This window comes from Giraffa tippelskirchi, chromosome X, assembly GCF_054371585.1.
Source record: "Giraffa tippelskirchi isolate mGirTip1 chromosome X, T2T-mGirTip1v1.2.pri, whole genome shotgun sequence".
In the NCBI taxonomy this organism is placed as follows: Eukaryota; Metazoa; Chordata; class Mammalia; order Artiodactyla; family Giraffidae; genus Giraffa; species Giraffa tippelskirchi.
In genome coordinates, this window is record NC_137289.1 from 79,984,574 (window position 1) to 80,272,931 (window position 288,358).

The window sequence follows — 288,358 nt, forward strand, 5'->3', positions numbered from 1 at the left end:
CTTGCTAAAGAATGAAAAAGAAATTCCCGAGCTTTCAATGTCTCTATGTTCTGCTCTTGAGAGATTTGGAGGCTAATCTGATTTACATTATTCATTAACAAATTGGAAGCCATAAGATTGGTTACGGAACAGCACTGAGTGAGATTGTCTTCCAAAAACTGTTTGTAGAGTTCATCCACTTTTTTTTCCATATAAATATTAAGCATAGAGTTAGAGAGGGGCTGTTTATGAAACAACATACTTCTTTCTCGAATTTCATCCCCATTCAAAAGCTTTGAGGTAGGTAGTTTGTCTAGAGGTTCAGTGATGGGAGAATGACCCAATGGTATATCTACTGAAAGCAAAAGAGGACCACTAAAAGCATCATCACGTATGTGTTCCACAAAGCAGCTGGAATCATACATGTTACCTACATGGTCTCCTCCAATCTGTAGGTCAGGATAATTCTGGCAAATACTTGTATATGAATAAGATCGGTATAAATCTAGTTGTTTTTCATCATGTTGTTCTCTCTTTGGAATGGGCAGTGCAGCAGACACATTTCCTGGAAAGGATGCACTCTTGCATTTTGCTACAGTTATCTCATCCACAGATTTTATTTTACTTGTATCATTAATTTTCTCTGTTAAACTTTCTTTCATGACCTTATTTTCATTTTCCATTTTATCAGGGGAAAGTGAATTATCTTCTATACCTAAAAGTTGTTTTTTCCAAGTTTCCTTTTCATCATTTGAGGTTTTCTTACATGTAAGTTGTTCTTTGTATAAGAGTTCAATTAGGAAGGATTCTCCAAGCATTTTATTAGACAAGGTTTCTAATCAGAAGAATGCAATATATCCTGAAAATTGAAAAAAAAAAAACTCATTAAGGCAACATACATTAAAATATTTAATGAGGATTTAACTGCTACATGAAAACACAAATAATTAAGGGAGACACTATTGCTCAAAGGATAGACAATAGGAACAGGGACAAGGAGACTTGGTTTCCAATTCTGTCATTACCTATTTACTATCAGGTAATTTATTTCCCATTCCTGGATATTGATTTTCCTGTTAAATGGTGATAATAATGCTCCCTAGAGTTTTTCACTGGATTATTTTCAGGATGTTATATTGTATACATGCAAATGTTTTAAAAGTACAATTTTCTACAAATGCATACTTATTTTAATATATACTTAACTGTCATGAATGATTTATTTTAAATTTATTAAAGTGCCCTACCCTTTATTTTCAAACAGTCTGCTTAAAACCAAGACTGCTTTCAAAGAATTTGTCTTAACAGTGGTTTAGTTCATATTACTTGAGTCACATTGAAAACAATTACTGTACTTTAGAATGTATTTGAGAGATAGATATTTACATACAGTTTGGATTTATGCAAACTGTTTGCTATAAGCTATAAATATATCCATTTACTTTTTCAGTAATCTAAATACAAATAGGTTTGTCAAATTCACTACCACTATTTTTTGTTTTTATTTTCTTTTCCTTTTTCCCTTCTTCCCTTTTGTTCTTTTCTTTTGGACTTAAATCTTATTTTCCAGAGCACTTATGCCAGTCTTTCGTATGATTCTTTAGTGCAATTTTAAGTCCTTCAATTTCCCCTAAAAACGCTACAAGAGTTCAAAAGGGAAAAGCAGATTTGATTCAAGAAACAATTTTCCTTTAATAGATCTGTAGTGTCTACTATAAATGTCTCCAGGAAACCTACTTATTCATATGTAAAGCCTTTTATTGTAGAAAATAAAACAACACAAACTAAAATACATGAGAATTTAAACTTACCTTTTCTGAATGTCAGGATACCTAAAGAAAGACTCAGTCTTCTGAGATTGCAGCAGTCCAAACACAGGAATAGTCCCTTTTGGCTTGTTCTTTCTCAGCTCTTGCTATACCTCAGAATTATAACTGTAACCACACAAAATGAAATGGTTCTCCTTTCCATTCATACCCTAGGACTGAACCAACTAATAGGAAAATAATGTGGGTTGATCACATATATGGTATGGTAATGATCACATACTAAAAGAGGATCTTGAAAGTATTGAATACAAGATGCAAATGACAGTGGGAAATGTTAACAACAATAGCTCTCTTCTTTAAAGTGAAGATATAGACAAGGATATTTCAATGTTTTAAGTAGCAAAAAAGCAGTATGGTAACCAGCATATTTTGCAATAATGTATAATTAAAACAATAAAAGACAATGATTCACTTATTATATCTTTATTATATGAAATACTAAACTGAGGACTTTTAATGATGGAATGATAATAAAAATAAGTAATTACTACATAACAGCCATTCTAATGCCTTTCTAAATCACATGTGACTAAATGTCGTTCTAAATCACACAAGGCTTAATTTAAGATAGAAACTATTGTCTCTTTTTTAGAGAGGAAACAAAGACAAAGCTAGTAAATGGTGAACTAGGATTTGCACCACGCAATTGGATTCAGAATCCATACTCTTAAATCACTAAACTGTATTGCCTTTATGTTTATTGATGGGATGCATGTTGCAGAACCATATATACAGTGCACACACATAGTATATGCCAAACACTTTTCTAAATTAGTTACAATACTAATTTAATCCTCAAGACATCTCTGTTAAGCAGATATGTTAACTGTCACTGTACTTAAGAAGAGACTGAAGGACAGAAAAGTTAGATAAGATGTCCAATATCACACAGTTTTAAGTGGTAGAATCTGAGTTAGAACCCAGGCAGACTGACTTCAAAGCCCGTGTGCTTAATTTTCCTGCTATAAAAGATTTGTCTCCACTTTAATTGGCAATATGTATAATCATGGTTGTGGAAAAGAATAAAAGCCAAACTGTTAATAGTCGTTTCCTGTGGGAGAGGGTTGGCAAGGAGAAGGTGAAGTGGTAACTTTATCTTTTACTCCCTATACTTCTATATGGTTTTAATCATTATATTGATACAATGCCTATGTATTCATGTGTTATTTGCTTGATTAAAAATAATCCAAATACATAAAAGTACCAAAAAAAAAAACTATGCTACTTTCTTTGAGTCTATTTTCTCAATCTCACAAGTGTCTAGCCCATTCTTTAGAATGGTTTTAAACCCAATACAAGCTGCCAAAGTAGACTGTAAAACATGAATAATATTTCTACATAGTTGATACTTTCAGCTATGATTATCAATACACCTTTTGTTTTACAAATAATTATTTCAAAATAAGTATCACAAATAGCCTACAGCGTAGGTTAATTCTAATTCTATGAATCACACCAATCTCTTTTTTAGGTTGTCAAAGAAATCTTCTTTTAAGAAATAGTGCTTTAACTTAGCTTGGAAGGGCAGGGATAGCAAATGAGAGAATGTTCCATGAATTCCACACCAGAAAAAAATGAAAACAATTATTGAAAAAATAGATTTTCTACCACTGCTATCACAAAAAGATATTATAAGAAAATGGAGATTTCAAATTGTTTCTAATATAAACTATACTGATTATACTCCATTTCCTTTGCCTTCAGTTCATTTCAGTGGCTCAGTCGTGTTCGACTTTTTGTGACCCCATGGACTGCAGCATGGCAGGCCTCCCTGTCCATCTCCAACTCCCGGAGCTTACTCAAACTCATGTCCATCGAGTAGGTGATGTCATCCAACAATCTCATCCTCTGTCGTTCCCTTCTCCTCCTGCCTTCAAACTTTCCCAGCATCAGGGTCTTTTCCAATGAGTCAATTCTTCACATCAGTTGGCCAAAGTACTGGAGTTTCAGCTTCAACATCAGTCCATCCAATGAATATTCAGGACTGATCTCCTTTAGGATGGACTGGTTGGATCTCCTTGCAGTCCAAGGGACTCTCAAAGGTCTTCTCCAACACCATAGTTCAGCTTTCTTTGTAGTCCAACTCTCACATCCATACATGACTACTGGAAAAACCATAGCCTTGATTAGATGGACCTTTGTTGACAAAGTAATATCTCTGCTTTTTAATATGCTGTCTAGGTTGGTCATAACTCTCCTTCCAAGGAGTAAGCCTCTTTTAATTTCATGGCTGCAATTGCCATTTGCAGTGATTTTGGAGCCTCCCCCAAAATAAAGTCTCTCACTGTTTCCATTGTTTCTCCCTCAATTTGCCATGAAGTGATTGGACCAGATGCCATGATCTTAGTTTTCTGAATGTTGAGTTTTAAGCCAACTTTTTCACTCTCCTCTTTCACTTTCATCAAGAGGCTATTTAGTTCATCTTCGGTTTCTGCCACGAGGGTGGTGTCATCTGCATATCTGAGGTTATTGATATTTCTCCGGGAAATCTTGATTCCAGCTTGTGCTTCATCCAGCCCAAAGTTTCTCATGATGCACTCTGCATATAAGTTAAAGAAGCAGGGTGACAATATACAGCCTTGACATACTCCTTTCCCAATTTGGAACCAGTCTGTTGTTCCATGTGCAGTTCTCACTGTTGCTTCTTGGCCTGCATACAGATTTCTCAGGAGGCAGGTAAGGTGGTCTGGTATTCCCATCACTTTAAGAATTTTCCACAGTTTATTGTGATCTACACAGTCAAACGCTTTGGCATAGTCAATAAAGCAGAAGAAGATGTTTTTCTGGGATTCTCTTGCTTTTTTGATGATCCGGAGGATGCTGGCAATTTGATCTCTGGTTCCTCTGCCTTTTCACATCCAGCTTGAACATCTGGAAGTTCAGACTTCACATACTGTTGAAGCCTGGCTTGGAGAATTTTGAGCATTACTTTGCTAGCATGTGAGATGAGTGCAATTGTGCGGTAATTTGAGGATTCTTTGGCATTGCTTTTCTTTGAGATTTGAATGAAAACAGACTTTCCAGTCCTGTGGCCACTGCTGAGTTTTCCAAATTTGCTGACACATTGAATGCAACACTTTCACAGCATCATCTTTTAGGATTTGAAATAGCTCAATTGGAATTCCATCACCTCCACTAGCTTTGTTCGTAGTGATGCTTCCTAAGGCCCACTTGATTTCACATTCTGGGATGTCTGGCTCTAGGTGAGTCATCACACTATTGTGGTTATATAGGTCATGAAGATCTTTTTTGTATAGTTCTCTGTGTACTCTTCCTACCTCTTCTTAATATCTTCTGCTTCTGTTAGGTCCATACCATTTCTCTCCTTTATTGTGCCCATCTTTGCATGAAATGTTCTCTTGGTATCTCCAATTTTCTTCAAGAGATCTCTAGTTTTTCCTATTCTATTATTGTTCTCTATTTCTTTGCACTGATCATGGAGGAAGGCTTTCTTATCTCTCCTTGCTATTCTTTGGAACTCTGCATTCAAATAGGTATATCTTTCCTTTTCTCCTTTGCCTTTCACTTCTCTTCTTTTCTCAGCTGTTTGTAAGGCCTCCTCAGACAACCATTTTGCTTTTTTGTATTTCTTTTTCTTGGGAATTGTCCTGATCACTGTTTCATGTACAATGTCATGAACCTCTGTCCATAGTTCTTCTGGTGCTCTGTCTATGAGATCTAATCCCTTGAATCTATTTGTAACTTCCACTGTATAATTCCTTTGCCTTACTCATTTATATATCTGGCTGATCCAAATTTTAGCAGTCTTCTTTTCTAAATATATCTGCCTTTCACTACTGTCAATTCATTCTTGGAATATGCAGTTGTTTCCAATCTTGTCCCCTTTCAAATCCAGTTGACATGTTAGACTTATCCACCTTTCACACAAACCTGCTTAATCCCTCAGTGGATTCTAATGGGTTAATAACAGGAATAGATATAATTTATTGAGTGTCTCATACCTGAAAGATGCTTTTAAGCAACATATGCACTTATTTAATCTCAGTAAATCTGTAAATTATGATTTTATACACTTTAACAGAACAGTAAATAGCCTGGGAAATGCTAAAAATAAAAATCTAACGTGAAACCTGAAGGTCTATGTCCTTTTCCCTGTTCATTTTTTTAGCCTTTATTCCTCCAGTTGCTCTCTGAAGTTGCAATAACCATGTTGCTTCCTGACTTTCATCTTACTTAAAATTCCTTCATTCTTGTAATTTCCTGGCAAATATATATCCTTTAGATCAGTTTAGCACTCATTTCTTCAAATCCTTGAAGTGTCCTGTCCCACCTAGCCTGGTTTAGACTTTTCTACATTGCATTTACCTCATCTCATCAGTCACCACTCTCTTAGCTCCTTGAAGGTAGATTTTATTATTATTATTATTCATATTAATGTGCCTGTTTCCAAGCAGCATGCAAATAATCTGGCACTTATTATCCTTGATAATAATTATTGTCTTGTCAGACCATTTGCCAAACACTTTTACATACTCAATTCATTTACTCCTCACAGATGATGCTGTTAGGTAGACATCACCTTTCTCACTTCAACAATAGAAAAAAATAGACTTTGAGGTGAAATAATTTATCTTATACATAATAAGATCCATAGTTATTAAGTGGAATCCAGATTTGCCTAACACAGCTGGTGCTGAGGTTCTTTGCTACTCTTCTCTCAATTTTCATTACCCATTTTTGGTAAACCCCCAAATCTTGTAAATGTTATTCTGATCTTCAGCTACTGGAAAAGATCAAAACTCAAGAATAAAAGCTGGGACAATGAGCTATGAAGTTATCGAAGTGAAAACAGACATTAAAGTGTGGGGTCATCTTTTTCCAGGGAGAGAGGAAGTGCTAGGAATGTCAGAGACTACAAACCAAACACACTCAACTCCAGGAAAGAAGGTGTGCCATACAAAGCATATCCTCAAGTAGGGGGAAGGACTGGAGAGGGAAAGAAGGTACCTCCCTGGCGTAAGAGAAAAGATAAAAAATAGATTGCTGTGGTGGTCCAGTCCCATCCAGGTAAGCATTGGCACCATTTGCTTTGTTCCTACAAACCTAAGCAGCATGAGTTCTCATATGACTGTTTTGTTCACACATCACTTTATGTTTTGCCCATTTTCTCCCTCAGGTGTCTCGACACTTCATTCATGGCCACTTTTGTCAAGTATGAAAGCTAACTCTCACCACCATTCCCAAGCAGGGAAGTGGGAGAAGAGGCAGCAAGAATGCAGAGTCCTTCAGCTCTTCCCACCGCTCTTTCCCTGGGCTGCAGAGATAAGGAGAGAAAAGAACCCTTAACTGGAGTTTATTCTCCCAGAGAGTTAGGCCTCTCCCACCAGACCGATAAGGACTATAACCTCTTAGTCACCAAACACCCAGAGTTCCCAGAGTGGGTGAGCTCTTGCACCACAAGGGCACTTGTTTCCCAGCTAATCTGAGAGCAGGATCCCTGGCTCTTAGCAACGGCCCTGAGAAGGGCTGGGCCTTTGGACACAGCATTTAGCGTTGCTGAGCCAGAAGCATCTGTGGAGGGACTGCCTGTGTTACTTCTGCAAAACAGCGTCAGAGTAGAGACAATGAGCTCCAGTAAAATCTATTATATCAGTGTGTCAGGCTCTAGGGAGATGAGTGGAAAGAAAAGGGCCCCCAGCGAGCAAAAAAGACTGAAGACATTCCAGTTGGGAACTTCACGATTGTGCTAAGACATTACTATCTCCTCCCTGCTTTTCATTCTTCAGCTCCTCCTCACTAATTTTTAGGGTGCTAGGTGCAGGTTAGAACAGGGAATGTGGTTAATACCCTCACCCAGGTTGTGCTCTAAAAACTGATTGATCTGGGAGGTTTCTGTGTCCTGAGCTCACCTTAAGGGTTTCCAATAATGTTATGGATGTTTCAAATGGAAAAAATAAAGAACCTTGTTTAGGATGAGAGGGGGAAAATGCCATTGAGTGAATGGCCAGAATCTTTAGAGAAGTCTGGGCAACCCCCAAAAAGACAAACTGATTAATTTCAAAGAAGAACGTGTATTTGCATAAATCAGACATTTCTTAGCTTCATTGGAGTTTAGATGAATTGTTTTTAACCAAGATGTAGGAATCACTATAGAACAGTGCTTTCCAACAGCAATATATTGTGAGCCACATACACAATTTTAAGTGGCTACTTTTTTAAAAAAGAGATGAGATTGATTATATATGGTTGACAAACATTCATCAAATTCCTGCTGTGTGTCAGCTACTATGATACATGCTAGGAAAGAAATTTGATCTCAGCCTAGAAAGAGTGCATTGCTTTTCATAAAACCTCATCAGGTAGATTAGGGATTTATTTCACCTGGATACTAAGAAACAATGGTTTTCCCTGGTGGCTCAGTTGGTAAAGAATCTTCCTGCAATGCAGGAGACTGAGGTTCAATCCCTGGGTCAGGAAGATCCCCTGGAGAAGAGAATGGAAATCCACTCCAGTATTCTTGCCCGGAGAATTCCCTGGACAGAGGAGCCTGGTGGGCTACTGTTCATGGGATCGCAAAGAGTCAGACACAACTGAGCGACTAACACTTAACTAAGAAACAATAACAAAAAGTAGTTTAAAAAAGAAAATTATGGGCCATTTGATTAGTTTTTTATTTATTTTTTTAACATTGTGAATCATGTTATTGGATATGGTACTGAGTAAGAGGGAGTGATTTGAAATCAGTAAGGACTACAGTTGATGCAGTAGATGTCTCACACAAGTGTTGATCTGTGTAGCTCAAATTGTAACATAAAAATCTGGAAGATGTTTTAAAATATTCCTGAGACCCACTCCCAGAAATTCTGACTGTAGTTTTCAGATGGGGTAAGCAGATGCTGCTAGTCTTATGAACCACCCTCAGACTAGCACTGGTCTAAGCAACTGTTCTCTTAATGGTTTCCTCTGAAAAGGTATTGAAAAACCACTGTAGAAATGTGACTTAGTCACATGCACCATACTTTTGCAATTTTGAAAATGAATGAGCCTCAGGAAGTGGAAATGTTGCATTCGGGAATTTCAGAAATTTCTCAGTGGTTGGAAATAAGCAGCGTTTTCTAAGCATGACTGGATAACATTTTCAAGTCATCAAACAAAAAATCCTATTTGAATAACCTGGAGTTTGTGCATGTCAAAATGCTTTCACATAAGTTTTATAATTCTAATCATCACAGGTCTTATTCCAAGACTATCATATAAAAATGTAGAAACCTCAAAGTTTAAAATTTATGTTACAGCTATTAACAAAAAGTTGTAGTTATAAAATATTTTTAAAAGATAACCAACTCTTGCAGTTTTATTTAGAGGTAATCTGTATTTCAGGGGAAAAGACAATGGGGGAAATACAGTATAGTAACAGATGACATAAACCTAACTGTTCATATGAGAGGGCATAGCAAGAACTGGGCACTTTAATCCACTGACACATTTGTTATCTTAATCCCCTAGTATATTTTATTTTTTTATCCATGGATTATCTGTATTTAGGCATAGACTGTGATTATGCTTTTATTTTATTTTTATGTAAGTATAACTGATTTATAATATTATATTAGTTTCAGGTGTACAGCATAGTGGTTCAGTATTTTTCTACAATGTACTCCATTAAAGTCACGGCAAGATAATGGCTATAATTACTTGTGTTATAATTTCTTGTTGCTTATCTCTTTTATACAGAGTGGTATGTATCTCTTAATCACATATCTTGAATTTACTTCTCCTCCATATTAACCACAAGTTTGTATTCTCTGTCTGTGAGTCTGTTTCTGTTTTGCATATATATTTATTTATTATTTTTTAAATTACATGTATGATTGATACCATACAATATTTGTCTTTCCTATCTGACTTTTTTCAGTAACATAATATTCTCTAGGTCCATCCTTGTTACTGAAAATGATAGAATTTCCTTCTTTTTATGGCTAATGGGACATATATAGATATACACATATCCCATTGTATATATCTGCATATCTATATAGATAGATATGCCACATCTTTACACATTTATCTGATTATGGACACAGATTGCTTCTATAAGTTGTCTATTGTAAATAGTGTTGCTATGAACATTGGCGTGCATGTATTGATGTCTTTTTGTATTAGTATTATTGTTTCTTTCTGGCTATATACCTAGAAGTGGAATTACTGAATCATGTGTTAGTTACATTTCTGGTTTTTTGAGGAAATGCCATACTGTTTTACATAGAGGTCACACCAATTGGTACAAAGCTTCCCTTTTTCCACCAACAATGTACAAAGTTTCCTTTTCTCCATATCGTCTCCAACATTGGTTATTTGTAGACTTTTTGATGATTGCCATTCTGACAAGTGTGAAGTATATCTCATTGTTTTGCATTTCTCTAATAATTAGCAATGTTGAGTGTCATTTTATGTGGCTGTTAGCCATTTTTTTCTTATGAAAAATGTGTATTCAGGTCTTCTGTCCATATTTTGATATGATTGTTTGGGATTTTTTAATACTGAGTTGTGTGAGCTGCTTATATAGAATTAACCACTTGTCAGTGATATAATTTGCAAATATTTTCTCAAATTCTGTAGGTTGTCTTTTAATTTTGTTCATGATTTCATTTTGTGTAAAATATTTAAATTTAATTAGGTCCCACTTGTTTATTTTTGTTTTTATTTATTTTGCTTTAGGAGACAGATCCAGAAGAATATTGCTATGATTTGTGTCAAAGTGTTCCAACTATGTTCTCTTCTAGAAGTTTTATAGTTTCTTTCTGGTTATATACCTAAGAGTGGAGTTACTTTTGTCTTGATCTTTAATGTATTTTAATTTTATTTTTGTATTTGGTGTTTGAGAATGTTCTAATCTCATTGTTTTTACATTAGCTGTCTAGTTTTTCTGGCACTACCTCTCTAAGAGACTGTCTTTTTTCCATTGTGTATTCTTGTCTCCTTTGTCATAGATTAATTGGCCATAGCTGTGTATGTTTATTTCTGGGCTCTGTCTTCTGTTCCATTGATCTAGGTGTCTGTTTTTTGTGTCAGTACCATGCTGTTTTGATTATTATAGCCTTGTGGTATACTCTGAAGTCTCAGAGAATGACACCTGCAGCTTTGTTCTTTTTCTCAAGAATGCTTTGGCAATTCAGGATCTTTTGAGGCTCCATATAGATTTTAGGATTATTTTTTCTATTTCTGTGAAAAATGTCATGGGTATTTTGATAGTGATTTCCTTAAATCTTTAGATTGTTTGGGTGTAATATGTCAAATTTAACAATATTAATTCTTCCAATCTATGATCACAAGATAGATTTTCATTTATTTGTCTCACCTTTAGTTTCCTTCATCAATTTTTCTACTTTTCAGAGTACAGGTCTATCACCTCCTTGCTAAACTTAAACCCAAACATTTTGCCTTTTTGATATTTTATTTTATAGTTTTTTAAAATAATAATTTATTTATTTTTAATTGTAAGATAATTGCTTTAAAATATTATGTTGGTTTCCGCCATACGTCAGCATGAACCAGCAATAAGTATACATATGTGAACTTCCTCTTTAACCTCCCTCCCACCTCCTCCCAACCCATCTTTTCCCGGTAGGTTGTTACAGAGCACCAGGCTGAGATTCCTGCACTATACAGCAATGCCCCATTAGCTGTCCATTTTACACATGGTAATGTACATATTTCAATGCTACTCTCAGTTCATCCCACCTTCTCCTTCATGTACTGTGCCCATAAGACTGTTCCCTATGTCTAAGTCTCTACTTCCCTGCAAATATGTTTACAGTATCACTTTTCTAAATTCCATATATATGTACTAATATATGATACGTGTTTTTCTTTTTTTTAACTAGTTTATTTTCTATTTTTTAACTTTACAATATTGTATGTGTTTTGCCATACATTGCCATGAATCCACCATGGGTGTACATGTTTTCCCCTTCCAGAACCCCCCTTCCACCTCCCGCCCCATCCCAACCCTCCGGGTCATCCCACTGCACCAGCCCCGAGCACCCTGTATCATGTATTGAACCTGGACTGGTGATTCGTTTCACATATAATAATTTACATCAAAAGAGACACAGATAAATAGAACAGTATTATGGATATGTGTTTTTCTATTTCTGACTGACTTCATTCTGTTTAATAGGCTCTAGGTTTATCCATCTCAGTTAAACTGACTAAAATCCATTACTTTATATGGCTAACTAATATTCCATTGTATATATGTATATCACAGCTTCTTTATCCATTAATCTGTTTAGAGACATCCAAATTACTTCCAGGTCCTGGCTATTGTAAATAGTGCTACAATGAACATTGGGGTATATGTGGTTTTTTGAATTACAGTTTTCTCAGGGTACATGCACATTAGTGAGATCGCATGGTCATATGGTAGCTTTATCCCTAGTATTTTCAAGAAATCTACATCCTGGCAGAGCTAAGATGGTGGAGGAATAGGACGGGGAGACCACACTCTCCGCCACGAATTTATCAAAAGAACATCTGAACGCTGAGCAAACTTCACAAAACGACTTCTGAACGCTGGCAGAGGACATCAGGCATCCAGAAAAACAGCCCATTATTTTCGAAAGGAGGTAGGACAAAATATAAAAGATAAAAAGAGAGACAAAAGAGTTAGGGACAGAGACCCGTCCTGGGGAGGGAGTCGTAAAAGAGAAGTTTCCAAACACCAGGAAACCCTCTCACTGGCGGGTTTGGGGGAAGATTTCGAATCTCGGAGGGCAACATAACCGGGAGGAAAAACAAATAAATCCCACAGATTACGTGCCTAAAGGCAACTCCCAGCAAAGAACCCCAGACGCTCGCATCCGCCACCAGCAAGGGGGGGCTGAACGGAGAGGAGCGGGCAGCACTGCTTAGGGTAAGGACCGGGCCGAATGCCCTGAGGGCAATCTGAGGGAGCTAACGTGAGATAGCATCCTAAACTGTGGGACAGCCAGAGAGAGAGAACTATTCTACGAAAAGCCAAAATTTAAGGCACTGCCAGCCCGCTCACAGAACAAAGGACTGAGCAATACCAGAGGAGAGCTAGCTGGCTGCGGACCACCCCATCCCACGCCAGACGCAGCAGGCAGGCGGGGACAGCCAGAGCTGGAAAGGGGCAAACTCGGCCCCAGAGAGGGCACCCCCTACCAAACTGCAAACAGGCTTGCAGTTTCTAAGCAAAGACTGCCTGAGATCCTGGAGTGTCGACAGCCTCCAGGAGAGTCTCAGCCAGAAACCAGCTGCCCAGAACTGACACAAAGCACACTGGAGCTGGGCGCACCCGTAAACCAAGGTGGGGACCAGGGAGGTAATAAGTTGCACCGCCCCAACAGGGAAGAGTGTGCTCGCCAAACTCCTGGCTGCCTGAGCTGCTCCGACTGGGAATCGGCACAAACCGTGGGCCCAACCGAGTCTGCGCCTTTGTGGAGTACCTGGGAACCTGAACATGAGCGGCTTAGACCTGGGAAGTGCACGCATCTCAGGGTCCACTCCCCGGCAGAGTAACCTGAAGCCTGAGCAGGGTAGACTGGGAAAGCACACACACTGTAAGCGGGGGCAAACCCAGTGCTGTGGAGACACTGCGAGCTCTCCACACACATGCCAGTGATACTGGTTTGCAGTGTTCCTCCCTCCCCACAGCACGACTGAACAAGCGAACCTAAAGAGACCACCTCCGCCCCTTTGTGGCAGGGCAGAAATTAGACACTGAAGAGACCTGTAAATAGAAGCCAAATAAATAGAGGGAAGCGCTTTGGAAGTGACAGGCCAACAGATTAAAATCCCTGTAGTTAACACTGACTACATTGAAAGGGGCCTATAGATCTTGAAAAGTATAAGCAGGAACAAGGATCTATCTGAAACTGAACAGAACCCACACTGCTCACAACAGCTCCAGAGAAAGTCCTGGATATATTTTTACTATTATCATTTTTTTTTTAATTTTTGTTATTTTTTCTTTGAGTCCTCTATTACACCTTTAATTTTCATTTTTATAACCCACTATTACCTTACCAAAAAAAAAACCCTATTTTTGAAGCAAACTGCATACATATATCTTATACTTTTTGTGATTTTGTTTTCTTTTTTCTTTTTTTTATATTGTATATTTTAAGAGTCTAATCTCTACTCTAGATTTTTAATCTTTTTTTACATATTTGATATCAATTTTGTACATTTAAGAACCCAATCTTTAGTACCCATTTTTACTCAGGAGTGTGATTACTTGATTACTCTCTCCCCCTACTGACTCTCTTTCTTCTCCCCCAGGGAACCTCTATCTCCCACCCTCCTCCTTCTCTTCTCAACCCAATTCTGTGAGTCTCTGGGGGTGTTCTGGGCACCGGAGAACACTTCGGGAACAGAATATTGCCCAGATCTCTCTCTCCCCTTTGATTCCTCCCTTTCTACCCATGCTCACCTCTATTACCTTCCTCCCCCATCTCTATGCATCTCTGTGAAGCTCTCTGAGGATTCCAACTGTGGAGAACACAGAGGGAAGTGCTTACTGGCTAGACTGCTCTCTCCACGTTTGAGTCCCCCTCTTCTCCTCCTGGTCACCTCAACCCCCCACTTCACCTCTTCACGTAACTCAGTGAACCTCACTGGGTATCCCTCACTGTGGAAAATCTTTTCACCATTAACCTAAAAGTTCCATTATCAATGCTGTATGGATGGAGAAGTCTTGAGGCTACTGCAAGAATAAGACTGAAAGCCAGAGGAAACATTAATTAATAAGAGATCATCCAAAACCCTCCACATATACACTGAAACCAAGCTCCACTCAAGAGCCAATAAGTTCCAGAGCAAGACATACCACACAAATTCTCCAGCAATGCAGGAACATAGACCTGAGCATCAATATACCGGATGCCCAGAGATACACCAAATCCATAGACATCTCAAAACTCAATACTGGACATTCCATTGCACTCTAGAGAGAAGAAATCCAGCTCCACCCACCAGAACACCGACACAAGCTCCCTCAACCAGGAAACCTTGACAAGCCACCCATCCAACCCCACCCACACTGAGGAACCTCCACAATAAAGAGGAACTTCAAACTACCAGAATACAGAAAGGCCACACCAAACACAGCAATCTAAACAAGATGAAAAGTTAGAGAAATACTCAGGAAGTAAAGGAAAATGATAAATGCCCACCAAACCAAACAAAAAAGGAGAAGATAGGGAATCGATCTGAAAAAGAATTTAGAATAATGATAATAAAAATGATCCAAAATCTTGAAAACAAAATGGAGTTACAGAAAAATAGCCTGGGGACAAGGATTGAGAAGATGCAAGAAATGTTTATCAAGGACCTAGAAGAAATAAAAAGGAGTCAATATATAATGAATAATGAAATAAAGGAGATAAAAGACACTCTGGAGGGAACCAACAGTAGAATAATGGAGGCAGAAGATAGGATAAGTGAGGTAGAAGATAGAATGGTGGAAATAAACGAAGCAGAGAGGAAGAAAGAAAAAAGAATCAAAAGAAATGAGGAAAACCTCAGGGACCTCTGGGACAATATGAAACGCCCCAACATTTGAATCATAGGAGTCCCAGAAGAAGAAGATAAAAGGAAAGGCCATGAAAAAATATTCGAGGAGATAATTGTGAAAATTTCCCTAAAATGGGGAAGGAAATAGTCACAGAAGTCCAAGAAACCAAGAGAGTCCCAAACAGGATAAACCCAAGGCGAAACACCCCAAGACACATATTAATCAAATTAACAAAGATCAAACACAAAGAACAAATTTTAAAAGCAGCAAGGGAAAAACAACAAATAACACACAAGGGGATCCCCATACGGATAACAGCTGATCTTTCAATAGAAACTCTTCAGGCTCGAAGGGAATGGCAGGACATACTTAAAGTAATGAAAGAGAATAATCTACAACCCAGATTACTGTACCCAGCAAGGATCTCATTGAGATATGAAGGAGAATTCAACAGCTTTACAGACAAGCAAAAGCTGAGGGAATTCAGCACCACCAAACCAGCTCTCCAACAAATGCTAAAGGATCTTCTCTATACAGGAAACACAGAAAGGATGTTTAAACACAAAATCAAAACAATAAAGTAAATGGCAACAGGAACATACTTATCAATAATTACCTTAAATGTAAATGGGTTGCATGCCCCAACCAAAAGACAAAGACTGGCTGAATGGATACAAAAACAAGACCCCTATATGTGCTGTCTACAAGAGACCCACCTCAAAACCAGGGACACATACAGACTGAAAGTGAAGGGATGGAAAAACATATTTGATGCAAACGGAGACCAAAAGAAAGCAGGAGTCGCAATATGCATTTCAGATAAAATAGACTTTAAAATAAAGGCTGTGAAAAAAGACAAAGAAGGACACTACATAAAGATCAAAGGATCAATCCAAGAAGAAGAAGATACAACAATTATAAATATATATGCACCCAACATAGGAGCACCACAATATGTAAGGCAAATACTAACAAGTATGAAAGGGGAAATTAACAATAACACAATAATAGTGGGAGACTTTAATACTCCACTCACACATATGGATAGATCAACTGAACAGTAAATTAACAAGGAAACACAAACTTTAAAGGATACAATAGACAAGTTAGATTTAATTGATATTTACAGGACTTTCCACCCCAAAACAATCAATTTCACCTTTTTCTTAAGTGCACACGGAACTTTCTCCAGGATAGATCACATCCTGGTCCATAAATCTAGCCTTGGTAAATTCAAAAACATTAAAATCATCCCAGTCATCTTCTCTGACAACAATGCAGTAAGTTCAGACCTCAATTACAGGAGAAAAAACAATGAAAAATGCCAACAGATGGAGGCTAAAAAACACGCTTCTGAATAACCAACAAATCACAGAAGAAATCAAAAAAGAAACCAAAATATGCATAGAAACGAACGAAAATGAAAACAAAACAACTCCAAAACTATGGAACACTGTAAAAGCAATGCTAAGGGGAAGGTTCATAGAAATACAGGTGTACCTCAAGAAACAAGAAAAAAATCAAATAAATAACCTAACTCTACACCTAAAGCAACTAGAGAAGGAAGAAATGAAGAACTCCAGGGTTAGTAGAAGGAAAGAAAACTTAAAAATTAGGGCAGAAATAAATGCAAAAGAAACAAAAGAGACCATAGCAAAAATCAACAAAACTAAAAGCTGGTTTTTCGAGAAGATAAACAAAATTGACAAACCATTAGCCAGACTCATCAAGACACAAAGGGAGAAGAATCAGATCAACAAAATTAGAAATGAAAATGGAGAGATCACAACAGACTCCACAGAAATACAAAGGATCATAAGAGACTACTACCAACAGCTATATGCCAATAAAATGGACACCTTGGAAGAAATGGACAAATTCTTAGAAAAGTATAACTTTCCAAAACTGAACCAGGAAGAAATAGAAGATCTTAACAGAACAATCACAAGCACGGAAATCAAAACTGTAATCAGAAATTTTCCAGCAAACAAAAGCCCAGGACCAGACGGCTTCACAGCTGAATTCTACCAAAAATTTAGAGAAGAGCTAACACCTATCCTACTCAAGCTCTTCCAGAAAATTGCAGAAGATGGTAAACTTCCAAACTCATTCTATGATGCCACCATCACCCTAATTCCACAACCAGACAAAGATGCCACAAGAAAAGAAAACTACAGGCCAATATCACTGATGAACATAGATGCAAAAATCCTTAATAAAATTCTAGCAAACAAAATCCAACATCATATTAAAAAGATCATACATCATGACCAAGTGGGCTTTATCCCAGGAATGCAAGGCTTCTTTAACATCTGCAAATCAATCAATGTAATACGCCACATTAACAAACTGAAAGATAAAAACCTTATGATTCTTCTGGGTCATCCCATTAGGGAGGGAGGTGGGTGGGGGGCCCAGGAAGGGGAACACATGTAAACCCATGGCTGATTCATGTCAATGTATGGCAAAAGCTATTACAATATTGTAAAGTAATTAGCCCCCAACTAAAATAAATAAATTTATTAAAAAAAAAACCTTATGATTATCTCAATAGATGCAGAAAAAGCCTTTGACAAAATTCAACATCCATTTATGATAAAAACCCTCCAGAATGCAGGAATAGAAGGAACATACCACAACATAATAAAAGCTATATGTGACAAACCCACAGCAAACATTATCCTCAATAGTGAAAAATTTAAACCATTTCCCCTAAAGTCAGGAACAAGGCAAGGGTGCCCACTTTCACCACTACTATTCAACATAGTTTTGGAAGTTTTGGCCACAGCAATCAGAGCTGAAAAAGAAATAAAAGGAATCCAATTAGGAAAAGAAGAAGTAAAACTCTCACTGTTTGCAGATGATCCTCTACATAGAAAACCCTAAACATTCTGCCAGAAAATTACTAGAGTTAATCTATGAATATAGTAAAGTTTCAGGTTATAAAATTAACACACAGAAATCCCTTGCATTCCTATACACCAATAATGAGAAAACAGAAAGAGAAATTAAGGAAATAATACCATTCACCACTGCAGCAAAAAGAATAAAATACTTAGGAATATATCTACCTAAAGAAACAAAAGAATTATATACAGAAAACTATAAAACACTGATGAAAGAAATCAAAGAGGACACAAACAGATGGAGAAATATACTGTGTTCATGGATTGGAAGAATTACTATAGTGAAAATGAGTATACTACCCAAAGCAATCTATAGATTCAATGCAATCCCTATCAAGCTATCAACGGTATTTTTCACAGAACTAGAACAAATCATTTCACAATTTGCATGGAAATATAAGAAACCTCGAATAGCCAAAGCAATCTTGAGAAAGAAGAATGGAACTGGAGGAATCAACCTGCCTGACTTCAGGCTCTACTACAAAGCCATAGTCATCAAGACAGCATGGTACTGGCACAAAGATAAAAATACAGTTCAATGGAACAAAACACAAAGCCCAGAGATAAATCCATGCACCTATGGACACCTTATCTTTGACAAAGGAGGCAAGAATATACAATGGAGAAAAGACAATCGCTTTAACAAGTGGTGCTGGGAAACTGGTCAACCACTTGTAAAAAAATGAAACTAGAACACTTTCTAACACCATACACAAAAATAAACTCAAAATGGATTAAAGATCTAAACATAAGACCAGAAACTATAAAACTCCTAGAGGAAAACAGGCAAAACACTCTCCGACTTAAATCACAGCAGGATCCTCCATGATCCACCTCCCAGAATATTGGAAATAAAAGCAAAAATAAAGAAAGGGGACCTAGTTAAACTTAAAAACTTTTGCACAACAAAGGAAACTATAAGCAAGGTGAAAAGACAGCCTTCAGAATGGGAGAAAATAAGAGCAAACGAAGCAACAGACAAACAATTAATCTCAAAAATATACAAGCATCTCCTGCAGCTGAATTCCAGAAAAATAAATGACCCAATCAAAAAATGGGCCAAAGAACTAACAGAAATTTCTCCAAAGAAGACATACAGATGGCTAACAGACACATGAAAAGATGCCCAACATCACTCATTATTAGAGAATGCAAATCAAAACCACAATGAGGTGCCATTTCACACCAGTCAGAATGGCTGCTATCCAAAAGTCTACAAGCAATAAATGCTGGAGAGGGTGTGGAGAAAAGGGAACCTTCTTACACTGTTGGTGGGAACGCAAACTAGTACAGCCACTATGGAGAACAGTGTGGAGATTCCTCAAAAAACTGGGAATAGAACTGCAATATGACCCCGCAATCCCACTGCTGGGCATAGACACTGAGGAAACCAGAATCGACAGAAACGCGTGTACCCCAATGTTCATCGCAGCCCTGTTTACAATAGCCAGGACATGGAAGCAGCCTAGATGCCCCTCAGCAGACGAATGGATAAGGAAGCTGTGGTACATATACACAATGGAATATTACTCAGCCATTAAAAAGAATACATTTGAATCAGTTCTATTGAGATGGATGAAACTGGAGCCCATTATACAGAGTGAAGTAAGCCAGAAAGAAAAACAACAATACAGTATACTAATGCACATATATGGAATGTGAAAGACGGTAACGATAGCCCTATATGCAAGACAGAATAAGAGACACAGATGGATAGAACAGTTTTATGGACTCTGAGGGAGAAGGTGAGGGTGGGACGTTTTGGGAGAATAGCATTGAAACATGTATATTATCATATGTGAAACAGAACACCATTCCAGGTTCGATGCATGAGACAAATGCTCAGGGCTGGGGCAATGGGATGACCCAGAGAGATGGGATGGGGAGGGAGGTGGGTGGGGGGTCCAGGAAGGGGAACACATGTAAACCCATGGCTGATTCATGTCAATGTATGGCAAAACCCACTACAATATTGTAAAGTAATTAGCCCCCAACTAAAATAAATAAATTTATTTAAAAAAAATAAAAGAAATCTACATCCTGTTCATGATAGTGACTGTTTCAATTAATATTCCCAGTAACAGTGGAAGAGGGTTCCCCTTTCTCCACATGCTCTCTGGCATTTATTGGTTGTAGATTTTTTTTAATTATTTTATTTATCTGTTTTTTTAACTTTGCAATATTGTATTTTTTTAGCCATACATTGACATGAATCCACCATGGGTGTACATGTGCTCCCCTCCCAGAACCCCCCTCCTACTTCCCTCCCCATCCCATCCCTCCGCGTCACCCCAGTGCACCAGCCCCGAGCACCCTGTATCATGCATCAAACCTGGACTGGCGATTCGTTTCACATATGATAATTTACATGTTTCAATGCCATTCTCCCATATCATCCTGCCCTCGCCCTCCCCCATAGAGTCCATAATACTGTTCTATTTATCTGTGTCTCTTTTGATGTCTTGCATTTTTGATGATGGCCATTCTGACTTCCCTCCATTGGGCTTCCATCATAGCTCACATGGTAAAGAATCTGCCTGCAATGGGGGAGACCTGGGTTCGATTCCTGGGTCAGGAAGATTCCCTGGAGAAGGAAATGGCAATCCACTCCAATATTCTTGCCTCGAAAATCCCATTGACAGAGGAGCCTGGTGGGCAACAATCCATGGGGTTGCAAAAGTCGGACACAACTTAGTGACTAATCCACCACCACCATTCTGACCGGGGTGAAGTGATACCTCATAGTAGTTTGATTTGCATGTCTCTAAAAATTAGTTATGTTGAGTACCTTTTCATGTGACTCTTGGCAATCTGAATGTCTTCTCTGGAGAAATATCTGTTTAGCAGCCCACTTTTTGATTGGGTTGTTTGCTTTTTTGGTATTGAGCTGCATGAGCTGCTTATATATTTTGGAGATCAATCCTTTGTCAGTTGTTTCACTTGCTATTATTTTTCCCATTCTGTGTGTTGTCTTTTCATCTTGTTTACAGTTTCCTTTGCTATGCAAAAGCTTTTAAGTTTAATTAGGTCCCAATTGTTTATTTTGCTTTTATTTTCATTACTCTAGAAAGTGGGTCATAGAGGATCTTCCTGTGATTTATGTCTAAAAGTATTCTGCCTATGTTTTCCTTTAAGAGTTTTATAGTTTCAGGTCTTACGTTTATATCTTTAATCCACTTTGAGTTTATCTTTGTGCATGATGGTAGGAAGTATTCAAATTTCATTCTTTTATGCATAGCTGTCCAGTTTTCCCAGCACCACTTGTTGTAGAGACTGTGTTTTCTCCAGACAATACTATAAGATTAGATATCAACTACAAGAAAAGAAAAAATAAAATAACACAAACACATGGATGCTAAACAATATGATTTTGTACAACCAAAAATTCACTGAAGAAATCAAAAGAGGAAATTAGAAAAATACCTTGAAGCAAATGACAATGAAAACAGGACAATTCAAAACCCATGGAATGCAGTAAAAGCAGTGCTGAGAAGGAAGTTTACAGCAATATCGCCCTATCTCAAAAAATAAGAGAACTATCAAACAAACAACCTAACTTTATACCTAAAACAACCAGAAAAAGAAGAACAAAAGAAAAAAATAAGCTTTAATCAAAGGCTACAATTAAAGATAAAGAAGGACATTATAAAATGCTCAGAAACATGCTTGAAATGTTTCATTTTTTGTTTTAATTTACCAAGGCTTGATTTGTGACACAAGATGTGATCTATCCTGAAAAATGTTCCGTGTGCACTTGAGAAAAAAGTGAAATCTACTGTTTTTGAATGAAATGCCTTGTAGATATCAAGTAGGTCCAACTGGTCCAATGTATCATTTAAAGATTGTGTTTCCTTATTAATTGCCTGTCTGAATGATCTGACCATTGGTATGGGTAAGGCATTAAAGCCCCCTTATTATTGTGTTACAGTTGATTTCCCCTTTAATGGTTGTTAGCATTTGTAGTATGTATTGAGGTGCTCCTATGTTGAATGCACTTATAATTGTGATATCTTCTTATTGGATTGATCCCTTGCTCATTATGCTGCATGCTTCCTTATCTCATGTGCATATGTGCCTGTGTGCTCAATTGCTTCAGTTATGTCCGACTGCAACTGCCTGTCCTGTAGCCTGCCAGGCTCCTCTTTCCATGGGATTCTCCAGGCAAGAATGCTGTAGATGGTTGCCATGCCCTCCTCCAGGGAATCATCCCAACCTAGAGATCAAACCTGCATCTCCTGTGTCTCCTTCATGTTATTGGATACTTTACCCACTGAGCCACCTGGGAAGCCCTATCTCTTGTGAAGTGAAGTGAAGTGAAAGTCTCTCAGTCGTGTCCGACTCTTTGTGACCCCATGGACTATACAGCCCATGGAAATCTCCAGGCCAGAATAATGGAGTGGGTAGACTTTCCCTTCTCCAGGGCATCTTCCTAACCCAGGGATCAAACCCAGGTCTCCCTCATTGCAGGCAGATTCTTTACCAGCTGAACCACAAGTCTTGTAATGGTCATTATTTTAAAGTCTATTTTATCTAATATGAGTATTGCTACTCCCTCTTCTATTGATTTATATTTGCATGGAATATCTCTTTCTAGCCCCTCAGTTTCAGTCTGTATGTGTCCTTAGGTCTGAGGTGGATCTTTTATAGACAGCATATGTAAGGGTCTTATTTATGTATCCATTCAGCCAATCTGTGTCTTTTGGTGGAAACATTTAGTCCATTTACATCTAAAGTAATTCTTGAGACCTTTGATCCTATTACCATTTACTTTATTGTTTTGGGTTTGTTCATATAGGCCTTTTCATTTTCTTCTGTTTCTCATCTAGATAAGTTCCTTTAGCATTTGTTGTCAAGCTGGTTTGGTAGTGATGTATTCTGTTAGCTTTTTCTTGTCTGTAGAGCTTTTGATATCTCCTTCAAATCTGAATGAGATCCTTGCTAAATACAGTAATCTTTTTTTTTAAATAAATTTATTTATTTTAGTTGGGGGCTAATTACTTTACAATATTGTAATAGTTTTTGCCATACATTGACATGAATCAGCCATGGGTTTACATGTGTTCCCCTTCCTGGACCCCCCACCCACCTCCCTCCCCATCCCATCCTTCTGGATCATCCCATTGCCCCGGCCCTGAGCCCTTGTCACATGCATCGAACATGGAATGGTGTTCTGTTTCACATATGATAATATACATGTTTCAATGCTATTCTCCCAGAACGTCCCACCCTCACCTTCTTCCTCAGAGTCCATAAAATTGTTCCATGCATCTGTGTCTCTTATTCTGTCTTGCATATAGGGTTATCGTTACCATCTTTCAAATTCCATATATATGCATTAGTATACTGTATTGTTGTTTTTCTTTCTGGCTTACTTCACTCTGTATAATGGGCTCCAGTTTCATCCATCTCAGTAGAACCGATTCAAATGTATTAAAAAAAATACATTTAAATACAGTAATCTTGATGGTAGGTTTTTTCCTTTCATCACTTGAGTTTATTCTGCCAATCCCTTTTGGCTTGCAGAGTTTCTGTTAAGAAATCAGCTATTTGCCTCATGGGGATCCCCTTTTATGTTATTTGTTACTTTTCCCTTGCTGCTTTTAATATTTGTTCTTTGTGTTTAATTTTTGTTCAATTGATTAATATGTATCTTGGCTATTTATCCTTGGGTTTATTCTGTATGGGACTATCTGGGCTTCCTGGGCTTGAGTGGCTATTTCTTTTCCCATGTTAAGGAAATTTTCAGATTTTAATAATCTCTTCAAATATTTTCTAATAACCTTTCTTTTGGCTTCTTCTTCTGGTACCCACATAATTCGGATGTTGGTGTTTTTAATGTTTTCCCAGAGGCCTGTGAGACTGTCCTCATTTCTTTTTATTCTTTTTTCTTTATGTTGTTATACTTCAGTTACTTCCAACATTCTATGTTCCAGTTAACTTATCCATTCTTCTACCTCAATTGTTTTGCTATTGGTTTCTTCTCATGTATTTGTAATCTCAGTTATTGTGTTGTTCATGCTGATGTCAGTTCTTTAATTCTTCTAGGTCCTTGTAAAACATTTCTTGCATCTTCTTGATCCGTGCCTCCAACCTATTTATCTGTGCCTCCATTTTATTTTCAAGATTCTAGATCATCATTACTATCACTACTCAGACTTCTTTTTCATGTAGACTGCTTATTTCCTCTTCATTTGTTTGATCTTTTGGGGTTTCACCACGTTCCTTCATCGTCTGCATATTTCTCTGTCTTTTCACTTTTTAAAAATTTACTGTGTTTAGGATCTCCTTTCTGCACACTTGAATGTCATAGTTTCTCTTAATTGTAGAGTCTAACTCCCGTGGTTGGGGTTGGACAGGTGTCTTATGAAGGTTTCTTGGTTTGGGAGACTTGTGACTATTCTTGTGGATGGAGCAGGATCTTGTCTCTCTGAAGGGCTATGCCATGTCTAATACTGTATTTTGTGTTGTCTTTGGGCTTGGTATGACTTTGGGCAGCCTTCTTCTAATGGACAATTTTGTGTTCCTATTTTGCTGAAGCTTTGGTGTGAGGCATCTGGCACTGAAACTTACTGGCCTTTTGGTGGGGCTTGTTCTTAGTGTTGATATGGATGCCTTTGGGAGGGCTCTCACTGATTAATTTTCCATGGGGTCAGGAGTCCTCTGGTGGTCCAAAGTCCTAGACATGGGTCTTCCACCTTGGGAGTTCAGGCCTGACCCCTTACTAACTGTAGCATCAAGACTTCACAGGCCACACAGAACAGAAGACAAAACCCCAAGAGTAATGGTGAAATAACATTCCACAGCCAAGAACACACGAAGAGACTTGCATACTTACAAAAAGAAGAGAAAGGGGAGGGGGAGAATAAAAACAGGAGTCGAAACAGAAGAGATCAAGCCAAGGTGTCAAAACAGAAGAGATCAAGCCAACAATGAAATCCCTGAGTGAAAATGAATACTGAAAACCAGAATAGCAGAAATATAAAATTAAAAACATGGAAAAATGCAATATATATAAACAATACTGTAAAAATAGGGGAAAATACAATGAATTTATTTTAAAATAAGATGTTTTAAGAAATGGAAAAAATAGATCACACACAAAAAATTAAAATAATAATGACTATTAGAACAATATGACAAATAAAAGAAAAGGGAAAAAATATAGAGAGAGTGGTAGTAAGAAGAATGTACTTGTGATTTCTCTGTTTCCTTGTCTACACAGGGTGTTCCAGTTCATCTACCTATTCAGAAAGTCCTCCAATATTTCTAGGAAGGTCTCTAGACCTGCTGTGGTCAGTTTGCAGTCAGCTCAGACTCATATCTTTCCTTACTTCAGCTTGTACTTGCTGCCGAAATCCACAGTCTCAGGATAATTGTGGGAATTTAATCCACTGCACCCGTGTCTGGGAGTGTGATTTCCCCTTTCCTATACTCACACAGCCCCTAGTGCTCTGCTTTGGTTTTATGCCCACTTCTCCTTATAGGCCACTCTTCAGTGTCTGTTCTCCACCCAGACACCAGGGGATGAAAGTAGCAGCTTATTAGGGCTGGCTTGCTAAGTTGGGCTAGAGAGAGAGAGGAATACGACACACACAGTTGAGGTGTGTGGGGAGTGCCCACTGTGACCAGCTGAGGCCTGTGGGAGCTTGCCACAGTCTGAGGCAGATCATGCACATCCCCAGGGTTGTTGACCCTGGGTTGTGGGTCCCTTGGTAGAACCAAGCTGCTCAGGCTCCCAGGAAGATGTGGGCAGCGACCCGTGTCCACTCACAGCTTGGTAGCAGCTGGTACACCTGGGATCGAGGCCATAGTGGCCTCCTGTCTTCCACCTCTGGCACTTGCACTGGCTTTTCTACTTCTGGAATTGCAGACTGCAGCCATCTCCTCTCCCTAAGTATTCGTGGAGGTGGGGTCCTTTGTTCTATGAGAATTAGAACATTCCCACAGCAACAATCTTTTGGCTTTCTGGTGGGCCCATGCTTTTCCATGGACTCCCTCAGCTCTGTTGTACTAGCCCCCTCAGAGTATCTTCACAGCAACCAAGCCTGGTCCTGTCTCTGGGGTCTGATCCCAGGGCCTGAGCCTTAGCACCGTGCTGCCACTCTATGCTCTAGGTGCAGGCGTGTAAGCCACTTATTGGCTGGGAATTGCTTTTCAGCAATGATCTCTATGGTGAATTGCCCCCATTTTGGCTTCCAAGCACCTGCTGCTTCATTCCCTCTGAGTTTACAAAACTCCTTCCTGACCTCACCCCTGAGGGGGTTTCTGACTGTGTGGAAAATGTTTGTCCTTCATGACTCCCTCCATGGAGTGCAGGTCTCTGTCTTGAAAACTTTTATCTCTTTATTTTTTTTAATCTTTATCTTTTGACCTACTTTATTCTTGCCTTTTTGGAAGTCTGGAAGCTTCTTCCAGCTTTCAGAAAGTGTTCTGTAGGAGTTGTTCCACATGCAGATGATTTTTTTTATGTTTTTGTGGGATTAAAGGTGATCTCCATGTCTTATTCCTCTGTCATCTTGAAAAGCTCCTATTTTTTTCTGAAATGAGTATAGTTACCTTGCTTTCTTGTCATTTCCATTTGTGTGAAGTATCTTTTTTCATCCTCTCACTTTGTCAGTGTTTGCATTTATCCCTAAAATGAGCCTCTTATAGGTAGAATATTGAAGGGTCTTGTTCTTTAATCCAATCAACCATCCTTTGTCTTTAGATGTGAGCACTTATTCTATTGAAATTTAGAATAATTATTGACAGGTATGTACTTACTTCCATTTCATTATTTGTTTCCTGATTGTTTTTGTATTACTTCTCTGTTGTTTCTTCCTCTGTGGTTTGATGATTTCCCTTAGTGGTATTCCTGTGTTTTTCTTTAAAAAAAAAAACTTTTATTTTATATTGGAGTACAGCCAGTTGAAAATGTAATAGTTTCAGGTGAACAGAACAGGGTCTCATCCTTACATGTATTCATTTCCCCCCACCCAAACTTCCTTCCCATCTAGGCTGCCAAATAACATTGAGCAGAGTTCTCTTTGCTCTACAGTAGGACCTTATTAGTTATCCATTTTAAATGAATAATAGCAGTGTACACATGTTGATCCCAAATTCCTTAACTATCTCTCCCCTAATTATTTCCCCCTTGCAACCATTAGTTCATTCTCTAAGTCTATGAGTCTGTTTCTGTTTTGTGAATAAGTTTATTTGTATCACTCCTTTTTTAGATTCTGCATATAAAGGATATCATATGATATTTCTCTTTCACTGTCTGACTTACTTCATCCAGCATGACAATCTCTAGGTCCATCCATGTTGGTGCAAATTGCATTATTCCATTTTTAATAGCTAAATAATATTCCATTATATATATGTACCACATATTATTTATCCATTCTTCTGTTGATGGACATTTAGATTGCTTACATGCTTGGCTATTGTAAACAGTGCAACATTGAACACTGATAGTACATGTATCCTTTCAGATCATGTTTTCTCCAGATATAGGCCCAGCAGTGGGATTACAGGGTCATATAGTAGCTCTATTTTAAGTTTCTAAAGGAACCTTCATACTGTTTTCCATAGTGGTTGTACTAATTTGAATTCCCAACAACAGTATAGGAGGGTTCCCTTCTCTCCACACCCTCTCCACCATTTATTGTTTGTGGATTTTTGATAATAGCCATGTTGAGTGGTATGAGGTGATACCTCATTGTAATTTTGATTTGCATTTGTTTCATATTTAGCAATGTTGAGAATCTTTTCATGTGCCTTTTGGCCATTTGTATGTTTTCTTTGAAGTTTCTTCTGGTCATTTTTTGATTGGGATGTTTTTTGGATGATGTTAAGCCTCATGTGCTGTTTGTAAATTTTGGAAACTAATCCCTTGTTGGTCACATCATTTGCAAATATTTTCTCCCAATCTGTCAGTTGATTTTCGTTTTGTTTACTGTTTCCATTGCTGTGCAGAAGCTTTTGTTTAATTAGGTTCCATTTATTTACTTTTGTTTTTATTTCCATTATTGTGGGTGACAGATTGAAAAAGATATTGCTGTGATTTGTGTCAGAGTATTCTGACTATGCTTTCCTCTAGGGGTTTTATAGTGTCTGGTCTCACATGTTGATCTTTAATCAATTTTGAGCTTATTTTAGTGTATGGTGTTGAAGAATGAACTATTTTTTTTTAATTGTAACTATCCAGCTTTCCCAGCACTATTTGGTGAACTGACTGTCTTTCCAACATTGTGAACATTATGTATTCTTTCGTCCTTTGTCACAGATTAATTGACCATTGGCACATGGGTTTCTTTCTGTGATTTCTGTCTTGTTCCATTGATCTACATTTCTATTTTGGGGCAAGTGCCTAACTGTTTTGATGACTGTAGCATAGTAGTATAGTGTGAAGTCAGGGAACTTGATTCTTCCAGCTCCGTTTTTCTTTCTCAAGATTGTTTTGGCTCTTCAGGGTATTTGTGTCTCCATATGGATTTTAAGACTTCTTGTTCTAGTTCTGTGAAAAATGCTATCAGTAATTTGATAGGGATTGCATTGTATCTGTAGGTTTTTTTAGGTAGTACAGTCATTTTGACAATATTGATTCTTCCAATCCATGAACATGGTATATCTTTCCATCTGTTTGTCTTCTTCAGTTTCTCTCATCAATATCTTATAGTTTTCAGAGAACAGGCCCTTACTCTCCTTAGGTGGATTTTTCCTACATATATTATTCATTTTGATGTGATGGCAAATAAGATTGTTTCTTAAAATTTTCTTTCTGATCTTTCATTGTTAGTGTATAAGAATGTGATAGATTACTGCGTATTAATTTTATATCCTACAATTTTACAAAATTCATTGACAAACTAGAATATAGTGTCTTTAGAATATTCTATATATAGTATCAGGCTTCCCTGGTGGCTCAGATGGTAAAAAATCTGCCTGTAATGTGGAAGATCCAGGTTCTATCCCTGGGTCAAGAAGATCCCCTGGAGAAGGGAATGGCTACCCACTCCAGTATTCTTGCATGGAAAATTCCATGGACAGAGGCGCCTGGCAGGCTACAGTCCATGGAGTCACAAAGAGTTGGACATGACTGAGCAATAATGCACACATGTATATATCATGTCATCTCCAAACACTGACAGTTTAACTTCTTCTTGTCCAATTTGGATTCCCTTTGCTTCTTTTTCTTCCTTGATTGACATAGCTAGGACTTCCAAAATTACGTGAATAAAAGTGGCAGGAGTGAACGTCCTTGTTTTGTTCCTGATCGTAGAGGAAATGCTTCTCGTTTTCCAACACTGAGTATGATGGTAACTGTAAGTTTGTTGTATATGGCTTTTATAAAGTTGATATATGTTCCCAATATGCCCACTTTCTGGGGAAGTTTTTTTTTTATCATAAATATGTGTTTAATTTTCTCATAACCTTTTCCTGCATCTACTGAAATGATCATATGGTTTTAATTCTTCAGTTACTTGATGTGGTGTATCACATTGATTGATTTGCAGACATTGAAAAATCCTTGCATCTCTGGGATGAATCCCACTTGATCATGGTATATGATCTTTTTTAATGTATTGTTGGATTCAGATTGATAGTATTTGTTGAGGATTTTCACATCTATATTCATCAGTGATATTGGCCTTTAATTTTGATTGTGAGATCTGCGTCTGGTTTTGGGATCATGGTGATAGTGTCCTGATAGAATGAGTTTGGAAGTTTTCCTTACAATGCAATTTTTGGAACAGTTTCAGAAGGATAGGTGTCAAGTCTTCTCTAAATTTTTGATAAAATTTGGCTGTGAAGTGATCAGGTTTCATGTTTGTGTTCAGTCTGTTCATATTTTATATTTCTTCCTGGTTCAGTCTTGGAAGATTTTACCTTTATAAGAATTTGTCCAGGGAATGCAAACTAGTACAGCCACTATGGAGAACAGTGTGGAGATTCCTTAAAAAACCGGGAATAGAACTGCCATATGACCCAGCAATCCCACTGCTGGGCATATACACCGAGGAAACCAGAATTGAAAGAGACGCGTGTACCCCAATGTTCATCGCAGCACTGTTTACAATAGCCAGGACATGGAAGCAACCTAGATGTCCATCAGCAGACGAATCGATAAGGAAGCTGTGGTACATATACACAATGGAATATTACTCAGCCATTAAAAAAAATACATTTGAATCGGTTCTACTGAGATGGATGAAACTGGAGCCCATTATACAGAGTGAAGTAAGCCAGAAAGAAAAACAACAATACAGTATACTAATGCATATATATGGAATTTGAAAGATGGTAACGATAACCCTATATGCGAGACAGAATAAGAGACACAGATGCATGGAACAATTTTATGGACTCTGAGGGAGAAGGTGAGGGTGGGACGTTCTGGGAGAATAGCATTGAAACATGTATATTATCATATGTGAAACAGAACACCATTCCATGTTCGATGCATGTGACAAGGGCTCAGGGCCGGGGCAATGGGATGATCCAGAAGGATGGGATGGGGAGGGAGGTGGGTGGGGGGTCCAGGAAGGGGAACACATGTAAACCCATGGCTGATTCATGTCAATGTATGGCAAAAACTATTACAATATTGTAAAGTAATTAGCCCCCAACTAAAATAAATAAATTTATAAAAAAAATAAAATAAAATAAAATAGAAATAAAAACATTTTGGAAAAGAAACAAAAAAAAAAAAAAAGAATTTGTCCATTTCTGCCAGGTTGTCCATTGGCATACAGTTGCTCCTAGTAGTCTCTTATGATGCTTTACATTTCTGTTGTGTCACTTGTAACTTCTTCCTTTTCATTTCTAACTTTATAGATTTGAGTCCTCTCCCTTTTTTTCATAATGAGTCTGGCTAGGAGTTTATCAATTTTGTTTATCTTTTAAAGAACCAGGTTTTAGTTTCATTGATCTTTGATATTGTTTTCTTTGTCTCATTTATTTCTGTTCTTACCTTTATGATTTCTTTCCTTCTACTAACTTTAGATTTTCTTTGTGCTTCTTTCTCTAGTTGTTTTAGCAGTGAGGTTAGGTGGGTGATTATAGATTCTTCTTTGTTGAGGTAAGATTATTTGCTGTAAACATCCCTCTTAAAACTACTTTTTCTGCATCCCATATGTTTTGAAAAATTGTGCTTTCCTTTTCATTTTTCTCTAGGTACTTCATTTCCTCTTTGATTTCTTCAGTAGCATATTGTTTAGCCTCCACATGTTTTGTGTTTTTTTTGTAGTTTTCTCTCATAGTTTATTTCTAATCTCATAGCATTATGATCGGAAAAGATGCTTTTTATGATTTCAATTTTCTGAAATTTACCAGTACTTGCCTTGTGTGCCAGCATGTGGTCAATCCTGGAGAATGTTCCATGTTCATGGGAAAAAAATGTGTATTCTGCTGTTTTTGGATAGAATACTGTACAAATATCTATTAAATCTATCTGGTATAATATGTAATTAAGGTCTGTGTTTCCTTATTAATTCTCTGCATGGATAATCGGTCCACTGATGAAAGTGGATTACTGTTGATTTCTCCCTTTATGGCTGTTAATATTTGCCTTACATATTGAGGTACTTCTATGTTGGGTGCATATATATTTATAATTGTTATATATTCTTCTTAGAGTGATCCCTTGATCATTATGTAGTGTTCTCATTTGTCTTTTACAGTAATCTTTGTTTTAAATATCATACAAGGGAACTCCCATAAGGTTATCAGTTGATGTCTCAAAAGAAACACTGCAAGCCAGAAAGGAATGGCATTATATATTTAAAGTGATGATAGGGAAGAACCTACTACCAAGAATACTCTACCCAGCAGGATTCTCATTCAGATTTGATAGAGAAATCAAAATCTTTCCTGACAAGCAAAAGTTAAGAGAATTCAGCATCACAAAACAAGCTTTACAACAAATGCTAAAGAAACTTCTCTAGGCAGGAAACACAAGACAAGGAAAAGACCTACACAAAATAAACCCCAAACAATTAAGCAAATGGTAATAGGATCATGTGAATGCATGCTAAGTCACTTTAGTCACATCCAACTATTTGTGACCCACTGGGTTGTAGCCACCAGGCTCCTCTGTCTGAAAACTGAAGTGGATTGCCATGCCCTCTTACAGGGGATCTTCTTGACCTAGTGTTCGAACCTGCGACTCTATGTCCCCTGCATTGACAGGCAGGTTCTTTACCACTAGTGCTACCTGGAAAGCCCCAATAGGATCATACATATCACTAATTACCTTAAATGTAAATGGATTAAATGCACCACTCAAAAGACATGGACTGAGTGGGCAGATAGAAACATGAATATGTATGCACTTCCACTTACCACATCCCTCTACTTAAATCCCTAAGTTGTATGTAATTATTTTAAATTGTTAGGTTAATCATGTTTCCATTATGACTTGCAACTGTAATTATCTTTTATTTTTGTGGCTATTGATATTGAAAACTGATAAACATCTTTTACTATTCCGATTATGTAATTATTATTCAATTAATACCATTGAATTTTGACTCATTAACTAAAACAGTCATTTAATAGAAAACCTGTAATCCCATTCTGTTGTTTTCCTCTATTTCTTTGCATTGATCACTGAGGAAGGCTTTCTTATCTCTCCTTGCTATTCTTTGAAACTCTGCATTCAAATGGGAATATCTTTCCTTTCCTCATTTGCTTTTCACTTCTCTTCTTTTCACATTTATTTGTAAGGCCTTTTCAGAGAGCCATTTTTCTTTTTTGCATTTCTTTTCCATGGAGATGGTCTTGATCCCTGTCTCCTGTACAATGTCATGAACCTCCATCCATAATTCATCAGGCACTCTGTCTATCAGATATAGTCCCTTAAATCTATTTCTCACTTCCACTGTATAATCATAAAGGATTTGATTTAGGTCATACCTGAATTGCCTAATGGTTTTCCCTACTTTCTTCAATTTAAGTCTGAATTTGGCAATAAGGAGTTCATGATCTGAGCCAAAGTCAGCTCCCAGTATTCTTTTTGCTGACTGTAGAGAGCTTCTCCATCTTTGGCTGCAAAGAATATAATCAATCTGATTTCGGTGTTGACCATCTGGTGATGTCCATGTGTAGAGTCTTCTCTTGTGTTGTTGGAAGAGGGTGTTTGCTATGACCAGTGCGTTCTCTTGGCAAAACTATATTAGCCTTTGCCCTGCTTCATTCCGTACTCCAAGGCCAAATTTGCCTGTTACCCCAGGTGTTTCTTGACTCCCTACTTTTGCATTCCAGTCCCCTATAATGAAAAGGACATCTTTTTTGGGTGTTAGTTCTAAAAGGTCTTGTAGGTCTTCATAGAACAGTTCAACTTCAGCTTTTTCAGAGTTACTGGTTGGGGCATAGGCTTGGATTACTGTGATATTGAATGGTCTGCCCTGGAAACGAACAGAGATCATTCTGTCGTTTTTGAGATTGCATCCAAGTACTGCATTTTGGACTCTTTTGTTGACCATGATGTATGGTATTGATAATGGTGAATTCCAGGAGAGCTCTCACCAATGAACACTTCCCAGAACTGTTGCTGCCAGTACCATTGTCCCCATGGTGAGCTACTACCAACCCATGCCTCTCCAGGAGACCCTCCAACACTAACAAGTAGGCCTGGTTCAGTCTCCTGCGGGGTCAATGTTCCTTTCCCTTGAGTGTTTGTGTGTGCATGATTTTATGTGTACCTTCCAAAGAGACTCCAGTCTTTGTTTACCCCAAGTCATGTGGAAGTCCTGCAATCAAATCTTGCTGGCCTTCAAAGTCAGATTCCCTGGAATTCCTAGTCTTTTTGCCAGACCTCCATTTGCATTTATTTAATAATGAACAATGTTGAGCATCTTTTCATGTGTTTATCGACCATCTGTACATCTTTGGAGAAATGTCTTTTTAGGTCTTCTGCCTTTTTTTTTTATTAGATTGGTTGTTTTTCTGATGTTGAGCTGTATGAGTTGCTTATATATTTTGGAGATTAGTCTTTTGTCAGTTGTTTCATTTGCAACTATTTTCTTCCATTCTGAAGGTTATCTTTTCATCTTGTTTTTGATTTCCTTTGCTGTGCAAAAGTTTTTAGGTTTAATTAGGTCCCATTTGTTTATTTTTGTTATTATTTCCATTACTCTAGGAGGTAGGTTAAAGAAGATCTTGTTGTGATTTATATCAAAGAGTCTACAGCCTATGCTTTCTCCTAAGAGCTTTATAATTTCTGGCCTTACATTTAAGTCTTTAATTCATTTCGAGTTTATCTTTGTTTATGGTGTTATGGAGTATTCTAATTTCATTCTTTTACACAGAGCTGTCCCGTTTTCCCAGCATAACTTATTGAAGAGTCTGTCTTTTCTCCATTGTATATTCATGACTCTTTTGTCAAAGATAACATGTCAATAGGTGTGTGGGCTTATCTCTGGGGCTTCTATCTTGTTCAATTGGTCTGTGTTTCTATTATTGTGCCAGTGCCATGCTGTCTTGATGACTGCAGCTTTGTAGTATAGTCTTAAATCAGGAAGGTTGATTCCTCCAACTCCATTCTTCTTTCTCAAGATTGCTATTTGGGGCTTTGTGTCTCCGTACAAATTGAAAAAATTTTGTTCTAGTTCTTTGGAAAATGCCATTGGTTATTTGATAGGGATTCCACTGGGTCTGTAGATTGCTTTGGATAGTACAGTCATTTTCACAATATTGATTCTTCCATCCAAGAACATGGTGTATCTCTCCATCTGTTCGTGTCATCTTTGATTTCTTTCACCAGTATCTTTCAGTTTTCTGCATACAGGTCTTTTGTCTCTTTGGGTAGGTTTATTCCTAGGCATCATACATTTTGTTGTGATGATAAATGGGATTATTGCCTTAATTTATTTTTCTGATTTTCCATTGTTAATGTATAGGAATGCAAGGGATTTCTGTGTATTAATTTTGTATTTGTGATCTTACTAAATTCACTGATTAGCTCTAGTAATTTTCTGATATTATCTTTAGGGTTTTCTATGTATATTATCATGTCATCAACAAACAGTGAGAGTTTTACTTCTTCTTTTACAATATGGATTACTTTTATTTCTTTTCCTTCTCTCACTGCCTTGGTTAGGGCTTCCAGAACTATATTGAATAATAGTGGTGACAGTGGGCACCCTTGTCTTGTTCCTAATCTTAGAGGAAATGCTTTCAATTTTTCACCATTGAAAGTAATGTTTGCTGTGAGTTTGTTGTACCTTTATTATGTACCTTTACTATAGAAGGTAAACTCCTTCTATGCTGATTATCTGAGAGTTTTTATTGCATATGGGTATTGAAAAATTAGTTAATATGATTATCATATTGATTGATTTGCATATAGGGAAGAATCCTTACATCCTTGGAATAAACCCCACTTGATCATGGTGTTTGATCCTTTTAATGTGCTGTTGATTCCGTTTGCTAGATTTTGTTGAGAATTTTTACATCAATGTTCATCAGTGATTTGGCTTGTAATTTTCTTTTTCTGTAATATCTTTGTCTGGTTTTGGTATCAGGGTGATGGTGGCCTCATAGAAAGAGTTTAGGGGTTTTCCTCCACTTACAACTTTTTGGAAGAGTTTAAGCAGGATAGGTGTTAGCTCTTCTCTATATGTTTGGTACAATTTGCCTGTGAAGCCAACTGTTGGAAGACTTTTTATCACAGTTTTGATTTCAGTGCTTGTGATTAGTCTGTTCATATTTTCTATTTCTTCCTGGTTGAATCTTGGAAGTTTGTACCTTTCTCAGAATTTGTCCATTTCTTCCAGGCTGTCCATTTTATTGGCATATAGTTGCTAATAGTAGCCTCTCATGACAAATACATTCTAAAGGATCTATATTTTTTACTCCCTTCCTTCATATTTTTTTTTTCTTTTTGATGTATTATTTTACATCATCATTTTTAATCCTTTAATAGTTCATTGTAGTTGTAGTTTCTTTTACAATTTCTTTGTATTTTAATCTATATATTGGCTAGTTTAAGTGCTCTTCATTTTTTACTACATTTTTCTTTCCTAGTGGGATTTTCCCTTTCCTATGAGTTCTTAATTCTTTTCATTTAGAGAGACCCTTCAATATTTCTTTAAGGATAGGTTTAGTATTGATTAATTATTTTAATCTTTGATTGTCTGGGAAGTTCTTTATCTCTTTTTCTATTTTTCTTCTTTATAATTTTATTTATTTATTTATTTTTGGCTGTGCTAGGTCTTCATTGCTGCTCTGGCTTTCTCTAGTGGTGGAGAGCAGGGCCTATCCACCAGTTGCAGTGCTCAGGCTTCTCCTGTTGTGGAACATGGGCTCCAGGGTGTGAGGACTTCAGTAGTTGTGACTCCCAGGCTCCAGAGCACAGGGCCAGTAGTTGTGACACATGGGCTTAGTTACTCCAAGGCATGTGGGATCTTCCTCAATCAGGGATTGAACCTGTATCTCCTCCATTGGCAGGCAGATTTTTTACCACTGAGCCACTAGGGAAGCCCTCTTTTTCTATTCTAAATGATAATCTTTCTGGGTAGAACATCCTAGGTTGCAGGTTTTTCCCTTCCAACACTTTGAATATATTAAATAACATGCCACTCCCTCTGGTCTGCAAAGTTTCTGCTGAAAAATTAGCTGATAGCTTTATGGGATTCCCTTGTAACTGACTGTTTTTCTCTTGCTTCTTTTAGAATTATCTTTTTTATCTTTGTCATTTTAACTGTGACATATCTTGGTATGGGATTCTTTGGTTTCATCATATTTGGGAACTTTTGTGCTTCCTGTATCTGAATATCTGTTCCTTTCTTCAGATTTGGGAAGTGTTCAGCCATATTACTCCAAATAAGTTTTTGACACCCTTCTCTCTCTCTTCTACTTCTGGTACCCCTATACTGTGAATATTAGAGTGCTTAATGTTATATCAGAAGTTTCTTTGATTGCTTTCATTTTTAAAAAATTAGTTTTTCTTTCTGCTGCTCTGAGTGTGTGATTTCCATTATTCTATCTTCCAGATTACTTTTGCATTTTTCTGTATCTCTTTATCTAGTATTCATTCATTATAGGGTAATTTTTATATCAGGTATTGAACTATTTATTTTTTATTTTTTTTTTTTGCTTTTTATTTTTATTTTATTTTATTTTATTTTTTGGAATTTTTTTTTAATAAATTTATTTATTTTAGTTAGGGGCTAATTACTTTACAATATTGTAACAGTTTTTGCCATACATTGACATGAATCAGCCATGGGTCTACATGTGTTCCCCTTCCTCGACCCCCCACCCACCTCGCTCCCCATCCCATCCCTCTGGGCCATCCCACTGCCCCGGCCCTGAGCCCTTGTCTCATGCATCGAACATAGAATGGTGTTCTGTTTCACATATGATAATATACATGTTTCAATGCTACTCTCCCAGAACGTCCCACCCTCACCTTCTCCCTCAGAGTCCATAAAATTGTTCTATGCATCTGTGTCTCTTATTCTGTCTCGCATATAGGGTTATCATTACTATCTTTCAAATTCCATATGTATGCATTAGTATACTGTATTGGTGTTTTTCTTTCTGGCTTACTTCACTCTGTATAATGGGCTCCAGTTTCATCCATCTCAGTAGAACCGATTCAAATGTATTTTTTTTAATGGCTGAGTAATATTCCATTGTGTATATGTACCACAGCTTCTTTATCCATTCGTCTGCTGATGGACATCTAGGTTGCTTCCATGTCCTGGCTATTGTAAACAGTGCTGCGATGAACATTGGGGTACACGTGTCTCTTTCAATTCTGGTTTCTTCGGTGTGTATGCCCAGCAGTGGGATTGCTGGGTTATATGGCAGTTCTATTCCCAGTTTTTTAAGGAATCTCCACACTGTTCTCCATAGTGGCTGTTCTCCAAAGAAGACATACAGATGGCTAACAAACACATGAAAAGATGCTCAACATCACTCATTATTAGAGAAATGCAAATCAAAACCACAATGAGGTATCATTTCACACCAGTCAGAATGGCTGCTATCCAAAAGTCTACAAGCAATAAATGCTGGAGAGGGTGTGGAGAAAAGGGAACCCTCTTACACTGTTGGTGGGAATGCAAACTAGTACAGCCACTATGGAGAACTATTTATTTTTGATTGGGTATTTTTTAGTTTTTAGTTCCTTGTTTAAATATTCAGTGTTTGGATCAATTGTTTTTCCAAATTGATTTAACACTTTTTATTATCAATATTTTGAATGTTCTATCTGGTAAGTTCTTTATTTTGGTGTCATTATTTATTTTTTCAGTGTTTTATCTTGCTTTCAATTGAGAGTAGTTCCTCTGTCTTTTCATTTTGCTTAACTTCTCTTTCTCTGTGAATTTAGGTCAAATGGTCACATACTGTATTCTTTAAGTCTGTTTTTATGTTGGAGTGCCTCAAAAATATCATACCATTAAAAGCTGTTTCTCTTCTATAGCATAATGGACAGGGAAAATAAAACATAAAACATTGAGATCAGTTGATTAATCTCTTTCTTTCTATATCTTTGTCTATCTAGGTGAAGCAGAGACAGGAAGAAGTGACCAGAATTTTAGATACTTACAAAATAAAGTATGTATTAATAGACATTTCTGTCAATTTGAAAGTATTTCAAGAATTGAGGATGAAGATTTCCACCCTTAAGGCTCTACCACATCAGATATTCAGCGACTGAGAATATTGTGGAGTAAGAATAAATGTCCATGTTTGTTTTATTTTGACTTCATATTTTAAGGTCATTTACATGAGGAAATAAAATATTCATGAGGTAAGAAGTGCAGGTATATTCATTTTTGGAATGACTTAATTATGTCCTTGAAGATAAGGAAACCTGTATTTTATTATGAAAACATAATAAAAGGAAATTTTGTCATGCAGCATGTTTTGGGATACTTATCTTGTATTTTTCATCATACATTACAGTATGAAATGACTGATACTTGGAGGCAATTTTTTTCTCTAACTTAGCTGGCAGAAGTTTGTAAAGGCCCAGGCAAGATAATTAGCAAACTTACCTAGATACTTGAGTTTAACAACTTCATAATGGAAATTATCAGTATTGATATTATAAGTTAATTTAATTTAATTTTTTTTTTTAGGATTTTGAAATGCTTCACAAGGCAAAGAAGAGCAAAGAGATTCTGAAATTTCTGAGGATAGAATGAATGGTCAGCAATAACACAAAATAGATTTAGCAAGGTGGATCTACAGATACATCAGTTGCTTTTAATTATAATAGAGTTAAACTTTCAATAAGTTAATTGCTACCTAGACTAAGCTGTAATCACTAACATATGAGACTTTCTATCTCCATTATGCATTAAAATATCTCTATTACAGTGCAAACATTTTATTAATACCGAACTGTATAAAAAGAAAAAAAAATTGTTTAATATCAACAACACCAGACTCTTCTTTTAAATCATTAGTAGCTGTCAATTCATAGTCATTAAATAGACTTTTAGTGCAATTTTTAATTTACTTTTAGTAAACATTTCTCAATACATTTAGCAAAGGCTTACATACTGTCCTGGGGCTGCTCAAAAGAATAAAAGTAAAAAAGATCACTGGGCTCCATTTCAAATTCTCCCAGACGGAAATAGGGAGGAAATAAGAATTTGTATTGTTAACAAACCCCCCAGGTGACTTTTTTTTTTTTTTTGGTATACTAAACTCTGGGAACCAACACTAAAGAATAACAAAAATGTTAGATCATCCCTCCACCTCTGCTATAAAATGGTAGTCTTCCTCCAAATCTGTTCCTCCTCCTGTGGTTTCTATCTTGTTGAATGGCACCTCCCTTCACTCAAACTCTAACTCTAAATCCTGAGAGTCACCATTAATATCGCCCACTCCCTCACTTCTGTATGCAATCAATTACCAAACTTTAGATGTGCTAGTCTTAATATCTCAGCTACTCCTCCAGTTCTCCAGCTATTGCCCTTGTTCCTGTTCTCATCATTCTTGCAAATATATTAACTGCTTGCTTCCAGTTTTACTATTCTAATATCTGCCCTTTGCATTGCTGCTAAGTCAAGACTTTTCAACCTTGACTGAACCTTGGAATCACCTGAGGAATTTTAAAAACTGTCTGGATCCCATTTTTAATGATTTTAATGTGCACCTCGAGTTGTGAACAATAGAATTAGATCTTTCGAAACATAAGTTTAATCAAGTATATGTAGCTGTGGCAAAGAGTCTCTCACAGTGTGGTATAAGAAAACCATGGTCCTCAGAATCATCTGCATAACTTAATAAATATGTGGATTCCTGGACCTTTCCCCAGACCTCTAAAACTGAGCAAAGATATTTGAATTTTACATGAGCAACTTCAGATTATGTACTAATTTTTGAGACATGTTTATCTATAGGTTAAAATCTAAACTCTATATTCATTCTGTGAAAAAACTTCTGTAGATCATTCTTTTCACACTTTTTAGTTACATCCAACTATCTTCCCCATTAACCCTCCCTACCTATTTGTAGTTTCCTAGATGTATCAGTTTTGCATTATCTTGCCTTTTTTTTTTACACACTTGCAACCCCATATTGTCCCACCACCTGCTTGACAAGTAATTACCGAAATTTGAAGTAAAATTTCTCTAAAATGCCTTTTGTGACCTCTTTCGTCCTAACTGAATGAAACACCATTTTTCCTTAAACCTAGATGGTACCTAATACCTATTTTTATCGCAGCACTAGTAACAGTTTAGAACTATTGTCTCCTTTGAAAGTCATAATTGTAAATACTTCTTCAGTGTTCACTATGTTCCAGACACTGTTCTACAGTGCTCTATATGAGTTTACCTACATAAAAGTGTTTACAACCCTGTGAGATAGGTGCTGTAATCATACATATTTTATGAATGAGGAAAATGAATTGCCAAGTAGAAATTTTCAAAAAGCTACAGAGTTAATAAGTGATAAATCTAGATTTTTGACCCATTACATAGGTGAGGTAAAAGGCCCTATTTTAATGGAGAACAAGAGGATCTAAAAGGAGAGAAAGCAGCAAAAAGTGAGTCAGTGCTGTATGTCCCTATAAAAGAAGTCTCACATATTGGCCCTCCTTATGGTCAAAATGCCCAGAGAGATAGGAAATAGAGTCCTTAAAAACCCCACCTAGGTTTAGGGGAACCAGAAAACAGAAAAGAGTGGTACCTCTTCTTTCTAAAGTCAAGCCAGAGCCTCTCATTGCATCACAACTGAGAAGCTGAAATTCTTAAGCAAGGGTCTAGGATAATGGGGCTGAGGGCACCCTGGTAAATAAAGCCTTACTCCTCCATTACAGTGAATGAAAGAACATCCAAAACTTTCCCATGCCTCTTATGGGAATAATCAAAGACCAACCAAGTGAAAACAATTAAAGTTTATTTAATCAGATATTGCTATAGTAAGTAGTCACCATCACTTACATTTTTCAAAAGCTCAAAGGCAGGCAAAGGAGTAAGGAATCTTTATAATGGAAAAAAATGAAGGTTTCAGATATGCCCTGATTGGAAACTGTTGGCAAGGGGAAGCTGAAAGCAGACTAACTAGAAGCAGGGCATATTAGGTTTAATCTGTTAAGGAAGCATATTTTGTTTCCTTCACTTAGTCCTAATTTGTAAGCAGAACCAAAAATTAGGGAAGCTGGCAGTTGTTGATTGTGTTCTGGCTGTTTTGAACTTATTGCTATGGGAAGTTGTTTGACTTCCTGCACAGTTTACTGCAAATGTTGTGGTTTGGCTTCCTGAGTTAGCTGTTTCAGGTTATGGGTTTGAGTTCTGTTTTCATATAAGAACTGGCCTTTGTCTATTTGTGTATTCAGTTTCACATTCCACTCTATGAGAGGATCAAAGGTGGTTGAGGGTGAGCCAGCAGATATAGAAACCTTCAAGTTCACGAAATGGATGATAGGAGACTTCTATGAACCTGGTGATCAGACAATATAGGGAGATAGATATATCATCGACAATTTAAAATCAGTTTTTCCTTTAAAATAGAGAAAATGCCTATCATATGCAAACATTTTGCCCCCTTTAACCCCTTATTCCCCCATCTTTCAGGAAGAGAATAAGAAAACTCAGGAGGATTGACATCCAGCATAACAACATTAACTTGAGCTGCCCAAAGGACTATTAATCTGGGGAGTATAAAAAGTTTACTGACTTTGCAGATACAACACCCTGACAGTCATCTCATCTCCCCTTCAAAATTCCCTGTAATGGATTGAATGGTAGCCTCTGAAAAGATATGTCCACATCCTAATCCTTAGAACCTATTAATAATAGCTTATTTGGAAAAGGGGTCTTTGCAAATGTAGGAATCTTAAGATGAGGAAATCACCCCAAATTATCCATGTGGGTCCTAAATGTAATGACAATAATCCTTATTAGAGTGATATTATAGAAAGAAGAGAAGGCACCATGACCTTCGAGATAGAGATTGGAGTGATATGACCTCTTGCCAAAGAATCTCTGGAAACAATTGAAGCTGAAAGAGGCAAAGAATGGTTTCTCCCCAAGAGACTCCAGAGGGAATGCAGACCTACCAACACATTTATTTCAAACTTCTGACCTCAGGGTTGTGAGAAATTAAATATCTATTATTTTAAGCCTCTCATTTTGTGGTAATTTGTTATGGAAGTCAAAGGAAACTTATATTTTGCCCCATGTGCAATTTCCCAAAATTAAGACAATAGAGTATAAAAACTGTTAGGGACGTGAGTAAAGTCAAAAGAGGAAGAGGTTTCCCATTATACCATTAGAGGATGAACACAGGGATGCCCCTAAATTCACAGTATAAATGAGAAAGCTAGTAGAATAAAGCAAGAGTCACTCCCAAGTCCCAAGTAACTTTTATAAATTCTGCAATGCAGATAGTTTGAAAAGGCAAGTGGCTACACAATGAAATTAACATAGTTGTATGCTACCAGCATTTCTGAAAAATGAAATAAAACACAAGAAAATACTACAGCATATGGTATACATTTTTTAAAAGTTTTAAACTCAAAACTCATTCAGTATAGAAAAGCAGTGAGCACTGCATCAAAATATTGCAAGGTGAATTAACCCACAGTCACCTGGGGCAAAAATTATAATGAAGACATAGAATTCACCACCTAAAGCTTGGGAGGAATACCTGAAGAATGAGTTTCTTTGGGGAATTAGGGCATTCAAGTGTACCCATGTATACTAGTGTATTTAGAAAGTCAAACAATGTCAAGGACAAACATGAAAAATTATACTGTCCATTGATTGGAAGAATTATTATTGTTGAAATGATCATACTACTAAAGGCAATCTACAGATTCAATGCAATCCCTATCAAAATATTATAGGCAATTATCACAGAACTAGAACAAATAATTCTAAAATATTTATGGAAATGAAAAGGCCCCAAATAGCTGAAACAGTTTTGAGAAAGAGAAACAGAACTGGAGGAATTATACTCTCTGACTTCAGACTAAAAATACAAAGCTTTAATAATCAAAACATTATGGTACCGGCACAAAAACAGACACATGGATCAACAGAACAGAACAGAGAGCCCAAAATAAACCCATACACTTATAGTCAATTGATCTACAAGAAAGGAAGCAGATTATATAATGGAGAAAAGACAGACTCTTCAATAAGTGGTACTGTGAAAGCTGGACAGCTACATGTAAAAGAATGAAATTAGAACATTTCTCACACTATATACAAAAATAAACTCAAATGCATTAAAAACATAAACATTATTTCAGAAACCATAAAACTCCTAGAAGTAAACATATGCAGAACACTCTTTGACATAAAACATAGTAATTTTTTTGGATCTATCTATCTAAAGCTAAGGAAATGAAACCAGAAATAAACAAAGGGGACTTAATTAAACTTTAAATCTTTTGCCCAGCAAAGGAAGTCATTGATAAGATGAAAAGAAAATTTACTGAATAGGAGAAAATATTTATTAATGATATGACCAATAATGGATTAATGTTCAAAATATATAAACCATTCATACAAGTCAACTTCAAAAAAATAACAATAACAAACAACCCAATCAAAAACCGGGAAGAAGACCTAAATAGACATTTTCCAAAGAAGACATACAGATGGACAACAAGCACATGAAAAGAGGCTCAACATTATGAATTATAAGAGAAATGGAAATAAAACCAAAATGAGATACTACCTCACACTGTCAGACTGGCTGTCATAAAAAAGACCACAAAATTTTCGGTGAGGATGTGGGGACAGGGAACTCTTGTACACTGTTAATTGTTAACTTGTGATGCCGCTATGGAAAATAGTATGGAGATTACTACAGAAACTAAAAAGAGAACTAACATATGACCCTTTGACTGTGTAGATCGTGATGAACTACACATTACCTGTCTCCTGAGAAACCTATATAAGGGTCAAGAAACAACAGCTAGAATTGGACATGGAAAAACTGAGTGGCTCAAAATTAGGAAAAAGTACAAGGCTGTATATTGTCACCCTGCTTATTTAACTTATAAGCAGAGTGTGTGTGTGTGCTCGGTCACTCAATCATGTCCTACTTTTTGTGACTCCCTGGACTGTAGCCCACCAGGCTCCCCTCTCCATGGGATTTTCCAGGGAAGAATACTAGAGTGGGCTGCCATTGCCTACTCCAGGGAATCTTTCAGACCCAGGGACTGAATCCACGTCTCTTGCATCTCTTGCATTGACAGGTGGATTCTTTACCACTGTGCCACCTAGGAAGCCCTATATGCAGAATACATTGTGCAAAATGCTAGGCTGGATGAATTGCAAGCTGGAATCAAAATTGCCGGAAGAAATACCAACAACCTTAGATACACAGATGATACCACTCTAATGGCAGAAAGTGAAAAGGAACTAAAGAGCCTCTTGATGAGGGTGAAAGTGGAGATTGAAAAAATTGGCTTGAAACTCCACATTAAAAATTAAGATTATGGCATCTGGTCCCATCACTTCATGGCAAACAGAAGAGGAAAAAGTGGAAGCAGGGACAGATTTTATTTTCTTGGGCTCCAAAATCACTGTGGATGGTGACTCCAGCCATGCAATTAAAAGGCACTTGCTCTTTGGAAGGAAAACTATTACAAACCTAGACAGTATATTAAAAAGCAGGGACATCACTTTGCCAAAAAACGTCCATATAGTCAAAGCTATGGTTTTGCCAGTATTCATGTATGGATGTGAGAGCTGAACCACAAAGAAGTCTGAGTGCTGGAGAACTGACACTTTCAAATCATGGTGCCAGAGAAGACTCTTGAGAGTCCCTTGGGCTGCAAGGAGATCAAACCAGTCAATCTTAAAGCAAATTAGTCCTGAATATTCATTGGAAGGACTATTTGCTGAAGCCAAAGCCTCAATACATTGGCTACCTGATGTGAAGAGCCAGCTCATTGGAAAAGACCCTGATGCTGGGAAAGACTGAAGGCAAAAGGAGAAGGGGGTGGCAGAGGATGAGATGGTTAGATAGCATCACGGACTCAATGGACATGGATTCTGGGAAACTCCAGGAGATAGTGGAGGATATAGGAGCCTGGTGTGCTACAGTCCATGGGGTTGTGAAGAGTCAAACACGACTTAGTGACTGAACACATGACACAGCAATTTCACTTCTGAGCATACATCTAAAAGAAAAAAAAAAAAACCCTCACTCATTCGAAAAGATACATGCACTCCAATGTTCATAGCAGCATTATTTATGATTGCTGAGATAAGAAAGCAAGTTGTATCCATCAACAGAGAAATATATATGTGTATGTGTGTGTGTGTGTATATATATATATATATACATATATATATATATATATACACACATACAATTACTCAGCCATGTACTTCCTTGGTAGCTCAGCTGGTAAAGAATCCACCTGCAATGCAGGAATGCAGGAGACCCCAGTTTGATTCTAGGGTCAAGATTCCTGGGTCGGGAAGGTCCACTGGAGAAGGGATAGGCTACCCACTCCAGTATTCTTGGGCTTCCATTGGTGGCTCATATGATAAAGAATCCTCGTGCAATGTGGGAGACCTGGGTTCGATCCCTGGGTTGGGAATATCCCCTGGAGAAGGGAAAGGCTACCCACTCCAGTATTCTGGCCTGGAGAATTCCATGGACTGTAAAGTCCATGGGGTCGCAAAGAGTTGGACATGGCTGAGCAACTTTCACTTTCACTTTTCACTACTCAGCCATAAAAAGAGTGAAATTTTTCCATTTGCAACAAACACCATGGATGGATTTAGAGCACATTATGCTAAATGAAATGTCAGACAAAGAAAGACAGATACTGTATGACATCACTTATATGTGGAGTATTAAAAAAATGAAACAAACCAATAAATATAACAAAACAGAAACAGAGTTATAGATAGAGAATAAATTAGTGGTTACCAGTCGGGAGAGGGGAAATGAGAGGGGAAATTTTGGAGTAGGGGATTAAAAGGTACAGACTGTTATGTATAAAATAAATAAAGTACCAGGATAAATTGTATAACAAGAAATATAAACAATATTTCATAATACCTATAAATGCAGTATAACCTTTAAAATTGTGAATCACTATATTCTATACCTGTAACTTACATAGTTTTTGTTCATTGACTATATCTCAATTAAAAGAAAATTAAAAGAAGCCAGAAAATTGTAAAAATAAAAACACGTTTGCCGGATAAACAAATGCTGAGAACATTTGTTACCAGTACACCCACTAGAGCTATCACACAAGAAATGTTAAAGAGGTTCATTTAGGATAAAATGAAAGGACACTAGACAATAATTCAAAGAGATAAAAAGATGTATAGAATTACACCATTGATAACTGCACAAATAAATATCAATGCCAGTTTTACTTTATTTTTGTTTGTAATTTTTTTTACTTCCTAAATGAATTAAAAGATAATGCATAACAATAATAAATCTGCATTATTGGTTACTTAATGTATAAAGATGGATTTGTGATAAAAACAAAAGTTTTTGGAAAGATCTGTATGAGTAAAATTTTTATATATTGTTTTAGATAAGGTTGTATCAATTAGAAATACAACATTATAAATTTAGAATGTTAATTGCAATTTCTGTGATAACAACAAAGAAAATATCTTTAAAATATACACAAAGAGAAATGAGAAGGGAGTCAAAACTTCCTACGATAAGCTACAGAAAAAACTAAATACAAATGATGGCAGTAATGGGAGAGATGAAGGACAGAAATGGTATGTCATATCAAAAAAATACCAAATAACAGACGCTCATACTTATTAGTAGTTGCCTCAAATGTAAATTCAACTAAAAGGCATATATTGACAGATGGGTCTAATAACATGGTCTAACTATATGCTGTCTATAAGAAACTCATTTTATATTCCAAAACTCAAACAGGTTAAAACTGAAACGATGCGGGCAGGTCCTAGGGTGGTGGAGGAATAGGACAGGGAGACCAATTTCTCCCTCAGAAATTCATCGAAAGAACATTTGAACGCTGAGCAAATTCCACAAAACAACTTCTGAATGCTGTCAGAGGACATCAGGCACCCAGAAGAGCAGCCCATTGTCTTCGAAAGGAGGTAGGACAAAATATAAAAGATAAAAAGAGAGACAAAAGAGATGGGGATGGAGATCTGTCCCGGGAAGGGAGTCTTAAAAGAGGAGAAGCTTCCAAACACCAGAAAACACTCTCACCAGCAGGTCTGTGGGGAGTTTTGGAATCTCAGAGGGCAACATAACCAGGAGGAAAAATAAATAAATAAACAAACAAACAAACAAATAAATAAATAAATCCCACAGATTATGTGCCTAACAGCAACTCCTAGCTCTCACATCCGCCACCAGCAAGCGGGGGCCGAACAGAAAAGCGCAGGCTGCATTGCTTAAGGTAAGGACCAGGACTGAATGCCCTGAGGGCAATCTGAGGGAACTAATGTGAGATAGCAACCCAAACTGTGGGATAGCCAGAGAGAGAGAGAGAGAGAGAGAGAGAAGAGAGAGAGAGGGAGAGAACTACCCCGTGAAAAGTTCTAACTTAAGGCACTGCCAGGCATGCTCACGGAACAAAGGACTGAGCAAATACCAGAGGACAGCTAGCCGGCTGCAGACTGGCCCATCCCCTGCCAGAGACAGGAAGGCAGGCGGGGGGCAACTAGAGCTGGAAAGGGACAATCTTCGCCCCAGAGAGGCATCCTCTACCAAACTGCAAGCAGGCTCCCAGTTGCTAACCAAGACTTCTTGGGATTCTGGACGGTTGACATCCACCAGGAGGGTTGCAGCCAGAGATCAGTTCCCCAGAAGAGACACATGGCACACCTGAGATGGGCGAGCCTGCTGCCACCCAGGAAACTGAGCAGCTGGGACCTAGGAGATGATAAGACGCACGGCCAACCTGGGAAGAGAGTGCTTGCCAAGCACCTGGTCACCTGAGCTGCTCGGACATGGAAAGGACACAAAACGCAGGCCCAACTGAGTCTGCGCCTTTGTGGAGTACCCGAGAACCTGAACCTGAGCAGCTTAGACCGTGGAAGTGCACACAACCCAGGGTCCACCTCAGACAGTTCCCCGGCAGAGCAACCTAGAGCCTGAGAAGTATAGACTGGGAAAGCGCAAGCACCGTGAACGGGGGCAAACCCAGTGTGGCCGAGGCACTTTGAGCACTCCACACACACACCAGTGATATTTGTTTGACGTGTTCCTCCCTCCCCAAAGCAAAACTGAATAAGTGAGCCTAAATAAGTGACCACTTCGCCCCCTGGTGTCAGGGCAGAAATTAGACACTGAAGAGAACAGCAAACAGAAGAAGCTAAAAAAAAACAGAGGGAACCACTTTGGAAGTGACAGGTGCAACAAACTAAAACCCTGTAGTTAGCACCGACTACACCTGAAGTGGCCTATAGATCTTGAGAAGTATAAGCCAGATCAAGAAACTATTTGAAACTGAATTGACCCCACACTTCCTGTAACAGCTCCAGAGAAATTACTAGATATATATTTACTAATATCAGCTTTTAAATCTTTTGAAAAGTCTTTTTTTTTAATTTTTAATCCTCTATTACTCCCTTAGTTTTCATTTTTAAAAACTACTATTAGCTTGCAAAAAAAATACCCTATTTTTAAAGCAAACTTCATATAAATATTTTATAATTTTTGTTGGTTTGTTTTGTTTTTTTAATATTGTATTTTTGAGAGTCTAAACTCTAGATTTTTGGTATTTGTTATCAATTTTCTACCTTTATGAATACAATCTTCAGTACCCATTTTTACTTGGGAGTGTGACTACTGGCTTGATTGCTCTCTTCCTCTTTTGACTCTCGTTTTTCTCCACCAGGTCGCCTCTATCTCCTCCCTCTCCCTTCTCTTCTCTACCCAACTCTTTGAATCTCTTTGTGTGTTCCGGGCTGTGGAGATCACTTAGGGATATGATTACTGGCTGGATCTGTCTCTCTCCTTTTGATTCCCACTTTTCTCCTCCTGGTCACTTCTGTCTCATTCCTCCCTCTTCTCTTCTCTGTGTAACTCTGTGAACCTCTCTGAGGGGTCCAGACTGTGGAGAGCACATAGGGAATTGATTACTGGCTGGCTTGTTCTCGCCCCTTTTGATCCCCGTCTTCTCCTCCTGGCCACCTCTATCTCCCTCCTCCCTCTTCTTTTCTATGTAACTCTGTGAATCCCTCCAGGTGTCCCTCACGTTGGAGAAGATTTCATCATTAACCTATATGTTTTATCATTGGTGCTGTATGGATGGAGAAGTCTTGAGGCTACTGTAAGAATAAGAATGAAAACCAGAGACAGCAAGCTTAAGTCCAAAACCTGAGAACAGCAGAGGACTCTTGACTCCAGGGAACATTAATTGATAAGAGCTCATCCAAAAGCCTCCATACCTACACTGAAATCAAGCACCACCCAAGGCCAAAGAGTTCCAGAGCAAGACACACCATGCAAATTCTTCAGCAATGCAGGAACATAGTCCTGAGCTTCAACATACAGGCTCCCCAAAGTCACAACAAACCCACAGACATCTCAAAACACTATTGGACTCTTCATTGCACTCCAGAGAGAAAAAATCAGCTCCACCCACCAGAACACCAATGCAAGCTTCCCTAACTAGGAAGCTTTTACAAGTCAGCATCCAACCCCACCCACAGCGAGGAACATCCACAATAAAGAGGAATCACAAACTGCCAGAATACAGAAAGGCCACCCCAAACACAGAAATCTAAACAAAATGAAAAGGCAGAGAAATACTCAGCACGTAAAGGAACATGATAAATGCCCACCAAACCAAACAAAAGAGGAGGTGATAGGGAGTCTACCTGAAAAAGAATTCAGAATGATGATAGTAAAAATGATCCAAAATCTTGAAAACAAAATGGAGTTACAGATAAATAGCCTGGAAACAAGGATCGAGAAGATGCAAGAAAGGTTTAAAAAGGACCTAGAAGAAATAAAATGTCAATCAATAATGAATAATGCAATAAATGAGATCAAAAAGACTCCAGAGGGAACCAACAGTAGAATAACGGAGGCAGAAGATCGGATAAGTGAGGTAGAAGATAGAATGGTAGAAATAAATGAAGCAGAGAGGAAAAAAGAATTAAAAGAAATGAGCACAACCTCAGAGAACTCTAGGACAATGTTAAATGCCCCAACATTCAAATCATAGGAGTCCCAGAAGAAGACAAAAAAGAAAGGTCATGAGAAAACACATGAAGGGATAATAGTTGAAAACTTCCCTAAAATGGAGAAGGAAATAGTCACCCAAGTCCAAGAAACCCAGAGAGTCCAAACAGGATAAACCCAAGGCGAAACACCCCAAGACACATAGTAATCAAATTAACAAAGATCAAACACAAATGACAAATATTAAAAGCAGTAAGGGAAAAACAACAAATAACACAAAAGGGGATTCCATAAGGATAAGAGCTGATCTTTCAATAGAAACTCTCCAGGCCAGAAGAGAATGGCAAGACATAATTAAAGTGATGAAAGAGAAAGACCTACAACCTACAACCCAGATTACTGTACCCAGCAAAGATCTCCTTCAGAAATGAAGAAGAAATCAAAAGCTTTACAGACAAGCAAAAGCTGAGAGAATTAAGCACCACCAAACAAGTTCTTCAACAAATGCTAAAGGACCTTCTCTAGATAGGAAGCACAGAAAGAGTGTATAAACTCGAACCCAAAACAACAAAGTAAATGGCAATGGGATCATACTTATCAATAATTACCTCAAATGTAAGTGGGTTGAATGCCCCAACCAAAAGACAAAGACTGGCTGAATGGATACAAAAACAAGATCCTTACATATGCTATCTACAAGAGACCCACCTCAAAACAAAGGACAGATACAGACTGAAAGTGAAGGGCTGGAAAAAGATATTTCATGCAAATAGAGACCAAAAGAAAGCAGGAGTAGAAATACTCATATCAGATAAAATAGACATTAAAATAAAGGCTGTGAAAAGAGACAAAGAAGGACACTCCATAATGATCAAAGGATCAATCCAAGAAGAAGATACAACAATTATAAATATATATGAACCCAACATAGGAGCACCGCAATATGAAAATTAACAAGGAAACAAACTTTAAATGGCACAATGGACCAGTTATACCTAATTGATATCTATATGACATTTCACTCTAAAACAATGAATTTCACCTTTTTCTCATGGGCACACGGAACCTTCTCCAGGATAGATCACATCCTAGGCCATAAATCTAGCCTTGGTAAATTCAAAACGATTGAAATAATTCCAAGCATCTTTTCTGACCACAATGCAGTAAGATTAGATGTCAATTACAGGAAAAAGAAAAGTATTAAAAATTCCAACATATGGAGGCTAAACAACACGCTTCTGAATAACCAACAAATCACAGAAGAAATCAAAAAAGAAATCAAAATATGCATAGAAGTGAATGAAAATGAAAACAAAACAACCCAAAACCTATGGGACACTGTAAAAGCAGTGCTAAGGAGAAGGTTCATAGCAATACAGGCTTACCTTAAGAAACAAGAAAAAAGTCAAATAAATAACCTAACCCTGCAACAAAAGCAACTAGAAAAGGAAGAAATGAAGAGTCCCAGGGTTAGTAGAAGGAAAAAAAATCTTAAAAATTAGGGCAGAAATAAATACAAAAGAAATAAAAGAGACCATAGCAAAAATCAACAAAGCTAAAAGCTGGTTCTTTGAGAAGATAAATAAAATTGACAAGCCATTAGGCAGACTCATCAAGAAACAAAGGGAGAAGAATCAAATTAACAAAATTAGAAATGAAAATGGAGAAATCACAACAGACAACACAGAAACACTAAGGATCATAAGAGACCACTATCCGCAACTATATGCCAATAAAATGGACAACTTGGAAGAAATGGACAAATTCTTAAAAAAGTATAACTTTCCAAAACTGAACCGAGAAGAAATAGAAAATCTTAACAGATCCATCACAACCACAGAAATCCAACCTGTAATCAGAAATCTTCCAGTCAACAAAAGCCCAGGACCAGACGGCTTCACAGCTGAATTCTACCAAAAATTTAGAGAAGAGCTAACACCTAGCCTACTCAAACTCTTCCAGAAAACTGCAGAGGAAGGTAAACTTCCAAACTCATTCTATGAGGCCACCATCACCCTAATACCAAAACCAGACAAAGATGCCACAAAAAAAAAAAAAAAGAAATCTACAGGCCAATATCACTAATGAACATAGATGCAAAAATCCTTAATAAAATGCTAGCAAACAGAATCCAACAGCATATTAAAAAGATCATACATCATGACCAAGTGGGATTTATCCCAGGGATGCAAGGATTCTTTAATATCCGCAAATCAATCAATGTAATAACACCACATTAACAAATTGAAAGATAAAAACCATATGATTATCTTAATAGATGCAGAGGTAGCCTTTGACAAAATTCAACATTCGTTTCTGATAAAAACCCTCCAGAAATCAGGCATAGAAGGAACTTATCTCAACATAATGAAAGCTATATTGACAAACCCACAGCAAACATTATCCTCAATGGTGAAAAACTGAAAGCACTTACCCTAAAATCAGGAACAAACAAGGGTGCCCACCCTAACTACTACTATAGTTTTGGAAGTTTTAGCCACAGCTATGAGAAAAGAAAAAGAAATAAAAGGAATCCAGATTGGAAAATAAGAAGTAAAACTCTCACTGTTTGCAGATGACATGATTAACTACACAGAAAACCCTGAAGACTGCACCAGAAAATTACTAGAGCTAAACAATGAATATAGCAAAGGTGCAGGATATAAAATTACCACGCAGAAATCCCTTGCAATCCTATACACTAACAGTGAGAAAACAGAAATAGAAATTAGGGAAACAATTCCAATCACCATTGCAAAGAAAAGAATAAAATACTTACGAATATATCTACCTAAAGCAACAAAAGACCTATATATAAAAAACTATGAAACACTGGTGAAAGAAATCAAAGATGACACAAATACACGGAGAAATATACCGTATTCATGGATCAGAAGAATCAATTTAGTGAAAATGAGTATACCACCCAAAGCTATCTATAGATTTAATACAATCCCTATCAAGCTACCAACAGTATTTTTCAGAGAACTAGAACAAATAATTTCACAATTTGTATGGAAATAAAAAAAAACTCGAATAGCCAAAGCAATCTTGAGAAAGAAGAATGGAACAGGAGGAATCAACCTGCCTGACTTCAGGCTATACTACAAAGTCACAGTCATCAAGAAAGTACGGTACTGACAACAAGGACAGAAACATAGACAAATGGAAAAAAATAGAAAGCCCAGAGATAAATCCACGCACCTATGGACACCTTATCTTTGACAAAGGAGGCAAGAATATACAATGGAGAAAATACAATCTCTTTAACAAGTGGTGCTGGGAAAACTGGTGCATCACTTGTAAAAGAATGAAACTAGAACATTTTCTAACACCATACACAAAAATAAACTCAAAATGGATTAAAGATCTAAATCTAAGACCAGAAACCATAAAACTCCTAGAGGAAAACAGGCAAAACACTCTCTGACATAAATCACAGCAGGATCCTCTATGACCCACCACTCAGAATATTGGAAATAAAAGCAAAAATAAACAAATGGGACCTAATTAAAATTAAAAGCTTTTGCACAATGAAGGAAAGTATAAGCAAGGTGAAAAGACAGCCTTCAGAATGGGAGAAAATAATAGCAAACGAAGCAACGGACAAAGAATTAATCTCAAAAATATACAAGCAACTCCGGCAGCTCAATTCCAGAAAAATAAATGACCAAATAAAAAAGTGGGCCAAAGAACTAAACAGACACTTCTCCAAAGAAGACATACAGATGGCTAACAAACACATGAAAAGATGCTCAACATCACTCATTATCAGAGAAATGCAAATCAAAACCACAATGAGGTACCATTTCACGCCCGTTAGAATGGCTGCTATCCAAAAGTCTACAAGCAATAAATGCTAGAGAGGGTGTGGAGAAAAGGGACCCCTCTTACACTGTTGGTGGGAATGCAAACTAGTACAGCCACTCTGGAGAACAGTGTGGAGATTTCTCAAGAAACTGGAAATAGAACTGCCATATGACCCAGGAATCCCACTGCTAGGCATACACACTGAGGAAACCAGAATTGAAAGAGACACGTGTACCCCAATGTTCATCGCAGTACTGTTTATAATAGCCAGGACATGGAAGCAGCCTAGATGTCCATCAGCAGATGAATGGATAAGGAAGCTGTGGTACATATACACAATGGAATATTACTCAGCCATTAAAAAGAATACATTCGAATCAGTTCTAATGAGGTGGATGAAACTGGAGCCTATTATACAGAGTGAAGTAAGCCAGAAAGAAAAACACCAATACTGTATACTAACACATATATATGGTATTTAGTTAATCGGTAAAGATAACCGTGTATGAGCAACATCAAAAGAGACACAGATAAATAGAACAGTATTATGGACTCTATGTGAGAGGGCGAGGGTGGGATGATATGGGAGAATGGCATTGAAACATGTAAATAATCATATGTGAAATGAATCGCCAGTCCAGGTTCGATGCATGATACAGGGTGCTTGGGGCTGTTGCACCAGGATGACCGGGAGGGATGGGATGGGGAGGGAGGTGGAAGGGGGGTCCTGGAAGGGGAAAACATGTACACCCATGGTGGATTCATGTCAATGTATGGCAAAACAAATACAATATTGTAAAGTTAAAAAATAGATAAATAATTTTAAAAAAAACCTCGAACAGCCAAGGCAATCTTGAGAAAGAAGAGGGGAACTGGAGGAATCACCCTGCCTGACTTCAGGCTATATTACAAAGCTACAGTCATCAAGCCAGTATGGTACTAGCACAAAGACAGAAATATAGATCAATGGAAGAAAATAGAAAGCCCAGAGAGTAATCCATGCACCTATGGACACCTTATCTTCGACAAAGGAGGCAAGAATATATAATGGATAAAAGACAATCTCTTTAACAAGTGGTGCTGGGAAAACTGGTCAACCACTTGTAAAAGAATGAAACTCGAACACTTTCTAACACCATACACAAAAATAAATTCAAAATGGATTAAAGATCTAAACGTAAGACCAGAAAGTATAAAACTCCTTGAGGGAAACATAGGGAAAACACTCTCTGACATAAATCACAGCAGGATCCTCTATGACCCACCTCCCAGAGTAATGGAAATAAAAGCAAAAATAAACAAATGGGACCTAATTAAAATTAAAAGCTTTTGCACAACGAAGGAAGCTATAAGCAAGGTGAAAAGACAGCCTTCAGAATGGGAGAAAATAGTAACAAATGAAGCAACTGACAAATAATCTTAAAAATATACAAGCAACTCCTGAAGCTGAATTCCAGAAAAATAAACAACCCAATCAAAAAGTGGGCCAAGGAACTAAACAGACATTTCCCCAAAGAAGACATACAGATGTCTAACAAACACATGAAAAGATGCTCGACATCACTCATTATCAGAGAAATGCAAATCAAAACCAAAATGTGAGGTACCATCTCACACTGGTCAGAATGGCTGCTATCCAAAAATCTACAAACAATAAACGCTAGAGAGGGTGTGGAGAAAGGGGAACCCTCTTACACTGTTGGTGGGAATGGAAGCTAGTACAGCCACTATGGAGGACAGTGTAGAGATTCCTTTAAAAACTGGAAATAGAACTGCCATATGACCCAGCAATCCCACTGCTTGGCATACACACCGAGGAAACCAGAACTGAGAGAGACACATGTACCCCAGTGTTCATTGCAGCACTGTTTATAGCCAGGACATGGAAGCAACCTAGATGTCCATCAACAGACGAATGGAGAAGAAAGCTGTGGTTACATATACCCAATGGAATATTACTCAGCCATTAAAAAGAATATGTCTGAATCAGTTCTAATGAGGTGGATCAAACTGGAGCCTATTATACAGAGTGATGTAAGCTAGAAAGAGAAACACCAATACAGTATACTAATGCATGTGTATGGAATTTAGAAAGATAGTAATGGTAACCCTATATGCAAGACAGCAAAAGAGACACAGATGTATAAACAGTCTTTTAAACTCTGTGGGAGAAGGCGAGGGTGGGATGATTTGAGAGAACAGCATTGAAACATGTATATTGCCATATATGAAACAGATCGCCAGCCCAGGTTCAATGCATGAAACAGGGTGCTCAAGGCTGGTGCACTGGGATGACCCAGAAGGATGGGATGGGAGGGAGTTTGGAGAGGGGTTCAGGATGGGGAACACATGTACACCCATGGCTGATTCATGTAAATGTGTGGCAAAACCACTTCAATATTGTAATTAGCCTCCAATTAAAATAAATAATTTTTTAAAAATGTTAATGCATACAATGGAATATCATTCAACCTTAAAGAGGAAGGAAGGACATTCTGACACATGCTGCAAAAAAAAAAAGAAAAGAAAAAAGAAAAGAAACTGAAACAATGTAAATAGTATCCCATGCAATTCATAATAAAAATAGAGGTGGGATATCTATAATAATATGAAAAAAATTAAACTTTAAGTCAAAAACTGTTATAAGATGCAAAGAAAGACATTAAACACAGGCAAAGGGGTGAATGTATCAAAAAGATATGACCATATACATACAAAAGAAACAATGGACCCTTAAAATATATAAAACAAATGTTCACACTGTAGGGAGATAGTTCTATGATAAGAGCTGGAGATATCAATGCTCCACTTTCAAAACAGATATAACATCTATTCAGAAAATCAATAAGGAAATAGGGAACTTGAAAAACAATATAACCTAAGCATATAAATTATAGGAGTCTACCCAACAGCAGCAGAATACACCTTCTTCTTGAGAGTGCATGGACTATTCTCTTGGTCAGATCAGATAAGAAAAATGTAAAAGCAATAGAGGGCACCAATGGAACGAAAGGATGGTTCTTTGAAAAAAAATTAACAAAATTTATAAAACTGTAGCTATGCTGACAAAAAAGAAAAAAGGAGAAGGCTCAAAATATTAAAATAAGGAATGCAGACATTACTATTAATCTCAGAGAAGTTGAAAAAATGAGAATACTATCAATGATTTTAGACCAACAAATTAGATAATCTAAATGAAACAAACAAAAAAAAATCTGAGAAACATACAAACAACCAAAACTGACTCAAGAAGAAACTGAAAATCTTGAAAGAACTAAGAGATTAAATCTCTAATCAAAATCCTCCAAAGGAAGGTGAGAGCAGAAGATGGCGGAGGAATAGGACGGGGAGACCACTCTCTCCTCCACAAATTTATCGAAAGAACATCTGAACGCTGACCAAACTTCACAAAACTACTTCTGAAGGCTGGCTGAGGACGTCAGGCTTTCACAAAAACTGCGCATTATCTTCAAAAGAGGTAGGAGAAATTATAAAAGATAAAAAGAGAGACAAAAGAGTTAGGGACGGAGACCCGTCCCGGGGAGGGAGTCGTAAAAGAGGAGGAATTTCCAAGCACCAGGAAACCCTCTCACCGGCGGGTGTGGGGGAGGATTTTTTATCTCGGAGGGCAACGTAACTGGGAGGAAAAAATAAATAAAATCGACAGATTACGTGCCTAAAGCAACTCCCAGCAAAGAACCCCAGACGCTCGCATCATCCGCCACCAGCAAGTGGGGGCTGAACGGAGAGGAGCGGGCGGCATTGCCTAGGGTAAGGACCGGGCCCGAGTGCCCCGAGGGCAATCTGAGGGAGCTAACGTGAGATAGTAACCTAAACTGTGGGACAGCGAGAGAGAGAGAGAACTATCCCGCGAAAAGCCCAACTCTAAGGCACTGCCGGCCCGCTCACAGAACAAAGGACTGAGCGATACCAGAGGAGAGCTAGCCGGCTGCGGACTGCGCCATCCCCCGCCGGACACAGCGGGCAGGCGGGGCCCGCCAGAGCCGGAAAGGGGCAAACTCGGCTCCAGAGAGGGCACCCCCTACCAAACTGCAAACAGGCTCCCAGTTTTTAAGCAAAGACTGCCTGAGATCCCGGAGGGTCGACAGCAGCCGGGAGGGTCGCAGCCAGAGACCAGCTCCCCAGAACCGACACAAAGCACACCGGAGCCGGGCGCGCCCGTAAACCGAGGCGGGGACCAGGGAGGTGATAAGCCGCACCGCCCCAACAGGGGACAGCGCCCTCGCCAAACTCCTGGCCGCCTGGGCAGCTCCGACCGGGAACGGCACAAGCCGCGGGCAAAATCGAGTCTGCGCCTTTGTGGAGTAACCGGGAGCCTGAACCTGAGCGGCTTAGTCCTGGGAAGTGCACGCAGCTCAGGGCCCGCTCCCCGGCCGAGTAACCTGAAGCCTGAGCAGGGTAGACGGGGAAAGCACACACGCCGTGAGCGGGGGCGAACCCAGTGCGGCCGAGACACTGCGAGCTTACCACACACACGCCAGAATTGCAGTGTTCCTTCCTCCCCACAGCACGATTGAACAAGCGAACCTAAAGAGATCACCTCCACCGCTTTGTTGCAGGGCGGAAATTAGATACTGAAGAGATCTCCAAACAGAAGCCAAATAAACAGAGGGAAGTGCTTTGGAAGGGACAGGCCAACAGATTAAGATCCCTGTAGCTAATACCGACTGCATTAAAAAGGACCTACAGATCTTGAAAAGTATAAGCAGGAATAAGGATCTATCTAAAACTGAGCAGATCCCACACTGCTCACAACAGCTCCAGAGAAAGTCCGGGATATATATATTTTTTACTATTATTATTTTTTTTAATTTTTTTTTTAATTTTTTTTAATTAAAAATTTTTTTTTCTCTTCTTTCCTTTTTCTTCAAGTCCTCTATTACACCTTTAACTTTCATTTTCATAACCCACTATTAACTTGCAAAAAAAAAAAAAAAAACCCTATTTTTGAAGCAAACTACATACATATATCTTATACCTTTTGTGTTTTTTTTTTTTAATGTTTTTTTCCTGTTCTACATTTTTTTACTGTTTCTTTTTTTACTGTTTTACTGTTTTTTTTTTCTTTTTACACTGTTCCCTTTTTTCTTTTTTTTTTTTTTAGATTGTAAGTTTTATAAGAGTCTAACCTCTACTCTAGATTTTTAATCTGTGTTTTACATATTTGATATCAACTTTGTACATTTAAGAACCCAATCTTTAGGACCCATTTTTACTCAGGAGTGTGATCACTGGCCTGATCACTCTCTCCCCCTATTGATGCTCTTTCTTCTCCCCCAGGGAACCTCTATCTCCCACCCTCATCCTTCTCTTCTCAACCCAATTCTGTGAATCTCTGAGGGTGTTCTGGGTACCGGAGAACACTTCAGGAACAGGATACTGCCCAGATCTCTCTCTTCCCTCTTAATTCCTCCCTTTCTACTCATGCTCACCTCTGTTACCTTCCTCCCCCCTCTCTATGTATCTCTGTGAATCACTCTGAGGGTTCCAAACTGTGGAAAGCACAGAGGGAAGTGCTTACTGGCTAGATTGCTCTCTCCACATTTGAATTCCCCTCTTCCCCTCCTGGTCACTTCAACCCACCCCCCCCACCTCATCTCTCCATGTAACTCAGTGAACCTTTCTGGGTATCCCTCACTGTGGAGAATCTTTTCACCATTAACCTAAAAGTTTTATTATTGAGGCTGTATGGAAGGAGAAGTCTTGAGGCTACTGCAAGAATAAGACTGAAAGCCAGGGGAAACATTAATTAATAAGAGACCATCCAATAGCCTCCATAAATTCACTGAAACCAAGCTCCACCCAAGAGATAATAAGTTCCAGAGCAAGACATACCACGCAAATTCTCCAGCAACGCAGGAACATAGACCTGAGCATCAATATACAGGCTGCCCAGAGGCACACCAAATCCATAGACATCTCAAAAATTAATACTGGTCACTCCATTACACTCTAGAGAGCAGAAATCCAGCTCCACCCACCAGAACACCGACACAAGCTCCCCCAACCAGGAAACCTTGACAAGCCACCTGTCCAACCCCAACCGCAGTGAGGAACCTCCACAACAAAGAGGAACTTCATACTACCAGAATACAGAAGGGCCACGCCTAACACAGCAATCTAAACAAGATGAAAAGGCAGAGAAATACTCAGCAAGTAAAGGAAAATGAGAAATGCCCACAAAGCCAAACAAAAGAGGAGGAGATAGGGAATCTATCCGAAAAAGAATTTAGAATAAGGATAATAAAAATGATCCAAAATCTTGAAAGCAAAATGGAGTTACAGATAAATAGCCTGGAGACAAAGATTGAGAAGATGCAAGAAATGTTTATCAAGGACTTAGAAGAAATAAAAAGGAATCAATATAGAATGAATAATGAAATAAAGGAGATAAAAGACACTCTGGAGGGAACCAACAGTAGAATAACGGAGGCAGAAGATAGGATAAGTGAGGTAGAAGATAGAATGATGGAAATAAACGAAGCAGAGAGGAAAAAAGAAAAAAGAATCAAAAGAAATGAGGAAAACCTCCGGGACCTCTGGGACAATATGAAACGCCCCAACATTCGAATCATAGGAGTCCCAGAAGAAGAAGATAAAAGGAAAGGCCATGAAAAAATACTCGAGGAGATAATAGTTGAGAATTTCCCTAAATTGAGGAAAGAAATAGTCACAGAAGTCCAAGAAACCCAGAGAGTTCCAAACAGGATAAACCCAAGGCAAAACACCCCAAGACACATATTAATCAAATTAACAAAGATCAAACACAAAGAACAAATATTAAAAGCAGCAAGGGAAAAACAACAAATAACACACAAGGGGATCCCCATAAGGATAACAGCTGATCTTTCAATAGAAACCCTTCAGGCTAGAAGGGAATGGCAGGACATACTTAAAGTAATGAAAGAGAATAATCTACAACCCAGATTACTGTACCCAGCAAGGATCTCATTCAGATATGAAGGAGAATTCAAAAGCTTTACAGACAAGCAAGAGCTGAGGGAATTCAGCACCACCAAACCAGCTCTCCAGCAAATGCTAAAGGATCTTCTCTAAACAGGAAACACAGAAAGGATGTTTCAACACGAACTCAAAACAACAAAGTAAATGGCAACGGGATCATACTTATCAATAATTACCTTAAATGTAAATGGGTTGAATGCCCCAACCAAAAGGCAAAGGGTTGCTGAATGGATACAAAAACAAGACCCCTATATATGCTGTCTACAAGAGACCCACCTCAAAACTAGGGACACACACAGGCTGAAAGTGAAAGGATGGAAAAACATATTCCATGCAAACGGAGACCAAAAGAAAGCAGGAGTCGCAATACTCATTTCAGATAAAATAGACTTTAAAATAAAGGATGTGAAAAGGGACAAAGAAGGACACTACATAAAGATCAAAGGATCAATTCAAGAAGAAGACGTAACAATCATAAATATATATGCACCCAACATAGGAGCACCACAATATATAAGGCAAATACTAACAAGTATGAAAGGGGAAATTAACAATAACACAATAATAGTGGGAGACTTTAATACTCCACTCACGCATATGGATAGATCAACTAAACAGAAAATTAACAAGGAAACACAAACTTTAAATGATACAGTAGACAAATTAGATTTAATTGATATTTACAGGAGTTTCCACCCCAAAACAATCAATTTTACCTTTTTCTCAAGTGCACATGGAACTTTCTCCAGGATAGATCACATCCTGGGCCATAAATCTAGCCTTGGTAAATTCAAAAAAATTGAAATCATCCCAGCCATCTTCTCTGACCACAATGCAGTAAGATTAGACCTCAATTACAGGAAAAAAACTATTAAAAGTTCCAACATATGGAGGCTAAACAACACGCTTCTGAATAACCAACAAATCACAGAAGAAATCAAAAAAGAAATAAAAGTATGCACAGAAACGAAAGAAAATGAAAACACAACAACCCAAAACCTATGGGACACTGTAAAAGCAATACTAAGGGGAAGGTTCATAGCAATACAGGCGTACCTCAAGAAACAAGAAAAAAATCAAATAAATCAACTAACTCTACACCTAAAGCAACTAGAGAAGGAAGAAATGAAAAACCCCAGGGTCAGTAGAAGGAAAGAAATCTTAAAAATTAGGGCAGAAATAAATGCAAAAGAAACAAAAGAGACCATAGCAAAAATCAACAAAACTAAAAGCTGGTTTTTCGAGAAGATAAACAAAATTGATAAGCCATTAGCCAGACTCATCAAGAAACAAAGGGAGAAGAATCAGATCAACAAAATTAGAAATGAAAATGGAGAGATCACAACAGATTCCACAGAAATACAAAGGATCATAAGAGACTACTACCAACAGCTATATGCCAATAAAATGGACACCTTGGAAGAAATGGACAAATTCTTAGAAAAGTATAACTTTCCAAAACTGAACCAGGAAGAAATAGAAGATCTTAACAGACCCATCACAAGCACGGAAATCGAAAGTGTAATCAGAAATCTTCCAGCAAACAAAAGCACAGGACCAGACGGCTTCACAGCGGAATTCTACCAAAAATTTAGAGAAGAGCTAACACCTATCCTGCTCAAACTCTTCCAGAAAATTGCAGAAGATGGTAAACTTCCAAACTCATTCTATGAGGCCACCATCACCCTAATTCCAAAACTAGACAAAGATGTCACAAAAAAGGAAAACTACAGGCCAATATCACTGATGAACATAGATGCAAAAATCCTTAATAAAATTCTAGCAAACAGAATCCAACATCATATTAAAAAGATCATACATCATGACCAAGTGGGCTTTATCCCAGGAATGCAAGGTTGTTTTAACATCCGCAAATCAATCAATGTAATACACCACATTAACAAATTGAAAGAAAAAAACCATATGGTTATCTCAATAGATGCAGAAAAAGCCTTTGACAAAATTCAGCATCCATTTATGATTAAAACCCTCCAGAAAGCAGGAATAGAAGGAACATATCTCAACATAATAAAAGCTATATATGACAAACCCACAGCAAACATTATCCTCAATGGTGAAAAATTGAAAGCATTTCCCCTAAAGTCAGGAACAAGGCAAGGATGCCCACTTTCTCCACTACTATTCAACATAGTTTTGGAAGTTTTGGCCACAGCAATCAGAGCTGAAAAAGAAATAAAAGGAATACAGATAGGAAAAGAAGAAGTAAAACTCTCACTGTTTGCAGATGACATGATCCTCTACATAGAAAACCCTAAAGACTCCACTAGAAAATTACTAGAGTTGATCAATGAATATAGTAAAGTTGCAGGATATAAAATTAACACACAGAAATCCCTTGCATTCCTATACTCCAATAATGAGAAAACAGAAAGAGAAATTAAGGAAACAATACCATTCACCATTGCATCAAAAAGAATAAAATACTTAGGAATATATCTACCTAAAGAAACAAAAGACTTATATATAGAAAACTATAAAACACTGATGAAAGGAATCAAAGAGGACACAAAGAGATGGAGAAATATACCGTGTTCATGGATTGGAAGAATTAATATAGTGAAAATGAGTATTCTACCCAAAGCAATCTACAGATTCAATGCAATCCCTATCAAGCTACCAATGGTATTTTTCACAGAACTAGAACAAATCATCTCACAATTTGTATGGAAATATAAGAAACCTCGAATAGCCAAAGCAATCTTGAGGAAGAAGAATGGAACTGGAGGAATCAACCTGCCTGACTTCAGACTCTACTACAAAGCCACAGTCATCAAGACAGTATGGTACTGGCACAAAGATAGAAATATAGATCAATGGAACAAAATAGAAAGCCCAGAGATAAACCCACGCACATATGGACACCTTATCTTCGACAAAGGAGGCAAGAATATACAATGGAGAAAAGACAACCTCTTTAACAAGTGGTGCTGGGAAAACTGGTCAACCACTTGTAAAAGAATGAAACTAGAACACTTCCTAACACCGAACACAAAAGTAAACTCAAAATGGATTAAAGATCTAAACGTAAGACCAGAAACAATAAAACTCCTAGAGGAAAACATAGGCAAAACACTCTCCGACATAAATCACAGCAGGATCCTCCATGACCCACCTCCCAGAATATTGGAAATAAAAGCAAAAATAAACAAATGGGACCTAATTAAAATTAAAAGCTTTTGCACAACAAAGGAAACTATAAACAAGGTGAAAAGACAGCCTTCAGAATGGGAGAAAATAATAGCAAATGAAGCAACAGACAAACAATTAATCTCAAAAATATACAAGCAACTTCTGCAGCTGAATTCCCGAAAAATAAATGACCCAATCAAAAAATGGGCCAAAGAACTAAACAGACATTTCTCCAAAGAAGACATACAGATGGCTAACAAACACATGAAAAGATGCTCAACATCACTCATTATTAGAGAAATGCAAATCAAAACCACAATGAGGTATCATTTCACACCAGTCAGAATGGCTGCTATCCAAAAGTCTACAAGCAATAAATGCTGGAGAGGGTGTGGAGAAAAGGGAACCCTCTTACACTGTTGGTGGGAATGCAAACTAGTACAGCCACTATGGAGAACAGTGTGGAGATTCCTTAAAAAACTGGGAATAGAACTGCCATATGACCCAGCAATCCCACTGCTGGGCATATACACCGAGGAAACCAGAATTGAAAGAGACGCGTGTACCCCAATGTTCATCGCAGCACTGTTTACAATAGCCAGGACATGGAAGCAACCTAGATGTCCATCAGCAGATGAATGGATAAGGAAGCTGTGGTACATATACACAATGGAATATTACTCAGCCATTAAAAAAATACATTTGAACCGGTTCTACTGAGATGGATGAAACTGGAGCCCATTATACAGAGTGAAGTAAGCCAGAAAGAAAAACAACAATACAGTATACTAATGCATATATATGGAATCTGAAAGATGGTAACGATAACCCTATATGCGGGACAGAATGAGAGACACAGATGCATGGAACAATTTTATGGACTCTGAGGGAGAAGGTGAGGGTGGGACGTTCTGGGAGAATGGCATTGAGACATGTGTATTGTCATATGTGAAACAGAGCACCATTCCATGTTCGATGCATGTGACAAGGGCTCGGGGCCGGGGCAGTGGGATGATCCAGAGGGATGGGAGGGGGAGGGAGGTGGGTGGGGGGTTCGGGAAGGGGAACACATGTAAACCCATGGCTGATTCTTGTCAATGTATGGCAAAAACTATTACAATATTGTAAAGTAATTAGCCCCCAAGTAAAATAAATAAATTTATAAAAAAAAAAAAAAAAATCCTCCAAAGAAAAGTCCAAGACCTGACAATTTTAATGGTAAATTTTGACAAACATTTGAAAAAAAATAAAAATAAATAACACCAATCTTTCTCAAACTGCTCTGAAAAACAGAGAATGATGAAATGTTTTCTAACTCATTCTATAAAGCCAGCATACCCTCATACCAAAGCCAGATTATGATATTGCAAGAAAGGACAATTACTGACTAATATCTTTTATGAACATCCGTGTAAAAATATTCACCAAATTACTTGTAAACTGAACACAACAGCATATTAAAATGATTATATACTACAAAAAAGGAAGACTTATCCTACAAATATGAGTGGTTCAACATAAGAAAATCAATTATTTCAATATACTACATTAATAGATGGAAGTAAAAACACATAATCATCTCAATTAAGTTTTAAAAAAAGCATTTGACAAAGTCAGATACGGTTTCATGATAAAAAAAATTCAGAAAACTAGGATTAGAAGAAAACTTATCCAACATGAAAAAGGGAATTTATATAAACAAGGACACAGCTAACATCAGTATAAATTGGTAGAGGACTGAAACCTTTCCCCCTAAGATCAGGAACAAGACAAAGATGGCTGCTTTCTCCACTGCTATTCAACACTTTTACTGGAAGTTCCAGCCATAAAAATTAGATAAGTTAAAAAAATAAAAAACATCCAATGTAGAAGGATGAAGCTAAACTATCACTATTCGCAGATAATGTGATTTCATATATAGAAAATCTCAAAGAATCCACAAAGAAGCAACTAGAGCTTCAGTTAATTCAGCAAAGCTTCAGGGTAAAAGATTAACACACAAAAAAAGCAGTTTGTCTCTCTACAAGAGTGATGAAAAATCTGAAAATAAAAATTAAGAAAACAATTTCATTTGAATTGAACCGGGGTCTCCTGCATTGCAGGAAGATTCCTTACCAGCTGAGCTCCAGGGAAGCCAACCCAGGGATCAAACCCATGTCTCCACATTGAAGGTGGATTTTTTACCAGCTGAGCCACCAGGGAAGCCAAAGAATACTGAAGTGGGTAGCCTATCCCTTAATGAGAGGATCTTCTTGAACCAGGAATCCAGACCCTAGAATTGAACCAGGGTCTCCTGCATTGCAGGTGGATTCTTTACCTAGCATTCAAAAGACTACAATAACTAAGCATAAATGTTACCAAGGAGGTGAAATATGTACACACTGAAAACTGCCAATTATCCATGAAGGAAATTAAAGACCTAAATAAATGGAAAGACATCCTGTGTTCATGAGATGGAAGGCTTGATAATGTTAAAATGATAATACTGTACTCAGATAAATCTACAGATTCAATGTAATCTATATCACTATTCCAACCGCCTTTTCTTGGAGAAATGGGCAAATCGATCCTCAAATTCATATGGAACTGCAAGGAGTCCCAAATAGCCAAAACAATCTTGAAAAAGAACAAAATTGGAAACTAAAGTTTCTCAATTTCAAAACTTACTACAAAGTTTTGTTAATCAAAACAGTGTGATACTGGCTGAAGGGTAGACATATAGACCAACGTAATTAAGTTGAAAGCCAAGAAATAAACATATACATCTATGATCAATTAATTTTTGATGATGGCACCATGACTATTCAATGGCGAAAGAATAGTCTCTCCAAGAAATTGTGAAGATAAACCTGGCTATCTATATGGAAAATGATAAATATTGACCCCTACTTAAAACCATACACAGAAATTAACTGAAAATGAATTAAATACATAAATGTAAGAGTAGACATTATGAACCTCTCAGAAATAAGCATAGAGATAAATCTTTGTATCTTTTGGATTAGGTAGTGGTTTCTTGCACTTAAAGTGCAAGCAACCAAAGATAAAAAGAGATAACTGGATCTCATCAAAATTAAAATAATTGTGCCTCAAATGCAACTAGAAAGAAAGTGAAGAAACAGCATACAGAATGGGAGAAAATATCTATAAATCATGTATCTGACAAGGGTGGGGTACCCAGAATATATAAAGAACTCACAACTCAAAAACAAAGAGACAAACAATCCTTTTAAAATGAACAAGGACTTGAATAGACATTTCTCCAAAGAAAAGATACAAATGGCCAACACACACACAGAGATATTCAACATCATTAGTCATTTGGGAAATGGAAATCAAAACCATAATGTGATACCACCCCACACTTCTTGGGATGGCTATTTTCAAAACAACAAAAAAGTCAAACAGATATTAACAATTGTTGAAGAGGATGTAGAAAAATTGGAACCCTGTGCACCACTGGTGGAAATGCAAAATTGTGTAGCCATGTTGGAAAACAGTTGAATAGTTCCTCAAAAAGTTAAACACAAAATTACCATATGACCCTACACATATACTCCTAGATATATATATATATATATACACACACGTGTTCATTGCAGCACTAATCATAATAGCCTAAGGTAACCACAGGCCAAATGTCCATTAACAGATCAGTAGTTGAATTGATATATAATACATAATCATATTCAGCATAAATGATTAAAGTACTGATATCTGCTACATAATGAATAAATCTCCAAAACATTATGCTAAATGAAAGAAGCCAGACACAAAAAGTCATGAATAGAATGATTCCATTTATATGAAATATCAAGAATAGATAAATCCATAAAGACAGAATGCAGATTGTTGGTTGCCTAGAGCTTGAGGGAGTGGGAATGGGGAGAAATTGCCTAATGGACAAGGGGATTTCATTCAGCCAAACAAACAAATGAACAAAAAACTGCAGTGTTAACTCCTGTCTGAGTTTCTAGACACCAATCTGCTCTACAAATTCCAGACTTTCCAGTCATCATTATTGTGTGGATCAATTCTTTAGAATGATTAGTGTACATTTATAATTCATATATAAAATATTTCCTATACATATATAGGAATTTCTAAAATTTATCTTCCAGTTATAAACATTTATGGAAAAATTGATTATATGTATACAAATTTGTATACAGACACATAGGTGTAGACAGAGATACATACACATACAGATGTGTATTCATTTATTTACTATAATAATTAATGATGCATCTGTCACTGGAGATCATAACCAATAAAATTGGAATGACATTTTTATAATGGATTGAAATAGATGACTCAAACCTAAATTAGGGCTTTTTTATATTCTTTTTTAAAAAATACATTCATTCAGACTCCATGTGTGAGAGAGACTGTATTGTGCTGGGTCTCTTCCTTCTATGACAGAGTTGTAATATCGAGATTAGAATGTATTTCAAGTTAGTTTTTAAAAAATTGAAGTACTGTGCACAATGTAATATAAGTAACCAAGATATATTTCAATAACTTTACCATACTTTTATGGAGATAGTCTTCTATAGAAGCACTGATCTGATTTAATCATCTAATATGGAGTCTATTTATTAAATCAAGTACATTATAAAGGTTAGTCATTAATAATCTGTTCTATACGTTTAGTTCATATGCATAATTTGGGAGATACTTGATGCATCAGTCTATGAGCCTTTGTGTTAAGAAAAGATATATGATATCTGTGATGTGGAAATATGTTTAAAGTATGAATACATAAAATTTATAATTCCTTAGGCAGAAATACTTGTTCCTCTAGTGCAATGGTTTTCAAACTATTCTTGGTAGAGCCTGAGGAATTCCCTAGAATTTTTTGATGTTTAGCAGAGTGCGGGGGTAGAAAATAAAGCCAGCCAGACTCATGTTCCCCCAAATACACATAAAAAAAACACACACCCATTTTAATCAGAAAAACTCCATTTGCATGTCTTCATATGGGTTATCTAATCATGTTTTCCTTGAAGAAAAAGTTGTACAGATCAGGTTTAAAAAGCCTTAAATAGTGACTGCTTTGTAACAAGCAGAACTGATCAGCATTGGAAACTGAAATGCATGTTTTTTGAAAAAATCTTGAAGTATGCACTTTATAACGATTTTTTTTTTGTCATGTCACCTTTTTTAAGATGACTCTAAGAGATGCATAATAGAAACATCACTGGGTTGAGTAAGAAGTCCCAGACTCAACTTATTTGTGATTTGCAAGTTACCAGCTTTGCGTACTAGGGTAAATCAACTGATTTTTCTGGATTTCAGTTTCCTTTTTGGTAAAATGAGGTTGACTTAGATTAAAGTATCAAACAGGTTTTAAATCTTGTGCAAAATCTGGTGACTGTTGTTGCCTTTCTAAAGTGATGTGTTTAGAAGGATTCTGAGGCTCAATAGGAAAGATCTCTGTAATCCTTTAACAGTATCTTTCATGGACAAGCAAATGGGTCAGAAAAGCTTTTGGGCAATTGAACATCCCTTGGCTAGATGATCACTTAAAATCCTTTCTAATCTTAAGGAATGCAACATCTAAAAAAAAAACAAGTAAGAAGCACATCAAGTAAAATGCAAAGCACATGAATAAATGACAAAATGCAAAAATTTTTCTATATATATAACTGCTATACACATAAGACTAATGCAACATTGTAAACCAATTATAGTCCAATATTTAAAAAAACTAAATTTAAAATGGAATAAATTTCTGAGCAGATTGACAAACAAATGACATGAATGGGACAAGGAGAGAGGGATGAATATGTGGAACACAGGACTTTTAAGGCAGTGAAACTATTATGTTACTGTAATGTTCAGTTCAGTTCAGTCACTCAGTCTTGTCCAACTCTTGGCGACCCCATGAATCACAGCACGCCAGGCCCCCCTGTCCATCACCAACTCCTGGAGCTTACACAAACCCATGTCCATCGAGTCAGCGATGCCATCCAACCATCTCATCCTCTGTCATCCCTTTCTCCTCCTGCCCCCAATCCTTCCCAGCATTAGGGTCTTTTCCAGTGAGTCAACTCTTCGCATGAGGTGGCCAAAGTATTGGAGTTTCAGCTTCAACATCAGTCCTTCCAATGAACACCCAGGACTGATCTCCATTAGGATGGACTGGTTGGATCTCCTTGCAGTCCAAGGGACTCTCAAGAGTCTTCTCCAACACCACAGTTCAAAAGCATCAATTCTTCGGCGCTCAGCTTTCTTCACCATCCAACTCTCACATCCATACATGACCACTGGAAAAACCATAGCCTTGACTAGACGGACCATTGTTGGCAAAGTAATGTCTCTGCCTTTCAATATGCTATCTAGGTTGGTCATAAACTTCCTTGCAAGGAGTAAGCGTCTTTTAATTTCATGGCTGCAATCACCATCTGCAGTGATTTTGGAGCCCCCCCAAAATAAAATCTGACACTGTTTGCACTGTTTCCCCATCTAATTCCCATGAAGTGATGGGACCAGATGCCATGATCTTAGTTTTCTGACCGTTGAGCTTTAAGCCAACTTTTTCACTCTCCTCTTTCACTTTCATCAAGAGGCTCTTTAGTTCTTCACTTTCTGCCATAAGGGTGGTGTCAACTGCATATCTGAGGTTATTGATATTTCTCCCGGCAATCTTGATTCCAGCTTGTGTTTTTCCAGCCCAGTGTCTCTCAAGATGTACTCTGCATATAAGTTAAACAAGCAGGGTGACAATATACAGCCTTGATGTACTCCTTTTCCTATTTGGAACCAGTCTGTTGTTCTATGTCCAGTTCTAACTGTTGCTTCCTGACTTGCATAATGTTATATTATAATGCTATAATGGATATATCATGCATTTGTTAAAATCCATTGAACTCTAACACACAAAGAATGAAGCCTAATGTAAACTATGAACTTTACTAAATAATAATTTATCAATATTGGTTCATCAATTATAACAAAATATATTCCATTAATGCACGATGTTAATAATACTAGAAATTAGGGGATGAGGAAAAGTATATGAGAACTCTCTGTGTTTTTTGTTCAATTTTTCTTTAAACTTCCTAAATAAAACTGCTTTAAAAAGTAATCTAACTAGTTAAATTTTAAAGTGAGAAGGATTACACTGACCACTTATTACAAAAGCAGACTGCCAAATAATGACAATAGAGGAAGTTTCAAAGAAGAATAAAAATAAAGTCTTGCCTACGTCCCCAGCTGCTTCTTCCCTAGCTTCTTTCTAAATCCTAGCTGTATTTAGGAAAGACAGAGGAACCAGAGATCAAATTGCCAGAATCCGTTGGATCATCAAAAAAGCAAGAGAGTTCCAGAAAAATATCTATGCTTTATTGACTACATCAAAGCCTTTGACTGTGTGGATTACAACAGGCTGTGGAAAATTCTTAAAGAGATGGGAATACCAGACCACCTTACCTGCCTCCTTAGAAATCTGTTTGCAGGTCAAGAAGGAACAGTTAGAACTGGACATGGAACAACAGACTGGGTCAAAATCAGGAAAGGAGTATGTCAAGGCTGTATATTGTCACCTTACTTATTTAACTTATATGCAGAGTACATCATGAAAAATGTTGGGCTGGATGAAGCACAAGCTGGAATCAAGATTACTGGGAGAAATATCAATAACCTCAGATACACAGATGATACCACACTTATAGCAGAAAGTGAAGAACTAGAGTCTCTTGATGAAAGTGAAAGAAGAGAGTGGAAAAGTTGGCTTAAAACTCAACAGTCAAAAAACTAAGATCATGGTATCCAATCCCATCACTTCATGGCAAATAGATGGAGAAACAGTGGAAACAGTGAAAGACTATTTTGGGGGGCTCCAAAATCACTGCAGATGGTTACTGCAACCATGACATTAAAAGACACTTACTCCTTGGAAGAAAAGGTATGGCCAACTTAGACAGCATATTAAAAAGCAGAGACATTACTTGGCCAACAAAGGTCCATCTAGCCAAAGCTATGGTTTTTCCAATAGTCATGTATGGATGTGAAAGTTGGACCATAAAGAAAGCTGAGTGCAGAAGAACTGATGCTTTTGAACTGTGGTTTTGGAGAAGACTCTTGAGAGTTCCTTGGACTGCAAAGAGATCCAACCAGTCCATCCTAAAGGAAATCAGTCTGAATATTCATTGGAAGGACTGGTGTTGAAGCTTGAAACTCCAGTAATTTGGCCACCTGTTATGAAGAACTGACTTACGGAAAAGACTCTGAAGCTGGCAAAGATTGAAGGCAGGAGGAGAAGGGGACAACAGAGGATGAGATGGTTAGATGGCATCACCTACTCAATGGACATGAGTTTGAGGATGGACAGGGAAGCCTGGCATGCTGCAGTCCATAGAGTTGCAAAGAGTTGGACACGACTGAGTGACTAAACTGAACTGAACTGAACTAGCTTCTTATCTTATCTCAAGAACTCTCACATAAGTAAAATGTGTGCTGACCACAGACAATCTCTACTCTAGCCATGCTCAGGTATTTGTAGTTTCTTTTGTGTGTGTGTGTGTCTTTTTTTTTTTTAAATTAGTTTATTTTCTATTTTTTAACTTTACAATATTGTATTTATTTTGCCATACATTGACATGAATCCACCATGGGTGTACATGTTTTCCCCTTCCAGAACCCCCCTTCCACCTCCCTCCCCATCCCATCCCTCCAGGTCATCCCAGTGCACCAGCCCCGAGCACCCTGTATCATGCATTCAACCTGGACTGGCGATTCGTTTCACATATGATAATTTACATGAATGTTCCATGATGGCAAGAGCCTCTAAGTCAGGGAACATGCTGCTGCCCTCCTCTTGCTTCTTCACTTGGCTAACTCTTTCTTAGCCTTTATGCCATAGTTTATATACCACTTCCTATAGGAAAATATGGGCTTCTCTGGTGGCTCAGTGATAGAGAATCCATCTGCCAATGCAGGAGGCATGGGTTTGATTCCTGGGTTGGGAAGATTCCTTGGAGAAGGAAAGGGCAACCCACTCCAGTATTCTTGTCTGGGAAATCCCATGGACAGAAGAATCCAGGGGGTCACAAAAGAGTTGGACAGGACTTAGCGACTAAACAACAAATAGGATAGTATGCCTGATCACCTCTTATATTCACCAACACATAATAAGATATCTCTCCCAAATTCTCTCTTAGCACCACTTACTTATCTTTCTATATTAGAAATGCCTAGTAATTTGTACATCATTCCACAGTAAATAATTAGTTTCTTAAAAGTAGAGATAATATCGTATCCACGTTAGTATTTTTAACCCTAAAAAAAGTGTCTGAAAGTGAAAGACTCTTTGTAACCCCATGGACTATACAGGCCATGGGATTCTCTAGGCCAGAATACTGGAGTGGGTAGCTTATCCCTTCTCCAGCGGATTTTCTCGACCCAGGTATCAAACCGGGGTCTCCTGCATTGTAGGTGGATTCTTTACCAACTGAGCTGTCAGGGAAGCCCCCCCCCCAAAAAAAACACAAGTGCCTACTGTACATTAATTGCAAGATTCGAACACAACTTAGCAGCTAAACAACAAAATATAGATTGTGATTAAAAATATGGGTTAAATGATTAATCATAACTACCACTCATAGCAGCACTTTAAAAGTTAGATATTCTAAAATATAGCAAGAGAGACTTTTAAAGAGTTTTTTTTTGATGACCAAGAATGTTTTTTTCCCTTTTTTATTTTCTCAGAGCATATAAAATCCATTGTGGGAAGCAAAAAAATGTAGAATGGAGTTGGAAAAGCTATGTACCACTTGCTGAAGGGTCAGTCACTACAACAGATGCTTAATTTGTTGTTTTTCCCCACCTTTACTTCAAGCTAGTTATTATAAATTTAATATACAGTCTTCTCCAATGCCTTCATTTAATATTTTACTAATGCTTAGGAATAGTTAAAAACCATATGTGACTTGCATATATTTCCTCTATTTATTATGAGAGAAAGTGAAAAGAAATGGAATTATCCATAATTTCTCCCAAGCTCCATCTATATGAACAAACCTGTTTGTTCTGACTGACTTAACCTGCATCGTCTGCATTTAATAAAGCTCAGGAGAAAATATTGATGAAAAAATGTTTTAGCATTTTCCAGAATTTATTACAAAATACTCTGTTTACTCTAGAGCTCTCCATGGCATATTTTTGTACACAAAAGAATTCTTTGTTTGACTCCAGTGTATACTACAAAATTCAGAGCCCTAAATAAGAAACTTAGAAAGTTTATTCAAAGTGTTTTCTTTCTGTTATTTTCTCTTTTCTCCTTTCCCGCCATCTAAAATGTGTATTACCCATCTAAAATTATTATTACACTATTTAGAAACTCTATGAACACAAAAATTATGTTTTTGAAAGTACTGAGTTTATTTTAAAACATTGCATCAAGTTTGAATTTCAGTAAACAAAGCCATGTCTTCATTATATGCTGATTTTGGCAAAGAGCACAGACTTGCATACATCAAATGATATGATAAAGTAATTTAAAGTAAAATGTGCTTGCTTTTAGTAATGTGGAACCAAAGTACAATAGTAGTGTGGAACTAAAGTACAATATACATGTCTTCTGGTTGATTTAGGTCATAATGTTTCTTGTCTTCTAAGCAGTTTTCAAAATTAATATTTAAAAAATTGATCCTTTTGTCTAATACTTATGGTATTCACTGGAATAGAGGCATAGAAAAGATTCTCTTTGCTTAGATTGATGCACTCATACAATAAGCTGAAACAAAAATGTCAAATATGTCAGAGACAGTGGCATTCATGATCATAAGTTGTTTTAAAAGGGGAAAATTATTTCCAATCTATTTTAAAAGTTAATTAAAAGTCTGCTTTGCAAATGGATGCCATTTTAAACTTATTTGTCATCCCACTTCCATAACATGCATATGCATATTTCTCCAGGGCAAGCAGCTTAGCAACATGATTGCATGAAAGGTGTGTAGTTAAGCAAGAAACTTTTCAACTGAATACATCTTTTTTTGTGGGAAGTCATCTGTTCTGATTCACTGAAATATGCAATGAAAGGCTACATTTAGAAGCCTAGAAAACCTATGATTCAGTACATAGAACTCTTTTTTAAACTTTTAACTACAAAAGAATGGGAATGTTATAAATACCATAGGAAATTACAATGTATGACATATCATAAACATTATCTGCAACTACTTTTTAGTCACAATAATTTCACATTAAAAAGGTACAGACTTTTGTTCACTAAAATTAATGAGGCAATTTGGGAACAAGAGACAAATTCTCACTCACCTTTTAAAATTACTCAATGTAGAGATACAGATATAATTAAACTGCAATAATAATACCAAAAAAGGGAAGAGGTGCTTGCTTTTTAAAATCACTGAAGTACATAAAATGCCTTAGCAGACAACAATAGTATTCCATGACACTTAAAATTTTATGTTCATTTCCTATTTTCCTCATTACAATGTTAACATTTTAATTATGTGTTCATTTTGACTGTTTGCATGTGAAAGTAGCAACTAATCTATTATTTCAACATTAAGCTTATTTCTTTTAAAGCCAAGATAATTTTGCTATTTTATAAAAAGCAATGGAGACTCCTTTTTCAGGATGCTTAAGGCAGAATATTTAAGATTCATGCTTGCTGCTTTGCCTGAGCTTCTGCTTCCTGAAATGAAAAAAAAAAAAAAACAAACAACAGATTTAAATATTATAAAACATACATCCATGTGTATTTTGGGTAAGCTATATTATCTCAAATTACTAAGAATATTCAAAATCAGAAAAATAGCCCCCAGAAAAAGATGGGTTAAAAATTCTTAATAGAAAAACTATAATATAGAAACTTCTGCCTAGAAACAGATGTAATAGAGAACTGTCTACAATTCCATAAAAGCAAGTGATTTACACTTGTGTCAATTATAGTTGACATTTTATTTAAAAGTAGCTAATTTCCTTTTTGAGTGATTTTTCACAAAAATTGAGTATTCAAAAACATTGTCATCTACAGTTTCCAGTCTGCTGAGTTTTGTTTAATTAAGGCTTAAGTTACTTAGAAAATGTGTTATTTGCTAAAATGTTGTTTTTAAATTTCATAGCAGTTCCTGTGGACAGTGAGTACTTCTACCATAGGAACTCTGACCTATAGGTGTGCTCTGGTACTTAAGATAGTACTCGATACAAAATACAATTCAAGGAAAAATATATGGAAATGAAGATGGGTGGCATGAATGAATTTGGTGAAAGAAACCTCAGATTTGAGTTGTAGAAATCATATATACTAGAAAATCAGCACCTATGAACACCTGTCTCTAACTGAATACTTGAAAATATCAGGAGGAGTGAAAGCAATTGAATATTCCAAAATAAGCCTCTGATGCTAACACCAGAAGAAAGGAAAAATAAAAGGTGCTACATTTTTACCCCCCCAAAAAAGAAGTAAAAACGATAGAAGGAAACCAGAAGACAGTGTAATTCATTCTTAATACATCCTTAACAAAACAGATGTAATAAACTATTGACTCACCTTCCAAAACCCTTAGTAAAAATATATATATAATATATATTAATAACATATAATATATATAAATATAATAATATATATATAGTCCCTAAGCTCTTTTGCAATTTCTAAGGCAGTGTTTGGCTGTCAAAATGAGTATGTCTTAGACCCATGTTATGTATTTTGTTTCATTCTATTGAACAAGCTTCTAAAATATTTCCTCACACAGCACAATGAATTTTATACCAAAACCCTTCAATGGCCTAGCATATATAGGCAGGGAAGCAGTGGTATAAAAATGTGAATATGTGGCTAATGTAATGTCCTTCTTCTTATGAGCACCTAATACCTGAGTAACTAGTATTTTGGAGACAGCCTAGTTCCCTAAAGTCACACTTATCAATCTTTAATCTGTCACAAACTGTGTAGCTTTCAGTTATCCTTTTTAATGGAATAAATTACTAGCACAAAAATCCAAAACAAAAGATAATTTAAAATTCTTTGTAATTTATCTTTAAGAACACATACTATTTAAATATACTATATTTAAATATAGTATACTTATATTTACTTATAAGTATATTATATTAGATATACTTAAATATACATAGTATATTATATATACTTAAATATATACCTGTAAGTATAGTATATTAAATATACTATGCTTATATTTAAATATAAAATATACTATATATTTAAATTGTTTACTTTTTAAAATATATTTTATTCATAAAATATGTAAATTGTGCTAAAAGCTTTATTATTATGTGAAAGTAAGTGGCTAGTATTTATAGAATCATGAGTTATTTAATCAACCAGAGAGCTTTAGAAATAGGAATATGATGTGTTCTCTACCTCTACTCCCACTATAAACATCATTCTATAAATGCATTGGTTTTGAGTCATATAATCCTGGGCTCAAATTCCATATCTGCTACTCAATTATTATGTACCCTTGGTCAAATTACTTAAATTATCTGAGTATCAGTTTCCTCTTCTGTAAAATGGCATGAGGATACCTAGCTCTTAACGGTGGAATAAAGATAAAATGAGATGAATGTGAAACGTTTAGCTCAATGCTTGGTTCATTGAAGGTATCTATATTTTTTTCCTACCTTTCTTCTTTCCACTTTCTGGATTAAGTGGAAAGTAACTAAGACCAACACCACAGCTAAGTGTTATTAACATACAGTTTCCCTTGGAGATGTAGTAAAATGGAATGGATTTAGTAGAAATGGAAATGTTTCAAAACTCACAATAGAGGCATATTTTCATGGCCTCTCCCTAGAGCCAGGTGGTTCAAAGTCAATGAGAATACTTCTTTAACCAGCATGTTTTTTTCTTCAGCATGTTAGTGAACACGGCTTTTCCACATCACTGGATTTTTATATTTTAGTAAAAATATATTAGTTATTTTATTCCATATTGAAACTAACAACTCTACTGAAATGTAAGAAATGCTAGTGCTAAGAAGTTATCTTTTGTATTAATAAAATAGTAAATAGGAAAAAAAAGTAAATAGTAAATATCTTTATATACTATGTTTAAATGCATCCAATATTCAAAAGAATAAAAAAATTATTTTCTTAAATAGGATTCCTTGCTTTATGGAACTATTTGCTATTGGGTACTTTTAAATAACAAGTTTTCCAGTGCACTGGCTTTCAAAAATTTTTAAATATAAAGAGAATGCATTTTAATTATTTGGAGAAGAAAGGGAAAATAGGCATATTATTAGTTATGCCCTATAAATAGTTTTTTTTTTTTAAATAAATTTATTTATTTTAGTTGGGGGCTAAATAGTTTTTAAATGTAAATAGAATGTTAATTATACAATAAAAGCAATTCTGTAGTTCATTATAATGTATCTTTTCACAAACTATCATTTTTTAATGAGAACATGAGTTCATTAAGTGGATAAATCATTTTTGTTGATCCTATTTTTTGACACTTAACTTGTTTCCAAATTTCTTAAGATATAAATAACATTATTTTTTTTATTCATAAAGCCTTTTCCATGTATAAAATTATTTCAATAGGCTTTAATAACCAGTAAAATTACTGGATGAAAAATTGTAAACACTTTTTAGGTCCCTAATATACATTTGCCATTTTGGTTTTCAAACAATAGTACCAATTTATACCATCATCAGTAATATATGAGAGCATATGTTTCAATGCACCCTTCTCATCATTGAGCATTATCACTGTTTTATATTTGTTAACTTCAAAGATGAATACTGTATCTACTTTTATCACATTTCTTTTATTATGACTGCACTTTTCCAATATGAGTTACTTAGCTGTATTCCTTACTTTGTATACTTTCTTTTCAGCCAGTTCTTCCTGGAAAATTTATTGTCTTGTTAAATTAAAGGAGAAAACTCTTCTGATATAAAGTTTATCACTTTTAATCTTGAGAAAAACCTATTAAATCCTAACATTCAAAATCTCCCTATTACCAATTTACCCTCAACTCCACTGTCAATTCTGGACATCTTTTTGTTATCCCAATCTATCAGCTCCCTCTAGTTCAATCCTTGATAGTATCCGCTGTTCATTTACTCTATTCCAACTTCTAGGGTTAAACAAGGATGAAAAAACACTATAAATAAGTTGACTGGCTTCATAATAGGCTCATCAACTCTAACTTCAACCGGGCCTTTCATCTTGCTAAGCCATCATTCCATCAATGATCTTAGCCTACTCTTTAGCTTATTATTATTATTATTATTATTATTATTATTTCCAGCAAGTGAATACTTTCAATTCTCATTGAATTTCCCATCCCTCCTAGTAGATGATTTTCCTTCCTACCTCATACTAAAGATAAAACATTTTCAAATATGAACTTCCCTAAACTCCCATGCACATTAAAATTTCTATTTTCATCTTCTCTCCTCCTTCTTTCCAGTCTCAGAAGAAAACTACATACCCTCTCCTTTCCAAGACTAACCCCTCCCTTGGATCACTCACTTTTCTGTTTCCTCCATGACTTTTGCTTTATTTTCAAATCACCCAGGTTAGAAGCCTTAGAGATTGCTTCAATCTTTTCCAATTACCTTCATACACAAAAATCTAATAAACTGCAAAATTCTACCACAAGTGATTTTTCTGTGCCTCTTAAATCCATCTTTTCCTTTCTATAGCTGCTGTCCCACTTTAGGTCTTCTCTTCTGGACTCTTAAGGTACCCTAAAATGGGTCAGCCCAACTATAATATCTCATTTATTCAATATTTCACAATCCACAGAGTTTCCAAATTTATTTTCTTAATAAAAAGATCAAATCACATCTTAAAATACAGGTATAAACACTTCATTGCCTTCCCTCATTCCATACCACGGATTTTACATTCCTAGACGATGAAGTTGAAAGTATTTAGCACAGCATTCATAATCTGGCCCAAACCTACCTAGACAATCTCACCTCCTAATGCATCTTTTTTTTTTGTTTGTTTAATATGTCCTCTACTAGGTTCATGCTACACTGCACTTCAGTTCTTTTTGGTTCAGTCGGTCAGTCGTGTCCGACTCTTTGCGACCCCATGAACCGCTTTACGCCAGGCCTCTCTGTCCATCACCAACTTCTGGAGTCCACCCAAACTGATGTCCATCGAGTAGATGATGCCATCCAGCCAGCTCATCCTCTGTAGTCCCCTTCTCCTCCTGCCTTCAATCATTCCTAGAATCAGGGTCTTTTCCAATGAGTCAGCTCTTAATATCAGGCAGCCAAAGTATTGGAGTTTCAGCTTCAACATCACTCCCTCCAATGAACACCCAGGACTGATCTCCTTTAGGATGGACTGGTTGGATCTCCTTGCAGTCCAAGGCACTCTCAAGAGTCTTCTCCAAAACCACAGTTCAAAAGCATCAATTCTTTGGTGCTCAGCTTTCTTTAGAGTCCAGCTCTCACATCCATACATGATCACTGGAAAAACCATAACCTTGACTAGATGGACCTTTGTTGGCAAAGTAATGTCTCTGCTTTTTAATATGCTGTCTAGGTTGATCATAACTTTCTTCCCAAGGAGTAAGTGTCTTTTAATTTCATAGCTTCAATCACCATCTGCAGTGATTTGGGAGCCCAGAAAAATAAAGTCAGCCACTGTTTCCACTGTTTTCCCATCTATTTGCCATGAAGTGATGGGATTGGATGCCATGATCTTAGTTTTCTGAATGTTGAGCTTGAACCTAACTTTTTCATTCTCTTCTTTCATCAAGAGGCTCTTTAGTTCTTCTTCACTTTCTTCCATAAGGGTGGTGTCATCTGCATATCTGAGGTTATTGATATTTCTCCCAGCAATCTTGATTCCAGCTTGTGCTTCCTCCAGCCCAGCATTTCTCATGATGTACTCTGCATATAAGTTCAATAAGCAGGGTGACAATATACAGCCTTGACATACTCCTTTTCCTATTTGGAACCAGTCTGTTGTTCCATGTCCAGTTCTAACTGTTGCTTCCTGACCTGCATACAGGTTTCTCAAGAGACAGGTCAGATGGTCTGGTAATCCCATCTCTTTAAGAATTTTCCACAGTTAATAGCGATCCACACAGTCAAAGGCTTTGGCATAGTCAATAAAGCAGAAATGGATGTTTTTCTGGAACTCTCTTGCTTTTTCAATGATCCATCAGATGTTGGCAATTTGATCTCTGGTTCCTCTACCTTTTCTAAAGCCAGCTTGAACATCTGGAAGTTCACGGTTCACGTATTGCTGAAGCCTGGCTTGGAGAATTTTGAGCATTACTTTACTAGCATGTGAGATGAGTGCAATTGTGTGGTAGTTTGAGCATTCTTTGGCATTGCCTTTCTTTGGGATTGGAATGAAAACCGACCTTTTCCAGTCCTGTGGCCACCACTGAGTTTTCCATATTTGCTGGCATATTGAGTGCAACACTTTCACAGCGTCATCTTTCAGGATTTGAAATAGCTCAACTGGAATTCCATCACCTCCACTAGCTTTGTTCGTAGTGATGCTTCCTAAGGCCCACTTGACTTCACATTCCAGGATGTCTGGCTCTAGGTGAGTGATCACACCACTGTGATTATCTGGGTCGTGAAGATCTTTTGTGTACAGTTCTTCTGTGTATTCTTGCCACCTCTTCTTAATATCTTCTGCTTCTGTTAGGCCCATACCATTTCTGTCCTTTATCAAGCCCATCTTTGCATGAGATGTTCCCTTGGTATCTCTAATTTTCTTGAAGAGATCTCTAGTCTTTCCCATTCTGTCGTTTTCCTCTATTTCTTTGCATTGATCTCTGAGGAAGGCTTTCTTATCTCTCCTTGCTATTCTTTGGAACTCTGCATTCAGATGGGAATATCTTTCCTTTTCTCCTTTGCTTTTTGCTTCCCATCTTTTCATAGCTATTTGTAAGGCCTCCTCAGACAGCCATTTTGCTTTTTTGCATTTCTTTTTCTTGGGGATGGTCTTGATTTCTGTCTCCTGTAAAATGTCATGAACCTCCATTCATAGTTCATCAGGCATTCTGTCTATCAGATCTAGTCCTTTAAATCTATCTCTCACTTCCACTGTATAGTCATAAGGGATTTGATTTAGGTCATACCTGAATGATCTAGTGGTTTTCTCCACTTTCTTCAATTTCAGTCTGAATTTGGCAATAAGGAGTTCATGATCTGAGCCACAGCCCACTCCCAGTCTTGTTTTTGCTGACTGTATAGGGCTTCTCCTTTTTTGGCTGCAAATAATATAATCGATTTGATTTGGTGTCGACCATCTGGTGATGTCCATGTGTAGAGTCTTCTCTTGTGTTGTTGGAAGAGGGTGTTTGCTATGACCAGTGCATTCTCTTGGCAGAACTCTATTAGCCTTTGCCCTGCTTCATTCTGTACTCCAAGGCCAAATTTGCCTGTTACTCGAGATGTTTCTTGATTTCCTACTTTTGCATTCCACTCCCCTATAATAAAAAGGACATCTTTTTTCGGTGTTAGTTCTGGAAGGTCTTGTAGGTCTTCATAGAACTGTTCAACTTCAGCTTCTTTGGCGTTACTGGTCGGGGCATAGATTTGAATTACCATGATATTGAATGGTTTGCCTTGGAAACGAACAGAGATCATTCTGTCGTTTTTGAGACTGCATCCAAGTACTGCATTTTACATATTCATTGTATAATTATTTGCATACATGTCCCTCACTAGGTTATAAACACTTTGAAGATAGAGATTATGTTGCATTGTCTGTATTTGCCCTACCATCAATATCAAGTCAATATTTGACATTCAGTAAATATTTACTGAATGAATAAGTGAATGAATGGCTGCTACTTTTCACTGAAAGTCATCAGTCATAGAAAATAGACTTTCGTACTTTCTCTAATATATTCACTGAAATCAGTGACAATTTGGGTTTTACTAACTTGTTTAAGGGCTTCCCAAGGTGGTGCTAATGGTACAGAACACTCCTGCCAGGGCAGGAGATGTAAGAGATGCAGGTTCGATCCCTGGGTTGGGAAGATCCCTTGGAGGACAGCATGGAAACCCACTCCAGTATTCCTGCCTGGAGAATCCCATGAAAAAAGGAATCTGGCAGGCTACAATCCATAGGGTCACAAAGAGTTGGACATGACTGAAGCGACTTTGCATGCACACAATTTGTTTAAAGAAAAATGCCTTACCTAAGATTTCTTATAATTTGAATTATATAAAGCCTAAAATAATACATTTTATCCATGGTAAAAGAAAGTTTGGCAAGGAAACAGAATTTCATCGTGACTCAAAAATGCCTGTAAATGGTCGTCTCTGGTGGAAACATAGACAATAATACAGACTCAAAATTGGAGAAGGAGCTGGAGTTTGAAGAATCTGTTTAGCATAAAATTAACTTCTAAAAGCAAAGTGTAAAATGCCAGCAGAGGACAAACATTTTGATTAAACTAGCCTTTGTGTAGAAGAAATATGGTACAATGCAAAGGCATATTTAAAGTCCATGGCTTTAAGACTTTTCTACAAATTGGCAGTTTAATTATTGATTTTTTTCTTTATATGGTCTCCCCTGGGAACTCTGACACTCAAAAAATTTTTTCATTGGCAGGGGAAAATTTCCAAATTCAGCCGGCAATTTAGTGGCCAGTTTTGAGACTCAGATGCTCTTAGTTAATTTGAATAGGTGACTATAGCATTTGCTTTCATACAAAAACAATAGATACTGCCAAGAAGATTTCTATGAACTAAGATGATTTCTGTCCATGTAGACCCATACATGATAACTGGAATAATGGAGTCTTTAAAATTGCTAACCACTTATTTGTGAATGGGTCAGTGATAAATTTGCTGTCTTGGGCAGCTTGACAGGGAAGTCACTCTGCCTACCTCTTATCCACATACATAATGTATTTGATTATGCACATCCGTTTACCATACTAGGGATTAAGTGCATGCAGAGCAGGGGCATTTCCTTTTAGCTATGCTGTACTGCCTCTGGCTTAATCTGAGTGCTTAATAAAGGAAATTTTACTGATTAAAAAAAACAGCAATAAAGTGGCCTACAAAGAGGAAAAATGAATCATACCTTTGAACCAGGTGGGGCTGTCAAGCCTAAAAAGGCATACACTGCATTGTTTTCTCTGGCTTCAAAGAAGGCATCATAATCCTTGATAAAAAGAAGACAAGAAGAATTAGCAATATGCAACATTTGTTGGTTGGAAAGAAAATGGGAAATTAATTCAAAATGATCTGACTGCTCAACATCTTTGGGGGCAGACAGGTTAGTTAACTTCCATAATGCTAGAATTCTGTAAAGAGCAGTAAAGAGGCAAGGCTTATTGGACCCCAGTTAATGTAAGTTAAAAGATATGCTGTTCTGTGAGACCAGAAATCGGTCTCTTACTTCATACTGCATAGAACTTAAATCTGCCTCAGGGGAAGTAGCTTTCTGCACAGCCCAAAGTAGCCAACTATATGCCAGTAAGAGGTTGCTTATTTTTTGTAGGAAACTGTTGTTCCAGTTCACCATTATTTCTCCTGCATTATTTATGCAGATAAAAATACAGCCATGGTGGATTCATGTCAATGTATGGCAAAACAAATACAACATTGTAAAGTTAAAAAATAGAAGATACAATAATTTAAATTTTTTTAAAAAAAAAAGAAATAAATAATAAAATAAATAAAATAATAAAAAATAAAAATAATTTAAACAAGTAGAGATGTCTTCAGAACCAATAGAAGACCAGATATTAGCTAGGCATGTCCATGGCCATAAGAATAGTAAGTCTGTGTTGTGTTTAGAAGAAGGGTATGATATTTCATGAAATAGGACTGAAAGGGCAAATAATCTACTAAAATGTTTCGATCCAGGGATTCAATAAAAGCCTCACATGAGTAAATTCTGTTGGGCTTCTCACAGTCATCCTCTAAATCACCATGCATGCTCCAAAAGTAACAAACCAATTGCCTAAATTTGACTATGACATATAATCAACAGCAAATATACTTAGAAAATACTGCCATTGTCTACATCTGGCCTTAGTTTGTTTGATTTAAAACACACCGAGATAAGCCTGGCATTTTGATTGATTTATTAGAGGTAAAAGGCACTCATAATTTGCTGGCTTTTCAAGAGACTGCTTTTGACAGATCACCAATTACACGGTGCTTTCCTAGCATTTATAATTCCTGATACTTGGAAGATCTGGAAGTATAAAGTTTACGGCCTCTCAAGCCACTGATGATCCTACATTTGAACACCACCCCAACAAAAAGAATTTCTCTCTTATTTAGGGACTCTTTTAACACAGTCAGTATTGTTTAGAGCCACTGAGATTTCCTCAAGGATTGACTCAGAGCATCTATTTATGTACCCTAAGTGTTGACAAAGGAATAAATCATAAACAAAAGGCATTTACGAGCAGTCCCTCCTATCCTCTTTGAACTCACTCTTCAAAAGTGGAACTAATAGGATCTTGATACAAGGTCCATACTGAGATACATAACCTATGAGCTACCCAAGGTAAACAATGTACATTATATCTATACTCAATCACTTGGAAATAACCTCAAAATGCTAGTTAGAAGAACCCAACAGTTACACAAGAGACATCTCTTATTATCATCAAATCAATAAAAACAGCCTGTGTCAGTCTTTAAACTCATGTGAAAGGTAGCAGGTCTTCAAATATTTTGAAATCTGATGATAAACTGCTATTTAATCTAGTTACATCTGTTTCAAGTGTTGGGGATCAAAGTACATTATTTGTTGGCCTTGAACTTAGCAAACACAAAATATATTTGTACAATAAATTAATTACCAGTCACTGTTACGGAGAAGGCAATGGCACCCCACTCCAGTACTCTTGCCTGGAAAATCCCATGGATGGAGGAGCCTGGTAGGCTACAGTCCATGAGGTCGCTAAGAGTCGGACATGACTGAGGGACTTCACTTTCACTTTTCACTTTCATGCATTGGAGAAGGAAATGGCAACCCACTCCAGTGTCCTTGCCTGGAGAATCTCAGGGACGGGTGAGCCTGGTGGGCCGCTGTCTATGGCACTGCACAGAGTCGGACACGACTGAAGTAACTTAGCAGCAGCAGTCACTGCTACTGGTATTAAGAATAGAAGAGTAAACAAAACAGACTCTGATATAGTAAACAGACTGTGATATAGTAAACAAAATGGACTGCTTCTTCTATAAGAATTTTCTTGAAGAATAATAAAGATGCTTTGCTTATGTCTTTGGCATTCCAATGACATCAATACAGAGTGTATTCTACCATATATTTGTATCATACTAATTAATTAATGGAAACTGCCTTTAGTTCTTCATATACATAGCATAAGCTCTTTCAGAACAAAAATTACCCCTAGAATTGTATATCTTCTATACCAGAGCTTCATTTTTCTGGCAGGATAATTGTTTCAGTTACATCCTAATATGAAAATAAGAACCTATGTTATAGCACAATGATTCTCAAAGGGAGGTGATTTTTTCCCCAAGGACATCTGGCAAAATCTGGAAACATTTTTGTGTTTTTCACAACTGAGAGGGTGCTACTAGCATTCATGGAAAGAAGCCAGGGATGCTGCTAAACATCCTACAATGCACAGGCCAGCCCCTTGGGGAAAAAACATATATATATATATATACCAGTAGTGCCAAGGTTGAGAAACCTTGAGATAATTTAACCAAGGAATTTAATATGAAGAACCACTTACAAAAGATTAAAGAACTGAAAGCCAAACAGGAGATGGTGAGGCAATACAGACTAGAAAAAGCAGGAAGTTGTTACCACAGCTAGTGTTGAAGGAAAAAATGGAGACGGTAGTATTACAGAGCTGGTACCATGAAGGAGATGTAGCCACTGTCATGGACACCTCCAGAAACAAGAAAAAGAGAGATACCTTGGCTTTTCCTCTCCTCCTACCCTCCATTCATTCAATCAGTGCCTCCTATTATTGGCCAAATCTAATAGGCAGCCAGTTAGCAATGGATACAGGGAAATATAATTTGCTGAGGTCAACTTCCCATAATACAGAATGAAGCAAGAAAAGAATGAAGATAGGATCTTTGTGTAAACAGGAAAACAACTCAGTGGTTTAACTAACAGCTTCAGAATAAGACAGATCTAGGTTTAAATTCTAGCTGCATCACTTATTAGTTGTATGACTTAGGAATTCAGTTAACCTCTTCTAGGCCTCAATTTCTTCATGTATGAAATAGGAATAACAATATCTATGCCTTATGAGATTAGCATGAGAACTGACTAATACAATATACAATAAAGTATGTAGCACAATAGCTGACATATAATATGCTTTTATGAATGGTTGCTATACTGTATACTTTTCTGAATAGGAGTCTGTATAGGGACAAATCTTAATTTTTATTGTCATTAAACTCCTAACTCAGTGCCTGGCAGACAGAAGGTATTCAATAGAAATTGGATTCCTTTTCCATTAACAAATATTTGTTTTGTTTGAATCTCACTTCCTGTACCTTCCTTCACATCTCCGTATTTCTCAGTGATACTTGTCTTTTTTTCTAGAACATTCTCCATTCCCTTGTCGTGTGGCTTCCAAGGGAGAAATAAAGCAGGTAAATATGGCTTCTCAAGCACTATCTTTATAACCCAAAATGCATGTCTTCTTAAAAGTCAAACAAATTGAAATTTCTGCTTCAAAAAGGAGAGGTTAGGACAATATATGCTGGTTTAGATTGGACTGGATGACCTCTAAGGCCTCTTTCAGTCCCTGAGAGTCAACAGTTTGCAGAAATTTCAAATATAGAGGCACTGAGGTTTCACTATCTAAATGAATAGTTTAATTTTCTTTCCCTTATCCACAGAGTATGTCTTTACACATTGGCTTTGTTTGCAGCAACGCAAGAAATCTGGTCCTTCCTTTGAAATGACAAACAAAATATTTTATGCTAATGGACTTCTTGGGGGTTTCCCAGGTGGTGCTAGCAGTAAAGAAGCTGCCTGCCAATGCAGGAGACATAGAGACACAAGTTCAATCCCTCAGTTGGGAAGATCTCCTGGAGGAAGGCATGGCAATCCACTCCAGCATTCTTGCCTGGAGAATCCCATAGACAGAGGAGCCTGGTGGGCTACAGTCCATTGGGTCATAAAGAGTTGGACATGACTGAAGCGACTTAGCAAACTGTACTTTTCAGCTTTACCATACCCTCCACTAGATGCTCTCCTTCTCACTCCCAAATAAGCAGATGAGTTAGAAGAGCTGGATTGCTGGCTCTAAAAACATGTATTCCTCAATTATGCTAATTCAGAGGACAGAACAAAGCAAACAGTTCTTTACTAAAAATTTCTATAGCTCTTACATATACTCTCTGGACTATGTCATCACATGGATGTGGCTTCAAAACCACTCTTTCAAATTTGATTCTACCCACACACCACCCCTGCCATGCCCCCACAATCAACTCATTAAGAGAACAGACTTTGTTTTATTCATACGTGTAATTGCCATGGTACCTAGAATTGCCACAGGCTACAAATGTTACTTAAATACACAGTGAGTGAACAATGAAGGGAACTATTTTATGGTTTAAATGAAGGCTAACTAAGATGGCTTCCCTCATAGCTCAGTCGGTAAAGAATCAGCCTGCAATCTAGCAGACCTGGGTTCATTTCCCGAGTTGGGAAGATCACTTGGAGAAGGAAATGACAACCCACTCCAGTATTCTTTTTTTTTTTTTTTTTGAATTTTCTTCTTTTTTTTTTTAAATAAATTTATTTATTTTAGTTGGGGGCTAATTACTTTACAATATTGTAATAGTTTTTGTCATACATTGACATGAATCAGCTATGGGTTTACATGTGTTCCCCTTCCTGGACCCCCCACCCACCTCGCTCCCCATCCCATCCATCTGGGTGATCCCATTGCCCTGGCCCTGAGCATTTGTCTCATGCATCGAACATGGAATGGTGTTCTGTTTCACATATGACAATATACATGTTTCAATGCTACTCTCCCAGAACGTCCCACCCTCACCTTCTCCCTCAGAGTCCATAAGATTGTTCTATGCATCTGTGTCTCTAATTCTGTCTCGCATATAGGGTTATCGTTACCATCTTTCAAATTCCATATATATGCATTAGTATACTGTATTGGTGTTTTTCTTTCTGGCTTACTTCACTCTGTATAATGGGCTCCAGTTTCATCCATCTCAATAGAACCGATTCAAATGTATTCTTTTTAATGGCTGAGTAATATTCCATTGTGTATATGTACCACAGCTTCCTTATCCATTCGTCTGCTGATGGACATCTAGGTTGCTTCCATGCCCTAGCTATTGTAAACAGTGCTGCGATGAACATTGGGGTACACGTGTCTCTTTCAATTCTGGTTTCCTCGATGTGTATGCCCAGCAGTGGGATTGCTGGGTCATATGGCAGTTCTATTCCCAGTTTTTAAAGGAATCTCCACACTGTTCTCCATAGTGGCTGTACTAGTTTGCATTCCCACCAGCAGTGTAACAGAGCTCCTTTTCTCCACACCCTCTCCAGCATTTATTGCTTGTAGACTTTTGGATAGCAGCCATTCTGACTGGTGTGAAATGATACCTCATTGTGGTTTTGATTTGCATTTCTCTAATAATGAGTGATGTTGAGCATCTTTTCATGTGTTTGTTAGCCATCTGTATGTCTTCTTTGGAGAAATGTCTGTTTAGTTCTTTGGCCCATTTTTTGATTGGGTCGTTTATTTTTCTGGAATTCAGCTGCAGGAGTTGCCTGTATATTTTTGAGATTAATTGTTTGTCTGTTGCTTCGTTTGCTATTATTTTTCCCATTCTGAAGGCTGTCTTTTCACCTTGCTTATACTTTCCTTTGTTGCGCAAAAGCTTTTAATTTTAATTAGGTCCCATTTGTTTATTTTTGCTTTTATTTCCAATATTCCGGGAGGGGGGTCATGGAGGATCCTGCTGTGATTTATGTCAGAGAGTGTTTTGCCTATGTTTTCCTCTAGAAGTTTTATAGTTTCTGGTCTTACGTTTAGATCTTTAATCCATTTTGAGTTTATTTTTGTGTATGGTGTTAGGAAGTGTTCTAGTTTCATTCTTTTACAAGTGGTTGACCAGTTTTCCCAGCACCACTTGTTAAAGAGATTGTCTTTTCTCCATTGTATATTCTTGCCTCCTTTGTTGAAGATAAGGTGTCCATAGGTGCGTGGGTTTATCTCTGGGCTTTCTATTTTGTTCCATTGATCTATATTTCTATCTTTGTGCAAGTACCATACTGACTAGATGACTGTGGCTTTGTAGTAGAGCCTGAAGTCAGGCAGATTGATTCCTCCAGTTCCATACTTCTTCCTCAAGATTGCTTTGGCTATTCGAGGTTTCTTATATTTCCATACAAATTGTGAGATGATTTGTTCAAGTTCTGTGAAAAATACCATTGGTAGCTTGATAGGGATTGCATTGAATCTATAGATTGCTTTGGGTAGTATACTCATTTTCACTATATTAATTCTTCCAATCCATGAACACCGTATATTTCTCCATCTGTTTGTGTCCTCTTTGATTTCTTTCATCAGTGTTTTATAGTTTTCTATATATAAGTCTTTTGTTTCTTTAGGTAGATATATTCCTAAGTATTTTATTCTTTTTGTTGCAATGGTGAATGGTATTGTTTCCTTAATTTCTCTTTCTGTTTTCTCATTATTGGAGTATAGGAATGCAAGGGATTTCTGTGTGTTAATTTCATATCCTGCAACTTGACTATATTCATTGATTAGCTCTAGTAATTTTCTACTACAATCTTTAGGGTTTTCTATGTAGAGGATCATGTCATCTGCAAACAGTGAGAGTTTTACTTCTTCTTTTCCTATCTGTATTCCTTTTATTTCTTTTTCTGCTCTGATTGCTGTGGCCAAAACTCCCAAAACTATGTTGAATAGTAGTGGTGAAAGTGGGCATCCTTGCCTTGTTCCTGACTTTAGGGAAATGCTTTCAACTTTTCACCATTGAGGATAATGTTTGCTGTGGGTTTGTCATATATAGCTTTTATTATGTTGAGGTATGTTCCTTCTATTCCTGCTTTCTGGAGGGTTTTTATCATAAATGGATGCTGAATTTTGTCAAAGGCTTTTTCTGCATCTATTGAGATAACCATATGGTTTTTATCTTTGAATTTGTTAATGTGGTGTATTACATTGATTGATTTGCGGATGTTAAAAAACCCTTGCATTCCTGGGATAAAGCCCACTTGGTCATGATGTATGATCTTTTTAATATCATGTTGGATTCTGTTTGCTAGAATTTTATTAAGGATTTTTGCATCTATGTTCATCAGTGATATTGGCCTGTAGTTTTCTTTTTTTGTGACATCTTTGTCTGGTTTTGGAATTAGGGTGACGGTGGCCTCATAGAATCAGTTTGGAAGTTCACCAACTTCTGCAATTTTCTGGAAGAGTTTGAGTAGGATAGGTGTTAGCTCTTCTCTAAGTTTTTGGTAGAATTCCACTGTGAAGCCGTCTGGTCCTGGGCTTTTTTGTTTGCTGGAAGATTTCTGATTACAGTTTCGATTTCCGTGCTTGTGATGGGTCTGTTAAGATCTTCTATTTCTTCCTGGTTCAGTTTTGGAAAGTTATACTTTTCTAAGAATTTGTCCATTTCTTCCAAGGTGTCCATTTTATTGGCATATAGCTGTTGGTAGTAGTCTCTTATGATCCTTTGTATTTCTGTGGAGTCTGTTGTGATCTCTCCATTTTCATTTCTAATTTTGTTGATCTGATTCTTCTCCCTTTGTTTCTTGATGAGTCTGGCTAATGGCTTATCAATTTTGTTTATCTTCTCGAAAAACCAGCTTTTAGTTTTGTTGATTTTTGCTATGGTCTCTTTTGTTTCTTTTGCATTTATTTCTGCCCTAATTTTTAAGATTTCTTTCCTTCTACTGACACTGGGGTTCTTCATTTCTTCCTTCTCTAGTTGCTTTAGGTGTAGAGTTAGTTGATTTATTTGATTTTTTTCTTGTTTCTTGAGGTACACCTGTATTGCTATGAACCTTCCCCTTAGCATTGCTTTTACATTGTCCCATAGGTTTTGGGTTGTCGTATTTTCATTTTGATTCATTTCTATGCATATTTTGATTTCTTTTTTGATTTCTTCTGTGATTTGTTGGTTATTCAGAAGCGTGTTGTTTAGCCTCCATATGTTGGAATTTTTAATAGTTTTTTCCCGGTAATTGAGGTCTAATCTTACTGCATTGTGGTCAGAGAAGATGGCTGGGATGAGTTCAATTTTTTTGAATTTACCAAGGCTAGATTTATGGCCCAGGATGTGATCTATCCTGGAGAAAGTTCCGTGTGCACTTAAGAAAAAGGTGAAATTGATTGTTTTGGGGTGGAAAGTCCTGTAAATATCAATTAAATCTAATTTGTCTATTGTATCATTTAAAGTTTGTGTTTCCTTGTTAATTTTCTGTTTAGTTGATCTATCCATATGTGTGAGTGGAGTATTAAAGTCTCCCACAATTATTGTGTTATTTTTAAATTCCCCTTTCATACTTTTTAGTATTTGCCTTATATATTGTGGTGCTCCTATGTTGGGTGCATATATATTTATGATTGTTCCATCTTCTTTTGGATTGATCCTTTGATCTTTATGTAGTGTCCTTCTTTGTCCCTTTTCACAGCCTTTATTTTAAAGTCTATTTTATCTGAAATGAGTATTGCGACTCCTGCTTTCTTTTGGTCTCCGTTTGCATGAAATAGGTTTTTCCATCCCTTCACTTTCAGCCTGTGTGTGTCCCTAGTTTTGAGGTGGGTCTCTTGTAGGCAGCATATATAGGGGTCTTGTTTTTGTATCCATTCAGCCAGCCTATGTCTTTTGGTTGGGGCATTCAACCCATTTACATTTAAGGTAATTATTGATAAGTATGATCCCGTTGCCATTTACTTTGTTGTTTTGAGTTCGTGTTGAAACATCCTTTCTGTGTTTCCTGTTTAGAGAAGATCCTTTAGCATTTGTTGGAGAGCTGGTTTGGTGGTGCTGAATTCCCTCAGCTCTTGCTTGTCTGTAAAGGTTTTGAATTCTCCTTCATATCTGAATGAGATCCTTGCTGGGTACAGTAATCTGGGTTGTAGGTTATTCTCTTTCATTACTTTAAGTATGTCCTGCCATTCCCTTCTAGCCTGAAGGGTTTCTATTGAAAGATCAGCTGTTATCCTTATGGGGATTCCCTTGTGTGTTATTTGTTGTTTTTCCCTTGCTGCTTTTAAAATTTGTTCTTTGTGTTTGATCTTTGTTAATTTGATTAATATGTGTCTTGGGGTGTTTCACCTTGGGTTTATCCTGTTTGGGACTCTCTGGGTTTCTTGGACTTCTGTGACTGTTTCCTTCCCCATTTTAGGGAAATTTTCAACTATTATCTCCTCGAGTATTTTTTCATGGCCTTTCCTTTTATCTTCTTCTTCTGGGACTCCTATGATTCGAATGTTGGGGCGTTTCATATTGTCCCAGAGGTCCCTGAGGTTTTCCTCATTTCTTTTGATTCTTTTTTCTTCTTTCCTCTCTGCTTCGTTGATTTCCATCATTCTATCTTCTGCCTCACTAATCCTATCTTCTGCCTCCGTTATTCTACTGTTGGTTCCTTCCAGAGTGTCTTTTATTTCATTATTCATTCTATATTGACTCCTTTTTATTTCTTCTAGGTCCTTGATAAACATTCCTTGCATCTTCTCAATCCTTGTCTCCAGGCTATTTATCTGTAACTTTATTTTGCTGTCAAGATTTTGGATCATTTTTATTATCATTATTCTAAATTCTTTTTCAGATAGATTCCCTATCTCCTCCTCTTTTGTTTGGTTTGATGGGCATTTCTCATTTTCTTTTACTTGCTGAGTATTTCTCTGCCTTTTCATCTTTTTTAGATTGCTGTGTTAGGCGTGGCCTTTCTGCATTCTGGTAGTTTGAAGTTCCTCTTAATTGTGGAGGTTCCTCACTGTGGTTGGGGTTGGACAGGTGGCTTGTCAAGTCTTCATGGTTGGGGGAGCTTGTTTCGGTGTTCTGGTGGGTGGAGCTCGATTTCTGCTCTCTAGAGTGCAATGGAGTGACCAGTATTGAGTTTTGAGATGTCTATGGATTTGGTGTGCCTCTGGGCAGCCTGTATATTGATGCTCAGGGCTATGTTCCTGCGTTGCTGGAGAATTTGCATGGTATGTCTTGCTCTGGAACTTATTGGCTCTTGGGTGGAGCTTGGTTTCAGTGTATATGTGGAGGCTATTGGATGGTCTCTTATTAATTAATGTTTCCACTGGCTTTCAGACTTATTCTTGCAGTAGCCTCAAGACTTCTCCATCCATACAGCATCAATAATAAAACTTTCAGGTTAATGGTGAAAAGATTCTCCACAGTGAAGGATACCCAGAGAGGTTCACTGAGTTACATGGAGAGATGAGGTGGGGTGGGGGGTTGAGGTGACCAGGAGGGGAAGAGGGGAATTCAAATGTGGAGAGAGCAATCTAGCCAGTAAGCACTTCCCTCTGTGCTTTCCACAGTCTGGAACCCTCAGAGTGGTTCACAGAGATACATAGAAAGGGGGGAGGAAGGTAATAGAGGTGAGCATGAGTAGAAAGGGAGGAAGCAAGAGGGGAGAGAGAGATCAGGGCAGTATTCTGTTCCTGAAGTGTTCTCCAGTACCCAGAACACCCTTAGAGATTCACAGAATTGGGTTGAGAAGAGAAGGATGAGGGTGGGAGATAGAGGTTCCCTGGGGGAGAAGAAAGAGCATCAATAGGGGGAGAGAGTGATCAGGCCAGTGATCACACTCCTGAGTAAAAATGGGTCCTAAAGATTGGGTTCTTAAATGTACAAAATTGATATCAAATATGTAAAACAAAGATTAAAAATCTAGAGTAGAGGTTAGACTCTTATAAAACTTACAATATAAAAAAAGAAAAAAAGGAAACAGTGTAAAAAGAAAAAAAAACAGTAAAACAGTAAAAAAAGAAACAGTAAGAAAAGTAAAACAGGCTAAAAAGAGTAACAAAAGAAAACAAAAGATATAAAATATATGTATGCAGTTTGCTTTAAAAATAGGGTTTTTTTTTGCAAGTTAATAGTGGGTTTTGAAAATGAAAGTTAAAGGTGTAACAGAGGACTTGAAGAAAAAGGAAAGAAGAGAAAAAAAAATTTAAAAAAAAATTAAAAAAAAATAAAAGTAAAAATATATATATATCCCGGACTTTCTCTGGAGCTGTTGTGAGCAGTGTGGGGTCTGCTCAGTTTCAGATAGATCCTTGTTCCTGCTTATATTTTTCAAGATCTATAGGCCCCTTTCAATGCAGTCGGTATTAACAACAGGGATTTTAATCTGTTGGCCTGTCACTTCAAAGGCACTTCCCTCTGTTTATTTGGCTTCTGTTTGGAGGTCTCTTCAGTATCTAATTTCCGCCCTGCAACAAAGGAGTGGAGGTGGTCTCTTTAGGTTCGCTTGTTCAGTCGTGCTGTGGGGAGGGAGGAACACTGCAAACCTGGCGTGTGTGTGGTGATCTCGCAGTGTCTCAGCTGCACTGGCTTCGCCCCCCGCTCAAGGCGTGTGTGTTTTCCCCGTCTACCCTGCTCAGGCTTCAGGTTACTCGGCCGGGGAGTGGGCCGGGAAGTGGGCCCTGAGATGCGTGCACTTCCAGGTCTAAGCCGCTCAGGTTCAGGCTCCCGGTTACTCCACAAAGGTGCAGACTCGGTTTCTCCCGCGGCTTGTGCCGTTCCTGGTCGGAGCTGCTCAGGCGGACAGGAGTTTGGCGAGCGCACTCTCCCGTGTTGGGGCTGTGCGGCTTATCACCTCCCTGGTCCCCGCCTCGGTTGACAGGCGCGCCCGGCTACAGTGTGCTTTGTGTCGGTTCTGGGGAACTGATCTCTGGCTGCGACCCTCCCGGCGGCTGTCGACCCTCTGGGATCTCAGGCAGTCTGTGCTTATAAACTGGGAGCCTGTTTGCAGTTTGGTAGGGGGTGCCCTCTCTGGGGCCGAGTTTGCCCCTTTCTGGCTCTGGCTGGCCCCGCCTGCCTGCTGTGTCTGGCGGGGGATGGGGTGGTCCGCAGCCGGCTAGCTCTCCTCTGGTATCGCTCAGTCCTTTGTTCTGTGAGCGGGCCGGTAGTGCCTTAGAGTTGGGCTTTTCGCGGGATAGTTCTCTCTCTCTGGCTGTCCCACAGTTTAGGTTGCTATCTCACATTAGCTCCCTCAGATTGCCCTCAGGGCACTCGGGCCTGGTCCTTACCCTAAGCAGTGCCGCCCGCTCCTCTCCGTTCAGCCCCCATTTGCTGGTGGCGGATGCGAGCGTCTGGGGTTCTTTGCTGGGAGTTGCTTTAGGCACATAATCTGTGGGTTTTATTTATTTTTTCTCCCAGTTATGCTGCCCTCCAAGACAAGAAATCTTCCCCCAAACCCGCCGGTGAGAGGGTTTCCTGGTGCTTGGAAATTTCTCTCCTTTTACGACTCCCTGCCTGGGACGGGACTCCATCCCTAACTCTTTTGTCTCTCTTTTTATCTTTTATAATTTCTCCTACCTCTTTTGAAGATAATGCTCTGTCTTTGTGGATGCCTGATGTCCTCTGCCAGCGTTCAGAAGTAGTTTTGTGAAGTTTGCTCAGCGTTCAGATGTTCTTTTGATAAATTTGTGGAGAAGAGAGTGGTCTCCCCGTCCTATTCCTCCACCATCTTAGCCCCCCCCCCCCAACTCCAGTATTCTTGCCTGGAGAATCTCTTGGGCAGAGGGGCCTGGCAGGCTACAGTCCATGGAATCGCAAGAGTCAGACAGGACTTAGTGACGAAACCACCACCAACCAAGATGGCAGGGCTTCCCAAGTGACTCAGTGGTAAAGAATAGACCTGCAATTCAGGGTACATGGATTCCATCCCTGGGTCGGGAATATCCCCTGGAGAAGGAAATGGCAACTCACTCCAGTATTTTTGCCTGGGAAATCCCATGGACAGAGGAGCCCGGCAGGCTATAGTCCGTGGGGTTGCAAAAGAGTTGGACATGACTTAGCAACTAAATAACAACCAAGATGGCATACTTGAAAACACCAATCACAAAGGAAAAATTACTTTTGTTTCCCTAATCCATACATAAGTTAAAAATTTAAAGAAAATTCATTAATGATACCAAAATAAAATCTTTACTACTTTTAAGCAGAAAATAAGGTATTTCTCTTTTTAAACTAATTTCAAACTAAATAAGTAAAACAGCTCACTTCTTTTCAGCAGCTTCTTCATGACCATACCAAAACAATAAAATGCTCTGGTCTGTACTTACATAATCAACAATAACTTTTTGGTGAACGACTCATCCATTTGCCTCCGAGTAGAAGGCAAAATAGGGAAAGGAGTATGTCAAGGCTGTATATTGTTACCTTACTTATTTAACTTACATGCAGAGTACCTCATGAGAAAATATGAGCTGGATGAAGCACAAGCTGGAATCAAGATTTCCGGGAGAAATATCAGTAATCTCAGATATGCAGATGACCCCACACCTATGGCAGAAAGTGAAGAAGAACTAAAGAGCTTCTTGATGAAAGTGAAAGAGGAGAGTGAAAAGGTTGGCTTAAAACTCAACATTCACAAAACTAAGATCATGGCATCCAATCCCATCAATTCATGGGAAATAGATGGGGAAATAGTGGAAACAGTGACAGACTTTGTTTTTCTTTTGGGGGGATGGGCCTCCAAAATCACTGCAGATGGTGACTGCAGCTATGAAATTAAAAGACGCTTGCTCCTTGGAAGAAAAGCTATCACCAACCTATACAGCATAGTAAAAAGCAAAGACATTACTTTGCCAACAACGGTCCATCTAGTCAAAGCTATGGTTTTTCCAGTAGTCATGTATGGATGTGAAAGGTGGACTATAATGAAAGATCAGCGCCAAAGAATTGATGCTTCTGAACTGTGGTATTGGAGAAGACTCTTGAGAGCCCCTTGGACAGCAAGGACATCCAACCAGTCCATCCTAAAGGAAATCAGTCTTGAATATTCATTGGAAGGACTGATGCTGAAGCTGAAACTCCAATACTTTTACCACCTGATGCGAAGAACTGACTCATTTGAAAAGACCCTGATGCTGGGAAAGATTGAAGACAGGAAGAGAGGGGGCCGACAAAGGATGAGATGGCTGGATGGCATCACTGACTCAAGGGACATGAGTTTGAGTAAACTCCAGGAGTTGGTGATGGACAGGGAGGCCTTGCATGCTGCAGGTTTTGGGGTCACAAAGAGTCGGACATGACTAAGTGACTGAACTGAACTGAACTGAGAAGGCAAAACATCTCAGATGTCTAGGTTGGATGCAAACGATAAGCAGGAGAAATGACTGTATGGAGATCTGGGGTGGGAGTGAAAAAAAGAGAATGGGTTTGAGGCTATCCATTTCAGCAGTGGCCACAGGACTGGAAAAGGTCAGTTTTCATTCCAATCCCAAAGAAAGACAATGCCAAAGAATGCTCAAACTACCGCACAATTGCACTCATCTCACATGCTAGTAAAGTAATGCTCAAAATTCTCCAAGCCAAGCTTCAGCAATACATCAACCGTGAACTTCCAGATGTTCAAGCTGGTTTTAGAAAAGGCAGAGGAACCAGAGATCAAATTGCCAATATCCGCTGGATCATCGAAAGAGCAAGAGAGTTCCAGAAAAACATCTATTCTGCTTTATTGACTATGCCAAAGCCTTTGACTGTGTGGATCACAATAAACTGTGGAAAATTCTGAAAGAGATGGGAATACCAGACCATCTGACCTGTCTCTTGAGAAACCTGTATGCAGGTCAGGAAGCAACAGTTAGAACTGGACATGGAACAACAGACTGGTTCCACATAGGAAAAGGAGTATGTCAAGGCTGTATATTGTCACCCTGCTTATTTAACTTATATGCAGAGTACATCATGAGAAGTGCAGGGCTGGAGGAAACACAAGCTGGAATCAAGATTTCTGGGAGAAATATCAATAACCTCAGATATGTGGATGATACAACCCTTATGGCAGAAAGTGAAGAAGAACTAAAGAGCCTCTTGATGAAGGTAAAAGAGGAGAGTGAAAAAGTTGGCTTAAAGCTCAACATTCAGAAAACTAAGATCATGGCATCTGGTCCCATCACTTCATGGGAAATAGATGGGGAAACAGTGGAAACAGTGTCAGACTTTATTTTTTGGGGCTCCAGAATCACTGCTGATGGTGACTGCAGCCATGAAATTAAAAGACGCTTACTCCTTGGAAGGAAGGTTATGGCCAACCTAGATAGCATATTTAAAAGCAGAGACATTACTTTGCCCATAAAAGTCCGTCTAGTCAAGGCTATGGTTTTTCCAGTGGTCATGTATGGATGTGAGAATTGGACGGTGAAGAAAGCTGAGCGCCGCAGAATTGGTGCTTTTGAACTGTGGTGTTGGAGAAGACTGTTGAGAGTCCCTTGGACTGCAAGGAGATCCAATCAATCCATCCTAAAAGAGATCAATCCTGGGTGTTCATTGGAAGGTCTGATGTTGAGGCTGAAACTCCAGTACTTTGGCCACCTCATGCAAAGGGTTAACTCATTGGAAAAGACCCTAATGCTGGGTAGGATTGGGGGCGGGAGGAGAAGGGGATGACAGAGGATGAGATGGTTGGATGGCATAACTGACTCGATGGACATGGGTTTGGGTAGACTCCGGGAGTTGGTGATGGACAGGGAGGCCTGGTTTGCTGCAGTTCATTGGGTCGCAAAGAGTCGGACACGACTGAGCGACTGAACTGAACTGATTTGAAAAAAACAAAAATTTTAATTGGTTCCTTACCCCACGGTACTGGCTTTCATTGAAAATCTGAGGTGGCAGGGGGTATCCTGTGGCTGGTCGACTGTTTTCAGGTACATTTTCTCTCATCCACTTCCGATTCTCTTCATTGGCTGCAATATCTTTTTCTTCAAATCCTATTTTGTTAGCTTCTAAGAAACCAAGCACATCTTGCTGTTTTTTCTTAATCTAGGACCCAAAAGACAAAAAATTATATTATTGAACAAACAGATTTTATTGTTTTTATTTTTCACATTCAATAAAAGTGTGTTAATGAACTAGTAGAAATGAATTCATACATGGATTAAGATTTGTGGCTTTCCAGAACATATGTGGTTTTCCCTCTTTGCTAATGTGTTCTCAATGATGTCTCAAAAGAGGATTGAAGAGCTTTCAGTTCCCAGGTCCTTTTATCAACCTGATTTTTCTTTTTCCTCTGAAATTATCACATCTAATCATGTAGAAGAAGAGCTAGCTCATGTATATCAATAATATAAAGGGCAATTAACTAAAAAGTATCTACAAACCTCTCTTAATTTAAGCCCTTGTTGAAAGTCATCCCAAATGACCTGAGTCTAATTCCTGTCTTAATAAGCATCACATAGCTAACAGAAATGAATCTTACCTTGAGAATGTTTCAAGCCTCTATGCCTCAATTTTGATCATTTATAATAGAAACTGAAGAAGATGTAAGAAGAGCTAAGCCTGCTTTTATAATAAGTTTGAAACATACCTGTAACATTCATTAGCCCTTAACATGTAATACTAAGGTATCTCAGAGATAATACACTTATTTTGTATCCTAATTGTTCCTAGGAGAAGGCTAATAAAATTAATATTTTTAGGTTTCTTCCCTGATATGCATTTCTCTTAGAACCTTGGTTCACACATCTATAATAATTTACCTAAATTTAAAACTTAGTAAACATTTCTGTGCTGCAGAGCACAACCAATAAATATTTCTTCATGGAAGTATACTAAAAAGACTCATGGAGAAGAAGCATCAAAAATACAAAATCAAAAGAAAAAGTCTTTTTAATGAAAATCAAAATGCAAAATAAAAAAAAAAAGTTTCATATAGTCAAATCTTTTTTAGATTTATATCCATACACACACATACATATATGTGTAACAAGAGGTCATATTTTTGTTCTTCTAACTTGTTTGTGACTACAGGTAATTTTATCTCTCATCATACAACTCCAGGAAAACAAATTCTCATCTTCTCCCAATAGGAACTGAAATCTTTACAAGATATTTAGATCAGAGCACAGAATGTCCTCCTTTAAAGATCACTTACAATTCAGCAAAATCTGTAGCTAATTTTTCTAATAGGAATCATATTTCCTTATTAACTTATAAACCAAACTTTCATTATAAATGTAACAATACCACACCCTGGATCAGGAAGATACCTTGGAGAAGGGAATGGCTACCCACTCCAGTAATCCTGCCTGGACAATCCCATGGACAGAGGAGCCTAGTGGACTAAAATCCATGGGATTGAAAAGAGTCGGACATGACTGAGCAACTAAGCACACCACCTTTTGAATTTTGCGGATTCTTCTTGTTTAGTCACTCAGTCGTGTCTGACTCTTTGCGACCCCATGGACTTCAGCACGCCAGGCTTCCCCATCCCTCACCATCTCCTGGAACCTGCTCAAACTCATGTCCATTGAGTTGTTTATGCCATCCAATCATCTTGTTTTCTGTCGTCCCCTTCTCCTCCTGCCTTCAGTCTTTCCCAACATCAGGGTCTTTTCCAATGAGTCAGCTCTTCACAACAGGTGACCAAAGTATTGGAGCTTCAGCTTCAGCATCAGTCCTTCCAATGAATATTCAGAACTGATATCCTTTAGGATTGACTGGTTTGGTCTCCTTGCAGTCCAAAGGACTCTCAAGAGTCTTCTCCAACACCACAGTTCAAAAGCATCAGTTCTTCGGCACTCAGCCTTCTTTATGGTCCATTTCTCACATCCATACATGACTAATGGGAAAACCATAACTTTGACTGTATGGACCTTTGTCGGCAGTGATGTCTGCTTTTTAATACACTGTCTAGGTTTGTCATAGCTTTCCTTTCAAGGAGCAAACATATTTTAATTTCATGGCTGCAGTCACCGTCTGCAGTGATTTTGGAGCCCAGGGAAATAAAGTCTGTCACTGTTTCCATTGAATTTTGAGGATAATCCATGTAAAAGTCAGTAACAGGAGTGATGGAAGGCTCAATTAAATTAGTGGGTTTGAATCTCCATTATGCTAAAGGGGATGGTCAGTTTGCATGGAGTGTGTCAAGTAATTTGTTCATCATTTGCATGTTTAAAAATTTAAGTAGATATACAGATATCCCATAAATATGGTACTTTGAGGCATTTGGCATTCTAACAGATATTTTTAGTGAATTAAGAGTTACTGTTATAGCTAACATGCTAAGAATTATACATGGCCCTCGATGACTGTCATCTGGCATGCTTATGTGAGACAAAAAGCAGACAACCCTTAAGATAAATGACTCTTTGAGGCCTTTCTCACATTATTAATACGTAATATGTTGGGAACACTGTTCTCTGTGTCCTGAGTTAAGGCGGTAGCCAGGCCTGGTATCAGTGGTCATTATAGTATATCTTCAGTGATGTCTTTACCCTCTAACCATTAGCTCTGGACCACAAGTATTTCTTCCATCTTCTGGAACTGCCTGACGAGTAAGTACACATGCCTCCTAGAGTATGCTACATCTTCACAGGGCTGAACAGAATGGGCTATAATACTTTTTAAAGTAGATTCTGCCCTAGCAAATATGAACATTTGTCCAGCTTTGAATCTTCAGGAAATGTAAAAAATTGTTTCTTAACTTGATATATCTGTAAGTCTATTTTCAAATATCAATTTTACTTCCTACAAGGGATGATTTATATCTAAAGAGTTAGTGCCCATAGGTACATGCTCACTACAATACATCCCGACAAAATGGCTTTGGACAGATGTGACTGAAAACTATACATTGCTAGAACAATTAGGAACAATTGTTCAGAACAATTAGGAATGGGTATCACAAAGATTCCCTAAGGAATAAAATTTAAATTTCCTACAGGAAAAAATACTTTGGAGTTAAAAGGTTACTGATATCCTTTCCAACACACAAATGTATTTGCAAGTAGACAATGGCACTGTTCAGGAATTTAAATCAATCTTTTTCAAAGAGCAAACCACACTCCACACTTCCACCCTAAGAATGCCCACTTGTCAGGGTTTGAGACTCAGGGTATCTATCCCACAAAAGACACAGAGCAGGGCTGCTGAAAAACTGCTGCCTACGTGAAAAAACATGTCTCCAGCTAGCTTCAGTAAGTTTCCTATCTGTCAGCCAAAGGTCAAGTGTTTTTTTTTTTTTAAGAGGGAAACTGATAAGGTTTCTGCTTTAGAAGGTGTCAGAGGGAATGTTCAAATTCCAAAGGAAGAACAAAGCTTCAATAATCATGCTTCTAATGGGAAAATGAGTGTTTTTCATGACAGTGCTGACCTACAACAAAACATTTAATCAAGATGAGATTTTGTTTTGTTTTATAAATAGTCTGACATATTTTCTCAGCTGACACTTTAAAGTGAAGATCGACAAAGGTTCCAACAGTGATGCACTAAAATTTAAAATGATTGTCTGACACTGTATCTCATAGCTAGTCAACAATATTTCTTGGGTGCCTTTTAAGGGTGTAAGAAATTTATGAGGTTCTCTCAAGTGTCTAAAGAAAAATAGCACATTCCCTCCTAAAATTACAATCTAGTGGGAAGGATTAGACATAAATATATTAACATTTTTAATTACAACAGTGGTATTTAAATACGAAACTAAAACAACTATACAAGGTGTTTAGGTGAGAGATGTCAAGTGAATGACAAAGCAAATGAGTGGAAGGAACTTAGAAGAGAAAGCAAGTGTTTATTGCTATGAGTTATGCCACTTACACTAAGCTTAATAATGACTTCACAGATGCTGCATACATACCCATCTATACTGAATGCAGTCTAATGCTTACTGAAAGCATGATGTATCTAGTAAAGCTTAATATAAATAACCAGCTGTGAAAAATGAGCTCACAACTATTATAGCATATTGCACTAGAACAATGAATGTACAGTATTATAAAATAAACCTGTAAATTTTCTAAATGTATGTTCACAATTTCTATGACTAAAATCTTAATGAATAAACACTTGTGTAAGTATGCATTTTGTCTTTTTATACAAGTTACAATTTGTGACCCAGTCAACTTATGCAAAGATAAATTCAGATATATAGACTCCCTTCAATTGGTTCTATTTGTTTCGAATCTGCCATAAGAGAAGCTGCTCTAATTTGTAGATAAATAATAAGCCTATCTTCGCTTAGCCAGTGCCTAATAGGCATTTAAGAGTGGGGTGAAGGAAGCATGAACAAATAGAATTTAAAGCTGTTTTTTTTTCAGTCTTTTACTAATCTACTTACCAAATATACCCAAAAAGAAAATCAAATCTGAATCCCCAGTCTGTTTGGCTATAGACCACAGCAGCATTGCCACTGTGTAGTCATTTGGTAACCAAAGAGATCTGCATGCATTTTTAAGAGAATACTGTAATGAGTCCTTAAGCCACTGGCTTCTTACTGCTTAATCTAATGGTACAACCACAGCAAGAGACATTTGTTTTCAGCTTACCTGTTTTGCAATATTTTAAAAAATGCTTTGGTCACAATCAGCCATGTAAAACTTGTAATTCATATCTCTTTACCAACAAGTCTACAACAAACCTAGGTTAAGATTATTAAGAAGTTTCTTGTTGATCTCCCACATTTACCCCTAGCTCCCTGGCGTTCTCCTGACAGATATTCCACGATGTGGCAGCATAAGACCACAATGCAAGGTTTGCTATTTTACTGTTGCCTGCCATCCCAAAATACTGTTACTATTTTCTCTTTTAGTTGCACTTCTACCACATTATGTCTAAAGAGATGTTAAGGCCCAAGTAATTTCAGAATTAGAGCCTTGTGTGAAAAGAGGAAAAGGTAGATATTTAAAGGTACTTTCTCAAAAATAGCTATTACTATGTCTTAAGTTGGTCACAGTAAAGAAAGTACAGTCATGCCTAATTTTCTGGGTTAAGAAGAATTTTCCTGATCAGTTCTGAATAATCTCACCTATCCAGCCCTTTCTTATCTGAAGTTTTTTTTCCAGAGTCAGAAGGAACTGTGGTCTCTCTCCAATTCCTTTGGACACTGCTCTATGTGTAGACCCAGGAAGTTGTGAAACAAGGAGCACAAATTTGATTCAATTTGATTCAATTCAATCTTCTGATGCCTGAAACTCTATCATTACTGATTTAGAATGGGCAGGAAGTGTGCATGTTTGGAGTGGAAGGAGGGAATGCCTGGAGAGAAATAGGTAAGGAAACAGTGAAGTTTTTTTTTGTGTGCCTTAGAATTTTGCCCAGAGTCGTCTCTACTTAAACTCTAACAGAAGGTTACACAAAAATGCATCGGGAATGCCCTCCCAAGATAATCTCAAAACAAAATTTCCAAGCCTTACTGTATATTATTATTGAGTTAAGCTTTGTACCAGATAAAGACCTTTAAGGAGAAAGGAAGACTAAGGCTTGTTGAGTGTTTGCTGAGTATCAAATTCTTTGTGAGGCTATGTATACATAGCTCCTGAAATCCTCACAATTCTGAAAGGTTAGTATAATTATCCTCATTTTACAACAATGGAAACTGAGATTTAGAAAGTTTAACAGACCTGTCCAAGAAGAATGATCCATTAATTGCCGTACTAAATTACAAATCTAAAGCTATCCGGCTGGAAAGCCATGTCCTTTTTCACTATATGCAGTACATATTAGAATTCACAATCTTGCTGGGGAAATAAGACTGACACATATGGGAGAGTTCCTTCTAAACTATGTGATACAGAATAGAAAGACAACAAACCTGAGATATCTTATGTCCTCTTCCAAATAGCCTCATTTAGTGTATTTGATTTTCCAGGTATTAGGGTCTCTTTTCCCTTGACCAGTCTAAATTGACCCCACCGAATTCCCAAGTCCACCAATTTGTGGCTTGCTTGTACATAGGCAGCATACACAGAGGAGAACTGAATGGAATGTCATGAGGCCTCTGATTTCTTGTTGACTGCACTGAGAACAATGTAGTCCATGTCTCCCCTTTGCCAAGTGTTTCATCACTTAATAGTTCTGAGTGGGCCAAGTTGGTATGCAGGGCATATTTCTGTACTTTAAATTTACAAAGAAACAGATAAGAAAGTGCAAGGGCATCAGATGCTTCCCTTTCTTTATTATTTTTTTTAAATAAGCAATGTACCCATCACTTTAAAACAGCCCAACAATCATTTCACACAGCAAAATGATCTGAATACAATAAACTACTCACTTGAAAGTAAAAAAAAAAAAAAAAAAAGCTTTAACTGAGTCAGTAAGAGACAGAGGGACTAAAGGAAAGAGTATCTACAGAGAAAAGTTCCAGATAAGAAAGGGCTTATAAAGGTGAGATTATTCAGAACTGAAATTTAATTTAGTCAAGAAAAGCTCTTTTAATCCAGGAAATGTGCGTGACTATGGTTTCACCTCTTGCAGGTAACTTCAAACCCACATAGTCTTATCAAATGTACATGCCAAGAGAAGTAAGTGTCTGTTGTTGTTGTTTGGTTGCCAAGTCGTGTCCAACACTTTGTGACCCCCATGGACTATAGCTCACCAGGCTTCTCTGTCTAGAGAAGTATTAGCAGGTTAATAAATAACAAACTAATTTGACCAAAGGCTGAAAGCCACAGAATCAAAATATATAATCCTAATAATATGTAATCTTACTGCTGCTACACTGGTTCCCTGTGGCCAATTTCAACCTTATCCCCTACTGCTTAACTTTAACGTTTCTGCATAATGTTTTATTTACCACTCTAAAAATATGCATTCCTCAGCCACCCTACAGCAGATCAAGCTGCCTTTATTCTTGCCTGAGTTTATTGTGCCAAAGATCTGGAAAAGGCCAGTTTTCATTCCAATCCTAAAGAAAGGCAATGCCAAAGAATGTACAAACTACACTTCAACTGTGTTCATTATGCATGCTAGCAAGGTAATGCTCAAAATCCTTCTAGCTAAGCTTCAGAAGTACACAAACCAAGAACTTCCAGATGTACAAGTTGGATTTAGAAAAGGCAGAGAAACCAGAGATCAAATTGTCAACATTTGTTGGATCATGGAAAAAGCAAGGGAATTCCAGAAAAAAAAACCCATCTATATCTGCTTCAGGGACTACACTTAAGCCCTTGACTGTGTGGATCACAACAAACTGTGGAAAATTCTTAACGAGCTACCAGACCACCTTTACCTGTCTCCTGAGATCCTGTATGTAGTTCAATAAGCAACAGTTAGAACGAGCCATGGAACAACAGATTAGTTCAAAATTGGAAAAGGAATATGTCAAGGCTGTATATTGTCACTCTGCTTATGTAACTTATATGCAGAGTACATCATGTGAAATGCTGGGCTGGATGAATCACAAGTTGGAATCAAGACTGCTGGGAGGAAGAATATCAACCTCAGATATGCAGATTATACCACATTAATGGCAGAGAGCAAAGAGCAACTAAAGAGCCTCTTGATGAGGGTGAAAGACAAGAGTGAAAAAGCTGACTTAAAACTCAACATTCAAAAAACTAAGATTATGGCATCCAGTCCAATCACTTCATGGCAAATAGGTGGCAAAAAAGTGAAAACAGAGGCAGATTTTATTTTCTTGGGCTCCAAAATCATTGTGGATGGTGACTTCAGCCATGAAATTAAAAGATACTTCTTCCTAGGAAGGAAAGCTATGAGAAACCTAGACAGTGTATTAAAAAGCAGAGACATTATTTTGCCAACAAAGGTCTGTTTAGTCAAAGCTATTGTTTTTCCAGTAGTCATGTATGAATGTGAGAGTTGGACCATAAAAGAAGGCTGAGCACCAAAGAACTGATGCTTTCAAGCTGAGGTGCTAGAGAAGACTTTTGAGAGTGACTTGGACAGCAAGGAGATCAAACCAGTCAAGTCCATTCATGTTGCTGAAAATGGTAAAATTTCATTATTTTTTTATGGTTGAATGGGATTCTATTGTGCATATATAACACATATGCTTTATCCATTAATCTGTTGATGAACACTGAGATTGTTTCCATATCATGTAAATACTGCTGCTATGAACACTGGGGTGTGGTATTTTTTTGAATTAGTGTTTTGGCTGTTTTGGATATATACCCAGGACTGGAATTGCTGGTCATGTAGTAGTTTTATTTTTAGTTTTTTAAGACATCTCCAAACTGTTTTCCATAGTGACTTTACCAACTTTCATTTTCACCAACAGTGTACATGGGTTCCCTTTTACAGAGAAAAAACAGACTTTAAAGCACAGACTGCAAGAAAAGAGAAAGAAAAACACTGCATAATCATAAATGGATTAATATAAGAAGATATAATGATTGTAAATATATATGCACACAACAAAGAAGCACCTCAATGTCTAAGGCAAATATGAACAGCAAATAAAGGGAGAAATTGACTGTAACACAATAATAGTACACTCCATTTATATCAGTGGACAGATAATCCAGACTGAACATCAATAAGAAAACACTGGCCTTAAAGGACACAATAGAGCAGATGGGATTAATAGACATATATAAAAAACAGTCCATCCAAAAGCAACAGAAAACACATTCTTTTAAAGTGAACATATAACAGTCCCCAGGATAGATCACATGCCAGGCCACAGAACAACTTGGTAAATTTAAGAAGACTGAAATCATACCAATCATTTTTCTAATCAGAGTACTATGTGACAAGAAACAAAAAAACAAGGGGAAAAAAGCTGCAAAAAAGACAAACACATGGAGGCTACTAAACAATGGATCACAGAACAAATCAAAATAGCAGTGAAAAAATATATAGAGACAAATGAAAATGAAACCACAATGATCTTAAACCTATGGGATGCGGTGAAAATGGTTCAAAGAGACGTCTACAGCAATCTAGAAAAAGAGAAAAAATTCAGATAACAGTCTAAACTTACACCTAAAGGAACTAGAAAAAGAAGAACAAAGGCGAAAGATAGTATAAAAAGAGAAATAATGAAGAGCAGAGCAGAAATAAATCAAATGCTGGGGGGTGAGGGGAAACAACAAAGAAACTAACAGCTGATTCTCTAAAAACAAACAAAATAATAAACTTTAAGCCAGACTCAGGAAAGTTTTGCCTTGAAGTACAAAAGGAAGTAGAGCAAAGGCTAACAGAGTTTTGCCAAGAGAATGCATTGGTCATAGCAAACACCCTTTTACAGCAATGAAAGAGATAACTCTACACATGGACATCAACAGATGGTCAATACAGAAATCAGATTGATTATATTATTTGCAGCTGGAGCAGTCCTGTACAATCAGCAAAAACAAGACTGGGAGCTGACTGTGACTCAGATAATGAAATCCTTATTGCAAAATTCAGAACCACTATGCCATTCAGTTATGACCTAAAACAAATCCCTTAGGATTACACAGTGGAAGTGAAAAATATATTCAAGGGATTACATCTGATAGACAGAGTGCCTGAACAACTACAGAAGGACGTTTGTAACATTGTACAGAAGGTGAGATCAAAACCACCCCCAAGAAAAAGAAATGCAAGAAAGTAAAACAGTCATACGATAAGGCCTTACAAACAGCTGAGAAAAGAAGAGAAGCAAAGGAAAAAAGGAAAGATATACCCATCTAACTGCAGAGTTCCAAAGAATAGCAAGGAGAGATAAGAAAGCCTTCCTCAGTGATCAATACAAAGAAATAGAGGAAAACAACACAATGGGAAAAACTAGAGATCACTTCAAGAAAATAAGAGATACCAAGGGAATATTTCATGCAACGATGGGCACAATAAAGGACAGAAACAGTATAGATGTAACAGAAGCAGACAATATTAAGAAGAGGTGGCAAGAATACACAGAACTACACAAAGAAGATTTTAGTGACCCAGATGATCACGATGGGGTAATCACTCACCTAGAGCCAGACATTTTTGAGTGCTAAGTCAAGGGAGCCTTAGGAAGCATTACTACGAACAAAGTTACTGGAGGTGATGGAATCCGAGCTGAATTATTTCAATTCCTGAAAGATGATGCTATTAAAGTGCTGCACTCAATATGCCAGCAAATTTGGAAAACTCAGCAGTGGCCACAAGCCTGGAAAAGGTCAGTTTTCATTCCAATCCCAAAGGAATGCAATGCCAAAGAATGTTCAATCTACCACACAATTGCACTCATTTCACACGCTAGCAAAGAAATGCTCAAAATTCCCCAAGCTAGGCTTCAATACTACGTGAACCAAGAACTTCTAGATGTTCAAGCTGGATTTAGAAAAAGCAGAGGAAGCATAGATCAAATTGCCAACATCCATTGGATCAGAGGAAAACCAAGAGAATTCCATAAAAATATCTATTTCTGCTACATTGATTAGGCTAAAGCCTTTGACTGTGTGGATCAAAACAAATAGTGGGAAATTCTTCAAAAGATGAGAATACGAGAAAGGGAAAACCACCAAAAGAAAGGGAAGACCACCTTTCCTGCCTCCTAGAAACTTTTATGCAGGTCAAGAAGCAACAGTTAGAACCAGACATGGAACAATGGACTGATTCAAAATTGAGAATGGAGTATGTCAAGGCTGTAAACTATCACATTGCTTATTTAACTTATATGCAGAGTCCATCATATGGAATGCTGGACTCAATGAAGCTCAAGCAGGGATCAAGACAGCTGGGAAAAATATCAATAACCCAAGATATGCAGATGACATCTCCCTTATGGCAGAAAGTGAAGAGGAACTAAATCTTGATGAAGGTGAAAGAAGAGAGTGGAAAAGCTAGTTTAAAACTCAATGTTTGGAGAACAAGATGGTGGAGGAGTAGGTGGACGTGGATGTATCTCTCCACGGATACATCAGGAATACACCTTCAGATACAGAAGTGCATCCAGAACACCACCTGAGAATGGACAAAAGTACCTGAGCAGCAGAAAAGAATATACAGAACCACGCTAAACTTGGTAGAATGAAGGAACTAGGGGGGAAAGCAAGAGTGTTAGTAGGACTGAACCTACCCTCGGCAGGTGGGAGAACTGAAGCAGGGATCCGATCCCCACATCGGGGCAATTGTCTGTGTCAGAGGAGAAACATTTAAGGCTGAGAGTAAAACAGCTGATCTGTGGCAGCTTAAATGGAATGAAAATCAGACACTCCTTGCCACAGCCATACATACCCCAGACAGGGACACGAGTCCCATGGAAGGTGCAGGAACTAGGAGATGGAGGTTAGGGATTGTGGACCAATCCCAGGGTGAAGGCTGCTGTTGACTGTGGAGAGACGGATCGAGGGGCTGTGAGGGAGGAGACTGTGGTGGAAAATGCCTGTGGAGGAGAGCCAGGCAGCCATGGAAGCAAGGTGATACTGCTGAGTCACGTGTGGGGGGTGGAGCCATCACCATAGCCTCTCTCTCCCCACACTCCAGCATTGGCAGCTGAACAATAGAGAGGCTGGCCCATCAAATGCCTGAGACACTGAACTACAGAGTAGGACTCCACCCAGGATGCCCCTTTAATCTCATTCAAAATTGATGGAGAAATAAGCTTTTCAGACAAGCAAAAGTTAAGTGAATTCAAGATGACCAACAAATATTAAAGGGATTACAACAAATGCTTTAAAAGAAATGTTAAAGGGATTATATAGTCAAGAAATACAAGAGTAGAAAAAAGATCTACAAAATCAATCCCAAACAATTAAGAAAATGGCAATAGGAATATATATCAATAATTACTTTAAATGTAAATGGATTACATGCTCCAACCGAAAGACACAGACTGGCTGAATGGATACAAAAACAAGACCCATATAGTTGCTGCCTACAAGAAACCCACTTCAGACCTAAAGACACATAGAGACTGAGAGTGAGAGGATAGAAAAATATATTCTATGCCAATGGAAAGCAAAAGAAAGCAGGAGTAGCAATCCTCATATCAGACAAAAGAGACCTTAAAATAAAGAAGTTTACAAGAGATAAGGAAGGATACTACATAATGATCAAGGGATTTATCCAAGAGGAAGACATAACAATTTTAAATATCTATGCACCAAACACAGGAGCACCTCAGTACATAAGACAATCACTAACAGATATAAAAGGAGAAATTGACAGTAACATAATAATAGTAGGAGACTTTAAAACCCCATTCAAACCAATGGACAGATCATCAAAACAGAAAATTAATAAGGAACCACAAGTCTTAAATGATGCATAAGCTGAGATGGATCTCATTGATATCTTCAGGACATTTCATCCAAATGCAGAAGAATACACCTTCTTCTCAAGTGCACATGGAACACACTTCAGGACAGACCACATCGTGGGTAACAAATCAAATCTCAGTAAATTTAAGAAAGTTGAAATCATATCAAGCATCTTCTCTAACCACAATGCTATGAGACTAGATTCAATTACAAGAAAAAAAAACTAAGTAACTCAAACACATGGAGATTAAACAACACATTTCTAAATAACCAACACACGGAGATTAAACAACACATTTCTAAATAACCAACAGGTTAGTGAAGAAATCAAAAGGGAAATTACAAAATTTCTAGGAACAAATGACAATGAAAACATGACAGCTCAAAATCTATGGGATGAAGCAAAGCAATTCTAAGAGGAAAGTTTATAGCAATACATTCCTACCTCAAGAAACAAGAAAAACATCGAATAGATAACCTAACTTTACACCTAACTGGAAAAAGAAGAACAAAAAAAAAAATTAGTAGAAAGAAAGAAATCATAAAGATCTGAGCAGAAATAAGTGAAAAAGAAATGAAAGAAACAATAGTAAAGATTAATAAAACTAAAAGCTGGTACTTTGAGAAAATAATATTGACAAACCTTTAGCCAGACTCATCAAGAAAAAAAGAGAAGCATTAAATCAACAAAATTAGAAACGAAAAAGGAGAGTTTACAACAGACAATGCAGTAATACAAAAGATTATAAGAGACTATTATGAACAACTATATGGCAATAAAATGGATAACCTGGAAGAAATGGACAAATTCTTAGAAAAGCTCAATCTTACATGACTGAACCAGGAAGAAATAGAAATTATGAACAACCAAATTACAAGCACTGAAATTGAAGCTGTGATCAAAAATTTCACACACAGAAGAAGTCTAGGACCAGATGGCTTCACAGGAGAATTCTATCAAACACTTAGAGAAGAGCTGATGCCTATCCTTCTAAAATGCTTTCAAAAAATTGCAGAGGAAGGAACACTTCCAAACTAATTATATGAGGCCACCATCACCCTGCTACCAAAACCAGACAAAGACAACACACACAAATAAAGAAAACTACAGGCCAATTTCACTGATGAACATAGCTGCCAAAATCCTCAACAAAACTTTAGCAAACATAATTCAGGAACATATCATAAAGCTCATACACCATGATCAAATTGGGTTTTCTCCAGGGATGCAAGGATTCTTCAATATACACAAATCAATCAATGTGATATACCATTTAAACAAACTGAAAGATAAAAACCATATGATAATCTCAATAGATGCAGAAAAAGGCTTTGATAAAATTCAGCACCCATTTATGATTAAAATTCTCGAGAAAATGGGCATAGAGGGAACCTATGTCAACATAGTAACGGCTATATATGATAAGCCTACAGGAAACATTATTCTCAGTGTTGAAAAACTGAAAGCATTCCCCCTAAGAAGAGAAAAAAGAAAAGGGTTCCCACTTTCAGCACTATTATTCAACATAGTTCTAGAAATCCTAGCTATAGCAATTGGAGAAGAAAAGAAATAAAAGGAATCCAGAATGGAAAAGAAGTAAAGCTCTGACTGTTTGCAGATGACATGATACTGTACATAGAAAACCTTAAAGATAGTATCAGAAAATTACTAGAGATAATCAGTGAATTTAGCAAAGCTGCAGGATACAAAATCAATACACAGAAGTCACTTGTATGTCTATATACTAACAATGAAAATTCAGAAAGAAAAATTAAGGAATCAATCCCATTCATCATTGCAACAAAAAGAATTAAATATCTAGGAATAAACTTACCTAAGGAGACGAACTGTACACAGAAAATTATAAGACACTAATGAAAGAAATCAAAGACGACATAAACAGATGGAGAGATATTCCATGTTCCTTGGTAGGAAGAATCAATCTTGTCAAAATGACCATACTGTCAGGATACATTGAACAGGAGGCTTCCTGTGTGCTGTTTTCAGTCTTGCATGAATTCTATGTTCCTTAACAGCACCTGAATACAGGTGCCAGAGAGCTGGCAAGCCAGCTTTCAGGGATAATAGAAATTCATGTATCTCATTCATATGGAAATTCCATACGGTGAACAGCAGCCATTTACAAGTCTCCTCCTTTCTGATATGTAAAGTTACTTATACAACCCCTTCTCTTGAGAATAATTCTAGCCTCTGGCTTTCTAGATGACTTGTTAGATTTTTGATCCCTGTCTCTTCTAAAAAGGGCTATCTGGTAAGAGAGTATATATACGTCCACAATATGTTAAATAAATGCCTTTGTTCCACCAGAGCACTGGTCACCATGTCTTTCTTCATTTTCTCTCTCTTTCTCTCTCTCTCTCGCTCTCTCCTTCTCTCCGTTTCAGGCTGCTTCCACGGAGCACAGGTGTCCACCGTGTCTACTTATTTGCCCGGGCTTTCAAGACCTCTTCAAGAGGGCGCCCTGAGCCTACGTAGACAGCGCTAACTCTTTGTCCTAGAGTTATATTGGCATACTGTGTAAACCAGGGAATATCAGCCTCCTTTCTTCCTTCTTTTCTTATCGGTCGACTCTGTACCCCCAAGTTCTGGTCCATTAAAGGACCACAACACATACTACCAAATGCAATCTACACATTCAGTGTGATCCCTATCAAATTACCAATGACATTTTTCACAGAACTAGGACAAAAAAATTCACAATTCATATGGAAACACAAAAGACCCCGAATAGCCAAAGCAGTCCTGAGAAAGAAGAATGGAGCTGGAGGAATCAACCTTCCTGACTTCAGATTATACTACAAAGCTACAGTCATCAAGACAGTATGGTACTGGAACAAAAACATAAATATAGACCAATGGAACAAGATAGAAAGCCCAGAAATAAACCCATGCACCTATGGGTACCTTATTTTTGACAGAGAAGACAAGAGTATACAAAGGGGAAAGACAGCCTCTTCAATAAATGGTGCTGGGAAAACTGGACAGCTACATGTAAAAGAATGAAATTAGAGCACTTCCTAACACAATACAAAAAGATAAACTCAAAATGGATTAAAAACACAAATGTAAGATCAGAAACTATAAAATTCTTAGAGGAAAACATAGGCAGAACACTTAGTGAAATAAATCAAAGCAAGAGCCTCTATGACCCACCTCCTAGAGTAATGGAAACATAAACAAAAGTAAACAAGTGAAACTTGATGAAACTTAAAAGCTTTTGCACAGCAAAAGAAACTATAATAAACAAGGTGAAAAGACAACCTTCAGAATGGGAGAAATTAATAGCAAATTAAACAACTGAAAAGGATTAATTTCCAAAATATACAAGCAGCTCATACAACGCTATGTCAGAAAAACAAACAATGTAATCAAAAAGTGGGAAAAAGACCTAAACAGACATTTCTCCAAAGAAGACATACAGATGGCTAACAAACACATGAAAAGATGCTCAACATCACTCATTATTAGAGAAATGCAAATCAAACCTACAAATATCACCTCAATCTGGTCCGAATGGCCATCATCAAAAAGTCTACAAACAATAAATGCTGCAGAGGGTGCAGAGAAAAGGGAACGTTCTTGCACTGTTAGTGGGAATGTAAATTGATACAGCCTCTATGGAAGACGGTATGGAGATTTCTTAACAACTAGGAATAAAACCACCATAAATAAATAAAACCAGCAATCCCACTCCTAGGCATATACCCTGAAGAAACCAAAATTGAAAGACACATGTATCCCATTGTTCATCGCAGTACTATTTACAATAGCTAGAACATGGAAGCAACCTAGATGCCCATTGACAGATGAGTGGATGAAGTTGTAGCACATATACACGATGGAATATTACTCAGCCATAAAAGGAACACATTTGAGTCAGTTATAATAAGGTGGATGAAGCAAGAACCTATTATACAGAGTGAAGTAAGTCAGAAAGAGAAAGATAAATATTGTATTCTAACGCATATATACAGAATCTAGAAAAATGGTACTGAAGAACTCACTTACAGAACAGCAATGGAGAAACAGATGTAGAGAATAGACTTATGTACATGGGGAGAGGGGAGGAGAGGTTGAGATGTATGGAAAGCAACCCAGAAACTTACATTACCATATTAAAATAGATAGCCAACAGGAATTTGCTGTATGGCTCAGAAAATTCAAACAGGAGCTCTGTATCAACCTAGAGGGGTGGGATAGGGAGGGAGATAGGCGGGAGGTTCAAAAGGGAGGGCATATATGTACACCTATGACTGATTCATGTTGAGGTCTGACAAGAAACAACAAAATTCTGTAAAGCAACTATCCTTCAATAAAAAAGTAAATAAATTAAAACAAAAACTCAATATTCAAAAAACTAAGGAAAATGGCATCTGGACCCATCACTTCACGGCAAATAGATGGGGAAACAATGGAAACGGTGACAGACTTTATTTGCTTGGGCAGCAAAATCACTGCAGATAGTGAGTGCAGCCATGAAATTAAAAGACACTTGCTCCTTTGAAGAAAAGCTATGACCAACCTAGACTGTGCATTAAAAAGCAGAGACATTACTTTGTCGACAAAGGTCCATATTGTCAAAGGTATCGTTTTTCCAGTAGTCATGTATGGATGTGAGATTTGGACCATAAAGAAGGCTGAGCACCGAAGAATTGATCCTTTTGAACTGTGGTGTTGGAGAAGACTCTTGAGACTCCCTTGGACAGAATGGATACCAAACCAGTCAATCCTAAAGGAAATCAATCCTGAATACTCATTGGAGGGACTGATGCTGAAACTGAAGCTCCAATACTTTGGCTATCTGATGTGAAGAGCCAAATCTTTGGAAAGGACCCTGATGCTGGGAAAGATTGAGTGCAGAGGGGAAAGGGACGACAGAGGATGGGATGGTTAGATGGCATCCCCGACTCAATGGACAGGAGTTTGAGCAAGCTCTTTGAAATGGTAAAGGACAGAGAAACTTGGTGTGCTCACGTTCATGCTGCTGCTGCTGCTGCTAAGTCGCTTCAGTCGTGTCCGACTCTGTGCGACCCCATAGACGGCAGTCCACCAGGCTCCGCCGTCCCTGGGATTCTCCAGGCAAGAATACTGGAGTAGGTTGCCATTTCCTTCTCCAGTGCATGAAAGGGAAAAGTGAAAGTGAATTCGCTCAGTCGTGTCTGACTCTTAGCGACCCCATAGACTGTAGCCTACCAGGCTCCTCCGTCCATGGGATTTTCCAGGCAAGAGTACTGGAGTGGGGTGCCATTGCCTTCTCCAGCTGACGTCCATAGGGTTGCAAAATAGTGGGACATGACTGAGTGACTGAAAAACAAGATATCAAGAGAAAGGAGAAAGCCCAAATCAAAGTCAGAAATAACTGAGGAAAAGTTACCAACAATACCACAGAAATGTAAGGATCATAAGAGGTTCCTATGAACAATTATAAGCTAATAAAATGGACACCTTAGAGTAAATGGACATGTTCTAAAAATGTAGAATCTCCCAAGACTGAATCAGGAAATATGAACACAGAGAAAAGCAGTAATGAAATTTAATCAATGATTTAAAATACTATCAACAACAACAACAAAAAATCCAGGACTAGATGACTTTATATGTGAATTCTACCAAACCTATGTACAAGAGCTAAAATCTATCCTTTTCAAATTATTCCAAAAACCTGCATAGGAGGGAACTTCCAAACTCATTCTATGAGGCCAGTCTCACACGGTTACCAAAACCAAACAAATGTATCACACAGAAAAAAAGAAAATTACAGGCCCAAATCACTGGTGAACACAGACACAGAAATCCTCATCATATTAGTAAACAGAACCCAATAACACATTAAAAGGATCATATACAATGATCAAGTAGGATTTATCCCAGTGATGCAAGTGTTCTTCAACACATGAAATCAATGTGATACATCATGTTAACAAATTGAAGAATAAAAACAATATGATCGTCTCAATAGATGCAAAAAAACTTGTGATAAAATTCAACATCCATTTATAATAAAAACTCTTCAGCAAGTAGGCATCGAGGGAACTTGTCATGGCCTGTGTGCTCAGTCATGTCAAACCCTTTATGCCTCCATGGACTATAGCCTGCCAGGCTCCTTTGACCATGGAATCTTCCAGGCAAGAATACTTGAGTGGGTTTCATCAAGGTAATTTCCTACTTCAAGGCATCTTCTCAACCCAGGGATTGAACTCACGTCTGTTACATTTCCTGAAATGAGGTGGCTTCATTAACACTGTGCCACCTGTGAAGACCCCAGAGGGAAACTAGTTCAATATAATAAAGACCATATATAACATGCCTACATATAACACTATATTCAATGGTGAAAAGTTGAGAGCACTTCCTCCCAGATCAGGAACAAGACAGATATGCCCATTCTCACCACTATTATTCAACATACAATTAGCAACCCTAATGACAACAGTAAGACAAAAAAAAAAAAAAACAAGAAGTAAAAAGAATCCCCACTGGAGGTGGGAGGGGGGGGTCCCAAGATGGTGGCACAACAGGACAAGGAGACCACTTTTTCCCAAAGAAAATCATCAAGATCATTTGAATGCTGTATAACTTCCACAAAACAACTTCTGAATGCTGGAGAAGGACACCAGACACCCAGAAAGGCAGCCCAATCTCTTTGAAAGGACGTATGGCAAAATACAAAATATGAAAAGAGAGACAAACGATTTAGGGACAAGAGACCCATCCCGGGGAGGGAGTCGTGAAGGAGGAGAAGTTTCCACACAGTAGGAAACTCTCTCCAGCGTGTCTGTGGGGAGTTTTGGAATCTCAGAGGGCAACAAGACTGGGGGGCAGGGGGAGAAAAAAACAGAATTTGCGCCTAACCACAAATGCCAGCAGAGAAGCAACCCAGAGGCTCATGTCCACCACCAGCAAGTGGGGGCTGGGAGGTGTGCATTGCATCATCAGTCCTTAGGGGAAGGACTGGGTTTAAATGTCCTGAGGACAATCTGAGGGACCTAATGTGACATAGCAACCCAAACTATGGGATCGACAGAGAGACAAAAAAAAGAAAGGACCTTTCCCATGAACGTTTCCAAAGCTGCATGGTGACCCCAGCACACTCAGAGAACAAAGGATTGTGCCCTAGCGAATTCCAAAGGAGAGCAAGCCCGATGCTGTCTAGGGCCCTTCTTCCCTGGAAGCAGAGAGGCAGGTGTGCCACAGCCAGAGATGAAAGGTGAGGGGCTGCTGCAATCTCAGCCCCAGAGACCGAATCTCCCACGAAACTGTGAGCAGGCTGCCAGTTGCTAACCATGTCTTCCTGGAATCCTGGACAGTTCACATCCACAAGGAGTGTCACGACCTGAGATCACCTCCCTAGAGGAGATACATGGCATATGTGGGACTGTGTGCTCATGGTGCCCCCAGGAAACCGAGCTGCTGAGATCAGGGAGGCGCATAAGATGCATGGCCCACCTGGGACAGTGAGCTCACTAAGCACCCGGTCGCCTGAGCAGTTTGGACCTGGAAAGGGCACAAAATGCACAGCCCATCTGGGTCTGTGCCCCTGGGGAGCACCCAAGAACCTGAGCAGCTTGGACTTGGGAAGTGCACAAAACACAGGGCCCACTTGGGACAGTGCCCTTGAAGAGCACCCTGGAGCCTGAGCAGTGTGGACCCAGGAAATACACGCTGCCTCAGGCTGTGGCAAACCAAGTGTAGTCCACCACTGCAAGCACTCCCCACACATGCCAGCGGTATTTGCAGCATTCCTCCATCTCTGCAGAACAACTGAACAACTGAGCCTAAATAAGTGGCACCTAGGCCCCATTGCACCAGGGTGGGGAAAAAAAAAAAAAAACAACACTGAAGAGACTTACAAAAAGAGGAAGCCGAAATAAACAAAGAAGGGTACACTGCCCTGGAGGTGACAGGTGCAACATATTAAAACCCTGAAGTTAATGCTGAGACTGTGCATTTAAGGGGGCAATTCAAGACCTTGAGAACAAGTACAAGCAGGATGAAGGGAATATCTGAAACTGAATTGACACCAAACTGCCCACAACTGCTCTAGAGAAATTCCTAGGTATATTTGGACTATTATCACTTTTTAAATTCTTAAAAATTTTAGTTCTGTATCACTCCTTTAACTTTCACTTTTATAGCCTACTATTACCTTTCTAAAAAAAGCCCTATTTTTTAGAACAAATTTGATATGTATATTTTTTTAATTTTAATGATCGATTTTGTTTTGAATTTTTTATATTTTATTTTTGAGAGTCTGACATCTATTCTAGGTTTTAAATCTTTAATTTTGATACTTGTTATCAATTTTGTACCTTTAATAAATCTTCAATATCCATTTTCACTTAGTGATTTGATTACTGAGTTCATTCCTCTCTTCCCTTTTCACTCTTCACTTCCTCCTCCTGGTCGCCTCTATCTCCCTCCACCCTCTTCTCTTCTTTATATAACCCTGTGAATCTCTCTGGGTGTTCCTGGCAGTGGAGAGTTGGTTCACCATTGACCTAGGAGGTTTATCTTTTGTGCTGTATGGATGGAGAAGTCTTGAGGCTACTGTAAGAGGAGGACCAAAACCCAGAGGCATGAGGCTCAATTCCAGAACTTAAGAACTTTGGAGAAATCCTGATGCCAGGGAACATAAACAGACAAGAGCTTGCCCAAAAGACTTTACAACTACACTGAAACCAAGCTCCAAGCATGAACCAACAAGTCCCAGTGCAAGACACAGCATGCTAATTCTCTAGCAAAACAGGAACGCAACCTTGAACATTAAAAGATAGCCTGCGCAAAGCCATACCAAACCTACAGACACTCCAATACTCACTACTGAATATTTCATTGCACTCCAGAAAGAAGAGATCCACTCCACCCCACCAGAATATAGACACAAGGTCCCCCAACGAGGAAACCTTTACAAGTCACTTGTCCAACTCTACCCACAGGAAGCAGACTCCACAATTCAGAGGAATCACGACCTTAGAGCCTGCAGAAAGGGCACCCCAAACACAGTAATACAAGATGAAAAGGCAGAGAGATATTCAGTAAGTGAAGGAACATTATAAAAACCCACCAAACCAAACAAAAGAGCAGCAGAAAAGAAGTTTACCTGAAAAAGAATTCAGAATAATGATAGTAAAGATGATACAAAATCTTGAAAACAAAATGGAGTTACAGATAAATAGACTAGAGACAAGGATTGAGAAGATGCAAGAAATATTTAACAAAGATTTAGAAGAAATAAAGAAGAGTCAATCAATAATGAACAATGTGATAACTGAGATTAAAAGCACTCTGGATGGAAAAAACAGTAGAATAACTGAAGCAGAAGAGAGGGTAAGTGAGGTGGAAGATAGAATGGTGGAAATAAATGAAGCACAGAGGATAAAAATAAAAAAGAATTAAAAGAAATGAGGACAATGTCAGAGACCTCTGGGACAATGTTAAGTTCCCCAACATTCAAATCATGGTGGTGGTGGTTCAGTCACTAAGTCATGTCTGACTCTTGTGAACACATGGACTGTAGCCCACAAGGCTCCTCTGGCCATAGGATTTTCCAGGCAAGAATACTGGAGTGGATTGCCATTTCCTTCTCCAGGGTACCTTCCCGACCCAGGAAACAAACCCAAGTCTCCCACATTGCAGGCAGATTCTTTACTGACTGGAGCTATGAAGGAAGCCTAGTTCAAATCATAGGTGTCCCAAAAGTAGAACACAAAAAGAAAGGGCACGAGAAAACTCTTGAGGAGATAATAGTTGAAAACTTCCCTAAAATGGGGAAGGAAATAGCCACTCAAGTCCAAGAAACTCAAAGAGTCTCAAATAGGATAAATCTAAGGCAAAACACCCCAAGATACATATTAATCAAACTAACAACAATTAAACACAAAGAGCAAATATTAAAAGCAGCAAGGGAAAGCAACAAATAACACACAAGGGGATCCCCCTAAGGAAAGCAGTTGATCTTACAATAAAAACACTTCAGGGCAGAAGGCAATGGCAGGACATACTTAAAGTAATGAATGAGAAAAACTTAGAACTATGATTATTCTACCCAGCAAGGATCGCACTCAGATATGAAGGAGAAATCAAAAGCTTTACAGACAACAAAATCTGAGAGAATTCGGCACCACCACACCAGGTCTTCAACAAAGGCTAAAGGATCTTCACTAGACAGGAAAAACAGAAAACGTTTATAAAAACAAACACAAAACAACAAAGTAAATGTTAGTGGGATCATACTTATCAATAATTACCTTAAATGAAAATGGGTTAAATAGCCCAAGCAAAAGACAAAACTGGCCAAATGGATCCAAAAACAAGATCCCTATATATGCTGTTTACAAGAGTCTCATCTCAAACCTAGGGCCACATAGAGGCTGAAAGTGAGGGATTTATAAACATATTTTATGCAAATGGAGACCAAAAGAAAGCAGGAGTAGCAATAATCATATCAGATAAAATACACCTTGAAATAAAGACCATGATAAGAGACAAAGAAGGACAGTACATAATGAATAAAGAATCAATCCAAGAAGATATAACAACCATAAATATATATGCACCCAACATAGGAGCACCTCAAAATGTAAGGTAAATGCTAACAAGTATGAAAGAGGAAATCAACAGCAACACAGTAGTTGGGGATTTTAATAGCCCATTCACACCTATGGATATATCAACCAAACAGAAAATTAGCAAGGAAACACAAGTTTTAAATGATACAATGGACCAGGTAGACCAAATTGATATCTACAGGACATATCACGCCAAAACAATGAATTTGATCTTCTTCTCAAGTGCACATGGAGCATTCTCTAGAACAGATAACATCCTGAGCCATAAACCTAGCCTTGGTAAATTTAAAAAACTGATGCCATTGCAAGCATTTTTTTTTTTTAATCACAAAATGGTAAGACTAGATGTCAACTACAGGAAGAAAACTATCAATGTATTCAGGCTAAACAAAACGCTTCTGAATAATCAATAGATCAGAGAAGAAATCAAAAAGGAAATGAAAATATGCATAGAAACAAATGAAAATGAAAACACGACAACCCCAAACCTATGCGACTCAGTTAAAGCAGTGCTAAGAGGGAGGTTCAATATAATACAAGCCTACCTCAAGATACAAGAGAAACATCAAATAAACAACCTAACTTGACACTTAAAGTAACTAGAAAAAGAAGAAATAAAGGATCCCAAAGTTAGTAGAAGGAAAGAAATCATAAAAATCAGAGCAGAAATAAATGAAAAAGAACCGAAAGAGACTACAACAAAGATCAACAAAACTAAAAGCTGGTTCTTTGAGAAGATAAATAAAAGAGACAAACCATTACCTAGACTCATCAAGAAAAAAAGGGAGAAGAATCAAATCAACAAAATTAGAAATGAAAATGGAGAAATCACAACAAACAACACAGAAATACAAAGGATCATAAGAGACTACTATCAGCAACTATATGCCAAAAAAAAAAAAAAATAGACAACTTGGAATAAATAGACAAATTCTTAGAAAAGCATAAACTTCCAAAACTGAACAAGGAAGAAATAGAAAATCCGAACAGACAGATCACAAGCATGGAAATCCAAACTGCACTCAAAAACCTTTCAAGAAAAAACAAAACAAAACAAAACAGGACCAGATGGCTTCACAGGCAAATTCTACCAAAAATTTAGAGATCTAACACCTATCCTATTCAAACTCTTCCAGTAAATTGCAGAGGAAGGTAAACTTCCAAACTCACAATATGAGGCCACCATCACCCTGATACCCAAACCAGACAAAGATGCCACAAAGTAAGAAAACCACAGGCCAATAGCACTTATGAACACAGATGCAAAAATCCTCAACAAAATTCTAGCAAACAGAATCCAACAACATGTTAAAAAGATCATACATCATGACCAGGTGGACTTTATCCCAGGGATGCAAGGATTCTTCAATATTCACAAATCAATCAATGTGATGCATCATATTAACAAATTGAAAGATAAAAACCATATGATTATCTCAATAGAGGTAGAGAAAGCCTTTGACAAAATTCAACATCTGTTTATGATAAAAATTCTCCAGAAAGCGGGCATGGAAGGAACAACCTTAACATAATAAAAGTTATATACAATGAAGGAAACAGCAAACATTATCCTGAATGGTAAAAAAAAAAAAAAAATGAAAGCATGTCCTGTAAAAGGAAGAAGACAAGGGTGCGCACTCTAAGCACTACTATTCAACACAGTATAGGAAGTCCTAGTCACAACAATCATGGAAGAAAACAGAAATAAAAGAATCCAGATTGGAAAAGAAAAACTCTCACTGCTTGCAGATAACATGATCCTCTACATAAAATACCTTAAAGATACCACCAGAAAATTATGAAATCTAATTAAAGAATATAGTAAATTTGCAGGATATAAAATTAATACACAGAAATCCCTCCCATTCCTATACACTAATAATGAAAAAACAGAAAGAGAAATAAAGCAAACAATGTCATTCTCCATTGCCACAAAAAGAATAAAATACTTAGGAACAAATTTACCTAAAGGGGAAGAAAAAAGAACCATATATAGAAAACTATAAAACACTGATGAAAGAATCAAAGATGACACAACTAGATGGAGAAAAATATATCATGTTCATGGATTGGAAGAATCAATATAGTGAAAATGAGTATACTACCCAAAGCAATCTATAGATTCAATGAAATCCCTATTAAGCTAACAACAATTTTACAGAGAACTAGAACAAGAAATTTCACAATTTGTTTGGAAACACACAAAAAAACTCAAATAGCCAAACCAGTCTTGAGAAAGAAGAATGGAACTGGAGAAATCCACCTGTCTGACTTCAGACTATATGACAAGGCTACAGTCATCAACACAGTATGGTACTGGAAGAAAGACAGAAATATAGATCAATGAAACAAAATGGAAAGCCCAGAGATAAACCCACACACCTATGAATACCTTATTTTCAACAAAGGAGGCAAAAATATACAATGGAGAAAAGACAATCTCTTTAACAAGTGGTGCTGGGAAAACTGGTCAACCATCTGTAGAAGAATGAAATTAGAACACTTTCTAACACCAAACACAAAAATAAATTCAAAATGGATTAAAGATTTAAATGTAAGACCAGAAACAATTAAACTCTTAGAGGAAAACATAGGCATAACACTCTGACATAAATCACAGCAAGATCCTCTAATACCCACCTCCCAGAGTAATGGAAATGAAAATAAACAAATGGGACTTAATTAAACTTAAAAGCTTTTGCACAATGAAGGAAACTGTAAGCAAGGTGAAAAGACAGCCTTCAGAATGGGAAAAAATAATAGCAAATGAAACAACAAAGAATTAATCTCCAATATATACAAGAAGCTCATGCAGCTCAATACCAGAAAAGCAAACAACCCAATCAAAAAATGGGCCAAAGAACTAAACGGACATTTCTCCAAAGAAGACATACAGATGGCTAACAAACACATGAAAAGATGCTCATCATCACTCATTATTAGAGAAATGCAAATCAAAACCACAATGAGGTATCATCTCACACCAGTCAGAATGGCTGCAGTCAACATACAATAAATGCTGGAGATGGTGCAGAGAAAAGGGAACCCTCTTACACTGTTAGTGGGAGTGCAAAATTGTACAGCCACTATGGAGAACAGTGTGGAGATTCCTTAAAAAAACTGGAAATAGAACTGCCATACGACCTAGCAATCCCACTGCTGGACATACAGACCAAGGAAAGCAGAACTGAAAGAGACACATGTACCCCAAGGTTCATTGCAGCACTGTTTACAATAGCCAGGACATGGAAGCAACCTAGATGTCCATTGGCAGACAAATGGATAAGGAAGTGTGGTACATGTACAGAATGGAATATTACTCAGCTATAAAAAAAGAATTCATTTGAGTCAGTTCTAATGAGGTGGATCAAACTAGAGCCAATTATACAGAGTGAGGTAAGTCAGAAAGAGAAACACCAATACAGTATATCAACACATATATATGGAATTTAGAAAGACAGTTATGACGATCCTATATGCAAGGCAGCAAAAGAGATACATGTGAAAAGAACCTGACTTTTGGACTATGTGGGAGAAGACGAGGGTGGCATGATTTGAGAGAATAGCATTGAATCATGTATATTATCATATGTAAAATAGATGACCAGTGGAAGTTCAATGCATGAAGCAGGGTACTCAAAGCCCTGCTCTGAGACAACCCGGAGTGATGGGGTAAGAAGGGAGGTGGGAGGGGTTTCAGGATGGGGGTACACATCTGCATCCATTGCTGACTCATTTCAATGTATGGCAAAACCCACCACAATATTATAAAATAAGTATCCTTCAATTAAAGTGAATTAATTTTAAAAAATGAGAATCCACATTGGTAAGAAACAAAACTGTCACTGTTTACAGATGACAAGATACTACATATAGAAAATTCTACAGATGTCACCATAAAACTACTAGAACTCATCAATGAAGATGGTAAAGTTGCAGGACACGATATTAATATATAGAAATCTATTATATTTTTATACACTAAAAACAAAGTATCAGAAACATTAAGAAAGCAATACCATTTACCATCATATCAAAAAAATAAAATACCTAATAAACCTAAGTAAGAAGATAAAAGACCTGTGCTCAGAAAACTATGACACTGATAAAAGAAACTGAAGATGACAAAAACAAATAGAAAGATACACTGTGTCCACAGATTGGAAGAATTAATATTGTTAAAATGAACATACTATCTGAGGTGATCTACATACTCACGACAGTCCCTACCAAAATACTAATGGTATTTTTCACAGAACTAAAACAAGTAATTCTATAATTTCTATGGAAACAAAAGAACCAAAATAGCCAAAACAATATTGAGAAAGAAGAACAAAGCTGGAGGTACCAAAGCCTCTGGTTTCAAACTATACTATAAAGCTACAGTAATCAAAACAGTATGGTATCAGGAAAAAAGCGGACAGGTTTTTGGAACCAAATTGAGATATCACAAAGGAACACATTAAATGGCCTATTAACCTATGATAAAAAAGCAACAATATACAACAGGGGAAAAGAAAGCCTCTTCAATAAATGGTGCTGGTAAAACTGTACAGCTACAGGCAAAAGAAGGAAACCAAACTACTTTCTCACATCATATACAAAAATAAACTCAAAATGGATTAAAGGCTTAAATGTAAGACTTGAAACCATAAAACTATGAGAAAGTATAGGCAATATGCTCTTTGACATCAGTATTAGAATTTTTTGGATATGCCTCTTCAGGCATGGGAAAGAAAGGCAAAAATGAACAAATGGGACTAAGTTAAACTAACAAGCTTCTTTCACAGTGAAGGAAACTAAATAAAATGAAAATCTGCCTACTTAATGGGAGATTACAAACAGTATAGCCAGTAAAGTGTTAATATATAAAATATATAATAAACTGAAACACTTCAACATCAAAAAAAGAAAAGCTGATTAAAAATCAGCAGATGACCTGAGTAGACAATTTTTCCCAAGAAGAAACATACACATAGACAGGCACATGAAAAGATGCTCAACATCACTAATCAACAGGGAAATCAAAACCAAAATGAGATATCACCTTACACTTGTCAGAATGGCTATTATCAAAAAGACCACAAACAACCAGTGTTGGCAAGGATGTGCAGAAAGGGAAACCTCATGCAAATAACTTTGGGAATATAAATTGGTGCTGTCACTACTCAAAATAATAGTTCAGTTCAGTTCAGTTCAGTCGGTCAGTCGTGTCCGACTCTTTGCGACCCCATGAATTGCAGCACGCCAGGCCTCTCTGTCCATCACCAACTCCCAGAGTCTACCCAAACCCATGTCCATCGAGTCAGTGATGCCATCCAACCATCTCATCCTCTGTCGTCCCCTTCTCCTCCTGCCCCCAATCTTTCCCAGTATTAGGGTCTTTTCCAATGATTCAACACTTCGCATGAGGTAGCCAAAGTATTGGAGTTTCAGCTTCAACATCAGTCCTTCCAATGAATACCCAGAATTGATCTCCGTTAGGATGGATTGATTGGATGTTCTTGCAGTCCAAGGGACTCTCAAGAGTCTTTTCCAACACCACAGTTGAAAAGCATCAATTCTGCAGCACTCAGCTTTCTTCACCGTCCAACTCTCACATCCATACATGACCACTGGAAAAACCATAGCCTTGACTAGACAGACTTTTGTTGGCAAAGTAATGTCTCTGCTTTTAAATATGCTATCTAGGTTGGCCATAACCTTCCTTCCAAGAAGTAAGTGTCTTTTAATTTCATGGCTGCAATCACCATCAGCAGTGATATTGGAGCCCAGAAAAATAAAGTCTGACACTGTTTCCACTGTTTCCCCATCTATTTCCCATGAAGTGATGGGACCAGATGCCATGATCTTAGTTTTCTGAACATTGAGCTTGAAGACAACTTTTTCACTCTCCTCTTTCACTTTCATCAAGAGGCTCTTTAGTTCTTCTTCACTTTCTGCCATAAGGGTGGTGTCATCTGCATATCTGAGGTTATTGAAATTTCTCCCGGCAATCTTGATTCCAGCTTGTGTTTCTTTCAGCCCAGCGCTTCTCATGATGTACTCTGCATATAAGTTAAATAAGCAGGGTGACAATATACAGCCTTGACATACTCCTTTTCCTATGTGGAACCAGTCTGTTGTTCCATGTCCAGTTCTAACTGTTGCTTCCTGACCTGCATACAGGTTTCTCAAGAGACAGGTCAGATGGTCTGGTATTCCCATCTCTTGAAGAATTTTCCACAGTTTATTGTGATCCACACAGTCAAAGGCTTTGGCATAGTCAATAAAGCAGAAATAGATGTTTTTCTGGAACTCTCTTGCTTTTTCAATGATCCAGCGGATATTGGCAATTTGATCTCTGGTTCCTCTGCCTTTTCTAAAACCAGCTTGAACATCTGGAAGTTCACGGTTCATGTATTGCTGAAGCCTGGCTTGGAGAATTTTGAGCATTACTTTACTAGCATGTGAGATGAGTGCAATTGTGAGGTAGTTGGAGCATTCTTTGGCAAAATAATAGTGAGTTTTCTTAAAATATTAAAAATAGAACTACCATGGCTTCTCTCGTAACTCAGACAGTAAAGAATCCGCCTGCAATTCAGGAGACCTGGGTTTGATCCCTGAGTTGAGAAGATCCTCCACAGGAGGGCATGGCAATCCACTCCAGTATTCTTGCCTGGAGAATTCCATGGACAGAGGAGCCTGGCAGGACTCCATGGAATCACAAAGAGTCAGACACGACTAAGAGACTAAGCATAGCACAGCACATACAATCCAGCAATTTCATTCCTGGATGCTTAGCCAAAGAAAATGAAGACACTAATTTGAAAAGATAAACAGCTCCCATACTCACTGAATTATTATTTATAATAGGCAGGAGATGGAAGCAACCTAAGTGCCCATCAATAAATGAATGGATAAAAATGATGTGGCATATATACACACTGGAATAGTACTCAGCCATAAGAAAGAATGCTATCTTGCCATATGTAACATCATGAAGAAACCTAGAAGGTATTATGCTAAATGAAAAAGTCAGACAGAAAAACTCAAATACTATATGATTTTATCAAAATATCAAATCTAAAAAACAAATGAACAAACATAATGAAAGATAAATAAAGTCACAGATAAGGAGAACAAACAGGCAGAGAGGAGGGAAAACTGGGGGAGGAGAGAAATAGGTCTGAGATATTAAGAGGTAGGAAAATTCAGTTACAAAATAAATGAATTAAGGGTATGAAAAGTACAGTGTGGGGAATATAGTCAATTATTATGTAATATCTTCATATGGTGACAGAGGGTATCTAGACTTACCATCACGGTGATCATTTTGAAACGTATAGAAATACTGAATTGCTGTGTTGCATACTAGGAACTAACATAGTGTCATAGGCAAATTATACTTCAAAACTAAACAAACAGAAAATGAGATCAGATCTGTGTTTACCAGAGGCGGTGGTTGGAAGGAGGAAGAAATGAATAAAGGCAGTCAAAAAGTAGAAACTTCCAGTTGTAAGATAAATGAGTAGTAGGAACATAATGTAATACAACTAAGAAATATGAATAACAGCTATATATTATATATGAAAGTTGTTAAGAGATTAAATCCTAAGAGTTCTATTCTCAGAGAAACCATTTTTTTCATATTTCATTAATTTTGATTCCATATGAGATTACGGATATTCACTAAACTTATTGTAGTAATCAGTTCAATTAAGTCACTCAGTCCTGTCCGACTCTTTGCGACCCCATGGACTTCAGCATGCCAGGCTTCCCTGTCCATCACCAACCCCTGGAGCTTGCTCAAACTCCTGTCCATCGAGTCAATGACCCTCTATTTCATCTTTCCAATAAATATTCAGGACTGATTTCCTCTAGAATGGAATGGTTGGATCTCCTTGCTGTCCAAGGGACTCTCAAGAGACTTCTCTAACACCACAGTTCAAAGGCATCAATTCTTCAGTGTTCAGCTTTCTTTACAGTTCAACTCTCACATCCATACATGACTACTGGAAAAACCATAGATTTGACTAGATGGAACTTTTTTGACAAAGTAATGTCTCTGCTTTTTAATATGCTGTCTAGTTTTGTCATAGCTTTTCTTCCAAGGAGCAAGTGTCCTTTACTTTCATGACTGCAGTCACCATCTGCAGTAATTTTGGAGCGCCCCCCCCTTCAAAAACTAAAGTCTGTCACTGTTTCCATTGTTTCCCCATCTGTTTGCCATGAAGTGATGGGATCAGTTGCCATGATCTTACTTTTCTTAATGTTGAGTTTTAAGCCAACTTTTTCACTCTCCTCTTTCACTTTCATCAAGAAGCTCTTTAGTTCTTCGTTTTCTGCCATAGGTGTGGTGTCATCTGCATATCTGAGGTTATTGATATTTCTCCTGGAAATCTTGATTCCAGCTTGTGCTTCATCCAGCCTGGCATTTCACGTGATGTACTCTGCATGTAAGTTAAATAAGCAGGGTGACAATATACAGCCTTGACGTACGCCTTTCCCGATTTGGAATCAGTCTGTTATTCCATGCCCAGTTCTAACTGTTGCTTCTTGACCTGCATACAGATTTTTCAGGAGGTAGGTAAGGTGACCCAGTATTCTCATCTCTTTAAGAATTTTCCAGTTTGTTGTGATTCACACAGTCAAAGGCTTTGGCCTAGTTAATAAAGCAGAAGTACATGTTTTTTTGAACTCTCTTCCTTTTTCAATGATCCAATGGATATTGGCAATTTGATCTCTGGTTCCTCTGAATTTTCTAAATCTGGCTTGAACATCTGGATGTTCATGGTTCACCTACTATTGAAGCCTGGCTTGGAGAATTTTGAGCATTACTTTGCTAGTGTTTGAGATGCGTGCAATTGTGCAGTAGTTTGAACATTCTTTGATATTGCCTTTCTTTGAGGTCGGAATGAAAACTGACATTTTCCAGTGGCCACTGCTGAGATTTCCATTTGCTGGCATATTGAGTGCAGCGCTTTAACAGCATCATCTTTTAGGATTTGAAATAGCTCAACTGGAATTCTATCACCGCCACTAGCTTTGTTCATACTGATGCTTCCTAAGACCCACTTGACTTCACATTCCAGGATGGCTGGCTTTAGGTGAGTGATCACACCATCATGGTTATCTGGGGTTATGAAGATCTTTTTTGTATATTGTAATAATAACTTCATGATTATGTAAGTTAAACATTATGCTGTATACCTTAAACTTATACAGTGTTGTATGTGAATTATTTTTCAGTAGTACTGGATAAATAAAGAAAGTTGTATCTTTCTGTGCAAATATATATATATAGTTTCTAAGTACCCACTGGACCTTAAGGCCATTGTTCTTACCTTAATACCAGTAAAAATAAAATAAAATACAGATATTATTTATGGTCTCAAGGAACTTATAAACTATAATTACAAGATTGTAAATTTCATACTAGCAGACAATTTAAGCAATGGAATCTAGCCAACCCTTAATCAAAATCTGGTCTCCTTTCTGCTGCAGGGAAATGGGTGAATTAGGAGTGTGCTTATAAAGGGAAATAAAGGGACACAGATCCCACTTTAGGGTGTGCTAGCAATGGACTGTAAAATTTTATATATAGAAAGTCCCTTTCTGCTTTTTACCAAATTTAATCTTACTCTCAATGATAATACAATAATTATTATTGACTAAGTGTTTTTTATCAACCAGGCACTATACATGCTTACATTATTTATCACAAAAAGTTATGAGCTGCTATTATTTTCATTCCAGAATAACAAATGAAGAAACTAATATCCAATGAATTAGAAACTTTTTTCCTAAACAGACACTTGCCCAAGATCTGTCAAAGTAAAAGGCACAGGTTAAACACTAAGCATAATGAATAACAAAATAATGCTTTACCACACTTGTTATCTCATGCTAATTAAGTTGTCTATCTACTTACTGACATCCCCATGAGTACAGAAATGGCTCATAATTCTTTTCTATCCTTCTTAATTTCAAAGTAAGAGCAAGAAAACCTGTTGATTATTTTAAGGGTATGTACACAGGGTAGATTTTTCTAGATGACACCTTCAGTCCTTCCCCATTCTGAAGTTCTGTGATAGTGAAACAAAGAAACATGCCACAAGCAATAAAAGCCTCCTGGAGCTTTAAGACTTGGTAAGAAAAAGTTACGGCGAAGAATCAATGATTCATATACATTCCATAGCCTATACCAAAAGAAAAACGATTATTTTCATTTAAAAATGTCCATATAAATAAAATATGAAGTTGAGAACAGTACAAAGTGTTTCCACAAAAATATCAGCCAGTGTCTTGTGACCAAATGTGCCTATAGGAAATGAGTGCTGAAGGGAAAATAGGGTAACAGATACTTTAGGTTGTTCTGGCAGCTTTCAGTTCAGTTCAGTCGCTCAGTCGTGTCTGACTCTTTGTGACCCCATGAATCGCAACACGCCAGGCCTCCCTGTTAATCACCAACTCCCGGAGTTTACCCAAACTCATAGCAGCTTTAGGCGGGCCTTAAAGCAAAAGCCATCCTTGAAACAAATCACATTGTCACAACACAATCAAATATCAAAGCTAAATATTTGTGACAAGTACTAGTCTAATATAGGTGGGTTTTATGTTCCATAAAATTTCAGATTACATTTGTACTAAGAATTTAAAAGTACACAGACCAATTTATTACAGTTTACACTCCCCTTCCTTAATCACTATCATTATTAACTCAGTACAGTGAGTTACTATACAGATTTCATTCCTTTTTAGGAGAACTCTGTCATAACAGAAGGAAAGGAATTTGGTATATGAAGAGATATACAATGAAGAGATATAAAATGCTGGTGATTTTATAGCCAACAAAGATTGCTCTCCAAATCACCACCTTTCTATGAAACAAATTCTGACAGCGAGAAAACCTAATTACACAAACCACAGCTTTCTACTAAAGCCACACTTCCTGCAAATGCTACAGGGCTTCTAATTCCAGCCAGGGAGATTTTCCAGGGAGCCATATAAGGATAAGCAAAAATACACAAATCCTCCAACAGGCTGACGTAAGGTCATAGGGCAGGCATATGAGAACCAAACATGGTAGTTAAATTCTCCAGCTCAAAATAGATACTTAAAAAAAAAAAAAAAAAAACCTGCAACCACCAACTCCAAACCATCAGCTCTTGAATCACAAGAAAAGTAATAAGCAATTAATCTATTTGTATTAGCATTGACTGGATGACAAATATGAAGCAGCCAGCCATGTATTACACCATTTCTGCCTTTTTCTTTTTTCCTTTTCTACTGCAGGAAAAGGTTACTGTGAAATGTACAGCTGAATTAGACAACAGGGTATTGCACCTAAATAAATAAATTAGTCCAACTGCCTACAGAAAGAAATACCCAAGAGTTCCATGAGAATGCTGCCTGCCCTATTGTAGGAAAGGCACTGTTCCACACTATGACTAAGAAAACTACCCATATATAAGATCATTTGATAGTATGAGTCCTGAGGGAATCCTTATCCTTATTTAATCACAGAATAGAACATAAAGAGAAGACAATTTCACCTACTTCTCACTACCAAAACCCCATGATGGGTAGTAATAAGCATAGAATTATAACTAGCATTATTAATATACCTTCTTAATTTTGAAAGCTGTTAATTCAGTCAAGGTCAAATAAAACCAAAAACATTTTGAGAGTGTGTGTCAACAGATATAAGCATTCATGTTCTTCGATTCAGAAATTTCACTTCTGGATTCCCAGTTTAAGTAAATAATCCAAAAGACAGTAGAATTGTGTGCCTGAAGAGATTATGCATTGTTTTGATGTGTTTTTGTTGTTATCATTTATTTGTTTGTTTTTAATGATGGAGAATTAAAAGTTGCCTGCATATCCAATCATTCATACCTGGTTAAGCAATCAGCGGTGTAATCACTTGAAAGACTGCTATGAACACATTAAAACTGACCACCAGCAATTATGTAGCAGCAAAGAAAAATAGTTATGATGTAAACAGTAAAAGAAGTCTAGAGAATTATGTTTTTACTATGATTTCAACTGTGAAAAGGATAACTATATATGTATTTTAAAAACTAGACAGTAATCCAAACACAATTGTTATGACCACTTAGAGCAGGAGTGAGTGTGTATCTCCCTGCTCATGTGATTAATTAAACTGTGCTGGAATTATGAGATTATGGGAATTCCCCCTGCTAAACTTTTCCAGTGGTGTTACATAGCTTTACAATAATTTTTAACAATATTTCAAAAAAATCAATTCATGTATACTGAACTCATAGTAGAATCAACATAACATAGTGGAAAGACCATTGACTTTGGAACTTATGGCCGCAATGATCCTCACCTCCTGGCATTTACTTCTTTACAGAATTCCTTCCTCTATAGTGTGGGCAAGGGCACCCCACTCCAGTACTCTTGCCTGGAAAATCCCATGGGTGGAGGAGCCTGGTAGGCTGCAGACCCATGGGGTCGCTAGGAGTCGGACATAACTGAGCGACTTCACTTTCACTTTTCCCTTTCATGCACTGGAGAAGGAAATGGCAACCCACTCCAGTATTCTTGCCTGGAGAATCCCAGGGACGGCGGAGCCTGGTGGGCTGCCATCTATGGGGTCGCACAGAGTCGGACACGACTGAAGCGACTTAGCAGCAGCAGCAGCATAGTGTGGGCAGGGACTGTTACTTGCTACAGTCAATAGAATATGCCAAAGGTGATGGGACATCACTCTAGTGATGATGTTATAACATTACTACACAAGACTTTATTTTTCTAGCTGACTCACAAGAGTTTCTCTCTCCTTTGATGGCTATGAAGAAGCTGTCATGAGTACTACAGCTTCAAAGAAATAAATTTTGCCAACTAAAACAGACTTAAATTGAAGAACATAGGGAAAACCACTAGGCCATTCAGGCATGATTCAAATCAAATCCTTTATGATTACACAGTGGAAGGGACAAGTAGATTCAAGGGATTAGATCTGATTAACAAAGTGCCTGAAGAACTATGGATGGAGGTTAGGAAAACTGTACAGGAGGTGGTGATCAAAACCATCCCAAAGAAAAAGAAATGAAAAAAGGCAAAGTGGCTGTCTGAGGAGGCTTTACAAATTGCTAAGGAAAGAAGAGCACCAAAAGGCAAAGGAGAAAAGGAAAGATATATCCATCTGACTGAAGACTTCCAGATAGTAGCAAGGAGAGATAAGACAGCCTTTATGAGTAAGCAATGCAAAGAAATAGAGTAAAACAATAGAAGAGGAAAGACTAGAGATCTCTTCAAGAAAATTAGAGATACCAAGGGAATAATTCATGCAAACATGGGCACAATAAAGGACAGAAATGGTATGCATCTAACAGAAGCAGAAGATATTAGGAAGAGGTGGCAAGAATACACAGAAGAACTGTACAAAAAAGATCTTCATGACCCAGATAACCATTATGGTGGGATCACTCACCTAGAGTCAGACATCCCAGAACGCGAAGTCAAGGGGGCCTTAGGAAGCATCATTATGAAAAAAGTTAGTGGAGGTGATGGAATTCCAGTTGAGCTATTTCAAATCCTAAAAAATGATGCTGTGAAAGTGCTACACTCAATATGCCAGCAAATTTGGAAAACTCAGCAGTGGCCACAGGACAGAAAAAGGTCAGTTTTCATTTCAATCCCAAAGAAATGAAATGCCAAAGAATGTTCAAACTACTGCACAATAGCACTCATTTCACATGCTAGCAAAGGAATGCTCAAAATTCTCCAAGCTAGGCTTCAACAGTATGTGCACCGAGAACTTCCAGATGTACAAGTTGGATTTAGGAAAGGCAGAGGAACCAGGGATCAAATTGTACATCCAATTGATCATAGAAAAAGCTAAAGAATTCCAGAAAAACATCTACTTCTGCTTCATTAACGACACTAAAGCCTTTGACTGTGTAGATCACAACAAACTGCGGAAAATTTTTAAAGAGATGGGAATAACAGACCACCTTACCTGCCTCCTTTGAAACCTGTATGAAGTGCAAGAAGCAACAGTTAGAACTAGACATGGAACAACAGACTGGTTGCAAATAGGGAAAGAAGTAGGTCAAGGCTGTATATTGTCACCCTGCTTATTTAACTTACATGCAGAGTACACCATGTGGAATGCCAGGTTGGATGAAGCACAAGCTACAATTAAAATTGCTGGGAGAAATATCAATAACCTCAGATATGCAGATGACATCACCCTTATGGCAGAAAGCAAAGAGCAACTAAAGAGGCTCTTGACGAAGGTGAAATAAGGAGAGTGAAAAAGCTGGCATAAAATTAAACATTCAAAAAACTAAGATAATGGCATATGGTCCCATCACTTCATGGCAGATAGATGGGGAAACAATGGAAACAGTGAAAGACTTTATTTTGGGGGGCTCCAAAATCACTGTGGACAGTGACTGCAGCCATGAAAATAAAAGACGCTTGCTCCTTGGAAGAAAAGCTATGACAAACCTAGACAGCATATTAAAAAGCAGAGACATTACTTTGCCTACAATGGTTTGTATAGTCAAAACTATGGTTTTTCCAGTAGTTGTGTATAGATGTGAGAGCTGGACAACAAAAAAGATTCAGCATGAAAGAACTGATGCCTTCGAACTATGGTGCTGGACAAGTCTCTTGAGAGTCCCTTGAACAGCAAGGAGATCGAACCTGTCAATCCTAAAGGAAATCAGTCCTGAATATTCACTGAAGGGACTGATGCTGAAGCTGAAGCTCCAATACTTTGGCCACCTGATGCAACGAGCTGACTCATTGAAAAAGACCCTGATGCTGGGAAAGATTGAAGGCAGGAGAAAGGGACAATAGAGGATAAGATGGTTGGAAGGCATCACCAACTCAATGGACATGAGTTTGAGCAAACTCCAGAAGATGGTTAAGGACAGGGAAGCCTGACGAGCTGTATTCCATGGAATTGCAAAGAGCCAGACAGAATGAGCGACTGAACAACAACAACCAAATGAGTTTGAAGATGGATTCTTTTACAGTGGAGTGTTGAGATGAGAAACCTTTCCTGGTTGATACCTTGATGTAGCCTTTTAGGACCTAGCTAAGGTATACCAGGACTCCTGACCTTTAGGCACTGTGATATAATAAAGGTGTATTAAGCCACTATATTCACAGTAATTTGTTAAACAACATAGAAAATTGATACATAACCCAAGTGACTTGGATTTGAATCTCAGATCCTCCACTTATTATCTGTGTGATGGAGCAAGTTGATTAATCTCTGACTCTTAAATTCCTCATTTATTAGTTGAGAGTAATAATACTCACCTCCCAGAACTATTGCACAGAAAATTACACACAATAGAAGCAATGTGCACCTAACACTGACTGCCATATTGTAAATTATAACATCTCTCAAGGTTGAAATTTTATATATCTTGTCCATCATTCTATCTACTTCCTTTAATTATATCTGACTCATACCAGGTATTCTATAAATATATGTCAAATGAATAAATGTAAAGAAGCTCTCAAAGAAATGTAGCCACTTTAAATATATATGAGGAACTTTAGCTATATATAATTGAGATAGAACTCCTGTATTCAAGGTATTAAAAACAATGAATTATACCACAGTACATCAATCACAATATACAACAGTCTTTCTGGAGTAGTATGATAGTGAGGGCATGCAGATAAGGAGCCAGACTCTGGGATCAAACATAAGAAAATTGTATCTGCACAATTCAGTGTAACCTTTTGATAAACTGCTATCAGTAGAAAATATACATATAATAAGGGAAAGGGAAGGGAAGTCGCTCAGTCGTGTCCGACTCTTTGCGACCCCGTGGACTATAGCCTACCAGGCTCCTCCGTCCACGGGATTCTCCAGGCAAGAATACTGGAGTGGTTTGCCATTTCCTTCTCCAGGGGATCTTCCCGACCCAGGGATCGAACCCAGGTCTCCCGCATTGGAGGCAGACGCTTTAACCTCTGAGCCACAAGGGAAGTCCACATATAATAAAGATGTATTTAAATCAAGCAGTGTAGTCACTAGGTAGCCATGATAAGGTTAGTGGTTTGTAAAGTGTTAGACCAATGCTTGAACATTCATAAAGTCTAGTGATTTTTTTCACTCACTTTATGGGGCTCTAAAAAGCAAGATGGGCTATTTAGCTCATCCAAGAAAGGTTTTAGGGACTACTCAGAAACTGTGAAAATCACTCAGTCATGTCCGACTCTTTGCAACCCCATGGACTATACAGGCCTTGGAATTCTTCAGGTCAGAATACTGGAGTGGGTGGCCTATCCTTTCTCCAGTGGATCTTCCTGAGCCCAGGAATCAAACCGGGGTCTCCTGCACTGGAGGCGGGTTCTTTACCAAGTGAGCTATGAGGGAAACCCAATTTCAAATCCTAAAAGATGATCCTGTTAAAGTGCTGCACTCAATATGCCAGCAAAATTGAAAAACTCAGCAGTGGCCTCAGGACAGGAAAAGATCAGTTTTCATTCCAATCGCAAAGAAAGGCAATGTCAAGGAATGTTGAAACTACCGCACAATTACACTCATCTCACATGCTAGCAAAGTAAGGCTCACAATTCTCCAAGCCAAGCTTCAACAGTGTGTAAACCGTGACTTCCACATATTAAAACCTGATTTACAAAAGGCAGAAAAACCATATATCAAATTGTCAACATCCACTGGATCGTCAAAAAGAAAGAGAATTCCAGAAAAATATCTACTTCTGCTTCATTGACTAGGCCAAAGTCTTTGACTGTATGGATCAAACAAACTGTGGAAAATTCTTAAAGAGATGGGAATACCAGATGACCTGACCTGCCTCCTAAGAAATCTGTATGCAGGTCAAGAAGCAACAGTTAGAACTGGGCATGGAATAACAGACTCATTCCAAATCAGGAAAAGATTAAGTCAAGGCTGTACATTGTCACATTGCTTATTTAACTTATATGCAGAGTACATCATGAGAAATGTTGGGCTGGATGAAGCACAAGCAGGAATCAAGATTGCTGGAAGAAATATCAATAACCTCAGATATGCAAATGACACCACACTTATGGCAGAAAGTGAAGAAGAACTAAAGAGCTTCTTGATGAAAGTGAAAGAGGAGAGTGAAAAAGTTGGTTTAAAACTCAACATTCAGAAAACTAAGACCATGGCATCTGGTCCCATCACTTCATGGCAAATAGATGGGGAAATAGTGAAAACAGTAACAGACTTTACATTGCTGGGCTCCAAAATCACTGTAGATGGTGAGTGCAGCCATGAAATTAAAAGATGCTTGCTCCATGGAAGAAAAGTTATGGCCAACCTTGACAGCATAATAAAAAGCAGAGACATTAATTTGCCAACAAAGGCCCATCTAGTCAAAGCTATCTTTGCATGAAATGTTCCCTTGGTATCTCTAATTTTCTTGAAGAGATCTCTAGTCTTTCCCATTCTGTCGTTTTCCTCTATTTCTTTGCATTGATCTCTGAGGAAGGCTTTCCTATCTCTCCTTGGTATTCTTTGGAACTCTGCATTCAAATGGGTATATCTTTCCTTTTCTCTTTTGCTTTTCACTTCCTGTCTTTTCACAGCTATTTGTAAGGCCTCCTCAGACAGCCATTTTCCTTGTTCACATTTCTTTTTCTTGGGGATGGTCTTGATTCCTGTCTCCTTTAAAATGTCACGAACCTCCATGCATAGTTCATCAGGCATTCTGTCTATCAGACCTAGTCCTTTAAAGCTATTTCTCACTTCTACTGTATAGTCATAAGGGATTTGATTTAGGTCATACCTGAATGGTCTAGTGGTTTTCTTCACTTTCTTCAATTTCAGTCTGAATTTGGCAACAAGGAGTTCATGATCTGAGCCACAGTCAGCTCCCGGTCTTGTTTTCACTGACTGTATAGAGCTTCTCCATCTTTGCCTGCAAAGAACATAATCAATCTGATTTCAGTGCCAACCATCTGGTGATGTCCATGTATAGAGTCTTCTCTTGCATTGTTGAAAGAGGGTGTTTGCTATGACCAGTGTGTTCTCTTGGCAGAACTCTATTAGCCTTTGCCCTGCTTCATTCTGTACTCCAGGGCCAAATTTGCCTGTTACTCCAGGTGTTTCTTGACTTCCCACTTTTGCATTCCAGTCCCCTATAATGAAAAGGACATCTTTTTGGGGTGTTAGTTCTAGAAGGTTTTGTAGGTCTTCATAGAACTGTTCAACTTCAGCTTCTTCAGTGTTACTGGCCAGGGCATAGACTTGAATTACCGTCATATTGAATGGTTTGCCTTGTAAATGAACACAGATCATTCTGTCGTTTTTGAGATTGCATCCAAGTACTGCATTTCCAACTCTTTTTTTTTTTACTACGATGGCTACTCCATTTCTTCTAAGGGATTCTTGCCCACAGTGTAGATATAATGGACATCTGAGTTAAATTTACCCATTCCAGTCCATCTTAGTTCACTGATTCTGAGAATGTCGATGTTCACTCTTGTAATTTCCTGTTTGACCACTTCCAATTTCCCCTGATTCATGGACCTAACATTCCAGGTTCCCATGCAATATTGCTCTTTACAGCATCGAATCTTGCTCATATGCAGAGTATATCATGAGAAACGCTGGGCTGGAGGAAGCACAAGGTGGAATCAAGGTTGCCGGGAGAAATATCAACAACCTCAGATATGCAGATGACACCACCCTTACGGCAGAAAGTGAAGAAGAACTAAAGAGCCTCTTAATGAAAGTGAAAGAGGAGAGTGAAAAAGTTGGCTTAAAGTTCAACATTCAGAAAACTAAGACCATGGCATCCGGTCCCATCACTTCATGGCAGATAGATGGAGAAACAGTGGAAACAGTGGCTGACTTTATTTTTCTGGGCTCCAAAATCACTGCAGATGGTGACTGCAGCCATGAAATTAAAAGACGCTTACTCCTTGGAAGGAAAGTTATGACCAACCTTGACAGCATATTAAAAAGTGGAGACATTACTTTGCCAACAAAGGTCCGTCTAGTCAAGGCTATGGTTTTTCCAGTAGTCATGTATGGATGTGAGAGTTGGACTATAAAGAAAGCTGAGCACTGAAGAACTGATGCTTTTGAACTGTGGTGTTGGAGAAGACTCTTGAAAGTCCCTTGGACTGCAAGGAGATCCAATCAGCCCATCCTAAAGGAGATCAGTCCTGGGTGTTCCTTTGAAAGACTGCTGTTGAAGCTGAAACTCCAGTACTTTGTCCACCTGATGCAAAGATCTGACTCATTGGAAAAGACCCTGTTGTTGGGAAAGATTGAGGGCAGGAGGAGAAGGGGACGACAGAGGATGAGATGGCTAGATGGCATCACAGACTCGATGGACATGGGTGTGGGTGGACTCTGGGAGTTGGTGATGGACAGGGAGTCCTGGCATGCTGCAGTACATGGGGTCGCAAAGAGTCAGACATGACTGAGTGACTGAACTCAGCTGAGCCAAAGCTATGTTTTTTCCAGTAGTCATGTATGGATGTGAGAGTTGGACTATAATGAAAGGTAAGTGCTGAAGAATTAATGCTTTTGAACTGTGGTGTTATAGAAGACTCTTGAGAGTTATCTTGCATCGCAAGGAGATTCAACCAGTCAATCCTAAAGGAAATCAGTCCTGCATATTCACTGCAGGGACTGTGCTGAAACTGGAACTCCAATACTTTGGCCACCTGATCTAAAGAACTGACTCTCTGGAAAAGACCCTGATGTTGGGAAAGATTGAAAGCGGGAGGAGAAGGGGATGACAGAGGATGAGACGGTCGGATGGCATTACCAACTTGACAGAAATGAGTTTGAGCAAGCTCCTGTAGTTGGTGATGGACAGGGAAGCCTGGCGTGCTGCAGTCCTTGAGTTCACAAAGAGTTGGACATGACTGAGCAACTGAACTGAACTGAACTGAACAGAGACTGTAAATTTCTGAGAAACCTCAGAAAGATGCAACTGTTTATTCAGTTCAGTCGCTCAATCCTGTTCGACTCTTTGTGATCCCATGGAGTACACCATGCCAGGCTTCCCTGTCCATCACCAACTCCCGGAGCTTGCTCAAACTCATGTCCATCAAGTCAGTGATGCCATACAACCATCTCATCCTCTGTCATCCCCTTCTCCTGCCTTCAGTCTTTCCCAGCATCAGGATCTTTTCCAATGAGTCAGTTCTTCGCATCAGGTGGCCAAAGTGTTGGAGTTTCACCTTCAACCTCAGTTCTTCCAATGAATATTGAGGACTGATTTTCTTTAGCATGGACTGGTTTGATCTCCATGCAGTCCAAGGGACTCTCAAGAGTCTTCTCCAACACCACAGTTCAAAAGCATCAATTCTTCATTGCTCAGCTTTCTTTATCATCCAACTCTCACATCCATACATGACTACTGGAAAAACCATAGTTTGACTAGAAGGCCTCTGTCAGCAAAGTAACGTCCCTGCTTTTTAATATGTTGTCTAGGTTTGTCACAGCTTTTCTTTCAAGGAGCAAGTGCCTTTTATTTTCATGGCTGTAGCCACCATCTGCAGTGCTTTTGCAGCCCAAGAAAGTAAAGTCTGTCACTGTTTTCATTGTTTCCCTATCTATTTGCCATGAAGGAACTCTTTATTGCATTACAGTGAAATTCCAGTATTGGGCTCAGAGAAAGTGTCTACCAAAGTAAGAAATTTTACCCTGATAATGGTTTCCTAAAAATATACTTCTTACATAAAAGAATCTAATATAATAGAAAGTTGATTGGCAGTTAAATATTGTCAAACAATACATTTCTTGAACCTTAGTCAGTTTCCATTAAAAACATTGTGCCTTATTTTACGAGGAGCTATTTATTTCTCTCCCTATTTCCACATCATCCTTTCAGAGATACCCAACTACTGTGTAAGCCAAAGAATTAAAAAGATGAATTCTCACTGGGATGACCCAGAGGGATTGGATAGGGAGGGAGGTGGGAAGGGGGTTCTGGAAGGGGAACACCTGTACACCCATGGTGGATTCATGTCAGTGTATGGCAAAACCAATACAATATTGTAAAGTAAAAAAAAATTTTTAAAAATTGATAAATTCTCTAACCTCTTTCCCTCTGTCCCCTTTGCCATATTTTTCCAAAGGCAGGGTTTTCATACTAGATCCCAAAACCTTAAGCTCATAAATATATGTTTACTTGGCTAAAGTTAAACATCTTCATCTTCATCGTCATCACCTCTTACGTTTTATCAAGTGTTCACTGCATAATAGGCAGAGTATGAAGCATATCACATTTGCCCTTACTCTTCAAAAGAAATCTGTAAGATTGATATCATTATATTTATTTGAGAGGAAAAGAACAGAGTCTCTGAAAGGGAAAAGTTGAGTAGCCTACTCAAGACAACCTCCAAGGTTTAAACCTTGGTGATTTAAACCACTACATGGGATCTGAATCTTGTACCCATGGAAACCCAGATGTTTCATGACTACTTGTCAGCTCAAAAACATCTGCAGTAACTACTGGCATGAATCAGACACTGACACAAAAATTTTAAAGGCAAGGGGAAAGGACACAGTTCAAAGTCCAGAATTAAAATCCTTCCTGATATTAAAACATGCTTGGTACCAACCTTTGCAGTTATGACCAAGTATTTATGTGCCTCAAGATCCAGAAAGTTTTAATAATTTTAGGGACAGACAGGTTTGAGGGAGTAAAAACATGAATAATTCCAGTTAAGTCTCATCTAAAAAATTTGAAATTTCCATAAGATCTATTCCTACATTAAATATCATGCATACTCTCACAAAAGAAGAAATTTCTTCCATGTCACAAGCGGGAAAAAAACCTCGATGGAGAACATTTTGCCCTAACATAAATCTTAATATAATCAGCAATCACATCTACTGGCTATCTTTGGATATAAAATATTCAGAACAAAATTGAAAGAAAAGAATCATTGAAATCTTTTTTTCTATTTATTTAATTGGAGGCTAATTACTTTAAAACATTGTAGTGTTTTTTTGTCATACATTGACATGAATCAGACATGGGTGTACATGTGTTCCCCATTCTGAACCTCACTCCCACCTCCCTCCCCATCCCATCCCTCTGGGTCATCCCAGAGCACCAGGCCTGAGCACCCTGTCTCATGCATCAAACCTGGACTGGCAATCTGTTTCACATATGATAATATACATGTTGCAATGCTATTCTCTCAAATCATCCTACCCTCACCTTCTCCCACAGAATCCAAAGAACTGTTCTATACATCTGTCTCTCTCTTGCTGTCTTGCATATAAGGTTATCATTACCATCTTTCTAAATTCCATCTATATGCATTAGTATACTATATTGGTGTTTTTCTTTCTGACTTACTTCACTCTGGATAATAGGCTCCAGTTTCATCCAACTCATTGGAACAGATTCAAATGCATTCTTTTTAATGGCTGAGTAATATTCCATTGTGTATATGTACCAAGACTTATCCATTCATCTGCTGATCGACATCTAGGTTGTTTCCATGTCCTGGCTATTATAAACAGTGCTGAAATGAACTTCAGGTACACATGTCTCTTTCAATTCTGGTTTCCTTGGTGTGTAGGTCCAGTTTTCTATTTTCAGTTTTTTAAGGAATCTCCATGCTGTTTTCCATAGTGGCTGTACTAGTTTGCATTTCCACCAACAGTGTAAGAGGGTTCCCTTTTCTGCACACCCTCTCCAGCATTTACTGTTTGTAGACTTTTGGATAGCAACCATTCTGACCAGCATGACATGGTACCTCATTGTGGTTTTGATTTGCATTTCTCTGATAATGAGTGATGTTGAGCATCTTTTCATGTGTTTGTTAGCCATCTGTATGTCTTCTTTGGAGAAATGTCTGCTTAGTTCTTTGGCCCATTTTTTTTTTTTATTGAGTCACTTATTTTTCAGGAATTGAGCTGCAGGAATTGCTTGTATATTTTTGAGATTAATTCTTTGTCAGTTCCTTTGTTTGCTATTATGTTCTCCCATTCTGAAGGCTGTCTTTTCACCTTGCTTATGGTTGCCTTCATTCTGCAAAAGCTTTTAAGTTTAATTATGTCTCATTTGTTTATTTTTGCTTTTATTTCCATTACTCTGGGAGGTGGGTGATAGAGAATCCTGCTGTGATTTATGTAGGAGAGTGTTTTGCCTATGTTTTCCTCTAGAAGTTTTACAGTTACTGGTCTTACGTTTAGATCTTTAATCCATTCTGAGTTTCTTTTTGTGCATGGTGTTAGAAAATATTCTAGTTTCATTCTTTTACAAGTGGTTGACCAGTTTCCCCAGCACCACTTGTTAAAGAGATTGTCTTTTCTCCATTGTATATCCTTGCCTTCCTTGTCAAAGATAAGGTGTCCATTGGTGTGTGGATTTATCTCTGGGCTTTTTGTTTTTTCCATTGATCTATATTTCTGTCTTTGTGCCAGTGCCATACTGTATTGATGACTGCAGCTTTGTAGTATATCCTGAAGTCAGGCAGGGTGATTCCTCCAATTCCACTCTTCATTCTCAAGATTGCTTTGGCTGCTAGAGGTTTTTTGTATTTCCATACAAATTGTGACATTATTTGTTCTAGTTCTGTGAAAGATACTGTTGGTAGCTTGATAGGGATTGCATTGAATCTATAGATTGCTTTGGGTAGTATACTCATTGTCACTATATTGATTCTTCCAATCCATGGACATGGAGTATTTCTCCATCTACTTAAGTTCACTTTGATTTCTTTCATCAGTGTTTATAGTTTTCTATATATAGGTCTTTTGTTTCTTTAGGTAGATATATTCCTAAGTATTTTATTTTTTTCATTGCAATGGTGAATGGAATTGTCTCCTTAATTTCTCCTTCTGTTTTCTCATTATTGGAGTATAGGAATGCAAGGGATTTCTGTGTGATAATTTTATATCCTGAAACTTTACAATATTCACTGATTAGCTCTAGTAATTTTCTGGTGGAGTCTTTAGGGTTTTCTATGCAGAGGATCATGTCATCTGCAAACAGGGAGAGTTTTACTTCTTCTTTTCCAATCTGGATTCCTTTTATTTCTTTTTCTGCTGTGATTGCTGCTGTCAAAACATCCAAAACTATGTTGAATAGTAGTGGTGAGAGTGGGCACCCTTGTCTTGTTCCTGACTTTAGGGGAAATGCTTTCAATTTTCACGATTGAGCATAATGTTTGCTGTGGGTCTGACATATATAGCTTTTATTATGTTGAAGTATGTTCCTTCTATTCCTGCTTTCTGGATGTTTTTTTATCGTAAATGGATGTTGAATTTTGTCAAAGGCTTTCTCTGCATCTATTGAGATAATCATATGTTTTTTTATCTTTCAATTTGTTAATGTGGTGTATCACATTGATCGACTTTCGGATATTAAAGAATCCTTGAATCCCTGAGATAAAGCCCACTTGGTCATGATATATGATCTTTTTAATATGTTGTTGGATTCTGTTTGCTAGAATTTTGTTAAGATTTTTGCATCTATGTTCATCAGTGATATTGGCCTGTAGTTTTCTTTTTTTGTGGCATCTTTGTCTGGTTTTGGTATTAGGGTGATGGTGGCCTCATAGAATGAGTTTGGAAGTTTATGTTCCTCTGCAATTTTCTGGAAGAGTTTGAGTAGGATGGGTGTTAGCTCTTCTCTAAATTTTTGGTAGAATTCAGCTGTGTTGGAGTATAGGAATGCAAGGGATTGTGTTCTGGACTTGTGTTCGTTGGAAGGTTTCAGATTACAGTTTAGATTTCTGTTGTTGTGATGGGTCTGTTAACATTTTCTATTTCTTCCTGGTTCAGTTTTGGAAAGTTATACTTTTCTAAGAATTTTTCCATTTCTTCCAAGTTGTCCATTTTATTGGCATATAGTTGCTCATAATAGTCTCTTATGATCCTTTGTATTTCTATGTTGTCTGTTGTGATTTCTCCATTTTCATTTCCAATTTTGTTGATTTGATTCTTCTCCCTTTGTTTCTTGATGAGTCCAGCTAATGGCTTGTCAATTTTATTTATCTTCTCACAAAACCAGCTTTTGGCTTTGTAGTTTTTTGCTATGGTCTCTTTTGTTTCTTTTGCATTTATTTCTGCCCTAATTTTTTCTAAGATTTCTTTCCTTCTACTAACCCTGGGGCTCTTCAGTTCTTCCTTTTCTAGTTGCTTTATGTGTAGAATTAGGTTATTTATTTGACTATTTCCTTGTTTCTTGAGGTAAGCCTGTATTGCTATGAACCTTCCCTTTAGCACTGCTTTTACAGTGTCCCATAGGTTTTGGGTTGTTGTGTTTTCATTTTCAGTCATTTCTATGCATATTTTGATTTCTTTTTTGATTTCTTCTGTGATTTGTTGGTTATTCAGAAGTGTGTTGTTTAGCCTCCATATGTTGGAATTTTTAATAGTCTTTTTTTCCCCTTGTAACTGACATCTAACCTTACTGCATTGTGGCCAGAAAAGATCCTTGGAATGATTTCAATCTTTTTGAATTTACCAAGGCTAGATTTATGACCCAGGATGTGATCTATCCTGGAGAAGGTTGCATGTACAGTTGAGAAAAAGGTGAAATTCATTGTTTTGGGGTGAAATGTCCTATAGATTATCAATTAGGTCTAACTGGTCTGTTGTATCATTTAAAGTTTGTGTTTCCTTGTTAATTTTCTGTTCAGTGGATCTATCCATAGTTGTGAGTGGGGTATTAAAGTGTCCCACTATTATTGTGTTATTGTTAATTTCCCCTTTCATACTTGTTAACATTTGCCTTACGTATTGTGGTGCTTCTATGTAGGTTGCATATATATAATTGTTATATCTTCTTCTTGGATTGATCCTTTGATCATTATGTAGTGTCCTTCTTTGTCACTTTTCACAGCCTTTATTTTAAAGTCTATTTTATCTGATATGAGTACTGCTACTCCTGCTTTCTTTTGGTCTCTATTTGCATGAAATATCTTTTTCCAGCCCTTCACTTCCAGTGTGTATGTGTCCCTTGTTTTGAGGTGGGTCTCTTGTAGACAGCATATATAGGGGTCTTGTTTTTGTATCCATTAAGCCAGTCTTTGTCTTTTGGTTGGGGTATTCAACCCATTTATATTTAAGGTAATTATTGATAAGTATGATCCCATTGCCATTTACTTTGTTGTTTTGGGTTCGAGTTTATACACCCTTTCTGTGTTTCCTGTCTAGAGAAGGTCCTTTAGCATTTTTTGAAGAGCTGGTTTGGTGGTGCTGAATTTTCTCAGCTTTTGCTTGTCTGTAAAGCTTTTGATTTCTCCTTCATATTTGAACAAGATCTTTGCTGGGTACAATAATCTGGGTTGTACGTTTTTCTCTTTCATCACTTAGTATGTCCTCCCATTCCCTTCTGGCTTGAAGAGTTTCTATTGAAAAATCAGCTGTTATCCTTATGGGAATTCCCTTGTGTGTTATTTGTTGTTTTTCCCTTCCTGCTTTCAACATTTCTTCTTTGTTAATTTGATTAATATGTGTCTTGAGGTGTTTCACATTGGATTTATCTTGTTTGGGAATCTTTGGGTTTCTTGGACTTGTGTGACTATTTCCTTCCCCATTTTAGAGAAGTTTTCAATTATTATCCTCTCAAGTATTTTCTCGTGGCCTTTCCTTTTGTCTTCTTCTTCTTGGACTCCTATGATTCGAATGTTGGGGTGTTTTACATTGTCCCAGGAGTCTCGGAGGTTGTCCTCATTTCTTTTCATTCTTTTTTCTTTTTCCCTCTCTAGAGTAGAGGTTAGACTCTCAAAAATACAGTATTAAACAAAACAAAACAAAATCACAAAAATTATTAAAAATATATATGAAGTTTGCTTTAAAAATAGAGTCTTCCCCTCCCCCCCCACCCACGGTAATAGTAGGTTATAAAAAAAAATTGAAGGAGTAATAGAGGACTTAAAGTAAAATACATAAATAAATAATTTTAAGAATGATAATAGTAAAAATATATCTAGGAATTTCTCTGGAGCTGTTGAGGGCAGTGTGGGATCAGTTCAGTTTCAGATAGTTCCTTGTTTTAGCTTGTACTTCTCAAGATCTATAGGCCCCTTCCAATGTAGTCAGTGCTAACCACAGGGTTTTAATCTGTTGCACCTGTCACTTCCAAAGCAGTTCCCTCTATTTACTTTGGCTTCTTCTGTTTGCAGGTCTCTTGAGTGTCTAATTTCCACCCTGACACAAAGGGGTGAAGGTAGTCACTTATTTAGGCTCACTTCTTCAGTTGTGCTGTGGGGAGGGAGGAACACTGCAAACAAATATCACTGGCATGTGTGGGGAGTGCTTGCAGTGTCTCGACCACACTGGGTTTGCCCCCGCTCATGGCGTGTGTGCTTTCCTAGTCTACACTGCTCAGGCTCCAGGTTGCTCTGCAGGGGAACTGTCTAAAGTGGGCCCTTGGTTGCGTGCACTTCCCAGGTCTTAGCTGCTCAGGTTCAGGTTCTCAGGTACTCCACAAAGGTGCACACTTGGTTGGGCCTGCATTTTGAGCCCTTCCCAGGTCCGAGCAGCTCAGGCGACCAGGTGCTTGGCAAGCGCACTTTCCCCAGGTGGAGGGTGCGTCTTATTGCCTCCCCCATCCCAGCCACTCAGTTTCCTGGGTGTGCAACAGGCGCACCACCTCAGGTGTGCTGTGTGTCTCTTCTGGGGAGCTGATCTTTGGCTGTGACCCTCCCGGCGGATGTCATCTGTCCAGAATCCCAGGGAGTCTTGGTTAGCAACTGGGAGCCCACTCGCAGTTTGGTAGAGGATGCCATCTATGGGGTCAAGATTGCCCCTTTCTGGCTCTGGCTGCTGCCCACTTGCCTCCCTGCCTCTGGTGGGGATGGGCCGGCCCACAGCCAGCTAGCTCTCCTCTGGTATTCACTCAGTCTTTTGTTCTGTGAGTGGGCCCGGCAGTGCTTTAGATTAGGGCTTTTTGCAGGATAGTTCTCTCTCTCTCTCTCTCTCTCTCTCTTTTTTTCTCTCTCTCTGGCTATCCTGCAGCTTAGGTTGCTATCTCACATTAGCTCCCTCAGATTGCCCTCAGGGCATTCATGCCCAGTCCCTACCTTAAGCAATGAAGCCCACACCTCCCAGTTCAACCCCCTCTTGCTAGTGGCGGATGTGAGTGTCTGGGCTACTTCTTTGCTGGGAGTTGCTGTTAGGCACGTAATCTGTGGGTTTTATTTATTTATTTATTTATTTATTTATTGCAGGATAGTTCTCTCTCTCTCTCTCTCTCTCTCTTTTTTTCTCTCTCTCTGGCTATCCTGCAGCTTAGGTTGCTATCTCACATTAGCTCCCTCAGATTGCCCTCAGGGCATTCATGCCCAGTCCCTACCTTAAGCAATGAAGCCCACACCTCCCAGTTCAACCCCCTGTTGCTAGTGGCGGATGTGAGTGTCTGGGCTACTTCTTTGCTGGGAGTTGCTGTTAGGCACGTAATCTGTGGGTTTTATTTATTTATTTATTTATTTATTTATTTTTCCTCCCAGTTATGTTGCCCTCTAAGATTCCAAACACTCCCCACAGACCCGCCGGTGAGAGGGTTTCCTGGTGTTTGGAACGTCTCCTCTTTTAAGACTCCCTTCCCAGGACAGGTCTCCATCCTTAACTCTTTTGTCTCTCTTTTCATCTTTTATATTTTGTCCTACCTCCTTTTGAAGACAATGAGCTGCCTTTCTGGGTGCCTGGTGTCCTCTGCCAGCGTTCAGAGGTTATTTTGAGGAATTTGCTCAGCGCTCAAATGATCTTTTGATCAATTTGTTGGGGAGAAAGTGGTCTCCCCGCCCTATTCCTCTGCCATCTTAGGACTGCCCCCATTGAAATCTTAGAAAGAAAAGTTGCACTGAACTACTCATAAATGCACCTTGTAAAATTAATCAAAGACAACTAAAGAGAAACTGAGGAAAACTATTTCCTCATCCATAATGCAGAATTGATTTTATAATGCTTGCTTTATTATTTTTACCTAGTTAGCAAGTTAAGTTATTTCTACTTTGGTGAAACCTATTTGTTCAAGCTGGTTTTAGAAATGGCAGAGGAACCAGAGATCAAATTGCCAACATCCGCTGGACCATCAAAAAAGCAAGAGAGTTCCAGAAAAACATCTATTTCTGCTTCATTGATTATGCCAAAGCCTTTGTGTGGATCAAAATAAACTGTGGAAAATTCTTCAAGAGATGGGAATACCAGCCAACCTGATCTGCCTCTTGAGAAACCTGTAGGCAGATCAGGAAGCAACAGTTAGAACTGGACATGGAACAACAGACTGGTTCCAAATAGGAAAAGGAGTATGTCCAGGCTGTATATTGTCACCCTGCTTATTTAACTTATATGCAGAGTACATCATGAGAAACTCTGGGCTGGAATAAGCACAAGCTGAATCATGATTACCGGGAGAAATATCAATAACCTCAGATATACAGATGACACCACCCCCATGGCAGAAAGTGAAGAAGAACTAAAGAGCCTCTTGATGAAAGTGAAAGAGGAGAGTGAAAAAGTTGGCTTGAAGCTCAACATTCAGAAAACTAAGATCATGGCATCTGGTCCCGTCACTTCATGGCAAATAGATGGGGAAACAGTGGAAGCAGTGGCTGACTTTGTCTTTTTGGGCTCCAAAATCACTGCAGATGGTGATTGCAGCCATGAAATTAAAGGATGCTTACTCCTTGGAAGGAAAGGTATGACCAACCTAGACAGCATATTAAAAAGCAAAGACATTACTTTGCCAACAAAAGTCTCTCTAGTTAAGGCTATGGTTTTTCCCGTTGTCATGTATGGATGTGAGAGTTGGATGGTGAAGAAAGCTGAGTGTTGAAGAATTGATGCTTCTGAACTGTGGTGTTGGAGAAGACTCTTGAGAGTCCCTTGGACCAAAAGGACATCTAACCAGTCCATCCTAAAGGAGATCACCCTGAGTGTTCATTGGAAGGACTGATGTTGAAGCTGAAACTCCAATACTTTGGCCACCTGATGCGAAGTGCTGACTCATTGGAAAAGACCCTGATGCTGGGAAAGATTGAGGGCAGGAGAAGGGGACGACAGAGGATGAGATGGTTGGATGGCATCACCAACTCAATGGACGTGAGTTTGGGTAGGCTCTGGGAGTTGGTGATGGTCAGGGAGGCCTGGCGTGCTGCACCTCATGGAGTTGCAAAGAGTAGGACACGACTGAGGGACTGAACTGAACTGAACTGATTTGTGATGAGAAGCTACTTCATCACATGCATTTGCGGAATTTAGAAAGAGTCAATCACATGACCACTGTTGTTTTTGTATCCTGCTGCAGCTCACCTGTGGAAAACAGACTATTCTGGACCACAGAATAATCCCCAGCAGCAGTTAAACATTAATAGTAAAGTCAATAAAAGATGAAATAATCTGTTGAATGACAAACTAGAACAATGCAAGCTTTCTCAACAGGATGTTCAAAAACACTGAGGTAATTATGATGGGCTTGCCAAATGAGAAAGTACAAAAGCAAACAATTGCTATAATTTCTATGGACTTCAGGTTTACCAGTTTAAATTCACCCTTTCTTTACCAGTAATAACAGTCGCTGATATCTGCCCTTCTTTTTAGATTAATGATAATGTAAAATCTTGTATACAGAAACTAGCTCGGCAAATTTACTGACCATAAGACCTAGACCTAGTTATTCAAGCACTTTGAGACTAAGTTTTCCTCTATGTGAAATGGGCATAACACACCTATTTCATAGAGAGGTAGGGCTAAAGGAGAAGATGAATGTAAAGTTCTTGGATTTGATCTTGAATCCCCAAAGGCACTCAATAAATAGGAAGCCTTTCCATACTCATGTCTTTTTTTTTTTCTCTTACTCGTTCTTCACACTCAAGCTTTACCTTCCCTAGAATATATTTTAGACACATTGATTTCTCTTAGATCTGAATTCTTGCAGCAGTAGTTTCTGATCTGTAATACAGAGATCACTATGGGGAGGGAGAGTGAAAGGGAAGAATAGTTATTGCAAAGAGCCTACAAATCTCTAAGTATACAAGCCATTTTCTAGAGACCAAGAAAATGCTTTGCAGTGAAGTGTACAAATTTTTCTAGTATGTATAGATACTGTTTTATAAATCAAAATACAAATTCATTTCACAGTGTTACCAAATTCATGGTATTTTTTTATTATTTATTTTTTAAATCAATGGATAGTAAATATTCAACTAATATTGTGGTGGATTTCCATAGTTGTACTCTGAAAACGCTGAATCTCATGAGTCTCCATTGTTTATTTATTTATTTTTATTTTTGGTTGTGCTGGGTCTTCCTTGCTGTGCAGGCATTTTCTCTAGTTGCAGTGCGAGGGCTTCTCACTGCAGAGGGTTCTCTTGTTGTGGACCATGGGCTCTAAGGCATGTGGGTTCAGTAGTTGTGGCTCTTGGACTCTAGAGCACAGACTCAACAGTTGTGGCCTACAGAATAGTTGTCCCGTAGCATGTGTGATCTTCCTGGACCAGGAATAGAACCAGTGTCCCCTGCACTGGCAGGTGGATTCTTTACCACTGAGCCACCAGGGAGGCTCCTCACATGTCTCTATTGTTATATGATATTCTCCAGTTATTTCAAGTAAGACTGGACAGGCTTGAAGGAAGTGAGACACTCATCTCAAGTGAAAATTTAAGGGGCCCCAAAAAAGCTCAGTAATCAAGATAAATAACATTTTAAATAAATTTTTAAAATAAAAATCAATGCAAAAATATATAATTAACAAAATACCAAAATTTTAAATAAAGACATGATCTGCCAGGGCCAGAATTGTGAGAAAGTAAATGAGATGAGTCAGACAAATATATACTCAGATTCTTGTTCACAGGCTTATTGAAGATTTGACTCTGAATGTCTAAAGAAGAATGAAATATTGGGTCACTATTTTACAAGCAGGAGTCATGTGTTCAATCCCTGGGTTGAGAAGATCATATGGAGAAGGAAATGGCAATCCACTCCAGTATTCTTGCCTGGGAAATCCCAAGGACAGAGGAGCCTGGTGGGCTACAGTCCATGGGGTTGCAAAAGAGTCAGACACAACTTAGCAACTAAACAAAAATAACCATTTTTAACCACATAGATATATATGATCTTACACATATATTTAGCACCTACTAATTTGCCAAAAAAGGTCTGTCTAGTCAAAGCTATGGTTTCTCCAGTAGTCATGTATGGATGTGAAAGTTGGATCATAAAGAAAGCTGAGCATTGAAGAACTGGTGCTTTTGAACTGTGGTCTTGGAGAAGACTCTTGAGAGTCCCTTGGACAGCAAGGAGATTAAACCAGTCAATCCTAAAGGAAATCAGTCCTGAGTATTCATTGGAAGGAGAGATGCTGAAGCTGAAACTCCAATACTTTGGCTACCTGATGTGAAGAACTGACTCACTTTCCTGATACTGGGAAAGATTTAAGGCAGAAGGAGAAGGGGATGACAAAGGGTGAAATGGTTGGATGGCATCATTGACTCAATGGACATGAGTTTGAGCAATTCTGAGAGTTGGTGATGGACAGGAAAGTGGACAGGGAAGCAGATGGACAGAGAAGCAGTCCATGGAGTCACAAAGAGTTGGACAGGACTGAGTGACTGAACTGAACTGAACTTGTGCCAGGTATTATGCTAAGTACCGCATGCATTCTCTCATTTAATTTCATTTGCTCATGCCCAGAGAATATTGCTACTGCAATCTTGCACTCAAAGCTGTCATTTTTACAACTGGCGTCCTTCTAACAGCTTGGCATTTGTCTTTATCTAACTGAGTTCCATATAGCATAATGCTCTCAGAATTTCTCATAGAGATATTACTGCTATAACCTATGGAAGCTAATAAGGTTGTGAAACCTTGTCATTTAGGAGTTTTTATGGAGATTTTATGTATGCATGATTGATTAAATCATTGGCCATTGGTGACTGAATTAAATCTCTAGACCTTCTCCCCTCCCAAGAATATATATATAATACCACAATGCTATTCTAAAATTTAAATGAAAAGTCATTTCAAAAACTGCTAACACTTTAACTTTGCACAACTGGATACTCTCTTTTGAACTTAACTATACTTAACTTTGGAGAAGGAAATGGCAACCCACTGCAGTATTCTTGCCTGGGAAACCCCATGAACAGAGGAGCCTGGTAGGCTACAGTCCATGGGGTTGCAGAGAGTTGGACACAACTTAGCAACTAAACACAAACAACATTTAACTTTTCAGCAAAAATTTGACTAGTTCATCACAAAAACCAACAACACAACACCATTTTACACACAGCAATTCAGTTAAATTGATAACTGCTAGCACTTGGTAAGAGTTATTAATAGGAATTCCCTTTAGAATCTGCTATAGGAACAAGTTGACTGCTCTCTAATAGAGGACAAAATCCTTTAGTACAATTTACTACTTTTTTTAGATCCTTAGGTTCAGATATAAAAGATTAAGAAAAGGAAATGTCCAAAACTATAACCTAATTTTCCTGTTCTAAAAATGACAAATGATGGATACTGATACCTTCAAAGGCTAACAATATATACAAAATAAAATTCAGCTCTCCTCATTAAAAAGAAAAGGCTAATGACACTATGCTTCATAGATGTTTCAAAATGATAAAAGGAGTTAGTGATAAGTATTAGCTTGACTCCAAATTTACAAATAGAGCCTCATCTGCAAGTCTATCTTTTTAGATATATGTCTGATGAAATGTATCATTCTTGTTGGCAGAAAACTGCTTTCCTAAAAGATCAAAAGTGAATAATACTTGTGTTCACAGGCTTCTACTAAAATAATATTTAAACCTATTTCTACATGAAAAATTTCCAAGGGCAATTCAACATGGTTTGTCTGGCTTCTCTTCCTAAAGAACTGCAGACCACCACTAACTAGTGAACATATTTGCCTTACTTCAACATATCAACACACTGTTCTAAAGAGCTTGATCTGGTAGTTAGGTGACCTGGAATTTAGTCTCTGAGCTGAGCTGCAGTTCTTCATATATATGTGTGAATCCCATGGACAGAGTAGCCTGCCAGGCTACAGTACATAGAGTCACACAAAGTCAGACGCGACTGGAGCAATTTAGCATGAATGCACACATATACATAAAACAAGGAATTTGAAATAGCTAATTTCTAAGGACACTTTCTACTCTGCCATGTTGTCATTCCAAGAAGTCTTTAACAATCAGAGAATCAAGGTAGGGTAAGGGATGTGCAATTCTCCCTGAATCTCTATCTCCTCTAGGAACTAGTTGGAAGAGTAACCCTTTGCTTTATCTGAAAAGTGTTATATAAAGAAGTATATGTTCTAGTGGCCACTCTAAGTAGAAGCGTTCTCTACTCAGTTTACATGAATGAAACTGTTGATGTTACAAGTACAAACTCTTCAACCTAATGTGAACTAATGAGTAACTCCAAGGAACCCATAATCTCATTTGGAGGAAAGTAACCACAGAAGACTCCTAGTATACTTTTGATATTAAAGTGAGAAAAATCAGAATTTCATCCCATTTGGTAAAGGTACAAATACAGGAATCCACAGGCTTTTCTTCATGTGTCAAGAGTCACTTTGGACAACACATTATAGGGATGATAGCACTCAGGGATATTATGTTGATAATAGCAGTGTCAAAAATGCTATCACCACTTTAAACTTACAGAAGATTTTAGAAAATGTGCCACTGTACTGTCAAGGCTCTATTTGCTAAAAAAGCAAATTAAATCATTGTGGCTTTTACAGACTTATCAAGACAGCAAATGAAAAATAACTCATATCTAAAGCAAAAGTGAAAACATTAGACAACTGGTTTCCTTCAAGCTAGGAACTTGTCAACAGTCTCATCTGATGGCTTGTTCAGGAATTTTTGTACATTCTCCACATAGATTTAAGTCTCAAGGGTTTTGCAAGCAATAAGACAAGCTCTCTGTTTTGAAATAGACCAGCAGAGTAAGGGAATTTGGTGGTGGGAAATGTACAGAAGAGAACATTTTGCTTGCTTTTAAGAAGAAAATTAAAACAGAACTCTTAAATGAGATACTAATTGACAGCTTTCAATACCTCTGGCAATTTCCTTCAGATCAAAATAAAATGTGGCACTTTAAAATCAATGTAATATCTAAAAAATTTGCACCATGTTTTTAACTGGTGTGGGCAATCTAACAACCAATTACTCAAATTTGGTCTTTGTCTCTCCACTTTTCATGATGATATCTCTGATATAAAAGGTCCAAAGCAATGTTGTGCTAGTTTTCACTATAAGGTAACTATACTTCAACAAATATTAATTTTAAAGAAGCCCAAAACATTTATTTAAGGTACAAATTTATACATTTCCTCACAACAGACTTGAATCATCTGTAATACAGGCAATGTTAAATCCCAATTTACCTAAGAGAAACAAAAGTGGTAAGTGTCTTGGCCAAGAATATATGCCTTGTCAATGGCAGTGCTGGAAATTCTATTAGTTTCTTATTGTCATGGACACAAATTACCACAAATTTAGTGGCTTAAAACAACATAGATTTATTCATTTACAGTTCAGGAGGTCAGAGCTTGAAATTAGTTACATGGAACTAAAATCAAAATGGTGGCAGTGCTGGTTCCTTTTGAGCGCTCTAGAGAGATTCTATTTTTCTTGCCTCTTTTAGTTTCCAGAGGCCACCTGCATTTCTTGACTCATGACCTCTTTCTTGCTTCACTCCCAACCTATTTCCATCATTAAACCTCCTACTTCCTCTTCTACCATTGAATCTTCCTCTGCCATCCTCTTATAAAGACCCTTGCAATTATTAGGCTGACATAAAAGTAATTGCAGCTTTGCATTGCTGAACTTGCCTTTTGATAAAGGAGTACATCAAGGCTGTATATTGTCACCCTGCTTATTTAACTTACATACAGAGTACATCATGAGAAATGCTGGGCTGGAAGAAACACAAGCTGGAATCAAGATTGCCGGGAGAAATATCAATAACTTCAGAAATGCAGATGACACCACCCTTATGGCAGAAAGTGAAGAAGAACTAAAGAGCCTCTTAATGAAAGTGAAAGAGGAGAGTGAAAAAGTTGGCTTAAAGCTCAACGTTCAGAAAACTAAGATCACGGCATCTGGTCCCATCACTTCATGGGAAATAGATGGGGAAACAGTGGAAACAGGGTCAGACTTTATTTTTGGGGGCTCCAAAATCACTGCAGATGGTGATTGCAGCCATGAAATTAAAAGACGCTTACTCCTTTGAAGGAAGGTTATGACCAACCTAGATAGCATATTGAAAAGCAGAGACATTACTTTGCCAACAAAAGTCCGTCTAGTCAAGGCTATGGTTTTTCCAGTGGTCATGTATGGATGTGAGAGTTGGACTCTAAAGAAAGCTGAGCGCCGAAGAATTGGTGCTTTTGAACTGTGGCATTGGAGAAGACTCTTGAGAGTCCCTTGGACTGCAAGGAGATTCAACCAGTCCATCCTAAAGGAGATCAGTCCTGGGTGTTCACTGGAAGGACTGATGTTGAAGCTGAAACTCCAATACTTTGGCCACCTCATGCAAAGAGTTGACTCATTGGAAAAGACCCTGATGCTGGGTGGGATTGGGTGCAGGAGGAGAAGGGGACGACAGAGGATGAGATGGTTGGATGGCATCACCGACTCGATGGACATGGGTTTGGGTGGAATACAATATTAACTGTGGTTATGGTATACATCAATTTATGCACATTTCTTGTTTTATGCTTTTTTTGCTAACAACTTATTGCTTGCTGTTTATTTTATATTTATTTTAGGCTATAGAAATGATATTAGACTAAAAGCAAATTTGAGCATTTTTTTTTCATTTGAGTTCAAAATGGGTTGTAAAACAGCAGACATGATTCATAACATCAAAATGCCTTTGACCCAGGAACTGCTAATGAATGTACAGTGCAGTGGTTGTTCAAGAAATTTTGCAAAGGAGATGAAAAAAGCTTTAAAGATGAGGAGTGCAGTGCCCAGCAATTGGAAGCTGACAATAAGCAATTGAGAGGATCATCGAAGCTGATTCTCTTATAACTACATGAGAAGATGCTAAAGAACTCAACGTCGACCATTCTACAGTTGTTCAGCTTTGGAAGTAAATTGGAAAGTTAAAAAAGTTAGATAAGTGAGTGCCTCACAAGGGGACTGCAAATCAAAAAAAAAAAAATCATCATTTTGAAGTATTGTTTTCTATTATTCTATGCAACAACAATGAACCATTTCTTGATCTGATTGTGACATGCGACAAAAAGTGGATTCTATACAACAGCTAGTGACAACCAGCTCAGTGGTTGGACCAAGAAGCTCCAAAGCACTTCCCAAAGCCAAACATGCATCAAAAAAGGTCATGGTCACTGTTTGGTGGTCTGCTGCTGATCTGATCCACTACAGCTTTCTGAACCATCACATTACATCTAAGAAGTATGATCAGAAAATTGATAACACCAAAATTTGCAACACCTGCAGCCGGCATTGGTCAACAGAATGGACCCATTTTTTTCCCATGACAATGCCTGACTGCACATCATACAACCAATGTTTCAAAAGTTGAACAAATTGGGCAATTAAGTTTTACCTCATCTGCCATATTCACCTGACTTCTAGCCAAACAACTACCACTTCTTCAAGCATCTCGAAAACTGTTTGCAAGAAAACTGCTTCCACAACCTGCAGGAGGCAGAAAATGCTTTCTAAGAGTTCATGGAATCCTGAAGCACATATTTTTATGCTACAGGAATAAACAAACTTATTTCTCGTTAGCAAAAATGTGTTAATTGTAATGTTTATTTTGATTAATAAAGATGTGTTTGAGCCTAGTTATGATGATTTTAAATTCACAGTCTAAAACCACAATTCCTTTTGTACCTACCTAATACATTTAGTGCCCACCTAGATAAACCAGGGTAATCTCTCCATCTCAAGATCCTTAACTGAATCTTAGAGGCAAGGTCCCACTTCCCATATAAAGCAACATTCATAGGTTCCAGAAATTAAGATTTGGAAATCTTCTAGAAACTGTATTTACTAACTTAGGAGTTAGTATTAGTAGTTATTAGTATACATTAACCAGAATTTTCTGACAATGAAGCAATCTATTTGAAGAATTAATAGAAGCATCAGTGGAGAAGGTCAATATGTAAAAGGCTGGTAAAAACAAAAAAGATGTTTGCAGTGAATTAACTGTTGGACAGACTGGGCTATAAGTTTAATTCATCTAAACAATTCTATAGATCTTGAATTAGATTTCACTGATGGATACAATTCCTTCCACATAAAATCTTACAGTAATGTTGCTTATTTTATTGAGGCAAAACATCACTAAGAAAAGTAATTGATCAACAAGCATTTACAAATCATCTCTTCTGGGCTAAGGATTGAAGACATACATGATAGAGTTTCCATCTTCAGAGAGTTTAATGAAGTACTTAGAATATAACTAACAATATGATGAGTATACCTTATGAAATAAATAGACAATAAGTGCTAAAGGAGTTTAGTGATAGAGAGAACTGCCTTACTTTAAGTAGCCAGAAAAGACTTCACTGGGGTAAGATTGGTAGAGGAGTATGACCAATGCCTGTGGAATAGGAAAAGGATATTTCCTCCACTAAGGTGGAGGAAACACTGGGACTAAAGGCACAGCTGCTGCTGCTAAGTCGCTTCAGTCGTGTCCGACTCTGTGTGACCCCATAGACGGTAGCCCACCAGGCTCCCCCGTCCCTGGAATTCTCCAGGCAAGAACACTGGAGTGGGTTGCCATTTCCTTCTCCAATGCATGAAAGTGAAAAGTGAAAGTGAAGTCACTCAGTCATGTCCGACTCTGAGCGACCCCATGGACTGCAGCCTACCAGGTCCCTCCATCCGTGGGATTTTCCAGGCAAGAGTACTGGAGTGGGCTGCCATTGCCTTCTCCGAAAGGCACAGTGGTGAGGCTATAAACCTGGCATATGCAGGAAGTAGTAACTCAGATGTCTAGCCCAAACAGTGCCTCTAGTGCAAAGCTTTCCACTGATGGCACAAAAGATGACTTTAAGTACATGATTAAAGATGTTTCTTTAACTGTATGTGTTTATGCTAATGTGTAATAGAAAAAATAGGCAATTAGAACATTAAATCCATGATTTCACAGATATTGTTTGGGATAAATCAAGAGATTTATTCATGCATACATTCATTCATGCATCCACTAAACCCATAAGCATGTATTCACTACATAGTTCTGGGGACTGGGCACTGTGCAATAGCCTGAGAACAAAAATGGAGGTGCACAAAACAAAGACCCCAGGTCCAAGGAGTTCACAGTCTAGTGAGAAAGACAGATAAAAACAGAAAATTACAATAAAATATGCAATGATATAAAAACATACACAAGGTGCTACTAGATTATGAAAACACCTAACCTAGGTTGAGGGCTTTCCAGGTGCTGCTAGTGATAAAGAATCCGTCTGCAATGCAGGAGACAAGAGAAGCAGGTTCAATCCCTGGGTTGCAAAGATTCCCTGGAGGAGGGCATGGCAAACCACTTCAGTATTCTTGCCTGAAGAATCCCATGGACAGAGGAGCCTGGCGGGTTACAGTCCATAGGGTCGCAAAGAGTCGGACACAACTGAGTTACTTAGCACACACTCATGCAACCTACGTTGAGGGTATCTTCTGGAGAAAATTAAAATATATTTAGGAAGGTTAATATGAGGATCTTCAGTAGAATGGATTGCAGAGGGAGAAACAGTTGAGACAATAATTCTTCTTTCAGTAAAAGAGAGTGTCAATTTAAGTCAGCTGAGATTTATCTTGTAGTTCTCAGAAATATATAATTATCAAATGGATGCTAAGATTCCTAAATTATGCACTCCTATTTCTCAAGATTAGTGTTGTCATCATAACCTTTTTCATTATGGAGAAAGAACTTGATAGGAGCAAAAGTTCAGCTGTTTATAAATATATAGGTTTTACCAAAGAATATCCAAAAGAACCTTGGGCTGAATGCAGGTGACAAAGGCCTAATTTTAAAAATAAATTTTAGTTTTTCAAAAGAAAAATGAAATTACTGTCATACTTAGGTAAGGTACTTATTTCTATGGCCTTGATTTTATTTACAGTACAATTGGTGTGTTAGTCTCTCAGTCGTGTCCAACTCTTTGCAACCCCGTGGACCGTAGCCCACCAGGCTCCTCTGTCCATGGGATTCTCCAGGCAAGAATACTGGAGTGGGTTGCCATTTCCTTATCCAGGGGATCTTCCCGACCCAGGAATCGAACCTGGGTCTCCTGCACTGCAGTGAATTCTTTACCATCTGAGCCATCAGGGAAGCACCACAATACAATTGGTAGTGACCCACATTTTGGTTAACAGTCCAACTAGGATCATTGCATTTTCTTACTCTTTTTTAAATTATTTATTTATTTATTTATTAATAACCTTTTTATTTTGTATTGGGGTATAGCCAATTAACAAACAATGTTGTTATAGTTTCAGGTGAACAGAGAAGAGACCCAGCCACACATATACATGTATCCATTCTCCCCCAAACTACTCTTCCATCCAGGGGGCTACATAACATTGAGCATAGTTCCATGCGTGATACAGTAGGTCCTTGGTGGTTATCTATTCTAAATATACCAGTGTGTATATGTCCACACCAAACTCCCTAATTATCCCTTCCCCCATCTTTCCCCCCAGCAACCATAAGCTCATTCTTAAAGTCTATGAGTGTGTTTATGTTTTGTAAGTTCATTTATATAATTCCAATTTAGATTCCACATACAAGGGATGTTGGAGAATGCAATGGCACCTCAATCCAGTACTCTTGCCTGGCAAATCCCATGGAGGGAGGAACCTGATAGGCTGCAGTACGTGGGGTTGCTAAGAGTCAGACACGACTGAGTGACTTCACTTTCACTTTTCCCTTTCATGCACTGGAGAGGGAAATGGCAACCCACTCCAGTATTCTTGCCTGGAGAATCCCAGGGACGGTGGAGCCCGGTGGGCTGCCGTCTATGGGGTCGCACAGAGTCGGACATGACTGAAGCGACTTAGCAGCAGCATAAGGGATGTCATATGATATTTCTCCTCTGTCTCACCTACTTCACTCAGTAGGAGACTCTCCAGGTCCATCCAAGTTGCTGCAAATGGCATAATTTCATTCTTTTTAGTGGCTGAGTAATATTTCATCATATATATGCACCACATCTTCTTTATCCATTCCTCTGTCAACGGACATATAGGTCGCTACCACGTCATGGTTACTGTAAATAGTGTTGCAATGAACACTGGGGGCACATGTATCTGTTTGTATCATGTTTTTTTTCCAGATATATGCCCAGTAGTGGGATTGCAAGGTCATATGGTAGCTCTATTTTTAGGTGTTTAAGGAATTTTCATACTGTTCTTCATAGTGGCTATACAAATTTACATTCCCACCAACAAAAGAGAAGGGTCCCCTTCTTTCCAAACCCTCTCCGGTATTTATTGTAGATTTTCTTATGATAGCCACTCTGCCTGCTGTGAGGTGACAGCTTATTGTAGTTTTGATTTGCATGTCGCTAATAATTAGCAATGTTGAACATCTTTTCATGACCCTATTGGCCATCTGGAGGTCTTCTTTGGAGAAATGTCTATTTAGGTCTTCTGCTTGTTTTTTAGGTGGGTTGTTTGTTTTGACATTATTAAGCATCATAGTTCAGTTCAGTTCAGTTCAGTCGCTCAGTCGTGTCCGACTCTTTGCGACCCCATGAATTGCAGCACGCCAGGCCTCTCTGTCCATCACCAGCTCCCGGAGTCTACCCAAGCCCATGTCGTCCATCGAGTCGGTGATGCCATCCAACCATCTCATCCTCTGTCGTCCCCTTCTCCTCCTGCCCCCAATCCTACCCAGCATTAGGGTCTTTTCCAATGAGTCAACTCTTCGCATGAGGTGGCCAAAGTATTGAAGTTTCAGCTTCAACATCAGTCCTTCCAATGAACACCCAGGATTGATCTCTTTTAGGATGGATTGATTGATCTCCTTGCAGTCCAAGGGATTCTCAAAAGTCTTTTCCAACACCACAGTTCAAAAGCATCAATTTTGCGGTGCTCAGCTTTCTTCACCGTCCAACTCTCACATCCATACATGACAACTGGAAAAACCATAGCCTTGACTAGACGGACTTTTGTTGGCAAAGTAATGTCTCTACTTTTCAATATGGTATCTAGGTTGGCTATAACCTTCCTTCCAAGGAGTAAACGTCTTTTAATTTCATGGCTGCAATCACCATCTGCAGTGATTTTGGAGCCCAAAAAAATAAAGTCTGACACTGTTTCCACTGTTTCCCCATCTATTTCCCATGAAGTGACGGGACCAGATGCCATGATCTTAGTTTTCTGAACGTTGGGCTTTAAGCCAACTTTTTCACTCTCCTCTTTCACTTTCATCAAGAAGCTCTTTAGTTCTTCTTCACTTTCTGCCATAAGGGTGGTGTCATCCACATATCTGAGGTTATTGATATTTCTCCCGGCAATCTTGATTCCAGCTTGTGTTTCTTCCAGCCCAGCGTTTCTCATGATGTACTCTGCATATAAGTTAAATAAGCAGGGTGACAATATACAGTCTTGACGTACTCCTTTTCCTATAAGCATCATAAGATGTCTGTAAATTTTGGAGACCAATCCTTTATTGGTCACTTGCATCATTTGCAAATATTCTCTCCCAATCTGTGGGTTGTCTTTTTGTTTTGTTTATTGTTTCCTTTGCTGTGCAAAAGCTTTTGAGATTAAGTAGGTCCCGTTTGTTTGTTTTTTATTTCTATTATTCTGAGAAATGGATTGAAAAATATATTGCTGTGATTCATGTCAGAGAGTGTTCTGCCTATGTTTTCCTCTAGGAGTTTTACAGTGTCCGGGCTCACATTGAGGTCTTTAATCTATTTCAAGCTTGTTTTTGTGTATGGAATTAAAAAATAATCTAATTTCATTTTTTTTACATGTAGCTGCCCAGTTTTCCCAGCACCATTTGTTAAAGACACTCTTCCCAACATTGTATAGTCATGCCTTCTTTGTCATAGATGAGTTGATCACAAGTACATGGGCTTATTTCTGGGTTTTCTATCCTGTTCCATTGATCTATATTTCTATTTTTTGCCAGTACCACATTGTCTTGATGACTGTAGATCTGTAGTACAGTGTGAAGTCAGGGAGCTTCCTCCAGCTCTGTTTTCTTTCTCAAGATTGCTTTGGCTATGCCAGGTCATTTGTGTCTTCATACAAAGTTTTAGATTTTTTTGCTCTAGTTCTATGAAAAATGCCATTGGTAATATGATAAGGATTTCATTGTCTCTGTAGGTTGCCTTGGGTAGTATAGTCATTTTGACAGTATTGGTTCTTCCAATCCGTGGACATGGTAATCTACAAAAAAGCACTTCTAAGAGGGAAGTTCATAACACTACAATCTTATCTCACAAAACAAGAAAAGGAGAGAGGACAAGATAGTGGAAGAGTGGGTGGATGTGGAGTACAACTCTCTCCACAGATGCATTAGGAATACATCATCAGACACAGAAGATCTCACAGAATACCAGCTGCGAGTTGTCAGAAGTCCCTGACCACGTGAAAGGAATATATAGATGCACGAAAAACTCAGTAGGACAAAGGAAAGAGATGAAAAAGAGGAGAGTGAGCTAGTCAGGACTAGACCTGCACTTGGGGGGTGGGGGAATTGAAGCAGGGGTCAGATCCCCACATTTGGGCAATTGTCTGGGAACCTGGAGAAGCATTTGAAGCTGCTGGAGAATGCATCAGCTGATCTGTGACAGTCTGAATGGAATGAGAACCACACAGACAATCCTTGCCACAGCTCTATGAACCCTGGACAAGGATGTAAATCCCCTGGAATGTGTAGGGGCTGGGAGCTCCAGGATAGGGACTGGAGAGCAATCCCAGGGCGAGGTCTGCTGTTGACTTTGGGAAGATGGCCCTAGGGGATGTGAGGAAGGAGATCACGGTGGGGAATGAGTTGGAAGAAATCGGAGCAGCCATAGACATAAGGCAGTAATGCTGAATCATGCACAGGGGGTGGAGCCATCACTGTAGCCTCTGCAGTCTCTATCACCCCACATTCCAGCACTGACCAAAAGAGAAAGACCCCAGAGAGGGCGGCAATTCAAGTGTCTAACATGCCGAGCAATAGAGAAGTTCTCGAGCCAGGGCCGGTGGGGGGGGGCGGCGGGGGGGCATTAATTGCCTGATGTTCCAAGCAACAGAGAAGGACCTGAGCCAGGTGGGCCCTTTAAGTGCCTGCTGCTGCTGCTAAGTCACTTCGGTCGTGTCCGACTCTGTGCGCCCCCAGAGACGGCAGCCCACTAGGCTCCCCCGTCCCTGGGATTCTCCAGGCAAGAACACTGGAGTGGGTTGCCATTTCTTTATCCAATGCATGAAAGTGAAAAGTGAAAGTGAAGTCGCTCAGTCATGTCCAACTCTTAGCGACCCTATGGACTGCAGCCTACCAGGCTCCTCCATCCATGGGATTTTCCAGGCAAGAGTACTGGAGTGGGTTGCCATTGCCTTCTCCGTTTAAGTGCCTGACACGCCAGGTAACAGAAAAGGACCAGCCACAAAGGTCTTTTGATTGCCAATTGCCAGAGGCTAGAAAAAGACTGTAATAGCACCATAGCTCCTGTGGCTGAGACGGCCAGCATCCCTGCACAACTTGGTGCCACCAGCGTCCCTGCAATAGAAGCATATGCACCACTTCCATGCTCAATCTTCACTGGGCGAGAGTTGCCAGAGGCTAGGAAAAAAACCTTAAGAGTACCATATCTCCTGCATATCTGGTATTGCCAGGGTCCCTGTGATCTAAGCAGCTGTACCACCTCCACACCCAATCCTCATTGGGGCAGACCAAGTCCTCCAGGGCAGCCTCAAGAGCAAACTCCTGTGGACGACACACATGCAGAGGTGGAAATAAAACCACAGTTGAACCCCAGGGTCAGTGTAGCTGAGGAAGAGGATTGAAAACCTTCCCACCAGTTGTACAAGCTACAGGTTAAATCCACACGAGAAACTAGGCAGACTCTGTGTCTGTGGAATATATAAAAGGACAATGAGAGCTCCCACAAAACAAAACACACTAGTTCTGGCAGCTGTGGACATTGGAGACAACAATATGCAGGAGAAGGGCCAGATTAGAGTCTGGGCTGTCCCCACAGCAGGTCAAGAGACCAGCCCAGTACTGGAGGGCATCCTAGGGAGGCAAAGGTGGACTGTGACTCACAATGAGGGAAACGATGTTGACAGTTGAAATCTGAGAGAAACATATATTATCATTCTTATATTTTGATTTGTTCTGTAGTTGGCTCTGTGTTATTATTATTATTCTTTTTCTTTTCCACTGTTGCTGAGGTTGTTGATTTCATTATTACTATTAACTATTTAATCTTTTGGAATTTTATTTTTTTAACCAACCTTTTTACTTCCTTTATATACTGCTACCTCTATGTTGTCCTTTTGCAGTTCTGTGGGAGTTTTTTCTTTGGTTTTGTTTTTTGATTGTTTTTCTTGTTATTCTTTTCCTGCTATAGTTATTGTTTAATATATACAAATCTTTTTTATACACTTCTATTTAACTTTGTTTTTCTAAATGCTTTTACTTTTCTTTTCTTACTTTTATTTCTCTTTTTCAACATGTTAGTTTGTTTTCTTTGCTTAATTCCCCAGTTGGCACTCTGCTTTTGTTTTGTTTCCTGATGTGCATTTTAGTTAGTTCTGTTTTTAATTGGTTGGTATAATTTTCGGTTTCCTTTGCTTCTCAAGTCACATTCTTGTACTCTCTTTTCTTTGGAATGTTGTGGTTTTGTTTGTTTGTGTGTATGTGTGTGTCAGCTGGCACAGAATCTGCCTGCAATGCAGGAGACCCTGGTTCAATTCCTGGGTCAGGAAGGATCCCTGGAGAAGGGATAGGCTAACAACTCCTGTATTCTTGGGCTTCCCTGGTGGCTGTGAAGGTAAAGAACCCACCTACAATGTGGGAGACCTCAGTTTGATCCCTGGTTTGGGAAGATCCCCTAGAGAAGGGAAAGGCTACCCACTCCAGTATTCTGGCCTGGAGAATCCCCATGGACAAAGGAGCCTTGCAAGTTACAGGCCATGGGGTCACAAAGCATCAGACACGACTGAGAAACTAAGCATGGCACAGCATGTATGCTAGTGTATTCCACTGTTTTTATTAGTATTTGATTTTAAATTTACCATTTGCTTCAGTTAATCTTTTGCTTCTTGTTATTTTGTTTATGTGTGTTGTCTGTCTGTTTAATCCACTTTAATTCTATAACAATTTGTGAAATCTCAGTCCCCAGAAAGAGATATGACTTGAGCCTTTGGAGTGGCAGCAATGAGTTCAGGACCCTAGACTGCCAGAGAACTTCTAACTCCAGGGAGTATTAATTAGTGAGAACTCTCAGAAAGATCTCTACCTATATACAAGACCTGGCATCACCAACTGCCAGCAGCATTCAGTGCAGGACACTTCACCCAAACAACAAGCAAAACAAAAACATAAACCTCATCATCAGCAGACAGTATACTAACAAACACCCCAAAAAAACCACCTGACAGAACCCTGCCAAACAGAGAGAAAAAAAAAACTTACCTCCTCCCACCAGAATGCAGGCACAAATCACTCCCAACAAGAAGCCTACACAAACCACTGGACCAACTTTACGCACTGAGAGCAGAAACTGAAAGGATGAAGCCATATGACCATAAAGTCTAGAAAAAGAAGACCTCAAACACAGTTAGTTGGAAAAAAATGAAAAAACAGAGAAATATTAAACAAATATTACACAAAAGAAAAATTAAACAAGATAGAAATTCACAAGATCGTATGAAGAAGAGGAAATAGGCAAACTCTTTGAAAAATAATGATAGTAAAAAATGATCCAAAACATTGAAAATAGAATGGAGGAAATATAAGAATCAATTAAGACATTTAACAAGAATTTAGAGAAAAGAAAAAATAAGCAAATAGAGACATACAACACAATTACTAAGAATTAAAAATACTCTGGAAGGAATCAACATCAGAATAACTGATGCAGAAGAACAGATAAGTGAGCTGGAAGATAGAATGATGGAAATAATTGCTGAAGAGTGGATAAAGGAAAATGAATGGAAAGAATTGAAGATAGTCTCAGAGATATCTGGAACAATACTAAATACACCAATATTTGAATTATAGGGGTCCCAGAAGAAGAAGAGAAAAAGAAAGGGTCTGAGAAAATTTTTGAAGAGATTATATTTGAAAATCTCCCCAACATGGGAAAGGAAAGAGTCAATCAAGTCCAAGAAGTGCAGAGCATCCCATACAGTATAAACCTAAGGAGAAACATGCTGAGACACATGCTAATCAAACTAAAAAGATTAAATACAAAGAGACAATATCAAATGCACAAAGGGAAAAGCAACAAATAACATACAGGGGAAACCCCATACACTTAACAGCAGATCTTTCAGCAGAAACTCTGCAGGCCAGTAGGGAATGGCAGGATATATTTAAAGTACTGAAAGGGGAAAATCTACAACCAAGATTACTTGGCAAGGATCTTATTCAAAATCGATGGAGAAATCAAAAGCTTTACAGACAAGCAAAAATTAAGAGTATTTAGCACCAACAAATGAGCTTTGCAATAAATGTGAAAGGGACAAGAGAAGGAAAAGACCTACAAAAACAAAACCAAAATAATTAAGAAGATGCCAGTACAAACATATATATAAATAATTACTTTAAATGTAAATGGATTAAACACTCTTACAAAAATACACAGACTGGTTGAATCGATACAAAAACAAGACTCATATATAAGCTGTCTACAAGAGACCTACTTCAGACCTAGAGACACATACAGACTGAAAGTAAAAGGATGGAAAAAGACATTGCATCCAAGTGGAAATCAAAAAGAAACCAGAGTGGCAATTCTCATATCAGACAAATAGATCTTAAAATAAAGAATATTGTAAGAAATAAAGACAAATGGTACACAATGATCAAGAGATCCAAGAAGACATAACAATTGTAAATATTTATGTATCCTACATACAAGCACCTCAATACATAAAGCAAAAATTTAAAGACAAAAAAAAGGAAAATTCGCAGCAACACAATAATATTAGGGGATTTTAAAACCTCACTTACACCAATGGACAGATCATCAAAACAAAATTAATAAGGAAACACAAGCCTTAAATGACACATTAGAGCAGATGGATCTAATTGATATCTTCACGACATTCCATCCAAATGCAGATGAATACACTTTCTTCTCAAGTGTACATGGAACATTCTCCAAGACAGACCACATTTTGGCCCACAAATTAAGCCTCAGTAAATTTAAGAAAATTGAAATAATCTCAAGCATCTTTTCTGACCATGATGCTGAGACTAGATATCAACTACAGGGAAATATGGAGGAAAAAAAAAAAAACTCTTACAAACAGTCACATGGAGATTAAACAATATGTTTCTAAATAATGAACAGGATACTGAAGAAATAAAAAGGGAAATGGAAAACATTCCTTGAAACAAATGACAACAAAAACACAATGACCCAAAACCTTTAGGATGCAGCAAAAGCAGATTTAAGAGGGATGTTTATAGCAAGACAATCCTACCTCAAGAAACAAGAAAAACATCGAATAGACAACCTATCTTTACATTTAAAACAACTGGAAAAAGAACAACAACAACAACAAAAATCCAAAGTTAGTAGGAAGAAAGAAATCTTGAAGATCAGATCAGTAATAAATGAAAAAGAAATGAAGGAAACAATAGTAAAGATAAATAAAACTAAAAGCTGATTCTTTGAGAAGATAAAATTGACAAACCATTAGCCAGACCCATCAAGAAAAAATGGGAGAAGAGTCAAATGAACAATTAAAAAAAAAGCAATGAAAATGGAGAGGTTACAACAGACAATGTAGAAATACAAAGAATCATAGAAGACTATCATGAGCAATTAAATGCAAAATGGATAACCTGGAAGAAATGGACAGATTCCTAGAAAAATTCAACCTTCCAAGACTGAACCAGGAAGAAATAGAAATAATGAACAAGCCAAATACAAGCAATGGAATAAAAACTGTGATAAACAAAAATCTCCCAAAATACAAAACCCCAGGGACAGATGGCTTCACAGGTGAATTTCATCATTTAGAGAAGAGCTAATGCCTATCCTTCTGAAACTCTTTAAAAAGTTGCAGATGAAGAAACACTTCCAAACTCATTCTGCAAGGCCACTGTCACCCTGATATCAAAACCAAAGACATCACACAAAATGGAAAATTACAAGCCAATATCTCTGATGAACACATATACAATAATCCTCAACAAAATTCTAGCCAACAGAATTCAACAACACATTAAAAAAGACCATATATCATGATCAAGTCAAGTTTATCCCTGGGATAAAAGGATTCTGCAATATACACAAATCAATCAATGTTTCCTTGGAAGAAAAACTATGACCAACCTAGACAGCATATTAAGAAGCAGAGACATTACTTTGCCAACAAAGGTCCATCTAGTCAAAGCTATGTTTTTTCCAGTAGTCATATATGGATGTGAGAGTTGGACCATAAAGAAAGCTGAGCACTGAAGAATTGATGCTTTTGAACTGTGGTGTTGGAGAAGACTCTTGAGAGTCCCTTGGACTGAAAGAACATCAAACCAGTCAATCCTAAAGGAAATCAGTCCTGAGTATTCATTGGAAGGACAGATGCTGAAGCTGAAACTCCAATACTTTGGCCACCTGATGTGAAGAATTGACTCATTGGAAAAGACCCTGATACTGGGAAAGACTGAAGGCAGAAGGAGAAGGGAATGACAGAGGATGAGATGGTTGGATGGCATCATTGACATGATGGACACGAGTTTGAGTAGACTCTGGGAATTGGTGATGGACCAGGAAGCCTGGCGTGCTCCATGGGGTCACAAAGAATCGGACATGACTGAGTGACTGAACTGAATTAATGTGATACACCATATTAACAAACTGAAAGATAAAAACCGCATGATCATCTCAACAGATGCAGAAAAAGCTTTTGACAAAATTCAGCACCCATTTATGATGAAAACTCCTCAAAAAATTAGCACAGAAGGAACCTATCTCAACATAATAAAGGCCCTATATAAGAAACCCAGAGCAAACATTTTTCTCAATGGTGAAAAAGTGAAAGCATTCCCTCTAAAATCAGGAAGAAGATAAAGGTACCCACTCTTCCGACTATTATTCAACATAGTTTTGGAAGTGCTAGATATGGCAATCAGAGAAGAAAAAGTAATAAAAGGATTCTATATTGGAAAAGAAGAAATAAAACTCTCACTTGTTCACAGACGACATGAAACAATACATAGAAAACCCTAATGATACTATCAGAGAATTACTAGAGCTAATCAGTGAATTTAGTAAAGTCACAGGATACAAAATAAATACACAGAAATCACTTGCATTTTTATATACTAACAAAAGAAATCAGAAAGAGAAATTAAGGAATCAATACCATTGCAACAAAAAGAATAAAATATCTAGGAATAAACCTACCTAAGGAGACAAAAAAGTTGCATACAGAAAATTATAAGACCCTCATGAAAGAAATCAAAGACAACATAAACAGTTGGAGAGATAATCCATGTTTCTGAGTTGGAAGAATTAATATTGTGAAAATGACTACTACCAAATATAAACTACAGATTCAGTGCAATGCCTTTCAAATAACCAATGGCATTTTTCACGGAACTAGAACAAAAAATTTCACAATTTGAATGGAAACACAAAAGACCCTGAATACCCAAACAATCTTGAGAAGGAAGAATGGAGCTGGAGGAATCCACCTTCCTGACTTCAGACAGTACTACAAAGCTACAATTATCAAGACAGTATGGTACTGGCACAAAAACAGAAATATAGACCCATGGAACAAGAAAGAAAGACCAGAGATTTCTATCTATACACCTATGGGCACCTATATGACAAAGGAGGCAAGAATATACAGTAGAGAAAAGACAGTCTCTTCAGTAAGTGGCACTGGGAAAACCAGACAGCTATGTGCAAAAGAATGAAATTAGAACACTTCCTAACAGTATACACAAAGACAAACTCAAAATGGATTAAAGACCTAAATGTAAGACCAAAAACTATAAAACTGATAGAGGAAAACAAAGGCAGAACACTGTATGACATAAATCACAGCAAGATTCTTTATGACCCACTTCTGAGAATAATGGAAATAAAGATAAAAATAAACAAGTGGGACCTAATTAAACTTAAAAGCTCTTGTACAGCAAAGGAAAGTATAAACAAGGTGAAAAGACAACTCCCAGAATGTGAGAAAATAAAAGCAAATGAAACAACTGACAAAGGATTTATTTCCAAAATATAAAAGCCACTCTTACAACTCAACACCAGAAAAAAGTGGGTAAAAGACCTAAGGTGTAGAGATTGTTAATAAACACGTGAAAAGATGCTCAAGATCGCTCATTATTAGATAAATGCAAATGAAAACTACAGCAAGAGAGCACACACTGGTCAGAATGGCCATCATGAAAAAATCAACAAAAAAATAAATTCTAGAGGGTGTGGAGAAAAGGGAACCTCTTGCATTGTTGGTGGGAATGTGAACTGATATAACTACTACAGAAGACAGAATGGAGATTCAATAAAAAACTAAGAGTAAAACTACCAAACGACCCAGCAATCCCACTAGGCATATACTCTGAGAAAACCAAAATTGAAAAAGGCACATGTATCCCAATGATCACTGCAGCACTATTTACAATAGTTAGGACATGAAGCAACTTAGATGTCCATCAACAGATGAATGGGTAAAGATGCTGCAGTACATATATACAATGAAATATATGCCCCTCAGCCAAAAAAGGGAATGTATTTGAGTCAGTTCTAACAAAGTGGATGAACCTAGAGCCTATTATACAGAGTGAAGTAAGTCAGAAAGAAGAAAACAAATATCATATATTTATGTGTATATGCAGAATCTAGATAGATGGTACTGATGAACCTATTTGTAGGGCAGCACTGGAAACATTGACATAGAGAACAGACTTATAGTCACGGGGGTCAGGGAGGACGGAGAGGGTGGGACAAATTCAGAGAGTAACATGGGACCATATACACTACCATATGTAAAATAGATAGCCAATGGGAATTTGCTGTATGACTCAGAGAACTCAAACCAGTACTCTGTAACAAACCAGAGGAGTGGGATGGGGTGGGAGATGAATGGGAGGTTCAAGAGGGAGGGGCCATATGTATACCTATAGCTGATTCATCTTGATGTATGGCAGAAGCCAAAACAATATTGTAAAGCAATTATAAAAAATAAATTAATTGTAAAAAAGAAGAAACAAGAGAAACCTCAAATAAACAACATAACTTACACCTAAAACAACTAGAGAAAGAAGAACAAACGAAACCTAAAGTTAGTAGAAGGAGAGAAATCATAACGATGAGAGCACAAATAAATGAAACAGAGACAAAGAAAACAGTTGCAAAGATCAATGAAACTAAAAGCTAGTTCTTTGGAAAGATAAACAAAATTGATAAACCTTTAGCCAGATTCATCAAGAAAAAAAAAAAAGGAGAGGATGCAAACTAATAAAATTAGAAATGAAAAAAGTTACAACTGACTCCACAGAAATACCAAGGATCATAAGAACCTGCTATGAGCAATTGTCTTACATTCAGCTCAGTTCAGTCGCTCAGTCGTGTCCGACTCTCTGCGACCCCATGAATTGCAGCTCGCCAGGCCTCTCTGTCCATCACCAACTCCCGGAGTCTACCCAAACCCATGTTCATCGAGTCGGTGATGCCATCCAACCATCTCATCCTCTGTTGTCCCCTTCTCCTCCCACCCCCAATCCTACCCAGCATTAGGGTCTTTTCCAATGAGTCAACCCTTCGCATGAGGTGCCCAAAGTATTGGAGCTTCAGCTTCAACATCAGACCTTGCAATGAACACACAGGATTGATCTCCTTCAGGATGGATTGATTGGATCTCCTTGCAGTCCAAGGGACTCTCAAGAGTCTTCTCCAACACCACAGTTCAAAAGCATCAATTCTGCGGTGCTCAGCTTTCTTCACCGTCCAACTCTCACATCCATACATGACCACTGGAAAAACCATAGCCTTGACTAGACGGACTTTTGTTGGCAAAGTAACGTCTCTGCTTTTAAACATGCTATCTAGGTTGGCCATAACCTTCCTTCCAAGGAGTAAGCGTCTTTTAATTTCATGGCTGCAGTCACCATCAGCAGTGATTCTGGAGCCCAAAAAAGTAAAGTCTGACACTGTTTCCACTGTTTCCCCATCTATTTCCCATGGAGTGATGGGACCAGATGCCATGATCTTAGTTTTCTGAACGTTGAGCTTTAAGCCAACTTTTTCGCTCTCCTCCTTCACCTTCATCAAGAGGCTATTTAGCTCTTCTCCACTTTCTGCCATAAGGGTGGTGTCATCCGCATATCTGAGGTTATTGATAATTCTCCCAGCAACCTTGATTCCAGCTTGTGTTTCTTCCAGCCCAGCATTTCTCATGATGTACTCTGCATATAAGTTAAATAAGCAGGGTGACAATATACAGCCTTGACACACTCCTTTTCCTATGTGGAACCAGTCTGTTGTTCCATGTCCAGTTCTAACTGTTGCTTCCTGACCTGCATACAGGTTTCTCAAGAGACAGGTCAGATGGTCTGGTATTCCCATCTCTTGAAGAATTTTCCACAGTTTATTGTGATCCACACAGTCAAAGGCTTTGGCATAGTCAATAAAGCAGAAATAGATGTTTTTCTGGAACTCTCTTGCTTTTTTGTGATCCAGCGGATATTGGCAATTTGATCTCTGGTTCCTCTGCCTTTTCTAAAACCAGCTTGAACATCTGGAAGTTCACGGTTCACGTATTGCTGAAGCCTGGCTTGGAGAATTTTGAGCATTACTTTACTAGCATGTGAGATGAGTGCAATTGTGTGGTAGTTTGAGCATTCTTTGGCATTGCCTTTCTTTGGGATTGGAATGAAAACTGACCTTTTCCAGTCCTGTGGCCACTGCTGAGTTTTCCAAATTTGCTGGCATATCGAGTGCAGCACTTTCACAGCATCACCTTTGAGGATTTGAAATAGCTCAACTGGAATTCCATCACTTCCACTAGCTTTGTTCATAGTGATGCTTTCTAAGGCCCACTTGACTTCACATTCCAGGATGTCTGGCTCTAGGTGAGTGATCACACCATCGTGATTATCTGGGTCGTGAAGATCTTTTTTGTACTAATAACACCATAAACTTTTATAAATGAACAATGCCCAATACTTGGACTTTAGGAATTATTCACCCTAATACATTTACTTTTTCATGAAATTTTTTACTCTGATGCTGTTTTGAGATTAGTATAAATTCAATAAACCACAAGTCTCAGAAAATAACCAATATATGGGAATATTTTTTTATGGAACGATCTTAAGAGTATACTAATCTATAGGCATGAACAATGCCTAGTTCAGTTCAGTTCAGTCAACCAGTCGTGTCTGACTCTTTGGAACCCCATCAACTGCAGCACGCCAGGCCTCCCTGTCCATCACCAACTCCCGTAGTCTACCCAAACCCATGTCCATTGAGTCGAGGATGCCACACAACCATCTCATCCCCTGTCATCCCCTTCTCAGCCTGCCCTCAAACTTTCCCAGCATCAGGGTCTTTTCCAATGAGTCAATTCTTCGCATCAGGTGGCCAAAGTATTGGAGTATCAGCTTCAACATCAGTCCTACCAGTGAACACCCAGGACTGATCTCCTTTAGGATGGACTGGTTGGATCTCCTTGCAGTCCAAGGGACTCTCGAGAGTCTTCTCCAACACCACAGTTCAAAAGCATCAATTCTTCGGTGCTCAGCTTTCTTTATAGCCCCAACTCTCACATCCATACACGACCACTGGAAAAACCATAGCCTTGACTAGACGGACCTTTGCTGACAAAGTAATGTCTCTGCTTTTTAATATGCTGTCAAGGTTGGTCACAACTTTCCTTCCAAGCCAAGGAGTAAGTGTCTTTTAATTTCATGGCTGCAATCACCATCTGCAGTGATTTTGGAGCCCAGAAATATAAAGTCTGATACGGTTTCCACTGTTTCCCCATCAATTTGCCATGAAGTGATGGGACCAGTTGCCATGATCTTAGATTTCTGAATGTTGAGCTTTAAGCCAACTTTTTCACTCTCCTCTTTCATTTTCATCAAGAGGCTTTTTAGTTCCTCTTCACTTTTCTGCCATAAGGGTGGTGTCATCTGCATATCTGAGGTTATTGATATTTCTCCCGGTAATCTTGATTCCAGCTTGTGCTTCTTCCAGCCCAGCGTTTCTCATGATGTACTCTGCATATAAGTTAAAGAAGCAGGGTGACGATGTACAGCCTTGACGTACTCCTTTTCTTATTTGAAACCAGTCTGTTGTTCCATGTCCAGTTCTAACTATTCCTTCCTGACCTGCATACAGGTTTCTCAAAAGGCAGGTCAGGTGGTCTGGTATTCCATCTCTTGAAGAATTTTCCTTAGTTTATTGTGATCCACACAGTCAAGGATTTGGCATAGTCAATAAAGCAAAAATAGATGTTTTTCTGGAACTCTCTTGCTTTTTCGATGATCCAGGGGATGTTGGCAATTTGATCTCTGGTTCTTCTGCCTTTTTTTAAAACCAGCTTGAACATCTGGAAGTTCACAGTAGACATATTGCTGAAGCATGGCTTGGAGAATTTTAAGCATTACTTTACTAGCATGTGATGGCTTCCTAAAAAGAGGGGAAGAAGAGAAGAGGGGGAAGAAAAGCCAATAGACCTATTTCAAGCTTTCCAAAACAAGGCAGGCTGTAAATTCTTTCAGGACAAACACTTTCTCCCTCACAGAGCTGAATGTTTTATCAGCAGGTATTCAGGAAATCGGAGAAGGCAATGGCACCCCACTCCAGTACTCTTGCCTGGGAAACCCCATGGACGGAGGAGCCTGGTAGGCTACAGCCCATGGGGTCGTGAAGAGTCAGACACGACTGAGCGACTTCACTTTCACGCACTGGAGAAGGAAATGGCAACCCACTCCAGTATTCTTGCCTGGAGAACCCCAGGGACGAAGGAGCCTGGTGGGCTGCCGTCTATGGGGTCGCACAGAGTTGGACACGACTAAAGCGACTTAGCAGCAGCAGCATTCAGGAAATATGTGTTGAATTGATAACAAGTGGATCTCTATGTATTGTACAGAGCTCTTCTTTTTTGCTTCCACAACTTCAAGAAACTAATCTTTCTCTTTACTGCACAAAAAGAGGTAAAAAATAACCATCAGTTACCCAGATTTCCACAATCTTAGTCCCAAAATCTAGGACAACAACGAATAGCATATTATCAAGGGAGGTTATATATTCATTCTTTGGAGACTTTAGTAAGAGAAAACTGATTATGATCCTTCTGGGACAATTCACAGGTTGTCCTTATGTGTATGGACTGGATGACTTCTTATTATCCCTTCTACTCAGATGCTTTTAATATTTTGTTTTCAGTATGTTTGATGCTGAGAAAAATGGGAAAGTCTGAAAGCCATTTATTTCCACAATGGAGAAGGAATTTTCAGTGTTCTACTCTAGGTTTCTTAATAACAAGTGACATCAGTCAAAAAAAAAAAGATTAACTTTTATCATGCCCTTTCTATCAAGATATAGTTGTTTTAGTACACTAAAGCATTGTTACAAAAATTTGAAAGCCATAATACTACTTTTTTTTATATGACATATGGCCTGCAGGATCCTTGTTCCCTGACCAGGGACCAAACCCATGCACCCTGTGGTGGAAACGTGAAGTCCTAACCACTGGGCAACCAGGGAATTCCCCATAATGCTATTTTAAGACCAATCTAGTACTAGGAGAAAATTTATCCACAAGAACAAGGCCCAATTGGATTTTGATGCTTATTAATTTTGGTAATTGGTGCAACCATTTTTGATGGGATTCAAATGTTTGTGGTGGGAAGAGTAAAAATATGTTGGAAGGGGGAAGGAGGAGCTAAAGTTATCTTTATCTAATGAGTTGGTGGAAGCAAAAGAGAAATACTGATTATTTCAGCATTTAGTCTTTTTGCTATAAGCTTGACCAATGGCAAACACTGAATAGCCCCCCTCCCTAGGCAGTCTGGCTCAAGAGATCATTCCTATCAAACTTAACATAGCAGTTGGCATGAACTAAACCCTACCTAAATAAAGGACATTGATACGTAGAACTCTGAACCAAATGTTAAACCATACTGCTGGAAATCCTATAATCCTTTAGAAAGAAAAAAGAAAGGGCCAAGGAGAACAGGAAGGCAAACTAAATATAAGATGATTAGGGTTTTATAAATAAGTATAAATACATCTCAGATTTTTGTAAGATATAATTGTTTACATAAAAGATCGAGGCCAGGATCCCAAAGTGAAGGGATTATTGAGAAGTCTAAAAGGTATTTTTCAGATAATGAAAAAGGGGGCTTAGCATGATTTGTTCCAGTATCCCAAGGTAACTGATAGGCAGTTCTACCACAAATCTTTAACTTTTTATCACTGCTACATCTGGCTTTAAACAGAACTGTATAATAATCATGAAAATCATGTCTGTGAAAAATGTTCAAATATATGAAGAAAGTGCAGGAGGCGGGGCTAAGATGGCGGAGGAATAGGACGGGGAGATCACTCTCTCCTCCACAAATTTATCGAAAGAACATCTGAACGCTGACCAAACTTCACTAAACTACTTGTGAAGGCTGGCAGAGGACGTCAGGCTTCCACAAAGACAGCGAATTATCTTCAAAAGAGGTAGGAGAAATTATAAAACATAAAAAGAGAGACAAAAGAGTTAGGGACGGAGACCCGTCCCGGGGAGGGAGTTGTAAAAGAGGAGGAATTTCCAAGCACCAGGAAACCCTCTAACCGGCGGGCGTGGGGGAAGATTTCTTATCTCGGAGGGCAACGTAACTGGGAGGAAAAAATAAATAAAATCCACAGATTACGTGCCTAAAGCAACTCCCAGCAAAGAACCCCAGACGCTCGCATCATCCGCCACCAGCAAGTGGGGGCTGAACGGAGAGGAGCGGGCGGCACTGCCTAGGGTAAGGACCGGGCCCGAGTGCCCCGAGGGCAATCTGAGGGAGCTAACGTGAGATAGTAACCTAAACTGTGGGACAGCCAGAGAGAGAGAACTATCCCGCGAAAAGCCCAACTCTAAGGCACTGCTGGCCCGCTCACAGAACAAAAGACTGAGCGATACCAGAGGAGAGCTAGCCAGCTGCGGACCGCCCCATCCCCCGCCGGACACAGCGGGCAGGCGGGGCCCGCCAGAGCCGGAAAAGGGCAAACTCGGCCCCAGAGAGGGCACCCCCTACCAAACTGCAAACAGGCTCCCAGTTTCTAAGCAAAGACTGCCTGAGATCCCGGAGGGTCGACAGCCGCCGGGAGGGTCGCAGCCAGAGACCAGCTCCCCAGAACCGACACAAAGCACACCGGAGCCGGGCGCGCCCGTAAACCGAGGCGGGGACCTGGGAGGTGATAAGCCGCACCGCTCCAACAGGGGGGAGCGCGCTCGCCAAACTCCTGGCCGCCTGAGCAGCTCCGACCGGGAACGGCACAAGCCGCGGGCGAAACCGAGTCTGCGCCTTTGTGGAGTATCCGGGAGCCTGAACCTGAGCGGCTTAGACCTGGGAAGTGCACGCAGCTCAGGGCCCGCTCCCCGGCCGAGTAACCTGAAGCCTGAGCAGGGTAGACGGGGAAAGCACACACGCCGTGAGCGGGGGCGAATCCAGTGCGGCCGAGACACTGCGAGCTTACCACACACACGCCAGATTTGCAGTGTTCCTTCCTCCCCACTGCACGATTGAACAAGCGAACCTAAAGAGATCACCTCCACCGCTTTGTTGCAGGGCGGAAATTAGATACTGAAGAGATCTCCAAACAGAAGCCAAATAAACAGAGGGAAGCGCTTTGGAAGGGACAGGCCAACAGATTAAAATCCCTGTAGTTAATACCGACTGCATTGAAAAGGACCTATAGATCTTGAAAAGTATAAGCAGGAATAAGGATCTATCTGAAACTGAGCAGATCCCACACTGCTCACAACAGCTCCAGAGAAAGTCCGGGATATATATATTTTTTACTATTATTATTTTTTTTTAATTTTTTTTTTAATTAAAAAAATTTTTTTTTCTCTTCTTTCCTTTTTCTTCAAGTCCTCTATTACACCTTTAACTTTCATTTTCATAACCCACTATTAACTTGCAAAAAAAAAAACCCTATTTTTGAAGCAAACTACATACATATATCTTATACCTTTTGTGTTTTCTTTTTTAATGTTTTTTTTCCTGTTTTACTTTTTTTTACTGTTTCTTTTTTTACTGTTTTACTGGTTTTTTTTCTTTTTACACTGTTTCCTTTTTTCTTTTTTTTTATATTGTAAGTTTTATAAGAGTCTAACCTCTACTCTAGATTTTTAATCTTTGTTTTACATATTTGATATCAATTTTGTACATTTAGGAACCCAATCTTTAGGACCCATTTTTACTCAGGAGTGTGATCACTGGCCTGATCACTCTCTCCCCCTATTGATGCTCTTTCTTCTCCCTCAGGGAACCTCTATCTCCCACCCTCCTCCTTCTCTTCTCAACCCAATTCTGTGAATCTCTGAGGGTGTTCTGGGTACCGGAGAACACTTCAGGAACAGGATACTGCCCAGATCTCTCTCTCCCCTCTTGATTCCTCCCTTTCTACTCATGCTCACCTCTATTACCTTCCTCCCCCCTCTCTATGTATCTCGGTGAACCACTCTGAGGGTTCCAAACTGTGGGAAGCACAGAGGGAAGTGCTTACTGGCTAGATTGCTCTCTCCACATTTGAATTCCCCTCTTCCCCTCCTGGTCACCTCAACACCCCCCCCCCAACCTCATCTCTCCATGTAACTCAGTGAACCTTTCTGGGTATCCCTCACTGTGGAGAATCTTTTCACCATTAATCTAAAAGTTTTATTATTGAGGCTGTATGGATGGAGAAGTCTTGAGGCTACTGCCAGAATAAGACTGAAAGCCAGTGGAAACATTAATTAATAAGAGACCATCCAATAGCCTCCATATATTCCATATATACACTGAAACCAAGCTCCACCCAAGAGCCAATAAGTTCCAGAGCAAGACATACCACGCAAATTCTCCAGCAACGCAGGAACATAGACCTGAGCATCAATATACAGGCTGCCCAGAGGCACACCAAATCCATAGACATCTCAAAAATTAATACTGGTCACTCCATTGCACTCTAGAGAGCAGAAATCGAGCTCCACCCACCAGAACACCGACACAAGCTCCCCCAACCAGGAAGCCTTGACAAGCCACCTGTCCAACCCCAACCGCAGTGAGGAACCTCCACAACAAAGAGGAACTTCATACTACCAGAATACAGAAGGGCCACGCCTAACACAGCAATCTAAACAAGATGAAAAGGCAGAGAAATACTCAGCAAGTAAAGGAAAATGAGAAATGCCCACAAAGCCAAACAAAAGAGGAGGAGATAGGGAATCTATCTGAAAAAGAATTTAGAATAATGATAATAAAAATGATCCAAAATCTTGAAAGCAAAATGGAGTTACAGATAAATAGACTGGAGACAAAGATTGAGAAGATGCAAGAAATGTTTATCAAGGACTTAGAAGAAATAAAAAGGAGTCAATATAGAATGAATAATGAAATAAAGGAGATAAAAGACACTCTGGAGGGAACCAACAGTAGAATAACGGAGGCAGAAGATAGGCTAAGTGAGGTAGAAGATAGAATGATGGAAATAAACGAAGCAGAGAGGAAAAAAGAAAAAAGAATCAAAAGAAATGAGGAAAACCTCCGGGACCTCTGGGACAATATGAAACGCCCCAACATTCGAATCATAGGAGTCCCAGAAGAAGAAGATAAAAGGAAAGGCCATGAAAAAATACTCGAGGAGATAATAGTTGAAAATTTCCCTAAAATGAGGAAAGAAATAGTCACAGAAGTCCAAGAAACCCAGAGAGTTCCAAACAGGATAAACCCAAGGCGAAACACCCCAAGACACATATTAATCAAATTAACAAAGATCAAACACAAAGAACAAATATTAAAAGCAGCAAGGGAAAAACAACAAATAACACACAAGGGGATCCCCATAAGGATAACAGCTGATCTTTCAATAGAAACCCTTCAGGCTAGAAGGGAATGGCAGGACATACTTAGAGTAATGAAAGAGAATAATCTACAACCCAGATTACTGTACCCAGCAAGGATCTCGTTCAGATATGAAGGAGAATTCAAAAGCTTTACAGACAAGCAAGAGCTGAGGGAATTCAGCACCACCAAACCAGCTCTCCAACAAATGCTAAAGGATCTTCTCTAAACAGGAAACACAGAAAGGATGTTTCAACACGAACTCAAAACAACAAAGTAAATGGCAACGGGATCATACTTATCAATAATTACCTTAAATGTAAATCGGTTGAATGCCCCAACCAAAAGACAAAGGCTGGCTGAATGGATACAAAAACAAGACCCCTATATATGCTGTCTACAAGAGACCCACCTCAAAACTAGGGACACACACAGGCTGAAAGTGAAGGGATGGAAAAACATATTTCATGCAAACGGAGACCAAAAGAAAGCAGGAGTCGCAATACTCATTTCAGATAAAATAGACTTTAAAATAAAGGATGTGAAAAGGGACAAAGAAGGACACTACATAAAGATCAAAGGATCAATCCAAGAAGAAGACGTAACAATCATAAATATATATGCACCCAACATAGGAGCACCACAATATATAAGGCAAATACTAACAAGTATGAAAGGGGAAATTAACAATAACACAATAATAGTGGGAGACTTTAATACTCCACTCACGCATATGGATAGATCAACTAAACAGAAAATTAACAAGGAAACACAAACTTTAAATGATACAATAGACAAATTAGATTTAATTGATATTTACAGGACTTTCCACCCCAAAACAATCAATTTTACCTTTTTCTCAAGTGCACATTGAACTTTCTCCAGGATAGATCACATCCTGGGCCATAAATCTAGCCTTGGTAAATTCAAAAAAATTGAAATCATCCCAGCCATCTTCTCTGACCACAATGCAGTAAGATTAGACCTCAATTACAGGAAAAAATCTATTAAAAATTCCAACATATGGAGGCTAAACAACACGCTTCTGAATAACCAACAAATCACAGAAGAAATCAAAAAAGAAATAAAATTATGCATAGAAACGAATGAAAATGAAAACACAACAACCCAAAACCTATGGGACACTGTAAAAGCAATACTAAGGGGAAGGTTCATAGCAATACAGGCGTACCTCAAGAAACAAGAAAAAAATCAAATAAATCAACTAACTCTACACCTAAAGCAACTAGACAAGGAAGAAATGAAGAACCCCAGGGTCAGTAGAAGGAAAGAAATCTTAAAAATTAGGATAGAAATCAATGCAAAAGAAACAAAAGAGACCATAGCAAAAATCAACAAAACTAAAAGCTGGTTTTTCGAGAAGATAAACAAAATTGACAAGCCTTTAGCCAGACTCATCAAGAAACAAAGGGAGAAGAATCAGATCAACAAAATTAGAAATGAAAATGGAGAGATCACAACAGACTCCTCAGAAATACAAAGGATCATAAGAGACTACTACCAACAGCTATATGCCAATAAAATGGACAACTTGGAAGAAATGGACAAATTCTTAGAAAAGTATAACTTTCCAAAACTGAACCAGGAAGAAATAGAAGATCTTAACAGACCCATCGCAAGCACGGAAATCGAAACTGTAATCAGAAATCTTCCAGCAAACAAAAGCCCAGGACCAGACGGCTTCACAGCGGAATTCTACCAAAAATTTAGAGAAGAGCTAACACCTATCCTACTCAAACTCTTCCAGAAAATTGCAGAAGATGGTAAACTTCCAAACTCATTCTATGAGGCCACCATCACCCTAATTCCAAAACCAGACAAAGATGTCACAAAAAAGGAAAACTACAGGCCAATATCACTGATGAACATAGATGCAAAAATCCTTAATAAAATTCTAGCAAACAGAATCCAACATCATATTAAAAAGATCATACATCATGACCAAGTGGGCTTTATCCCAGGAATGCAAGGTTTTTTTAACATCTGCAAATCAATCAATGTAATACACCACATTAACAAATTGAAAGAAAAAAACCATATGGTTATCTCAATAGATGCAGAAAAAGCCTTTGACAAAATTCAGCATCCATTTATGATAAAAACCCTCCAGAAAGCAGGAATAGAAGGAACATATCTCAACATAATAAAAGCTATATATGACAAACCCACAGCAAACATTATCCTCAATGGTGAAAAATTGAAAGCATTTCCCCTAAAGTCAGGAACAAGGCAAGGATGCCCACTTTCACCACTACTATTCAACATAGTTTTGGAAGTTTTGGCCACAGCAATCAGAGCTGAAAAAGAAATAAAAGGAATACAGATAGGAAAAGAAGAAGTAAAACTCTCACTGTTTGCAGATGACATGATCCTCTACATAGAAAACCCTAAAGACTCTACTAGAAAATTACTAGAGTTGATCAATGAATATAGTAAAGTTGCAGGATATAAAATTAACACACAGAAATCCCTTGAATTCCTATACTCCAATAATGAGAAAACAGAAAGAGAAATTAAGGAAACAATACCATTCACCAATGCAAGAAAAAGAATAAAATACTTAGGAATATATCTACCTAAAGAAACAAAAGACTTATATATAGAAAATTATAAAACACTGATGAAAGAAATCAAACAGGACACAAACAGATAGAGAAATATACCATGTTCATGGATTGGAAGAATTAATATAGTGAAAATGAGTATACTACCCAAAGCAATCTATAGATTCAATGCAATCCCTATCAAGCTACCAATGGTATTTTTCACAGAACTAGAACAAATCATCTCACAATTTGTATGGAAATATAAGAAACCTCGAATAGCCAAAGCAATCTTGAGGAAGAAGAATGGAACTGGAGGAATCAACCTGCCTGACTTCAGGCTCTACTACAAAGCCACAGTCATCAAGACAGTATGGTACTGGCACAAAGATAGAAATATAGATCAATGGAACAAAATAGAAAGCCCAGAGATAAACCCACGCACCTATGGACACCTTATCTTCGACAAAGGAGGCAAGAATATACAATGGAGAAAAGACAATCTCTTTAACAAGTGGTGCTGGGAAAACTGGTCAACCACTTGTAAAAGAATGAAACTAGAACACTTCCTAACACCGAACACAAAAGTAAACTCAAAATGGATTAAAGATCTAAACGTAAGACCAGAAACTATAAAACTCCTAGAGGAAAACATAGGCAAAACACTCTCCGACATAAATCACAGCAGGATCCTCCATGACCCACCTCCCAGAATATTGGAAATAAAAGCAAAAATAAACAAATGGGACCTAATTAAAATTAAAAGCTTTTGCACAACAAAGGAAACTATAAGCAAGGTGAAAAGACAGCCTTCAGAATGGGAGAAAATAATAGCAAATGAAGCAACAGACAAACAGTTAATCTCAAAAATATACAAGCAACTTCTGCAGCTGAATTCCAGAAAAATAAACGACCCAATCAAAAAATGGGCCAAAGAACTAAACAGACATTTCTCCAAAGAAGACATACAGATGTCTAACAAACACATGAAAAGATGCTCAACATCACTCATTATTAGAGAAATGCAAATCAAAACCACAATGAGGTATCATTTCACACCAGTCAGAATGGCTGCTATCCAAAAGTCGACAAGCAATAAATGCTGGAGAGGGTGTGGAGAAAAGGGAACCCTCTTACACTGTTGGTGGGAATGCAAACTAGTACAGCCACTATGGAGAACAGTGTGGAGATTCCTTAAAAAACTGGGAATAGAACTGCCATATGACCCAGCAATCCCACTGCTGGGCATATACACCGAGGAAACCAGAATTGAAAGAGACGCGTGTACCCCAATGTTCATCGCAGCACTGTTTACAATAGCCAGGACATGGAAGCAACCTAGATGTCCATCAGCAGACGAATGGATAAGGAAGTAGTGGTACATATACACAATGGAATATTACTCAGCCATTAAAAAAAAATACATTTGAATCGGTTCTACTGAGATGGATGAAACTGGAGCCCATTATACAGAGTGAAGTAAGCCAGAAAGAAAAACAACAATACAGTATACTAATGCATATATATGGAATTTGAAAGACGGTAACGGTAACCCTATATGCAAGACAGAATAAGAGACACAGATGCATAGAACAATTTTGTGGACTCTGAGGCAGAAGGTGAGGGTGGGACGTTCTGGGGGAATAGCATTGAAACATGTATATTATCATATGTGAAAGAGAACACCATTCCATGTTCGATGCATGAGACAAGGGCTCAGGGCCGGGGCAATGGGATGACCCAGAGGGATGGGATGGGGAGGGAGGTGGGTGGGGGGTCCAGAAAGGGGAACACATGTAAACCCATGGCTGATTCATGTCAATATATGGCAAAAACTATTACAATATTGTAAAGTAGTTAGCCCCCAACTAAAATAAATAAAAAAAAAAATTTAAAATAAATAAATAAATAAATAAAACACACACACACACAAAAAAGAAGAAAGTGCAAACTATACCTAAGATCTACTTCCCACACCTTTCTCTAATGTAATGGCAGGAAAACTGAGTAAAGCTTGAATTGAACTAATAAACTATTGTTGTTTTCAGAATAGTTATTCAAGGAGATCATTGACAGGGTGACTAGAAAGGGTAGACAAAGTACTTTGGGACATGCATTGGGAAGTAGAATGTTGATTCCTGTGAGATAGCATGACGACTTTCAGGCAAGGACTTCTGCCTTTGAGCCCTCACATCACATACAACTCCTTATTTGCAGACCATATTACGTAGTCTCAAAAATTGACATCTCCAGACTGCCTCACTTATTTTGGCTCATGTGACTTTAAAACAATTACTATGGTAGATACAATCTCTATATAGTTTGAGAAAATGTTTTAAAAAAAGTTTAATGCTATTATATACAACAAGAAGCATCTGTCTTTTTTATTACATGCTTTTACATATAATAAGAGCTCATGACTAATCATATGAAATGAAAATTGCTATACATTTTTATTAAAACAAAACAGACATATAAATTAACGTCTACCATTCCAACTTCAAATATTTTCATGAAGTCTTATAAGGACATTAAAAGGTGGTCCTTTTTGCAAATGTGGGTATGGAATCAGGGCATAATTATCTCACTCATTGTGCTTCCCTGGTGTCACAGATGGTAAAGAATCTATCTGCAATGCAGGAGACCTGGGTTCAATCCCTGGGTTGGGAAGATCCCCTGGAGAATGGAATGATTACCCACTCCAGTATTCTTGCCTGCAGAATTCCATGGGCAGAGGAGCCTGTTGGGATACAGTCCATGGGGTCACAGAAAGTCAGAAATTACTTGGTGACTAACACACTATCTCACTCATTAGAAGGTTGTCTACTTTTCCTTATAACTGTTTATTGGAGAAATATGTGGACAACCCAAAAGTTCAGGTTTTGCACTTTTCTTCCCCCAAGATCTCTTAACATGAGCTGTTGCAAAATATGGTATCTAATTGTTGTAGCAGTAGCCCCCATTTTAGATGTTCTCTATATATTCCCAGAAATAAGATTTTTATGCACTGTATCCCTAGATTTATATATTAACCTGAAAGTACAAATCCAATATTCCTCTATCCAACTACGTTATACAGTGAAAAAGTAAAATATATCTCTGTAGCAAATGATTTTCAAAAAGTAATTAGATATTGATTTATAGTTTATCTACTTAGGTATCCAGACATAAATTATTTAGATAATACTGTGCTAGATGTTTTGTATTTCAAAGCATCAATATTTCATGAAATCTAGAGTCACTGAATTTTAAAAGTATATTCATGCTATGTGACTGATGGGACTTTCCTACACAGACCCTGATATTTGGGTAGTGTAAGGATTCCCTGGAATGTATAGCTTTAGTTCTAAGGTCATCTTTTTGGTAGAGTCAGACTAAATATCAAGGGAAATATATACATACTCCTCTCTTAAGTCTCCACACAGAGACTGATCATAACCATAAATAAAAGGGATACAAACATATACCAAACAAAAATTATTCTTCAATTTCAACTTCAGAATGTAATAATAAGTCCTAATGCAACTGGACAAAAAACGTTCAGTCACATTCTCGTATAATATTTTTAGATTTTCCTTTCAACAACTTTTAAAAAAAAAATCACATAAATTCCAAAGTCTGATATAGAATCAGCCTTATTATGGATCTTGCCACACTTCCTACATATTCCCTCTAAAACTCACCAGATATTTGTCTCGTTGCCTGGCCAATTTGCTATATCACCACCACCATCCCGAGTGTCCTCTCAATATTGCTCAGAATATTTAAATTCAAGACTTTTATTTCTAAAAATTTAAGTAGAAACTCATTGAAAAAGTTTCACTGCAACCACAGCTTTTTGAGTTCAAAATATTTAGTTGATGAGCAAGACCAATTATGCTTAAGATTCTGAAAGTGTGAGATCAGATTCCACAATATTTAGTAACAGATTTCCAATGACAATTACTTGCAGAAGTGTTCTTCCATAATACTCTTAATTATCTGTTATTTATATTCCACTTGTGAGGGTGATGAGAAGCAAAGGTTTAGTGATCTAATCAAATTACCCAAGCATCAGGCATACCTCACCTTAAAGCTACATTCTCTAGCTAAAAGCTTAAAATTCTTTCCCAAAAACAATGTTTTAATCTACTTTTAGTTAGACTGTCTTACAGAAGGTAATTTGCTTATATTGGGATAAAAGTACATGTTCTGCATTCTAACTAACCATACACACATATGCTTTTATGACTTTACATTTCTACTCTAAAGAATTCTAAGTTCTTTACATGATGTAACAGGCAACTAGAATTATTCTTGGTACTGCTACAGACCAATTAATTAAGAAGTACTTTTTGTGATTTTCCAAGTTCAGAAGAAAAGAAATTTTACAATGACTTTTAAACTAGTTTCAGAGCTACATTCATACTGGATAATTAATAAATAACAATCATTAGGCAGAATAACATAAGCATTAAGATTATGGGCTCTGGAATCAGACCGATCTGAAGGGTGTTTGCTAGTTCTCTAACATTTCTAGCTCTCTCAGTCTGTTTCCTCGTCTTAAAAAAGTCATAATAGAGGATTAAGAGGTACCAACTACTACTACATATAAAATATATAAGCTACAAGTATATATTGTACAGCACAAGGAATATATACAATATCTTGTATTAAATGTAAATGGAGCACAACCTTTAAAAAATGTGAATCACTAGTTGTATACCTGATATATATAATATTGTAAATCAACTATATCTCAATAAAAAAAGGGAAAAAGGGAAGAAAAAAATGAGCATAATGAGAGTACTGACTCCATTGAATTGTCATAAGAATTAAATGACACAATGCCTCTAAAGTTCTTACCACTATGCCTGGCATATTTTAAGTGCCCAATGAATGATGGTTCTTACTATTATCAACTAAAGCTGATAAATTATTTACATGAGAAATTAAAATTAAAAATCAGATGCTTTATCATATTTGTAACATATTACGTACTTGTCTATGCTCATCTTCCTTCTAAATCACACTGGATAGAATGATTTCTTAAATAATAAAGCCACTATTCAATATATATATACTGTTATAATTTCAGTGTTGAGAAATATGCTGCACTTATGGTGAAACAATTGCCTGAGTGGTAGTGAAACAAACATAATTTTCTCATGTTGTAGCTCAACTAAGAAGACTATTCTCTGGTTTTAAAAAGGTGAAGTTCTTTTTGTCTTGAGTCACTGCTGGAAATCCCCTCAGCAAAAATGTTTGGCTGTACTCCAACTCTGTGACAGGGTCTCATTTCCAGAAAGGACTAAGCCAAAGGGACAGAACTCAAAGACTAGAGTTCAGAATCAGAGTTTACAAGTCACAGAAGCACTGCTTTCTTGATGAATTTAGATTTATAGAATCATTACAAGCCACATTTTAATTATGTTAAAAAGAATCAAAGTCATAATACAGGGTGCTCGGGACTGGTGCACCAGGATGACCCAGAGGGATGAGATGGGGAGGGAGGTGGGAGGGGGGTTGTGGAAGGGGAAATCATGTACACCCATGGTGGATTCATGTCAATATATGGCAAAACAAATAAAATATTGTAAAGTTAAAAAATAGATAAATAAACTAATTTTAAAAAAAGTTCAATACATGTCACAAATGCTATTTAAAAAATATGTCCTTGGTTAAGCAATTTTATTCAAGAAAAAAAACTAAATTATATATGAAAATGTTGCTACTAACCTATCTTCCCCACTCGCACCTAACTCTCATATGCAGATTATAGATGACACATTTGCCTAGTTAGGCATCATCCAGTCTTTTTCCTTCTTTTCAGGCATCTTATGATTATTAAATGGCAGTTATATATTCCCAATCACATGACAAGATTTTAATGTAATATTGACATAATTTCTGTTCAGTATCTATACAGTAAGAGAGAGTACAAATAACACAGCGTTTAGGAGTGTTTAGTCAGAACAACCTGAGTTCTAATCCTAGTTCTACTATTTGTAACTCTTTGATCTTGAGCAATGTACCTAGTTTCTGGATCTTAGAAATATCCCCTTCAATCACATGAAATAGATCTAATACTAGTACTTACCTCACAATGTTATCACAAGGATTAAACTAATTGAAATGAAGTATGTAAAACACTAGGCACTGTGCCTGACATACACAATGCATAAATAAATGTTAGGCTTTACTATTACTAGAGTCAAATCCTGATTAGCCAGGTTAATGAAAAGTAATGAAACAAAAATCTAGCAGCACTACTGAATACTTTTAAATATACAGTTTATAAATTTGTGGTGATATTTTTAAACTTATATTTAAATTTTGCCTGATGTTCTGGCAATCGGAAACACTTCCAACAAACAAAGCTAAAATGTGAGGGACTGAGCCAGGAAACAATCCCTTTGTTTAGAATTCGTGTCTATTGGCCAAGTGTGAAAAGTCAGCTTTGCTCTCATATTAATAAAAATAGTCATCATAAATGAGCTGTGTCTTCTTTCTAAATGTATGTTTGTTTAATCTTGGTCTGCGTTGGAGGAAGTAATTAAATACTGGGTTTAGAAGGCTTCCTGGTAGGCTGCAAAGTACAATAGAACTGAAAGCAAACAGATGGTCATATAGTCATCAACAGATTCTCAATCTGTTTAATTTTATCAGTAAGAAATGAAACACATTTACTCTTGATAATTCACCTAAAGCAGAAAATATTCCTGTAAAATATGTTCTTCACAGCACAATACATATTTTGGAAAATAATTTAAAGATTAACTACAGAAAATTAGAACATTTGACTTGATTGTGTCTAGGGCTTCCATTTATTTTTCTTTTCCACCACAACCCAGGGGGTGCCATGCTGTGCTCAGTCACTTTAGTCCTGTCTGACTCTTAGAAATCTCATGGACTATAGCCTGCCAAGCTCCTCTGTCCATGGGATTTTTCAAGCAAGAATACTGGAGTGGGCTACCATGCCCTCCTCCAGGGGATCTCTCCTGACCGAGGGATAAAATCCATGTCTCCTGTATCTCCTGCATTGCAGGTGGATTCTTTACCACTGAGCCACTGGGGGGAGGGTTGACCTTAAGGTTTATTAATCAAAGCCCTTTCCTTGACAGAATAGTCTTTGAGCTAAAAATAAATTTATTTTACCTTTTTCTCCTACCATATTATGAAACTTTTACTAAACTTCTGCAATGCATTCTCTCCTACAACCATTTGAATTTCAAGAATCCAAGAGTCATGATCATTGGTGAGTGTGTTTTCCGAGCCTCTTTAAATTGGGCAAAATTATTCCAAAGATTTTGCCATTGTTGCTGTGACATTAAGGAAATCAGCCACTAAATATAGGACATCAATCTAAAGGCACTGGTCTTTAGATTGTTCCTGCATTTGCCTCATGAGAGCTGCCATTTCCCATGGTTCAAGGAATCCAAAAAGCATGTCCAAACGGCCATCTCATGAAATTTCTAATTTTGCTCTTCCAAATAGCTTATGAATATCTTTACACCACATTCAAACAAACCTTGGCAGCTGTGACAAAGACCACAGCATATTTCAAATTAATGTTCTATTTATAAATACAAAGAGCAGTGGCCATATATGACAAATCCACAGCTACCATCATACTCAATAGTGAAAAGCTGAAAGCATTTCCTCTAAGATTAAGAACAAGACAAGGATGCCCACTCTTGTCATTTTTATTCAACAGAGTTTTGGAAGTCCTACCCATGGTTATCAGAGAAGAAAAAGAAATAAAGGAATCCAAATTGGAAAAGCAGAAATAAAGCTGTCACTGCTTGCATATGACATGATACTATATGTAGAAAATCCTAAAGATGCTACCAGAAAACTACTAGAGCTCATGAATGAATTCAGTAAAGTTGCAGGATACAAAATTAATACACAGAAATCTGTTACATTTCTATACACTAACAACGAAAGATCAAAAAGAGAAATTAAACAAACAATCCTATTTATCATTGCATCAAAAGAATAATATACCAGGAATATACTAATACATCTGAGTGACTGAACTGAACTGATACCTACCTAAGAAGACAAAAGACCTGTACTTTGAAAACTATAAGATAAAAGAAATTGAAGACAACACAGAAAGATGGAAAGATATATCATGTTTTTGCACTGGAAGGATCATATTTTCAAAATGACTATACTACCCAAGGTAATCTACAGATTCAGTGCAATCCCTATCAAAGTATGAATGACATTTTTCACAGAACTAGAACAGAAAATCTTGAAACTTGTATAAAGAGACAGAAGATCCAAAACAAACAACAAAAAAAACAATCTTGAAAAAGACAACAGAGCTGGAGAATCAAGTTTCCTAACTTCAGGTTATACTAGAAAGCTACAGTCATCAGAACAGTATGGTACCAGCACAAAACAGAAATGTACATCAATGGAACAAAATAGAAAGCCCAGAAATAAACTCATGCACCTATGTCCAATGTATCTATGACAAAGAAGACAACACTATAAAATGGAGAAAAGGTGGTTTCTTCAATAAATAGTGCTAGGAAAACTAAACAGTTACATGTTAAAAAAATGAAATCAGAACATTCTTTAATACCATAAACAAAAATAAACTCAAACTGAATTAAAGACCCGAATATAAGACCAGATACATGACAGAACACCATTCCATGTTCGATGCATGAGACAAAGGCTCAGGGCCGGGGCAATGGGATGACCCAGAGGGATGGGATGGGGAGGGAGGTGGGTGGGGGGTCCAGGAAGGGGAACACATGTAAACTCATGGCTGATTCATGTCAATGTATGGCAAAAACTATTACAATATTGTAAAGTAATTAGCCCCCAACTAAAATAAATAAATTTATTAAAAAATAAAAAAAATAAATAAATAAAATTAAAAAAAAAAGACCAGATACTATAACATTCTTAGAGGAAAACATAGGCAGAACACTCTTTGACAAGTCACAGCAAGATCATTTTTTGATCTATCTTCCAGAGTAATGGAAATAAAAACAAAAATAAACAGATGGGACCTAATTAAGGTTTTCACAGCAAAGTAAACCATAAACAAAATGAAAAGACAATTTTCAGAATGGTAGAAAATATTTGCAAACAATGCAACTGACAAGGGATTAGTCTCCAAAATTTACAAACAGTTCGTTCAGCTCAGTATCAAAAAACAAAAACAAAAACAAAAACAAAAACAAAAACCAACAACCCAATCAAAAATGGCCAGAAGACCTAAAGACATTTCTCCAAAGAAGACATACAGATGGCAAGAGTCACATGAAAAGATACTCAACATCCCTAACTATTAGAGAAATGCAAATCAAAACTACAATGAGGTATCACCTCACACCCATCAGAATGGCCATCATTAAAAAGTCTACAAATAATCAATGCTAGAGAGGCTGTGAAGAGAGAGGAACCCTCCTACACTGGTGGTGGGAATGTAAATTGATACAGTCACTATGGAGAACAGCACAGAGGTCCCTTTAAAAACTAAAAATAGAGCCTCTATATGATACAGCAATCCCACTCTTGGGCATATATCCAGAGAAAACCATAGCTCAAAAGGATACATGCACCCCAGTGTTCTTCGCAGCACTGTTTACAATAGCCAAGAAATGGAGGCAACCTAAATATCCATCAAAAGATGAATGGATAAAGAATATGTGGTACATATATATGATTGAATATTACTCAGCCATTAAAAAGAATAAAATAATGCCATTTGCAGCAATATGGATGGACTTGGAGATTATACTAAGTGAAGTAAGTCAGATAGAGAAAGATAAATATAATCACTTATATGTGGAATCTCAAAAAAATTGATACAAATGAACTTATTCACAAAATACAAACAGACTTAGAGAATGAACTTATGGTTACAGTGAGGACGTTTGTGTGGTGGGGGGTAAACTGGAAGTTTAGGATTGACATATACACACTGCTATATTTAAAATGTCTTTCCTTTCCATGAAAAAAAGAGCAGCAAATACTCTTTCACATAATGCAATTATTATTGAGAATACTTGAGAACCATACAGATGAAGAACTGTGGCTTGTTGTTTTATATCCATGTTATCCAAATGAAGAAAATATTGACTAGTGACTAATGCTTTGGCAATCACTAGCTTTTATAACTCATACACAGAATAATGCCACAGAGGAAAATTATGTAGATTTCATTTACTATATGGACAATCTAAGCTACAACTAGTTTGTTTTAACAGTAAAACAAAAGAGATCATTTTACAAAAGTTAGTCCATAAATAATACCCTCAGAAATTTATCACAATCTATCTACTCAATCTTAAAATTTTTATACTAAGTACATCCAAAATGCATAGAGACCCTGAAATGAAGATAATTATGGACCTGAGGAAAAGTATGGAAAGAAAACTCTAAGTCGATTATAATTCTCCATGCTATTATCACTCTAGCGATCCTGATCAAAGGCCAAGGTTGATTTTTGTTATAAGTTATTGAAATTCATTAAGTTTATTATAGGCTCTGTGCTTGCTATTCCTTTTCCATTAAATGCAAATTTATAGGATATTACAATTTTAAGGAAAAAAAACACATGGCATGGCATATACTACTGTGCTACAGTAAGTCATAACATGCACGAGCAGTTCTGAGCAGGCAGAAATCATTTCCTATAGACAGACAACCTGGGAATTGCATTCTTGCTAAATGGTTTTTATTTAAAAAATTTAAAAAACAGTATTAAGACCTGAATTCCATCCTTTTCTTATACGAGACCAATTCCAAATGTGCATCTTCTCTATATCTCTGGCCTTAAGTGAATTTAGCACACTTATTGACATTCACCTTTAAACATACTATCCCTCCTCTATACTAGCTTCTCATTTTTCTATCCCCCTGATTGTATATGTCCAAGCAATTCCAATTACAGGACTTACTCCCTTCTGTTCACATTTATATCTGCATGCCTCCTAGCTGTCATGAATCACTGAGAGGATGTATTTCTTTAAACATATATCATTTGAATTCAAACAGCTTGTATTGGATTCAAGCTCTGTGGCTTACTAGTTGTATGACCTTGAGAAAGTTGTTTAACCTCTCTGAACCTATACTTCCTTACCCTAAAAATAGAGATAATCATAGGATGTAATTCATAAGACTAGAAATTGCCAAGAAAAAATGAGATAGTATCTGACACACTTAAGTGTTCTTACTTAACTATCACTATTATGGCTATTATCAAGAAATTTTATACCATTTTATAATGGTATAAAAACCAACATACTCACTTTCATTTCTAAACTTTTGAGAAGCAAGTGCTACACCTCTGTAATTGGGGCAGAGTTGAATACAAGTCTGAAAATTTTTTTTTTAATTGGACTGTGAAGGATAGGTACTCTTGAGATAAGGTCACACTAAGTTGTAATTATCATAGATCCTCCCTTGCCTGATAAAACATCTAGTGTTGGTAATTTTATTAAAATCACTAACAGGAGTAAGAAAACAAAGATTTCATAATCCAAAACCAAAAACTTTCCTCTAAATGCTCTTCAGAGAACTATACTTAGTCACTTATAGAAGCATCTCACTTTGTGCAATTGTTGGGTTCCTGTTAGGATGCTTGCCTCAAAATTTCTAAATCATATGTTAAAATACAACATGACAGCATTCTTAAAGGAAAGACCTTAGTATTGCAAACTGAAGAGTCCCCATTTATGTTATAAAATAACTCTTCTGAAGCATACTAATTTTATACTGTTTTAATATTATTTAAAAGTACTATAAGATTATAATAAAACAAAAATTTATTTTGGCAATATGCAGTAGAATTTTGATAACAGGTTTACAAGAACTATAATTACTGCAACAACAGACAAATCTATACTTACCCATAAGAAAAATAATTGAAACAAAACACAAAAAGCATAAATATTTCTTATTTGCATAGTCTTCAATAATGGAATCTGGTAAAGGACATGGTAGGAGACAGTAGTCATTTTTAAGGCCCTAAGAAACTTAAATCTTAACAAAGAAAGAGGTATAGTTGTTTCTACTTGAACAGAAATTCTGAAAGGAGTTTCTTGTTGAGTTTTCTTTTTAGGAAGGGGCAGAAGAGCAAGAAAGCAAAGAATAAACAAGCAGTATTGAAACTGCATGTTATCCATTGAAATTATCAAAACTAACTTCCTGATCTGTTCAACCTAATTTGGGACTTAACTAAAGGTATTAAGCTGATCTTCTAAATTTTACAATTATTGTATTGGACTTGAGACTCTGAGCAGCTCAAACATTATTTCAAATATCATAATTAATATCATGGAAAATAATAAGGCAAGAAGCTCATAAAATGAAGTTCAAAGACAATATAAGAAGTTTTCTTTTTGTTTTTAACCTAAATTAAATATTTTATTTCAAAACTGTCCAAATACACCCACCTATAGTTGCCAGACAAGTTGAAGGTTCAAAGTTCTTGTGATTTCGCACAACTTTCAGTTCTATTCCAAATCCTCTTGGGGGTAAACAAAACAAAAATACATAACAACAAAAAACATAGAATTTTTTTGTTGTTGCTGCTGCTCTAAAGCTCAGAAGAGAGAGGGGGTTCGTACATTCTACATCCCAAACTCACATCCTGAGCCCAAAAAGCAAAAAAAAATCTGCTTTTTGCGAATTGTGAAAGAGACATTTTTATTTACCATGCATATAACTCAGCTTTCCCCTAGTTTAGCCTATTGCTCCCCACAACTGTTGAAAATTGTTATTCTAAATTAAGAGCACATGAATGAGAGGGGGATGTCCTATCAATTGAAGAAGCGGTCACTGGGGTCTGCAACTACACAAGAAGCCACTTGTTAGTTCCCTTTCCAATTCTCAATATATTTGAAGCAGTTAGAAACTGTTCTAAGTAATATCTTTTGAAAGAAAAGAAAAAGTCAAAATAAGGGAAGATATGGAAGGAAAAAACAGATCCCTTGTCACATTGTTTTAAAAAAAAAAATTTATGATTGTTCCTGATGTCTCCCATTCTGCCTAGTTCTAACAGACTCTTTAGGCCGAAGTTAAATAACTCTCTCTTACACATTGGCAAAATATAACTCTTTGATTATAGGGGTCTCTGTGAAATATAATCACAGTACCTTAGTAGGCCTCCACTTCATCATCAGTAAGACCATGTTTTACATCCCTTACAGATGTGCACCGCTGTCCCTTGCCTCCATACTTAGAACTCATACGTGAAATGTCCCATTCTTACCAGTGTGTGACTTGATTTCTTCACCTAACCCTAAAAACCCTATACCACCATCTCCCATTTACCAAAACTCCGAAGCTTTCTTTTTTCTTCAAAGAAGAAATATGGCCCTAACGTCGTAAGGCAAAGAAAGCTAAACTCCATGGAAAAATGAAATCGATGCAACAAAGAGAAGAAAAGGGAAGACTGGGGGTTGGGTGGGAAGTGTCTGTGTCTACTGAAGGAGAAGCTGCCAGACTAACTTCTGCAGTTCACGGGTTCTGGGGCAGCAGGAGACCGATATGTAGAAAAATAACAAAGGTGGGCTTCCCACCTTCCTTACCGCCATGGAGCCAGAGGAAGATGCAATATACACACGGATCACCATCTTGGGAACAGCTGCTGTAGTTTGAATCCTGCAAACGCCTGGAGTGCAGCTGCAGCAAAGGCTGGAATCAAGCTAAGGGCCGTACAGAGGTTGGAAAAGAAGGGTGGGGGAAGGTGGAAGGGGAACTTGCCAGAGCCCCGCCCTTGGCTGCTTTCACTGTGCTTCGACCGCTGCAATCCCAGCCCCAAAGCCCGGAAGGCACAGGCTCGTTTGCATCATTTCTATTTTTTTTTTTAATTGGGAATCTCGAATAGCACCGCGAGATCTGTTGAAACATTTATTTTTGACTGTTCACTCCCGGAAAATAGGGAAAGGAGAAAGAAAAAGAAAGGAGTGTTGAGATAAATTTGATTGCAATAAGGACCTTTCCTCACGGAGACTCAAAGTTCTGCGCTTTCCTGCTCAGAAATGTATACAAGTAAGATGTTTTCTTTGAAAGAGGAAGTTCTCCTTTGGAAAAGGAAGTTCTACGTTGAAACCAGACATTAGTAAGAAAGCCCAAGTTCTCAAAGCCTTGTGAATTTTAAGACTGCTATTTTGTAGTGATTGTTTTGATGTTAGCTGGCGGCAGGAATTGGACCCTGAAGTGCTGCGGCTTAGGAAAAGTATCAGGTTTCCACAAGACCAGAAACAGCAGAATTGGTTTTCTTTTTGAGTTTTGCTTTTTGTTAAATTAGGGAATCCTGCCTCCGTGAGAATTCTCAGGAAGCCGACTGACTGGCAAACTCAAGAATGGAGGAAGAAATTGCAAATAAAAAATTGACAATACAGTGTAAGAAAGTGGATGATTTTTGTTTTGTTTGCTTTGTAACTGATTATGGAAAGGGAATTTGGATCATATGTTGCAAGAGATGTGGAAATGGTGAACAGAAAGAGCAAACGGTTATTTGTAGCTCTAGCGAAATGAGCAAACAATTGATAATGCCCAGAGAAGTTTCCATTGACTATCAAAACAAACGTAAAATGTGTTTCTAAAGAGCTCCTACCATAATAATTATACTTCCCAGATTATGTCAAATGAACAGAAATAAGGAACTTGCAACATGAATGAGAATGGAGAGATCAGTCACTTGTCCTACTTCTTTACTTTTACTTTGTCCTCCCTCCCATTCTAATGCTTTATCGTATATCCTTAGGTTCAATAATTGTAATAGCTTCCTAATAGATTCTCCCTTCTCCAATCTATGTGATCCGTACAACAACCTTGAGAGGTAGATATAATCACGTCAGTTTTTCAGATGAAGACTCAAGGAAACTCAGGAAAGTGAGTAATTTTCCTAAAATCATTTACCTAATAAATTCCAGAGTTAAGATCAGACTTCAAGTTCAACCAAACTCCAAAGGTTACCTTCTTAAATATCATTTTTAATACACCGTGTGGAACAGGGAAAGTACTCAATAACTGTTAGCTATTTTTCTTCCTAAAACATAATTTTCATGTGTCACTAAGAACAGTGTAGCTTGAAATGCTTAAGACAGGTTTCCACTGACTATCAAAACAAACATCAACTGTGTTTGTTTCTAAGGAGCTCCCACCATAATCTAGCCCTACACAATCCGTACAGTCTCACCCACTGCTCCCCAAAACAACTTCCTTGAATAATCATCGTTTACTCCCCACTAAAATAACCATACTTATTCCTAATTCCATGCCTTTGCTCTTCTTGTCCCTTTCTTCACCTTTGCCCCACATAGACTTTATTTTCTGTGCTCTCCATCTGTCCCACTCCTATCTTTAATAAATACAAATAAAAATCTTTATACACATGATCAGGCTGAAGTAAGTGAGGGTGACCTAGCCACCCTCAACGTGGTCAACATCAGGGTGACTGTGACTGTGCTTCCCACCCACAGGACAGGAAAATCTTCCATCAGGTTTTGATTTGGTATGATGGACATAATTTGCAATATAATAACATAATTAACCCCTCAACTCTTAGTGGTCAACATATATTCTATTTGAACCTATAATCTATTTTGAATTGATTAAAAAAGTAGAAAGAAAGAAAAACTCTTCTATTGATTCTACACACCCATATGACAAAGTTAGTAACTCCAGAGAACTGAGTGGTAGGCAGTATAGCAAAGACCAGTTAGCCTTATCAGGAACTTTGAGAAATGGGAAGACAATTGCTAGTATTTAATTTCTTTTAAATACAGATGTATTAACCTAAGTGAAAACTTTCCCAATAAATTGGTATATAAACAAAATCTGTAGGTCCTTATTAACAGTACTTGGGATATGGGGGGGGGCGGCAGAGTAACCAGTGCTTTTATCCTAGAAAAATATTATAGATTAGACTATACTTGATCCTTACTAAGGATCAATGAAACTAAGCCATGCCATGTGGGGTCACCCAACACGGACGGGTCATGGTGGATAGGTCTGACAGAATGTGGTCCACCTGAGAAGGGAATGGCAAACCATTTCAATATTCTTGCCGTGAGAAACCCATGAACAGTATGAAAAGGCAAAAATATAGGACACTGAAAGATGAACTCCCAAGGTCAGTAGGTGCCCATATGATACTGGAGATCGGTGGAGAAATAACTCCAGAAAGAATGAAGGGATGGAGCAAAAGCAAAAACAACACCAAGTTGTGGATGTGACTGGTGATAGAAGCAAGGTCGGATGCTATAAACAGCAATATTACATAGGAACCTAGAACATTAGGTCCATGAATCAAAGCAAAATAGAAGTGGTCAAACAGGAGATGGGAACAGTGAATGTCGACATTCTAGGAATCAGCAAACTAAGATGGACTGGAATGGGGGAATTTAACTCAGATGACCATTATGTCTACTACTGTGGGCAGGAATCCCTTAGAAGAAATGTCGTAGCCATCATAGTCAACAAAAGAGTCCAAAATGCAGTACTTGGATGCAATCTCAAAAAAGACAGAATGAACTCTGTTCATTTCCAAGGTAAACCATTCAATATGATGGTAATCCAAGTCTATGCCCCAACTAGTAATGCTGAAGAAGCTGAAGTTGAACAGTTCTATGAAGGCCCACAAGACCTTTTAGAACTAACACCGAAAAAAGATATCCTTTTCATTATAGGAGACTGGAATGCAAAAGTAGGAAGTCCAGAAACACCTGGAGTAACAGGCAAATTTGGCCCTGGAGTACAGAATGAAGCAGGGCAAAGGCTAATAGATTTTTGCCAAGAGAAAGAACTGGTCATAGCAAACACCCTCTTCCAGCAACACAAGAGAAGACTCTACACACGGACCTCACCAGATGGTCAACAACGAAATCAGATGGATTATGTTCTCTGCAGCCAAAGATGGATAAGTTCTATGCAGTCAGGAAAAAAAAAAAAAAAAAAGACTGAGTGCTGACTGTGGCTCAGATCATGAACTCCTTATTGCCAAATTCAGACTTAAATTGAAGAAAGTAGGGAAAACCACCAGACCATTCAGGTATGACCTAAATCAAATCCTTTCTGATTATACAGTGGAAGTGAGAAATAGATTTAAGGCATTAAATCTGATAGAATGCCTGAGGAACTATGGAGGGAGGTTTGTGACATTGTACAGGAGACAGGTATCAAGACCATCTCCATGGAAAAGAAATTCAAAAAAGCAAAATGGCTGTCTGAGGAGGCCTTACAAAGAGCTGTGAAAAGAAGAGAAGTGAAAAGCAAAGGAGAAAAGGAAAGATATACCCATTTGAATGCAGAGTTCCAAAGAATAGCAAGGAGAGACAAGAAAGTCTTCCTCAGCGATCAATGCAAAGAAATAAAGGAAAATAATATAATGGAAAGAATAGAGATCTCTTCAAGAAAATTAGAGATACCAAGGGAACATTTCATGAAAGATGGACACAATAAAGGATCCAAATGGTATGGACCTAACAGAAGCAGAAGATATTAAGAAGAGGTGGCAAGAATACACAGAAGAACTGTACAAAAAAGATCTTCACGACCCAGATAATCACAATGGTGTGATCACTCACCTAGAGCCAGACATCCTGGAATGTGAAGACAAGTGGACCTTAGGAAGCATCACTACGAACAAAGATAGTGGAGGTGATGGAATTCCAGTTGAGCTATTTCAAATCCTGAAAGATGATGCTGTGAAATTGTTGCATTCAATATGTCAGCAAATTTGGAAAACTAAGCAGTGGCCACAGGACTCAAAAATGTCAGTTTTCATTCCAATCCCAGAGAAAGGCAATGCCAAGAATGCCCAAACTACTGCAAAACTGCACTCATCTCAAACTCTAGTAAAGTCATGCTCAAAATTCTCCAAGCCAGGCTTCAGCAATACATAAGCCATGAAATTCCAGACGTTCAAGCTGGTTTTAGAAAAGGCAGAGGAACCAGAGATCAAATTGCCAACATCCACTGGATCATCGAAAAAGCAAAAGAGTTACAAATGAACATCTATTTCTGATTTATTGACTATGCCAAATTCTTTGACTGTGTGGATCACAATAAACTGTGGAAAATTCTTCAAGAGATGGAATACCAGACCACCTGATCTGCCTCTTGAGAAACCTGTATGCATGTCATGAAGGAACAGTTAGAACTGGCCATGGAACAACAGACTGGTTCCAAACCGGAAAAGGAGTACGTCAAGGCTGTATATTGTCACCATGCTTATTTAACTTATATGCAGAGTACATCATGAGAAACGTTGGGTTGGAAGAAGCACAAGCTGGAATCAAGATTACTGGGAGAAATATCAATAACCTCAGATATGCAGATGACACCACCCTTATGGCAGAAAGTGAAGAAGAACTCAAGATCCTCTTGATGAAAGTGAAAGAGGAGAGTGAAAAAGTTGGCTTAAAGCTCAACGTTCAGAAAACTAAGATCATGGCATCTGTTCCCATCACCTCATGGCAAATAGATGGGGAAACAGTGGGTGACTTTATTTTTCTGGGCTCCAAAATCACTGTGGATGCTGATTGTAGCTGTGGAATTGAAAGACGCTTACTCCTTGGAAGAAAAGTTATGACCAACCTAGACAGCACGTTAAAAAGCAGAGACATTAGTTTGTCAGCAAAGGTCCATCTAGTCGAGGCCATGGTTTTATCCCAGTAGTCATGTATGGATGTGAGAGTTGGACTCTAAAGAAAGCTGAGCACCTAAGAATTGATGCTTTTGAACTGTGGTGTTGGAGAAGACTCTTGAGAGTTCCTTGGACTGCAAGGACATCCAACCAGTCCATCCTAAAGGAGATCAGTCCTGGGTGTTCATTGGAAGGACTGATGTTGAAGCTTAAACTCCAATACTTTGGCCACCTAATGTGAAGAGCTGACTCATTTGAAAAGACCCTGAAGCTGGGATGGATTGAAGGCAGGAGGAGAAGGGGACGACAGAGGATAAGATGGTTGGATGGAATCACTGACTCAATGGACCTGAGTTTTGTAAACTCCAGGAGTTGGTGATGGACAGGGAGGCCTGGCGTGCTGTGGTTCATGGGGTCGCACAGAGTCGGACACGACTGAGCTACTGAACTGAACTGATCCTTACTATATTCAACCATGTCTTGACTGCATATTCTGGAATGATCACTTTTGCTTCATTTTCAGTATGGTCAGTTCAGTCACTCAGTCGTGTCTGACTCTTTGCAACCCCATAGACTGCAGCATGCCAGGATTCCCGGTCCATCACCAACTCCCAGAGGTTACTCAAACTCATGTTCATTGAGTTGGTGATGTCATGCAACCATCTGATCCTCTGTCTCCCTTTCTCTTCCGGCCTTCAATCTTTCCCACCATCAGGGTCTTTTCAAACGAATCAGTTCCTCGCATCAGGTAGCCAAAGTATTGGGCTTTCAACTTCAGCATCTGTCCTTCCAATGAATATTCAGGACTGGTTTCCTTTAGGATGGACTGATTGGATCTCCTTGCTGTTCGAGGGACTCTCAAGAGTCTTCTCCAATACCACAGTTCAAAAGCATCAATTCTTCATCACTCAGCTTTCTTTATAGTTCAACTCTCCCATCCATACACGACAACTGGAAAGGCCATGTCTTTGACTAAACATACCTTTGTTGGCAAAGTAATGTCTCTGCTTTTTAATAAAATGTCCAGGTTGGCCATACCTTTTCTTCCAAGGAATAAGTGTCTTTTAATTTCATGGCTGCAGTCACCATCTGCAGTGATTTTTGAGCCCCCCCCAAATAAAGTGTGTCACTGTTTCCATTTTTTCCCTATCTATTTGCCATGTAATAATGGGACCAGAGGCCATGATCTTAGTTTTCTGATTGTTTAGCTTTAAACCAGCTTTTTCCCTCTCCTCTTTCACTTTCATCAAGAGGCTCTTTAGTTCTTCTTCGCTTTCTGCAATAAAGATGGTGTCATCTGCATATCTGAGGTTATTAATATTTCCCCCAGCAATCTAGATTCCAGCTTGTGCTTCATCCAGCCCAATGTTTCTCATGATGCACTCTGCATAAGTTAAATAAGCACGGTGACAATATACAGCCTTGACGTACTCCTTTTCCGATTTGGAACCAGTCTGTTGTTCCATGTCCAGTTCTAACTGTTGCTTTGTGACCTGCACACAGATTTCTTAAATCCTTCATAGAGCAGTCCCTCAAACCATCTGTTCATGTAATTTCACTGGAAAGGTTCGTTTGTCTGTTCAGTCGCTCATTCATGTTTGACCCTTTGTGACCCCATGGACTGCATCACACCAGGCCTCCCTGTCCTTCACCATCTCCCGAAGTTTGCTCAAACTCATGCCCATTGATACCATGCAACCATCTCATCCTCTGTCATCTCCTTCTCCTCCTGCCTTCAATCTTTCCCTGCATCACGGTCTTTTCTAATGAGTCAGCTCTTCACATCAGATGGTCAAAGTATTGGAGCTTCAGCTTCAGCAATTTTTCCAATGAATATTCAGAGTTAATTTCCTTTAGGATTGACTAGTTTGATCTCCTTGCTGTCCAAGGGACACTCAAGAGTCTTTTCTAACACCACAGTTCAAAAGCATCAATTCTTCGGTGCTCAGTCTTCTTTATGGTTCAACACTCACATCCATACATGACTACTGGGAAAACCACAGCTTTGACTATACAGACCTTTGCTGGCAAAGTAATGTCTCTGCTTTTTAATATGCTGTCCAGGTTTGTCATAGATTTTCTTCCAAGGACTAAATATCTTTTAATTTCATGGCTGCAGTCACCATCCACAGTTATTTTGGAGCTCAAGAAATAAAGTCTGTCACTGTTTGCATTGTTTCTCCATTTATTTGCTATGAAGTGATGGGACCAGATGCCATGATCTTCATTTTTGGAATGTTGAGTTTTAAGCCAGCTTTTTCACTCTTCTCTTTCACCGTAATCAAGAGGCTCTTTAGTTCTTCTTCCCTTTCTGCCATAAAGGTAGTGTCATCTGCATATCTGGGGTTATTGATATTTCTCCCAGCAATCTTGATTCTAGCTTGTGCTGTTTCCAGCCTGGCATTTCGCATGATGTACTCTGCTTATAAGCTAAATAAGCAAAGTGATGATATACAGCCTTGATGTACTCTTTTCCCAATGTGGAACCAGTCTGACGTTCCATCTTCAGTTCTCACTGTTACTTCTTGACCTGCATGCAGGTTTTGAAGGAGGCAGGAAAGGTGGTCTGTTATTCCCATCTCTTTAAGAATTTTCCACTGTTTGTTGTGATCCACAGAGTCAAAGTCTTTAGAATCGTCAGTGAGGCAGAAGTAGATGTTTTTTTCTGGAATTCTTTTGCTTTTTCTATGATCCAATAGATGTTGGCAATTTGATCTCCAGTTCCTCTGGCTTCTAAATCCAGCTTGTACATCTGGAAGTTCTCAGTTCACATACTGTTGAAATGTAGCTTGAAGGATTTTGAACATTACCTTGCTAGCATGTGAAGTGAGTGCAATTGTGCAGTAGTTTGAACTGGAAAGTTTAAGATCTAATTAAAGCAATATGGAACTTGAGTTTTCACACAGTGTTTGTGATGAATTGCCATAGGAAATTTTTAAATGAAATAATCTTTTTAAGTTATAAAATGAATGTACGCTGTGTGCAGAAAACTTAACAAACTTTGAAAAAAAAAAATGACCCACAACCCCAGTATCTGGAGATAACTATTTTCAATATGGTGATGTAAGCTCTTCTAGACCTAGTCAGAGATAGACAGATGAGGGTGTGTGTAAGGGGTTGAGAAAAATGGTGAGGAGGAAGAGAGAGATAATATATTTTTCAAATTTATTACAAGACACATGCTATTTTGTAAATAGCTTTTTATCACTGAGAACATATATTTTAAGCTTAGCACATGTCAGAAAATATTATTCTACATGATTTTTAATGATTTACATGATTCCATTTAATAGATGTAGCAAAATATCTTTAAACATGTTTGCATTATTGAACACATTGCTTATTTTCAATTTTCTAAGTAGTTAAGAGTGCAGTATACGTTTATCAACAAATCTGTGCTCACATCTCTAGTACTTCTTTTTCAAATGAGTTCCTAGTGGTGGAATTGCTGGCAAACTGAATAATTACTCCAATCTACTGTTATAATTTGGGCCCAATGTTGCTCTGATCTAAAGTGGTAGAGAATGTTGATTTTATTGAAGAACTAACTGATGTTTTCCTAATCACAAGAATTTGGTTGGGGTGGGGGAGGGTGTTAGCAGAGGCCTTATACCATCGTTGTAAAGAATGGAGTCTAAGGACACTTCTTGGCAGGTTTTACTTTCTTCTTTTCCCTCACTGATTTTCTTGATATAAGTCCTTAATGTTTAGAACTTTTCTGAGGGGGCAGATGAAAGTGAAAGTGAAATTTGTTCAGTCATATCTAACTCTTTGAGACCTCATATAGTCCATAGAATTCTCCAGGCCAGAATACTGGAGTAGGTAGCCTTTCTCTTCTCCATAGGATCTTCCCAACCCAGGGATCGAACCCAGGTCTCCCATATTGCAGGTTGATTCTTTACCAGCTGAGCCACAAGGGAAGCCCTGGAGGGGGCAGGTAAGTTCCTACAAATACTTCCTTGTCCCATAGCTCCTTTGATACACCAGGCTCTCATACTGGCAGTGGCATCAGAATGATATAACACTACTCAAAAATAAACATTTTGATCCATTGTCCTGAATTTTTGGGCCAACTGCTGGGTTATAGGTCACAGGGCAGTTTCAGTGAGCTGTACATAGTGTACATACTGAGTGGTAGAATTCGGGTGTATGACATGGACATCTGTGAACAGACAGAATATAAAGGCTATGGAATTAAGGATATCTGTAACATGCAAGAGTTCCAAAGAGGGGTCTAATAAATTCTGGTAGATATGGGTCATGCATATGACATAGTATAAGAACTAAAAGATGTCTCTCATTCGGAAATTCTACTTCAGGTTTCAGTCCCCATGCTTTCCTCTTCCCAAACCTTTCTGGTGTATTCACTGGAGATTCTGCTTTATGATGAGAAAACTCCCACATCTTCAACCTTTTCTCTGAATGTTCTTTCTTTGCTTTTTGTTGTTGTTCAGTCACTAAGTTGTTTCTGACTCTTTGTGACCCCATGGACTGCAGCACACCAGGCTTCCTTGTCTTTCACTATCTCCTCAAGTTTGCTCAAACTCATATCCATTGAGCCAGTGGTGCCGTCCAACCATTTCATCCTCTGTCGCCCTCTTCTATTCTTTAACTGACACTTACTTCTTCAGGACAGCTTTCCTTTTCTCAAGTGGAAACTACTTATGCTCTCACACCCTACTCAGGGTCAAGAGTCTCCAGATGAGTTATCTTCATTCCCCATGCCAAAAGAGAAAGTCTATCTATCTAGAAGCTTCATTATCTTATTCAGCAAAATGCCCTCCCTGGGCAAAAGCAGTGCTAATGCATCAATGAGCTCTTTGAAGTTAATTCTCCCCTTTTCTTACTCTGATAGTTCATCACTTTCTTGTCTAGGTCTTCGATGTTTTTGAGATTTTGTTCTGTCTTCTAACATTTAATTTCATCAATTTATTTTTAAAAAATTTGTACTGGGGTATAGTTGATTTACAATGCTATGTTGTGCTTTATTTATGTATTTATTTACAATGTTAAGTTAGTTTCAAGTGTACAGCAAAATGAATTGGTTATACATATACATATATCCACTTTTTATCAGATTCTTTTCCCATATAGGCTGTTACAGAGTATTAAGTAGAGTCCCCTGTGTTATATAACAGGTTCTTCTTAGTTATCTATTTTTTAATCAATTTATTTATTTTAGTTGGGGGCTAATTACTTTACAATATTGTAGTGGTTTTTGCCATACATTGACATGAATCAGCCATGGGTTTACATGTGTTCCCCATCCTGACCCCCCATCCCACCTCCCTCCCCATCTCATCCCTCTGGGTCATCCCATTGCCCCAGCCCTGAGCATTTGTCTCATGCATCGAACCTGGAATGGTGTTCTCTTTCACATATGATAATATACATGTTTCAATGCTATTCTCTCAGAACATCCCACCCTCACCTTCTCCCTCAGAGTCCATAAGACTGTTCTATGCATCTGTGTCTCTTATTCTGTCTCGCATATAGGGTTATCGTTACCATCTTTCAAATTTCATATATATGCATTAGCATACTGTATTGGTGTTTTTCTTTCTGGCTTACTTCACTCTGTATAATGGGCTCCAGTTTCATCCATCTCAATAGAACTGATTCAAATGTATTTTTTTTAATGGCTGAGTAATATTCCATTGTGTATATGTACCAGAGCTTCCTTATCCATTCGTCTGTTGATGGACATCTAGGTTGCTTCCATGTCCTGGCTATTGTAAACAGTGCAGCGATGAACATTGGGGTACACGTATTTCTTTCAATTCTGGTTTCCTCGGTGTGTATGCCCAGCAGTGGGATTGCTGGGTCATATGGCAGTTCTATCTATTTTATGTATTTAGTAGAGTGTATATGTCAGTCCCAATCTCCCAATTTATTCCTCCCCAACCTTATCCCCTGGTAATCTTTTTGTTTTCTACATCTGTGACTATACTTCTGTTTTGTAAAAAGTTAATTTGTACCCTTTTATTTCTAGATTCCACATATGAGTGACATCATATATTTGTCTTTCTGTATCTGTATTTTCATGACTTCACTCAATGTGGCAATCTCTAGGCTCATCCATGTTGCTGCAAATGGCATTGTGTTCTTTTTTATGGCTGAGTAATAGTTCACTGAAGAATCTTATAACATTTTAAATTGCCTTTAGTAAGAGTTGTTCAGATCACCCAGTTCACCACTGCTGGAGCAGAAATTTTCCTTATTTTTAAACATTTGAGAAGGTAAAAATATTATTTACCCTATAATATAGAAAGAAGACTAGAAAATCAGAGTTAGGAAATGTTTCATAAAATAGCTGCAAAATATTACCATGTTGACTTCTTTAAATATTAAATTTAGTATTCATAAAAATTTCATTTCAGTTGAAAATAATTTGAAGTTTAGATTTTGTTCCTACCTCAGCAGAATCCCCAAGTATGTATAATGGTTGCAGAGAAATAATTGTTGAGTGTAATTTAACCAATTGCTTGGTGTGAATAATTTTAAATCTCAAACAAAGTAAAAAATGTTATTTGTTTGATATTTATATTTAGGTAGGAGGTAGGTACATATGAATTTTTATAACTTGATACACTGTGCAGCAACATTTCCAAAATAAGAGTGCCTGGGCTCTTGATGGTATTCAAAGAGCACTGATTGTTAGGAGGACACACCAACAATGTTATTCAGTGATGCCTGGTCACCATCTTTCTGCCTGCTCTGGCAGATGAGAGACCAGGACTATAACATTTTCTTCTATTAACAGACAACACATGAATACAAACATATCTAAATCCAAAAACAAACAAGCAAACAGAAAAAAAAAAAAAACAACCCTGCACTTTGAAGGGCTGTTGTTCTTTCCAAGTGTTAGTGGCAAGGGCAATATCTGCAGTGGAAATATGATGGGTTAATAACAGATTGTTATGTTTAGGATTTCTAAGCCTGTCTCAGTCACTACATGGTGATGTGAATCAGCAGGACACAACTTTGCTTTTTTTTGTTTGTTTGTTTGTTTAATTTATTTATTTTAACTGGAGGATAATTATTTTGCAATATTGTGATGGTTTTCTGCCATACATTGACATGAATCAGCCACAGGTATACATGCGTCCCCCCATCCTGAAACGCCCCCTCACTTCCCTCCCCACTCTATCCCTCTGGGTTGTCCCAGAGCGCTGGCTCTGGGTACCCTGCTTCATGTATTGAACTTTCCCTGGTTATCTATTTTATGTATGGCAATGTACCTGCTTCAGTGCTATTCTCTCAAATCATCCCATTCTCACCTTCTCCCACTGAGTCAAAAAATCTGTTCTTTATATTTGTGTCTCCTTTGCTGCCCTGCATGTAGGATTATCAGTACCATTTTTCTAAATTCCTAAGGTAAAGGAAACAGGATCACTCATAAGATGGAATGCTGAGAGGAGAGAATAGGTAACAGAATGCACTCAAGTAGGAAATCTTCCCAGATGAGAGTATCTGAGTAAAATTCCTTCTTTTCCCCTGGATCAAGAACAATTTGGGATGTAGGCTGCTTCAATGACAAAACAATCTTCCAGCTTCAAAGTATTGACCTGACAGATTTCTTCTTCTCTTTTTGCCACCCCATGCACAGATTTCAGAAACACAGCATTGATTTGTGTTGCAGTTACCTTTTACTGCTCAACGAATCACCATAAGAGGTAGTGCTCAAAAAATGACGATGTGTATTTTGAAATTTTGGCAGAGCTTGGCAGAACAAGGGTGTCTCTGGGGGTTTCCTTAGTGGCTCAGTGGTAAAGAATCCTCCTGCCAGTGCAGGAGACACGGGTTCAATGTTGATCTAGGAAGATCTCACATGCTACGGAGCAACTAAGCCTGTGGACCACAACTACTGAACCTGTGCTCTAGAGACCGTGCTCTGCAACAAGAGAAGCTACCACAATAAGAAGCCTGCACATCACAACTGGAGAGTAGCCCTTGCTCATTGCAACTAGAGAATAGCCTGCACTATATTATATGTGTTAATGTACAGTATTTATCTTTCTCTTTCTGACTTACTTCACTCTGTATAATGGGCTCCAATTTCATCCACCTCATTAGAACTGACTCAAATATGTTCCTTTCTATAGCTGAGTAATTGTCCATTGTGTATACATACTACAGCTTCCTTATCCATTCATTTGCTGATGGACGTTTAGGTTGCTTCCATGTCCTAGCTGTTGTAAATAGTGCTGCAATGAATATTGCGGTACATGAGGACACAACTTTAGAATTGGAGCCAGAAGTTGTCTCGATTGAGTCTAGAATTCTGATTTCACCAGACATTATGTCTATTGATGCCGCTAGAGGGTGCCACATATCCATGGGAAAAAACGTTCTGTGCTTGGAAAAGCAAGACAAAATTTTATCAGCACTGTACAGAATTCCAGCAGAGGGCTAGAATAATTGTCCCTGAGCATTTACAAGAAAATGTCTCAGGTTACAATGGGACTTCACGAAAAAGAAATAACTGTGTCTAAAAATCTTTTGATAGCTGCAGTAAGGGCAAGGGCCACTGGCTCCTTATTCTTCATTAGTTATCACTGATTCCAGAAGAGTAGTGAGTCAACCTTGACGATAACTTATTTATCATTAGAAGAAAAGTAATGCAAGGAGATCAAACCAGTCAATCCTAAAGGAAATCAACCCTGAATATTCATTGGAAGGACTAATGCTGAAGCTGAAGCTCCACCTGACGCGAAGAGTCAACTGATTGGAAAAGACCCTGATGCTGGGAAAGATTGAGGGCGGGAGGAGAAGGGGATGACAGAGGATGAGACGGTTGGATGGCATCACTGACTCAATGGACATGAGTTTGAGCAATCCCCGGGAGATTGTGAAGGACAGGGAAGCATGGCTTTCTGCAGTCCATGGGGTCACAAAGAGTCAGACACAACTGAACAATGAACAACAATGAGGTTATGGTGCAGGGTGATTTCCCAGGTATTATTTTTTCCAAAGAAAGATCTGCACTGAGGCCCCATTCTCTCTCTCTCCCTCTCTCTTTTTATCTCTCTCTCTCTCTCTCTCTCTCTCTCACACACACACACACACACACACACACACACAAACAAACCAAGATTTATGGAATTACAAATCTGAAAAGGACTTCAGAAGTCAGTCTAAACCCCTAGCTCCCTCCACATCCTAATATTAATAGCCCCATCAAATGGTTGCCCAGGCATTGTTTGTGAATACCTCCAGTTACAGTAAGCTCACAATTCCTGAGGCATCCTGGTTACATTTTTGGGTCAGCTCAAAACTTTAGAAAAAAATTTATGAGGTTGAGATGAGAATCATTTCCTTGTATGTCTCTTTGATACAAATAACTTCCAGTTATAAACTCATCTCTATTCTTGTGAACTCCTTTGTAACAGGAATACTTCTCCCCTCCAAGTTAATATTTCCACTTTTTCTAACCATTCTTCATATGCTGTGATAGATATCTAGAGGTCTCTCCTCTAAATATGCTTTGGTTTGTCAACTTCTTTTTTCTGCATAGCATGGTCCCCAGAATTGAATATCATGTTCCAAGTATGATATGACTAGCATCATGTAGAGTAGTATGGGGTTCTCATTCTGAACCTTCTATTTCTCATTTAGCCCTATTAGTGGGGAATGTTTATTTAATTGTGCATTTTCCTAATTACTAAGAAGTCATGCCCCTTTTCATATATTTGGCACCATTTTGATACTTTATTTTGTGTAGTATCTGTTCAAAACTTTTGCCCTTTTTTAAAGTTTGTGTTTCCTTTGTCTCTATCCCAACTAAAAGCCTCGTGTTCCTTATCTGTGTTATGAATAATGTCTTCCAGCCTGATTTAACAGTATCTCTTTACAAACAATGTCTCTTAATTTTGAGTTATTTAAATATATCAATATTTTCCTTTCTAGTTAGCTGGCTTTATGCCATTTATTTAAAAAGTCTTTCCAAACCCTGAGGGCATGAAGATGTTCTCATATTCATCTATAAAGGCTTTATTGGACTTTTTGTTTTAACTTTTAGAACTACATTCCACCTGGCATTAATTTGCAGGTAAGGTTTGAGGTATAGATCTAATTTAATTTTTTTCCAAATAGGTATCAAATTATTCTAGCACTAGAAATTGAAAAAACATTTTTTCCACTGCTTTGCAATGCCACTTTTGTCAAAGATCAAGTGATCATACATGTATGGATCTCTTTCTGGTATCTCTACTCTGTTCCACTTGTCTATTTGTCTAACTTGTGCCAATATCACATTATCTAAATTACTATCATTTTTAATATCTTGAAAACTTGTACTGCAAGTTCTGCTACTTTGTTCTTCTTCATTGTGTCCTGTTTGTGGTCCTTTCTATTTCCTTTTAAAAAGTTAGAATGTTTGTAACTACAATATAAAAGCACAACAGATTTTTGTATAATGGCTTTGTATACACAAACTTTGTTAAACTCAAATGTTAACATTAATAATTACCTGCATTTTCTATTTACACAGTTATATTACCCAGGGAAAATGACAGCTCTTTTTTCTTTCCAATCTTATATGTTGTTGTTACTTAGTCACTCAGTCGTGTCCGACTCTGTAATGCCATAGACTGCAGCACGCCAGGCTTCCCTATCCTTCATCATCTTCCAGAGCTTGCTCAAACTCATGTCCATCTCATCTTCTGTTATCCCCTTCTCCTCCTGCCTTCAATCTTTTCCAGCATCAGGGTCTTTTCCAATGAGTTGGGCCTTCGCATCAGTGGCCAAAGTATTGGAGCTTCAGGTTCAGCATCAGTCCTTCATCAGCAGAAAACTGGATTAAAGATTCCAATCTTCTACTTTAAAAAAAAATTATCTTCATTTTCTCACTGCACTGAAACCTCCAAAACACTCATTCTTTTACTATTGTTGTGTAATAAACAACTCCAAAATATGAAACAACAGTTTCATCATGCTCAAAGTTTCCATGGATCAGGAATTCAGCCAGGGCATAAAAATTACTATTTGCCTCTTCTCTACTGTATCTTAGGCCTCAGCTGGGAAGTCTTGAAGGGTGAGAGTCACTGATTGGTTGGAGGATGAATCATCTAGAGATTTCTCTATTAATGTATCCACTGCCTATGTTGAGATGATTCAAACCTTAAGCTCAGCTGCAAATGTCGGCTATAGTATTTCCATGTGGTTTCAAAATTTGACAATGTTTTTTTCATGACATGACAGTTTCAAGGAGTGAATCTTCTTTCAGTGCAACTCAGAGTTCCAGAAAATAAGGCAGAATATATATCACCTTTCATGACTTTAACTCAGAAGTCATTACTTCTTCAAAGAGTTATACGACAGAAATAGGGGAAACAAAGCTTGACTGGACCCTAAAGGGACCTCGATTATGTTAAGGTAATCTGAAATTCCTACAAAAGCAGAAGTAACTCCTCTTTGGGATAAGACAACATCATTGAGAGCTTCATTATTACTACACTTTTTTCATCTATAATGTCTAGCACTAAAAAACAATCCGTTTAAAAGGGAAAAGATTCAACTGAAAACCAAAGGCAAAGAGAAAATCATAAAAGTAACCAAAGAATAAAGAGACATATTACCACTGAAGAAACAATAGTATCTACTGCTGACTGCTCATCAGGGGAAAAAAAAAAAAGAGAGAGACCAAAGGTAATGGAAATATATCTCCAATGTGCTGAAAGAATACACTATAACCATGGAAGTCACAGTCAACATAAATATTGTGAAATATATATTCAGATAGACAAAACAGAATTTTTCACCAAGAGTCCCATACTAAATGAAATACTAATGGATGTATTTCAGGAAAAATAAAAACATTGTGCATGGAAGCTGAGAGATGCAGCATGTAATGACTAGCCATAGAGATTAGTAAATATCTGAGTAGATCTGAAATGAATAGTGACTATGGAGTTTAAAATATTTGTAGAGTTTAAAATATCTGAAGAACTTAAAAATGTGAGAAAATTTGAATATAAATTGGATAAATGTAGTTCAAAGATTCAAAGGTAGTTATATTATCCAGAAAGGTGTTTTATATAGATATATACATACATAGGTAAGCCAAGGACACTGTGCTAATCTCTAGGATAGGCAATAAAAGTAACAGAATACATTATAATAAGTTTAACAAGGGCCTCACCAGTGGCACTAGTGGTAAAGAACCTGCCTTCCAATTCAAGAAACATACGAGATGTGGATTCTATCCCTGGGTCATAAAGATTCCCTGGAGAAGGACATGGCAACCCCCTCCAGTATTCTTCCCTGGAGAATCCCATGGACAGAGGATCCTGACAGTCTACAGTCCATAAGGTCACACAGAGTTGGATACAACTGAAGCTAATTAGCACAGCACACAAGCTTAACGAGCTAATGAGGATTAAAATAGAATAGCTAAAATCAATTTAAAAGAAGGAAATATTGGAGAGAAAAACAGAACAGAAACAGGTGGCACAGCTAGCAGTGATAAGCTATGTATGTAAAAAAATATGTATATATACACATACATATGTGGGCTTCCCTGGTAGCCTAGCTGGTAAAGAATTCACCTGCAATGCAGGACACCCTGGTTTGATTCCTGGGTCAGGAAGATCACCCGGAGAAGGGATAGACTACCCACTTCAGTATTCATGGGCTTCCCTGGTGGCTCTGATGGTAAAGAATCTGTCTTCAATGTGGGAGATCTGGGTTTGATTCCTGAATTGGGAAGATCCCCTGGAGGAGGGCATGGCAACCCATTCCAGTATTCTTGCCTGGAGAATCCCCATGGACAGAGAAACCTGGAGGGCTATAGTCCATGGGGTTGCAAAGCATTGGACATGATTGAGCAATTAACACACACATACATACACACACACAACAAATAATAAATACATTACATGTAGAGTAACTGATCTAATTGAATGATAAAAATTGTCTGACTAGATAAGCATAAAACTCAACTGTATTCTTCCTATAGGAATAAAGTTAAAAGCTAAAGAAATTAAGTCAAAAATACTGGAAGATTGAAAATAAAGATGGAAAAATATATGATGCAAAAGCTGCCACAAGACAGTTGGCATAGCTATATGAATATCAGGCAAAGTAGGCTTTAAGGAAAAATTTGCTAGAGTTAAAAGAATATTTAATGATAATCCTTAATTTACCAATTAAGATAGAACTATTCTAAATTTGTATGTACCTTAGTCACATGAGAAACGCTGGGCTGGAAGAAACTCAAGCTGGAATCAAGATTGCCAGGAGAAATATCAATAACCTCAGATATGCGGATGACACCACCCTTATGCCAGAAAGTGAAGAAGAACTAAAGAGCCTCTTGATGAAAGTGAAAGAGGAGAGTGAAAAAGTTGGCTTAAAGCTCAACATTCAGAAAACTAAGATCATGGCATCTGGTCCCATCACTTCATGGGAAATAGATGGGGAAACAGTGGAAACAGTGTCAGACTTTATTTTTTGGGGCTCCAAAATCACTGCTGATGGTGATTGCAGCCATGAAATTAAAAGACGCTTACTCCTTGGAAGGAAGGTTATGGCCAACCTAGATAGCATATTTAAAAGCAGAGACATTACTTTGCCAACAAAAGTCCGTCTAGTCAAGGCTATGGTTTTTCCAGTGGTCATGTATGGATGTGAGAGTTGGACGGTGAAGAAAGCTGAGCGCCACAGAATTGATGCTTTTGAACTGTGGTGTTGGAGAAGACTCTTGAGAGTCCCTTGGACTGCAAGGAGATCCAATCAATCCATCCTAAAAGAGATCAATCCTGGGTGTTCATTGGAATGTCTGATGTTGAAGCTGAAACTCCAATACTTTGGGCACCTCATGCGAAGGGTTGACTCATTGGAAAAGACCCTAATGCTGGGTAGGATTGGGGACGGGAGGAGAAGGGGACAACAGAGGATGAGATGGTTGGATGGTATCACTGACTCGATGGACATGGGTTTGGGTAGACTCCGGGAGTTGGTGATGGACAGAGAGGCCTGGCGTGCTGCAATTCATGGGGTCGCAAAGAGTCGGACACAACTGAGCGACTGAACTGAACTGGGTCACATAGCACTAAAAATATACAAAACAAAAATTATAAGGAGAAATAGAGAAATCCTCAATTATAGTGGAATATTTTCATAGACTTCTTGCCATAACTGATAAAGGAGACCAAATCAGTATAAAGATATAAATGATTTGAAAAATACAATCTAGAAACTTGACCTAATAGCCATAAATAAAACATTGTACCCAGCTCCTGCATAATATATGTTCTTTTCAAGTGCATATGAGGTATTACAAAAGTTGACATATATTGTACCATTAAGTCTCAATCAATTTCTAAGGATTCAAGTTATACAGAATATGTTAAACTAGAAATTAATAACAAAAAGAAACATAAAGAAATCCTCATTTATTTGAAGAAACTAGGCAATATGCTTCTAAACAAAATCCACCATTGAAATTAGAAAATTTTGAACTGAGTGATAATGAAAATACAACATATTAAAACTTGTAATGTGCAGCTAAAGCCATGTTTAGAAGGGAATGTATAGCTAAGAAGAAGAAAATTGAATGTCTGTGATCTAAGCACCCCTCTCAAGAAAGCATATGAAATTAAACCCAGAGAAAAGGAGAAGAAAAAGGAAGGATATGATAAAGATAAGAGCAGAAATTGCTGAAACATAAAATAGACAAGAGTCAGCAAAGCCAAAAGTTGGTTCTTTTATAAAAGCTAAATATTTCTTAAACTGTTAGACTGAAATAAGAAAGAGAGAGAGGGAAAGAGAGAATGAATGAGAGAACCTGCAATGTCCTACCTATCTCAGGAATGAAAAAGAGACATCACAACATATCCAATAGATTTTGAGAACATTATGAATAATTCAATGTCAGTAAATGACATGAGATGGTCAAATTCTGAGGAAAACACTACTTACTAAAATGTACACAGAATGGACTAAAAAGAATTAAGAAAATTACATATGTAATTACAAAACTTCCCACAAAGTAAACTTCCGGCCCAAGTGATTTCATTGACAAATTCCACAATAATTGAAGGAATTTTTTAAATGCCAATTTTATTAATATTTCTCTTAATATAGGAGAGAGGATATTTTTCAATCACTTCAAGGTCATGTTTGTATTCATTTCAAAGCTTAATCAGTACATTACAAAAAACGCACATGCCAATCTCACTGCTGAAAAATAGAAGCAAAATTGCTTTTAAAAAGAAAGTACCAAGCCGAGTCCTTGTTGTCACTATTCTGAGTTGTTCCCTCATGCCTCTTAGAGTGCAAGAATTAGGATAAGAGTACCATGTATGAACACCAAGTCTATCTATATTTGGAATGGGGTCATAAACTATAATAGAAAAGATGAATCTAATATTATGAAAAGATTGACTACAGAAAAGAATGCTTCTATTTTTAGGTGATAAGACTGAAAAACAATTTTGGAGTGGTTATTATATGGTAAGCACTGCATACAGCACTATATATCCATTATTTCACTTCAGTTCAGTTCAGTCACTCAGTCGTGTCAGACATTTTGTGACCCCATGAGCTGCAGTACTCCAGGCCTCCCTGTCCAACACCAACTCCTGGAGCCCACCCAAACTCATGTCCGTCGAGTCAGTGATGCCATCCAACCATCTCATCCCCTGTTGTCCCCTTCTCCTCCTGCCCTCAATCTTTCCCAGCATCAGGGTCTTTTCCAAAGAGTCAGCTCTTCGTGTCAGGTGGCCAAAATATTGGAGTTTCAGCTTCAGCATCAGTCTTTCCAATGAATATTCAGGACTGATCTCCTTTAGGATGGACTGGTTGGATCTCCTCGCAGTCCAAGGGACTCGCAAGAGTCTTCTCCAACACCACAGTGCAAAAGCATCAATTCTTTGGCGCTCAGCTTTCTTTATAGTCCAACTGTCACATCCATACATGACTACTGGAAAAACCATAGCCTTGACTAGAAGGACCTTTGTTGGCAAAGTAATATCTATGTTTTTTCGTATGCTATCTAGGTTGGTCATAGCTTTTCTTCCAAGGAGCAAGTGTCTTATAATTTCATGGCTGCAGTCAACATCTGCAGTGATTTTGCAGTCTCCCCCCACCACCACCACCAAAAAAAATAAAGTCTGTCACTGTTTCCAGTTTTTCCCCATATATTTGCCATGAAGTGATGGGACCAGATGCCATGATCTTAGTTTCCTTATTGTTGAGTTTTAAGAGAGTGAAAACACTCTCTTCTTTGACTTTCATCAACAGGCTCTTTAGTTCTTCTTTGCTTTCTGCTATAAGGATGGTGTCATCTGCATATCTGCATTTATTGCTATTTCTTCTGGCAATCTTGATTCCAGCTTGTGCTTCATCCAGCCCAGCGTTTCTCGTGATGTACTCTACATATAAGTTAAATTAGCAGGATGACAATATACAGCCTTGACATACTCATTTTCCGATTTGGAAACAGTCTGTTTTTCCATATCCAATTCTAACTGTTGCTTTCTGACTTGCATACAGATTTCTCAAGAGGCAGGTAAGGTGGTCTGGTATTCCCATCTCCTGAAGAATGTTCTGCAGTTTGTTATGATTGACACGGTCAAAGACTTTGGCACAGTCAATAAAGCAGAAGTAGATGTTTTTCTGGAACTCTCTTGCTTTTTCTATGATCCAGTGGATGTTTTCAATTTGATTTCTGGCTCCTCTGCCTTTGCTAAATCCAGCTTTAACGTCTGGAATTTCACGGTTCATGTACTGTTGAAACCTGGCTTGAAGAATTTTGAGCATTATTTTACTCGCATGTGAAATGAGTGCAATTGTATGAGCTCTCTTTGGCAGTGCCTTTCTTTGGGACTGGAATGAAAACTGCACTTTTCCAGTCCTGTGGCTCCTGCTGAGTTTTCCAAATTTACTGGCATATTGAGTGCAGCACATTCACAGCATCATCTTTTAGATTTGAAATGGTGGTGATGGAATTCCATCACCACCACGAGTTTTGTTCATAGTGATGCTTCTTAAGGCACACTTGACTTTGCATTCCAGGATGACTTGCTCTAGGTGAATGATCACACCATCGTGATTATCTGGGTTGTGAAGATCTTTTTTTGTGCAGTTCTTCTGTGTATTCTTGCCACCTCCTCTTAATATCTTCTGCTTCTGTTAGGTCCATACCATTTCTGTCCTTTAGTGTGCCCATCTTTCATGAAATGTTCCCTTCGGATCTCTAATTTTCTTGAAGTGACCTTTAGTCTTTCCCATTCTATCATTTTCCTCTATTTCTTTCCATGTATCACTGAGTAAAGCTTTCTTATCCTTGCTATTCTTTGGAACTCTGCATTGAAATGGGTGTATCTTTCCTTTTCTCCTCTGCTTTTCACTTCTCTTCTTTTCCCAACTGTTTGTAAGGCCTCCTCAGACAACCATTTTGCCTGTTTGCCCTTATTTTTCTTTGGGATGGTCTTGATCACTGCCTCCTGTACAGTGTCATGAACCTCCATCCATATTTCTTCAGGCACTCTATCAGATCTAATGCCTTCAATCTATTTTTCACTTCCACTGTATAATTGTAGGGATTTGATTTAGGTCATACCTGAATGGTCTAGTGGTTTTCCCTACTTTCTTCAAGATGGTAGGCACTGGAGTGGCAGCTGCATGGCACTGAAGTGGCAGCGAGGAGATACCTACCCCACGTCCAAGGGCAGACAATCCCCAGCAAGACAGCAGGTGCTGAAGCGGCAGCTGAGCACCACTGTATTGACTTTGAGGAGATACACCATGTCCAAGGGCAAAAGAGAAGCCCCAGCAAGATGGTAGGAGGGTTGAAATCACATTTAGAATCAACCCCATTCCCACCAGAGATGCTAAGAGGGCTGAAACATACCGTGTGTGCACCAGGTCCCAGAGACCCCACAGAGAATGAGACATAACTGTGTTTGAGTGTCTCCTGTGGAGGTACAGGTCAGCAGTGGGCTGACGCAGGGGCAGGGGTTCTGGGTGCAATAGACCTGGGTTTGGCATAAGACCTCTTGGAGGAGGTCACCATTAACCCCAACATAGGGCCTCCAGAGCTTACACAGGACTGGGGAAACAGACTCTTGGGGAGTACAGACTGAACTGTGTGTGCACCAGGACGCAGGAGAAAGAAGCAGTGACCCCACAAGAGACTGACCCAGACTTGCCCGTGAGTGTCCCGAAGGCTCCAGTGGAGGAGTGGGTTGGTGGTGGCGTGCTCCAGGGTTGGGGGCACTGAATGTAGCATGTATGCATGGGACCTTTTGAAGGAGTTGCCATTATCTTCATTACCTCCACCATAGTTTGGTCTCAGGTAAATAACAGGGAGGGAACACAGCCCCACCCATCAACAGAAAATTGTATTAAAGATTTACTGAGCATGGCCCTACCTATGAGAACAAGACCCAGTTTCCCCTCAGTCAGTCTCTCCCATCAGGAAGCTTCCATAAGCCTCTTATCCTTCTCCATCAGAGGGCAGACACACTGAAAACCACAATCACAGAAAACTAACCAATCTGATCACATGGAACATAGTCTTGTCTAACTCAATGAAACTATGAGCCATGCTGTGTCATGGTGGAGAGTTCTGACAAACCGTGGTCCACTGGAGAATGGAATGGCAAACCACTTCAATATTCTTGCCTTGAAAACTCCATGAACTGTATGAAAAGGCAAAAAGATAGAACACTGAAAGATGAACTTCCCAGGTCAGTAGGTGCCCAATATGCTACTGGACATCGGTGGAGAAATAACTCCAGAAAGAATGAAGAGACAGAGCCAAAGCAAAAACATCACCAAGCTGTGGATGTGACTGCTGATGGAAATAAAGCCCGATGCTGTAAACAACAATATTGCATAGGAACCTGGGATGTTAGGTCCATGAATCAAGGCTGTGTTCTTTGCGTGGAAAAGTTCCTTCAGCAATTATTATAAAGCTGGTTTGGTGGTGCTAAACTTTCAGCTTTTGCATGTCTATAAAGCTTTTGATTTCTCTCTTCAATCTGAATGAGAGTATTACTGGTTAGAGTATTCTTGGTTGAAGGTTTGTCTCTTTCACCTCTTTATATATATATCCTGCCACTCCCTTCTGGCCTGCAGAGTTTTTGCTGAAAAGTCAGCTGAAACCTTATGGGGTTTCCCTTGTATGTTTATTGTTGCTGTTTTCTTGTTGCTTTTAATTTTTTCTTTGCATTTAATAGCCTTTGACTGTGTGGATCACAATAAACTGTGGAAAATTCTGAAAGAGATGGGAATACCAGACCACCTGACCTGCCTCTTGAGAAACCTGTATGCAGGTCGGGAAGCATCAGTTAGAACTGGACATGGAACAACAGACTGGTTCCAAATAAGAAAAGGAGTGCATCAAAGCTGTATATTGTCACCCTGCTTATTTAACTTATATGCAGAGTACATCAAGAGAAACACTGGGCTGGAGGAAGCACAAGCTGGAATCAAGATTGCTGGGAGAAATATCAATAACCTCAGATATGCAGATGACACCACCCTTATGCCAGAAAGTGAAGAAGAACTAAAAAGACTCTTGATGAAAGTGAAAGAGGAGAGTGAAAAAGTTGGCTTAAAGCTCAACATTCAGAAAACTAAGATCATGGCAGCCAGTCCCATCACTTCATGGCAGATAGATGGGGAAACAGTGGAAACAGTGGTTGACTTTATTTCTGGGGGCTCCAAAATCACTGCAGATGGTGATTTCATCCATGAAATTACAAGACATTTACTCCTTGGAAGGAAGGTTATGACCAACCTAGATAGCATATTAAAAAACAGATACATTACTTTGCCAACTAAGGTCCATCTAGTCAAGGCTATGGTTTTTCCAGTGGTCATGTATGGATGTGAACGTTGGATTGTGAAGAAAGCTGAGCACCGAAGAATTGATGCTTTTGAACTGTGGTGTTGGAGAAGACTCTTGAGAGTCCCTTGGACTGCAAAGAGATCCAACCAGTCCATCCTAAAGGAGATCAGTCCTGGGTGTTCATTGGAAGGACTTATGTTGAAACTGAAACTCCAATACTTTGGCCGTCTGATTCCAAGAACTGACTCATTTGGAAAAGACCCTAATGCTGGGAAGGATTGGGGGCAGGAAGAGAAGCGGACGACAGAGGATGAGATGGCTGGATGGACATGAGTTTGGGTAAACTCCAGGAGTTGGTGATGGACAGGGAGGCCTGGCATGCCGCGATTCATGGGGTCACAAAGAGTTGGACACGACTGAGTAGCTGAACTGAACTGAATTTTTAATATTTTGATTAATATATATGTCAGCATGTTCCTCCTGTGTTTATCTTTTATGGGACTCTCTTCACAGACTCTCTGCACTTCTCAGACTTGAGTCATTTTTTCCTTTCCTACATTAGGAAAGTTTTCAAAATAATCTCATCAAATATTTTCTCAGGCCCTTTCCTTTTGTCTTCTTCTGGGACCCTTATAATTCAAATGTTGGGGTGTTTATTGTTGTCCCAAAGGTCTCTGGGACTATTCTCATTTATTTTCTTTCTTTTTTTTTTTCTATTCCACAGCAGAGATTTCCACCACTATGTCTTCTGGGTCACTTGAGGAGGGCATGACAACCCACTCCAGTATTCTTGCCTGGAGAATTTCATGGACAGAGGAGCCTGGCAGGCTACAGTCCATGGGGTCACAAAGAGTTGGACACAACTTAAGCAACTTAGCATGCACATGCCTTGCCTCAATTATTCTGCTATTGATTCCTTCTTGTGTATTTTTCATTTCAGTTATTGTCTTTTTCATCTCTGTTTTCTTGTTCTTTAGTTCTTCTAGGTCTTTGCTAAATTTTTGGTACCTTCTCGATTTGTGTCTTCTTTTATTACTGAGATCTTGAATCATCTTTATTATTATTAGTCTAAACATTTTTTCAGATAGATTGGTTATTTCCTCTTCATTTAATTGTTCTTGTAGGTTTTTATCTTGCTCCTTTGTCTGTAACATATTTCTATATTGTCGCATTTTGTCATATTTACTGTGTTCATGAACTCCTTTCCATAGGTTGTAGTTTCTCTTGCTTCCATTGTTTGCCTCCTGGTGGATGAGGTTGGTCCAGAGGCTTGTTCTGTTTCCCCCTTGATAGGGCATTTGATAGGTGTTGTGTTGGTCAGAGCCTGCCCCAGGTATTGAGTGAGACCTCCCCTTTGCTTTGTGGTTGTCACTGCCCTGTCAGGGATTGGACAGTTTCTTGGCTATTGGAGCAGAGGCCCCCAGATCTGTCCCTTAGTTGTGATTCTGATCTGGGTGCAAGGTAGGTGGGACTGGAACACTCCTGCTAGGACAGCAACCAGTGGGTTTTCCTTTTCTGTAGCTGTTTACCTGTGATTGTGCTCTGCTGTGTCCCCTTTACCTGTTGTGTGGGCTCACAAAGTATACTGTTGTTGGAACTGCTCTCAGTCACACCTTAACTGTGGGACTGCCTGCATTTGGCCCCGGTGACTCTCAAGTGTTGTTTTCACCCAGCCACCAGTGAAGATCCACTGACATTAGATCCTAGTACTGCAGTAGTCACACACTTGGACCCACAGTGGGAGCTATGTAGGCAGCTCAAATTCTGGCCTGGCCCTACCCCAACATGAGCATGACTATATCTCCTAAAGCCAGACCCATGATACTGGGCTTGACTGTTGCTGTGGTGACCATAGCCTGCCATGGATATTGAGCAGGGACTCCCTTTTGCACCATAGTTGTCACCGCCTTGTCAGAGGCAGGGTCTGCTCCCAGCTGTTGGAGTAGAGGTCCCCAGGTCTATTTCTAAGCTGTGTTTCTTATGTGTGGTGTGAGGTAGGTTGGGTTGGAGCACTACTGCTAGTACAGAAGCCACTGAGTATTCCTCCTCTGGAGTTGTTTACCTGTGGGTGTGCTCTGTTACCTTTCACCCATTGTGTGAGCTCTCAGATTACCTTGATGTTGGCACTGCTGTGGGTATGCCAGCAATTGGTCCTGGTGTCTCTCAGACATTGCTTTCACCAGGCCACCAGGGTGGATTCACTGAAGTCAGGTCCCAGGATTGAAGTAATCACGGATCTGAATGTGTTGTGAGTGTTACGGGGACAGCTCAGACTCAAGTCTGGCCCAACCCCTATGTGGACCCCTATGTGTCCCCCCAAAGCCTTCAGCTGCTAAAGCTAGGCCTGTCTTGTCTGTGGGAGCACTCATCTGTTCAGATGTTTTGTGTGCACTGAGTTTTTACCAAGCTGGTCATGGGGGTGTCAATATGCAGTTTGTGCAGCTGCAAGGAAAGATGGTAGCTCTTCTTTAGTTGCATGGTCCCTGGGATTCAACTGTGGTTTTAACCTCACCTCTGCATGTGGGCCACCCATAGGTGTCTGCTCCTGAAGCTGCCCTAGAGCACTCAGGTCTGCCCCAGTGAGGACAGGGCGAGGAAGTGGCACAGTTGCTGGAGTCACAGGAGCCCTGACAGTGACAGGTACACAGGGAGTCAGCACCCACAAAAGACTGGGCCCTGGTGGTGACACAGCATGAGAGATATGACCCTGGTGGGAACCTTTCTTAGCTCCTAGTCACTGTCACAAGATGGGCAGCTCCAGCAGGGGCCCTTCCTAATGGCTGGCAGCAGGTGTGTGAGGAGCAGCCCTGGTAACGCCCTTTCCTTGTGCCTGGGGTGGGAAAGGGGTCAGAAAGTGGGGAGAGAGGCTGCAATGGTGGCTCTATCCCTGTGCATCACTCAACTAAGGCACCTTGCTTCTATGGCAGTCTGAGTTTCCTCCATGAGCATCTCCTGTTGCATATTTCCTCACTCCAATCCCCTCAGGCTTTCTCCTCACAGCCAGTAGCGGTCCTCTCCCTTGGTTTGCTTTCCAATTCTCATGATCCAGCACCCAGGCCCCGTGCACACAGGCAGACACATGTTCCAGGCTGAAGTACACAGGGTTGTGGCCCAGGCCATCTGTGTAGGTCTCACTCTGTCCTGCCTGCTCCAAAATGGCCCTTTTGCTTTCCTCTGACAGCTCCAGGTGCTTTTCTTCTGTCTCAACTGATTTCCCATTGGTGAGAGAATTTCCCTGGTTGTGGGAACCTCTCTGCTCCTTCAGCTGCCCCCACCACAGGGGTGTGGTTCCTATCCTGCTTCCTTTCTTCTTCTTTTCCCTTCTTTTCTCCTACCTGGTTATGCAGGAATATTTCTTGTCCTTTCTGATGTTCAAGGTCTTCTGTTAATGTTCAACTGGTGCTCTGTGAAATTTTTTCTGTCTGTATTCTTGATGTATTTGTGAGAGAGATGAAGACCATATCTTCCTACTCCTCTATCATCTTGCTTTTTCTAAGGTATTATTGATTTTACTCCTTATGTCCCTAGATCATCCACTTCTAGTTTTATAGGTTAGGCCATTAACATTATCAGCCACAATGATTTTGCCTGATTTTTCCTCATTTTATTAATATAGTCAGTTCTTTTTCTGTTATACATTTATTTTCTAACTAGAATAGTAACATAACCATAAATAACTTTCATTTCCTGGGTCACATCATCATGAGTGTAAAATAGAGTTATTTTAGCAATCATCAAATAGTATTTCTATAACTCTGGGCTCATTTGTTTTAAAAAGAAGTCTAGTGCCTGCTCTACTTCTCCCTTCTCAGGGCCCAGTGCATCACAATTAGATTCGAGAGTCCTTAGGGCATTTCGCAGATGCCATGTGAACCAGTCCTCTTGGCTGCTACTTGGTGCCTTTCATTTTCTTCCTCTTCTTGCTGTAGTAATGTCTCCTGTCCTTGTCTATGCCCCCCAAGAGCTATGGAATCCATTGCCATGAAACGAAGGTACCACTCATTACTTTACTTATAACTATTGAAGAGTCTTGCTGCTAATGATATTCTTGGACATTTTTATGGTAAGGTTGATGATATCTACTGCCCTTTCCTGAGAGGGATATATGAACTGAGGATGCCATCTCCTACCTCAGGTTGCTGACAGTGATAGCCCTGAAAGTTCAAAGTAAGGAATAAACACTTAATGTGTCGTGTATATGGTATAGCCAAGGTGAAACAGTTGTGTAATGCTGTGTGATGAGGTGAAACAGCTCGTTACACTTTTCACTCTTTTTCTTGTATGGCATACCTCTAGGACTCAAAAATATGAGTCCCTTTGAGTGAGCTGGGTCGGTGACTAATCCATCTGAGTGATATACACCTCTGCTATAACTGTAATCACTTCTTCTAATGGGGCTGACCTATTGTCTTTGAGCTCATCTTGAGTTCTGTGACTTTTTCTTTCCTGTGAGTGAGTTATTTTATTTTCCAAGAGGTTCTTTGGTCCCTCTGATAGCTTGGCTCCTAGAACTGCATTTCAACTGGTCCACTAAGTATGTCCAAACATGTCAAAACCCTAAATGGAACAAAACTTTGGTATATACTGAGACCCCATGCAACTTTCTGTTTCTGGCAAAAATTTTGTAGTATATGCTACCGTCTATATCTCAGGAATAAATTCTTGCAATAATGGTAAAATAATCAATTATTTAATACTCTAAGCTTAGCTCACAGGTTCAGATTATCACATACTGAGCAACACTGAACTTTGTGATATCCTCTCCTGGTGCGCGCACACACACACACACAAAGATGATTGTATAAAGCTGGGCTATAATGCAGATTCTAAATTACCTCTGATGTGAATTCATACTCTTTTTCAAGATTAGCATTTTCCTTTCTGTCTCTGATGTCTTCCACCCTACAGAAGTAGGCCCCCGGGTTACTTATGCCTTCTAAAACTTGCTGAGACCTCTCTGGAGAAGAGGTTCATAAACCACTGTTCATTGGAAAACCTGTGGTTATAGGTAAGCAGAGGAAATGGCAACCCACTCCAGTATTCTTGCTTGGAGAATCCCATGGATGGAGGAGCCTGGTGGGCTACAGCCCACGGGGTCGCAAAGGGTCGACACGACTGAGCGACTTCACTTTCACTTTCACTTGTTTATAATGGCAATCACTCCAACCTCATTTTGTGGCTCACTCTACTGTAGCTTCTCTTGTTTCTCATGGAAATTAGACACAATCAACTGTAAACTTTTCCTAGGCAAAGGACAGATGCTTCATAGTCTTGCCTTAGTTCCCAAGCACTGGATTCACAGATTGAAGAAAATTATCATTTCCTATTCACCTGTGGGCAATTGATCATATTTGTAGACTCCCCCTGTGTTAGATGCACCCTGTTTTCTGCCAGCTCTTTTTATACAGATAGTGGCCTCAAACTTTAATCTCATTAGATAGAGTGTAAATATTCACCTGTCATGCATTTTATACTGGACAGGGAGGGACCAAAGTCTACAACAGTACTCATTATCCATCTTGGAGTCCCTGGTACCACACTTCAGCATTGCCTTCACTGCTATAAGCCACACTAATGTTTCATCTGGGAACTTCCTATTGTTTCTCACTTTATCTAGCTACATGATAGGTCAGTCTTACCTAATTTCTGGTCTCGACACCCATTCCAAGTTAGACACCTGTGGACAATCAGAATACCTGCTAAATATGCCAAAATGAAGGGTAAAAAATATGGTGTTTTTCTTAGAGTCTTCGTAGCCAACTGCTAAGAATGACATGTCTGGTTCTTAACCACTTATGCTCTGCCACCACAACCTAATTCCTGGCATTTTCAGCAAAGTGCTCAAATACTTTAGGTTGTGAATCTCCAGAGAGTAACGATGGGCTGGTTCTGAATTTTTGTGTGCCCATCACTTGGCTACTTTGCATAATAGCTTGTATATAGAGAAGCATGTCTTCCATAAAACCTAAATAGCCATTATTAGAGCCTTTTAATTTTAGATATCATGATTAAAAGAATTGGCTTCCGGGAGTCTATTTCCTACAAGCTCTGCTATCTGGTTTTAAAAACAAGACATCTTTTTTTTTTTTTTTTTCCATTAACACTATGGGTTGCCATTATGGATTATTTCCAGATAGACTATCAAATTTGGGCATCTTTTCAAGTATACAGAAGTTTTATGTTGGGTATATTGTCTTCAGTCACCCTTGGTAATAAAACAAAACAAAATCCAGTTCAAAATTAGTTCTAAGGTCTTTTTGCTTTTAATAATCACAATCCTTGCTAATGTCCTCACTAATATTTGCTGATATCTTCTGAGAAAAATCAAATGTGTAAAAAAATCCTATGTGTTTCTATTTCTCTGGCAAATACCAATGTGAAACTGGGCATAATATCAATACCTGACTGACTACTTTCAAATTATATCATTCTTAAAGTAAATCTTCTTGTTGTTCTGTCACTCAGTCATGTCTGACTCTTTGCAACCCCATGGACTGAAGCATGCCAGGCTTCCCTATCCTTCACTATCTCCCATAACTTGCTCGAACTCATGTCCATTGAGTCTGTGATGCCATCCAACCATCTCATCCTCTGTCATCCCCTTTACCTCCTGCCTTAAATCTTTCCCAGAATCAGGGTCTTTTCCAATGAATCAGTTCTTCGAATCAGGTGGCCAAAGTATTGGAACTTCAGCTTCAGCATCAGTCCCTCCAATGAATATTCAGGATTTATTTCCTTTCAGATTGACTAATTTGATCTCCTTGCTGTTCAAAGGACTCTTAAGAGTCTTCTCCAGCACCACTGTTCAAAAGCATCAATTCTTCAGTACTCATCCTTCTTTATGGTTCAACACTCACATACATACATGACTACTGGAAAAACCATAGCTTTGCTTATATGGACCTTTGTAATTGAAGTAATGTCTCTGTTTTTTAATACACTGTCCAGGTGTGTCATAGCTTTTCTTCCAAGAAACAAGTGTCTTTTAATTTCATGGCTGCAGTCACCATCTATGTGATTTTGGAGCCCAAGAAAATAAAGTCTGTCACTGTTTCCATTGTTTCCCCATCTATTTGCCATGAAGTGATGGGACAGAATGCCATGATCCTCGTTTTTCGAATGTTGAGTTTTAAGCCAACTTTTTCACTCTCTTCTTCCACCTTCATCAAGAGGCTCTTTGGTTTCTCTTCCCTTTCTACCATAAGGGTGGTGTCATCTGAATCTCTGAGATTCTTGATATTTCTCCCAGCAATCTTGATTCTAGCTTGCGCTTCTTCCAACCTGACATTTCACATGATGTATTCTGCATATAAGTTAAATAAGCAGGGTGACAATATACAGCCTTGATGTACTCCTTTCCCAATTTGGAACCAGTCCATTGTTCCATGTCTGATTCAAACTGTTGCTTCTTGACCTGCATACAGATTTCTCAGGAAGCAGGTCAAGGTGTGAAGTTGCTCAGTCGTGTCCAACTCTTTGTGACCCCATGGACTGTAGCCTACCATGTTCCTTCATCCATGTGATTTTCCAGGCAAGAAAACTGGAGTGGGTTGCCATTTCCTCCTCCAGGAGAAATGGGTCTTCCTGGCCCAAGGATTGAACCTGGGTCTCCTGAACCGTAGGCAGACGCTTTACCATCTAAGCCACCAGGGAAGCTCAGACCAGGTGGTCTGGTATTCCCATCTCTTTAAGAATTTTCCAGTTTGTTGTGATCCACATAGCCAAAGGCTTTAGCGTAGCCAATGAAACAGAAGTAGATGCGTTTCTGGAATTCTCTTGCTTTTTCCATGATCCAATGGATGTTGGTAATTTGATCTCTGGTTCCTCTGCCTTTTCTAAATCCAGTTTGAACATCTGGAAGTTCTTTGTTCAGATACTGTTGAAGCCTAGCTTGAAAAATTTTGAGCATTACTTTGCTAGTATGTGAAATGAGTGAAATTGTGTGGTAGCTTGAACATTCTTTGGCATTGTCCCTCTTTGGGATTGAATTGAAAACTGACCTTTTCCAGTCCTGTGGCCACTGCTGAGTTTTCCAAATTTGTTTGCATATTGAGTGCAGCACTTTAATAGCACCATCTTTTAGTATTTTAGATAGTTCACATGGAATTCCATCAGCTCAACTAGTTTTGTTCATAGTGATGCTTCCTAAGGCCCACTTGACTTCACACTCTAAGGTGTCTAGCTCTAGATGAGTGATCACTCCATCGTGGTTTTCTGGGTCATTAAGACCTTTTTGGATTGAAGCAGCTCAACTGGAAGCCATGAAACTAAAAGACACTTGCTCCTTGGAAGAAAAGCTGTGAGCATCCTAGACAGCATATTAAAAAGCAGAGACATTGCCAACAAATGTCTGTCTAGTCAAAGTTATGTTTTTTCCAGTAGTCATGTATGGATGTGAGAGTTGGACTATAAAGAAAGCTGAGCACCAAAGAATTAATGCTTTTAAACTATGGTGTTGGAGAAGACTCTTGAGAGTCCCTTGGATTGCAAGGAGATCCAACCAGTCAATCCTAAAGGAAATCAGTCCTGAATATTCACTGGAAGGACTGATGCTGAAGCTGAAACTCCAATACTTTGGCCACCTGATGCAAACAACTGACTCATTGGAAAAGACCCTGATGTTGGGAAAGATTGAAGGTGGGAGGAGAAGGGGATGATAGAGGATTAGATGGTTGGATGGCATCACTGACTTGATGAACATGAGTTTGAGTAAGCTCCAGGAGTTGGTGTTGGACAGGGAAGCCTAGCATGCTGCAGTCCATGGGGTCGCAAAGAGTCGGACATGACTGAGTGACTGGACTGAACTGAAGACTTTTTTTGTAAGTCTTCTTTGTATTCTTGCCACCTCTTCTTAATATCTTCTGCTTCTGTTAGGTCTTTATCATTTCTGTCCTTTATTATGCCCATCTTTGCATGAAATGTTCCCTTGGTATCTCTAGTTTTCATGAAGAGATCTCTAGTCTTTCCCATTCTGTTGTTTTCCTCTATTTCTTTGCATTGGTCATTTAGGAAGGCTTTCTTATCTCTCCTTGCTATTCCTTGGAAGTCTGCAGTCAGATGGATATATTTTCTTTTCTCCTTTGCCTTTCACTTTTTTCTTAGGAAATCTAGTCACCCTAAACGAATAGTTTTCAGTACGCAGATTATAACCCATTAAGTAGTGAAATCAAGTCAGCGAGTGACAAGCAACTTTTTTATAATATAAAGTAGAACAGGAGGGAGTAAAAAAAAATAAAAGAACACATGTCACTTAGAAAAATAATTCTAGTGTGATATTTTTATTTTATATGTTGCATATGTATGCATATATGGTTGTGGATATAGCCATTAAATCTATTTCAGGTCACAGAAAGGACTTTTGTTTGGAAAGGCCTTTTCTCTTAGCTCATCATCCTCTGTATCTGTCCTCTACCCCATAAATTGAGTCAGAAAAGATTTATGTAGGTCTCTGTTGCTGGAAAGATTGAGGGCAGTAGGAGAAAGGGGCAACAGAGGATGAGATGGTTGGATGGCATCATCGGCTCAGTGGACATGAGTTTGAGCAAATTCCAGGAGATAGTGAAAGATATGGAAGTCAGGCACACTGCAGTCCATGGGGTTGCAAGGAGTTGGACATGACTGAGCAACTGAACAACAACAACAAGGACAACATAGCTGACAGGGACTATAGATACTATCTGGAGGCAAGAACAAGTTTTCAGACATGTTTGCTAAAACAGACTACCAGGTACTCTGGGAATTCCAAAAAGGCCTAATGGAGGATAAATAGTTTCCATTTCCCTTAAGTTGAGTACCTGAGATGGCATGTCTTTTTTTTCAAATCTTAGCCCTGTAGCATAGATTGAAACCTTTAGATTTTAATCTAGGAAAACCACTATGTACTTACACCCAGTAACATCTAATCTGAAAGTGTCCCTTCTCCAAAATAAGCAAGAGATTGGAGACAGTGAAGACCAAGGAATGATATGGTATCTTAGAAATTAGTGCTACCAATGATTCAGGAATGACCATTTGGGATCCTGTTGCTCATGAAGCTGGGCTAAGGACAAGAGTATATGAGCCCTTGCCTGGAATTCTCTGAGATTCTTCTTTTCATCAGTCCCTCTTGAATAGAATTATCATAAGATTAATACCTGGGCTTCTCTGGTGGCTCAGATGGTAAAGAATCCACTTGCAATGCAGGAGACCTGGATTCGATCCCTGGGTTGGGAGGATCTTCTGGAGAAGGGCATGGCAACACACCCCACTATTCTTGCCTGGAGAATTCCCATGGACAGAGGAGCCTGACAGGCTACAGTCCATGGCGTCGCAATGAATCAGAAATGACTGAGTGACTAAGCACAGAGATTTTTTCAAATTTATTCTACGATGGCTTGATTTTTTAAATAGCCAGTGTCTATGTTCTTCCAGTACCTGATAAAGACAGTGCTGTCATTTAGAATCACAATACTTGTTTTTAGTTCATGTAATCGACTGCCTTTCCATTAGGTGCTGAGGGGTGTCAGAAACTTGTTTTTCTCTGAAGTATTCTTTTAAACTGATAAAGATATTTCCCTTTATCAATTATTGAAATTCTATGATTTATGTTTCACAAATATAACAGAATAATTTACTGGCTTCCCAACAAGCCATAATGTGATCTTGTATTTAGTCATAGTAATTGTGTGATAATTCATGTCCATTCAAAATGTTTCTCAGATCATTAATCTCTGATAAAGCAATTCTCCTAGATCAATGGCTATCAATTGGGGGAAATTTTTGCCACTCAGAAGACATTTAGCAATGTCTGAAGAAATTTTGGGTTGTTAAACTTGTGGGGGTGGTGTTGTCTAATAAATAGAGGCCAGGGATGTCAATGAACATACACAGGGAGGAGCTCTCCACATTTACCCACCCAGCATAGAATTATTTGGCCCAAGGTGTCAGTAGTGCTGATACTAGTGTTCAGAAATGTTATACTGAGCCTAATATTTGATCTGACATTTCCTGTGTCATTCAAAGTTACAAGGTCTATTCCTTTTACATACACCTTCATTCACATGGAGACTATACCATGGCTCCAATCCTGATCTTCCTTCTCAACCTCTTACTCTATGTCTCAGAGCTTGAATAGATCTCAAACTCAAAATTAACTCAAGTCTTAAACTTGACATTTTCTAGGATAATAGGCAGAAGGAAGAGCGATTGAGAGTTGTTTATGTTTCTATTTCTCTCTAATTCTGGTGAGCTGGTGCATGTAAGATAAGTAAGGGGAATTTTATTAAGGATGTTCCATCAGTCTGCTGTTGGAAATAATATGCTGGAACTTATTAAAAACTAAAATTGGGCTCAATTGATTCCATGTGCACCACTGCAGGATTGATTCAACTCATTCCAATAGCTTATATGGGGGAAAACAATGAGTTCAAGTTTAAATATGATGAGTTTGAGATGTCTGTGGGTCAGTGAAGAGGAAATGCCAAGTTGGAAGAGATAGAAATAGAAATGTGGGCATCATCAGCTTATAGGTGGTAATTGAAGTTACAAGAGTAGATGATAACAGCTAAGGAAAAAATAAAGATTTAGAAGAGAAAGTAGTCCATAACTGAATTCTTAGGTAAATCCAACATTCGAAGTTACATAAAGGGTCAATTCAGAGCCAGTGATCTTTCCAATGTATCAGGCTGTTTCCCAGACAGAAGGGGAGTTGCATTTAATCATTCAATAAATGTCTATATTAAGCACCTATTATATGCCAGGAGCTAATGGAGGCACTTGGATACATCAATAAGCAAAACTGAAAAACCTCCATACCTTAAGGGAGCTTATTGTATAATGTCTCTTTTTAATGAAAGAGGGATTCTGGATGTCTCTCCTGCTTTAAAACCTTTGTTTCTCTGAGAACTTCAATCCCCACTTTTAGTATTAAAAGGAAATCTAGATGTCCTCCAATCTCTCCCTTTCCCTACTCCAGCATCTTTGTCAGTATTGCTTGTGACTTTAGTTTTCCTACAAATGTGCTGTTTGCTTTGAACAAGTGAAATAGATAACAGAGCGATCTGGAAATTAGAGAGACATTGACCTTGGGCAAAAGGAAGGAGAAAGAATGCTACATCAAAAAGAAAGAGACAGATTCATAATGAAATAAATAACATTATAGAACCAGGTTAAGATAAGTGGACAAAGAAATCTCAGTTCCTCGACTGACAAAATATAACAAATATGTGACAACACAGCTACACAGTATCGGGAGTAAAGGTAAAGTAACGGGCCCAGTTTGAAAATGCCAGGGAAGAGAAATCAACTCAAACAATTGTCTTTCTGTTTCAGTGTCTTTGCTCTTGTTATCTTGGACTGAGTTTGACTCCCATCAGGCAACAAATTGATCTGAGTTAGACCATAAAATAAATTCACTGAACTAAAATTTGATGATAAAATTTTAGACTTTCTTAGCACTTTTGAAATAACCCTGTTTTCATGGGGGAGAGGACCCACTGATAGAGCCCAGTAACACATAATGACAGGTTTTCTGCCTCTCTTTAAAATAGTATTAGTTGTGTGGAGACTCTTATCTGTAGCTCTGAAATTTTATACCAACAAAAGGGCAATTTTTAAACACATATGAATCTTTTAAACAAATATGAATCGTCAGAGATTTATGTGGCAACCCAAGGACACTTGTAAACTAATTTCATGTGACAAGGGCTCAGGGCCGGGGCAATGGGATGATCCAGAAGGATGGGATGGGGAGGGAGGTGGGTGGGGGGTCCAGGAAGGGGAACACATGTAAACCCATGGCTGATTCATGTCAATGTATGGCAAAAACTATCACAATATTGTAAAGTAATTAGCCCCCAACTAAAATAAATAAATTTATAAAAAAAAAAAACAACTAATTTCAGTTCCTAATAGTTTCCTTTGTCAGCCAGAATGCCCCTGACTTCTAAGAAATGGAAACCTGTCTCAGATCTCACAGGGATATTAAGGTACAAATAATTGAATCTCAAATGGAGAACTTATAAGAATCTCTAGGGGTCACAAGCTTTTTAAAACTACACATTGCCTCTTCTTACCTCTTGTGTATTATGATACATACTTCCTACACTTACATCTAAAAGTCACTGCTTTGGTGGGGCATCATTACTTATAAGAAAGGGATTCATCCCTCAGGTGTGTTAGGAGTGTAGAAAGCTTGAAGAAGTCTGACCTGTTTGATATATTTGATACATTCCACAAATATATCTCTAACAAACTCCTAATCCCAGTAGTAATGAGTTTTTCATGGCTGTACTATTTCCAGACGAAAATTTTTAAAACATATTTCAAAAGTCTAGAGATGAAGTTGCTTAGACAGAACTTTCTGGTAGAACATTCTACCTGCCTGGCTAGAACCAGCTTAAGGAATAAAGAGTACTGGCTATGATAGGTTCTGTTTCAGTCCTGTTGCTGTGTGACACACCACTCAAATTTAATGATATGTAACAACTTATATATTACACACAGATTCTGTGAGTTAGGAATTTGGAAAAGATACATCAAGGATGGGTTGTCTTTTCTCCACAGTGTCTGGGGCCTCAGCTGAGAAGAGTCAAAGGCTGAGGGCTAACACCATCTGAAGCCTCACCCACTTCCATGCTTGGCAATTGACACTAACTGTGTGCTCTGATCTCACCTGAGGTTGCCTGCCAGAATGTGTGACCTTTCCATGTATTGGCTTAGATTTCATCACAACATAGTGGTTGGGTTCCATGAGCAAGTGCCCCAAGTTGAAGCTCTATCACCTTTAATATTCTAGCCTTGGAAGTCACACAGCATCACTTATGCTACAGTTACAAGCCTGCTCAGGTTGAATAGGAGGAAACATAGGCCCTCAGCTCTTGGTGGAAGAAATGCCAAAGTCACATTTTAAGAAGAGCTTGTAGTATTGAAACAGGAAGGAAGGGATCAGGGCATAACCTTTGGTTAAAAACCAAGGACACAACATAAACATTAGAATAAAATAGGTCCAAGATGGCAGACAATTTGACTTCGACTAGACCTTGATCTTCAGTATAAGCTCATTGTAACATCAGCAAACTAAATGACAAACCCAGAGGCACCAAGACAGTTTCAAGGCCAACCATCAAAGACCAAAATGTGGGCAGTGGCCCAAATCCTGGAAATCTCCACCCCTTTCCCAAAATGGTTGGAATAATCTTCCCGCTCATTAGCCTATGAAATTACCCAGTGCATAAAAGCTAATCACACCACATTTCTAGGTCACATGTTCCCTCTGTGATGGCTCACACTTTATCTGTGGAGTATGTTCCTCTCTAAATAAAATCCACTTCTTACCTATCACTTTGTCTCTCAGTGAATTCTTTCTGTTATGAGACATCAAGAATCTGAGCTTCATTAGGTCCTGAAATCAGTTCTGTGATCTCATTTGAAAGACCATGAGCTTTGGCTGGGTTTGAGTTCCAGCCATATAGGTGTGCGTCCCAAAATGGGTTTTGGCTGGGTTCAAGTCCCAGCCATGTGGATTCAAGTCTCAGACAGGGTTTTGGACAGGTTTGAGTCATGCCTTGTGTATTCAAGTCCCAATTTGAAATGGTTTCAGTATGGGCTATATTGAGTCAACTTTGGAAAATACAACCTGCCACAATTTGCCCACTGGTTATAGCAATTAACATCTTTCCCACATGCAAAATACACAATCCTTTCCTTCAAATCTAATCCCATTATGACAGCAATTTAACTATAAGGTTTTGTTTTCTAAATCATGTCCAGGTGTAGATGAAGATCCTCAGATTTTGGGTTTGGGGAGGTATAGTTCCTTGAGTATCTCTTGAAATGGAAATATGCAGACTAAATTTACAAGTTATAAACTCCACACACACAACATATAATTGTTGGGCAAGCCTAGTGTAATCATAATAGACACTTTGAAGGAAATGAAAAGAATGTAGCAATCACTGTCCTTAGCAACTCTGAAATCTGTATGTGAACATGTTGCCAGTTCCTTCTTTTGTCATTTTGCTTGGAAGTTGCTCTCTATCAATTCTCATTCTACCCTCTGGTTGCTTGGTTCGATCCTATGAGCTATCTTTCCTTGTTTCATTTAAAAAAAAAAAAAACACCTCATGTCTGCAGTCGAGTAGTTTTCTCAGCCTGTTTCCTCATGGAGTCCAAAAGACTTCATTTTGTACTCTCTCTATCTCTTTCAATCCAAGTTGATACAATTCATTGAAAAACTGTGGGCTTTTTGTGGACTAATTTATAATCCACTTCATTAGACAAAAGCTATAACTAAAAGAGATTTCTCCAACTTTGACTCTCTCTAAAACTGCTGTGAGATAACTATCTTAAAATTCTTAGATGTCATATTGTTCAGCAAAAAGGATCTGTAAGGCATGGCCTTAAGATCCTTAGAAGGCCTTTGTTTGTCTGAAAGGTTCTAGGAGGAACTGCCTTACATCTTTTTGAGATTTTAACAACAGAGTTAACACTCTCAATCTGGTTTTGATCTTGGCCTAAAGCCTTTTTTAATTTGAGAACCACTGGAGAGACTGGGAAAAAAACAGTATTATTCTCAAATTCACTGTCTTGCATTCTTTATAATAAAAGTTAATTCTTTAGCTCACATCTCTCCTTCCACATGTTTTACATTCAGGGGAAAAGGCAGAAGGTACTTTGAACATTTTGCCTGTATAACTCTGTATATAGATAGATCATCAAGTTTATTAGGTATTCAATATATTTCCTATTTTCCATGTTACCTTAGAAAAGCATTACTGACTTTATGCTAATATCAGTACATAAGAAGAGCTCCTTTTACATCAACTTATGCCTTTAAGTCTTTATCAATAAGCCCCTTAGGGCTCTTTATGATTTTTTTACTACTCTCTCCAAGAAATTTGTATCTTCAATTTGCTACTTTGTCCTAAAGCCAATGCCACATGTTTTTGTTTATTTTTTGTTACAGCAGCACTCCACTTACAAGTACCAACTTTTATTATATTAATAGATAACTCTTCCTGGGGCTTCCCTGGTGGCTCAGCTGGTAAACAATCCACCTGCAATGCAGGAGACCTGAGTTCAATTCCGGGGTTGGGAAGATCCCCTGGAGAAGGTAACAGCTACCCACTCCAGTATTCTGGCCTGGAGAATTCCTCAATCTTGGAGACACAAAACAACAACATTTTATTATTCTCACTGACTCCTAGGGATTTGGAATTTGGAAAGGTCAGAACAGGAATGTCATACTTTTGTTAAAAAATGTTCAAGAACTCAGTTGGAATACTCAAAGACTGGAGGATAAAACCATTTGAAGACTCATTCATTTACGTATCTGGCAGTTGATCCTGGCTATTGACTGGGGGCTCAGCAGAGTCGAACTCTTAGAAGTGGCTTCTCCATATGGCTACTTGAAGACTTCTTTTTATTTAGAGAAATAACTGAAGGCATCTATCATCCTGTGTCCAAGGGTTCCATCATTACAACTTGGAATAATTAGACCAATCAAAGTGTAGCTCATCTCTGATACATTAGGCACTGTTCTGATGGCAATCCAAGTACAAAACATCCACATCATATTTTTATGTAAAGCTGGATGATATGCCGTAGCAGAGGCCACTTAACCTCAAGAGATTCTTCACCATGGAAAACTTATAGCCATAAATCAAATTAACTCATCAGATATGAACTAATGGCAGATGGTTACACATAGCCTTGTGTGAAGCACTCTATAAAGGAAACCAAAGTTGTAGACTGAACTGGGAGCCCATTGTACAGAATAATTGGTTGAAGATGTCAGTTCAAGAACTATACACAACTTAAATGATTCTGAACATTATTACATGGTCTTCCTAAAACACTGCTAGTGAACATTATGGAATTTCTATTGATCTTGTATCTAGAATGATGCCCTTCAATTTATCACAAGTGTTCCTGAATCTAGGAAAACCCAACAAGTACTAAAACTCCTAAGATATCCTTATCACAGTTGGTATAAGATTGAGGGTTGAGGTCATATTGTAAATACAATTTTGAATTGACCCTCTTCACCTAATATTGTATCAGAAGCACTTTTTCTGTAATTGCAATGTCTTCATAACTGGAAATATCAATTTCAATCGTTTCCATGCATTTCCTCAAGGAATATGTTTTCATAAAATGTATTTGAATGACAAAGCAACACTAAAATTCACAATAAATTATATCTACATTTCACATCTCAGAAATTAATACTGTATAGGGATATATTTTAAAGCAAAGGAAAAGTACCACTTTTAATTCATATATGAAGAGCAATGCCTTTATCATATATTTATTTTCAAACTATTTTTAAAATGATAGAATTTCACAGGTGAGTTAAATAGTAACCAGGAGAGCAAAATTATCCTAGAATCTTTATTTACTACTTTGACTACTATTCGAGTTGTTCCTCTGGCTCAGGTCACCTTTGGTTTATCCTATCACCAAGACCCTCTGGATTCTCCACAGCCTCAAGTGTAAGATGTGACCATCATATTATGAAATCCAGTTCTCCAGAAGCAGTACACCTGTGGACATAGATGGCAGCAATCCTGCAGTTCTTTTATTAATCTTTTGGAAGAAAACAATTGTAAAACAATTGGCTCTGTAATCAAAGGTCTTACTCCTACATAAAAGGGCACCACATCTGCATAATTGTTCAAGCATTTAGTACCTTTAAAGAACAGTAGTTTTAATCTGGGTCATTTGATGAAATTCCTTACATAACTCCATGGACACTCTGTCCTCATACTTCTAAGCAAGCCAGAACATTTTAGATAGCCTGCTGATAGAAGAGATAAAAATGGGTCATTCTGCACCTTCAAAAAATTCACTTCCTATGCCAGACCTATTTTGGATTAGTATTAGAACTCTGAATGGTATGTAACTTCCTGATCATGAGGAGAAGCCAATACTTTAAAAGCACTAGACAGACACTGTGCAAGGGTTCCAGTTGCTGAAAAGGATGTGCTATGGAATGATGCTGCCATAAACATGTTGTTTCAAGAAAAGCTTTCCACACTTTTATCTGAACAACTAATTTAGATAGGCAAGGCTGGTAGATTGGACTTGTGTGTATAGCTAAAAGGCTACTTGGACACTTAGACCTACCTCCTAGCCATTCTGGTTCAGCCTAGCAACAGCCATGACTGAGTAAACACACCAGCATGAGATACCTTGTTACAGAAAAGTCAGCCACTCTGGGTGTGTGCATCTGGCCCACCTGCAAGAAATGCTGCAGTTATCCAATGAAAAAAATCAGCCAGTTTCCTCCCTCTAGCTTTATCTTAAGTCAGGGGACTCTTAGCTGCCTATATAATAACTTGCCCATAGAGTCACATAATGACAAATTTCAGGGCATTGAGGAACTCAGCTCAACCATGGTCCAGCAGGCCCAGACTCACTCCAAGCTTCCACCAGACTTAATGGGCACATGTAATGCACATCTGCTGCTAGGAGAGACCTGTTATCCATTAGAAATTTTAGGATAGGCAACTACATGGGACTAATTGACCAGTGTTTACACTTGAGCTCAACTGAGCTAGGTTCATAACTGAGCTATCATCAGGAGCACCCCGAACTATAAGCTTCATCTTTACTACTGACAGCATTGAAGATGACAGGTTTTTCAGCTGTGCTGACTTTATTAATCACACTGACAACCAAAGTGTCCAACAACAAATCAATTTACTAAGAAGTTTTCTCTGAACAAATTCAGAGAAGATACCCTATTTATTCACTTCAGTTCAGTTCAGTCGCTCAGTCGTGTCTGACTCTTTGTGATCCCATGAATCACAGCACGTCAGGCCTCCTTGTCCATCACCAACTCCTTGAGTTTACTCAAACTCATGTCCATTGAGTTGGTGATGCCTCCAGCCATCTCATCCTCTGTTGTCCCCTTCTCCTCCTGTCCCCAATCCTTCCCAGCATTAGGGTCTTTTCCAATGAGTTAGTTCTTGGCATCAGGTGGCCAAAGAATTGGAGTTTCAGCTTCAACAACAGTCCTTCCAATGAACACCCAGGACTGATCTTCTTTAGGATGGACTGGTTGGATCTCCTTGCAGTCCAAGGGACTCTCAAGAGTCTTCTCCAACACCACAGTTCAAAAGCATCAATTCTTCAGTGCTCAGCTTTCCTCACAGTCCAACTCTCACATCCATACATGACTACTGGAAAAACCATAGCCTTGACTAGACGGACCTTTGTTGACAAAGTAATGTCTCTGCTTTTTAATATGCTATCTAGGTTGGCCATAACCTTCCTTCCAAGGAGTAAGCATCTTTTAATTTCATGGCTGCAATCACCATCTGTAGTGATTTTGGAGCCCAAAAAAATAAAGTCTGACACTATTTCCACTGTTTCCCCATCTATTTGCCATGAAGTGATGGGACCAGCTTTATTGACTATGCAAAAGCCTTTGACTGTGTGGATCACAATGAACTGTGGAAAATTCTGAAAGAGATGGGAATACCAGATCATCCGACCTGTTTCTTGAGAAACCTGTATGCAGGTCAAGAAGCAACAGTTAGAACTGGACATGGAACAACAGACTGGCTCCAAACAGGAAAAGGAGTATGTCAAGGCTGTATATTGTCACCCTGCTTATTTAACTTATATGCAGAGTACATCATGAGAAATGCTGGGCTGGAAGAAACACAAGCTGGAATCAAGATTTCCAGGAGAAATTTCAATAACCTCAGATATGCAGATGACACCACCCTTATGGCAGAAAGTGAAGAAGAACTAAAGAGCCTCTTGATGAAAGTGAAAGAGGAGAGTGAAAAAGTTGGCTTAAAGCTCAACATTCAGAAAACTAAGATCATGGCATCTGGTCCCATCACTTCATGGGAAATAGATGGGGGAACAGTGTCAGACTTTATTTTTGGGGGCTCCAAAATCACTGCTGATGGTGATTGCAGCCATGAAATTAAAAGACGCTTACTCCTTGGAAGGAAGGTTATGGCCAACCTAGATAGCATATTTAAAACCAGAGACATTACTTTGCCAACAAAAGTCCGTCTAGTCAAGGCTATGGTTTTTCCAGTGGTCATGTATGGATGTGAGAGTTGGACGATGAAGAAAGCTGAGTGCCGCAGAATTGATGTTTTGAACTGTGGTGTTGGAGAAGACTCTTGAGAGTCCCTTGGACTGCAAGGAGATCCAATCAATCCATCCTAAAGGAGATCAATCCTGGGTGTTCATTGGAATGTCTGATGTTGAAGCTGAAACTCCAATACTTTGGCCACCTCATGCGAAGGGTTGACTCATTGGAAAAGACCCTAATGCTGGGTAAGATTGGGGGCAGGAGGAGAAGGGGACGACAGAGGATGAGATGGTTGGATGGCATCACTGACTCGATGGACATGGGTTTGGGTAGACTCCGGGAGTTGGTGATGGACAGAGAGGCCTGGCGTGCTGCAATTCACGGGGTCGCAAAGAGTCAGACAAGACTGAGCGACTGAACTGAACTGAACTCCTTCCCCCACTGTGTCCATAAGTATATTCTCCATGTCTGGGACTCTATTCTTACCCTGTAAATAAGTTCATCAGTATCATGTTTCTAGAATCCATATATGTATATTTCTCTTTCTGACTTACTTCACTCTGTATTATAGGCTCTAGATTCATCCTCTCACTAGAACTGACTCAAATTTGTTCCTTTTTTATGGTTGAGTAAATTTCCATTATATATATGTACCACAACTTCTTTATCCGTTCACCTATTGATGGTCATCTAGGTTGTTATAGTCAATTTTATCACATGTGTAGGTTTATGTATCCTTGAGTAAGTCTACATACAGAACAATTACATCACCACAAGAATCCAATATGCTGTGTATTTACAACCATATTCCACCTCCTTCCTACCCATTACTCTGTCTTTAATCCCTGAAATCATTAATCAGTTCTTTATTTCTAAAATATTGCCATTTCAATACTGTTATATAAAAGGATTCATAAAGTATATAACTTTGAATGTTGACTTTTTCACTCATTTTAATTCTCCAGACATTCATTCAGGTTGTTGCACTTAGCAATACTTCCTTTACATTTTTGCATAGTATTCCCTGATATAGCTGTTCCACAGTTTTAACTATAACACATTAAAGGACACCTAGGTTTTTATCAGTTTGAGCTATTATGAATAAAGCTACTACTAACATTTCTGCACACATTTACAGGTTAAAATTAGTTTTAACTTTTCAGGGACAAATGTCTTGGAGTGCAATTGCTGAATTACAGGTTAACTGCATGTGTATTGTTTGTGCTCAATTGTTCACTTATGTCTGAGTCTTGGCAATCTCATGGGCTGTAGCTCACCAGACACCTCTGTCCATGGAATTTTCCAGACAAGAATTGTATTCTGGGGCAGTCCTAAGATGGTGGAGGAATAGGACGGGGAGACCACTTTCTCCACCACAAATTCATCAAAAGATCATTTGAATGCTGAACAACTTCAACAAAACAACCTCTGAACGCTGGCAGAGGAAACCATGCACCCAGAAAGGCAGCCCATTCTCTTCAAAAGGAGGTAGGACAAAATACAACATACAAAAAGAGAGACAAAAGAGTTAGGGACAGAGACCAATCCTGGGGAGGGAGTCGTGAAGGAGAAGTTTCCAAACAGCAAGACACCCTCTCACCAGTGGGTCTGTGGGGAGTTTTTGAATCTCAGAGGGCAACATAACCAGGAGGAAAAAAAAAAAAAAAACGAAATATGCGCCTAACCACAACTCCTAGTGGAGAAGTACTCCAGACACTCGCTTCTGCTACCAGCGAGCGGGGGTTGGACAGGGAGGCACGGGTTGCATGCTTAGGGTAAGGACCAGGCCTGAACGCCCTGAGGACAATCTGAGGGAGCTAACGTGAGATAGCAACCCAAACTGTGGGATAGCCAGAGAGAGAAATAAAGAGAGAGAACTTTCCCCCCAAAGCTCTAACCTAAAGTGTAACCTGGACTGCTCACAGAACAAAAGATTGAGCAAACACAAAAGGAGAGCTAGCTGGCTATGGACTAGCACCTCCCCCCACCGGAGGCAGAGAGGCAGGCTAGCGACAGCCAGAGCCAGAGGAAAGGGGCAATCTTGGCCCCAGACACGGCATCTTTCACCAAACTGTGAGCAGGCTCCAAGTTGCTACCCAAATCTTCCTGGGATCCTGGATGGTTGACACCAGCCAGGAGGGTCACAGTGTGAGATCAGCTCCCCAGAGGAGACACATGGCACACCTGAGATGGTGCTCTCATGGCACACCTGGGAAACCAAGTGCCTGGGACCAGGGAGGTTTTTAAGATGCATGGCCCACCTGGGACAGTGTGCTTGCCAAGCACCTGGTAGCCTGAGCTGCTTGGACCTGGGAAGGGCACAAAACACACACCCAACTGAGTCTGTGTCTTTGTGGAGTACACGAGAACCTGAGCAGCTTAGAACTGGGAAGTGCACAAAACACAGGGCCTGCTTTGGGCAGCTCCCCTGCAGAGCAACCAGGAGCCTGAGCAGTGTAGACCTGGAAAGCACACACCATCGTGAGCTGGGGCAAGCCCAGTGTGGTCCATACACTGCGAGCACTCTCCACACATGCCAGTAATATTTGTTTCCAGTGTTCCTCCCTTTATACAACACAAATGAGCAAGTGAGCCTAAATAAGTGACCACCTTTGGACACAGAAATTAGACACTGAAGAGACTTGCAAACAGAGTAACCCAAAATAAACAGGGAACCACTCTGGGAGGGACAGGTGCAAAAGATTAAAACCCTGTAATTAACATTGACTAAGCATTGGAAGGGGCCTATAAACCTTGAGAAGAATTATAAGGTGGAACAAGGAACTATCTGAAATTGACCCCACATTGTCGTCAACAGCTCCAAAGAAATTAATATATATATATTTTTTTTTACTATTGTCATTTTTATTTTTTTATTTTTAAGTTCTTTATTACTCATTTAATTTTCACTTTTATAACCTACTATTACCTTGCAATGGAGAAGGCAATGGCACCCCACTCCAGTACTCTTGCCTGGGAAACCCCATGGATGGAGGAGCCTGGTAGGCTGCAGCCTATGAGGTCGCGAAGAGTCGGACACGACTGAGCGACTTCACTTTCACTTTTCACTTTCATGCACTGGAGGAGGAAATGGCAACCCACTCCAATATTCTTGCCTGGAGAATCCCAGGGACGGAGGAGCCTGGTGGGCTGCCGTCTATGGAGTCGCACAGAGTTGGACGTGACTGAAGTGACTTAGCAGCAGCAGCAGCAGCATTACCTTGCAATAAAAAAGAAAGAGACCCTATTTTTAAAGCAAATTTCATATATATATATATGTCTATATATTATATACATTTATGATTTTGTGATTTATTTTGTTTTGTATTTTTAATATTGCATTTTTGAGAATCTAACCTCTACTCTAGATTTTTAATCTTTGCTTTTTGGTATTTGTTATCAATTTTGTACCTTTAGGAATCTAATTTTCAGTACCCATTTTGACTTAGGGGTGTGATTACCGGCTTGACTGCTCTCTCCCCTTTTGACTCTTCTTTTTCTCCCCCAGGTCACCTCTATCTCTTCCATAACCCTTCTCTTCTCATTTAACTCTGTGAATCTGAGTGTTCTTGGCTGTGGAGAACACTTAGGGAACTGATTACAGGCTAGATTGGGCTCTCCCCTTTTGATTCCCCCTCTTCTCCTCCTGGTCACCTCTATATCCCTCCTCCCTCTTCTCTTCGCCATGTAATTCTCTAAACATTTCTGGGTGTCCCTCATTGTGAATCTTTTCACCAATAACCTAGATGTTTTATCATCTGTGCTGTATGGACGGAGAAGTCTGGAGGCCACTGTAAGAATAAGACTGAAAGCCAGAGGCAGGGGGCTTAAATCTTAAACTTGAGAATACCAGAAAACTCCTGACTCCAGGGAACATTAACTGACAAGAGCTCATCCAAAAGCCTCCATACCTACACTGAAACCAAGCTCCACCCAAGAGCCAACAAGTTCCACAGCAAGACATACCATGCTAATTCTCCAGCAATGCAGGAACACAGCTATGAGCATTAAAATGCAGGATGCCTAAAGTCACACCAAACCCATAGACACCCCAGAACTCACTACTGGACACTTCATTGCACTCCAGAGAGAAGAGAACCAGCTCCACCCGCAGGACACAGACTCAAGCTTACCTAGCCAGGAAACCTTGACAAGCCACTCGTCCAACCCCACCCACAGGGAGCAACCTCCACAATAAAGAGGAACCACAAACTTCCAGCCTACAGAAAGGCCACCCCAAACACAGCAATCTAAACAAGATGAAAACGCAGAGAAATACTCAGAAGGTAAAGGAACATGATAAATGCCCACCAAACCAAACAGAAGAGGAGGAGATAGAAGTCTACCTGAAAAAGAATTCACAATAATGATAGCAAAAATGATCCACAATCTTGAAAACAAGATGGAGTTACAAATAAATAGCCTGGAGACAAGGATTGAGAAGATGCAAGAAATGTTTAACAAGGACCTAGAAGAAATAAAAAAGAGTCAATCAATAATGAATAATGCAATAACTGAGATCAGAAACACTCTGGAGGGAACCAACAGTAGAATAATGGAGGCAGATGATAGGATAAGTGAGGTGGAAGATAGAATGGTGGAAATAAATGAATCAGAGAGGGAGAAAGAAAAAAGAATTAAAAGAAATGAGGACAACTTCAGGGACAACCTTAAACACCCAGAAGAAGAAGACAAAAAGAAAGGCCATGAAAAAGGCCATATTCGAGGAGGTAATAGTTGAAAACTTGCATAAATTGAGGAGGAAATAGATACCCAAGTCCAAGAAGCACAGAGAGTCGCAAACAGGATAAATCCAAGATACATATTAATCAAATTAATGAAGATCAAACACAAAGAGCAAATATTAAAAGCAGCAAGAGAAAAGCAACAAATAACAGACAAGGTGATTCCTATAAGGATAACAACTGATTTTTCAATAGAAACTCTTCAGGCCAGAAGGGAATGGCAGGACATACTTAAAGTGATGAAAGAGGAAAACCTACAACCCATATTAACATACCCAGCAAGGATTTCATTCCAATGTGAAGGAAAAATCAAAAGCTTTACAGACAAGTAAAAGCTGAGAGAGTTCAGCACCACCAAATCAGCTCTTCAACAAATGCTAAAGGATTTTCTCTAGACAGGAAACACAGAAAAGTTTTATAAACTTAACTCAAAACAGCAAAGTAAATGGCAACGGGATAATACTTATCAATAATTACCTTAAATGTAAGTGCGTTGAATGCCGTAACCAAAAGACAAAGACTGGCTGAATGGATACAAAAACAAGAGCCCCTATATATGCTGTCTGCAAGAGACCCACCTCAAAAAAAGGGACACATACAGACTGAAAGTGAAGCACTGGAAAAATACATTTCATGCAAATGGAGAATGAAAGAAAGCAAGAGTAGCAATACTCATATCAGAGAAAATAGACTTTGAAATAAAGGCCATGAAAAGAGACAAAGAAAGACACTGCATGATGATCAAAGGATCAATCCAAGAAGAAGATATAACAATTATAAATATATATGCACCCAACATAGGAGCACTGCAATATGTAAGGCAAAAGCTAACAAGTATGAAATGGGACATTAACAGCAACACAGTAATAGTGAGAGACTTTAATACCATGGTCACACCTATGGATAGATCAACTAAACAGAAAATTAGCAAGGAAACACAAATTTTAAATGATACAATGGACCAGTTAGACCTAACTGATATCTATAGGATATTTCACCCGAAAACAGTGAATTTCACTTTTTTCTCAAGTGCACATGAAACATTCTCCAAGATAGATCACATCCTGGGCCATAAATCTAGCCTTAGTAAACTCAAAAAAATTGAAATCATGTCAAGCATCTTTTCTGATCACAATGCAGTAAGATTAGATGTCAACTACAGGATAAAAAGCTATTAAAATACAAACATATGGAGGATAAACAACATGCTTCTGAATAACCAACAAATCACAGAAAATTCGAAAAAGAAACCAGAATACACAGAGAAACAAATGAACATTAAAACACGACAACCCAATACCTACGGGACTCAGTAAAAGCAGTGCTAAGGGGAAGGTTCATAGCAATACAAGCTTACCTCAAGAAACAAGAGAAAAACCAAATAAATAACCTAACTTTACACCTAAATCAATTAGAAAAAGAAGAAATTGAGCACCCCAGGGTTAGTAGAAGCAAAGGAATCCTAAAAATTAAGGCAGAAATTAATGAAAAAGAAACAAAGGAGACTATAGCAAAAATCAACAAAACTAAAAGCTGGTTCTTAGAGAAGATAAATAAAATAGACAAACAATAGCCAGACTCACCAAGAAAAAAGGGCAAAGAATCAAATCAACAGAATTAGAAATGAAAATGGAGAAAATCACAACAGACAACACTGAAATATAAAGGATCATAAGCGACTACTATCAGCAACTATATGCCAATAAATTGGAAAACTTGGAAGAAATGGACAAATTCTTAGAAATGTATAACCTTCCAAAACTTAACCAGGAAGAAATAGAAAACCTTAAAAGATCCATCACAAGCACAGAAATCGAAACTATAATTTAAAATCTTCCAATGAACAAAAGCCCAGGACCAGATGGCTTCACAGGTGAATTCTACCAAAAATTAAGAGAAGAGCTAATACCTATCCTACCCAAACTCTTGCAGAAAATGGCAGAGGAATGTAAACTGCCAAATTCATTCTATGAGGCCACCATCACCCTAATACCAAAACTAGACAAAGATGCCACCAAAAAAAAGAAAACTACAGGCTAATATCACTGATGAATATAGATGCAAAATTTTTAGCAAACAGAATTCAACAACATATTAAAAAGATCATACATCATGACCAAATGGGCTTTATCCCAGGGATGCAAGGATTCTTCAGTATTCACAAATCAATCAATGTGATATACACATTAACAAATTGAAAGATAAAATGCATATGATTATCTCAATAGATGCAGAGAAAGCCTTTGAAAAAATGCTACATCCATTTATGATAAAAACCCTCCAGAAAGCAGCCATAGAAGGAACATACCTCAACATAATAAAAGCCATATATGATAAACCCACAGCAAACATTATCCTCAATGGTGAAAAACTGAAAACATTTCCCCTAAAGTCAGGAACAAGACAAGGGTGGCCACTCTCACCCCTACTATTCAACATAGTTTTGGAAGTTTTGGCCACAGCAGTCAGAGAAGAAAAAGAAACAAAAGAAATCCAGGTTGGAAAATAAGTAAAACTCTCACTGTTTGCAGATGACATGATCATCTACATAGAAAACCTGAAAGACACCACCAGAAAATTACTAGAGCTAAGCAATGAATATAGTAAAGTGGCAGGATATAAAATTAACACTCAGAAATCCCTTGCATTCCTATACACTAACAATGAGAAAACAGAAAGAGAAATTAAGGAAACGATTCCATTCACCATTGCAACGAAAATAATAAAATACTTAGGAATAGATCCACCTAAAGAAACAAAAGACCTATATATAGAAAACTAGAAAACACTGATGAAATAAATCAAAGATTACACAAATAGATGGAGAAATATACCATGCTCATGGACCAGAAGAATCAATATAGTGAAAATGAGTATACCAACCAAAGCAATCTATAGATTCAATGTAATCCCTATCAAGCTACCAACGGTATTTTTCACAGAACTAGAAAAAATAGTTTCACAATTCGTTTGGAAATACAAAAAAAAAAAAAAAAAAAAACACCTCGAATAGCCAAAGCAATCTTGAGGAAGAAGAATGGAACTGGAGGAATCACCCTGCCTGTCTTCAGACTATACTACAAAGCTACATTCATCAAGTCAGTATGGTACTGGCACAAAGACAGAGATATAGATCAATGGAACAAAACAGAAAGCCCAGAGATAAATCCACGCACCTATGGACACTTTAGTTTTGACAAAGGAAGGAAGATTATACAATGGAGAAAAGACAATCTCTTTATCAAGTGGTGCTGGGAAAACTAGTTAACAACTTGTAAAAGAATGAAACTAAAACACTTTCTAACACCATACACAAAAATAAACTCAAAGTAGATTAAAGATCTAAATGTAAGAATAGAAACCGTAAAACTCCTAGAGGAAAACATATGCAAAACTCTCTCTGATGTAAATCACAGCAAGATCCTCTATGACCCACCTCCCAGGGTAATGGAAATAAAAGCAAAAATAAACAAATGGGACCTAATTAAAATTAAAAGCTTTTGCACAACAAAGGAAACTATAAGCAAGGTGAAAAGACAGCCTTCAGAATGGGAGAAAATAACAGCAAACGAAGCAACTGACAAAGAATTAATCTAAAAAATATGCAAGCAGCTCATGCAGCTCAATACCAGAGAAATAAACGACCCAATCAAAAAATGGGCCAAAGAACTAAACAGACATTTCTCCAGAGAAGACATACAGATGGCTAACAAACACATGAAAAGATGCTTAACATCACTCATTATCAGAGAAATGCAAATCAAAACCACAATGAGGTACCATCTCACGCTGGTCAGAATGGCTGCTATCCAAAAGTCTACAAGCAATAAATGCTGGAGAGGGTGTGGAGAAAAGGGAACCCTCTTACACTGTTGGTGGGAATGCAAACTAGTACAGCCACTATGGAGAACAGTGTGGAGAGTCCTTAAAAAACTGGGAATAGAACTGCCATATGACCCAGTAATCCCACTGCTGGGCATACACACCAAGGAAACCAGAATTGAAAGACACACGTGTGCCCCAATGTTCATCACAGCACTGTTTACAATAGCCTGTCTGTGGAAGCAACCTAGATGTCCATTGGCAGACCAATGGATGAGGAAGCTGTGGTAGGTATACACAATGGAATATTACTCAGATATTGAAAAGAATGCATTTGAATGAGTTCTAATGAGGTGGATGAAACTGGGGCCTATTATACAGAGTGAATAAGTCAGAAAGAAAAAACACCAATATAGTACATTAACGCAAATATATGGAATTTAGAAAGATGGTAATGATGATCTTATATGCTAGACAGCAAAAGAGACAAAGAGATAAAGAATATACTTTTGGACTCTGTGGGAGAAGGCAAGGGTGGGATGATTTGAGAGAATAGCATTGAAACATGTATATTACCATATGCGAAATAGATCACCAGTCCAGATTTGATGCACGGGACAAGGCCCTCGGGGCCGGTGCAGTGGGATGACCCTGAGGGATGGGACGGGTAGGGAGCTGTTAGGGGGAGTTCAGGATGGGGGACACATGTATACCCATGGGTGATTCATGTCAGTGTATGGCAAAAACCACTACAATATTATAAAGTAATTAGCCTCCAACTAAAATAAATAAATATTTTTTTAAAAAAGAATTATATACTCACTTTTATAAGAATGAGCTACATTGTTTTCCAAAACAGTGTATCATTTTATATTCCTACTAATAAGGTTTAAACAATAAAATTCCTTCACATTTTTACCAAAATTTGCTAGTGTCATTATTTTTATTTTAGCTTTTCTTGTAGGTATATATTAATATCAACTTGTGATTTAATTTGAACTTCTCTGATGGCTAATAATATTGAATATTTTTCCTATGCTTTTCACCTGGTTATCCTCTTTGATGAAATAAATGTTCATGTCTTTTGCGCACTTTCTAATTTTTCTTGACAAATGCTTTCTGGTTTTATTATTGCTTTGTTAAGTTTTGAGAGTTACTTACATATATACTAGACTTTTATTATATAAGTGATTTGCAAATATTTTCTCATTTCTAGCATGTCTTTTCACCATCCTCACAGTTTCTTTCACAGAGAAAAAATTTTAATTTTGATGAACCATGATTTTTAACATCTTCTTATTATGGGTCATGCTTTTAGTGTTGAATATTAAAACTTTTTGTCGAGCCCTAGATCATGAAGATATTCTATAGTTTAACAAAAATTTTACAGTTTTATGTTTTATATTTAAGTCAATGATCCATTCTGAGTTAATGTTTTAAATAAGTAAGGTGTGATTTTAAGATTGATTTTTGTTTTATTTGCTATTGATATCCAGTTGTTCCAGTACCATTTGTTGAAAAGACTACTCTTCCTTCATTGAATTTTCTTTCGTACCCTTGTCAAAAATCAGTTGACAGTATCCATTGATTTTTATGTCTATTCTTCTGCCAATACCACACTATATTAATTACTATATAGTAAACATTTAATGGCTATATAGTAAATCTTAAAATCACAAGAATGATTCTTATTTTAAAAAATTGTTTTAGCTATTCTAGACTTGTGCATTTCCATATTAATTCTAGAATAAGTTGTCTATGTCTCCAAAAAAATTGGAATTTTAATAGGAAATTACGTTAAATTTAAAGATCAATTTGGAGAGAATTGACAGCTTTATTATAATGAGTTTTCCATTCCATGAGAATGTTATGTCTTTTCATTTATTTGTGCCTCATTTGATTTCTTTCATCATCATTTTGTTGTTTTAAGCATAGAGAACCTGTACATATTGAATATATACCTAAATATTTCATTTACTTTGCAACAATTATAAATAGTATTGTGCTTTTAATTTTGGTTTCTACCTGTTCATTATTAGTATATAGAATTACAATTGTTTTCCTGTGTTGATCTTGTATCTTCCAATCTTGCTGAACTCATTAGTTTCTGAGGTTTTTGTATTTTTGTTTTTTGTTTTATAGAGTGCAGTGGAATTTCCGTGTAATAATTATGTCATCTACACATAGAGGTGGTTTTATTCTTTTCTTTACAATTTGTATACCTTTAATCTCTTTTCTTAGCCTCATTGTACTGGACAAAACTTCCTGTAAAATATCAAGAGTGATAAGAGCAGACACCTTTCCCATTCTTAGGGGGAAAGCATTCAGTTTTTCACCATTAAGTATAATATTAGCTCAAGAACTTTTGTAGATGTTCTTTTTCAAGTTGAGGCAATTTCCCCTCTATTGCTAACTGTTGACAGTTTTTATCATCAATAAGTGTTGAATTTTGCCACATATACCTTCTGGATATACTGATATGAACAAATGATATTTCTTCTTTAGTCTGTTGCTATGATGGATCACTTTAATTGATTTCCAACTGTTGAAGCAGTCTTGCACATCTGGAATAAAGCACACTTGGTCATGGTGTGTAATCCTTTTATACCTTGTTGAATTCAGTTTGCTGATATTTTATTGGGGATTTTTACATCAAAGTTCATGAGATATATTTATCTGTCATTCTTTTTAATGTTACACTGTCTTTGTCTGTGTGTGTAGCAACAGGATACTGGCCTCATATTCTAGTTGAGAACTGTCCATTCTACTTTGAATTTTGGGGAAAAATGTGTAGAGTTGATATTAATTATTCTTTAAATATGTTGTTGAAAGAACTATTTCAGCTTTGTTGAGGTTTTTTATTTTGTGGTTTTCACGAAACTGTTCTACTTCTTCTAAATTGGGCAATTTATGAATGCAAAGTTGTTCAGTCTTCCCTATCACCCTTTTAACAGTTAAAGGATCTGTAGCGCTATCTCTTGCTTTATTCCCAATATTGGTGATTTGTGTCTTTTCTATTATTTAACACTTTTGACAGAGGTTTATCAATTTTATTGATATTTTAGGAAATCAGTTTTTATTTCATTGATTTTCTTTAATGCTTTCATATTTTTAATTTTACTTTTATCTTTATTATTTCATTCCTTCTGTATGCTTTAGATTTTTTGTTCTTATTTTTCTAGTTTCTTAAAGAACCTAGATTATTGATTTGAGACCTCTCTTCTCGTTTATTATAAACATTTAGTATTATGCATTTCTTTCAGTATTACATAAATTGCATTCTCTATGTTTTCTTACGGAGAAGGCAATGGCACCCCACTCCAGTACTCTTGCCTGGAAAATCCCATGGACGGAGGAGTCTGGTAGGCTACAGTCCATGGGGTCGCTAAGAGTCAGACACGACTGAGTGACTTCACTTTCACTTTTCCCTTTCATGCACTGGAGAAGGAAATGGCAACCCACTCCAGTATTCTTGCCTGGAGAATCCCAGGGATGGCGGAGCCTGGTGGGCTGCCATCTTTGGGGTTGCACAGAGTCGGACACGACTGAAGTGACTTAGCAGCAGCATGTTTTCTTATGTTTATTTTTATTCTCACCTAGTTCTAAGTATTTCTGTTTTTAATTTCCCTAGAGAGAATTGATGTTTTTGATCTGTAGTGCTAGAGAAGACTCTTGAGAGCCCTTGGACAGCAAGGAGATCAAACCAGTCAATCCAGAGGAAATCAACCCTGAATATTCATTGGAAGGACTGATGCTGAAGCTGAAGCTCCAATACTTTGGCCATCTGATGCAAAGAGCTGACTCATTGGAAAAGACCCTGATGCTGGGAAAGATTGAGGGCAGGAGGAGAAAAGGGAAACAGAGGATGAGATGGTCAGATGGCATCACTGACTCAATAGACATGAGCTTGAGCAAACTCCAGAAGACAGTGAAGGACAGGGAAGCCTGGTGTGGTGCATTCCATGGAGTCGCAGAGTTGGACACAACTTAGTGACTGAGCAACAGAGTTTCTCTTTTACTAATGGATTATGTGGTAATGTATTGCTTAATTTTCAAGTATTTGGAAATGTTCCTGTTGTCTTTCTGTTATTAGCTTCTAATTTTATTTCATTATGGTCAGAGAACATAAATGTATCATTTCAACTCTTTTACATTTGTTAAGGTTTGTCTTATGGACCTGGATACAGTCTGTGTTACTGATTGTTCAGTAGAGGATTGGAAAAATGTTTTATCTAATGTTGAGTGGAGTGCTCAATATATACCAATTAGATCCTGTTAATGGATTGTATTGTTTAGATCTATATCCTTGATGATGCTTTCCTCTAGCAGTTCTACCAGGTGCTAAGAGGGACATGTTGGAATCCCCAACTATACCTGTGGGTTGGTTTCTCCTCCCCCCAACTCTATCAGTTTTTGCTTCATGCATTTATTTTGAGGTTCTATTGTTTGATTAACATACATTTATTTTTTTTAATAAATTTATTAATTTTAGTTGGGGGCTAATTACAATATTGTAGTGGTTTTTGCCATACATTGACATGAATCTGCCATGGCTTTACATGTGTTCCCCATCCTGAACCCCCTTCCCACCTCCCTCCCCATCCCATCACTCTGGGTCATCCCATTGCCCCTGCCCTGAGCATTTGTCTCATGCATCGAACATGGAATGGTGTTCTGTTTCACATATGATAATATACATGTTTCAATGCTATTCTCCCAGAACGTCCCACCCTCACCTTCTCCCTCAGAGTCCATAAGACTGTTCTATGCATCTGTGTCTCTAATTCTGTCTCGCATATAGGGTTATCGTTACCATCTTTCAAATTCCGTATATATGCATTAGTATACTGTACTGGTGTTTTTCTTTCTGGCTTACTTCACTCTGTATAATGGGCTCCAGTTTCATCCATCTCAATAGAACTGATTCAAATGTATTCTTTTTAATGGCTGAGTAATATTCCATTGTGTATATGTACCACAGCTTCCTTATCCATTCGTCTGCTGATGGACATCTAGGTTGCTTCCATGTCTTGGCTATTGTAAACAGTGCTGCGATGAACATTGGGGTACACGCGTCTCTTTCAATTCTGGTTTCCTCGGTGTGTATGCCCAGCAGTGGGATTGCTGGGTTATATGGCAGTTCTATTCCCAGTTTTTTAAGGAATCTCCACACTGTTCTCCATAGTGGCTGTACTAGTTTGCATTCCCACCAACAGTGTAAGAGGGTTCCCTTTTCTCCACACCCTCTCCAGCATTTATTGCTTGTAGACTTTTGGATAGCAGCCATTCTGACTGGTGTGAAATGATACCTCATTGTGGTTTTGATTTGCATTTCTCTAATAACGAGTGATGTTGAGCATCTTTTCATGTGTTTGTTAGACATCTATATGTCTTCTTTGGAGAAATGTCTGTTTAGTTCTTTGGCCCATTTTTTGATTGGGTCGTTTATTTTTCTGGAATTCAGCTGCAGAAGTTGCTTGTATATTTTTGAGATTAATTGTTTGTCTGTTGCTTCGTTTGCTATTATTTTCTCCCATTCAGAAGGCTGTCTTTTCACCTTGCTTATAGTTTCCTTTGTTGTGCAAAAGCTTTTGATTTTAATTAGGTCCCATTTGTTTATTTTTGCTTTTATTTCCAATATTCTGGGAGGTGGGTCATGGAGGATCCCGCTGTGATTTATGTCAGAGAGTGTTTTTCCTATGTTTTCCTCTAGGAGTTTTATAGTTTCTGGTCTTACGTTTAGATCTTTAATCCATTTTGAGTTTATTTTTGTGTATGGTGTTAGAAAGTGTTCTAGTTTCAATCTTTTACAAGTGGTTGACCATTTTGCCCAGCACCACTTGTTAAAGAGATTGTCTTTTCTCCATTGTATATTCTTGCCTCCTTTGTCGAAGATAAGGTGTCCATAGGTGCGCGGATTTATCTCTGGGCTTTCTATTTTGTTCCATTGATCTATATTTCTATCTTTGTGCCAGTACCATACTGTCTTGATGACTGTGGCTTTGTAGTAGATCCTGAAGTCAGGCAGGTTGATTTCTCCAGTTCCATTCGTCTTTCTCAAGATTGTTTTGGCTATTCGAGGTTTCTTATATTTCCATACAAATTGTGAAATGATGAACAGACATTTAGGATCATTATGTCTTCCTGGTGGATTTATCCTTTTGTCACTATCTAATGTCTCCTGTCTCTTATAATTTTTTATTCTGAGGTCTACTTTATTGGATGTTAGTGACTAACTCCAGCTTTTTAAAAATAATATTTGTATCACATACCTTTTCCTACACTTTTACTTTCCATCAACTCATGTCATTGAATTTGAAGTGAGTCTCATATTAACAGGATATAGTTGGGTCATTTTTAAAACCCATTCTTCCAATCTCTGTCTTTTATTCAGACCAATTTACATTTTCTGTTATCATGGATATGTTACAGCTTAAGTCTGCCATTTTATTATTTGTTTTCTGTTTGTTACCTCTGGCTTTCTGTGTATGTCAGGCCACTCAAGATGTTCTCTTGTTGTCTATAATTCCCTGCTCAACCAGTGCTTGCTTCATCCACACCCTACCCACATGACTGGCCTCCCTATAAATATGCTCCAGGCACCAGCTAGTGATAATTTTACCAAAGGTGCAGTGAGAAACATGCTCCTCTGCTAGTTTCCCCAGTAACTGATAAGCCAAGATGACATCAATTCCTCCTATAACTGGTAACTTCCTCCTGCACCTGTGAACAAAGAATTCCACCATGACCTGCCTGCTGTCTCCACACATGGTGAGGTGTTGCTCCAAGACCTTCCTTCAGACATGTAAGATCCCCCTATCCATTAAACTATTGATGTCTCTGTTGCTGACTCTTTGGTTTTGAAGCTGGCCAAGTACAGGCCTTGTAGACTTGTGGGGTGCAGCCCAACATTGTCATTCATGTTTCTTTTTTCTTCCCTTGTTTATTACTCGAACATTTTAAAAATTAATTTATTTTAATTGGAGGCTAATTACTTTACAATATTGTGGTGGTTTTTGCCATAATAATTCTATCTTAAATTATTTATAGTGTTTCTGAGTGTATAATTTTGTATAGTTTTCATAGAGGTTGCCCTGGGTAATGTAATATGCATATGTGACTTATAATCCACTGCTTTCAACATTTTAGCACTTTGAAGTATGAATATTGTACTTCCATTGAGCCTCCTTTACTTTCCCCATATTTAAAATGTCATTGTCTTGAATATTTGCTGATGTTATCAAGATAATTTTGCTATAATCATAAAATATGATTTATAAAATTCAAGAAGAAAAAAATAATCTATGCTATGCATGTATACTTTTAGAGCTTTAAGATACATATCATTAAGATACCATATAATTCACTCATTCAAAGTGTACAATTCAATACATTTTAGTATAACAGGGTTGTGTGACAACCATCACAATCAACTTTAGAATATTTTTGTTCCTCTAGAAGGAAACCTGGTACTCATTACTGGTCATGCTCCATCCCTCAAAACTCCCTCCACCTCTAACAAACCCAGGAATCACCAATATATTCATTTGCTGTCTTTATAGATTTGCTTTTCTGGACATTTCACATAAAAGGAATCATACCATATGCAGCCTTTTTTTTCCTTGTTTTTTTTTCTGCTTAATAAACAGGCATACCTTTGAGCTTTATTGAGCTTCACTTTATTGTGTTTCACAGATATTGCTTTTTTCTTTTTTTTTTTTTAAATTTAAGTTTTGTGGCACCTCTGCATTGAGCAAGCCTATCAGCACCATTTTCAACAACATTTGCTCACTTTGTGTTTCTGTATCACATTTTGGTAATTCTCTCAACATTTCAAACTTTCTCATTATTACTGTATTTGTTATGGTGATCTGTGATAAAATGTTAATGTTACTATTGCACAAAGATTACAATTCACTGAAGGCTAGATAAAGGTTAGCATATTTTAGCAATCAATTCAGTTCAGTCGCTCAGTCGTATCCGACGTATTCCGACCGCATGAATCGCAGCACGCCAGGTCTCCCTGTCCATCACCAACTCCCGAAGTTTACCCAAACTCATGTCCATTGAGTCGGTGATGCCATCCAGCCATCTCATCCTCTGCCATCCCCTTCTCCTCCTGCCCCCAGTCCTTCCCAGCATCAGGGTCTTTTCCAATGAGTCAACTCTTCACGTGAGGTGGCCAAAGTATTGGAGTTTCAGCTTCAACATCAGTCCTTCCAGTGAACACCCAGGACTGATCTCCTTTAGGATGGACTGGTTGGATCTCCTTGCAGTCCAAGGGACTCTCAAGAGTCTTCGCTTATTTATTTTAGCAATAAACTACTTTAAAATTAAGGTATGTATTTTTTAAACATAATGCTGTTGCACACTTAAGACTAGAGTACAAACCTAACTTTTATATGCACTGGGAAACCAAAAAAAAAAAAAAAAATCATGTGACTTCCTTTTATTGCAATATTCACCTTATTGTGATAGTCTGAAATTAAACTTGCAGCATTTATGAGGTAGGCCTGTACTGTTTTCAAGGTTTATTCATATTGTAGCATGTATCATTACTTCATTATTTTCTATTGCTGAGCAATATTCCATCATATGAATATAGTACATTTTACTTATCTATCAGTCAGTGGACATTTGGGTTTTCTCTACTTGCTGGCTATAATGTATAATGCTGTTGTAAACATTCATGTACAAGACTTTGTGTAGATGTATGTTTTAATTTTTCTTTGATATATATCTAGAAGTGGAATTGTTGAGTCATATCAGATCATTAGTTCATTTTTAAATTGAGTTATTTGTCTTTTTATTATTGATTCTATTAAAAGTCCTTTTTATAATCTGGATAAAAGTCCTTTATTAGGTATATGATTTACAAATATTTTCTCTCATTTTATGGGTTTTCTAGTCATTTTCTTAATGATACCATTCACAATACAAAATATTTTAATTTTGATGAACCTAATTTATCTGTTTTTCCTTTGTTATTTGTTTGTTTGTGTATGTGTGTGTGTGTCCCATCTAAGAAACCATTGCCTAACCCAGGGTCACAAATGCTTACTCCTATGTTTTCTTCTAAGAGTATTATTGTTTTTTCTCTCACATTGTATATGATCCATTTTGAGTTACTTTTTGTGTATGGTGTGAAGAAGAAGTCTAATTCACTTGCATGTGGATAACCACTCTTTCTAATGCCATTTGTTTAAAAGACTTTTTTTCCTACTGATCTTTTTGGCACCCTTGTTGAAAAATCAGTTAATTACATATATAATGGTTATTTTCTGCACTCTTAAATTGATTCCATTGATCTATATGTTTATCCTTATGCCACTGTCTGGGCTTCCCTAGTGGCTCAGATGGTAAAGAATCTGCCTGCGATATGGGAGACCTGGGTTCGATTCCTGTGTTGGGAAGATCCCCTGGAGGAGGGCATGGCAACCCACTCCAGTATTCTTTCCTGAAGAATCCCCATGGACAGAGGGGCCTGGCGGGCTACATGGCGTCTCAAAGAGTTGGGCACAACTAAGCACAGTACACAGCATGCCACTGTCTTAATGATGCTTTGTAATAAATTTAGAAATTAGGAACTGTGAGTCTTCCAACTTTATTCTTCTTTTCTAAGATTACTTTAGCTATACTGACTCCCTTTAATTTTTACATGAATTAAAAAATTATATTAAATGTGTAGACCAATTTGGGAGAGGATCAGGGGAGAATGGAGAGTGTCTACTAATGTGTACAAATGCTGTTTTGGAAGTGATTTAAATATTCTAAAAGTGATTCCGGTGATAGTTTCACAACTCTGTTACTATACAAATACATTGACTTGTACACCTTACTTTGGATGAATTTTACAGTATGTGAATTACATTTCAATAAAGATGCTTAATTAAAACAGTAAATCTAATAATGAAATTTTGAATTTGGTCATAGCAAATTTAAAATATTAAAGAAGCCAAATGTTAAATCTAAAACTCATTGAAACATTCAAGTTCAATATAAAACCAAATGATAGTGTTGAAACTCAATATGAAAGTCCTAAACTGGTTGCAATTAGTACTTGTAAGCAAAGACCCCAATGACACAATTGAGAAATGGCAATACAGCATAGCATGATTTCAAACAGGCTAAAGTTCAATGTTTGGTCAGCTGCTACATTTATATTAAAGTTTTGTAATATGCACAAAAGTTTTTTTGATATAACTTTTGTTTACCAGATGTAAATTTATTCAAGGCTTCAACATCAATAGATTCATCCATTTTTGGTACTCATTGAAAACAAGCAGATATTTTCATGCTCATTGTAATAAAACAATTTTAATGGAAATTCAATTTAGCAAAATCAAAACTCTTTTTATATTTAAAATTTTAATTGAAATATTGAAGTGTGTTAGCAACAAAAAACAGAATTATTAAGTTAAAAATGTAATGATTTTAATTTTTCATATGTCAGTGAAATTATGTGGTATACATACGCTCATCATATGTTGATGAGCTAGTCTTAACTAGTCCACAAGATATGCAAGAAAGCTGAATTATTTCACACCTGCCCCTGCTTGCCTAAAATAGTAGCTGATAAAGATCATATTTTCTGTTTTCCCTGGGCACTTATATAGTCCTCAATTCCAGCAAGTTACTTTGTAGGGGTTTACCTGGCTATACTCAAGGTGGAGTCTCATGTCTCTCTAGTCAAACAAGAAAAAAGAAACTCCCCATTCAGCATTGCCTGAAAACTACATAGCCCAATGGTCATTGAATATCGTCCAACCATATAAAAATCCCAGGCATCTGCACTGACCTCTGGCAACAATGCAAGTGCTTCTAATAGAGGAATGCTTCTCAAAGTGTGGACACAGTACCACAGGTAGTCCACAAGATAATTTGGGGGATACATTGGCAAGTATTCTAATACTTATTTATTTTAAATGTGCTATGAAAAATAAATAATTAGCATGTCAGTATTGTACCAAGTATTACTTCTTTAAGATGAGTAAAAATATGTAGAATTATTAGTAATTCTTTACTTAGAATACCATCTCTCTTGTATTGTTTTTACCTCCCTTTGCTTCTTATTCTGATGCCTTATTTTGCACATTATCACATCTCAGATTATATTGTAATTTTTGTAGGCACACCTATCTCTATAATAGATTGGGAGTTCCTTAGGGACAGAGCAAAATCTTTGTATCCTCAGTGCCCCTAAGTGCTTAATGCAATGGCTGGGCCCTGGGAAGTACTCAATTAATATTTGTAGAATGAATGAATGTGAATTAGAGCTGTGGTCAGGATAACTACATTCTATAAGCATTGATTTAGCACCTATTTCACAGTTGGGGCTAAGACAGCACTGTGTCTCAAAGAGAACTGGAAATTTTAAACTGCAAGACAGGAAACCAAACATAATTAATTCTCTGTAAAATTAATTACATTAGCAAATTTTTTATGCTGAGTTTTCTTATAATGATGAATTTCTGAATTAAGATTCAAAAGCAGAACTACTGGATAAAGTAAAGGTTGAAAGAACTGAAATGTAATTAAAAGAGAACAGCCTCTGGAGTCAAGCTTATCTGAGTTTGAATTCTGGCAATTCAGCGATTGCTAGCTTTATCACCTGTAAACTGAGGACCAGAGATAATTCATATAAAGCCTAATAGTACCTGACACATATACAAACTCTTCCTGGTGGCTCAGTGGTAAAGAATCCACCTTCCAATGCAGGAGATGGGGGTTCTATCCCTGGGTCTGGAAGATGCCCTGGAGAAGGAAATGGCAACCCATTCTAGTACTCTCACCTGGGAAATCGCTTGGACAGAGGAGCCTGGTGGGCTATAGTCCATGGGGTTGCAAAAAAGTTGGACACGACTTAGTGACTAAACAACAACACCTGACACATAGTAAGCTTCCAATAAATAGTAGCTATCATTAGTAATTGTATCTGGAGAAAACTAGGAAATATCTTACTAATAATCTCTAAGTAGTGACTCAAGAAGGTCTGACCCAAGGGAAAAACATAAAGAAGTTCCCCCTCTCATCCTGCTCTCATTCCCACCTCAATCCCTCTCATGATAGTGTAGTGATTATTACCTTCCCAACTTATGCCAAGAACTAATCTAAAGCACAGCTGGTCTCTCTCCCTGAAGTTCCTGGTATAGATCTTCCTTATACAAGGAAATAAATCATTTTCTAATTCACACTCTCCTGGTGGCAAGCAAATAATTGTTTATAATTAAGAAGGTTTTTCATCCAGTTTCTACCAGGTTAGACTAAATCACAACACTGTCAAACCAGGAAAGTACTTAATTAAGCAGAAGAGGTGACAATAAATCTGTGTACTTTGTTGGAAAAATTATAGGCCCAAAGTTGAAGTCAAAAACCTGATTTCTATTCTGAACTTACTTAGAAATCTTAGATGAGTCGCTTCATTGTTGTAGACCTCAGTTTCTTCGCTTATAGATTATAAGCTCTATGCTGACACAACTGACTTATATTTTGTGAAAAAACTAAGCTGTATCCCCATTCACTCTTAAAAAAAAATATAGTCCAGAGGACTGAACAAATATTCAAATATAAAAAGTGAAACTGTATAATTTCTAGACAGAGCATAAATGGATATGTTTATAATTTTGGCATGGCGAAGTTCTAAAAATGTAACCAACAAGTTATATAGAAAAAGTGATAAGACCACATAAAAACTTAAATCTTTTGTTTGGAAAAAACCTACCACTATAAAAATTTCAAAAGACAAAAGAGAAAAATCAAATAGAAAAATAAAGCATATGGTCAAATATTCACACACAAAAATACAAATGGCCTTCAAACATATATAAAGATGTTCTTCTTTTTTTTTTACTATGTATTTTTATTTATTTTTTTATTAATTTATTTATTTTAGTTGGAGGCTAATTACTTTACAATATTGTAGTGGTTTTTGCCATACATTGATGTGAGTCAGCCATGGGTTTACATGTGTTCCCCATCCTGAACCCCCTCCTACCTCCCTCCCCATCCCATCCCTCTGGGTCATCCCATTGCACCAGCCCTGAGCACTTGTCTCATGCATCGAACCTGGACTGGCAATCTGTTTCACATATGATAATATACATGTTTCAATGCTATTCTCTCAGATCGTCCCACCCTCACCTTCTCCCATAGAGTCCAAAAGACTGTTCTATGCATCTGTGTCTCTTTTTCTGTCTCGCATATAGGGTTATCGTTATCATCTTTCAAATTCCATATATATGCATTAGTATACTGTATTGGTTTTTTTGTTTCTGGCTTACTTCACTCGGTATAACAGGCTCCAGTTTCATCCACCTCATTAGAACTGATTCAAATGTATTCTTTTTAATTGCTGAGTAATATTCCATTGTGTATACCTACCACAGCTTCCTTATCCATTCATCTGCTGATGGACATCTAGGTTGCTTCCATGCCCTGGCTATTATAAACAATGCTGTGATGAGCATTGGGGTACACATGTCTCTTTCAACTCTGGTTTCCTCGGTGTGTATGCCCAGCAGTGGGATTGCTGGGTCATATGGCAGTTCTATTTCCAGTTTTTAAAGGAATCTCCACACTGTTCTCCATAGTGGCTGTACACCAACAGTGTAAGAGGGTTCCCTTTTCTCCACACCCTCTCCAGCATTTATTGCTTGTAGACTTTTGGATAGCAGCCATTCTGACCGGCGTGAAATGGTACCTCATTGTGGTTTTGATTTGCATTTCTCTAATAATGAGTGATGTTGAGCATCTTTTCATGTGTTTGTTCTTCATTCATAGTTAACGACGTGAAATTAACACATTTTAAGACACTAAGTGCTGGACAGGATAAAAGAAGTGGGCATATTTTCTGTTGGAGAGCTTATAAAGTAGTGCTTCTCTCCAGTGCTGATTCTTGCTACCTGTCTCTGAGGCACTTCTATTCCAATTATTATCAGAAATATCCCTCTTACAGTATTTCCACTACCTAATTTGGCATTCTAGAGCCACATTTCATTCTGGGACACTATGTGCAAATAGTGTCTGCTCTCACTACCCCATTTCTTATCACTGCCTCTGCCTTGAGAAAAGTTCAAAGTCTCCTACAGTATGGCTCTTTTTTTCTCTTCTACTCTTTGGGACATGTTCTTCCCTTTGATAAGGAACTTCCAAGGTGGCTCAGTGATAAAGAATCTGCCTGCAATACAGGAAACAGGGGTTCGATCCCTAGATCAGGAAGATCTCCTGGAGAAGGAAATGGCAACCCACTACAATATTCTTGCCTGGGAAATCCCATGAACAGAGGAGACTGGCAGGCTACAGTTCATGAGGTCACAAGACAGTTGGACACAACTTAGAGACTAAGCAACAACTTCCCTTTGATAAACAAGTTCCACAATTCCAAGAACTTAGCCAGTGTAGTTCTCAAAGCATAGCCATCAGTCACTGGCTGAGGGGAAGAAACACAAAAATTTGGCTAAATTCTTGAATTGAAAAAAATATATAAAAATTAATATTTAAGGAAATTATCCTGTCACAATTATTTTAAATATAAAATTAAGATGATTAAATACAATAGGATGCTACTTTAATGGGCAAAAGTTAACATAAACTCACAAAATAATGTTTTTGTTTTTAAGAGCTACACAAATGATGTTTTTCACAGACTAAAACATGCCTTAATGAGCCAAAATAGCATGTATTACTTTCTAAAAATCTCCAGTGTGGGCCTTATCCAGGAGAAATCAAGTGCTGAGTTACAATTACAATAAATTCAGAAGTAAACTAGAACATAAAAACAAAAGGAGACTGAGAGAGTAATTCTATTTCTCTTTAATTTGAATCAGCAATGAATACATGCATGAAAAAGACTAAACAAAATATAATCCAACAAATAAACTATGGGCATATTTTTAAAAGTATCTTCTCATTTGCATTTAGACAATTTAACACTGAAACCAAGGGAAGAAACTCCAAAGATATACTTAGTTTACTTACAATAATAAATATACATATAAATGTAGATTTATGCTATTGTCACTAAAATTTATAAAAATTGAGCATGTCCATTTGCTTGAATGGTTACTCACTTCAATATAAGTTATAATTTCTCAGGTTTTAAGTAAATGGGAAATGAGTGAAGCATGTCAGCTATTGTTTAACAAACAAATTAAACATAGACTAACAATAAAAACAGGATAGGAACAAACAAAAAGAATGATTCCTTGAAAAAATAAGTAATAGGGAAAACCTTGCAGTAAATGTTTTCTTCTAGGTCCTTAGAATTTAAGAACACAGACATGTGTATAAATAATCTCCTCAAAATGACTCTTTAGAGATTATTTCTTAATGATTCTTCTTCAGTGGATCTTATTTTCTCTATTCCTCCCTGCACTCTTTCTTACCTGACTTTTATTGAAAATAGGCTCTAATCTCAATTGGACAGCATAAGATATTTATCAATTTTTTTATTAATTCTTTTTGGAGAAGGGGAACACTCTGCATGGCTTGTGGAATTTTAGTTCACTGGCCAGGGATCGAAATCGAGCCTTGTAGTGAAAGTGCCTAGTCTTAACCACTTGACCACGAGGAAATTTCCTATTATTTTTTTATAAATTATTTTTATAAGGATAACCAGTATTAGTGAACTTTCTAATGAGATGGTAGAAGCTTGGAACATTAAGGTAAATTAAAATATAAAAGACCCTGATGCTGGGAAAGATTGAGGGCAGGAGGAGAAGAGGACAACAGAGGATGAGACAGTTGGATGGCATCACCAACTCAATGGACATGGGTTTGGGTGGACTCCGGGAGTTGGTGATGGACTGGGAGGCCTGGCATGCTATGGTTCATGGGGTCGCAAAGAGTCAGACACGACTGAGTGATTAAACTGAACTGAACTGAAAATATAAAAAGCCAAAATATAATTGTTTTGAACTAAAGATGTCACACACCTTGTAGAAGTGTCCCAATATACATCTTAGTAGTTTATAAGCTATGGATTAATATCTATGTTTTTGTAAGACAAGGCTGATGCTAAACTATCAGAAATTTTTTAAGATTTTATTTTATTTTATTTTATTTTATTTTTTTATAAATTTATTTATTTTAGTTGGGGGCTAATTACTTTACAATATTGTAATAGTTTTTGCCATACATTGACATGAAGATTTTAAAAGATTTTAAAAGTCTCATATTTCATGCAAAAATATATTCAGTTCAGTTCAGTCGCTCAGTCATGTCCGACTCTTTGCGACCGCATGGACTGCTGCAGCACGTCAGGCCTCCGTGTCCATCACCAACTCCTAGCGTTTACTCAAACTCATGCCCATTGAGTCGGTGATGCCATCCAACCATCTCATCCTCTGTTGTCCCCTTCTCCTCCCACCTTCACTCTTTCCCAGCATCAGGGTCTTTTCAAATGAGTAGATAATAAACTTATGCCAAAACCACAAAGTACAATAGATAGAATTTAGTAAATCTAAGGGAACTAGGGTTTCCCAGGTGGCTCAGAGGGAAATGAATCCACTTGCACTGCAGGAGATGCAGATGTGGGTTCGATCCCTAGGTCGGGAAGATCCCCTGGAGGAGGGCATGGCAACTCACTCCAGTACTCTTGCCTGGAGAATTCCATGGACAGAGGAGCTTGGCGGGCTATGGCCCAAGGGCCACAAAGAGTCGGACATGACTTAAGTGACTTAGCACTAGGTGAAAAATCCACATTCCCTGGAATTACCTTAGACCAAAAACCAAAAAGTGAAAGTAGAATTTCTCTCCCCTAAGTTTTCTACTTTCTTGAGGTCACTGAAAACTGACTAGACAATTCAAGTTTAAGATCATAAAGAAAAAGTGTGATGAATTGATAGGGTAGCATCAACCTATATACGCTACCACGTGTAAAATAGATAGCTAGCGGGAAGCTGCTGTATAGTATAACACAGGTAGCTTAGCCTGGTGCTCTGTGAAGACCTAGAGGGGTGGGATGGCGGGGGTGGGAGGAATGCTTAAGAGGGAGGGGATATATGTATACTTATGGCTGATTCACATTGTTGTATGGCAGAAACCAACACAATATTGTAAAGCAATCATCCAATTAAAATAAATTAAAAAGTTACATTATTAAAAAATAAAATTCTGTGATTTATATTTTAAAAAAGACTGTAGATGAAATGAGGATCCATTGATAAACATAAGTAAGCATAAAACAGTAAATAAGCAAAAAAAATTCATCAGCAGATGAATGGATAAGAAAGCTGTGGTACATAGACACAATGGAATACTACTCAGCTGTTAAAAAGAATACATTTGAATCAGTTCTAATGAGGTGGATGAAACTGAAGCCTATTTTACAGAGTGAAGTAAGCCAAAAAGAAAAACACCAATACAGTATACTAACGCATATATATGGAATTTGAAAGATGGTAACGATAACCCTATATGCGAAACAGCAAAAGAGACACAGCTGTATAGAACAGTCTTTTGAACTCTGTGGGAAAGGGCGAGGGTGGGATGATTAGGAGAAAGGATGATTAGGAGATGATTTAGGAGAATGGCATTGAAACATGTATATTATCATATGTGAAACAAATCGCTAGTCCAGGTTTGATGCATGATACAAGGTGCTCGGGGCTGGTGCACTGGGATGACCCTGAGGAATGGGATGGGGAGGGAGGTGGGAGGGGGGTTCAGGATGGGGAACTCATGTACACCCGTGGTGGATTTATGTCAATGTATGGCAAAAACCACTACAATATTGTAAAGTAATTAGCCTCCAATTAAAATAAATAAATTTATATTAAAAAAAAAAGTATATGAAGCAGGCTGACGGCCAGAGTTTCTTCTTGAATTTTGAAGAAATTGGAATTGAACAAAATCTGTATTTATCAAATATGCCTTATAGTTTGGGCTTCCCTGGTAGCTCAGTTGGTAAAGAATCTGCCTGCAATGCAGGAGACTCCAGTTCAATTCCTGGGTCAGGAAGATCCACTGGAGAATGGATAGGCTACCCACTCCAGTATTCTTTAGCTCCCTTTTAGCTCAGTTGGTAAAGAATCTGCTTGGAATGTGGGAGACATTGGTTTGATCCCTGGATTGGGAAGATCCCCCAGAGAAGGGACAGGCTACCCACTTGGCCTAGAGAATCCCAGGGACGGTGGAGCCTGGTAGGCTGCCCTCTATGGGGTCGCACAGAGTCAGACACGACTGATGCGACTTAGCAGCAGCAGCAGCATAGTTACTAACATTTCTGCATAAGCCATATAATTGTTAATATCACAACCACAGATACATTTTAGTACACAACCCAAAAAAAAAACCTACTGTGCTTTTAATAGATGATCTTGGGAATGTCATTTAACTCCTTGGATTAGAATTTATTCATCTGTATTCCAAAGTGATTAAACTAGAAATCTCCAACAGTCTCCTTTAAGCTTTAACGTCTGAGAGCCTAAAAATAATATTCCCTCAAATAATCACTTTGAAAGTAGCTAGACATTTTGCAATAAAAACATAAAACTGGTTTACAGTCCTTCATTTTCCCTAGAAAGCAGCTCCATTATTTTTACCATTGGAAACCTACTTTCCAGATCCTTCATATCAGGGATCACTGATTAATTTACTGTTTTATTAGTCTCTGGCCTACAGTGAATAAACAAATTTATGGGAAGATTTGTGTCTTCAGGACTATAATTTTTGTGTCTCAAGTAAGTGCTGTCACTTAAAGTTTAAGTGAAATCTTAGAAAATTACTCAGATCAATTTTATAGAAGTCTCAAAAATAAGTGTATTTATGTATTTTGGCTCACTGTAGATTTACCATTTATTTTGCCCTCTGAAAATACCAACTGACAATGCATGTAAAACGCAAATTTTAATTACATAATGTTAATTACATAATCTCCTCATTATTTGCTAACATAACAATAATTCTATTTTTTTCATTTTTTAGAAATATAATACATGTTATAATGGCAATGGATGAGGCCAAAATTAAAGATAATTTAGTATGGAAAGAAAATAGTTATTACTAATCAAACAGTATTTTTGAGATCCCATTGCATGCAAAGAAGTATTTGGAGAAATACTTTCAATAATGCAACATATATATCATTTTAAACTATGAATATACAGAACATTTGAAGACTTCTTTTATCTTAACCACCTAGCAAACCTTGTCTCATAAACACTTAATACTTTTTTTGGATTCTCTGTCTCAAACATTTTAATATTGGCATTTTTCCTGTATAATTTTTCATATCTTCCTGTGTCATTTCCCAATGATTACTAAATGGGCATGCTACAGCTAATGTAAGTTTTGATAGTGGCAGTAGGCATGCTTAATACCCAGGGGAATTAGAGAGTCCTGTGTAGAATTGTCCAGAAATCAACCTCATTGTCATTAATAAACAATTTGTTTTCAAAATTTTTATTAGACTATAGTTGCTTTACACTATTGTGTTAATTTCTGCTTTACAGCAAAGTAAATCAGCTATATGTATACATATATTCCCTTGTTTTTGGATTTCCTTTGCATTTAGTCACCACAGAGCACTGAGTAGAGTTCCTTGTGCTATACAGTAGATTTTTATTAGCTATCTATCATTTTCTTCTTAAGTGCACAGAGAACACTCCCATCATAAATAACTAATTTAAAAAGACAAATAAGCCGATGTATTTTTTAAAATGAGCCAATAAAATTCTTACTTTGACAATTAGATAAACATAAAAATTTTACTTAGGGCTTCCCTGATAGCTCAGTTGGTAAAGAATCCGCCTGCAATGCAGTAGACCCTGGTTCAATTCCCGGGTCGGGAAGATCCTCTGGAGAAGGGATAGGCTACCTACTCCAGTATTGTTGGGCTTTCCTTGTGACTCAGCTGGTAAAGAATCCACCTGCAATGTAGGATACCTGGGTTCAATCCCTGGGTTAGGAAGACTCCCTGGATGGAAAGGCTACCCACTCCAGTATTCTGGCCTGGAGAATTTCATGGGGTCACAAAGAGTTGGACACGACTGAGCAACTTTCACTTTTAAAAAATTTTACTTAAGGAACAATTATTTCTCAATTTTAGAAAAATAATTTTAAAGTTAGGGAATTCTACAGGAGAGAGAGAGAGAGTGCAGAGTGGTGAGAAAATATTTAGGCAAGGGAAAATAAGTATATGCAATTTAAAGTCAATATGAAGTTGTATGGTAGTGGTTGTTGGAAAATATCAAAGCTTGCTTGAGTCTTATGAGTGATACAATTTAAAGTCTATAGTTTAACAAGAAGGTAGAATCTTTTAGGACTGAAATGATTGGAGAAGACTTTTGTCAGAGAAGTGGTAATTTTACTTTGGTCTGAACTATTTGATAGACATTAGATAAGCAAAGGTATAAGAGAATAGCGCTGCAATAGGAAGTAATAATATAGCAAAGGAAAAAAGCCTAGGGCAGATTGGTTTCTACAAAAGACTATCATAGTTAATGATTGAAAAGAAGAACATGAGGGTGGTGTTCAGAAATTAGAGAAATATTTCAACCTTAGAAAATTTTCTTATGCATGCATGACTCTTTTTTCAATTGGATAAGATACAAATCACAGATGCAACAGGTTAGACCAGAAGAAAGGGAAATTGACCAAAAAGAAAAACTGCTGACAAACTTATGAGGAATCTTAGAGTCCACTGACCCACACATTTTTCCTTTGCCTTCAAACTAAGCCTTGCCTCCCAAGATTCCTCATGATCATTTGTTTCAATTCACTTGGACTAGGCATTCTGTTCCCCAAACAAGCACACAGTTTTCCTGCCTCTGCATTTGCTGTAACAGTTTATCCAATAGTTCAGAGCCAAGTCAAATACTACCTCCTCAACAAAAAACTTCAATGATCTCAGTCCTAAATGATAGTTTCCTTCTGTTTTATTATTAAATTTAGATTGCACCACTCACATGATACAAGCAACTTTTTGATTTATAAATATGCATGCATCTACTTGCTTTACCCTAAATTTTTAAGGGCAGAAACTGTGATACAACTTTGTATACCTCAGAGTTTTATAGTTTCATAGCCTAGTCCATAAAAACAAAATCCAACTCACAAAATAATGCTAAATGCAAATTTGTTGAATGTGTTCCAGTGTTGACACATTTTTTATTCCTTTCATGTTTCTCCTTATCCTTATGAAGCAATCCTTATATTGAACCCAAATTTTGTGTTTACTTTCTAACTTTTGGTAAATAAAATGATTGAAACATATCTAGGTTCACTCAAAAATGCTTTCACCAAAAACCACTACAATATTGTAAAGTAACTAGCCTCCAATTAAAATAAATAAATATTTTTTTAAAAAAGAAAAAAAAAGAGGCATCTAGAGAATCTAGGGATGATCCCAATAACTGTGGGGAAAGGAAGAAATTTAAATGTCTTTCTGATTTACCTACTTGAATCAGAACGCATTGAGGTTGGAGGAGAGAAACTGAGCTGTAGTCAGTCTTAATTCTGTTTAATTCCACACTGTAGGTGCTGGGGAAGAATGGGCAATGGAAAACTGATGGGTTCTTCTCTTAGGCTATATTTTAGTTTGAAGGGATTGTTTGGTATTCTATAGCAGCTATGAATATTGCTTTTTTAAACTGATGATTCTAATTTTTAATCCATACGAATATAAATGGATTTCTTCTTTTAAGTAACTGTTCAAATGGTTAATTTCCTTTTTTGATCAGCCTTTCAGCACAGGGATTTCAGCTGTTGTTGGAACATGATTAAACCCAATTAGCTGTTACTAAAAACCAAACCAAGGCATTCTGAGAAAGTGGTTCAAAATCCTACACTTTTGCCCATTATTATCTTCAAGTACCTTATTCACCAATCCTCACCCCTATTCTAACAAACTTTAGGGCTCAGGAACTACCTCTAGAAAGCAAATAAAAGCCTATTTTAGAGTGGAAAGCCACCTAAAGATGACTAGGACTAGGGTTAGGTTAGGGGGCACTCAGGCACAAATTATAAGGGGCACCCCAAAACTCGATAATAAAGATAGATGTTTAATGCCCTACTGTGAAGAGCTAATTAACTTTTTTTTTAAAAAGTCCATGATGAACAAAATATCAATTTTAAATAAAAACAATATCCTACCTTACACTTGCGGGGCTTCCCAAGTGACGCTAATGGTAAAGAACTCGCCTCCCAATGCAGGTTACATCCCTGGGTCAGGAAGATCCCTTGGAAGAGGTCATGGGAATCCACTCCAGTATTCTTGCCTGGAGAATCCCATGGACAGAGAAGCCTGGCGGGCTACAGTCCATAGGATCGGAAGGAGTCGGACATGACTGAAACGACTTAGAACACACGCACTCTACGCTTGCATGATTCATCTCAATGGCCTCATCCTAATCTCCTGAGTCTAGGGCTCATCCTTACATTTGCTCCAGAAGTGAGTGCTTTAATTGCTTTATCCTAAACACTTTCATGTATGGTATCTTCCCGAATTCCTTCACTAAATGCTGCCTTTGGATGCATAATCTATTGTATCAGCATTTTTCCTCTAGATAGTCCTTCGTTATTACCTCACACGGAGTCCAATTGAATTCTTGGTGAACTCCCACCAAATGGGATAGTGGTATCTATCAGATGTCCGCACCTTCAGGTTCCTCTTGCTCTTACAGTTCCCAGTTTTGCGGCTCTCCATCTGCGAAAGATGCCCCGTTTTGGCACCCTGATCCTGCCAGGACCACAATTCTGGTGTGGCGCGAAGTCCCCACAACCTGAGAAACAGCTTCACTCTTTTATACTTTCTGAACGAGTACTCCTCTCATGTCATCTACATCCTCCTGCCAAAGGTAGAATGGAAAGACTGGAGCCTAGGCCCAGTCCTGTCTGAAAAGCACTTTCCTTCCAGGAAGAAACTTTTGGAGACCGTGGAGAAAGGAAGTGCAGTGACTTTCTCTTGTTATTACTGCATAAAGGAAAAAAAGAGAAAAGAGAACCGATAAGGACAATCCCAGCTTTCCTGCCGGTTTTATGCTTCAGCCCTTTGTGTCCACTAAGTCAAGGTGCTCCTCTACCCCACCAGCAGTCGGAGCAGGCAGCCTTCGAGGGCTTCAGCAGTCCGTGGGCCACGCCCCCTGGGCTGGTCACTCCCCTTATTGGTCTGACAGCCTGTCACTCCAATTTGGCTTCCACTCCTGCTAACCATTCACGTAGTTTGGTTGAGTCTTGGTGCGTTTAATGTTGCCAATAACGAGAGGTGGTTTTTTTTTTTTTTTGAAGGCAAGTACAGATCGTACTTTAATTAGTTCATTGAAAACTCAGTTGCTCTCTGAGCGGTCGTGTAGAGACTGCTTTCGGCTTTTTTTCTGCTGACTGCTAAGATCTCCTATAGAGAGCTGCAACAATGCCCAAAAGAAAGGTAAGTAAAATAGGAAGATAGAAGGGGTATTAGCGACTGAAATACATATTTCCTAATCGGCAGAGACTTTTTTAAAAAGCATTTTAGCTTCTAGTTCGATTTTGTGAGGTGCCTAAGGGGAGGGAAGGGCAAATATCGGTTAGTATAAGGTTGAGGATGGTCTTTCACGCAACTAGTAGGTCACTTTTGGCTTGTTTTGTTTAAGGGAGAGAATCGCTTGAGAGGTGTCTCCATGCTGAATTACAAACAGCCATAGCGCTGTGCTGTCGCTTCCTACCCCACCTCTCTTCCTCCGCTTACCCTATTGGAGATCTCTTCTCCCAACCACACTTTCAGGCACTAATTTCCTCCTCAGCCTCCAGCTTTCCTCCGGGAACCGTCCCGTTTGGGGGAACGAAGGCCATGGCTTTCTCCCGTATTTATTTGCCTTTGTTCTTCCCGTTTTCTTTTTCTTTTTTTTTTTTTTTTACCTCCTCCACTTCTTGTCAAGCCAGATGGCTTTGCAGTGGTAATTCTGTGCCATTAGGCGGCGCAGACTTCAAACTGTCCTGGAGAAGGGAGAGATTCACCGCTGTAATAGCAACTTTAGGGCCGAGAGGTCTGAGACTCTCCAAGCTCACTGTCTAAAGGTGGAAGAATGATAAGAGAAAAGCGTCAGATACTATTGCTGATCTTGGGGTAGCATGGATTTGTTCACTTTAGACATGAAGAATTGATATGAGCTATTCAAGGGCTGCTGGTCTCCTGCAAACCCTCACTTAAAAAATCATGACTCCTCTCTTGGACAAGAAAAAAATTCACATTCGGTGTTGATTTGTTTGTTTGTTTGTTGGGGAGGGGGGTCCCTTAGAAGTGAAATCAATCGCTGTTTCGTTGCTTGATAAAATTGTAAAATACTGTGCTAATGTAAGGCTTTATGATTTTAAGTATTATTCCTCTCTATTCGTTTGTCTTCCCTATTTTTAGAAATAGGAATAAGACTGAAATTCCCCGGTGCTCTGAAGCTGTATGACTCGTGCAATAGCTTAGTAATTCCCAGTCTAAAAGGACAGAAAGCAATGGTTTCTAATCACCAACCCCCTTCCTGTGATTCCCGCCGCTGCGCTTTTCTAGGCTTGTGCAATGGATCTTGCGATTTTACAGAGCTGACAGCAACCTTGTAGCAGGTAGTGGCGGGAAGTTTTAAAATCCGCAGCCGGCTTCTCATAAAAACGCGCTGACGTTGTAACAAAGAGGTAAACCCCCCCCCCCCGCGCGCCGCAAAGCATTGTGGGGATTGTAGTTCTTGTCTGCAGAACTTGGAGGGGATAAGCGAATGTCAGATAAGTACAATTACATCTCAAGCATGAGGCTAAACAGACGGGGAAATTGCATGAAGCTCCGCCCTTCATTCTGCTCGCCCTCCCTCATCCTTTTTGGCTTTAACACGGGCTACAACAGATGAATTTTAAAATTAAAGTTTGTTTTTAGGAGATACAGTTTATACAAAAGGATGAAATTGACTATCAGTTGTATAAACATGTCTTGGGAATTCATTTGCATCTTGGTGTATATTTGCACGTCAGTAGACAGCATGCTACTAGGCAATAACGGGTGGCTACTTGAGTAGAAATCCAGGAAAAAGTCATAAGCTGTTATATTGCAGACTGCAATCTATAGGCAATATTTTCAGATCTATACATTTATATCGATGACCTTATTTTTGTGTGGTTTTCTCCCCTGTATAGGCTGCAGATCAAGGTGATACGAAGCAACAGGTGAGTTTCTTTAGTTTTAGAGTCTGTCTGAAAAAATTCACTTGTTTTATAAAATTGACACATAAACAGCTAAAACCTAAATGCTGGTTAGTGTATTTGTACCATACGAGTACCAATACGGTATGCCAGTGGTCCCTCTCAGAAACAGTAGGTATGGAAAACTCCAAACTTGTTGGGACTTAGGATGGTATTGTGTTTAACATCTGGAGAGAGCTTCTTCCTTTTAACGACAGAATTGCTTTGTCAGTTTGCAAGAAAGGGCTATATTTTCATTTCTAAATATACTAATTGTTACTAGCCATTGTGTTAATTTAGCCTAGCAATTGAAATTTAATTTGGATTTTTTTTCTTTAGCAGATGAAGGGTCCAGAGAAGGGAAAAATCAAAATTTATATTTTTATTCATTCAATGATACTTTCTAATCAAGCTCACAATACTTCTTAATTACAACATATATATAGTGTTACACTAAATATTTTCACCACAATATATATTTCTAGTTTTGTGTATCCATAATTCTCTTAACTGATAATTATTTTTAACTTATAGCCAAAGAGAAGATCAGCCAGACTGTCTTCTGTAAGTAGTCCTTTTTAAAAGTTGCCCATGTATTGTAAAATGTAATTTTAGACTTCAGGGGATCCTGGACAATGTTAGTCATTTAATACAAGATTTATTTTTATGTTTTAAGAAAAACCTTCTCACCAAGGAAATATTTTTGTCCTAGTTTTCAGTTTGAACTACATCCATTTATTTTAATCACGAAGTTGAATTTTAGTTAGTGATCTTTCTTCAATTTTGATGTCTCCTCTTTCTTCCGCCATGATTTGCACTTCCTTTTTTTTTTTTTTTTTTTGCGATTGCCTGTGCCCATTATACCAGAGTTGAAGTCCAAAAGAACATCAACTCCAAGGGTAAATATTCAGCAAGCAATATTGAGAGAAACTTGCTTTTCTTCAGAAATAGTTTTTTGGAAAGGCATATAGTCGATCATTTTGCTTTATTTTCTTTTCAGTTAGTCATATATTACATTATTTGTTGTTGTTGTTGTTGTGATTTGGTCGCTAAGTCATGTCCGACTCTTTTGCAACACCATGGGCTGTAGCTCGCCAGGCTCTTCTATCCGTGGGATTTCCCAGGCAAGAATACTGGAGTGGGTTGCCATTTCCTCCTCCAGGGGATCTTCCCGACCCACGGATCAAACCTGCCTCTCCAACACTGGCAGGCGGATACTTTACCACTAAACCACCAGGGAAGCCCCATATTACATTATACATGATACCATATGGTACATGTCAGCCCTTTGAGTAGGAAATATTTGTTTGTATTCTGTGGTTGTCTATTGTGTATTGACATTTTCCCTAGGAAGAGACAAAACAAAAATTCAGTTGGATAGGCCCATAAAATGTACATGCTTTTGACTTCATTCAGTTACCATACCAATATTCCTGGGAAAACACAAGGTGTAAACTGTAGTAACCAAAGTAATGTTTTGTGATAATAATAGTAACTAACGTTTGATAATACTGAACAATTTGCAAAGTGCTTTCACATACATTATTTTCAAATGCACACAATTGATTTTATATAGGCTTCTATGCTCTGGTGTTGTGGCTTGAAGATATTAAAAATAGAAATAGCCTCAATATTAAGCTTACTTTTCCCCCTATATTTAGCTCCTTTATTTACATGTAAATGTTTGTTAATATAATAGGTTTTATTTCTTTTTAGAATTCTTTATTGAGGCATTGTTGATGTTTTAAGGATAGGTGGAATTCTTTTTTCACTTTTATTTTATTTTTAATTGAAGGACAATTACATTATGATATTGTGATGGTTTCTGCCATACATTAACATGAATCAGCCATAAGTATACATATGATATATGTTCCCTCCCTCTTAAACTCCACCTCCCTCCCCATCCCACCCCTCTAGGTTGTCATAGAGCACTGGCTTTGGGTTGAATTCTTAACATCATAAAACATTAAGGCTAGCAGAAATGTTAGAAATCATCTAATCCCATAATTTTGTGATTGAAGAAACTACGTTACAGTTGTATTCATAAAATGCTTTGAAATCCTTGAGTAAAAGACCTTGCTAAAACAATAGCCATAGTTTTATTAATCATAGTAAATGACAACAGAAGAGAAAGTTTCTATTTGGTTTTTCTCTTTCACATTTCAAGGTCACTATTTATAAAATTAAGTACTCAGCTTATAAGTTGTTAAAATATTTCTTCTTTAAAAAAAATGCTAGAATAAAACATAATATAAAAACACTTCACCCTCCTTGGCTCTCAGTTTCTCATGTGTTAAAAGGATAATAACATATCTATATTGCATTTTACAGTTTCCAAAGTAATTTCACATATATTTTATCATTTGCTTCTTACAACACCCTGGAAGGTAGATGATATTACTCTCTCTTACATTTGAAAAAATAAACACAGAGAAATTTATGCTTTTGCTCAAGATTACATCAAGCAAGAAACAGATCCAGATTTAAAACACATGTTTGCTGGCCCCTTAATCCGGTGCTCTTTCTACCACATATACTCTTAGGGCAAAGAGCTTTCTTGTAAAGAAATCATGATTCAAATCATTCTAAAACGTGTAGCCCTAAATATTGAATCCCTAATATCCCCAAGTGATCTCTTTCAAATATATTTAAATTGGTGCTTTCCCTAACTTAGTATTTTTCTCAGTTATTATCAATGGAGGCTCTGCAATCAAAAACCCTGTTGCTAATTATTAGGCATGACAGGGATAAACTGGTCCCCTCTAATCAAAGAGAATTAATTTATCAAATTTTAACCTGATGCTGGCAATCGGCCCTGAGTAGCTACTGGTCAGCATTCTAACTTGTTGCTTCTCATCTGAGAGAAACTTTGATTTATATCAGAGGAACAGTATTCATTTTAATGCCATTTCAGGTTTATAATGACACTGAAAGTTTCAAGTGTTAATTTTGTTGATACTAAGTTTATATGGATATTTTGAAGCTTTCCCATAAACTATTACAACAGCTAGTAAAATAATTGGGCCATTTAATCAACATACCAGTTAAATTGTGTATTTATCTTTTTATTGTTTTGTGTTGTTGGACAGAAAATGAATACCAAAAATGATATGATGGAACAAAACACAGATGCAAGTGCCAAAACCATAGCTGAAACCAAGAAAGAAGTTGTTAAAGAATACAACAATGAAACTGCTGAAAATGGAGGAGCCAAAATTATAGAGGTATATTCCAATTTATCCATCTGAAAGTTTAGCAATCGGTTCAACTGAAAGAAATCTTGTTTGCCTTGTAGTTTAAAAGTTGAGAAACATTAAATGAGTATGACTCCATAGTGTCTTAGTCTATTCAGGCTGCTGTAACAAAATACGACAGACTGGGTGGTTTATAAAGAGCAGAAATTTATTTCTCACAATTCTGAAGGCTGGGAAGTCCAAGATCAAGGCACCAACAATTCGATATCTGCTGAGGACCTGCACAATTGCACTCATCTCACACACTAGGAAAGTAATGCTCAAAATTCTTCAAGCCAGGCTTCAGCAATACGTGAACCGTGAACTTCCAGATGTTCAAGCTGGTTTTAGAAAAGGCAGAGGAACCAGAAATCAAATTGCCAACATCCGATGGATCATCGAGAAAGCAAGAGAGTTCCAGAAAACATCTATTTCTGCTTTATTGACTATGCTAAAGCCTTTGACTTTGTGGATCACAATAAACTGGAAAATTCTTCAAGAGATGGGAATACCAGACCACCTGACATGCCTCTTGAGAAACCTGTATGCAGGTCAGGAAGCAACAGTTAGAATTGGACATGGAACAACAGACTGGTTCCAAATTGGGAAAGGAGTATTGTCACCTTGCTTATTTAACTTATATGCAGAGTACATCATGTGAAATGCCAGGCTGGATGAAGCACAAGCTGGAATCAAGATTGCTGGGAGAAATATCAATAACCTCAGATATGCAGATAACACTACCCTTATTGCAGAAAGCGAAAAAGGCATAAAGAGCCTCTTGATGAAAGTGAAAGAGGAGAGTGAAAAAGTTGGCTTAAAGCTCAACATTCAGAAAACTAATATCACAAAACAAATATAATATTGTAAAGTTAAAAAATAGAAAATAAACTAATTTAAAAAAAAAGAAAAAACAAATGCAAGGCTCTTTATCAAAAAAAGAAAACTAAGATCATGGCATCCGGTCCCATCACTTCATGGCAAATAGATGGGGAAACAGTGTCAGACTTTATATTTTGGGGCTCCAAAATCACTGCAGATGATGATTCCAGCCATGAAATTAAAAGACACTTACTCCTTGGAAGGAAAGTTATGACCAACCTAGATAGCATATTAAAAAGCAGAGCCATTACTTTGTCAACAAAGGTCCGTCTAGTCAAGGCTGTGGTTTTTCCAATGGTCATGTATGGATGTGAGAGTTGGACTATAAAGAAAGCTGAACACTGAATAATTGATGCTTTTGAACAGTGGTGTTGGAGAAAACTCTTGAGAGTCCCTTGGACTGCAAGGGTGTCCAACCAGTCCATCCTAAAGGAGATCAGTCCTGGGTGTTCATTGGAAGGACTGATGTTGAAGCTGAAACTCCAATAGTTTGGCCACCTGATGAGAAGACATGACTCATTTGAAAAGACTCTGATGCTGGGAAAGATTGAGGGCAGGAGGAGAAGGAGTCAATAGAGGGTGGTTGGATGGTATCACCGACTCAGTCGACATGATTTTGGGCAAACTCCGGGAGTTGGTGATGGACAGGGAGGCCTGGCGTGCTGCAGTTCTTGGGGTCGCAAAGAGTCGGACATGACTGAGCGACAGAATTGAACTGAACTGAACGGAGGACCTGCTTCCTGGTTTATGGATGGCAGTCTTCTTCCTGTGTCCTGACACCATGGAAAGTGTGAGAGAGCTCTCTGGGGCCTCTTTTATAAGGACATAAACCCCTTTCAAGAGGTCTCTACCCTCATGACCTAATCACCTCCCACTGGCCTCACCTCCAAATACTATCACATTGGAAATTAGGTTTCATCATATGAATTTTGAGGGACACATACATTCTGTGTATAGCATATAGTATACTGGTAAATAAGAGGAAAAGAAAGAAAATGAATTTAAAATTTGAGAGTTTTCAGGAATGGTTATGAGAGCAGTGGGTTGGCACTGGTATTAACAGAACAATGCCAGTGATCATGACTTGATAATCTAATGACTGCCTTATTAAATATAGACTGATCCTCTATTCCTTTTGTCAATACATGGGCTATTTGTAAATCCCTTTTTGAGATCATATGAGTCTTTTTCCCTCTTCAGATTGCAAAGCAAATCATTATGTATATGTTTCCAATAGGTCTTGCTTTGCATATTTATCTTACCACATTTTTCAGTATTACAGTTAAAACAATGAAAATTGGATTTAGTGCCAAATCTATAAATCAAACCTGTGCATATAGGGAAAGTCTTTTGTTACTGATCCTATGATATCTGGTAAAAGACTTTTAAACTAACTTTTTACAAAGTAAACCTAAATATCACCAATATAGAAATCAAATGTATTATTTCTTCAAGAAATATACTTTGTATATGTGTATACTACTCATTGAGAATTATTGATAGATAATATGCCATTTTTTCTGTATTTACTGTTTCCTCATATTTGTAATGAAAATTATTTATATGAATAGGTTTTTCCAAATTTATTGTTACAAATATCTATTTGTGCATGATTATGTAGAGATACTTTAATTAATCCTATTTCATATAATGCTTCCTTATGACATGTTGTTTAGGAAGCCTTTTCCACAGGGAAAGTACTTTATTTAATAAGATAGCTATAATTCTGTCTAAATATTTAAAAAATTGTTCCAAATTTAAATATATAATCTTGGTTTTTCTTCTATATTCATTATAGGCACCAGTTCCTGAAAGAGAAATAGAGGAAGTAAATGAAGAAAAAATTGAAGATATCAAAGAAGAAGGAGAAGAAAAGAAAGAGGCAGTGGCAAAAGATGGAAAAGAAGATGAAAAAGAAGATCAAAAAGGAGATGGAGATCAAATTAAGGAAGAAGTGACGGGAGAAGATGTAGAGGAGGACAAAGATGGAAAAGGGAAAGAAGATGAAAAAAAAGATGAGGGGAGAAAAGAGAAAGAAGAAGATGGAAAAGAAGAAGAAGACAAGAAAGAAACTGGAGATGGAAAAGAGAGTAAAGATAGAGAAGGGAAAGGAGAAGATGGCAAAGAGGAAGAAGATGAAAAAGAAAAAAGAGATGAAAAAGAGAATGAAGATGGTAAGGGGAAAGGAGAAGATGGCAAAGAATCTGAAGATGGAAAAGATAAAAGAGATGGAAAAAAGGGAGAAGATGGAAAAAAGGATGAAGATAGAAAAAAGTATGATGGTGGAAATGAGAAGGAAGATGAAAAAAAGAAAGAAGGAAAAGAGAAGGAAAATGGAAAAGAAGATGGAGGAGATGGAAAAGATGAAAGCAAGGCTGAAATTGGAAAAGAAATAACCAAAAGAGAAGAGGTCAAAAAAGAAGATGGAAAAAAAGAAGAGTCTCAGAGTATTGCTTAAAGCTGCCCTATAGGGTTTCATAGCTTGGTAATATGTTCCTCTATGTTGTAATATTAATAGAGATGAATATTTTTATCAAATATTTTATAAACACAGCTTTTCTTTAATATCAATTTAGTTTCAAAACATCTTCATACTGTTCATTAGTCACAAAGTTCCTAACATTGAATCATTATCTATAAACTTTGTGATTATAATGGTGGAATATATATAAAAAATATGCTTTCAACTTTGTCAGTGAATACCCTTTTATGTAATTTATGTGTTAAATCTTTGAATTTTAATTTTACTCCTATATGTGATAATTTCACAAAATGGAGAGATCCCAAAAGAATTTCCTCAAAAATTCTTGTGGTTCTCTAGGTTGTTTTTATAAAGAAAGTGAACTATTTTCATTGTAACGGTAAGAGTTAGAATTATCTTTCCCAAATACTACTTTGATATTACTTGGGAAAAATACAATTGAAATTCCATTTTTAAAAGAAAAACAAATGTTTATTTCAGAAGGGATGTTCTGATAATATGTGTATTCACAACATTTTATTGGATTTATCTTAATAAAAATTATCTTCAAAGATGATTGTAGTTTGTTATATCTCCAAAATTGCAGTTAGTGAAATATTATAATGCTTTTTTTTTCTATTGTGATGGTCATGAAAATATTTTAAAAAGTTTGCACTGAGATAAAATAAGCATAAAATTCACCATTTCAGCCATTTCAAAATGTACGATTCCATGGTTTTAGTATATTCACAATGTTGTGCAACCACTATAACTATCCACTATCTAATCCCATGATATTTTCATCACCAAAATAAGAAAGTACCAGTTAAAGGTCTCTGTCCATTCCCCTCAACCAGTCACACCACTGGTCCCTGGCAACTAATTTGCTTTCTGTATCTATGTGTTTGCCTATTCTGGACACTTCATAGAAATGGAATCATGCAATACATGGCCTTTTGTGTCTGGCTTCTTTTACTTAGAATAATTTTTCAGATTCATCCATGTTGTAGCATGTATCATTACTACATTTCTTTTACGGATGAATAATATTATATTGCATTGATACACTACATTGTTTGTTGAAGAATATTTGAGTTATTTCTGCTTTGTCAATTATAAATAATGCTATGAACATTCGTGTACAAGTTTTTGTGTACATGTATGTTTTCCTTTCTCCTGGTTACATAGGTAGGAGTAGAACCACTGAACTATGTAGTAAATCTATGTTTAACTTTTTGGGGAACTTCCAGACAGTTTTCCAAAGTGGCTTCAGCATTTTTTATTCTCACCAGCAATATATGAGTGTTCTAATTTCTCCACATCCTTGCCAACACTTGTTATTGTCTGTCTTTTTTATTATAGAAATCTTAATGAGGTGATTTTGGAGTGATCAAAATCACGTTAATTTTTATTTGCATTTCCCTAATGATTTTGAGCATCTTCTCATGTGCTTAGGCAATTTGGATAACTTCTTTGGAAAAATGTCTAACAAGCCCTTAACCCATATTTTGCTTGGGTTGTCTTTTTAGTACTAAGTTGCAAGACATGTATATATTTTAGATAGAAATCACTTATCAGATGTAATAATTTGCAAAATATTTTCCCCATTCTATGAGTTGTATTTCTAACTTTCTTGATAGAATCCTTTCATGCACAGAAAGTTTTTTTTTTTATTGAATCTAATTTATCTATTTTTCTTTTTGCTGCTTTTGTTATTGGTGACATATCTAAGAATATGGAATTGCCAAATTCCAGGTCACAAAGATATATACCCATATAAAGAGTTTTATAATTTTATCTTTTGCATTTAGGCTTTTGATACATCTTGTGTTAAATTTTGTGTATGGTTTGAAGTAGGATCTCAAATTCATTCATTTGCAAGCACTATTTCTTGAAAAGACTATTTTCCCCATTGGATGATCCTGGCACTGTTCAAAAATCAATAGACCACACGTGCACGGGTTTATTTTTGGACTCTAAATTTTATACCGTTGATCTATATGTCTTTCATCATGTCAGTACCACACTTTTGACTACTATAGCATTATATTAAGTTTTGACCTTAGAAAGTATATTTTCTTCAACTTTGTTCCCAGTCCCTTACAATTTTTATGAGTTTTAGAATCATCATGTAAATTTCTAAAAAATAAAAGGCAATTGGGATTTGATAGGGATCATAATAGTATGAAAATAAATTTGAGGAATATTGCCATATTAACAGAATTTCCTTCCAATCCATGAACACGGATGTCTTTCCGTTTATTTAAGGTGTCTTTAATTTCTTTTTTTAAATAATGCAGTATTTTTACTGAGATAAAAAACAAATAATGTAAAATTTGTCACCTTATTCGTTTTTCAAGTCTAAAGTTCAGTGGTTCTAAGTTTATTTATAGTGCTATGAAATAGTTCTCCTGAAGTTTTTCATCTTGCAAATGTGAAACTATACCCACAAAGCAATTTCTTTCTACGGTATTTTATAGTTCTTCATGTACACATCTTGCGCTTCCTTGATCAAATTTATTCCTAAGTGTTTTAT

The 288,358-nt window shown here is 38.0% G+C and overlaps 2 protein-coding genes across 5 annotated transcripts; one reads left to right on the forward strand and one right to left on the reverse strand.

The window, feature by feature from the left end:
* Positions 1 to 75,086: 75,086 nt before the first annotated feature.
* Positions 75,087 to 200,869, reverse strand: SH3BGRL (SH3 domain binding glutamate rich protein like). Of its 2 annotated transcripts, none has more exons than XM_081565919.1 (4): positions 200,632 to 200,869; positions 100,467 to 100,652; positions 84,751 to 84,831; positions 75,087 to 76,389 (listed from the first exon to the last, which is right to left on the reverse strand). In XM_081565919.1, the coding sequence occupies exons 1-4, from the start codon at positions 200,674 to 200,676 to the stop codon at positions 76,357 to 76,359; spliced, it is 345 nt and encodes a 114-aa protein (XP_081422045.1). In that variant the 5' UTR covers positions 200,677 to 200,869; the 3' UTR covers positions 75,087 to 76,356. The 2 variants fall into 2 exon arrangements, with proteins under 2 accessions (XP_081422045.1, XP_081422044.1); XM_081565918.1 differs by having other exon boundaries at positions 200,623 to 200,869.
* A 76,492-nt stretch (positions 200,870 to 277,361) lies between these two features.
* HMGN5 (high mobility group nucleosome binding domain 5) lies at positions 277,362 to 286,394 on the forward strand. Of its 3 annotated transcripts, none has more exons than XM_081565922.1 (6): positions 277,362 to 277,471; positions 278,585 to 278,706; positions 279,199 to 279,228; positions 279,778 to 279,807; positions 282,336 to 282,470; positions 285,160 to 286,394. In XM_081565922.1, exons 5-6 carry the CDS (start codon positions 282,339 to 282,341, stop codon positions 285,817 to 285,819), a joined length of 792 nt encoding a protein of 263 aa, XP_081422048.1. In that variant the 5' UTR covers positions 277,362 to 277,471; positions 278,585 to 278,706; positions 279,199 to 279,228; positions 279,778 to 279,807; positions 282,336 to 282,338; the 3' UTR covers positions 285,820 to 286,394. The 3 variants fall into 3 exon arrangements, with proteins under 3 accessions (XP_081422048.1, XP_081422046.1, XP_081422047.1); XM_081565920.1 differs by lacking the exon at positions 278,585 to 278,706 and adding an exon at positions 280,088 to 280,142 and having other exon boundaries at positions 279,778 to 279,806; XM_081565921.1 differs by lacking the exon at positions 278,585 to 278,706.
* Positions 286,395 to 288,358: the final 1,964 nt, after the last annotated feature.

What these genes read in the sequence shown, in the direction of transcription:
- HMGN5 (XM_081565920.1), top strand. An exon ending in AAGGTGATACGAAGCAACAG is followed by an intron (nt 279,229 to 279,777) that starts GTGAGTTTCTTT and finishes TTTAACTTATAG; the next exon opens with CCAAAGAGAAGATCAGCCAG. An exon ending in AGATCAGCCAGACTGTCTTC is followed by an intron (nt 279,807 to 280,087) that starts TGTAAGTAGTCC and finishes TTTTTTTTTGCG; the next exon opens with ATTGCCTGTGCCCATTATAC.
- SH3BGRL (XM_081565918.1), bottom strand. Translation starts at nt 200,676, where the DNA reads ATGGTGATCCGTGTGTATATTGCATCTTCCTCTGGCTCCATGGCGGTA. An exon ending in ATGAAAGCCAGTACCGTGGG is followed by an intron (nt 84,832 to 100,466) that starts GTAAGGAACCAA and finishes CTTTTTATCAAG; the next exon opens with GATTATGATGCCTTCTTTGA. An exon ending in CAGCCCCACCTGGTTCAAAG is followed by an intron (nt 76,390 to 84,750) that starts GTATGATTCATT and finishes TTTTCATTTCAG; the next exon opens with GAAGCAGAAGCTCAGGCAAA.